This window comes from Schistocerca americana, chromosome 7 (genome assembly GCF_021461395.2).
Source record: "Schistocerca americana isolate TAMUIC-IGC-003095 chromosome 7, iqSchAmer2.1, whole genome shotgun sequence".
Classification (NCBI taxonomy): domain Eukaryota; kingdom Metazoa; phylum Arthropoda; class Insecta; order Orthoptera; family Acrididae; genus Schistocerca; species Schistocerca americana.
In genome coordinates this window covers 611,930,786-612,219,143 of record NC_060125.1, presented here as the reverse complement: position 1 = coordinate 612,219,143, position 288,358 = coordinate 611,930,786, and the positions used below count along the sequence as shown (strand labels likewise).

General features: G+C 42.1%; 1 protein-coding gene across 1 annotated transcript; it reads left to right on the top strand.

Annotated features, from left to right (window-relative positions):
• Positions 1-63,951: 63,951 nt before the first annotated feature.
• On the top strand, positions 63,952-229,985 carry LOC124623146 (limbic system-associated membrane protein-like). The gene is made up of 4 exons (XM_047148937.1): positions 63,952-64,054; positions 96,441-96,797; positions 223,538-223,828; positions 229,834-229,985. Exons 1-4 carry the CDS (start codon positions 63,952-63,954, stop codon positions 229,983-229,985), a joined length of 903 nt encoding a protein of 300 aa, XP_047004893.1.
• Positions 229,986-288,358: the final 58,373 nt, after the last annotated feature.

Genomic DNA, 288,358 nt, shown 5'->3' with positions numbered 1-288,358 from the left:
CGGTAACGTTATCTTCTCTATAGTACAGCGGTGGTATTGATTGTCTTACCGGTGATGTACTTCGCATAAGGACAAGAAACTCTTTGGGTTTTATTCCAGACTTCCAGAAGCTGGCAGGGTACAATGACCTTGAGGTCACTAATCCACGTGTCCATCATAAAGTTCTCTGTTTGCTTCGAATTATATGTTTTCGCAACCATTTACACTTCGCGTGGGCTCCTGAACTAACTGTTCAAAATAATTTTCATAGAAAGCATTCAGTACGATTTAGGGCGAAGTTTTGTGCCTACCGCCGACTTAAAACATGCAATATCTACAAAATAACGAGGGTAGATTAAAGTCCCTGTTAAGCATAATTGTATGAAGGGGATACCTATTCGAAATGAGACTGAAGTTGGTAAAAGGCAACTATTACCGATTTAATACGGTTGTGAAACATAACCTCTGTCGCTGCTAACACAAAGGATCTACCAACTTCAGGTCCGCTACAAGATAACTACTTCCAACAGAAACAAAGACACCACCACCAACCGTATTTAATATATTCTTTTTGAACACCGTTATGTCGTTTGTAAGAATTTCGGCTTCAATTACCTTCGGCTTTAACCGGCCTTCGGTACTTATAACCATTTTTGCTTCTGTGATTTATGTTAGTACTTTGATCTCTGGTTCTTTCCCAACCCAGCTACGACAATTTATAACTACAGCTTCTTGCTATGTCTACCCTCATCCTGTGTCTGCCTTGCACCCTGCCTTGGCACCCAGACTGAACGCCGTTTTATAGATTCCAGAGACCCTCTTATCTAGAAAGCTCCCCGGTCCGTTTCACCGACCTCCTGTTACCTGTGTAGACGCTTCCTGTGTGTAGTACCTCTGAACCTGTTAAGCGGGACCCTACACCACACCACTCTGTGGGGCAAGTTGAGTAATCTGCAGCCTACGTGGTCGTATAACAGTCTGATCCTCTGATTCAACCCTCCACTCGGCACCAGAGGTTCGGAGTCCGTCCTGTTGGTGATACTACAGCTGGTGAGCTCTGCCTTTCATCTCGCAAGCAAGACTGCAGTCTGTACCAATTCAGCTAGCCGCCCAAAATCATAGAGATTGTCTTCTGGTCTAAAACTGCACACATCATTAGTACCGACGATAGGCACCACCTGTAGTTGGCTGCAGACTGTGCTCCTCTTGGCATCCATAAGAATTCGTTCGACATCTTGGATAACTGCCCCTCGCCCCCTACCCTGTCCCCTGCAGAGCGCAGACTGGATTTGACCCCGTTCTTGGTAGCCATGTTACAAAATCATACAGGGTCAATGCAGGAGTGAGACTAATAATGAATTAGAAAACATGAATGTGGATAAGATATTACGAACAACCTAGCGAAAACGTTATCATTGCCGAGATAGAAACGAAGCCAACACCCACCACAGTAGTAGAAGTTTACATGCCAACTACCTCCGCAGATAATAATGAGACTGTAAGATTGTGTAACAAGATAAAAGAGTTATTCAGGTAGCTCAGAAAGAAGAAAATTTAATTTTGATAGGAGCTAGAATTCGGCAGTAGGAAGAGGAAAAAGAAGGAAAAGTAATAGCTGAACATGGATTGGGAGATAGACCAAAATTTGATCGTCGTTAATGCTTGGTTTAAGAATCATGAAAGAATGCATGGAAAAGACCCAAATAAATTCGTAGATTTCAGATTCATTATATAATGGTAAGAGTGAGATTAGGAACCAGATTTTAAACTGTAAGAGCATGTGGACTCTGAGCACGATGTATTGGTTAGATAAAAACTAAAGAAATTGCTAGAAGGTGCGAGATTAAGGAGATGGGATCTGAATCAGACGAAAGAACCAGTGGTTTCTGAGTACTTTAGAGGGAGTGTTAGACAAAGATTGTCGACACAGCGGGAAGGAATGCAAGGGAGACGAATAGATAACTTTGAGAGGTAAAATAGTGAAGGCAGCAGAGGATCAAATAGACAGAAAGACAAGGCCTAATAGATGTCTTTGGATATTACAGCAGATATTCCATTTAATGTAAGCAAGGAGAAACCACTAAAATACAGCAAATGAAGCAGGCGAAAGGGAATACAAAAGTCTAAAAAACGAGATTGACAGAAAGTACAAAATGGCTAAGCAGCAATGGCTAGGCAGTTGTAATCATATAGAAGCATATATTACTAGGGGGAAAGATAGATATTGCATATTGACAGCAAGTACAAAATGGGTAAGCACCAATGGATAGACAATTTATGTAATCATATAGAAGCATATATTACTAGGGGGAAAGGTAGATATTGCATATAGGAAACTAAACAGACATTTGAAGAAAAGAAATGCGGGTGTATGCGTATCATGAGCTGATATGGAAAATCTGTACAAAGCAAAGAAGGGGAAAGTAGAAAGGTGGAACAAGTATGTAAAAGGGCTATACAAGACAGGTGAATTATTATAGAAAGGGAAGAGGACGTAGATAAAGAAGAGATAATAGATATGATACTGCGAGACGAAAGATCTAAATCGTACATGGAGTACATGACGTTCTATCAGAACTACATACGTCTTTGAGAATCCCTGGAGGGAAGACGACGCTCTTTGTGAGGAACACTTGAGAAAACTGGAACCCGGCATTTGAAGCTGACTGGTGAACTATTTCACTGTCACAAACGTACATTTCGCGTAAGGACTGGAAACATAAGACAACAGAAATTAGGGGTCGTACGGGGGTGTACAGAGAGTTATTTTTTCGTCACTCTATTTTCAAGCACAATGGGAAGTGAAATGTGCAATGTACCCTTCGCCACGCTCCATACTTGGTTTGCGGAGTGTGTATCTAGATGCAGATGTACGGCCGGACATGACACTCAGATATGTGGTTCTCAGGATGGCGTCGATGATTGGTCTGTGGGGCGCTCAACGGCGCTGTTGTCAGCGCCCAGTTACTAAACAGTCCAAAGTAGCCACTGTCACGAATGATGATGAAATGATGACGACAACACAAACACCCAGTCCCCAGGATCCTGTGATCCAGAGGCAGCAAACGCTAGCCACTAGACCACGAGCTTCAGACCGATTCTCAGGAGACAATACTGGTTGCTGACGCAACTCTTTACATTCGAAGATTATTCAGAGTGAGCGAAATATGTAATATAGTTAAAAATGTGCAACTGAAACGGAACCATAAATGAGTATTATCTTAAATATTTTGTAACTAATTAACCATTTGCCCTTGATTTGTTTAGGCATTGACAAAGCCCTGAAATAAAAATGGCTGTGTTAGATAATTTTTTACAGCAGTCTGTTTTGTATTTAATATACGCCTGTCTCATTTATTAATTTATTTCGTTGCTCTACTCTATCATGCACATAAAGGAAACATACTGTTCTGTTATTGTTATCTCTCCCACATATCATATATCTGTTGGTGAAACGTATCTGGCTAAGGGTCAAATCAAACATCAGTTGCAAATGACGGTTGAAAGTAATCTGCGAAATGAATAGCTTGGAGTGATGAATACGGCATCAGCAATAATTAGTAACCAAATGATGCCGTGTCAGATTACAATTTCAATATCCATACGTTGATAAATGAGAGTTTTGTCCTTTATCTCTAGCGAATTAATCAGCATACAAATGCAACTGTCAGAATCATAAAAAGTTACATTCTCTATCAGCAATAAGCAGCCTGTAGTGTTGGCTAATTAGTACTTACATACTAACAACAATGAAAGGAAAATAAGACGATAAACAGGGAGAAATCTCCATTTCTGTGCCTATGTAGCCGCCAGTGACACCATTATTGATTTTTAAAACACTGAATAATCTGTACAAATAATGAAATTAAAAATTAATTCAGTATCGTTACAAAGTGCCTAGAGAGACAGTCATTGATGCCGCAGCAAGTATGTTACCAAGCAGTACCCTCTTTTGGCTTTCATCCTCAGCTATTCCTTGAAATACCTTTCAGATTCACACTTCGTAAGACTACTTATAGCCAGCCGCAGTGGCCGTGCGGTTCTGGGCGCTTCAGTCCGGAACCGCGTGACCGCTACGGTCGCAGATTCGAATCCTGCCTCGGGCATGGTTGTGTGTGATGTCCTTAGTTTAGTTAGGTTTAAGTAGTTCTAAGTTCTAGGGGACTGATGACCTAAGATGTTAAGTCCCATAGTACTCAGAGCCATTTGAACCATTTGACTACTTATATCTTACACAACTGTACATTACGTCGTTTTAAACACTTTCAGTACCATTTTTTGTTGCATTCCACGTTCCATAGAAAACTCTCTTCATACGAGGTTTGGAACTTAAATAGTGGCAACTATTTTTATTCACAACCGATAAAAATGAGTTACATGTTTGCACCTGTTACTGTCCTTCAAAGTAGTCACCAACGTTATGCAGAAGCCATTGCCAGTGACGTGGAAGGCGTAGTATACCATTATCAGAGCCTGTTCTATTGATGGTGCGAATGGAGTGGTCTACTGCCTGTCGAATCTCTGGAGCAGTTCTGAAGCGAATGCCACGAAGTGGTTCCTTCTTCTTCGGAATCAAATCAAAACCACAAGGACTTAAGTCGTATTACTGTTCGTTTTTGAAGCATCACCTGCGACCAGCTTTCTGGAAGAATCGGCGACATATTCTGCGCAACCCACCCACCATTTTGCACGACAATGCGCAAACAGCGCAAGTTGTGGCTGCTCTGTTCGGTCGATCGGACTGGGAAGTACTGTACCATCCACCATGCTCCACGGACTTAAGACCTTGTGACTTTGATCTGATTCCGAAGATGAAGGAACCACTTCGTGGCATTCGCTTCAGAACTGTTCCAGAGGTTTGACAGGCAGTAGACCGCTCCATTCGCACTATCAACAGAACAGGCTCTGCTAACGGTATACAACGCCTTTCACATCGCTGGCAACGGGGTTCTACACAAGGCTGGTGACTTCTTTGAAGGACAGTAACAGGTGCAAACAAGTAACTTTTTTGTATTCGTTGTGAATAAATACTTGCCATTATTTAAGTTCCAACCCTCGTATTTACAATTTCGGTAATTTCCTTCTATGTTATTTCTCAATATACGATACCGGTACACCACATTTGTTAATTAAAACTTATTAGATTGTATTGAAAAAGTTGTATTGTTATAACGTCTGACATATCCATGCTCCCTGGGCATGAGTATATTTCCACATCTTATTCCGTACTGTATTCTCATGTTCATGTTGTAATCCCATCTGAACTTTGATTAATCTTAATCCATAAACCAACCTAAGTAATTTGTTGAAACTTCCTGGCAGATTAAAACTGTGTGGCGGACCGAGACTCCAACTCGGGACCTTTGCCTTTTGCGGGCAAGTGCTCTACCAACTGAGTTACCCAAGCACGACTCACGTCCCGTCCTCACAGCTTTACTTCTGCCAGTACCTCGTCTCCTACATAAGTAATTTGTTGTTTGTTTACAGCAGAAGCTTAAAATTTTCCGGAAGAAATATCTTAATTAAAAGAACAGAATAATATGTAAAACAAATTTTGATATGATTATACGGTTTCTTTAACGCGGCGTTGCGTCCTATCCAGGAAACGAGTACGCCGCTATCATAAAAGCAAAAGAATGTCTTCTTCGCACCATTTCTCATAAATGAAGGTTTTATCGTGATAAATCTGGAAGTTACATGATGAAAGTGATCGAAATTTATCTGAATGAAGAATACGCAATGGGACGTGTTGTAAATAAATCACGAAAACTCAGCTACCATCAAAGAACGTATGTACTAACATGCAAGATGTCTGAGCATGTAAAAGAAGTATGTTAGAAGAGTTCATAATGATGACGTACAGCAGGTCGTATAGAGTGAGTACCTGTAGCTGTTCCCAGTACAAGCAGCGTCTGGGAAGAAGGAATGTGGTCAGTAATGAACCCCAAGAGTAGGTCTCGAAAGAGTTGTTTTACGTCGATAGTTGTAGCTGCTACATCTACGTCACCGATGTATGGATGTCCGTATTCATCGAGCCTGGCGTGCCTCTCACGTATTTCTGGTGGATTACCGCCTGTGCTGATCTACCGCCTAATTAAAGACGTACATAGTTAATAATGATTAAATAGGTTTTTCCTGAATTTGCGATACGTGTAATTTTTAAAATTCTATTCCTGTGTTTCTCAATCGTGAGGAAAAGTCTGAGGGTTTTCTACGCAATTGCTCAATGAAATGAAGGATTACTTCGGTTTAGCGCTACGCTCCACGACGAAACGCTTAAATAAAACTAGTTACACTTGGAAAGGCTGTAGGCTCTGTCCTTTCCGATGGAACCAGTTAGATCTTTACTACTCGTGATTTACGAAAACCATGAAAAATGTAGTTCTGCATGGTCGTATGGGGATTTCAACCGCCGACTTGTGATCTCTACATCTCTCCTCGCTTCTTCCACAGTTGTCGGTCAAATCGAAATAATATTAATCTAATCTTGTGTATTTGAGAGGATTATAGCGGTATTGGATTCTGTGTGGCAGGTCTGTGAAACGCTGTTGTGGAGACAAACCCATCTCTGTGATTTTCATCGCTAACAACCGCATTTACAGTCCAAAACCGTCTGTAAATTTCGCACATTGAAAACATCACTGTCGTTATACAACCTTCGTAGAAACAATGAAACTCAGAATTCGGTTTATTATCATCGTAAATACAGGGACATTAATAATCAATGATTTCAACAGTTCTTGAGCAAAACAGATTGGGGAGTATTATTCCCCAGCAAGATACGTTCTAACGAAATTCATGAAGTGATGTGTTTCTGAATATCTCATTTTGCATAAACAAACTTGAATTATTCCTCAAAAAGGGTTATATAACGACAGTAATGTTTTCAATATGCCAAATTTGCAGACGGTTTTGACTGGAAACGCGGTTATTTGTGATGAGAATCACACAAAGACTTACTACTAATTCAATAACAGATGAAATTTATGTTCAGAGCCGGTTATTATTTGTTTCTTTCCTTTTGTGCCCATTTTTCCACGTCGTCTAGAAAAAATTTGTGAACAGGTACTACTTCTAAAAAATGATATAAATCGTGAGATATCTTTAGTTCAAACAGCGTACAAATATCGAAGAGATAAAGCGACTATTTAAGCAGACGGAGCTTTCACCCTAGCTTTTATTTTATAAAACAAAATTTTTTACGAGTAATTCCAGTGTAAAAGGACTGAAGTTTCCTCTAGCAGTTAATGAGACTGCTAATTCCAGAACACAAAATTTGGTCTTGTTACTGAATTGGTAGTGCAGAGAAAGAGAAATGCAGTCTAATTTCAGAGCAGAACTGCTGTAATACAGATGTAGAAAGCCGATTCAGCAGTTTTCAGCGCTCGGAATATTACACGGTGCTCGTATTACGAGGAGATGGGAAGGTAACAGTTAGTATTCCTAGAATTTAGTGGGTACACATTTCCGTAGCACCAATTTCTTTGTATGAAGGAAGACGATTAGTGTAAATTGAGGAAGCAAATTAACTACCTCCGAACAGATGGAAACCTCTTTAATACATCGATACACCTTTCTAACAATATTCTGGTAAAGGTATAATTACTACAATATCGTATCGCTGTTGTTTGCAATTCTCGTTATTCGTAAAACTATATTAGTAGTCTCCAAATAGTCCTATAAGTGATCAGAGCCACAAATTTTAGACTACTTTTCCAATGCGTATGTAGGAAACTAATACGTACAGTCAAACTAAGTAATCTTCACATGTTTCCTCTTGTGGAGTATGAAGCACAGCAGCGATGAGACTAGTTTGTGAGACTGTTAGCTTCTTTGTTTCACATATTTTTCACACCACATCCATCAGTTTTATGCTACTTATCCTCGCCATGGATAAATTTTTTACTATTACTGATTATATTATTGCAACATTCTGCATTAATTAATCTGCTCTGCAATAAACCTTTCAGGAATGGTCTTCTTATTCGTACATATTTATCTATTCCTTCCATCTGTCTGTTCATTCTCCCCTCACCCACATTCATCGTTGCATGTGTAAGCACGATATGCGCAAGTGTACATGTGAAAAAAGCGGCAGCAGCGGAAACGATGTACTCGTAACGTTGTCACGCCAATCCAAAGAAGTTCTTTAGTCGTGTAATCATCATGGAGAAGTGCTGATTGTATTAGCTACAATCCGAGAGAAAACACACAAGCAGACAGTTGAATCTTGCAGGTTTACCACAGCCGAACGCAATGGAAATCCAACCATCATCAGTCAAATTGACAGTGAGTGTCATTTTATTTGGTTTTTGGGGGTGGGGGTGGGGGAGTATTGAGAACTGCCGTCGTGCAGCGTTAAAAGATTACGGTCTTAAGGAGCATATAGTAGAAATACCTTGACAAGATTAGGGATTAAACTGAAGATCAACCTTCGCGGAAAGCTGTCCAAGGGGTGATTTTGCTGCACGAAAATGTCCCAGCTTATTTTGCGCCGGCACTCACGCTTCGTTTCCACATGTACCTGTTAAACAGCCGCTTTAGCTGGTTCCCTACTATTTTTGGAAGTGGAAACAACTACGTGGCTAGTATAATTCGGACAACACGTACGTTTTTCTGATTAATATTTTTTTAACTCGGTTCATTGCGCGCCAAGTATTTTCCATGTTTTCCCCTCGCATTTTGTTTGCTACAGACCTAAGGTTTTTTTTCAGTCAGCTTTAGAGGGTACCGATCTAGGATAACTCCCTGCGTTTTTCTACAACTCGTGCCCCCCAATACATCTAGGTTGTCGAATCATCTCGTGTTTCGGATTTTGCATTGTCGGTTAGTGAGTCGTGCTTCCAACACGTCACCCTATTTTTCAGTGTCTGGTTTCATCTGTACTAATTCATCTTCACGAGTTACAACAACGACGTCATCGACATATCATATTTCGACTGGTGTTAGATGAATCATTGAAATAACTGACAACGTTGCATTAAAATAACAACTGTAGCAATGGCTTTGGTAATAGTGCTGAAAGTTGGATTGAGAGTTGGCTCCCATGTGGCACCCCATATTTCATTACCTGCCCTTTAACATGTAAGTAGCGGATGTACCAGTAACCATATTGCGAATGACCTTTGTTACACTCTCCCTCAGTCCCACTTTGTCCATTATTCTGATCATGTATTAATGAGTGACAGAATCATAGGCGCTATGGAAATCGATGAAAAGGGGCACTCATTTTATATTGGTCGCAATAACTATTGAACCGAAGTCAGTATTTTCATAAACGAATGACATTACAGTCCTCCAGGGATGGAAACCTGAGGTTTTCTGACCACTTTTTTAGCGTACTGTTGTTAATGTCACTGGCGACAGTTTTGCAGTCACAGTAGAGCGAATGGGGCGCAGAATTTCTAATTTGTTCGCTCTTTTTTTGGTACGCAAACAATTATGTTCTATTGGATCTTGTTAGGTACAATCTCACAACGCATTATGTTATTTAAACTTGTAATGAAGGTAGTCCCGATGATATCACAGAGTATGCTATAAAATCCATTGGAATTCCGCCCGCTCATAATGTTTTGTGAGCTGGTGACTTAACAATGAATGCAAATACTTCACCCACACTAAAATCAGCTGCAAATTGTCTGCTGTCCTCTTCTGTGACTTTTCTGTTTATCGATTCGATGACTGCTGCTATCAAATTCATGTTGGAGTGAGTCATTGAGTGGAGTTTCTAGTAATGCTGTGGTACTTCATTCACCATCGCGGTTTGATAAGTGAGCGTATGCCTATCCTCTGTTTTGTGTTCGTCTAGGAATGTGCGTCTACGGTTGTTTTGAGGTATGATGAGGTGATACATGGATGCTGTCCCGGTTCCTGATACGAATCTTGCTTCCTATTCGACCTTTCAAACAATTTAACTGTTTTCTTTTGATGGTGGTGGGTATGGCTTTAATTATCCTTATTTGCTGCATGTTCTAGTGTGTAAGGTTCGGCTTTTCGTACAGTTTTTCTACGGATGGTAAAATAAAATTTCATAGTTTTCCTTACTTCATTGTTTTTACGTCTTCTTTCAGTTCTTAGGCGTGTTATTCAGCGCCTTTTAGCAAGTCAGTGTGTCACTTTGTCCATGTCGCTCTAGCAGGAACACTTAAATCTTCCGCATCTGGATTGGAGATGATTAACAATCATTTCCCTCTATACCTTCTTGGGCGTTTTTGTCAGTATTTCACATCACAGACAACTCACAGTTATCTGAGAATGAACTGGGGGTGACGTCTACAGTGCGCACTCGTTCACGAATGTTCTCTCTTGTGCATGATCGAAGCCAAAGTCAGGAAAGTATATGACACGAGTGTGGGGTGTTTTGATTTTCATGCGTCCTCGGGTGGCAAGTTCTTCATCAGGTCGTGTAATTCTTTACCCTAAATACAACCTGGTCGCTGGTCTTTGATACGAAACACTCAGCAGAAATCGCCTCCTATTAGTAGATTATTGTTAGTTTTCTCATCTTCAAGAAAGGTAGTGTGTTCTGCCTGACGATAGAGGGTTGAAATTTGATCAGCAGCATTTTAAGGAGTTTTCAACACTCGTAAACATGGTGACAGTCATTCTGTGAAAGTCTGTGAATGGCACTTGTCATCATTGGCTCATGCTACCACAACGATTATTCCAGTCGGTCTCAACACTTGACTTCTGTGACTAAAAATTTAATTGTTGACAACGTTACACAACTACTCGTATGTCTCCTACGAATATATCCCTCATAATCTAATAGTTTTAAAACCAGCGGACGGGTATTTAAAAATCTTTTTCCCTGTATTCCAGAATTTCAGTGTCATAAACATGGCTTATTGTTGTCAGCAACTGCTCAGCAATGTTATTTGGTGGAGGAGTCACATACATCCAACTGTTGCGAGTGGTTTGTTTCCAAAAGTACTATTTCATTTTAACAGGTGATAATGTTTACAGTTTCTGAAGCTCGATAAATGATATATATACAAATCCGGTAAAAAGTGAATGGTTTTCAGCTGTCACCTGTACCTGTCTCTTTCGCCAAATGAAAAATATACTGGAAGAATTGCAAGTAGGAGCGTGTAAAGTTGTTCTAACACCTTTACAGGTGCCACTTGGTACAGGGGCAGACAGATTTGTCGTTGCGGTGGGAGGGGACGTAATAATGGAAATGTTTTCTTGTTTGTTTCTCAGTGATGACAACAAATGGGTGTGTGTGCCTCATACCAATTATCTGCTATTCTATCAGTCTGAAATGAAAGTGCGTTGGATTCATGAATACACATTATAGAGACGGTCATATGCTGCACATATTTGTTAAAAGAAATAATTAGTCATCAGCTCTTAAAAATGTGTGTGTGTGTGTGTGTGTGTGTGTGTGTGTGTGTGTGTGTGTGTGTATGTATGTTTATCCTCCACTTCTCCTCTTTAGCCCTCGGATCGATTTCAACCACGCTGGTACCTATATATTTTCAATCTGTAAAGAAATATTGTGGGGTAAGCAATGGCAACGTCTTGTCATGGAGGGGGATGGTAATGTGTAGGGAGAACGGTGAAGAGGACATGGACACATAAAGGGGGAGTGTGAAGTGGACAGATAAAGGGGTGAAGAAATGGTGAGTGAAAGTCGAGATGGACGACAGAGAGTGATGGAAGGAAGAGACAGAATATCATAAGATTGGAACAAATACATATCTAGCCAATGTCAGGTACCTGATCTAGTATGAAATAAAATTAAAGCTCTTGTATTTCAGTCAAGTGAGTTGAAGAAGAACGACTTTCAAAACATGTAGAAAACAGTTGTTATCGTGTCTCATGTTACATAATACATTTAAGTATAAATCCATTTGCTTTTATTAACCATCTGTTCACAAAGACAATGCACCAACATTTTGTTGGGCAATTACAGTGTTACAATTTATGGGTCATTGAGAGTGTCAACAATCTGAAACAGAGAACATTCTACACATAGTGGCCCAAATGGTATCGACTTTAACGACAAGCGCTAGAAATTTAGAGGTAAACCTCTCGCTTCTTCACTATAGCTAGTCTATTGGAGGTTCATAACACTCAACTTACGTGGTTTGCCAGTTAATAAAGAGACCTGGAAATTTGCGGCCCGAGATGCCGCATCATATTGTTAGTCTTGGCCTTTGAGCAAAAAAGTTTGACGACCACTGCATTAAAACGTTTAACAAATCGTTGGTCGCACACTATGATGTTGACTCCTTCAGAAATCGTACTGAAGTTGACTCCTTCAGAAATGGGGCTGATCTCTTGCATGCTTGACTCTATATTGACTTCAGAGTGATGGCCCAGATGGTGAGCATATGGGGTTGGTTCCCAAGTGTGTGTGTGGCTCAAAGACTTCTTAAGTAACGGAACCCAGTACATTGCCCTCGGTGGTGAGTGTTGATCGCAGGTGAGGGTATCATCAGGAGTGCTCCAGGGAAGTGTGGTAGGTCCACTGTTGTTTTCTATCTACATAAATGATCTTTTGGATAGGGTGGATGGCAATGTGCGGCTGTTTGCTGATGATGCTGTGGTGCACGGGAAGGTGTCGTCGTTGAGTGACTGTAGGAGGATACAAGATGACTTGGACAGCATTTGTGATTGGTGTAAAGAATGGCAACTAACTCTAAATGTAGATAAATGTAAATTAATGCAGATGAATAGGAAAAAGAATCCTGTAATGTTTGAGTACTCCATTAGTAGTGTAGCGCTTGACACAGTCACGTCGATTAAATACTTGGGCGTAATATTGCAGAGCGATATGAAGTGGGACACGCATTTAATGTCAGTTGTGGGGTAGGCGGATAGTCGTCTTCGGTTAATTGGTAGAATTTTTGGAAGATGTGGTTCATCTGTAAAGGAGACCGCTTATAAATCACTAATACGACCTATTCTTGAGTACTGCTCGAGCGACTGGGATCCCTATCAGGTCGGATTGAGGGACGACATAGAAGCAATTCAGAGGTGGGCTGCTAGATTTGTTACTGGTAGGTTTGATCATCACGCGAGTGTTACGGAAATGCTTCAGGAAGTCGGGTGGGAGTCTCTAGAGCAGGGGTCTCCAAACTACGGCCCGCGGGCCGAAACCGGCCCGTGAGTGCCGGCAAACCGGCCCGCGTTATCTGGCCGGACATCCCCGGTACCCGGTCAGCCAAATATTTGAGGTGGTACCTATACTGCCAACAACTGACTTTCGAGGCCTATCGCGACCAATACACCGCGACATTGGCTCTGCTACTCGCTACAAGACTACATAACTAAACTTATTGTTGCACTTCTTGGAATAACAATGCTCTGGCATACTCCACCTATGTTACATCTTGCACTAATAGTGTTGCTAACAATGATTTTGAGATTTCGTTAACTTTGCAGGACGCTTTCGTGAACAATGTGCAGTGAAATACTTTTTTGTCGGTGAAATTCGCCAGAATAAAATAAGCCAGAATTTCAGTCAGGTACGTCCATCAATCAAAATTAAGTAATTAAATAAAAATCGTAGTTCGCTTCAGTGCTAGTTATTCCCACAACTTTAGATTTTTGCGATTTCATCTTTCCTTTAGCCTTACGTTACGGTCATCATGGAGTGCTAGGATACTTTAATCCCACTAGGTAGATCTTGGCCCATATGACTTCGTGGAGGAGTCAATGTGGCCCACGGACTATAAAGTTTGGAGACCACTGCTCTAGATGAAAGGAAGCGTTCTTTCGTGAATCGCTACTGAGGAAATTTAGAGAACCAGCATTTGAGGCTGTCTGCAGTAGAATTTTACTGCCGCCAACTTACATTTCGCGGAAAGACCACAAAGATAAGATAAGAGACATTAGGGCTCGTACAGAGGCATATAGACAGTCATTTTTCCCTCGTTCTGTTTGGGAGTGGAACAGCGAGAGAAGATGCCAGTTGTGGTACGAGGTACACTCCGCCACGCACCGTATGGTGGATTGCTGAGTATGTATGTAGATGTAGATGTGCTGGGGGAGATGCGTGGTCTTCAGGAGCGCTGATTTCACCGACCACTCACTAACGTCTGTGGCATCGATATGCGTGGCAGTCTTGATTGCCACCGCACTATCTGGATGATGCCACAGTAGATGTGCCACATAGTTATGATCAAGTAGTCTATTTCATATCGCACTCGGCAGCTTTAACTCTACAGTTTGCTAGAGGCGGAGACAATCATTGCCTGTGATTACAGAAAGCAACTTTAGACCGACGAGAGAGGTTTAGGTAGTTGTGAGGCCAGAGTTTTCGGTGGTCATAACAATCTGCCACTCAGGTCTTCGATGCCGCATTCAGCCTCGGGCACCTGGCGAAGGCGAGCACGGCCCAGTGGTGGTTGCAGGCGGTGCTGTCTGCCGCTGGGCAACCCCGGCGCCCCGGCAGGTCCCCGAGGGTTGCGTGGGCGACCTCTGCGGCCGGAGCGATAGCGGCCCCCGCCGGCCATCCGTCTGTGTGCCCGCGGCCGCACGTCCTCAGGGGGTCGTAGGCCGGCGGGGGTGGGGGCGATCGCCTCCCTCACACATCCATCTGACGTCGGCAGCGGCGGAAATCCTCACAAGGCGCGGACACCGTGGGACGGAGCGGCCTCCGCGCGCCGGGGAAATCCCCGGGCGAGGCCGCAGCCGTCAATACTGGCCGCGGCGGGACAGCGGCAGCCGGCCGACCGGCCGGTCAGCGGCGCATCCATAATTCACCGGCCGGCCTCGCGCGCGCGGCGTCGATATGTTGAGCGGCCGTCACCGTCGTCGCTAAACACCCTCGCCACCTGCACAGCTGTCCCCGGCGCCTTACGCTGCTTTTATCTTTGTTGCGATTCTCCAGTAACAACACAGCCTGAAAACACTTAACAACAGATTACTCAGAACAGTAATAGACTGGTAACAGTGCGCTCTCTTCGAGTCAACGATTTGTTAACGCTGACAGCTCGTGAGTACATCGACTGTACACTGTCACTAGGACCGATATTACACTATCAAATTTCTGAGACGAAGAAATTTAAAGAAATAGTTATCATATTTCTTTGACAAAGATCTTTGACGAGGACTAAAAGTGGTATTACACTTATAACACTACCGTCTGCTACTACTGTACCATAACCTTAAAGTTGGAGGCAGGTCGTGAAATAAGACTATCTTCTTAAAGCAATTATGGTACAAAGCAACAGAGCAGTGTTACCCTCTGAGAGGAATTTTGTTATGTTGACCGTGTTGTACCTAACGGAGGTGGCTTATCGGAATTTTTATTTATTTATTTATTGCCAAATTATACACCTGTTACCTCATGTTTAAAACAGGTCGTACATCTTACAATTTTCGTTTTCCATCTTTTTACAGTTTTCTTTCCTTTTGTTTTATCTACAACATTTACAAAGAATGATACTTTTCAAAATAACAATAATTTAAGGTTGAAATATAAATAAAATTTTGTTGTTTTTTAAGAAGAATATAAAAAGAAGATCGGAAATCAAAGTCAGAATTACGTAAATATTTTATCGGTACAAACAATATTTTACCTATCTACACTTTCCAAAGAACAAGGAAAACGGTCGTCAGCCTAATTAGGCAAGAGAATGATTGACATTCTCGTTCAAGGAGTCAAAGACAACCTATACTTTTCCACACGCGAGAGCAATGAACTCTACACTGTTCAAAGAACAAGAAAAACGATCGCCATCCTAATTAGGCAAGAGAATGATTGACATTCTTGTTCAAGAAATCAAGTATGAGTGACCTTAACGGACAAACGCAACCCATACTTTGCTACACGCGAGTGCAATGAACTCTGACACCTGCATATGTTCATGGTAAGATTTGAACTGACAGAGCTGAACAAACTATTTGCATAAATATAACAGATAACAATACACACTATTACTTTCACGGCTTATAAAACTGAATGGTCTTTACAACATTACTGTTAATATTCACTGTAGTATCATAAATTGGACATAGGTTCAGTATTACTTTTCACACATTTTCCTAGCTGACATAAAATTGTAAATGTAGTTCACTGCAAAATTATGAACTGATCACAGGTTAAGTCTCTCTCAACTAAATACTTTTCTGTTAAGAATGAAGTTTAAATGGAATTCATTAACAGGTTACATCTCACTGTCTTTTGAATAAAGAAATTATTCTTTTCATAAATAGTGGTCTTTCTATTAATTGTTATTTATCATGAGCATAAAGGATAACCTGTGGATCCTATTACACTATCAATATGCACTTTCAATACACAAAAGATACACGTGTTTAGCCAGCATGAGTATATAACTTTCCACAATTGCAGTTTTCCACTTTTACTACAGTGAGACACAAAATTAAAATATTTGTAAGATACTGACTCACCTTTTGCGATTGACAACAGACAGCAATGTGATCATTTACTAAGCAAAACTTTATAAGCCTCAGTCTGAAGAACTTTTACTTTTGAAGTTGGCAGTAACATATTAATAAGCAGTTCTAATAGAAAAATTATTCTCTGCAAGCATCATTTACTTTAACTCACTCTCTCACCACATTAACTTTAACTTTCTTTTCACTATGTTCCAGAGGCATTAATTAGCAAAACACTGGGCTTTAATGTTCTTTCAGTAAGGACACTAGGTAATCACTTTAGCTAAAACGGAGAGGAACCTGAGAGGTGTTATGAAATTGAAAAAAAAAATCAAAGTAGGTACATAAATTCAGTTATAAATTACCTTATATTTGAGCACACTAACACATCCAATAAGCTGATCCTTCACTGTGCATTATTATAGTGTTCTGTTGCAGTGATTGCCGAATGTGGTGGCGATTGCATCTTGGTAGGTCGAATTGTTGGACTCTTGGTGGCCATGATAGATACCAGTTTCAGAATAATTCCAGCTCTTTGTCCATCCATCCGAGGCATTGGAAAACGTGAGTAAGAGCCTCTCTTGGAACCAGCACAATATACAACTTTTACATGGGCAGTTCACAGTTTGGTAACTCGTCGCCGACTGATTCCTGTTCCACCTTTTCTACCTAGGCCAACCATAACTTGTGCGCGCAACTAAGTTCCGTTCCCGAGGGGAATCACACTACCTCTTACACGCAAAATAACTAAGAATCCTAAGTGAAGGTCAGCAGTTTACATAACAGCAAACAATCATTTCAAACAAAACATATCATTTGCACATATAGGTAGTTCTAAATAAAATTATTTAAATAAATTTATTTAATTTTAAAGATAATCAAAGAGATTATATGAGGAAGACAAAAAGTCATTTGCTCATATAGTGCATATTACAGAGATTACACTTCATTACAGTATCGAATTAATCGTACGATAATTACAGAAGTTCAACGATGGGATATTGAACAAAATAGAAAGTTAAATGAATCAACAAAAGGTATGTAGTGTCTAAGGTATGGTGTTACAGACTGTCTTGAAATATTTCGTCACAGTTCATTCAGAGTGACTGGCATGCAGTAACAGAAAAACCGCATGATATTAACTGAGAAAAATTGCTATTTTCAATACTTTTAGTTTCGTATTTGCCATTATCTAAACGGGGCAGTGATTTGTCCAATACGAACACATAATGTAACTAAACTAATGTCGCTGGTTGGTTGGCTTGGGGAAGGAGACCAGACAGCGAGGTCATCGGTCTCAGCCGTGCGGTTAAAGGCGATGCAGTCTGGAACCGCAAGACCGCTACGGTCGCAGGTTCGAATCCTGCCTCGGGCATGGCTGTTTGTGATGTCCCTAGGTTAGTTAGGTTTAACTAGTTCTAAGTTCTAGGGGACTAATGACCTCAGCAGTTGAGTCCCATGGTGCTCAGAGCCATTTGAGCCATTTCATCGGTCTCATCGGATTAGGGAAGGACGGGGAAGGAAATCGGCAGTGCCCTTTGAAAGGAACCATCCCGGCATTTGCCTGGAGCTATTTAAGGAAATCACGGAAAACCTAAATCAGGATGGCCGGACGCGGGATTGAACCGTCGTCCTCCCGAATGGGAGTCCAGTGTCTAACCACTGCGAAACCTCGCTCGGTACTAATGTCGCTCATCCGGCTAATGTTGACATTTAATAATAAAATATGTCTGCATCTTAATCTATACAGTTCGAGGTAACGAAAAGAGTATCAAGGAAATTCTGTTAACATGAGGAATGAAGTATAACCTTGTGTGTTTAAATTCAAAAGGACCTGATGATCAGTTTATAAGCTTATTTCCCAAGTACATTTTGACGCTTTAAATGGATTGCAGTTAGTTTCTCGTATGTCTTTAGTAGTTACAGACTGATTTTAATACATTTATGGGCATTAGCTGCTATTTAATCGTATAAAAGACTTTCCACCTTGTCATTGTACCACGCCTTGCGTGTACCTACGAAGTTTCTCCTTCCCGGCTGCAGCATTTAGAATCATCTACGATGACCCTTGCAACTTTCTTTTCGTGCGTATCTTAACCTACAGCTAGCACATGTTCCATTACACTTAGCAAAAAATTTAATGCCTACTCATTTTTACCATTGCTCCATGATCAATGAAGACTACTGTGTTAATTTTTAGTCGTTGACAAACAAGGTCCATTCTCCAGTTCCGTTTTCGCTGAACAAACAAATATATGTAATGACTTGACTTCCATCTTTCGTTGTTTTGATTTCTTATAAATATCTATTCTATTTCACTTTGTAGAAATAAAGCGGATTTCTATCTCACTACCTAAAAAGGGAAGAACATTCCTTCATCGAAGATTATAAAATGTTTTTCCATGTTTATAGCGCCAGAACAGGCTCCGAAATACGACCTCCTTAGCTTTATTAATGTGCTTCTCCACACAGTATACACACTACACAATCGTTTGGCTGTGTGTTTATACATACCAGTCTCTTCAAATAAACAGAAGACGTTCGCTTTATTTCATCAAGCCGAGGCGCTACATTTCATGGAAAAATTTTGGCGAAAGTGAACATTTGACAAATGTTTTCAATTACACTACATCAAACATATTTGACAAACCAACTTTTTCAAACCAATCTGCCAGTCTAATACCAGCCTAACACGGTGCTGCTGCGGCTATCGCCGACTTTCGATAACACGGCTGTGCAGACACTGTGCGCGAAGCTTGGATGCACCCAACAGACGTAACTATTAATCATCACGTGGTAACATATTGGCTGTTGACGGGCAGATTAGACGTAGTGAGACTCTTGTTAGGGGACGAAACGCAAACCTTGAAAGAGCTCAAAAAGTGATGAATGTACGCTTGCTAAATTGAGCGGGGCAACTGGAAAAGCCGTATACAAGGCGTGTCTGAAACGTTTGGTGAATGGCCTCAAAAAATAATGAAAACAAGAGACTAAGACAAAATACCTTTAGCTACAACTCGCTTCTGACATCGGTGGTAAATCTGTTGGGAACCGACAGTGAAAGCGTGTTGTCAACAGGTTCATCACGAACGTAGTTTTGGAGTCAGTGCGATGTTTACAAATGCGGAGTTGGCAGAGCCCATTTGATGAATGGATTAGCACGGAGCAATAGCCGTGGCGCAGTACCTTTGTATCGAGACAGATTTCCAGAACGAAGGTGTCCCGACAGGAAGACGTTCGAATCAATTGATCGTTGTCTTAGGGAGCATAGAAAATTCCAGCCTATGACTCGCGACTGGGGAAGACCTAGAACGACAAGGACACCTGGAATGGACGAGGCAATTCTTCGTGCAGTTGACGATAACCCTAATGTCAGCGTCAGAGAAGTTGCTGCTGTTGACCACGTCACTGTATGGAGAGTGCTACGGGAGAACCAGTTGTTTCCGTACCATGTACAGCGTGTGCAGGCACTATCAGCAGCTGATTGGCCTCCACGGGTACACTTCTGCGAATGGTTCATCCAACAGTGTGTCAATCCTCATTTCAGTGCAAATGTTCTCTTTACGGATGAGGCTTCATTCCAACGTCATCACATTGTAAACTTTCACAATCAACATGTGTGGGTTGACGAGAATCCGCACGCAATGGTGCAGTCACGTCATCAACACAGATTTTCTGTGGACGTTTGTGCAGGCATTGTTGGTGATGCCTTGATTGGGCCTCATGTTCTTCCACCTACGCTCAATGGAGCACGTTACCATGATTTCATACGGGATACTCTACCTGTGCTGCTAGAACATGTGCCTTTACAAGTACGACACAACATGTGGTTCATGCACGATGGAGCTCCTGCACATTTCAGTCGAAGTGTTTGTACGCTTCTCAACAACAGATTCGGTGACCGATGGATTGGTAGAGGCGGACCAATTCCATGGCCTCCACGCTCTCCTGACCTCAAACCTTTTGACTTTCATTTATGGGGGCATTTGGAAGCTCTTGTGTACGCAACCCCAATACCAAATGTAGAGACTCTTCGTGCTCGTATTGTGGACGGCTGTGATACAATACGCCATTCTCCAAGGCTGCATCAGCGCATCACGGATTCCATGCGACGGAGGGTGGATGCATGTATCCTCGCTGACGGAGGACATTTTGAAGATTTCCTGTAACAAAGTGTTCTAAGTGACGCTGGTACGTTCTCTTGCTGTGTGTTTCCATTCCATGATTAATGTGATTTGAAGAGAAGTAATACGAGTAAAATGAGCTCTAACATGGAAAGTAAGCGTTTCCGGCCACATGCCACATTACATATTTTCTTTCTTTGTGTGTGAGGAATGTATCCTGAAAGTTTGGCCGTACCTTTTTGTAACACCCTGTAGATGCGGAGCCGGCCGCGGTGGCCGTGCGGTTCTAGGCGCTGCAGTCCGGAACCGCGAGACTGCTACGTTCGCAGGTTCGAATCCTGCTTCGGGCATGGATGTGTGTGATGTCCTAAGGTTAGTTAGGTTTAAGTAGTTCTAAGTTCTAGGGGACTGATGACCTAAGATGTTAAGTCCCATAGTGCTCAGAGCCATTTGAACCATTTTTTGTAGATGCGGATATCCAACAACGCATGACCACGGGGTTTCGAGCGATTCCACAAGAAGCGTTTGCTGACAATGTCCAACAGCTTTACCAGCATTGTCAGACGTGTGTTGTAGCTAATGGTGATTTCATTGAAGGCCAATAAAGATATTTTGTTTCTAACTCCAGTTTCCTTTACTTTCTGATACCTTTCACCTTCGACATTCTTCCTCCACAACAGGGAGCAGTTGATTGTGACCCATGCCTAACCCCGTCAGGGCATGGTTTATTTCTTAACCCACTGTCTTACTTTGACATTATACTCTGAAATCCACAAAACGGTGTGTGGCTAGGGGTATTTCTGGTACCACTGACTAATCGCTTTACCTTTTCCACTCGCGAATAGCTACTGGGAAGAATGGCTGTCGGATAGTCTCTGTATTGGCTGTAATTCTCGACGTTTTACATGTGAGAGGAAGTGTTGGCCGACTCTTCCAGGAAAGGCGCTCTCTCTAAATTACAATAGTAAACGTCTCCGTGATGTACAACGTCTCCCATTACCGTCAGCCACTGGAGCTTGCAGAGTAACACTGTAACGCCCTATGGCGGGCCAAACGATCTCCTGACGAAAAGAGCCATTTTTCTTTGGATTTCTTCTAGCTCTTCTATCAGTCCTACATGATAAGGATATCAGATTGATTAATACTCCTCAAGAATAGATAGAACAAACGCCTGGGCCTTACGCCACACACTTCGTTGATGTAATCCTCGGTCAGGAGGTTGTAGCGTCTACGGAGAGTGAGTAGCCCCAGAATATGCACTTGTGTACTGTCAAAGGGCAGACGACCAGCAATGTCAGACGATGGAACGACTTTGAAGAGATAATATCTAGAGTTCTGTAAAATCTAAACTCTCACGGCCGGAAATGTCACAATTAATAAAATGTTACCTGCTATTAGGCCTTGGTCGACTGGATTTCACCCTAAAACCCAACGTTTCGTCCCCACCTGCGGAGAACATTTTCAAGGGCTATCGAAGCTCATGTGAGTGTCCGACTCACGACCTCTATTGAGAGAGCCAGGATGTGAATCGGACACTCGAAGAAGCTGCGATCGCCCTTGAAAATGTCCTCCGCAGGTGGGGACGAAACGTTGGGTTTTAGGGTGAAATCCAGTCGACCAAGGCATAATAGCCCGGAACACTTTATTAACTGCATCTAAAGTGCTACATAGAGAGTAGTTGCAATGACGGGACTACAGGCGGTAGTGAGCACACGTGAGCAACGACTCCACAGATAATACCGGCCTGGGAGACAACAGTCGTGGTCGTCGCAGATCAAATGACAGCGACACTGGCGAAGACATAGGCATAGAATAAAGGCTACATATTTAGTCACCAGACTCTCATGAAAACAAGTTTACACTAGACAATAATGTTATAATACAGAAACAGAGAGCAACCAGTGCTGCCCTGTAGAGTAGTCAAAAAATAGAGCCTAGGCTAGCTGTAGGATCACGCCGCCTACGTCCTAGGAGCTGAGTATTGCCGCGGTACCCGCCGTCAGATGGTGAGGGGACTAGATCCACTGGCTGTTGTCTAGAAGCGAGAGGCTAAATGTCTTTCTGAGGTGCTTCCTCCTCCACAGCATCGCTGCTGACATTCTGTAAATCCGACGTCTTTCTTATTTTCCTATTTTCCTATCCTCTTCATACATGAATTGGTAATATAAAGCATTTCCTAATTAGTGTTCAAGTTTTCGTATGTGTTTAAAGCCACAAGCTTCATCACGGTTTGTAAGAATGTCAAGATTCAAGGTAAGCTGGATTTTATCTACATGTGGAATTTAATATTCGAAACGACGACCGTTGCTTCACCTTAGTTGACAGGTCACATGTAAGTGTAAGCAATAGAATATAATGCGCAATTCAAGCACGATAGGCCCATACTATCTAAGAGTGTGCTCTTTATACACTGAAGAGCCAAAGAAACTGGTACACCTGCCTATTATCGTGAAGAGCCCCCGCGAGAACGCAGAAGTGCTCCAACACAATGAGGTATGTACTCGACTAATGTCGAGAGTAGTGCTGGAGGCAGATGGCAATTTGAATCCAGCAGGGCTCTCCCTAAATCCGCAAGGGAATGAAGATCTCTTTTGAAGAGGACATTGCAAGGTATCCCCAATATGCCAATAATGTTCATGTCTGGGAAGTTTGGTGGCCAGTGGAAGTGTTTAAGCTCAGAAGAGTGTTCCTGGAGCCACTCTGTAGCAGTTCTGGACGTGCGGAGTATCGCATTGCCCTGCTGGAATTGCCCAAGTCCGCCGGAATGCACAATCGTCATGAATGGATGCTCACGTACGCGTCACCTGTTACAGTCGTATCCAGAAGTGTCGGGGATATCAGTCCAAAGTCGTATCTAGACGTGTCAGGTATCCCACATCAGTCCAACTGCACACGCCCCACCCCATTACAAAAAATGGCTCTGAGCACTATGGGACTCAACTGCTGTGGTCATAAGTCCCCTAGAACTTAGAACTACTTAAACCTAACTAACCTAAGGACATCACACACATCCATGCCCGAGGCAGAATTCGAACCTGCGACCGGAGCGGTCGTGCGGTTCGAGACTGTAGCGCCTTTAACCGCTCGGCCACTTCGGCCGGTCACCCCATTACAGAGCATCCACCAACACGAACAGTCCCTTGCTGACATGCAGGGTCCATGGATTCATGAGGTTGTCTCCATGCCCGTACACGCACATCCACTGATACAGTCTGAAACGAGACTCATCAGTAGCCCAATTTCTGTGTTGAGGGGCCGACGCGAGACGTAAAGCTTTGTGTCGTGCAGTCATCAAGGGTACACGAGCGGGCCTTCGGCTCCGAAAGCCCGTATTGATAACGTTTCACTGAATGGTTCGCTAGCTGACACTTGTTGATGGCACAGCATCGAAATCTGCAGAAATCTGCCGAAGGGCTGCACTCCTGTCACGATGAACGATTCTCTTCAATCGTTGTTGGTCCCATTCCTGCCGGATCCTTTTCCGGCCGCATCGATGTTAAAGATTTGATGTGAACCGGATTCCTGATATTCACGGTTCACTCGTAAATTGGTCGTACAGGAAAATCTCCATTTCATCGCTGCCTCGGAAATGTTGTGCCGCATCGCTCGTGCGCCGACTATAACACTACGTTCAAACTCACTTAAATCTTGAGAGGCTGCCACTGTAGCAGCAGTAAACGATCTAACAACTGCGCCAGACACTTGTTGTCTTACGTAGGCGTTGCCGGCCGCAGCGTCATATTCCCCCTGTTTACATATCTCTGTATTTGAATACGTATGCCTATACCAGTTTCTTTGGCGCTTCAGTGTATATACAGGGCTATTACAAATGATTGAAGCGATTTCATAAATTCACTGTAGCTCCATTAATTGACATATGGTCACGACACACTACAGATACGTAGAAAAACTCATAAAGTTTTGTTCGGCTGAAGCCGCACTTTAGGTTTCTGCCGCCAGAGCGTTCGAGAGCGCAGGGAGACAAAATGGCGACAGGAGCCGAGAAAGCGTATGTCATGCTTGAAATGCACTCACATCAGTCAGTCATAACAATGCAACGACACTTCAGGACGAAGTTCATCAAAGATCCACCAACTGCTAACTCCATTCGGCGATGGTATGCGCAGTTTAAAGCTTCTGGATGCCTCTGTAAGGGGAAATCAACGGGTCGGCATGCAGTGAGCGAAGAAACGGTTGAACGCGTGCGGGCAAGTTTCACGCGTAGCCCGCGGAAGTCGACGAATAAAGCAAGCAGGGAGCTAAACGTACCACAGCCGACGGTTTGGAAAATCTTACGAAAAAGGCTAAAGGAGAAGCCTTACCGTTTACAATTGCTACAAGCCCTGACACCCGATGACAAAGTCAAACGCTTAGAATTATCGGCGCGGTTGCAACAGCTCGTGGAAGAGGATGCGTTCCGTGCGAAACTTGTTTTCAGTGATGAAGCAACATTTTTTCTTAATGGTGAAGTGAACAGACACAATGTGCGAATCTGGGCGGTAGAGAATCCTCACGCATTCGTGCAGCAAATTCGCAATTCACCAAAAATTAACGTGTTTTGTGCAATCTCACGGTTTAAAGTTTACGGCCCCTTTTTCTTCTGCGAAAAAAAAACGTTACAGGACACGTGTATCTGGACATGCTGGAAAATTGGCTCATGCCACAACTGGAGACCGACAGCGCCGACTTCATCTTTCAACAGGATGGTGCTCCACCGCACTTCCATCATGATGATCGGCATTTCTTAAACAGGAGATTGGAAATCCGATGGATCGGTCGTGGTGGAGATCATGATCAGCAATTCATGTCATGGCCTCCACGCTCTCCCGACTTAACCCCATGCGATTTCTTTCTGTGGGGTTATGTGAAAGATTCAGTGTTTAAACCTCCTCTACCAAAAAACGTGCCAGAACTGCGAGCTCGCATCAACGATGCTGTCGAACTCATTGATGGTGACATGCTGCGCCGAGTGTGGGAGGAACTTGATTATCGTCTTGATGTCTGCCTAATCACTAAAGGGACACATATCGAACATTTGTGAATGCCTAAAAAAGCTTTTTGAGTTTTTGTATGTGTGTGCAAAGCATTGTGAAAATATCTCAAATAATAAAGTTATTGTAGAGCTGTGAAATCGCTTCAATCATTTGTAATAACCCTGTATATATCGGTAGCAAGGAAGTACGACTGTAACTGTAATCGTGCTTCCACAGTAAATATTCATGTTATTGTGTAGGGTAGTGGATCTGAAAAATCAGTATCTTGTTAAAATATCGCTCGGACTATCTTGTCTCTTAGCCTTTTAGTGCGCAGTGTGAAGCGGAACTGAACTGAACTGAGCTGAACTCCGTCCGAACAGGCCATGGAGTTTCAACGGTACCGATCGGCCGCCGTGTCGTCCTCTGCCCACAGGCGTCACTGGATGCGGAACGGAGGGGCATGTGGTCAGCACAGCGGTCTCCTGAACGTACGTGAATTTACGAGACCAGACAAGCTGTTTCTCAGTCAAGCACCTTCTCAGTCTGTCTCACAAGTGCTAAGTGGAACCCGCTTGCCTAGAGCGCTCGGCACACCGTACGGTCACCCATCCAAGTGCTAGCACAGCCCGACAGCCCTTAAATTTGGTGATCTGACGGGAATCGGTGTTACCACTGAAGCAAGGCCGCTAGCGTGAAGCCGAACACCACTCATAAATATTCCCAATTTTCTCACTGATGTATCAAGTATGTGTGGTCTCCAATGGCTCGTTGCAGATAATGATCGTTTTCATGCGACTGCGTACGTACTTGACATGTACCAAAACGCCGCGCATAAAAATGGGATGTTTCGTTGCTCAGATTTCGTGTTCTACTTGTGATAAAAAGGTAGGATAATGTGTTTTGTACAGCACATGGGCCAGGGACGATTTTTGTACCTATCAGAAGGATCGTCTTAGTGTCAAAGTATTAATATTGCACACTTCCTCATGCTTCGGCAAATGGAGCAAATGTTGTTGTTGTTGTGGCCTTCAGTCCTGAGACTGGTTTGATGCAGCTCTCCATGCTACTCTATCCTGTGCAAGCTTCTTCATCTCCCAGTACCTACCGCAATCTACATCCTTCTGAATCTGCTTAGTGTATTCATCTCTTGGTCTCCCTCTACGATTTTTACCCTCCACGCTGCCCTCCAATACTAAATTGGTGATCCCTTGATGCCTCAGAACATGTCCTACCAACCGATCCCGTCTTCTGGTCAAGTTGTGCCACAAACTTCTCTTCTCCCCTATCCTATTCAATACTTCCTCATTAGTTATGTGATCTACCCATCTAATCTTCAACATTCTTCTGTAGCACCACATTTCGAATGCTTCTATTCTCTTCTTGTCCAAACTATTTATCGTACATGTTTCACTTCCATACATGGCTACACTCCATACAAATGCTTTCAGAAATGACTTCCTGACACTTAAATCTATACTCGATGTTAACAAATTTTTCTTCTTCAGAAAAGCTATGGAGCAAATAGGTTGGTTTATTTTGAATTTGAATCGGTCTGTATTGAACCTTAAGGGGCACGTGGAGCACCATTACAGCATTGGCGGTTCCTTACAGAACACCTAAAAAAAGAGTTTCTTATCACTTTTTCGAATCAAAGCCTAGCAGCGGATTCCACGACAGCTATGCACAAAATGGTTGAAATTTTTGCGACTATCCTTAAGATCCCGTTCTCGTAAAAACTTAAATATTTTATTCATATCATGATCTATTTCCGAGATATGGTGGTTCAAAGCTGCCCTGTTTGTACACGTAAAAAATATACACGTAAAATCCGGCGAGAGACGTGAATGTAGTATATAAAATGACGGTTACGTTCTTGGAACCCCATATTGTAGAAATAAAGTATATGCAAAATAATTTTGGACGTAAAATACGATCTGAGATGTAAAATTGGTTTTTTACATATAAATTTACATGGATATTGTGCAAATCACATTTAAGTGTCTGGAAGAGGGCTCATCGAACAACTTTCACAATTGTCTACTATTCCAGTCTCGTATAGCGCGCTTAAATAACGAACGCCTATATTTTTCCTTACGAGTTCTGATTTCCCTTATTTTATCACGGTGATCGTGTCTCCCTGTGTAGGTTGGTGTCATTCGGAGGAGTAAGTTGGTGATTCAAATTTAGTGAGAAAATTGCTCCGGCTCGAAAAGCGCCTTTGTTTCAATGACGTCCATCCCAAATCCTGTATCGTTTCAGTGACACACCCTCTCCCCTATTTCGCGATAATACAAAACGTGCTGACCTTCTATGAACTTTTTCGATGTACTCCGTCAATCCTATCTGGTAAGGAAGCCACAGTACGCAGCAGTATTGTAAAAGAGGACGGACAATCGTAGTGTAGGCCGTCTCCTTAGTGCATCTGTTCTAAGTGTCCTGCCCATAAAGTGTAGTCTTTGGTTAGCCTTCCTCTCAGCATTTTCTGTGTGTTCCTTCCAAATTAAGGTGTTCCTAATTGTAATTCCTAGGTATTTAGTTGAATTTACGGTATTTAGATTTAACTGATGTATCGTGAAACCGAAGTAATTTAGGGTCAATTGCCAATTTTCGCACCATACAGTTATCTTTTCTAAAACGTTTTATAATTTCTTTTGTTCTTCTGATACCTTTACTAGACGATAAACGACAGCGTCATCTGAAAACAACCTAAGACGGCTGCTCAGATTGTCCCCCAAATCGTTTATATAGATAAGGAAGAGCAAAGGGCCTATAACACTACCTTGCGGAACGCCGGATATCACTTCTGTTTTAATCGGTGACTTGCCGTCAATTACTACCAACTGTGACCTTTCTGACGATATTCCAGAATCATGCAATTTCACTACAAGCCGCTTTTGTAGTACAGTGACAAAAGCCTTCCGGAAACCCATAAATAAGGAATCAATTTGGAATCACTTGTCAACAGCACTCAACACTTACTGCGAGAAAAGAGCTAGTTTGTTTCACAAGAACGATGTTTTCTAAATCCATGTTGATTATGTGTCAACAGACCGTTTTCTTCGATGTAGTGCATAATGTTCGAACACAATATATGTTCCAAATTGCTGCTGCATATCGAAGTTCATGATATGGGCCTGTCATTTCGTGGATTATTCGTACTAACTTTTTTGAGTATTTGTGTGAGCTGTGCATCTTTCAAATATTGGTTTTTCATTATTTCAGCGTTTTTACTGACCAAGACATTGTGTATTGAATTGTGTATTGAGCTGGGGACCTAAAAACGATGGAGAGGCTTCGTCCCGCCGTAGCCCTCAGTGGTTCACAACCGCACAACAGGCCACAGCAGTCCACCCACACCACCGGCGCCCCACACCGAACCCAGGAGTACTGTGGGGTTCGAGCCCCAATGGACCAACCCCGGTAATGTCTCATACCGGACGAGTGTAACCCCAAATGTTTGCGTGGTAAAGTAATTATGGTGTACGCGTACGTGTAGACAGTGTTTTCGGAGCAATCGCAGACATAGCGTAACTTAAGTGGAATAAGGGGAACCAACCCGCATTCGCCAAGATAGATGGAAAACCGCCTGAAAAACAGTCCGCAGGCTGGCTGGCACATCGAACATCGAAAATGATCCGCTGAGCGGATACATGCCAGAGACTGGCACGCTTTCCCGCTCCGGAAGAAATGCGTTAGAACTTCTGGCTAGCCGGGCGGGCTGACCAATACATTACTTGTCATACGAGTAACATGCGCTGACGCACCAGGGGGAAGAAGGGAACCAGCCGAAAATTCTCTTACTGGAGCACAAAAAAATATGGTTAACTTCTTGCATGTATATAAGACTGACTGAAAAGTGGGATACCAGCTACCTCATACTATCGTCTTTAGCAACTTCCTAAAAATTTTGGAATGCAAACATAATCGCTTCTTTTTATGCTGAGAGAGATGAAGACAGTGGCAGTGGAAAAGAGACTGAGAAGTAATACATACTGGAAGATACTAACTGGGGTGGTGTTAGAAAGAGCAAATGGCAATTTGAGAGCAAGAGAGAGACACATTGGCAGTGGAACATATCTTACATTGATGGAAAACGATGAGAGTCGGTGATAACGAGGGAGAGAGTGTATGACTATGACGTCGAAGTAGGGAGCGACAGTACAAGTGAGAAGAGACAGCGGCAGTAGGTAGGAAGGAATGAGATAGTAACAGTAAGAGAGAGCAAGAGGGACATAATAATAGTGAGAGGAGATGCAGTAATATCACAGAACGAAGGAGGCTGTTGCTGTTACTCAGGCTGGGTTGAATGGGTAAGTGAGATAGGGCAATTGGAGGTGGGTGGGTATGAACGACTTACAGCAACTGACTAATGGGTGTGAATGAGTTACACATAGGGAGCTTGTGGGACTTTGAAGAGAATTTCACATTTAGTAAAGTGTGAATACATTCGACTACCAAAATTTAAGGAAAAATTTTGAAAGATGCTGAGGAAGGTATAATGAGGCAGCTGGTACCCACTTCTTAGTCTGAGTATTTAAGGGGTGGGGGGGGGGGGGGGGTAGGACGTCAAATGGAACGACTTGGAACAGGAGAGGCACCACAAGACTTTTTAATTTCCACTGTCTGTACTAATACAAATAAATTCATAAAACTCTGTTAGCTTCACCAGAAAGGATTCAGGATTCATACTCATAGCGGTGGAAGTTCAGAAACATAATAAAGTAAATTTCTTTTACATATGAAATTTCATCATTTTTCACCTACTATTGGCTGCATTTGTTACTGTAAGTAAACTTTTCTTCATAAGTAAGAGAGTTCAATAAAATGGTTCAAATGGCTCTGAGCACTATGGGACTTAAATTCTCAGGTCATCAGTCCCCTAGAACTTAGATCTACTTAAACCTAACTAACCTAAGGACATCACACACATCCATGCTCGAGGCAGGATTCAAACCTGTGACCGTAGCAGTCGCACGGTTCCGAACTGTAGCGCCTAGAACCGTTCGGCCACCCCGGCCGGCTAAGAGAGTTCTCCGATGAATTTTGCACTCCATACAAACCATACTTACAGGTGTATGAAACTCTAGAATATATTTAATTTATGAAAAAGTGAATGAGTTGTTGCCTTTTAAACTTCACGTTTAGAAAAAAACTCAAATTTCATAAGTAATCCTCTCAATTTTTACCACAGTGTTTAAAAGCTTTGAAAAATTCTGGAGTTTAGGATTAAGGAGTTGTGTTTAACAAGCGTACGAAGTTTGACAGGGAAATTATATCTATTTTTAAAGTTTCTACTTGTATTTGGCATTCTTTTAGAACTGTTCAGCGCCAAACGCAGATTCTTTTTCATTTTCTAAATCAGTTTTCTTCCTTTTCACATTCCTAGGACGCACTTATCTTGATTTTATCACCCCCAAAAACGTTTTATCTACTTTCACTAAACGCTCTCTGTCTATCACATACAAAGCTTTGGTGCAGTTCACTCCGGCCTTAGTTCCCATTTTCTCTAAAATATATTTCCTGCTTTGCACACCATCATTAAAACGTGAAAATCCATTACAAACACCAATGTAAAGTGCATTTCTTACCAAAAAAAATTGTTCTTGGTAGTCTCTCCCATACACATTGGTTAGAACTTTCATTTGGGTTTTGGGTACCGCCATAAGACATTTCTTCTATAAGTTTTCATTTGAAAGGTCCCTGAATAGGGGTATTATGGCTTTCATTACAGCAGTTTTTAGAAAATTCCTGTGACGATATTCTTCACTTACGTATGACAGAAGAATGCTGTACAGAGGGGTCTGGCGCTGCATCTTGGTACACCGAAGACCAGATAACGTGCCTTATAATATCTCAAATATATGTGTTTTATACATCAAACTATTCAGGAAGATGCGTGCTGCAAAACAGGCATATTTTTGAAACATCGATTTTTCTTTTAATTTTTCAGGTGCTACGGCTCTTAAGTAACATATTCGCATATTTTATCTTCCGACAGGAGCATTTTTACGCTGGTATAACAATGCCTTATTCGGTTTGTTACGCAAATTACCATTGTTTCGGTGATAATATTCAGGCAATAGTGGAAACCGGTAATATGCAGTCACCAAAACGAACAGCAGAAAACAAAAGGTAATGCAACAACTCTTGAATGCGAAAGTACTGTTGGCGTCGCCGCGGGAACAATTCAGCCAACGTTTCATCAATAAACTTACACTAGCTGCTTTGTATCACCCTCAACGTACGAACACTGTCGGATAAACAAACACGGGACAGGGAAAAATGAGCTTTAATGCGAAATGTATTGTGGACATCACTACTGTGAACAGCAAGTGCCAGGAGGGAATGGTGCATGTTTGTGTTGAAATTAGACACACAGGGCATGTGGACGACATTTGCGCAGTTATACAGATATTTTGAGCGCAATGCGAATATACTGATAAATCTAAAGAAATAAAATTACTCTGTATCGAATGATCAGAGAACATGGGTTTCATACAGCAAAGCACTCAGAAAATATCTCTGAACAGACACTGAAATATTGTCAGTGGGATTTGCGTTCACACTTCACATAAATCATTATTACGAGTGAGTACTTCCCTTGTACAAAGAGTTCCCTTACTGCAGATAGTAATGTCTTTTAGTCTTATTTCTATGATGTTAGTCCGATACGTGTTCTACCAAAAATTTTGCAGATTTCGCTACCTCGTTCTATAGTGTTGGTGATTCAGTGAAAACAAGGAAAAACAAAGTACGAAATAGGTGCTCCACCAAACATTTAGAGAAAGACAGTTCGTGGTGTGGAAGAGTCATAATGCGCTTTCTGACATCAGAGCTAAATGTAATTGCTTGACTACCATAGCATTAAGTAATACTTATTTTGTATAGATTCAAAGTAGAATGGGATTGACTAATTCGCTGTTTAAATATCACTCACTCTCTCCTCGTTGTTATTTCAGTGTATATAAAGCACTGCTCTGTTTTACTAATTTTCTCTCATAAACGTTCTTCCTTTATATTTCATAGTATTCGCACAGTGTTACAGAAGTAGATGCATAGACACTGGGCCAGTGGTTCCCAACCTTTCTTAGACCATTACCTGTGAGTGGCATCAGGTATTAGCTGGTTATCTGGCACCCTTTCCCCCTTAAAAATGAACCTTAATAATCAACTGAACTTTAGAAGGGAAAAAAATTTCTTTGAACACTTTTTCTCTCAAAATGAAGAAAGGCAAATGATATTCAGGGTTGCTAAATGTTCCAATAAACCACTAACCAGTCAGTCAGTGTGGCATTTGGTACTCCTTCTTTCTAACAAGCTTTTTTACTGAATGAGTGTGCAATTCTCAGTGCATCGCATTATGATCTCTTGTAGGGATTTTCATGAGATATTTAAACATTTTTCATGCATAATGTACAAATTTTACTCTCATAGACTATGATATAAAGTGTGTAGACGGACTATGTGAGGAAGATGTTCTTACATTTCTTTCGCGAGCCGTGACAATAGTAATGATCTGCTGAAAATGAGTTAGTTTCGTGACCGAAGAACAACTGACCACTTCTGGTTTTAAACTTCAGAAAATTTAATTTAATTTTACCGCACAGGGGTAACCAGCCCCCCCCCCCTCCCTCCCCCCCGTTGGGGACTGCTAGACTAGGAGGAATCACAGTTTCTCCTGAGGTTTTGTTTTATGTGTTACTTCTGGACGGCAGTGTCGACAAACGTGTTAAGACGCCTCCATCTTTTTAATCGGCATTCCTTACACGAAGTCTCATATCTCAGAGTATTCAGTGCAGCGTCCTTCTTCATATTTCCACGATGTCAATCAAACATCATGTGCTTCGATCGGTTCAGAATACAACACGCAGTAATTTACGATGCATTACACTTGTGTAGGAACAAGTACAGTTGTAAACGGCGTCGCTAATATGGTGATTTCTACAAAGCAGATCAGTAGGTAACAAGATTACATAGAAGACACCGATAAGTTTTTGACGATTTGGTTATGACAGGTGACACCACACAGCGCTTAATTACTACTATTAATTACTTGTAAATTACTGTTAAAACATAAACGTGTGTCATTCTTAATCTAACTCCGTATCTTCTAGCTTCCACTGATCCATCAGCTGACAGACATTGCTAGTACGTCAGACTGAAAGCAGTGTGTGAGAAGAAGCCAAGACTACTCCCATAAGCAGTGATAATCTGGCACTGAAACCTTCAAGCTGCGCAAAATGTACAATTCTCATGCCTCAAAAGAACAATTTAGAAACGCTTTCTGGATCGTGAAGTTGAAAACAAATAGCCTGTCTCACATACACACTTACTTTCATAAATGCAGCTCAGCGAAAAACACATAGGCCCTTCACAGCTTCTTTTGAGTATCGCACAGTGCTCACTTATTCGTAAAGAATAGTGAACAAAGTTGAAAATCTTTAGCTTTCTGATAATGGTGCCCACCAGTTCAATTAGGACGGCTCCTTAATTTTGTAATTTTTGCCTGAGAGTATAAGGAATCTGTAGACCATCTGAGTCAGAAAGTAATTCATGAATTTCACTTTCATGTGGCTTAACGCAATACGAGTATATGTGAAATTTGTGCACCAACAACAATCGGTGAAACAGCTCCCGTTCACGTACCTCGATTGTACCAGGTCTTCAGTCCTGAGACTGGTTTGATGATGCTCTCCATGCTACTCTATCCGATGCAAGCTTCTTCATCTCCCAGTACCTACTGCAGCCTACATCCTTCTCAATCTGCTTAGTGTATTCATTTCTTGGTCTCCCTCTTCGAACTTTACCCTCCACGCTGCCTCGAATACTAAATTGGTGATCCCTCGATGTCTCATAACATGTCCTACCAACCGATCTCTTCTTCTAGTCAAGCTGTGCCACAAGCTCCTCTTCTCCCCAATTCTATTCAATACCTCCTCATTAGTTATGTGATCTACCCATCCAATCTTCAGCATTCTTCTGTAGCACCACATTTCGAAAGCGCTCTATTCTCTTCTTGTCTAAACTATTTTTCGTCCACGTATCACTTCCATATATGGCTACACTCCATACCAATACTTTCAGAAACAACTTCCTGACATTTAAATCTATACTCGATGTTAACAAATTTCTCTTCTTCAGAAACGCTTTCCTTGCCATTGCCCGTCTACATTTTATATCCTCTCTACTTCGACCATCATTAGTTATTTTGGTCCCCAAATAGCAAAACTCCTTTACTACTTTAAGTGTCTCATTTCCTAACCTAATTCCCTCAGCATCACCCGACCTAATTCGACTACAATCCATTACCCTTGTTTTGCTTTTGTTGACGTTCATCTAATACCCTCCTTTAAAGACGCTGTCCATTCCGTTCAACTGCTCTTCCAAGTCCTTTGCTGTCTCTGACAGAATTACAATGTCATCGGCAAACCTCAAAGTTCTTAATTCTTCTCCATGGATTTTAATACCTACTCCGAACTTTTCTTTTGTTTCCCTTATTGCTTGCTCAATATACAGACTGAATAACATCGGGGATAGGCTACAACCCTGTCTCACTCCCTTCCCAACCGCTGCTTCCCTTTCATACCCCTCGACTCTTATAACTGCCATCTGCTTTCTGTACAAATTGTAAATAGCTTTTCGCTCCCTGTATTTTATCCCTGCCACCTTCAGAATTTGAAACAGAGTAATCCAATCAACATTCTCAAAAGCTTTCTCTAAGTCAACAAATGCTAGAAATGAAGGTTTGCCTTTCCTTAGTGTCTCTTCTAAGATAAGTCGTAGGGTCATTTCTACGGAATCCAAACTGATCTTCCCCGAGGACGGCTTCTATCAGTTTTTCCATTCGTCTGTAAAGAATTCGCGTAAGTATTTTGCATACGTGACTTATTAAACTGATAGTTCGGTAATTTTCACATCTGTCAACACCTGCTTTCTTTGGGATTTGAATTATTATATTCTAATTGAAGTCTGAGGGTATTTTGCCTGTCTCATGCATCTTGCTCACCAGATGGTAGAGTTTTGTCAGGACTGGCTCTTCCATGGCTGTCAGTAGTTCTAATGGCATGTTCTCTACTCCAGGGGCCTTGTTTCGACTCAGGTCTTTCAGTGCTCTGTCAAACTCTTCATGCAGTATCATATCTCCCATTTCATCTTCGTCTACATCCTCTTCCATTTCCATAATATTCTCCTCGACTACATCGCCCTTGTACAGACCCTCTATATACTCCTTCCACCTTTCTGCTTTCCCTTCTTTGCTTAGAACTGTGTTTCCATCAAAGCTCCTGATATTCATAGAAGTGGTTCTCTTTTCTCCAAAGGTCTCTCTAATTTTCCTGTACGCAGTATCTATCTTACCCCTCGTGAGATAAACCTCTACATCCTTACATTTGTCCTCTAGCCATCGCTGCTTAGCCATTTTGCACTTCCTGTCGATCTCATTTTTGAGACGTTTGTATTCCTTTTTGCCTTCTTCATTTACTGCGTTTTTATATTTTCTCCTTTCACAATTAAATTCAATATATGTTCTGTTACCCAAGGGTTTCTACTAGCCCTCGTCTTTTTACCTATTTGATCCTCTGCTGCCTTCACTATTTCATCCCTCAAAGCTAACCATTCTTCTTCTACTGTATTTTATTCCCCCATTCCTGTCAATTGCTCCCTTATTCTCTCCCTGGACCTCTGTACAACCTCTGGTTCTTTCAGTTTATCCAGGTCCCAACTCCTTAAATTCCCACCTTCTTGCAGTTTCTTCAGTTTTAATCTACAGTCCATAACCAATAGATTGTGGTCAGAGTCCACATCTGCCCCTGGAAATGTCTTACAAGTTAAAACCTGGTTCCTAAATCCCTGTCTTACGATTATATAATCTATCTGATACCTTTTAGTATCTCCAGGGTTCTTCCATGTATACAACCTTCTTTCATGATTCCTGAATGATTAAGTTATGCTCTGTGGAAAATTCTACCAGGCGGCTTCCTCTTTCATTTCTTAGCCCCAATCCATATTCACCTACTATGTTTCCTTCTCTTCCTTTTCCTTCTGTCGAATTCCAGTCACCCATAACTATTAAGTTCTCGTCTCCCTTCACTTCCTGAATAAATTATTTTATCTCATCATACATTTCATCAATTTCTACATCATCTGCAGAGCTAGTTGGCATATAAACTTGTACGACTGTAGTAGGCGTGGGCTTCGTGTCTATCTCGGCCACAATAATGCGTTCGCTATGCTGTTTATAGTAGCTTACCCACACACAGGAACCTAACAAAATGAAAACTGAAGACGATTACTATCTTGTGAGATCAGAATTCTGTCATTAATTTCCTATACATAGTCAGTGGTGGTGGATTGTTAAGCTATGACATAAGGTTCAAAAAGGCGGTGCACATGTAATGTTGCGCACTCGAATGGGCTAGTACAAGGTACGATAAGAGACATTTTGCAGTAACTCGGCAAAAAGTTGAATGATAATCAATTACACCGTAACTGAACACAATGATTTCATTACTCCGCAATAGTCATCAAACCTACACGCACAGGAATCAGATACACGTCAAGCAACCGGAACATCAACTCTCATCTCACCTATTCTGAAAAAGTAGAAACTATTTTATAGTTCAGGAGAGGGTATTATTTAAAGTAAACCTACGTGGATTATTCTTTCGGCAATGATCTGAAATTTTTGAATTTAATCACACACTGATACTGATCTAGAACAGAAGGAAGCGAAAAATAACGCAATACGCTATAATCAGCTTCCATTCAACTAAGTACGAGCAACCTTGAAAATCTTCCGTTTTCCTTAACGCAAACGTACCTCCCGAATCCTACTCGGGGACTGATCGCAAGCAAGCAGTGCCAATCTGACCTCGTCACGATAACGAAATTTCACTATGGAACTAAATCGAAATGATCTCACAGAGTTTTTCATTCAGTGTAAAATCTGCAAGATCTTCTCCACCTGACAGAGGTGGTGGTCTCACCAAAACACAGCTCCAGCTGCACTCGGGCTGCACACGGACTCTTATGAAAAGTAAGTCTTTAAAGGTGAATTCTCTTTCAGACAGCAAGAGCAAGTTGGCCTGCAACTCGAGAACGATTCTCCTTAGTCGAACGCAAATTAATTCCTCAAAGAAGTGAAACTGCTTCAGAGTCCGAGCAGAGAGGTTGTTTCAGTGCTTGTAGAAATTAATCGAAACTGGCTGTAGAAGGCACGTGTAAAGAATTGAAAGGCAAATATTTCCACCTGCTGTGAACAAAATATAATGGGTAGAAATGAAAGACCTGAAGGAACAGGCAACTTTCAATATCGCGGTGAATTTTGTAGAGGCCAGAACTTCAAACGCACTACGGTTACACGCGAAAAGCGAAGCAGAAAGTAATGCCGTGTCAAGGCGTCATACTACTAAGAACAAACGGATCTTGACGTAGAACTTTCTACCGGTTGCTCACAGAATGGACTACAGCACGCCAAGCTCACTGCCACGCAACTGCAGGACATATGTGAACTTCAGTCCGCTGCTTCGTTCCGCACTAGCGACCCAGCTTGTAACCTCCTCCTCAGTTATTGACCTTAATGAGAGTGAAAAATTAAACCGCGTGTACCTAATGGAAATTTAGGAAAAGCAATCGTCACCGAAGTTAATCTGTCGGTAAAGAGGGAGGGAGGGTTACACGAAATGAAAGGAAAAATGCAAATGAAAATGGTGGAAATTAATTTTGAAATAAAGTAATGTTAATAAATAAAGTAAATGTGGGGTCGTTACGTTAACAATTAACTGGCGTTAATTAGATATTTGAGAACTGGGGAATATTACGGTCGCCAGTCCTATAATAACTAAAAAGGAAAGGTTAATGCACATATAATTAGCACTAAAAGCGTGGCAACTGAAGGTTGTGTGAAAACTGAATGTTTGCCAGAAGCTATAAATTTCGCTACACCCTGACTTAATTTAGCAAAAGAATTAATAAAACTGGAAAATTGAAAGTTAATTTAGTGACTGAAATTAATAGTGAACTTTGTTTATGAAGCCCTACGAAATTAAATAATTTGTGCTTGTGTAATCTAAATATTGTAGCCAGCTATGAATACTTTAACTGAACTTTGAAATTAAAGCAGTGAAATGGAATGATATTACTTTAATGCTGGCGTTTGAATTTCAATGACACTCGGGTTCATTTCGAAAAGGAAGGGACACTGCTTGGTAATGCAATTGGCACAATGAGCAACAAAGATTCATGCTAAGTTGCTGTGTTTTAGTGATGCAAATGGAACAGTTTGAAAAGCTGAGGTCTGCCGTACAGTTCTAAAACTTTACGTGCTTCCAGTCTTCCTTGTTGGTTGATTGAAGGTTTGAAGTCGTCTATCGAGGAGGTGGCGTCAATCACATATTGTCGGCCGTAGCTGTTGCAGAAGCTGGATGTTGGAGCGCCTTCTTCTCGACATGGTCACCAGGCGAAACGGGGTCTTGATGTGTGCCAGCTAATGTATCCCGTCCGCGGCACCGCGCCAGAAACTATCATCGCAAGTCGAGCTCAATTACATGCTGCCAAACCCCGAAAGCGCTGCAACTCGCGGGAGCGTCGCTCAACACACCTGCTCCACCGCCCTACTCCAGCCAGACTCTGCTCTGTCCGCGCTCCATGCGGCAGAGTTAACACTACCCAAGATTCTAAACACATTGGTTCTCCACACGACCTATCAATGTAACCGTTCGATAACATAGTTTTCCCTAGGCAAGACCCAGCGTAGAAATACAGATAATATTTACAAAAGAAACCAATTATACATCGACATATATACATATATATAATGTATGGAAATAGGAGGATATGCATTTCCGGGGTTACAAGCTCCCAAGCACAGTGAATGAACGTGATGATTACACTTGCTATGGTTCCAGGGCGGCAGTTATTGTGGGCAGGGTAGATAAAGTCAACGACATATTTTTTATCCTTTAGAAATTAATGAGGATGCTGCAATAGAACTCCTGGAAGAAAGGAAACTGGGCAGTGATGGTTTAGCCACGGCTTAGGACCGATTACGGGAATGGACAACTCCTGTGAAGTTTGGAAATTACCCCAGAATTTTCCTCAAGCGATTTAGGGAAACATGGGAGAAGCTAAACCTGGATGGTGGGACTGGATCTGATTCCTCCACCTCACGAATGCGGAACAGGTGCGTTAGCAGAGCTCCACTTCGCTCTCTGGCGGGTCGTGAGATGTGCCAAGGTAACTGAGTATGTTCATTACTGGCGAAAGGTAAAGTTCCAGGTTCGATTGGTTATACGGCAATCAGATTTAAACTGTGATGTAGGTTTCAAAATAGGTGACTGTACGTTGTCATGTATAGTTCCGTCAATATCACATCTCGTGTCAAGTCTAATGTTACGCTAATGTCATACCATCAACTAAACATTCCGCGCACTACTAAGTACTAGCACTAGCTTCAGCAGTCTTTAACGCACTACCACATCCGCTACACTGAAATATTTCGTTGCTCCGGCGTACACTGAGGAACCAAAAAGGCAGGTACACCTACCGAATAACGTGTAGGGCCCCTACGAGTACGCAGAGTGCCACAACACGGCGTGGTATGGACTCGACTAACGTCTGAAGTAGTGCTGGAGGGAACTGACAACATGAATCCTGTAGGGCTCTCCATAAATCCGTAAGAGTACGAAGGGGTGGAGATCACTCCTGAACAGCACGTTGATAGGCACCCCAGATAAGCTCAATTACGTTCATATCTGTGGAGTCTGTTGGACAGCGGAAGTGTTTAAAGTCAGAAGAGTGTTCCTGGAGCCACTCTGTAGCAATTCTTGACGTATGTGGTTTCGCATTGTCCTACTGGTATTGCCCAAGTCCGCCTGAATGCAGAATCGACCTGAATGGAGGCAGGTGGTCACACAGGATTCTTAGATACGTGTCACCCGTCAGAGCCGTATCTACACGTATCAGGGGTCCCATATCACTCGAACTGCACATTATTACAGAGCCTCCACCAGCTTGAACAGTCTCCTGCCGACATGCAGGGCTCACGTATTCATGAGGCTGTCTCCATAGCCCTCCACGTCGATCCGCTCAATACAATTTGAAACGAGACTCGTCCGACCAGGCAACATGTTCCCAGTCATCAACATACCAATGTCAGTGTTGACGGACCCAGGCGAAGCGTAAAGCTTTGTGTCGGGCAGTCATTAAGGGTACGCCAGTGGGTCTTCAGCTCCGAAAGTCCATATCGCTCATGTTTCGTTGAATGGTTCGCACTCTGAAACTTCTTCATAGCCCAGCATTGAAATATGCAACAATTTGCGGAAGGGTTACAGTCCTCTCACTTTGAACGATTCTCTTCAGTCGTCGTTGGTCCAGTTCTTGCAGGATCCTTTTCTGGCCGCAGCGATGTCGGAGATTTGATGTTTTGTTGGGTTCCCGATATTCACAGTACACTCATGAAATGGTCGTACGGGAAAATCCACAGTACATCGCTACCCAGAAAATGCTGTGTCTTATCGCTAGTGCACGAAGTACAACACCACGTTCAAATTTACTTAAATCTTGATAGACTGCCATTGTAGCAGCAGTAACCGATCTAACAACTCCGCCAGACAATTCTTGCCTTATACAGGTGCTGCCGATAGCAGCGCCGCATACTCCCTGTTTACATATCTCTGTATTTCAATAGACATGGCTATACCTGATTCTTTGTCGCTTCAGTGTATACACAGTTGGTAAATCACAACTTTACAATTTTTCCGCTGGTGAGAGATCACTAGCGAATGTAAAAGGAACTGGGGACAGCATACAAAATATCCAGTGAATATATTGCGTCTGCATACCGCATTATATTTCCCAGCGCAGCTCTCGAAAAATAGCTGGTCCATCAATCGTACCGGTACCTGATCGTTGTTCGACATTACAGGGCATCGTAAGTTATTACAGTAAGAAATGAGATATACTGACTCGTAGAAAGCACGGTAATTAGAGTCCTAAATGTAGCTTCGCTGCACATGAAATATGAAGATGTGCCGTAGGTAGAAGATTCGAAAGCTCGTACGAGGTAACCCGATATTCAAAAACTCTTTTTAGCTATACGTGTAAAATACCTAATGTATAAAACAAAAAATTACAATATTGTCTCGGGAAGTTATGAAACTAGAAAGAGTAAATACGTGCTGATGAAATTCGTCATATACGTGTCGAAATGTTTAATCCTGCGCGATTGTTGGTTAATAACACAGATTAAAAAGCAACGTACTCAGAATAACAGAAAAAAATTGCTGCGGTGGTGTCCGTCTTATGTTTTTATTTCGTCTTCAGGTTACAGCATGATTAGATGCGCAGGCACAATTTCCTCTATCGTGCCGATCTCTTCATCTCAGAATAGCACTTACAATCAACGTACTACTACGTTGCTATATATTCTGAAATTCTGTCTTCCCCTACAGTCTTCGGCTTCGACAACTCGCTCTGGAACTCTGGAAGAAATTTCCTCGTGTCTTAACGTCTCAACACCGTGCCTCTTCTTCGAGTCTGTTTAGACACATACCTTTCTTCAACGATTCGACAGAGAAATCCTCATTTGTTACCATACTTGTCCTCTAAATTCGAAGAAACATTTTGTAATTCCACAACTCTATTGCTTTCATTTCATTTTCCACGTTTAAATTGGTTCACCTCTTACTTTAGCAACAGACAGCACAAGGTCACTATTCACAATGTTGAGAATGGCTGTGATGTGGGGGGTCCTAGAGGGGTATGGTCAAGTGGGGGGGGGGGGGGGGTTTCCCAGGGATCAGTGTTGGGTCCATTCCTGTTCCTTATTTATATAAATGATATGCCCTATAGTATTACGGGTAACTCTAAAATATTTCTGTTTGTTGATGGCACTAGCTTGGTAGTAAAGGATGTGTGCAACTTGGCTCGGTTCCAAATAGTGTAGTTCACGGACTTAGTTCATAACTTGTAGAAAGTAAACTTGCGTTAAATCACAGTAGAACTCAGTTTTTACAGTTTCTAACACACAATTCAACAAAACCCGACTTTTAATTTCACAGGATGGGTATATGACTAGCGAAACTGGACAGTTGAAATTTCTAGGTGTTCAGATAGATAGTTGGTTGGTTGGTTTGGGGAAGGAGACCAGACAGCGTGGTCATCGGTCTCATGGGATTAGGGAAGGATGGGGAAGGAAGTCGGCCGTGCCCTTTCAGAGGAACCATCCCGGCATTTGCCTGGAGCGATTTAGGGAAATCACGGAAAACCTAAATCAGGATGGCCGGACGCGGGATTGAACCGTCGTCCTTCCGAATGCGAGTCCAGTGTGCTAACCACTGCGCCACCTCGCCCGGTAACCGAGATAGATAGTAAATTTTCGTGGAAAGCTCACATTCGGTACCTTGTTCAAAGACTTAATGCTGCCATCTTTACCATTCGAATGGTATCTGAAGTGAGTAATCATCCGACACGAAAATTAATCTACTTTGCTTATTTTCATTCTCTTATGTCGTATCGTATTATATTTTGGGTAACATTCTAAAAGGCTATTTTTGGCTCAGAAACGGGCGGTTCGGCCAATAAGTGGTTTTAGTTCACGAACCTCTTGTCGACCTCTGTTCACGAGACTGGATATTTTGACATTGGCCTCTCACTATATGTATTCCCTGCTGTCATTTCTTGTTAACAATATTAGCCTAATCCCAAGAATAAGCAGCTTTCACTCAGTTAGTACTCGACAGAAATAAAACCCGCATTTGGATCGGACCTCGTTAACTCTGGTGCAGAAAGGTGTGCAGTATACTGCTGTATCCATTTTCAACAAGCTACCACTGGAATTCAAAAATCTTAGCAGTAATCCAATCGCTTTCAAATCAAAACGGAAGGATTTCCCCACGAGTCACTCCTTCTGTTCGGCCGAGGAGTTCCTGTTGTATTGTTGATTGTGTTTACTTAAACTTATGGACTGACTTTTTCTGGTTCATAAGCATTTTATTTTTATCTGTTATTACTTTTATGTTGTAATTTCATGTACTGACACGTTCCATTACTTTGGAGATTTGCTCTTCAATTTGGTCCTACAGAACCTGACGCGTAAATAAATAAAAAAAATGTTTTCTGCCTGTAACGTTGACATGTATACGTGAATTGTTGCTGCTGTCATTAGTTTGATTTGGATTCTGATGAGAACAACCCTGTCGGTAAATAATTTACAGCAACTCAGCCTCTGTGTGATCTTCCATTCACAAGGAATCCTGTTCCAAATATGCCATTTTCTCCTGTTGTTGACATTAGCATATATTCGTCTGACCAAAAGTCCTTGTCTTCTTTCCATTTTTTTCCTGGCGTGTACTATATCCAGTCTAAATCTTTACGTTTCCTATTTCAGATTTTATAGCTTCCCTACCACGTCCAAATCTATGATATTCCACCCTCTAAATCTTAGAATTATTCACTATCGTGGACTGTTCAATCTTCTTTCTCATGTTTACCTCCCAAATGGCAGTCCAAAAATGCGGCTAATCCGACATCTTCTATCAGTGAAGAAATAATAACAGTTTTTCTTTCACAGGCCACAGCACTATGGACACACAGTGTGTGTTTTTAATGTTGTGATTTCCGTTTCCTTCTTCATGCTCATACCGTTGACCATTGATAAATCCTGAGGTTGCTCTGAAACTCTATCCACAACTGCACACTCTTAGTCAAAGCCATTGGCAGGAGGTGGGTCACTGTTTACACAGGAAATATTCGGTTGCACAGTGCATACGATTTTTTATATTTTCAAAATTATTGCTGGGGATTTTTTCAAAACTACAGACAGAAGATTTTAACTACAAGTCATGGACGCTATCCGCAGACCACTATAAAGTGAATTGATCGAATTGCTAGAGGTGTAGGATGCGAATCGGATGAGGAGAATGGAGTGTCATGGCACAATTTGTGCATTTGGGGCATAGGCTCACAGGACACATTAAGAAATAGTTAATTTGCAAACCGGAGAGATATGTGAGAGGTGGAAATTGACGAGGAGGAACAAGGCATGAATATAGTGAATAGGATGAAATTGATGATTGCAGTAGGTGTGCAGGAATTTAGAAACTTACACAATCAGATTAGCGTGAAGACCTGTGTAAAACAAAATAAGTCTTAATACTGAAGACTGCAACAACGAAACATGCTCGCATGTCGTACGTCGATACCCTTATACGAAAGAGTACTATGTGAACGGATGATGCAAGCTCGCATGTCACGGGACGGTAACAGCAGAGACGGCTATTTTGCAGCCGTTGTCCTATTCTGAGAGGCCCCTGATGAATAAATTCATGACACCGGCGCGGTTAATACGCCCTCTCATCCGAGTTACATGTTCTTAATGTGATATTTCTCCGCCCCAGGCTCGGCATTATTTACTGTATCAGCGGGCTAGTTGAGTATTCATGAGAAAATTATAATATTTCTGCGATAATTGAGGATAACCCACAGAGACATTTTTACATTGGTGTTTCACGCTAGCCTCGTCCGCTTTGCCTGTGCAGGAAGAGGAAGGACAGCCAGACTTGGAGGGCAGGTATGTATAGCCCCACTAGCGACGGAATAATGTCTCAGAAGAACGCAGACAAGTAGGATACCAGCCAAGAAGTTGTTGCAGAAACAATCTCGGTCTCATACTGAAGTGATGTAGCGAATCGATTCGGAAGTGTAATCGGGAGTGCTTCAAAAGACGCGAATCCACTCCGTTTTGATATGTGCGACTCATTTCCAAATATCCTGGTGCTTCGTGGACTTATACCAATCTGCCAAAACGTCACGAGCACATCTTTAATATGCTGCTGGTGGACTCTCGCTATGAATAAAGCAGTGATTCTGAGTGACATGGATTAGGCAAGTCCTCGATAGGTTTCCGGAGCTATGAGGAACCTGGGTCATTCAAGAATTAAAGAGACAAATTGGACTGGAGAAAAAGGGGTTTATTTTTACAAAAATATTATTTCTATACTTTCCAACATAAGCCCCTTGAAGATTTATGCACTTTTCCCACGTTCTACAAGCATTTCTATTCCGGCTGCAAGGGACTCTTTATCTTGATATTTGAACCAATTTCCCACAAACTTTTTCACGTCCTTGGTGTCCTGGAACCTCTTCCCTCTTAATGCCTCCTTCAGTGCACCAAACAAATTGAAATCTCTAGGTGCTAAATCAGGACTGTAAGGAGGCTGAGGCAGTACGTCCCAGCCATTTTTGTCGATGGTTTCACGGGTTAGTTGACCAATATGAGGACGTTCGTTGTCTTGCTGGAGAATCACACCTCGCCTCTGAGATCCACGACGTCTCTCATGGCTGATTTCACCTTATTTAAAAGCAAATCCGAGTAGTATTGGCTGTTCATTGTACGCTGATATTCGAGATATCATTAAGAACTGCACTTTCAGCATCCCAAGACATCGCCAACATGACTTTTCCTTCTGAAGCTCGGGTTTTGAATTGTTCTTGACAGGTGAGTTGGTGTGCTTCCACTCCATGCTTTGTCTTTTTGTTTCTATCTCATAATAGTGAACCCAAGTTTCATCACGAAAGTTTTGTTGAGGAAGTGCTCACCTTCTTTGTCATAACGTTCCTTTAGCTCTGTGCACACTCTCAACCTTGTTTCCTTGTGTATCCGCGTGAACTCCTTTGGAACCCATCTGGTACATGTTTGGCGGTACTTCAGCATATTACACTGTTATGAATTGCACCAGTATTAACTTGAACCTTATGAACTCTCATTTCCACAGTCACAGGCGCTCGGCACGAATAATGTCATCAATTCGACTTTAAAGTGAGGGAGCTGAAACTTCAGCTGGTCGGCCAGAACGGTGTTCGTCAGTCACTGAGTCGCAACGATTTTTGATCTCCTCTACTTACTTGTAAAATTTGCACGTTTCATACTGCCTTCAGCATAAACTTTAGACATTTTACAGTTTGTATTGACTGGTTTCTTGCCTTCAGCAAGTACAAAACGAGTAACAGAAGGTTGTTCAACTAATGTGGACGTTTCAAGTGGACTCGCCATCTTGAAATGTATTTTTGAGATTATAAACAAAACAATGTTAGTAGATCAACTGAGCAGGGCTCATCCCAGTGATGCCAACTTAAAGCCATAAAAGTAGTAAATTTGCCCTACTAACAAATTTTTCCCCAGGCGACTTTGTCTCTTTAGTAATTGAATGACCCTCGTAGATCTCGACACACAGATCACGTAATTCCTGTATATTACGAGCCTATAGCTTGGAGCGCGGAGGTGACACCCCATAGTATCCTAGATGTATCCGATCGGGTTATGATTAGGTGAATTTAGTGCAGAAAATATCCATGTTACTTCACTACCATGCTTCTCAAACAACCATAACGCGATTCTTGTCTTGTGACACGGGAAATTATCCTGTTAGAAGATGCCATAATTGTCGGGGTAGTCATCAAACGTGAAGGGGTGCAGGTGATGTGTTGTAATGCTCACATAGACTATACGTCATGGACACTTCAGTTACCACGGGTCCCTCAGAAGCCCAGGAGAATGTTCCCCCTGGCTTAATATTTCACCCAACAGCCTGCCTAAATCGCTTGATGCATGGAAGCGATCGGTAGTTCGCCTAGATGACGGCGTGTCGGGGGACGGTCATTGATCTTGTGTGACAAGAAGCATGATTTATCCCGCCGTGCTACGCATTTCGTTTGATGTACGGGCCAATTTCGATTATCCCTACTGCTGTCGTAATTGACGCTGTCGGTGGGTCAACCTGGAAGTAAGTATGGGTAACGCGCTTCAGAGGGTACGAAGTGCCTATTACCTTGACAGAATTTTATTTTGAAACTTTTAAAATTTATTGGGACGTTGCAGCTAGGAGAAGTAATTCACTGCCCAAAAGCAGCGGTGCAGGATGAAACAGCACTGAGTGAAAAGCTATTTCCCACGCAAGGATAGGTAATGGATGAAAAAGCAAGGCGCGATACTGGAGCGGGAGCGGGGAGATGTGCTGTAGCAGTGAGACAGAATCTTGTTGGGCGATCTTTATGTAGGGAAGTCACGTACATTTAGGCAGGACACTGGCATTTTCTTTAGTGAATACTAACTGTAGAGATCCTGTTTTGGCATAGTTAACGCTGGTAGAAGCCAATAGGATGTTAAAGCTTTGATATTACTCTACTGGCCATTAAAATTGCTACACCAAGAAGAAATGCAGATGATAAACGGATATTCATCGGACAAATACAATATACTAGAAGTGACATGAGATTACATTTTCACGCAAATTGGGTGCATAGATCCTGAGAAATCAGTACCCGGAACAACCTCCTCTGGCCGTAATAACGGTCTTGATATGCCTGGGTCAAACACAGATTGAGTGGCGTGTACAGGTACAGCTGCGCATGCAGCTTCAACACGATACCACAGTTCATCTAGAGTAGTGACTGGCGTATTGTGACGAGCCAGTTGCTCGGCCACCATTGACCAGACGTTTTCAATTGGTGAGAGATCTGGAGAATGTGCTGGCCAGGACAGCAGTCGAACATTTTCTGTATCCAGAAAGGCCCGTACAGGACCTGCAACATGCGGTTGTGCACTATCCTGCTGAAATGTAGGGTTTCGCAGGGATAGAATGAAGGGTAGAGTCACGGGTCGTAACACATCTGAAATGTAACGTCCACTGTTCAAAGTGCCGTCAATGCGAACAAGAGGTGACCGAGACGTGTAACCAATGGCACCCCATATCATCACGCCGGGTGATATGCCAGTATGGCGATGACGAATACACACTTCCAATGTGCGTTCACCATGACGTCGCCAAACACGGATGCGACCATCATGATACTGTAAACAGAACCTGTATTCATCCGAAAAAATGACGTTATGCCATTCGTGCACCCAGATTCGTCGTTGAGTACACCATCGCAGGCGCACCTGTCTGTGATGCAGCGTCAAGAAAAACCGCAGCCATGGTCTCCGAGCTGATAGTCCATGCTGCTGCAAACTTCGCCGAACTGTTCGTGCAGATGGTTGTTGTCTTGCAAATGCCCCCATCTGTTGACTCAGGGATCGAGATGTGGCTGCACGATCCGTTACAGCCATGCGGGTAAGATTCTTGTCATCCCGACTGATAGTGATACGAGACCGTTGGGATCCAGCACGGCGTTCCGTATTACCCTCCTGAACCCACCGATTCCTTATTCTGCTAACAGTCATTGCATCTCGACCAACGCGAGCAGCAATGTCGCGATACGATAAACCGCAATCACGATGGGCTATAATCCGACGTTTATCAAAGTCGGAAACGTGATGGTACGCATTTCTCCTCCTTACACGAAGCATCACAACAACGTTTCACCAGGCAACGCCGGTCAACTGCTGTTTCTGTATGAGAAATCGGGTATAAACTTTCCTCATGTCAGCAAGTTGTAGGTGTCGCCACCGGCGCCAACCTTGTGTGAATGCTCTGAAAAGCTAATCATTTGCATATCACAGCATCTTCTTTCTGTCGGTTAAATTTCGCGTCTGTAGCACGTCGACTTCGTGGTGTAGCAATTTTAATGGCCTGTAATGTACAATGACACCATGCAGTAAACGAGTAAACTAACAAACAAATGATATTCATTCAGCTACCCACCGTACACCAGTAGCTACGAAGTTGTGCGAAGTATGTACGAGATTCGTGCTGTGCGCCACCTCGCCAGACTGTGATAAGACATAATCCGAGTCTGTTATCTTCACGAATCACCTTAAGTATGCTCTCGAATTTTAGTAACTTTTTGTGATGAAGTGTTTTAGCTATTTCTTTGTAAGCTATTTTAGAGTATTTGTTAATAAATGCACCGTAATGGCATCCCGGGACTTACTTCGAATACATGAGCTGCCCGAGTTTCTTAGTCATCCCCAAACGAATCCTATGTGCTTCCAAAAATGCCTTAAGGGATTAGATCAACGATAAGTCTATGGAGAGCAGGCATGAAGAAGTCCTATGGACTGATTCATTAAGGTAATCCGGGAAAGGACTAACTTAATTTACGTAGTCTGGAGTGAGAGGTACGATCAGTTGTCCTGTACGTGACCTATACTGCTGTCTAAGGATTTTGGCTAAACATTTACGAATATTGGCTACTGCGAGGGAATACTGCATGCCTAAACGGTGAACAGCAAAACACCTGTATCTGCCCGATAACTTTATTCTGTCGTCATATCTGCCACATACCGGCGCCCATCCAGCATTGCTGAGAGGACAGGCATCTGACCTCTGCATCCTGTGTGGGGCTTAGACGTCCAACATCTTGCTGACTGCTCGTGGTTTCACCATACTCCAACCGCTTCTCGTAGATTCACGAGACACCACCACCTGAACAGATGACAAGCTCTGCCGTTTCCGAAATGCTCATAACACCCTGCTCTTTGTCAAAGTTGTTGCTGACAGTGAACTTCCCCACTTGATCCTGTATCGACGTTAGAATGACGCCCCGTTCGTCTATGTTCCTCTGATACATTTCCGTCACCGTGTCTTGTGCCCACAACGCCACTACACGGTATTCGGTCTCGCTGTGTGCAGTGGTCATACCTTTCTAGCTCAGCAGTGTATACTGGCACAGTAAAAACTCGAAAAAGGGGCAACGCTGTGTCCTTCCGTACTCTGAAGTTCGTGTAAATATCCAGAATGTAAATACAGTCACCACACATGAAATACTGTCGATAAGTGCTTTTGGTGTCAGGTTTATAAATACTACTATCGTTAAGGTTTGAAAGTGTTCGATTGTAAGTAAACGACGAGGCATCTCAGAAGAAACGATCTACAGATGTTGATATTAAATACCTGCTACACAAATCTCCGAAGCTATAGTGCTTCCGATAGTGTAGGGGTTCCAATACAGATACAAAAGCAAAATTTAGATTTTCCTTTCAATTGCTGGGGAACAGTAACGATAAGCAAAATCCCCTTGCATTAAAAACCTGCTGCACAAATCTCCGACGCGAGAGTTCATCAAACCACGTAGAGGTTTCCGTAATGAAACAACAGTAAAACTTATATTTTTCTTCGATTATTGGCAAACAGTACTGATGAGCAAATTTCCCCCCTGACATTACAAGTCTGCTGCATTAGTTTCCGCCATGAGAATGCATGTAATCATATAGGGAATTCCATATAGAAACCACAGTTCCTCATCACATTCAAACGGTGCTGCACAAATCTCTGACATGATGATGGATCCAATTATATATGTGCTTTATTTAGAAACATAAAAAAAACTTGGATTTCTCTTTCGCATGCAGGAGAACAATATGAATGAGCAAGTGATACTAAAACCCTGCTGCCCAAATTTGTGTCATAAGAGAACATGGAATCAGAGACGAGATTCCACATAGCAAACAATAGCAAAACACAGCAGCTTTACCTTCGCTCGCAGGCCAGCAATACAGATGAACAGTTTCCCATCTGCGGAGGGAAAATTAAGAGAATTGCCCAGAAAGTAGTGCACCGCATTTTTGTTTCATGAACAGTTCTTTAATGAACACAAGAGAATTACACATACGAAAGAATGGTGTTTTATCTGCACACCCTATTTTTCCACGTAATCCCCATTCCGTTCTGTGGCCTTCCTCCAGCGCGAAACAAGGCCGTGCATGCCCTGTCGGTACCAATCCTTGTCCTAGCGGCGGAGCCAGTGCTTCACTGTGTGAATCACCTCGTCATCGTCATCAAAATGTCTTCCACAAATTGCATACTTTAATGGCCCAAACAAGTGGAAGTCCGAGGGGGCTACGTGAGGTGTGACAGCCGTGGATGGTCTCCCCGGCCGCTGCAAATCGTGCAGCTCCACCGAACCGCCCTCTGATGGCCTCACCTCCGTGCCTAGCCATTAACTGCACTTCTGTCGACATGGGGGGCGGCGGGTGGAGTAATTGATAATTGTTCCTATTATTTATTTAATGCTGTTGTTTCCCATTCTCAACACTGGCTCTCTAACTACAATATTGGCAACCAGAAAGTGATTAGCAAAACGTGAAGCCTGTAATTAGAATTCCTAGTGCCCACTTCATCTGAGAAATACATTTATAGCTACAGCTTATAGCTCTGAGGAATTAGGAGATTGTCTGGGATTCATAATCAAAAACCATTCTCTCTAAAATGTTCACTATATTCTGAAAGTCACAGACCAAAAAGAATCCACACAATCCAACTACCAGAGCAGTTCAGAGTCTAATGCGCTGATGCAACTACAACTGCTCAAATTAAATATTTAAGTGAATGCTCGCCAAAATTTGATGATAATATTCATCAAACGCCATGCTAATAATGGTAGAATGTCTGTCCTGCGGCGGCACGTGGATATACAACATACGCAAACTAAAGATAGATCATTAACGTCATCCCAAAATGAACACTTCACTCGAAAACGATTTCATGGTTACGCATATCCTGAGTAACTTATTACTGCATCCGAGGCTGTTTATAGCAACGATACCGACGCGACGCGATTCCCGGCACAGGTGGTGCGCTAATCAGCTTCTGGAGAGAACTGGGGCCTTCATCTTTCTCGCGCAGCGTTCTTACATATAAAGCCGCGGTGTGGACGGCTAAGGGAACGCCTGATCAAATCTGCTCTCCCGACTAGCCGCAGGGCTAGTAATGCACCACTTTAAGTTATCGAATAAATCATTGCTTCCTCTGCTGATGGCCAATGAAGCTTTCAATTTAATTGTGCAATCAGCACACAAGTAAGTAATCATAATAAAAGTCTGACGTGGCTAAGTCAAATATTTTGGGCTAGAGAATTAATTCAATTACACTACACGCAGTAGACAAGCTCTGAACTTGCTCTTTGGAGATAAGTTACACCTATAGTTTTATAGTTATTCTGTTAAAACTTCTCACATTGTTATGATTACAGCGGATCTCTCTTCTACGTAAATTTGAACATCCTACCTTTATTTATTCACCTACTTAATCTATCTTGCTTCCTTAATTTGTAAGACAAAAACCAGAAAATCATGAATTTCAACAAAAATTTTAATTTGTGAGACCCAGAATACTGTTTCTACTAAATTATTATGCAAAACGAATCTAAATATAAATTTTTAAGTTTCTAGCTCTTTTCTGTTGCGCCAATGATTTTTACAGAAAAACATCCAAATTTCGAAAATGGTTAAAGTTATTGAACTGATATCCAACACATATTGATTTTGTATTACTCCTGACATGCTAGAAACGTTTCAGGTTATTTACTTCATTTTAAAGTATTGCGCAGTATTTATGACGTCAGAGCTAGTTACAGCGGACTAGGCTGGCACACAATGGAAAGACTGATGTGAATTTTATAAGGCGTGAGTATGCTGCTTCCCTACAGACAGCCGATACTCCATAGAACTTGCACAAGCGTTTGTGAATATTCCCCACAGTTTCTTTCTCTGCAGTGAGAAATTAAATAGCGATACATTGCTTGTGAGATAAATCACCTACAGACGGCATTTTGAAACTGTCCTGCAGCTACGCCATCTATCGAAAGTGATGGAAACATGGCGTGCTAACTCAGGAGACTTCAAATAATACATACGTAACGTTTCGCATTCATAGCATTGTTTTCGTCTGAGAAAAGAAAATGCGGTGCGCTCCTTTCTGGGGAAAGCTCGTAGCTATTCACAACTTAGAAGGAAGTGTGAGGTGTGGTGCTGGAAGACAGCTCCCTGCCGTAAGGAAGTAGGGTACACTAGTGGCCATTAAAATTGCTACACCACGAAGATGACGTGCTACAGACGCTAAATTTAACTGACAGGGACAACAACCATCTGCACGAACAGTTCGACGGCGTTTGCAGCATCACGGACTATCAGCTCGGAGACCATGGCTACGGTTACCCTTGACGCTGCATCACAGACAGGAGCGCCTGCGATGGTGTACTCAACGACGAACCTGGGTGCACGAATGGCAAAACGTAATTTTTTCGGATAAATCCAGGTTATGTTTATAGCATCATGATGGTTGCATCCGTGTTTGGCGACATCGCGGTGAACGCACATTGGAAACGTGTATTCGTCATCACCATACTGGCGTATCACTCGACGTGATGGTATGGGGTACCATTGGTTACACGTCTCGGTCACCTCTTGTTCGCATTTCAGATGTGTTAAGACCCGTGACTCTACCCTTCATTCGATCTCTGCGAAACCCTACATTTCAGCAGGATAATGCACAACCGCATGTTGCAGGTCCTGTACGGGCCTTTCTGGACACAGAAAATGTTCAACTGCTGCCCTGGTCAGTACATTCTCCAGATCTCTCACCAACTGAAAACGTCTGGTCAGTTGTGGCCGAGGAACTGGCTTGTCACAATACGCCAGTCACTACTCTTTATGAACTGTGGTATCGTGTTGAAGTTGCATGGGCAGCTGTACCTGTACACGCCATTCAAGCTCTGTTTGACTCAATGCCCAGGCGTATCAAGGCCTTTATTATGGCCAGAAGTGGTTGTTCTCGGTAATGATTTCTCAGGATCTATGCACACAAATTGCGTGAAAGTGTAATCACATGTCAGTTCTAGTATAATATGTTTGTCCAATGAATACGCGTTTATCATCTGCATCATCTTCTTGGCGTAGCAATTTTAATGGCCAGTAGCGTATTTTTTTAAGAAACAATGTAGCTTTACAATGACTCGCAGAGAGCACATGATGCTGACCAGCTCCCGATATCCTGCGCTGTAATAACAGCTGTCAACTTTCGAGACTCTGGTGCCGCTAACTATCATCAAGTGTTACCTTAGCTATTTACTGACGTTACTAACGTGGAAAGGTACAGTTATATTTTATAGTGTAACAAGTGCAGCAGAAGGAAATCGAAGCGTTTGAGATGTGCTGTGACAGAGGGATGCTCAGAAATAACTGTACAGAGCAAGACGGGGTGATATTCTGTAGTATCCACTAGTAAAGAAGTATATGGAGAGCTCTAACGAGGAGAAGCTACAGGATGATAGCACATACAGAAAGGCATATCGAAATAGCCTCCATGGTACCACAGGGAGTCGTAGAGGCAAAAAAATATACGGCAGGACATATAAAGCCAGAAAAATAATGCAACACATTCAAGGACCAAGTCATCTTATGGGCAAGTGCCGGCCGAGCGGTTCTAAACGCTTCAGTCTGGAACTGCGCGACCGCTACGGTTGCAGGTTCGAATCCTGTCTCGAGCATGGATGTATGTGTGATGTATTTTTTTGGAAGACACGTCGAACGTGTCATAACCTAATTCCGAATATCGTATGTGAAGTTTACGTGTTGAATAAAATTTGTGCACCCTGTAGTTTGTAACTAATATATGTTTTTTTTCATATAGTTCAATGATTGCCACCGTGCATGTAAGCTGTTCTTTTTATGGCAGTAAGCGCTTCGGGCTTTCAGTTACCTACCGTTAGCGTAATAAATATTTCAGTCTTCAGCAAGTACAACGATAAAACATCGTCTGCAGTTTGGACCTGCTGCTGTCCGGTGAATAATAACAATTTTGTTTAACTCTTATTCTTCCCGAGCATATTTACGATATATTATTCGTTGGATGTACATTTTAGCTATAGGTTCGGGAAGTGTTATTTCTAGTTTAAGCGTGTGAATAATTAAAAACCCGAAAATGCTTAGCTTGAATGTACCGAGAGCTATGTATGGTTATTTAGTTCAGTAGTGACTAGTATTTTAAACAGTATTGAACATTACAAAACTGTAGCACATTTTATATAAAAGAACTAATATTAGCTATTTAGCGAACATTTGTAGACACATTTACAAGAAAAGAAAGAAGAACAACTTGCTTACATGATGGAGAACTACTGTATGCATTGAATGGGCTCACATTTTATATACCAGAAATGTATGGTCATTTATTCATTGTTAGTATCACGGTTTCTCACGACTGCACTCATTGTGAAGTTGCAAAAGTAAATTAAGAAAATTCCTTAGGAAAATTCCTTTGAGTAACCCTGTTTGGCCATGTAGGATAACAGTCAGAGGTTAACATTTGTGAGAATAAACGTCAATTTCCTCGAATAAGTTTATTCTCTTCCCTTTGATGCTAGATAGACTATTGGTAGGTTTTGAACTATGTCTACCACTTGATATTCATCCATAATAATATGAAAGGCAAATACGGACTTTCTTACGGTTTTTAAACAAAGAGAAACGCTGTGTTTTCGGACGCGCATATTGAAATATCTTCCTGTGTTTTCAATTTATGTCTCTGAGGATGTGTTACAGTTTGTGTATGCCTCCTCGACTGTATGGTTCGTTGGTATTCAACAGTGAAAATGATATTCTTATGCATGTCATTCATTTCTTTTGCAAGGTAATCAATTTCTTCTGTTGTTCCATCAATAAGGTTAGTACACTATCGACATATCCTTCAAAATATAATTTGTAACTATCTTTCCTTTTTTGTAAATCATACTGTTTAATTTTGTAAAATTAAATATAGGTCGGTTGGTTGATCTAGGGTAGGGGACCAAACAGCGAGGTCATCGGTCCCATCCGACTAGGGAAGAATGGGGAAGGAAATCGGCCTTGACCTTTCAAAGGAACCATCATGGTATTGGTCTTAAGCGATTTAGGTAAATCACGAGAAACCTAAATCAGGATGGCCGGAGGCGAGGTTGAACTGTTGTCGTCCCACAATGCGAGTCCATCTTGCTAACAACTGCGCCACCTCTCTCGGTAAAGATTAAATATAGTTTAATTAACCAGTCAGTAGTGCATTTATTGATCAGCCATACATAGCACTCAATACATTCAGTGTTTTAGTGCTATAGAAGCCTAAAATAGAAATGGTGCCTTCGGATCTAGTTAGTAAAATGTCCATAGCCATAATTTTAGGATTTATACTAAGATGCAGTCTTTAACATCACGGATACTGCGCTGTTTTTGTGCGATATACAAATGCCTCTATTTTTTCAAAAAGGACTTCACAGTTTTGAAAATTCATATAAATTAATTCATAGTACCAACAGAGGTGATTGTAGTGACAATTTGTAGGGAAATACATCAAGTTTTGTCTCGCGCTGTTCGCTAGTGCCGAATCGCGCCGTGTGGAGTGCTAGCGTGAGTTGCGTTAAAGATGGCTGTCTTAACTGGAGGGTGCTAGCTGTGTGTTTTGGTTTGAAGAATTTAGCGGATTTTCCGTACCAAGTACGCTAAAAATCCTCCAAGTAGGCCCACGATTTATGAGTGGCATGAATGTTTTCTAGAAACAGGGTGCTCGGTAAGACAATCATCACCTCGTCCAAGCACATCTGACGACGTCGTTAAGCGAATGACACAACGTTTTGTCAACAGCCCTACGAAATCGACCCCGCATGAATCTCGCGAACTGCAAATCCCACGTACGACTCCATGGCGTGTTGAGAAACCATTTGAGTTTGAAACTGTACCGATTGAGGATCGTACAAGCAATAAAAGACACTGATACAATTGCAAACAAGTACTTCTGTGCGCATATGTTAAATGGATTACATGAGGATGAACATTTCTTGGACAAAATCGTCTTATCTGACGAGTCGACTTTTCACTTAAATGGCGAGTTTGACACCCATAATGTAGGATTTGTGGCAGCGAAAATCCACATCAAACATTGCAACATGTTTGTGATAGCCCTAAACTGAACGTTGTTTTGTGAATTCAGCAAGAACGAAGTGTACGGCCCTCTTTTTTTTCCGTAAGACAACCATCAACCCACCAACGGGATAGTGTACCTGCATATAACACAGATCGATGAGGATGAGCAAGAACGAAATTTTTAGTTCATGCAAGATGGTGCACCACCCCATTATCTGGCTGACGTCCGGGATTTTCTCAGAGGCCCCTTTCCAGGTCAATAGACTGGCTGTGGTGCGCCAATTGCATGGCCCCCACGTTCCCAGACCTGACACCACTCAATTTTTCTATGCGGATTCATCAAGGATATCGTGTTTGTAGCTCCTGTGCCAGCTTCTCTACCTGAAATTAGAGCAAAAATTTACGCCGCCACTGAGTAAGTTACACTTGCAATGCTACAGCGAGTTTGGTACGAAATTGATTTCCGATGGTACGTGTGCAGGATAACCAATGGAAACCACGTACAACACCTTTAGTTTAAAGTAAAAGAAGTTGATGTGTTTCCTATAAAATAACACGAAATCCAGCTTGTAATGGTACTTGAATTACGTAACCATTACGGCACCTGACTTCAACCTCTCGATACCAGCAATATTCTACTGTGTTTCTGTAAAGTAGCTAACATATTTCTGAAACAACATTCAGATTTGATTTCATTAATGTAGAGGTACTTTGATACATCTATATGTTTATATTGCAGTGATATTATTCTCATGTGAATTCTTTCCTTTGTCACTATGATCTTTGACGTACTTGTAACTCTGATTTTTGGGCGCGTGAGTGGTTATTAGAGAGAGTCAAGTCTTGGACGTCATGTTGAAAAGACGCAAATTGTAGTCAGTTTATAAAATATGAACTTTAACAGTGAGGAACATGTTTTCAAGTATGTTTTATATTGTGTAGTGATGTTTTGTGACTTACGTAATATTGCAACAAAAGTAATAAAAGAAGAAGTGTAACTTAAATTCGGAGTGCTGATTACTTTTTTACATCACCATTATGCTAACTTTCAAAGGTTTAATCTTCAAACATGGTTTCTGAAACACATCTATAAAACTTTTGAGTATCGCATAATAACACCTAGGCCTCTTTGCATCCTACCTTGAAATCATCACCACCTAGATTTTCGAAAATTGAGCCATGATTTCACAACGAGATGAGCGTGGGAAACACGAAAAGATGAGTGCCTAATTCATCCTATATTTCATGAAATGACTTTATTAACTGTGCTCTAATGACACCTGCCACATAATATACCTTTGTTGTTGCCCGAAAATGCAGTATTTAGCAGCGTGAGCAACACCACAATCACAATTAATTTTTGACCTTTGTTGTTGTATGGTTGTTAGAAGCTCTATATCTCGTTTCAATAAATTTACATGAAATTTTAAAGTTGCAAAGTCGTTTTTGAAACACTTTTTAAATGCGAAAATCGGAACAACACCAAGCAGAGTAAAAAGTAAGTAATACATCGTAAATGTACTGTTCGAGAGTTATTTCGCACAGCCTAGCTGCGTCATCCAGTGTTGCTGGCCGAATACTGAAACTGATATTACGCCAAGTGAACATGCCTGAAACCTCTAAACGCGTAATGGCAGAAATAATAATCATTATATAGTGGCTGGTTGATGTATAATCGTTGGTTTTGTAGTAACAGCACAAGTGTAGATGTGGCCTGCACTGGCCCAAGACATACTTGCCTGTAGTAATGGCAGTTATCAGTCCTCACAAACGGGCAGAGGGGTGAAACGCGGATCCCCAATTACAGAGCGCGACTCGCAGTCCCAAAAACGGCGCCCTGCCCTGGTCTCGGCGCTCGCTGCTAATTGTATTTCATAATGTAATCGTAAATGTTCATTAAGGCGCCCCAAAGGAGCTGCCGAGTGGCGAAACCGCCCCTGCTGGCCCCCTCCTTAATTGCGGCGTTTACGTTAATTGTTCCGGCCCGCGCTACGGTAATTAAAATATGGCATAATTAAAACTGAAGCTCCCGAGTGGACCTCTGTGGATCCCAGCTTAAATTGTGCGTTAAAGTATTGTATTTAAAGAGCTCCAATTTAAGAAAGAGGAAAATTCCTGTTGGCGAATTTTTCCCCTGTGAGCAGCGGCTCGGTTTCTCTGCGGCCCAGTCTTCCAGAACCTTTCCAAACAAGTGGAACATGCAATACTGAAAGACCTTCCAAGCACCACGAAACAGTGCATCTGTATTTATTTTCCAAGAGCGGCGAGAACGTAAGAGTACCACTACCACGCCACACAGTGTTTGCATGAGGTGATCCTTGAAGTCTGGCAACTAGGATACAGGATACAGGATTGAGGTTGTCAGAACGTGTAGTGGGTCTGGTCTCGAGGCACCGGTGGTGAGGGCACTGGCCGCGAAATGCGAGGTTCCTGATTCGAGTCCCGAATCAGGACTCGATGTATCTCCCAGGAATTTCAATTTGTAGCGTAACGTATGGCATGCTGACATTCACTCTGTAATTGGTCGACGTTAAATGGTACCATAGGTACTGATAACCAAGGTGAGAGAGGGAACTTTTATAAACAGAGATACGTCAAATTTGATGCCATACATCATTGGTCGAGATTTCTGGACTCCAGTTGGCACCAATATTGTGTTTAGTAAGCAGTGCAGAATGCATACAACAACCGCATCTCAATCAGTTCCTGTTTATTTTTCTTAAAGCTAGCAATTTCAGCACTTCACTGGAGCCATGCTAAGTGAACAGATGCACCACAAAGTTTGGTACAGTACAATAGCAGCCAGAAAATAAATTAGGATTCCATGGATGTTTTTATAAAGTGAGTGAGATCTAGGTATACCTATTAAACCAAAGTTTATGGTACATCCGTTCATAGTGTGCATAGGGGCCTGAGGACTGCACCAGTAAAATGCCAAAATTGGTAGCATCAAAATAAGGACTGATGGAAATATGGTTGTTGTTTTATTTTTTGTCCACATACTACCAGATCAACCGCTGTTCTGAGTCCATGATGGATCCTAGAAGATTAATTGTTATGTTTGGCTTCGCCGATGTGGTGTGTGCGTTACTAGTGTAGATGACGTTAACGTTTTTAATACTGGACTGTGTATACAAGAGAACTTCTGTGTAGTTTTTACGGTGAGAGAGACGTACCGACGGGTTCAAACCTGCCTTATGCAACACACAATTAATTGATGTCCACAAAAACGTCCAGGTTCATTCTTCAGATCGCTTTTATTTTGTTTTACATCACCGGTTTCGGCCAGCTGCCCATCTTCAGAACATTTGCTAAAGTTAGAAAGTGACTTGTCGATATAGAAGTGCATGTTCTCTCAAACAAATATGCATCGACAGGTTATTTTGCAGTTGTAAGAGCTGATGTGAAGATCGGCAGCTGGCCCGAAACCAGATATTTAAAAATAAATAAAAGGGATGTAAGCACCGAAATTGTACATTTTTGTACAAATAAGAATCGCGGACACTCCATGAGGACGAACACGTCTAGTTGCGACAGTTCGTTTTTATTTCACACATACACTACATAGCACATTATGTGTTATGTGTTGGAGACTTTTTTACGATTCTGCCTCAGAAACTTTTGTTACACGGCAACATTCGTCGAGGTACGTAAGAATTCGGCCCAAAGCCATTTGTATACAAAAACTAGTGATGGACGGACGTTAATCAACGTCAGTATATGTAAAGAATAAATGAGGTATGCGTCTATTAATCATGATGTGCTGGTGAACACCATATTGCCAAACAAAACAGTAGCACTGTTGTATTTCCTAGCCGGCCGCTGGAACCGAGTGTTTCTAGGCGCTTCAGTCCGGCTGCTACGGTCGCAGGCTCGAATCCTGCCTCGGACATGGATGTATGTGATGTCCTTATGTTAGATTTAGTTAGGTTTCTATAGTTCTAAGTCTAGGGGACTGATGACCTCAGAGGTTAAGTCCCATAGTGCTTAGAGCCATTTGAAACATTTTTTGTATTTACCTCACAGAACATGGTTAGGTACTTAGTGCTGTTAATGTCATACACACAACATACTTGACGCAGATTTACCTCCGCAAGAAACGAATTAGTTTCAGCTTTTTTCTGATTTTTCTCATTTTCATTTCTTTTAATCCCCTCCAGTTTTCCTTTGCAACCTCGGTTACGAGGAATATCTGCAGTACCCAAAATATGATTGTTTCAAGGGTTTTTCTTTCAGAACCTGACTTATACCAAACTAATGTACCAGTCTAGGGAATGAAGTCTTGTCCAAAAATAAAGATTTCTGTTTTACAGCAAAAATATTTCCAGTAGTGATTTTCGTCTTGCCACTTTTAATGACTGATTATGCTAAATTACTTACTGTTCTTGTTATTATTACAATTGTTGTTTGCTAATTAATGTTGTCAGAACACTAAATGCTGAGAGACAAACAAATTTACGGCTTACGCCTCTCACAGCGCACTGTAGTGTAGAATGTAGGTGGTTAACGAAGGTCAGAGCTTAATACACACTGGGTCTGACATGTGTTGTTAACCCTATTGCTTTTTGAGCGATAGAACGTAGTAAGTTGTACAGGAAGACGAGTGGTCATCAGAAACAATTGTCCAGAGTGGTGCAGAAAAGCGTGATTGGGCAACACATTTTCTCAATGTACGTAAACGATCTTTTTTATCTTTTTTGTCCGTTTCACATTCGTTGGCTTCGCCAACTCACAACCAAAGGGTCACATTTTAAACTAACCTAGACCTCGTCTGAAGAACTGAAAATCAGCTGCAAACTGATAAAGAGAAAATAAATTGTCATAAAAAAATCACTGGTTTCATTTTCTTTCTACCTTTCGAAAGACATTAAAACTAATTCCTATAGTAGTATCTCTCGACGTAGACTGCTGCACATTTAGCTACTCTGCTAACCACGAAGCATGATCTTCGTATACCTGTGTGCTACCGGCGAAGTTCCGCTTATCCCAGCAAGAGCTCGGAGACCCGCAGAAATGTGTCATAGCAGATGTGTCGCTCCGCATAAGCGTTGCAATTCTGTGTTAATGTTACGCTGCTTAACTCAGTCACGTCGATTCATTATGTAGGAGGAACGTCGCGAAGAGACATGAAATGGAACGAGGTGAGTTGTGCGGGAGGCGAGGTAGCAGAACGTAGTTAATTGGGGGGATTTCTCGGAAACTGTAGCGCAACTTGGAAAGGAGACAGTGCGTGGATTGTGACTCGTTCTGGAACATTGATCGAGCGTTTGCGCTCCTCATCAGGAGAAGACCTTGAAACAAATCATAGACTCTTGCTTGATCTGTAAGCCGTCCGTTCAGACACTATCGGGGAGATACGGAAATCATTCGCGTACAAAAACGGCTATCCTTGCATCGAAGAGAACAATATTTTCGGAAAATACAGTTGTGGCGCCTCAGCGAATAAGCGGTTCCGACCGACAGCAGAACTATTCTTCTGATTCCGACGTTTATCTCGCATAAGGACCGTAGGGACCAGCCACATGGGTTTAGGATGCGTGCAGAACCTTACAGGAAATCACTTTTACCTCGACCCAGAAATAGGGGAACATAACAAATATTCATTTTCTCCACGCACCAGTTAACTGTACGAGAAATACTCAATAGAAACTTAATACAATTTTGTAATAGAGATGGTTCATTTGTGGAGCATACTGTATCAAGCCAAGTATAAATATAACCGAAATAAGGTGCATGTTTCTTAAATAATTACTGTTTCTAGATTAAACTAACGGAAGCTCTTCTTTACAACAGTCTCGTCATTACATGAAGGGCTGTATCTCAATTGACTTTTAAACACTATTTTTAGCAATATCATGACACGTATCTAACAATCAGTCTTCTGAATTCATATCACATGAAAATCTGCCACCTAACTTTCTACCATTGTTGAGCAGCCCTTCAGACATCACCTTCATTATCTTGGCAATAGACACCTACTTTTTTTTCTTTTTCTTCTTTTTTAAGCGTGATAAGAAGTGGTAATCAATGAGAAATGTTATCAAGTTCCTCCCTGCCGCTTCATTCGACGAGAGCTTGTGTTCACTTACCTGTGCAAGGAAGGGCGTTTTCACATGGCATAAAACTCCAATTACTGAGCCTGCTAAGACTTTTAGTTTGAATAGCTAGAAATAGTTGTCGCGCAATTGATGTTAGCATTGACTACTGTATACAGAGGCAAGAAAAGAAAATCACCCATTTTGCGCATTCTAAGGCAAAGTTCACGTAATATATAGCACGCTTGAACTTCTCTTTCTATAGTTATGTTATGTGCCTGCATTTCATGCACTGTCGTTTTCAAACTGATGTAATATGAGCCACGTCAGAATGACAAATCAGCTTTAAATTTCGTCATTTTGATTACTGTACGGATCCAGGAAATTAGAAACACTGGGTACTCAGTAGGATTTGCTCACCTCCATCAGCAATTTGGTAACGAGAGTTATCAGAACTTCCGGTAGATCACTCATTCTTTACGTATTCCATTAATAGAATTTTTTAAAACTTAAAGCAACTCATTAGATAAAACTCGAATCTTAGTCTGTTTTGCTAATATTAACAAAAAGATTGTGTACTGACTCTTCAGCGGTGCTGGCGGTAATCCACTTCTCAATTTTTCATCAACATTAGTATTGGCATTTTTAAACAGTTGAATCAGTTTTGTAACCATTCAGTAGTTCATAAAGTTTTCTCTACAAACTTGTCTAATGAGCAGACAATTTTGAACGCTCCCTTGTGTATTGAATGCAGTAGATGAATCACTGTATGCCACACTTGGCAGAATTTAAAATTGTCTGAGGTATTTAAAATACGCACAAACAGCAGCGAACACACCCAGATGATTCCATTATGACGTCTGTCAGAAGCCAATATGTGCAGGGACTCCGTATGTACACGCCGATCATCAAGAGAGCCATTGATTTTCAATGAATTACAACTTGTAAAATTAGGGCCGCAGAAAGTTAATCTCCAAGGTAAATAAAAATAAAGTTGAAGAGCAAAGTTAAGGAGCTTCTGTGAGGGAATTATCTTATAGCAGAAGACTTGGCAGATCAACTGATGATGCATCTTGATTTAACAATGTCTTTTGCGCTCTAGGAATAACATGATTGCTGCTACAGTTGAATGGTGATCATAAGTACTAAATGTAATAGAAACGAAGTTGTACGAACTGATATCAACGTACGAGCCAGGAGAGTACAAGCGAAACTTTGAACATAGGTGAAACGTAAAATGTGCTACATAATCGTAGCTACAAAAATTAAACGAAAAATGGCTAGTATAGTGGGGCAAGCTCTAATCACATCTTCAGTGTTATCAACAACTTCAATATCAAAAGTGGTAGTCCATCATCAACTTATGGTAGTCTTTTAATTAGTACTTTTTAAGACAAGAAAACTAACATATTTTGTATGTTTCCACTTATTAATGTCATCTGGTATAATATTTGATGGAATTTCTCAAGTTAGAAAGGAAATCTTGCTTTCCACGTGTGAATAATACGTGGTGATTTTTCGCAATGATCATGCCTTTTCTAGGAATTAAATATTTAACAGTTCCTTGAAAATACGTTTATGCGCTAAGTAAATTCACTATAAACAATTTTTCACAAATTTTAGAACTCTGGTGGTACTCACACCCCGAAAAGTAATATTACTCATATTAAAGCTATCAGCGTGTCTGAAAGGATTTCAAAATATGGACCAAAGTCTCTCCGTTCTTTCGTCCAATAACGTAAAATATATATCAGTTTACAACGAAAATTTTAACTTAATCGCAAATCGTTTCTTATGGACCAGCTATTTATTTCTCACCTACTTTTTAACATTCGTCGGTAGCACCACGTTGCAAATGCTTCCGTTTCCCCTTCTAGCACATTTACTTGCACTGCATTTCACATCCATACAAAGCTTTGCTGCAGACGTGCAGTTTTGGAAACACATTTCTCACTCGCTCTGGTAGCAGCAGAGTTTTATTATCGGAAAAAAACTTTCCCTGCCTGTGTTGTCCTACCTCTGGTACCTTCCTCGTGCGCGGCGCTATCACCGCAGGTTCGAATCCTCCCTCTGGCAAGGGTGTTTGTGTTGTTCTTAGCATAAGTTAGTGTAAGTAGTGTGTAAGTGTAGGGACCGATGAAGAAATGGTTCAAATGGCTCTAAACACTACGGGACTTAACATCTGAGGCCATCAGTCCCCTAGACTTAGAACTACTTAAACCTAGCTAACCTAAGGACATCACACACATCCATGCCCGAGGCAGGATTCGAACCTGCGACCGTAGCAGCGGCGAGGTTCCGGACTGAAGTGTCTGGAACCGCTCGGCCACAGCGGCTGGCGGGACCGATGACCACAGCAGTTTGGTCCCGTACGAATACATACACATTTGAACATTTCACCTTTCTCGAATGGCTGGTTCAAATGGCTCTGAGCACTATGGAGCTTAACATCTGAGGTCATCAGTCCCTTTACCTCCCCAGCTTGGGCAATGCTGTGCAATTTTACTTCCTCTCTAGGATTATTCTTTAACCCCTTCCACTTACTGTGTCGTCCGCAGTTTTTGTATTAGGGAAACTACTAATCCCCCTAGTTGTACTTTTCATTATTTTTGTCTTTACGTTGTTTCTCCTTGACGTTTTGGCACCCGATACACGATGCAGATTTACACAGAGATGCATGAAATAAATAGCAGTATCTGGTGTAAACTGATCTCCCAAATACTTTTTTTTTCTTTTCTTTTTGGTTCCTTGCCTTTCTTCCATTCCCAAGCCTCACTAACTCACTCTAGTACACTTTATCCATCTTTTTATCTGCTTTTTTATCTCACACCTTTCATCTATATCTTTGTCTCTCTCTGTGTTATCCTCTTCCTGACACACCTCCCCCTACACACATACATAACAACACGATATATGGCTGTCATATGAGTGAATGTGAAACGGCAGTAGAAGTAGTGTTTATGCTGATGCTAATTCCAGTAATACATCACTTATTGTTGCCTTTATGCGGCAGATAATTTTAATGCTGAAACCAGCGAGAGGCACAATGGAAACTCCATGTTGATTTACGCTTTCCGCTAATTTCATGCATCACACCAGGAGAATAACGCAGTAGCTCTTCCAACAACAGAAGCGTCCAGCTAGAGGTAACCCGATATTAAATATAACAATGTTTTACAGGCTGCTTCCATGACTGTATGTTTAAAGTGTAAAGAAAAAAAATAAGATAACCAGACTTCAGGTCTTCAACTGCGACATGTTGAAGAAACTTTTCTCCAGAATAGGGTAACATTTACGGAGGTATTTACTCAATATCATCACGTACAGGAAAACAACGATGATGTGATCTGCAGAAATTTATACATTTTTACTTACATAAATACAATGTTTGGCGCATTAGTAAAGTGAAATGCTTTTATAGTGAATTTTATATATGTGAAGTCCTGTGCATCTGCTTCCCCTATTTTCCTCTACAGCTCTGAAACTGGACTTTACACAGTCAGTGTTTACACGGATTACCTAAGGCGTCACAGGTATTTAGTATGTTGTGGCTTACAGAGATGTTGCAGGCTTTTGTGTCTTCTGGTGTCTCGTGTGTGGAGATTACTACTAAGTAGTACATTAGGGAACATCTTTCTTTTTCCGGGTGTTTCCGAAGTTATGGTCAATATCCAGGGGTACGATGGGGATGATCATTCGAAACAAAAAAGTGAAGTAAACATCGGCTCTAAGACGCGAGTCTTAAGAGCTATAAACAGTTCTTAATCTTTGCTACTGTAAAACAAATCTCTTTTACTTCAAGCTCTATGCTTTCCATATTTTGGGAAATGGTAGTATGGACCAAAATTAGAAAAAAATCCAGTAAACATGCGCTGTAAAATGCATACCTTAAAATTTATGAGCACTTGTTCATTAGAAGGGTTGAGTTTGAATGTAGCGAAGATGTACAAGTGCTAATAGCTCTTAAGATATTCATTTTAGAGCACATGTTCACAGGACATTTTTTCTTGTTTTGGTCCATACTACCACTTCCCAAAATATGGAAAGAAAAGACCGTGCAGTAGAAGAGATTTGTTTCACAGTATCTAAGATCAATAATTGCTCGTAACTATTAACATATGCGTTTTAGAGAATATGTTGACTACACATTTTCGTTTAGAACGATCATTCCTGTCACATACCTGAATACTGACCAACACTTCTGAAACATCCTGTATAATACGTAGTGGTTTCTTGTCCAAATGTTCACAGCCAAACGAAGGGTGGAATACGGAGAAATGGGTTATCAAATTGATGGAGGTACAGTTTCACGAAAAAGGTACAGATGCTTGAAAATAATAAGGATACTGATGTAAAACTTAATTATGATTTGAGGGACAACTCAAATTATTTATAGGGGGCGGCTTTCCGAAATAAAAGAGAAAAATTCATTCTACTTTTTTGTAAAATGTTTTGTCCAAACGAAGAAATAAATTTCGATTGGAAACATTTGACGAGCCTTTTAATGATGCCTGACATCACCTACTGTAAATGAAAGGCCGAGCGAGACTTTAATGGTTGGTGTAGCAATAGGACCACTATCGGTAAAACATTTAATAGCTTAACCTTCCCAAGCTACAGGCTATCAAGCATTAGAACGGATACAACAGCAGAATGAGCGCTACACACACCAAATTCGATCTTAAGCATTGAACTTCAAATTCTGAATCGATACCTCACTTGCTGTATATGACACTGAATATCGTTCAAAGGCTCACAAATGTTATCTCATGTATTTTGTTTCTTTGTTTTAGGGAAATCAGTTCACAAACAATATGAATGATTTTTGAAATTTTTTAAATGAAACGTATTTGTATGTGAATAAAGCTTACGGAACATTATATCAGAGAAGGGTCATTGCCTGAAAACAATAATTAAAATATTTCACGCTGGGTGTAAGAGCGATTAGAAATATTCTCGCACGCTTGATAATAAGTAATCGGTCAATAACTTAGATACGTAAGATACGTTGCGTATCGTGATTGTGGAATACTCTTTCGCGCTAGTATGTCTGCATATACACTACTGGCCATCAAAATTGCTACACCACGAACATGACGTGCTACAGATGCGAAGTTTAACCGACAGGAGGAAGATGCTGTGATATGCAAATGATTAGCTTATCAGAGCATTTACACAAGGTTGGTGCCGGTGGCGACACCTACAGCGTGCTGACATGAGGAACGTTTCCGACCGATTTCACATACACAAACAACAGTTGACCCGCGCTGCCTGGTGAAACGTTGTTGTGATGCGTCATGTAAGGAGGAGAAATGCGTACCATCAAGTTTCCGATTTTGATAAAGGTCGGATTGTAGCCTATCGCGACTGCTGTTTATCGTATCGCGACATTGCTGCTCGTGTTAGTCAAGATCCAATGACTGTCAGTAGAATATGGAATCGGTGGGTTCAGGAAGGTAATATGGAACGCCGTGCTGGATTTCAACGGCCTCGTATCACTAGCAGTCGAGATGACAGGCATCCGCATGGCTGTAACGGATCGTGCAGCCACGTCTCAATCCCTGAGTCAACAGATGAAGACGTTTTGCAAGGCAACAACCATCTGCACGAACAGTTCGACGATGTTTGCAGCGGCATGGACTGGTCGGAGACCATGGCTGCGGTTACCCTTGACGGTGCATCACAGATAGGAGCGCCTGCGATGGTGTAGTCAACGACGAACCTGGGTGCACGAATGTCAAAACGTCATTTTTTCGGATGAATCCAGGTTGTGTTTACAGCATCGTGATGGTCGCATCCGTGTTTGGCAACATCCCGGTGAATGTACATTGGAAGCGTGTATTCGCCATCGCCATACTGGCGTATCACCCGGCGTGATGGTATGGGGTGCCATTGGTCACACACCTCGGTCACCTCTAGTTCGCATTGACGGAACTTTGAACAGTGGACGTTACATTTCAGATGTGTTACGACCCGTGACTCTACGCTCCTGCGAAACCCTACATTTCAGCAGGATAACGCACGACCGCATGTTGCAGGTTCTGCACGGGCGTTTATGGGTACAGAAAACAATTTAATGGCTAGTAATTTATATGAGTAGATAAGTTAGTGTAACGTTGTAGATCACGAAACTTAGCGCCCACGCTATGGGATGGATTCCAACGCACTCCCCCTTTCCAGTATGACATGAGGTGGAGGGAATCTTACACTACTGATGTTGATCCGTCCGTCGGCATTGGTCGTTAAGCTCTGCGGTGTTCTTCGTGATTCGTAGGCCAGATGCCGCTACCTGGTTTCACTCCTCCGCTTCCCTTCGTCCATAACACGACGGACACAACACCATGCTCTGGAAGCACCCATCACAGCTACCCCGATCACACATATACACAACTGATACATCATAATTTGGTTGGAAGAAAGCAACGACTAATAACCTCCATAGGGACTTGCCCAAGGTTACCATTCTTGATTCCCGCATCATTTGCCAACTCTCGTTTGATGGGTCTCAGGCTGCGTTACGTTGATAGTAGGTAACGAAATGATGCTTGCAATAGCTTTGTGAGAAGACTAGAGACACCAGCCACTACAGTATACGTACGTGGAGAAGGGGCAAGTTAATCTCAAGAAGCTTATGACCATTTGAGAATATTCAGCAGCGAGACTGAGGTACTGACGGTGGTTATTAGTTCGAATGTCAGTGGCTGCTTTTCCAGTGTTGATAATGGTGATAGAAGCATCCCTCAGAAGAATTTAGGTGATGAATTATTGCTTCATGTTTTTACGCTGAGAATTTGTGTATTCTGAGTTGACTGTAAAAATCTAACGTGAGCTGATTAACTCTCCGAGTACAGAATATTATCGGCTTTCGCTGCTGTTTATTTTTCCGTTACTTGTTACTCTAGAAAAATATTTCCTTTAATGTTCCACCTTCAGTTGATACGTCTTCTGAATTAAAATTTACTCACTACTTTGTATTCACCTCTACAATTTTTGCAGAAATGATATTAAAATAAACACATAAGCAAAATATCGCAGGTCAACATCTGCCTTCCTTTTTTGCACAGGTGAACAGACATTCGCTTTCTGCATTTGTTGGGAGCATACCAGGATACATCAAAAGCTAATAACATTTATTTAATCAGAGTACTTGTTTCAAAACTACTGAATAGTCGAAAAACTTATCTGTACTGACGACGGGTTGTTTAGTAAGTGGTACTGCACTCTTCGCTGATGCCGCATATCCTAAAATATCCAGAAATTTCAGACGGTATCATCCTTCTCTCATGCAAGGAATATAAAATGTTATTTCAGACAGATTTTTCGAATACAAAACGATTAAGCTATGTTCTTGAATATACTGCTACGAGCAGCCCTTATTATAATTATGATCATAATTGTATTCATTTTGGAAAGCCTCGACAGGTTAAGATAAAGAAGAATGTTTCATACGAAATTCAAATGGTTTTAGTATGAAAAGTAATTGTTAGACCAGTTGTTTAACTTACTTCAAACGGTGACTAATGAAAGACTTCTGATCTTTCTTAGTGGTTATGCATCTACAATAAAGTAAACTCATCCCCCATTGAGAGCCATCCCACCTCTTCTTTTAAAACTGAGGGTTCTTTATTGTTGAGCTCTCTTGTAGTTGCTTTCTGCGAAAATTTCAGTTCAGGTGAAAGCTTGTTTTTTAATTTACCGCCATGTTTCAGCGAACTATCTGCATAAAAGCACTCACCGCTCGTCACTCACTAGACGCCAATATTTTTATCCATGAGAAGAATACAACATCTAGTATCCTGCACATCTCGTTTCATTATTGAACTTGACGAGAACTGTCCGCATAAAAACAGCCACTTTATTGAAGGACTAGTTGTCAGCATTTTTCTCCTAGAAAAGAATACAGCATGTAGTAACCTGCTCTCTGTCTACCCTTATTGGACTTATTTTTTCGACATTATTGGCGGTGAGCTTATTTACAAGCTCTCTTATATCTCTGATAGTTAAAGTGAATGCTTCTGAAGTTGAATAAGATGGCGGATAAAGTGGCGTTCCACATTTTTTCGGAGAGTAAACGCTTCAGCACATCGCTACATCACCTATTGTCTAATGTCACTTCCTTCAGCCTCCATCGCAAAGAGTTTTTTGGCATGTCGAATTGTTTTGCAGGAAGTAGCACATTTCCTTTAACACTCTGTATCACTGCAGTTGTATCATGAACATTACACTGCATAACAATGTCCTCATTCTTTCATTTCAGTGATAATTTCAGAATAAAAGGAAAGCAAATAGGCTGAAGGAAAGGTATACACGAGTGCTGATCTCCAGCGTATAAGCTGCCGAAGTCCCCTGAATTGCCGAAGCCCAAAATAAGTGATGAGAATTACAAAATTCTCTCAGTTTCTGTAATACGTCTCGTAACTACTGACATCCCAAAAATACTCTGAAGAAAGTGAATCCGGAAGTACCCAAGAACTGACTTTTAAGTCTCGGTTAATCAAGAAGTAGCAGAGCTCCGACTGTGAAGGTTGTATTGAAACAACCTTTACTTGCTAACATATTTCTTAGGTCACTTGCACTTTGAAACATAATGTCTTCACTGGTTCACAAACTATACACACTGTAGTTCCATGTGGTGTAGCCAGCCGGAGTGGCCGAGCGATTCTAGGCGCTTCAGTTTAAAACCGCGCTACCGCTACGGTCGCAGGTTCGAATCCTGCCCCGGGCATGGATGTGTGTGATGTCCTTAGGTTAGTTAGGTTTAAGTAGTTCTAAGTTCTAGGAGACTGATGACCTCAGAAGTTAAGTCACATAGTGCTCAGAGCGATTAGAACCATATCGTGTAACACCGCTTCTTTCCACCTTATGGCCTGCTCTCATATTTTAAAAGTATCCAGGCCACCTAACACTCGATTTCTTCCTAACCAACTCTTGAGTGCATCCTAACGGAAAGTAAGTCATCCTTTGCTTGTACACCGAGGTTATAAATGTCATTGGATACCACCTAATTTCGTGTCGGATCTCCCTTTGCCCGGAGTAGTGCAGGAATTCGACTTGACATGAACTGAAAAAGTCACTGGAACTCCCCTGCAGAAATATTGAGCCATGTTGCCTATATAGATTAGATTAGATTGATACTTGTTCCATACATCATGAATACGACACTTCGTAATGATGTGGAGCGTGTCAGGTTAATAAAAGGTGTCTGTACAAGATATTACATTACACAAAATATTGCATGGCACTAATGTTTAAGTTTTTTTCTTTTTTTTCCCTTAATTTATATCTAAAAATTCAGCCAATGAGTAGAAGGAGTTGTCATCTAGAAATTCTTTTAATTTATTTTTGAATGTTAGTTGGCTATCTGTCAGGCTTTTGATGCTGTTTGGTAGGTGACCAAAGACTTTTGTGGCAGCATAATTTACCCCTTTCTGTGCCAAAGTCAGATTTAACCCTACATAGTGAAGATCATCCTTTCTGCTGGTGTTATAGCTATGCACACTGCTATTACTTTTGAACTGGGTTGGATTATTAACAACAAATTTCATAAGTGAATATATATACTGCGAGGTTACTGTGAGGATCCCTAGATCCTTAAATAGATGTCTGCAGGATGACCGTGGGTGGGCTCCAGAAATTATTCTGATTACACGTTTTTGAGCAATGAATACTTTTCAATGCTGAATTACCCCAGAATATGATGCCATACGAAAGCAGTGAATGAAAGTAGGCATAGTAAGCTAATTTACTGAGATTCTTATCACCAAAATTTGCAATAACCCTAATAGCATACGTAGCTGAACTCAGACATCTCAGCAGACCATCAATGTGTTGCTTCCAGTTCAACCACTCATCAATGGACACACCTAAAAATTTTGAGACTTCTACCATAGCTACAGACTACTGCTCAAAGTCTATATTTATTACTGGAGTTGTGCCATTTACTGTACAGAATTGTATATACTGTGTTTTATCAAAATTTAAAGAGAGTCAGTTTGCTGAGAACCACTTAATAATTTTGTGAAAAACATCATTTACAATTACATCGCTTAGTTCTTGGGTTTTGGATGTTATTACTATACTTGTATCATCAGCAAAAAGAACTAACTTTGCATCTTTGTCAATGTGGATTGGTAAGTCATTAATGTATATCAAGAACAGTAAAGGACCTAAGACCGAACCCTGTGGGACCCCGTACTTGATAGCCTCCCAGTTTGAGGAATCAGCTGTTGTTTTAACATTACATGAACCACTTATTTCAACTTTCCGCATGCTTCCAGTGAAGTATGAATTAAACCATTTTCTGTTGAAAAGCCTTTCTGAAAACGTCCACAATCGTGAAAGTGCTGCCGATGGAAGATTTTGGTGGCGAACTGGCCTCTCGACTACGTTCATGTCGGGCAGTATGGGTAGCCAAATCATTCATTCGAACTCTCCTCAATATTCTTAAAACCAATCGCGAACAAATTGGGTCCCGTTGACAGGGCGCGTTGTCATCCGTAAAAATTCTATCGTTTTTCGGAGACACGAAGTCCATGAATGGCAGCAAAGATGTTCTCCAGGTAGCCGAACATAACCACTTCCAATGACTGCTCAGTCCAGCTTGACCAGAGGACTCTGTCCATACCATATAAACACAGCTTCACCGTTATGGAGCGCCTTCTGGACAAACTGTATCCACTGCTTCGTGGACCTACGCCACACTCGAAACCAACCATCATCTCTTATTAAATTAAATCTGGACTCATCCGAGAAGGTCACTGTTTTGCAGCCGTCTAGGGTCTAACCGATGCTGTCACGAGTCCAAATGAGCCGCTTCAGGCGTTGTCGAAACTATTTCCTAAATGAAATGTCTCATGCGTCTAGTCCTGTCGTGGGGCCATAATTATATCGTAAACATTTTCACATGAATCACATTAGTACAAATAGCAGCTTCCCGAATGCATTCCCTGTTACAACTTGTGTACCCGGTACCACCGCCATCTATATGTGCCCATATCGGTATACCATGACTTTTGTCACTTCATTGTGTGGTACGTGTCTTAGAACAGCACATCGGAGCGATAGATCTTGTGTCAGATTTAGAGAAATGTCATAAATGTGTGCCGCGCGGGATTAGCCGTGCGGTCCAAGACGTTGCAGTCATGGACTGTGGAGCTGATCCCGGCGGAGGTTCGAGTCCTCACTCGGGCATGGGTGTGTGTGTGTTTGTCCTTAGGGTAATTTAGGTTAAGTAGTGTGTAAGCTTAGGGACTGATGACCTTAGCAGTTAAGTCCTGCTGTGTACATAGTTCCGCGTAGTCAGCGCGTACACAACTTTCCCACTAGAGCGCGCCCCGCTAAGCACAACAGCGCAGGCGCAGCGCTCGTCCGTCTCCGCACTACGAGATGGCGCTGTCTTAATGACGGACTAAATTCTGCTTCCGCCGACCCGCGTATTAATATGTAATTCAGCCTATGAGATTGCTGCTAACGTAGAACCTTTTCTCCTCGCGGATCACACTCGCGCAGTGATACCTTAACGCGCGAGGTATTATAACGAGTGTAGAGACCTCCGATTAGTCTGCATTAGTCTGCATCAGTCTGCATCAGTCTGCACCAGTCTATGGTCAAGTTTCAGTCTGCGCCTAATAAGATTACCATATTCCTGTACATAGCCATGAAGATAAATGAATAGACACTTTGTCAAGTATCAGAGATATCTGAGAATAAGATTAACGTACCAAGACCAAGGGAACTTCAAATTGTCAATTGTAAATAGCATCCAGCACCAAGTTAAGTTGTTTTTATGCTTGTTATTATTTTAATGAATGGGTGTGAAAATTAATCAAGTTCTGTTTAAAGTTGGTCACTGTCAATCTGCTACTCTACGCGTGCAAGTGGCATTTCTATCGTCTGACCTAAGGGCAGAAGATAAACACGCCACGATAAGACCACGAGACATATTGTAGACACTCGCCCACTTCGTTAGAACGACGAGTCAAATAATCTGATGGTGTGTGTACAGAAGGTCTTACAGTATGCATCCCACAAGTCCCATAAGATTTCACACACATCTGAACATTCTGTCAAAGATGTGGAGCAAGAAATTGGTGTCAATTCCTAAGGGACCAAACTGCTGATGTCATCGGTCGCTAGATTTACACACTACTTAAACTAACTTATGCTAAGAACGCCACACACACCCATGCCCGGGGGAGGTCTCGAACCTCAGGCGGAAGAGGCCGCGCAGTCCGTGACATGGCACCTCAAACGGAGCGACCACTCCGCGGAGCATAAATATGGAGCGAAAGACCTTACTTATCTGAAATAGGTAAGTACTCCTTCCCGGTGACTGATGACTTATTGAACAGGAGAAGAGATCAGTGGAAATGCTTTTGGTTCTGTCGTAGTGAAGGTCACACAGTCCTACTGCAGTTGTACATCAGAAGGAAAACAATTCACTCCTGAGCGAGATCTAGGAACGGTAAACAATAAAAAGGTAATTTGATTCATTTGCGATTAGTATATAGAATGGACGAGTGATAATGGGTGCCTCACAATTAAGAGTAGGATCTTTAATGTACGCCACCGATCGTCGCTAGAGCAGGTGTGTTTCAATCATGAACGCGGTTTCCACATATTTTCTGCTTACGTATACATGCACACCTATACCCACCAGGTTAAGTTATGATGTGTGTGACGAAATGTACTTTGCGTACCGGCGCCATATCCATTCGTTCCAGCCGCGAAGGGTTCGCGACAAGAGCAGTAGAGGGTAAGCCTTCGTGTGTCCCCGAATCTCTCTGATTTCGTGTTCACGGCCTTTTCTCGAGATGTGCGCAGGAGGAAGCAGTGTACTATTAGCTCGTCCACGAACGTTCGCTGTCGGAATTTGAACAACAAACCCCACAGTGAAGCGGAATACCTCTCTTGCAGCATCTGCTTCTGGAGTCTGCTGAGCATTTCGGTTACGCTTTCGCGGTTACTAAATGACACAGTAACGAAACGCACTAATCTTTTTTGCATCTTCTCTATTTCCTCTATAAATCCTATCTGGTATCTATCGTACAGCGACCAATATTCGAGTATTGGTCGAACTAGGGTTTTTGTCAGCTACATCCTTTGGGGGTGGAGTACAGTTCCTGAGAGTTTTCCCAATGTATCTCAGTCTTACACATGTCTTATTTGCGATTATTATTACGTTCTTATGCCACTTTAAATCTCCCCGTACGCAAATTCCTGGAAACAGTGTGTTAAAAAATGGTCGTTTGAACTTTACTCTCGAATATTTCTGAAATGGGGATGGTGAGAACGGTGCGGTTCCATGTGCACCTTAACTTTAAGTGGCCATTTGACAGAGTGCGCCATCGGTACCAAGTAAGATGTCTATTCCCCTACACTGAATCACTTTACCTTCCCGGACACGTGAAAGTAACCTTCGGTCGTGAACATCAGCTTTTGTATAAAGTTCGTGTCACCGCAACTGGAAATGATTTTGGACCTGACCCGTCGTCTGGATGAAGCTCATGCAGCAGCTGCACCTTACATGGGTGAAGCTACAGCGCTTTGCGTACCACTGTGGCCACTGTATGTTCTGGCATCTGCAACTTCCGAGATACTTGAAGGATTGATCTGGTTGGACTTTGCGGAAAGACCCGTTAATCCTCCTCCACATTTGTATCATTCGTACTCGGACGTCGACAACTTTTCCTCGTCATGACACTTCCGGGTTACTTGAACCTCGTCTACAACAATCTGTTGGTCGAACGCGAGGGCGGTGTGCTTCTTTAACGTGTACAGGAGTTCCACTGGACCTGGTTGTCAGATCTGGTCTGTATCAAACACTGTCACCCACTGGGTAAGTGGAGGGAGGTGGAGGGGTCATTTCAGGTGTGTGCGCAAACATGACGCCACAAACCGAACGTTTGTTCCTACCCACGTTTCTGAAATACAAGTGATAGGAGTGGTAAATATTTTGGTTCAAAGTGGCTCAAATGGCTCTGAGCACTATGGGACTTAACATTTGAGGATATCAGTCCCCTAGACTTAGAATTACTTAAACTTAACTAACACAAGGACAGCATACACATGCTTGCGCGAGGCAGGATTCGAACCTGCGACCGTAGCAGTCGCGCGATCCTGGACCGAAGCGCCTAGAACCGCTCGGCCACAGCGGCCGGCTATCATTTTGGGACACGGTATGTTTTACAGTATGACTGCTTCCGGTGATTATTCTGCAATCACGTAAACTTACGAAACGTTTCTTTCTGCCTACTGGTGCTCAGTGCGTTACATTTGTTTACGTTGAGGGTGAATTTCCAATCGCTGCACCAACCGCCGATCCTCTGCAGGAGTTCCTGCATTTTGGTACAGTTTCCTAGCGTTGGAGCTTGTCTTTGTACCACTTGATCCGTGAAATGCAACATTTGTTGACGTTTTCGGAGATCTGTTCTTATCCTCACTTCAGTCAATAAGACACCCTTGACAAAGTCTGAAAGTTCGTCAGTATGGTTTTTTTACACTATACTCACATAGACACATCACCTCGGAAGTTCTGTGAGGCTTGTCAGGCACGATACTTTGCGAAACTTTGACCGCCCAAAACTGTAGCTACATTCAGAAATACCTGCAGCTGATCGATGATTGGTGCACGAATTGGAGATAAATGAAATGTATCATGAGTATGTAGGTATAGAGGGCAATTATCAACAGTTACAGTGTTGCTGTTGTTGCTACTGCTGTTGCCCTTGTTGTTACCTTCAGTCCGAAAGCTGGTCAGCAGCAGCTCGCCGTGCTAGGATATCCCTAGCAAGCCTCTTCTTTCCCTCTTAACTACGGCAACCTACTCCCGTTTGGACCTGCTTTCTCTCTTCAAACCTTTGCCAGCTTGTCCAGCTTTTAAGACCCACACTACATCAATTACCAAGCCGACGATACTTTCCTATTGTGTCTTTCGTCGTGATACCTTAGATTCTATTTCCTGAAGCGTTTGTAACAAACTTATTTCGAATTACACAATGGACTGCTATATAACAAACTGACGGAAAAAACTACAACACTAAGACGACCATTAAAATTGCTACACCAGGAAGAAATGCAGATGTTAAACAGGTATTCATTGGACAAATATATTATACTAGAACTGACATGTGATTACATCTTCAGGCAATTTGGGTGCATAGATCCTGGGAAATCAGTACCGAGAACAACCACCTCTGGCCGTAATAACGCCCGTGATACGCCTGGGCATTGAGTCAAACAGAGCTAAGATGGCGTGTACAGGTACAGCTGCCCATGCAGCTTCAACACGATACCATAGTTCATCAGCATTAGTAACTGGCGTATTGTGACGAGCCAGTTGCTCGGCCACCATTGACCAGCGTTGTCAATTGGAGAGAGATCTGGCGAATGTGCTGTACTCATTAGACTGTTCATTCCGTTCAGCAGATCATTTAATTCTTCTTCACTTTCACTCAGGATAGCAATGTCATCAGCGAATCGTATCATTGATATCCTTTCACCTTGTATTTTAATTCCACTCCAGAACCTTTCTTTTATTTCCATCATTGCTTCGTCGATGTACAGATTGAAGAGTAGGGGCGAAAGGCTACTGCCGTGTCTTACACCCTTCTTAATACGAGCACTTCGTTCTTGATGGTCCACTCTTATTATTTCCTCTTGGTTGTTGTACATATTGTATATGACCCGTCTCTCCCTATAGCTTACCCCTATTTTTTTTCAGAATCTCGAACAGCTTGCACCGTTTTATGATGTCGAACGCTTTTTCCAGGTCAACAAATCCTACGAAAGTGTCTTGATTTTCCTTTAGCATTGCTTCCATTATTAGCCGTAACGTCAGAATTGCCTCTCTCGTCCCTTTACTTTTCCTAAAGCCAAACTGATCGTCACCTAGCGCATTCTCAATTTTCTTTTCCATTCTTCTGTATATTATTCTTGTAAGCAGCTTCGATGCATGACCTGTTAAACTGATTGTGCGATAATTCTCGCTCTTGTCAGCTCTTGCCGTCTTCGGAATTGTGTGGATGACCGTTTTCCGAAAGCATCGTTACATAATCATTATTCTTGAAAATTCAAGATAAACAGATAGTATTTTCAGAATCCTGCAGCCTTAAACTTGGTTCTAGTTGCAGAACATTCTACGAAGACAGCAAGAACTTCATTTCTGACAACTTTTTCACAATATTTGTATTTGAATTCATGCGTGTCCTTCTCTTGTCCCAAAAGATAATGAAAGTTATGAATAAAACAATAGGATCAAAAAGACATACGCATATACTTCAAGAACTGTAAAACGACACAACTGGCCATTAAAATTGCCACACCACGAAGATGATTTACTACAGACGCGAAATTTAACCGACAGGAAGAAGAGGCTGCGATATGCAAATGATTAGCTTTTCAGAGAATTCACACAAGGTTGGCGCCGGTGGCGACACCTTCAACGTGCTGACATGAGGAAAGTTTCTAACCGATTTCTCATACAGAAACAGCAGTTGACCGGCGTTACCTGGTGAAACGTTGTTGTGATGCTTCGTGTAAGGAGGAGAAATGCGTACCATCATGTTTCCGACTTTGATAAAGGTCGGATTGTAGCCTATCGCAATTACGGTTTATCGTATCGCGACATTGCTGCTCGCGTCGGTCGAGATCGAATGACTGTTAGCAGAATATGGAATCGGTGGGTTCAGGAGGGTAATACGGAACGTCGTGCTCGATCCCAACGGCCTCGTGTCACTAGCTGTCGAGATGACAGGCATCTTATCCGCATGGCTGTAACGGATCGTGCAGCCACGTCTCGATCCCTGAGACAACAGTTGGGGACGTTTGCAAGACAACAACAATCTGCACGAACAGTTCGACGACGTTTGCAGCAGTATGGACCATCAGCTCGGAGACCATGGCAGCGGTTACCCTTGACGCTGCATCACAGACAGGAGCGCCTGCGATGGTGTATTCAACGACGAACCTGGATGCACGAATGGCAAAACGTCATTTTTTCGGGTGAATCCAGGTTCTGTTTACAGCATCGTGGTGGTCGCATTCGTTTTTGGCGACATCGCGGTGAACGCACACTGGAAGCGTGTATTCGTCATCGCCATACTGGCGTATCACCCAGAGTGATGGTATTGGGTGCCATTGGTTACACGTCTCGGTCACCTCTTGTTCGCATTGACGGCACTTTGAACAGTGGACGCTACATTTCAGATGTGTTACGACCCGTGGGTCTACTCTCCATTCGATCCCTGCGAAACCCTACATTTCAACAGGATAATGGACGACCGCATGTTGCAGGTCCTGTACGGCCCTTTCTGGGTACAGAAAATGTTCGACTACTGCCCTGTCCAGCACATTCACCAGATCTCTCACCAACTGAAAACGTCTGGTCAATGGTGGCCGAGCAACTGGCTCATCACAATACGCCAGTCACTACTCTTGATGACCTGTGGTATCGTGTTGAAGTTGCATGGGCAGCTGCACCTGTACACGCCATCTAAGCTCTGTTTGACTCAATGACCAGGCGTATCAAGCCTGTTATTACGGCAAGAGGTGGTTGTTCTGGGTACTGATTTCTCAGGATCTATGCACCCTAATTGCGTGAAAATGTAATCATACATCAGTTCTAATATTATATATTTGTCCAATGAATACCCGTTTATCATCTGCATTTTTTCTTGGTGTAGCAATTTTAATGGCCAGTAGTGTATTTGAGAAATTAGACATATGTGTTGACTCTTACTAAGTAAACTGCTAGAGCATATGACATGTTCTGTTGGTAATATGGTGGCGTGTAAGACTGTTTTAAACACGTCTCGCTTAGACGGATCCGTTCACTTGACTGAAGAGCAGCTTCAGAGAAAATTTTGAATCTAACGAACAATTGTTTTTATTTTTATAATCGACGCCAGAACGCAAATACAAAAAATGTTTCAGTACGTCATGTCGTATTGTATTGAACTTAAAGAAAAAAAAGGTATCCAGTTCCTTTGCCAGTCCGAGATATCCTGTTCTTATGATCAATGGTCCTCGGATAATCGAATGAAACACAACGTAACTGATAGCTTAGTTTTTTTTTTTTTTCCAAGCCCAATAAGTCGATGCATCTTGAAACCTAACATTCTTTTTACATAAAGCCAATGATTTTATGAACTTTTGTAGAAACGATAGGGTTGACAAAGGAGAATTTTAAGGCAAGCCCATGTTACTGTGTACTTCACACTCACCAACACCGTCACAGAAGGGTCTACTCCTTCTGTCGCGTCATTTTAATTCCGTTAAAAGCAGGCGGATCCGCTCTGCCTCTGTTATGGTTTCCCTAAGCCAACGGCTCACAACGTCATATTTTGATGTAGCATCTTGCCCAGGTAATCGAAGCCTACACACATTGTGTGAAGCGTGTGACTCAAACCGTGTGAAGTAGCACTTTTAACGAAATTAAAGAGGCCAAGTTCTGAAAACGTCTCCCGCTGTCGAGCCGCAGTCACAGCAAGGCGCACTCTTCATTACTCTCGTCAGCAGAACAGCATCCACGCAATAAAGGCTTAGCTGTTAGAGACCTTTCATTCGTCACACACATCTGCAGCGCTGCTAAATCACCGAATAGTTGTTAAATTGATTGGCTTCATTCTTTTATTTATTTATTCACTTATTTATCCGTTGGTCTCAGTCAATCAACCTACGCCGCCGCCATCTTTACCCATTACTGGTGCCGTATAAATTGCATACAGTGAGTTTTGAGTAACAATACTTACTAACGTGTAACTATGCAGAGATCTGTTACAAGAAGGTTTTACGTGAGAAGTGGAATGCGCTCACGTGGGATTCGAAACTAATTTGTATTTTTCATTGTGTGAAGTCATTTATTAGTTTATAAAACATGCTTTGGCAGAGAGAAATCAAAAATTAAAGTTTTGTAAGTGAAGTAACTATTTACGTGCAGTGAAAGAGTTACTGATTTGGAGAAAGCAACTTATTGTTTCCTAGGTACCATTTGTAATTTCTCTTGCTGTTTACTGCACTTCTTACTTGGCAGAATCAGCTGATTGCGGTGGGCTACCTCGAAATTTTCACCGGGGCGCTAGGGAAGAGTGTTGTTTCCAGAAGGTAGTATACCTAGGAACGTATGATGTTTGTAGCTCGGTAGTTTGTCTAATGAGTGCCTTCTGCACATGCCATGCGGGCATCCATGTGCCAGGTAAATTTCTATGTCACCAGACAGAATGCTCTGGGCAAAATGTCTTCACGCTCTGAAACACTTCGGGAAGACACTCGAACGTAAATGAATATGGTTGATGCATCTACCAAGCATCAGGAAATAAGCCCAGAATAGACTAGAACTGCTACCCAACCGGACATCTCACCTCCATACTCCACACCTTAAGAGATATAACCTAACCTGTTGTCTGTAATGCTAATTCGGCAGGAGTACCGCTGCACCCGAGTTCGACCACTCCCTACAAATCCTCGAATTCAGTGCATTCCTCCTGGCCTTTTGCATCCTTGAACCCTCTTCTCTGGGATCATGTACATACTCATTACTATCCCCTCTCCGTCCTTATTCTGAACACCTTAGTATATCCTACACATCCGCCGTCCTGCCACCGTCCACCCTGTCGTCTCATGCCTGATTATTAACCCCGGTCTGGGACCGCGCGACCGCTACGGTCGCAGGTTCGAATCCTGCCTCGGGCATGGATGTGTGTGATGTCCTTAGGTTAGTTAGTTTTAAGTAATTCTAAGTTCTAGGGGACTGATGACCTTAGAAGTTATGTCCCATAGTGCTCAGAGCCATTTGAACCATTTTTTTATTAACCCGGGTACTCTGCCGCGGTTGTAGCAACACATTTCGCCAGCCTTAGACCTATACAGTCTCCATATCGTACACAAACGTAACCTTAGCTGCCTCCCGCTATCGGACCGTGAAATACATCCAGATATCTACACATCCATCTAGTTTCGACAGAAAACTTCTCTTCCTGTCCATCCCAGGCCTCTCCGTACTTCCCTCCCTCCATTTACATAGATTTTATCCACTCTTCCATCCATCATCACTTCCAGAGTACTCACCTTCAGCCGCTCGGGCTGCCCTGCGGTCTAGGGCCCCTCACCACGATTCTCGCTGCTCCCCCCGTCGGAAGTTCGAGTCCTGTGCGTGTTGTCGTTAGCGTACTTTAGTTTAAGGGAGATTAAGTAGTGTGTAGGCCTGGGGACTGATGACCTCACCAGTTTGGTCCCATAGGATCTTACCAAAACTATCCTAAATTTACTCATCTTCCAACAGTCGTCTTAATCGATTGCTTCATACCTGGCATGTTAATAAGGCAGAGTGCTCGTTTACTCGTACATAAAGACCATCGTCCAAAATGGTTCAAACGGCTCTGAGCACTATGGGACTTAACATCTTAGGTCATCAGTCCCCTAGAACTTAGAACTACTTAAACCTAACTAACCTAAGGACATCACACACATCCATGCCCGAGGCAGGATTCGAACCTGCGACCGTAGCAGCCCCGCGGTTCCGGACTGCAGCGCTAGAACCGCACGGCCACCGCGGCCGGCAGGCCATCGTCAGTTGAATTTTTAGAAAAGCAACCTTATTTTACTTAAGGGGGGGGGGGGGGGGGTAGGACATCAAACGGGCCGACTTGGAGCAGGAGAGGCATCACAGGACATTTTATTTTCTACTATTAAAAACTGTGGTAAAAATTGAGATAATTAACTACAAAATGTGACTTTTTCTAAACATAAAGTTTAAAACGTAACAGCTCATTCATTTTTTCATAAATTAAATAGATTCTAGAGTTTCAGACACCTGTAAGTATGGTTTGTATGCTGTGCAAAATTCATCGAACAGTCTCTCTTACTTATGAAGAAAAATATACCTATAGCAACAAATGCAGCCAACAGCAAGTGAAAAAATGATGAAATATCATATCTAAAAACAATTTATTTTGTTATGTTTTTGCGCTTCCACTGCTATGAGTGTGAATCCTGGATCCTTCCAGGTCATTCTGACAAAGTTTCATGAATTTGTTTGTAAAAGTATAGACAGTAGAAAATAAAATGTCCTGTGGTGCCTCTCCTGCTCCAAGTCGGCCCGTTTGACGTCCTACCCCCCTTGAAATGTTCAGTGTACCTATGACTATATCAATAATTGTACAAAAACAAATGTATTTTATTTTCAGGAACTATTTCTATTTTCTATATGGCATCAGCTGATTATACCCATACCAGCTCAGTCTCTACCATTGTAGGCTTGACGATGAAGTAACAATAAGGGAAAAGAAAGTCTCAGAATAATCTCCACCGCCCTCGCCTCCGATAATCGTGAACTCTTGAAGTCCTCCCCTCCATCCAGCTGCGATGTACTTGGATCATCCCCCCCCCCCCCCCCCCACATCAACCCTTTCGTTGCCCATCTGGTTTTCCTCTTGCCTCGTAACAGCCACATCCCACCTATTATTTGCTTCCTTGACAGATACCTCACATAATTTTCCACATAATGATCTTTCCAGTTCTCCCCATACCCTAATCCCTACCCACAGTTACTAGGGGTCCTAAAAGACAAGAGAATGAATGTCACATTACGATCATCTTGTCGTAAACACTCGTTAACTTGTAGATTTCTTCACGATATTATTTTAAATTTTATAACACGATAGATGATGAGCAGCCTTTTGGCTGATACCTGCTTGCACCCAAGAGGGGAAATGTAAATCACTGTTAAATAGGAAACTTGAAAAATACCGTGCATTAATCTCTCGGTTCACTTGAGGATAGCCTGAAGATACGTGGCTGAAATATTACTGTAACCATTTTAATTTTCCCATCTGCACGTCTGAAATTTAATGAACTATTCATCAAGACGCGAAAATGTGGAAATGCGTTACACAGCCGGTCACTAACCTCTAAAATTCTCCAGGGCAGAACCATATCCGCTCAATAACACAGCTCCGATGAAAAAATCGTAAGAGCTCGGCTCCTATGCGTCACTGGAAGGGCCGGACACTTTTGTTTCTGTATTCATTAATTCTTGCATGACCGACTGCAATGCAATCTAATTTCATCAAGTATTGAATTACTGGCATGTTTTGGATATGTACGTTCTCAGATTTCAGAACGTTTCCCTGTAAAAAGTTAGTAAGAGTAAACGTCCGGCTTATGTGAAAAGGGTTTCAGGTGACGAACGGATAACAGAGTGCGGATACAAATGCGAAAGGGGCGGAAAAATGGACCTGCCTGCGTTTGCAGTTTACCGGTTTGCGAGTCGGCAACATAAGAGAGAAACAGAACACAAACGGTACGTTTGCGGACATGGATTTCTATTCAAACTATTATGTGCTCACAGCTGTCTACAAGTACTAGGAGTTTGTAAAGGGATTTCCGAACACCATGTATAACACTATCAACCAGGCACTATTACACAAATGCACTGAAGAGCCAGAGAAACTGGTACACCTGCCTAATGTCCTGGAGGGCCCCCGCGAGCACGCAGAAGTGCTGAAACACGACGTCTCAAGGACTCGAATAATGTCTGAAGTAGTGACGCATTGTCCTGCGGGAATTGTCCGAGTCAGTCGCGATGCACAATGGACATGAAAGGATTCAGGTGATCAGACAGGGTGCTTACATGCGTGTCATCTGTCAGAGTTGTATCTAAATGTATCAGGGGTCCCATATCACTCGAACAGCACACGTCCCACACCATTACAGCGCTTCCACTAGCTTGAACAGCCCCTGCTGACATGCTGGTTCCACGCATTCATGTTGTTGTCTCCATACTCGTACACGTCCATCCGCTCGATACAATTTGATGAGAGACTCGTGCAACTAGGTGACACGTTTCCAATCATCAACAGCCCAACGTCGGTGTTGACGGGCCCAGCCGACGCGTAAAGCTTTGTGTTGTGCAGTCTTAAAGGGTACACGAGCGTGCCTCCGGCTCCAGAAGTTTGCATCGATGATGTTTCGTTGATGGTTCGCACGCTGACACTTGTTGATGGACCAGCATTGAAATCTCCAGCAATTTGTGGAAGGGTTGCTCTTTTCTCACGTTGAACGTTTCTCTTCAGTCGTCGTCGGTCCCGTTCTGGCCGCATGATTTGATATTTTATTCAAGGCAATGGTCGTAAAGGAAAATCCCCACTTCATGTCTATCACATACATGCTGCGTCGCATCGCTCGTGCGGCAGCTGTAACGTCACATTCAAACTCACTTACATCTTGATAATCTGCCATTGTAGCAGTGGTAAACGATCTAAAAACTGCGGCAGACATTTGTCTTACATAGGCGTTGTCGACCGCAGCGCCGTATTCAGCCTGTTTACAAATGTCTACATCTACATCTACATCTATACTCCGCGAGCCACCTTACGGTGTGTGGCGGAGGGTACGTATTGTACCACTATCTGATCCCCCCTTCCCTGTTCCATTCACGAATTGAGCGTGGGAAGAACGACTGCTTGTAAGTCTCCGTATTTGCTCTAATTTCTCGGATCTTTTCGTTGTGATCATTACGCGAGATATATGTGGGCGGTAGTAATATGTTGCCCATCTCTTCCCGGAATGTGCTCTCTCGTAATTTCGATAATAAACCTCTCCGTATTGCGTAACGCCTTTCTTGAAGTGTCCGCCACTGGAGCTTGTTCAGCATCTCCGTAACGCTCTCGCGCTGATTAAATGTCCCCATGACGAATCGCGCTGCTTTTCGCTGGATCATGTCTATCTCTTCTATTAATCCAACCTGGTAAGGGTCCCATACTGATGAGCAATACTCAAGAATCGGACGAACAAGCGTTTTGTAAGCTACTTCTTTCGTCGATGAGTCACATTTTCTTAGAATTCTTCCTATGAATCTCAACCTGGCGCCTGCTTTTCCCACTATTTGTTTTATGTGATCATTCCACTTCAGATCGCTCCGGATAGTAACCCTTAAGTATTTTACGGTCGTTACCGCTTCCAATGATTTACCACCTATGGCATAATCGTACTGGAATGGATTTCTGCCCCTATGTATGCGCATTATATTACATTTATCTACGTTTAGGGAAAGCTGCCAGCTGTCGCACCATGGATTAATCCTCTGCAGGTCCTCCTGGAGTACGTACGAGTCTTCTGATGTTGCTACTTTCTTGTAGACAACCGTGTCATCTGCAAATAGCCTCACGGAGCTACCGATGTTGTCAACTAAGTCATTTATGTATATTGTAAACAGTAAAGGTCCTATTACGCTTCCCTGCGGTACTCCCGAAATTACCTCTACATCTGCAGATTTTGAACCGTTAAGAATGACATGTTGTGTTCTTTCTTCTAGGAAATCCTGAATCCAATCACATCTGAATAATGCCTATACCAGGTCTTTTTTTTTTTTTCAAGCTACAGTATAATATTGATATTTTTGCTCGAAATGAATTTAGTTAGCGGCAGAGAACACGGGGTGGGAAGAGACAGTCTGCCGTTCTGATTTGTAAGGCCGCTCGCGTACGGTGTTGCATAGAGATGCTTTTCCTGCAGCTAGCGGACCGGAACGCACATGGCCCCCACGATATCGGCTGGCAGCAGTTCACTTGCGACCCCTGGCTATGCCGACTCACCTGCAGCACTCTACTCGATGGAGCAGCTGACCTATCCCCTCTTAGTGGATTGCGGCTCCACTTGACCCCACTGTCGAACAGGGAAATACTTTTAGTCGTGATCAGCGCATCCCCGTTTCCCTGGCTAACACACAATGCTCTTCATAGTCCATTTGCGGACAGACCAGTATTCGATGAGAGACAGCTGGCCCGAGGAGAGCAATGCCTAAAGGCGAAATACCAAACATATCTCGTTGCGGGGAATTCCGCTGGTGATGTAGCAATTTTTCTTGGAATCGTGTGCCGTGCAATTTGCATGAGTTTCAGGAACTATTCTGTTTTTGAAAGAACAGCTGTCGGCTCGTTTAAATCATAATTCTTTAACGGGTTTCGGTCGTAGCTCATGAATGGAAAGCGACGTGTTTTCTGAACGGCATGGATTTTCGTTACGTCACTGATTCGGTGAGATTCGTACACGTCATACACCAGTGAACAATATATGAGACACAAGTAAACTTAATACGTACATGACACAAAATATTAGCCAACGCCAGGAGACATCACAGCAGATAACACTGGCTGTGGCTGTGGCCCGGAAAATGGCGTTTTTACTACGTTTCTTCAGCGATTCCACATCCCGCTGCTGCCAGTGACTACTTATGAAATCCCGTTGCGTTGCCGAACTGCAGGGACGACAATGTGTGCCATTAGAGATGTAATAGATTGCCTGTGTGTTCAATAAACCTGGAGCCCAAATGTGTCACCGTATTAATATGGATGTTGTCGTCATCTTGGAAGACGAGAATGTTTCGCATCATATTAAGTAAGAAGATGTAGAAAAAAAGGCAACTTCAGATCTACCACAACGTTTGAATAAACGTCCTGGTCCATCCTCACAGCATGAGTGATCTTAACACAATACGTGAAAAAGAATCTAAACCGCTCAGAAACTACTCCCCTGGTTGAACTCCTATTTGATTTGTTGGAGCACTGAACCCCCGGCATCATTTTAACAGAGGCAAAGTAGCGACTCATCTGACCATACTCTACGTGCCGAATCCGCTGATGTTAAGTTTCTGTGTTGTTTGGTCCCTAAAAAACCAAAGCAAGCAATTAGGTCCCGAAGAGCATGCGATAGTCGCCCAACCACCGTGTCATCCTTGGCCATTTATTATAAGATGTGTTATGGAAGAGCAAGAGGCCAGTCAAGTGCACTCGCGGTGTTTCGATCTTGGAGCTGCTACCTCTCAATCAGGTAGCTCCCCAGTTGACATCATGAGCTTGAGTACACTCTGTCGAGTCCTTCCACCAACGAAAATCCTTGGCAGTACCGGCCCTCGAACCTAAGTACCCTGTAGGAGTATATGCCCTAATCTATTTAAATATTTTTCATTCACTACCTGTAAAGGTAGTGACCGACTGGAGAGTTAGAGGCTTTTTCTGGTAGTGGGGCATATCATGTATCAGTTGGAAGTATTATGGAGACGATTTCCATTTCCACCATTTGCCCTACAACCTGGGGAAAGTTCCTCAAAAACATGGTCACAACCGCGCACAACGGATAATTTTTTTAACTCTGATTCGAGCACAGAGTCCGCGACAAAAGTTGTGAGATTCTAATCAATATATGTGTTAGGAACTGTGTTTCATTTTTTTGCATGTTACATTCACAACCGTTAGTTGCAGAGTGGGTTCCTCCAGAACTTTGTTGTGTTCAGCCCATTTGAGGTTGCCTCTCACCCATTCCCAGCCTCCTGCGTAGCAGGCTGGGGATGGGACAGAGGGAAACTCAAATGGGAATGTTTGGAAAGGGCTATCCAGTTCGACATTGGCATGGAAACCTAAGAGAAATCTTGCGAAAACCCTGGTCGGGCTGGGGGATTGGAGAGACTGTAATTTATTTCTAGATCCACACTGACCATTATCCCACACAAAAATTTTAACATTTCAGTACTTGTTTGAGTGTCTATATATGTGTAAATACTGAATGGTTGTGTGCGTGACTACTGAGGTCCGCGTTTGCCATTCTCCCAGACAAAAATCTAAAAATTTCTGGACTTATTTGAATATTTATGTATGGAGTACGTTGAAGGGTTGGGCATGTGGCCCATTAAAGCCATTCAAGACGTCCCAATGTATGGTTTTACGCCTTCTTACATGACTATGTATGGTACACCATTCCTTTCAATGACACACAGAGCTGTTTAACCAACTTTCTCTTTCCAAGTCGAGTCACCTCATTGTGCTGTTTCCATGCAACAGACTGGCACATGCAGCCACTTCACTGTCATGAGTAACGTCAGTGATGGGGGCTGATGTGACTCCCTGGGAGCAGGTGTAAGCCATCAACAGTGTTCGTGGGTGATGAGTGGGCTCTCTTAACGAGGTGACCAATATTTGACCAGTCAACTTTTGAAAAAGGTGGTTTGTAGAAGAAACAAGGTATTACAGTTTGACTACAACCTGAAACATTTATTACCACACTTGTACCGCGTGCTAGCCATGGCCCAGCTGTACACATAGACGGTGTCTGTGTATGGTTCAAGAGGAATAACATATGAGGCTTTAGACACATGTTCACGAGGCACATGTTCACAGGGCACATGGAGCGTAGATCACGAATTCGGCACACGAGACTTACCCTAGTACGAGTGCCGTAACAGTCAGCTTGCCTGGCTCATTCCATCCACCGCCACGCCATGCTGTGGGGGGGGGGGAGGGGGTGGAGAGGGGGAAACAGGGAACTCGCTGCATTTAAATGGCAAGCACAGGCATGGCATACGACTCTGTTTTGTAGTTCACATTTCTCAACGATATAGATCCCGAACAAAACAAATTTTCAGTACATTTATTTAATGTTTTCGCAATAAAGACAAAATACAATTTATATGTGGCACACACTGATTGCATATGGACATGCGCAGAGAATTTCACAGATAGTCGCACTCAGGTTCCCGCGTAATCGAGCCCTATTTAGTTTCAGAATCGACAAAACATATTTCAACGCATGGAGGGAGTTTCACAATTCATGATACACATTTCTAAAGGATGTAGAGGGGACGTAGCAGATCAACTTTCAAATAAGAACCCATGACTGGATACGTCACCCAACGATGCAACAGATCGTAAATGTACACTGATCAGATAGAAAATTATGATCGCCGACCTTCTGTCAATATAAACCAGTCCACGTGATAGCAGTGTCACCTGGCGAGGAATGACTGCTAGTCAGGCACACGTACGGTGCATGTAGTATCAGTGAGCATGCTCTCTGTGTGGGGAATAGGGATCGCTGGAGGTGGCGACAGTCACTCATTGTCGGCCGTCGCTGTTGCAGAAGCTGGATGTTGGCGCTCCTTCTTCTCGACACAGTCACCAGGCGAAACGGGCTCTTTATGTGCGGCAGCTAATTCTTCCCGTCCGCGACACCGTGTCAGAAACTATCATAGCAAGTCGAGCTCAAATACATGCCGCCAAACCCCGAAAGCGCGGCAACTCGCGGGAACGTCACACAACACACCTGCTCCACCGCCCTACTCCAGCCAGACTCCGCTCTGCCCGCGCTCCACGCGGCGGAGTTAACACTACCAGAGATCCTAAACAGTTTGGTTCTCCACACGACCTATCGGTGTATTCGTTCGATAGCATAGTTTTCCCTAGGCCAGACCCAGTGTAAAATACAAATAATATTTACAAAACAAACCAATTATACATGGACATAATTGCACAAATATATGTAGTAAACAATTACAATATATAAAGACACAGAAATGTCATATTTTCAGGTAACAAAATAAGGAAAAAATTTATAGTACAATAGATGGAAATAGGAGGATATGCATTTCCCGCGTTACAAGTTGACAACAGTTCCATCAAACCGACAATGGCCCATGTTCATAGTTAAATACGAGACAAGTTTTATCGAAGCGGAAGATAGGCTGACCTACTACCCTCTCAAATAAGAGTCTACCACAGACAAAATTAAACAGATATATTATTTCGTAAGAGAACTATAAATACGCTTACGTAAATGTGCGCACATTTAGTAAAAGAAAGCAATAATATGAGTAGCGAAACTACGCTTAATGTAAAACTTTGGTGATTAAGGAACCGGCAGACAGCAATCTTCAATGAAGAAAAACCACCCACAAGCAATCGTGGATCATAGATGAATGAGGAGATTAATCTTGAAACTGAGCACGATGAGGAGAGATTCTTTCGGTGTCTGTACTACTGTGTTATGGGTGTGAGCTGTAGGTCTGTTCGGTCTGGAGGCTGCCAATACTAACTGCAAAATACGACCGTTGCCTGTAGAAAATCAAGTGAGACCGGCCAACCGTCCACGCAGCTGTGCTACCTTTAGCAGCTAACCTAAATGTGTTCAACTTCATTGCACAAATGGTTCAAATAACTCTAAGCACTATGGGACTTAACATCTGAGGTCATCAGTTCCCTAGATTTCGAACCACTAAACCTAACTAACCTAAGGACATCACACACATCCATGCCCGAGGCAGGATTCGAACCTGCGACCGTAGCAGCAGCGCGGTTCCCGACTGAAGCGCCTAGAACCGCTCGGCCACAACCGCCGGCTGCTTCATGGCACGTTAGGTACACGAGGCACTGCCATAATGGTACTCAACCATTCTGAGACCGTTACAGCTCAGTGCAATCAGATATTATCTATTACTACCCTTTCAATCGTTGTCATCATTAGCACCTAACTCAACTTTAGAACGAAAAAGAATTTACTTTGAGCCCCTCCTTTTTAAAATCACAAAAGCTAAATTATATTTACATCATGTAGATATTTAATTAAATAGTGGACTACTGCGTCAGTGAGACAACTAGTATGGCATATTTAGAACAACATTTTTATAGAATGATTAATGACTGTCAAGAGATTGCTTATGTTACCAAACATTCTATGATAAAGAAAGATAACTAAGGACATCGTAGATGGACAATTTTAAAAAAATATGCTACTGGTGCCATACTCCTTTCAAAAGCGACACTTACTTCACACACATCTTGCGTCCATATATAGCACCAACCAAATAAAAATGTGTGCTGTATTCTACTCTCCTATTTAGAAATCACTGCACAGCTGGGCTACTTACCTTTGAACTGGCCGAAATCTGAAGACTGCAGGCTGCAAACGCTTTGTCTCTGATCATTCTCAATACTATTACTACGAATATTAATAGTAATAGCAATAATAATGACATGGAAAAAGAAAACCTTCCTAATGTTTCGCAGAATTATATCTATTTGATCACGAATTGGGTTTTGGCTTCTCAAGCAATCTTGTAGAGCCGAAAGCAGGTTCGTGACAAAAGAAATATAATTTTACAGATCCTTAGGTTTTCTTTCCTTTTTAATATCACCATTTTCAGCCAAGCATCACGGAAAATTCAGTTAACATTATAATAATAAAAATTTAATGGAATATCCCGTCTGTTCTTGGAGGAACGAAGATGTATCAAGAAGTTGAAAACACAGTATCAACGTTCCACAATAATGTTTATTTATTAGTTCGTTGTGACCCAGCTTTTGACTTCCTAGACCATCGTTAGATAGTATTAAACAGATAGTCCACACAACCTCAGCGAGACTTCATAGCTGTACAAAAACTGTTCTACGAAGATATGTCACATTTTATAACTATATCGATACAAAACATACAGGCTGAATAAAAGAGGCGTGGGGTGAGAATGAAATCTATGGAATGTGGCTGAATGACATTCATTCATATGATGTGAAATGTGATGTTCTCCATAGAGGAACTAAAGGCAGAAAACTAACATTAATCCAAAATTCTGGCACTTAATAAACACCAGTCAAAGAATGCTGACCTGGACCTTAAAGACGAAATACAGTTCCATTATTTACCCATACTAAAGTAGCAGGAGAGAGTCACAATTTCTCACGCTTTTAGGTAATGATCTCGTTATAACTATTCCACATCCACATTCCTTACATTTCTTTCTATTCCTCTGCCACCTTTTACAGCTTTTTCAGTAAATTTACCAGTTTGTCAGTATAAAACAGGAGCGAGTGCCATCACTCACTTGTACAAGATATTAGGCTTATACATTCATACTGTTTCAATATTTGAATAACTTGTAATATGAAATTTATTTCTCCGAATACTCTTATAAAATGAGAGATATCAATGTACAGCAATCTCTGTACTGATATGAGACTCATCGTCGTGTTGTGAATTGCTTGTTTAGTATTGTCTGACGATGCCCTAAGAAGCCGAAAGTCAGTTCATAGCGAGCTGTTAAGTAAATACTTTCGTGGAAGGTTAATACTGAGTATTCAAGTTTTTAATAATGACAACAATATTCATAAAAGTAATAATATGGGTAAAAATAATAGTAAAGGCCCTATAGCAGTGTATCAGCTATTACATAGCTACTATTGTCCTGTCAGTTTGGTTATTGTATGAAGCAAACAATGAAGCTATTTCTGGTCTCTCGCCCGAAATACTTACAACACAGACAAATCGTTTTAATGAAATACTAAAGGCTATGTGGTTAATACATCTCAGTTTTATTGTCATAGATATATGGTACAATGCATGTGTGTATTAGTTGGATTTTGTGACAAAGACATTGATCATACATTCGCTTCACATGCTGCAAGTCCCACAACAAAGTGTCATGTGTTAATGATAGTATTTAGAATAAAATATATAATTCGTGGTAACTTATGTAATCTGCGTTACAGATGTTCGAAAGAGCGGTAATACTAATGATGCTTGGAAAATAGTTCCGTTTCGTGACTGAAGTACAATCGAATATTTTAATTTTTACCCCTCACAAAGCTAGATTTTACCTCTCAATGCGAAAATTACCACTAAAATAGGAAGAACTGCACTAGCCTGACCTAAGTTTTGAAAAGGCTTATCTTGCGTAGCAACATATCAACATTAGCTACGTGGTATCCCATATCTGTCCTCGCATTAGACATAGGAAGCAAGCACTGAAATTTCTGTGATGTGTTTGGTCTCGTGTGAAATTTCGCTGCTCATCATTTGTTGGTTAAATCTCGCCACTGCTAGGGTCCTTTGTTGGTTAAATCTCACTACTGCTAGAGTGTAGAGGGGGTGTTGACTTTGCTTGCAAACTCTAAGCACTTTGACCGGTAACAGGACTGGAGGCATATTCTGTGACCTGTCAAAGGCGTTTGACTGTGTGAATCACAGCATTTTTTTAAGTAAATTAAAATATTATGGCGTCAGTGGTAGTGCTGCAAAGTGGTTTCAGTCATATCTTGCTAATAGAAAACAAAACAAAACTTCAGCAATAGGCAATCAGACATTATCTGACTGGGAAGAAATTACATGTGGTGTTCCCCAAGGTTTCATACTAGGTCCACTATTGTTTCTTGTGTGTATTAATGACCAGTCATTTGTTACATTACCAGATGCCAAGTCCATCTTATTTGCAGATGATACAAACATTGCAATAAATAGTAAATCTAATATAAATTTAGAAAGGGCAGCTAATCAAATTTTTATTGACATTAATAAGTGTTCATAGCCAATTCACTGTCATTAAACTTTGAAAAGACCTACTACATGCAGTTCAGAACTTCCAAGAGATTTCCTTCTGTTGTGTGTATAAAATATGATGACATGGAAATAGGAGAAGTTGAGAGTGTAAAATTCTTGGGATTACAACTTGATAATAAATTCAGTTGGGAGAGACATACTAACGAACTGCTAAAGCGCCTAAACAAGTCTGTGTTTGCAATGTGACTAATGTCAGATATAGGAGATATAATTATTAAAAAACTGGCATACTTTGATTATTTTCACTCCATTATGTCATATGGTATTATATTTTGTGGTACCTCCACAAACAGAGAAAAAATTTTTAGAGTACAGAAGCGTATAATAAGAGTAATTAGTAGTGTAAATCCAAGATCATCATGTCGAAACCTATTCAAAGAATTGGGCGTATTAACCACAGCTTCTCAGTATATTTATTCCTTAGTGAAGTTTGTTGTAAATAATACATCTCTTTTCCAACTACCACAGTACACAGTATCAATAATAGGAATAAGAACAATATACATAAAGATTTAAAATCACTTACTCTTGCCCAGAATGGAGTCCAGTATTCAGCAACGAATATTTTCAATAAGTTACCAGCAACCATTAAGAGTTTAGTTTCCGACAAGGCACAATTTAAACATAATTTAAAAGAATTTTTGGTGGCCGACTCCTTCTGTTCCATCCAAGAGTTTTTCAACAAGTGCAGTAGATTATTTTAATGAAAATTTAATATACTTTAATTTCTGACAATAGTTGGTTGTAACAGCCAAGTAACTACCTACTGTGTGAATGATGGATGTATGGAAAGCAGATGTAAGTCTTAAGTCTGTAAATAGTGGAAGTTTGCTTTTAAATCTTGTACATAATCTGACTGTTCTTAACTGAGGATCACTGAAATGAATAATTTACTTTAATTTTTGACAATACTTGGTGGTAATAGCCAAGAAACAAGCAAATGTCTGAATGATGGATGTAATGAAAACAGATGTAAGTATTAAACCTGTAAATATTAGAAGTTTAAATTTAATTCATGTACATAATTTCACTGTTTATTGACTGAGGATCATTAAAATTAATGAAACTCAAGTTTTTTTAATTACATTTTTGTAATGTGTTTATCTGACATGTTCCACACCCACGAGGATTCCCTCTTTTATGGGTCTGTGGAACGAATAATTAATCTCATCTAATTTAGATCTAATCTGGCTCTCTCTCGTGTGTGCCGCAGGTGCGGTCGTGGAGCAGCACGCGCCCTACTGGGAGCAGCCCTTCTCGCAGCCCTACTTCGACAACAACACGCGGCGCGAGACGACGACCACTGTGGGCCAGAGCGCCTACCTGCACTGCCGCGTTCGCAACCTGGGCGACCGCGCCGTCTCGTGGATCCGCAAGCGCGACCTGCACATCCTCACCGTCGGCATCCTCACCTACACCAACGACCAGCGCTTCCAGTCGCTGCACGCCGACGGCTCCGACGAGTGGACGCTCAAAGTCGGCTCCCCGCAGCTGCGTGACTCGGGCACCTACGAGTGCCAGGTCAGCACCGAGCCCAAGATCAGCCAGGCCTTCAAGCTCAACGTCGTCGGTGAGTGTCTGCACCGCCTCTGGCTCTGCTGCCGTTCCTCAAGCTCTCTGTTATCTTATACACGTCCAGAGCAGGCTACCTGTCTCACTGGAATGTACCGGGTGATCAAAAAGTCAGTATAAATTTGAAAACTGAATAAATCACGGAATAATGTAGATAGAGAGGTACAAATTGACACTCATGCTTGGAATGACATGGGGTTTTATTAGAACCAAAAAAATAGAAACGTTCAAAAAATATCCGACAGATGGCGCTTCATTTGATCAGAATAGCAATAATTAGCATAACAAAGTAAGACAAAGCAAAGATGATGTTCTTTACAGGAAATGCTCAATATGCCCACCATCATTCCTCAACAATAGCTGTAGTCGAGGAATAATGTTGTGAACAGCACTGTAAAGCATGTCCGGAGTTATGGTGAGGCGTTGGCATCGGATGTTGTCTTTCAGCATCCTTAGAGATGTCGGTCGATCACGATACACTGGCGACTTCAGGTAACCCAAAAGCCAATAATCGCACGGACTGAGGTCTGGGGACCTGGGAGGCCAAGCATGACGAAAGTGGCGGCTGAGCACACGATCATCACCAAACGATGCGCGCAAGAGATCTTTCACGCGTCTAGCAATATCGGGTGGAGCGCCATCCTGCATAAACATCGTACGTTTCAGCAGGTGTTTATCAGCCAGGCTGGGGATGGTGCGATTCTGTAACATATCGGCGTACCTCTCACTCGTGACGGTAGCAGTTTTTCTGTCCAGCGTCATCTGTCGGACATTTTGTGAACTTTTCTTTGGTCTAATAAAACCCCATGTCACTCCAAGCACGTGTGTCAATTTTTACCTCTCTAACTACGTTATTCCGTGATTTATTAAGTTTTCAAATTTATACTGACTTTTTGATCACCCTGTACGTCTACCAGCGGAGAATTGCTCTTGTTGGAGCACAAAATGGGCGTATATGTTCCACTTCAGAAGATTCTGACAGAAATGGACGGAACCAGCTATCTCAACCCTCATTCCGCCTTCCCTACCAATAATTTCGGCATTCGAACATATTCGCTGTCCTTCAACAAATAACATCCCACTTCCTTTAATCCGACTGTAATAATACGATACCAGCAGCCGTTATTTTGATATTTCTTTTATTAGGCGACCAATTTCGACGTTCCAGTACGTCATCTTCAGGCTTACAGCACGCGTGCATGCGTAACACAAGGTACCAGCACTCGTATCTGGTTCTGCTATTGAACCCCACGAGTATTATTGCCATATCTTAAACACTCACGATTTGTACTTGGTGTCTTGATACAGCAAGCCTGAAGATGACGTCACTATAATGTCTAAACTGGTTCCCTAATAAAACAACATCAATATAATTGCTGTTGGTATAGTACACTACTGGCCGTTAAAATTGTTACACCAAGAAGAAATGCAGATCATAAACGGGTATTCATTGGACAAATACATTATACTAGAACTGACACGTGGTTACATTTTCACTCAATTTGGATGCATAGACCCTGAGAAATCAGTACCCAGAACAACCAACTCTGGCCGTAATAACGGCCTTGATACGCCTGAGCATTGAGTCAAACAGAGCTTGGATGGCGTGTATAGGTACAGCCGCCCATGCAGCGTCAACGCGATACCACAGTTCATCAAGAGTAGTGACTGGCCTATTGTGGCGAAGCAGTTCCTCGGCCACCATTGACCAGACGTTTTCAATTGGTGGGAGATCTGGAGAATGTGCTGGCCAGGGCATCAGTCGAACATTTTCTGTATCCAGAGAGGCCCGTACAGGACCTGCAACATGCGGTCGTGCATTATCCTGCTGAAATGTAGGGTTTCGCACGGATCGAATGAAAGGTACAGCCACGGGTCCTAACACATTTGAAAGGTAATGTCCACTGTTCAAAGTGCCGTCAATGCGAACAAGACGTGACCGAGACGTGTAACCAATGGCACCCAATACCATCACGCCGGGTGATACGCCAGTATGGCGATGCCGAATACACGCTTCCAACGTGCGTTCACCGCGATGTCGCCAAGCACGGATGCGACCATCATGATGCTTTAAACAGAAAAAATGACTTTATTCCATTCGTGCACCCAGGTTCGTCGTTGAGTACACCATCGCAGGCGCTCCTGTCTGTGATGCAGCGTCTAGGGTAACCGCAGCAATGGTCTCCGACCTGATAGTCCGTGCTGCTGCAAACGTCGTCAAACTGTTCGTGCAGATGGTTGTTGTCTTGCAAACGTCCCCAAATGTTGACTCAGGGATCGAGACGTACGATAAACCGCAATCGCGATAGGCTACAATCCGACCTTTATCAAAGTCGGAAACGGGATGGTAGAAATTTCTCCTCCTTACACGAGGCATCACAACAACGTTTCACCAGGCAACGCCGGTCAACTGCTGTTTGTGCATGAGAAATCGGTTGGAAACTTTCCTCATGTCAGCACGTTTTAGGTGTTGCCATCGGCGCCAACCTGGTATGAATGCTCTGAAAAGCTAATCATATGGATATCACAGCATTTGCTTCCTGTCGGTTAAATTTCGCGTCTGTAGCACGTCATCTTCGTGGTGTAGCAATTTTAAGGGCCAGTAGTGTATTATTACATTTCGTCGACCAGACACTGTCCCACTCTCCTGAACCCAGGGTGGAGTTACTTTCAATTTTCTTTTACCCAGTCTCTCTTTGTAGTTAATCCACCACAGTCAGGAATCTCCCCCTCAGTGGCACTGTACATATATGTCTCTCACCCATGATCTCCTTTTCCTCCAACTGATTTACTGTCCGTTCCACTGCCACTGTCTCTTCACTCACTTACACCGTCTGTCTCTGGCTCGCACTGCCACTGTTGTCCCCATACCTCGGCAGCTCAATAATTCTAGAGGCCCAATTTAATTTTAACCTATACAGCCTTCTTTAAAATTTCGGTCCAAAATTCGTCTCCCCATATCTGCGAGTCACGTTTCGCAAATCTATGAGGGACCTGATCTTCCCCCAAGCCTGTGTAATGTCTCAAATAATGTGTATTTTTATTTCCACTGTGCTCTGACAGCAGTGTTTTTCCTCTGTTACCCTCCTTTTTCCCCGTTACATATAGCAGAGTTACGCTGGTTGTATAAAACAGTTTCCATAGATCGGTAAAGTTAGGACTGTTTATTTATATACTTTGATACCTGTAATCTACATATAAGTGTGCCTTATATAAAGTTAACACAAAATCGTTCGCTTTAGGTTTTATTTGGATACTTAGCTCATTATTCGCACGGAGCTGAAAGCACCCCCTTTATGATTGGTGTTTCAAAACAGTAAACATGTTATTTGAAATGTTTTACTGAATTAGCAGTGTTTCCAGTATAATATAATTTCTAACAGTAATTTTAAGCTCTTTCCAGGCATGTGAAGACCCTTTTACGGATTTTCTGTCACCGCAGGAACATTTCGGGCATATTTGTGTAGGCGTGACGCGACAATTACAGAGACTACGCGTCATAAAATTTTATTGGTGAGAGCATGGCGACCAAGAACAGTTTCTTGACCTCAGACCTCTGGCGTTGACCCTACAATCTTTGACATGTGTTCGCTACATCTGTCAAAACTATGTTTACACCTCATACTGAATGTTAGATACATATTTTACTTCTTTAAGTGTGGTAAATTCTAACCTCTGGATCTCGATAATGGAAAATGATATCGAAAAATGTTTCCATGTTCCTTGAGCGTATCATCTTGAGAACATACGGCCAAAGATTCGACAGTTTACCATGAATAGAAATTATAGAACTGGTCATCCCCACGATTGGAGTTTATGTACCCAAAACCGATGGTTTTTCGGGATTTTATCAAGAAGCAAACCTGAGAAAATGGCGATTTTATATGCTGCCTCATTTCCACTGTACACCAAAAGAAGCAAACGATTTGCTCAATTAGTAAGGGCTCGAGAAATTTGTAATATTTAAATTTGATCCTGTATTGCAGTATAGCTACAGCATGACACTCATCTGATTGGTAAATGAAGGTCGCTAGGCGAAAATATACAAAAAAAAAATGGAGACTTAACATCTGAGGTCATCAGTCCCCTAGAAATTAGAACTACTTAAACCTAACTAACCTAAGGACATCACACACATCCATGCCCAAGGCAGGAGTCGAACCTGCGACCTTAGCGGTCAGGCGGTTCCAGACTGAAGCGCCTTGAACAGCACGGCCACACCGGCCGGCCGAAAACATACAAAAGACTTGACCTCTCATCTCTGTGTTCAGTGTACCAGGAGAAATGACCCAACACCCTCTCCGCAAAATCACATTTTCAAATGCTACTTTTTGGTACACATTGAATGTTATCACCTCTATGTGTTATAAAATGTGTACAAATGGGAAAGAGACTACAGTTATATCTCAAGAAATTTTAGTAAGAGTATTATGATTACAGTTCTTATGGAACAGTGCAACTCTACATAACTGCTTTTGACATTGACATACAGATCCTAGTGTGTAGGATAGGAGTGAATGGCTTGAATGTAGAAACTCCTGGGTTTCTAATGGATCCAGTTTTCCATGGTGTCCTGCAATCCCTTATCACAAGTGAACCTCTTACTTTCAGATACTATATGCGATTGCAGTCTTTCTCGGCGTATTCCAGTGATGAATTCATCTCGAGTTATCAGCCGAGAGTTGGCGTCGTCGCAAAGTTTCGATGAGTTTCGTACCCATCATCTTCTGGCGATGTGTAACCAGAAAATGATCGGTACTAAAGTCATCGAAAAGTTGCAACAAGACGACGACACCACTCGGCTGATAAACCGAGTAGAATTCACCTTTCAGGGTCCATAGATATCCGAGTCGTATGCTGAAATATCGATGTTGTAATGAGGATGTTCCAGAACGTTCCATCAACATCTTTCAAGGTGCTCGAGGGCCTTCCCGTCCACGTGGCCTAGCGTTGTCCTGTAGAACCACTATTCCGCACGAGAGCGTGAACATGCGCTTGTTCTTGCTGGCTTGTTTGAGCCTCACCAACGCGTTGCAAAACTGCTTTGCTTCACTGTTGCACCCCGTGGTAGCCAGACGGCGAGCAGAGGTCATATGTCCATTTTCTTCGAAAAATAAACTGAGCATCCCTTATTCGACTTTGGAAGAAAGTGTGGACCTCTTCTGGACAAGGGGAGCTGCTCTACGTGCACTTCCTGCTCATCCATTGAGAAGAAGGATCGAAGTGGTGACACCGCGCGCACGATACAATCTCAGAATGAAGTCATTTCCTTGCTCTGCGTATCTGAACAGACGGGTCATGAAAATAACCATTTTCGCCGACTTGTGGTTTTTCTGAAACATGCTTGGACATCCACTTTGTCTAACGTAGCTTCACTCGGTATGATACACAGTTCACTTGTTTATCGGCATTTCAGCAGAAATGTCACGTGTATTTATCCAACGAGTCATCCACATGAACTCCTCCATAGCCGAAATCAAGGCACTATTGCTGATAACGCCCTCCTGCATGGGTCATGGCATGTCCTTCATCTTTACACATCCAGCCTCGTAACACTGACATCACTGGAATGTTGTCCACAGTGCTGGACACTGCTCTCTGCACACCTCGTTTGCGATAAATCTGTGAACCATGCTACTCTTCTGTATTAAGCATGGGAAAAAATTGGTTAACCACTCTTTGTGCTGATTTAAAGAAAGCCATCATACAACGAGCTACAGAAACAGCTTATCAGAAATGAGAAAACAGCTTCGAAGCCACAAACTCCACTTCTGCAACTGTGAATACCAGAACGCCACTGGGATTACATGCAACGCCGCTACAGCGAAGGCAGCCTTCTGAATTGGACATACCTTACACAAATACATTTGCATGAATGTACACTCCTGGAAATTGAAATAAGAACACCGTGAATTCATTGTCCCAGGAAGGGGAAACTTTATTGTCACATTCCTGGGGTCAGATACATCACATGATCACACTGACAGAACCACAGGCACATAGGCACAGGCAACAGAGCATGCACAATGTCGGCACTAGTACAGTGTATATCCACCTTTCGCAGCAATGCAGGCTGCTATTCTCCCACGGAGACGATCGTAGAGATGCTGGATGTAGTCCTGTGGAACGGCTTGCCATGCCATTTCCACCTGGCGTCTCAGTTGGACCAGCGTTCGTGCTGGACGTGCAGACCGCGTGAGACGACGCTTCATCCAGTCCCAAACATGCTCAATCGGGGACAGATCCGGAGATCTTGCTGGCCAGGGTAGTTGACTTACACCTTCTAGAGCACGTTGGGTGGCACGGGATACATGCGAACGTGCATTGTCCTGTTGGAACAGCAAGTTCCCTTGCCGGTCTAGGAATGGTAGAACGATGGGTTCGATGACGGTTTGGATGTACCGTGCACTATTCAGTGTCCCCTCGACGATCACCAGTGGTGTACGGCCAGTGTAGGAGATCGCTCCCCACACCATGATGCCGGGTGTTGGCCCTGTGTGCCTCGGTCGTATGCAGACCTGATTGTGGCGCTCACCTGCACGGCGCCAAACACGCATACGACCATCATTGGCACCAAGGCAGAAGCGACTCTCATCGCTGAAGACGACACGTCTCCATTCGTCCCTCCATTCACGCCTGTCGCGACACCAGTGGAGGCGGGCTGCACGATGTTGGGGCGTGAGCGGAAGACGGCCTAACGGTGTGCGGGACCGTAGCCCAGCTTCATGGAGACGGTTGCGAATGGTCCTCGCCGATACCCCAGGAGCAACAGTGTCCCTAATTTGCTGGGAAGCGGCGGTGCGGTCCCCTACGGCACTGCGTAGGATCCTACGGTCTTGGCGTGCATCCGTGCGTCGCTGCGGTCCGGTCCCAGGTCGACGGGCACGTGCACCTTCCGCCGACAACTGGCGACAACATCGATGTACTGTGGAGACCTCACGCCCCACGTGTTGAGCAATTCGGCGGTACGTCCACCCGGCCTCCCGCATGCCCACTATACGCCCTCGCTCAAAGTCCGTCAACTGCACATACGGTTCACGTCCACGCTGTCGCGGCATGCTACCAGTGTTAAAGACTGCGATGGAGCTCCGTATGCCACGGCAAACTGGCTGACACTGACGGCGGCGGTGCACAAATGCTGCGCAGCTAGCGCCATTCGACGGCCAACACCGCGGTTCCTGGTGTGTCCGCTGTGCCGTGCGTGTGATCATTGCTTGTACAGCCCTCTCGCAGTGTCCGGAGCAAGTGTGGTGGGTCTGACACACCGGTGTCAATGTGTTCTTTTTTCCATTTCCAGGAGTGTATTTATGTTCCACACCTCCTCCTAACTCACTGGATCTATTTCACCAAGTCTTGCTATACGAATCATTTACAACCTAGAAAGGAACACTGCGGGAGTGACAACCAACTAACTCCCATATGGGTGAGTGTGAGGTGAGAAAAACAGTTACTTGATTACACAGACCACCGCCTATGAAGTCGTGGTCCTGCATGATGGCTGTGCTTCACACATTGCGTCTCAAACCCTGCAGGTGCGATGTGTATAGATCACTTGCTGCAGAATATGCCTTCGACAAGTCACTCGATATGTCGAATCAATGTATTTAGCGCGACTGGGGTCACTAGTGAGCGCCCTGACAATATTTCACTTTTAGGATTGAGAAGGGTTAAGGGGGAGGGCAAAGACAGCATGTCCCTGTAATGCCTGGAGCAGTTTCTACAAAATTTGGAACAAGTATCACTTTCTGTTTCGAAGGACTTACTGTACCGGTAAAACATCCCAATGGTGAGGTTGGGGTTTAAACAGCCTGACATGAAAGCATAACTCGAAAACTCCTGAAGCAGACTGAATCAAGTTTTTATCTACATGACACATTGCTTGTATTATATCTATAAAAATACTGACTCTGGAATGCACACGTGTAAAAATATTAGATAACGACCAATAATACTATGGAAAACGTAGCTTTGGAATCGTTAGCTTATTGGTGACAACCCTAACGACTTTTCCCGGCTAAATGTGTATGTGGGAGGGAGGGGTGGTGTTCAAAGACTATAACATATTAGACCACCTTCGTAATGCCTGAAGCAGTTTCTACATAACTACACACATGTATCAGTCTGGAAGAAGAAATATTTCGCTGAAATACAGTCCCCTCCATCTAGAACACTTACAGCTGAGGGTGGACCTAAAAATGGGTAATATAAAACCGTAACTCAGGGACCCCTACAGTTAATTCAGGCAAATTTAGTGTAAACATTACTCACGTTTTTGCGTAAATGCTTTGTGGGTGAGATCCTCCTCCTACTGCTAGCGATGCACAAGGGGATGAGGAGAGAGTGACGTGTAAGAATTCTCTAAAACGACATCTAGGTGCTTCTCTCTTGGAATACTTCGAAAGTATCAAGTGCAGTTTGTCTCTTACACTCCATCATTTCTCGGGAGTGCATCCAGGGCATCGATAATTCTTGTACCAATATTTCAGCTGACATTCAGTCAGCTGATGTCGAGGTGTGTCGCCTGCAAGATTTTTAACGCACTTTAAAGTGGGGAGTAACCACACATACGACCAAGGTAACACTGTTAGTGACAAGAGTGCCTGTCACAGATAAATCTTTATGCCTGTCAAAGTAAAAGAAAGCAAGCGTAGACTCAGCGAAAAACAGTGCTCACGAAGTATTTGGTTGCCACATGTTGGAATGATAGGCCGTGAAGACCTAGAACACTACTTACTATCAAAGTGCAGACTTAAGAAGAGGGATTTACACGCTAAGCTGAATTGATAACCACCGCCTAGGTTGAGCAGGTTGCCTACTACTTGTATTTCGACAACTTACACTACCGCTGATTCGCAGTGGAATAAGACTGTGGCCAGTATCCCAACTTTCCATAAACCATGGAATGGATTCAGTGTTAAGGGAACCTGTGGAAATAAAAATTAACAGATAACCTGCTCAACCGGGACGAGGATTTCCAGCTCAAAAAATCGTGGAAACCCCTTATTTCGCGTCTGCACTCTCAAAGAAAAAATTATTCTTGGTCTTCACGGCAAGGAATTGCAATGTATTCCATCCGTAATTATAGACCAAATATTTCGTAAGCACTATAGATACGCCGGCTCTGCACTTGCTGTTGTTTACCCTTACAGGCCTGCAGTTTTATATGTGACAGATGCTATTGTGTCACTAACAGCCTTATCTTTGACGCATGCGCGTTTTTGCTTCAGTGTAAAGTACTTCAAAACACGTGGCAAGTGACACACCTTGAGAATGGCTGAAGGGTTGTCATCCGAAATATCGATACAAGAGGTAATAATATCCTGGTTGCACTCCCGAAGAACGGCAAAATATTCGATCTGCCGGCAAGACTTCAAGATACATAATTTTTTGTCTTATTTGTGTCAACAACGTCGCGAGAATGAGCCTGCAACGAGCCAATGAATTTGTTAGCATAATTCGGGCCTGTTTCTCCGCACAAAATAATTATCGTTGTCGCGGTGGTGGGTTCTTAAACTACTTCTGGAGGAGGCAGAGTTGATATTCCAACACATATTAAATATTAGACCACTTTATTATAGATTGAAAGAAACGAAATACTTAGCTTTGAACAGAAATATCAGATATATCTGTTACTGTCGCTGAAAACTAATAGTTCATTTGTCTGTCAAACTATAAACTTTGCTACATGGTTCTAATACAAATCTCGCACTGCTGACTTTAGAGAGACGATGCTGTCGTAATTTTTGGACGATTATTGGAGCTTTGACGTAAGTGAGTGAGCTGCAGCGGTGCTGTATGGAAACTCTTGAGGCCGTGTTGTCATGGTTCCCACATGAGGTACCTCGTTCTTCGGACAACACCACAGGGACACAGTTTAAAACCCAAAGACAATTTCTACATCATCTCTGCAGTTTAATTGTGTAAAACAGCGGAGCAAAGACGTAAATATGTTTGGAAAATACGTGATACACTCATTCGAAGGTAAAGCAGCTGCAAAAATGCTTGTTTCGTTAATTATTCACCAAATGAATCTACTCATTAAAAGTTTTAGGTTTAGGTTAAAAATTTAATACTATAAGCCAAGTACTAAGGTTCGAAACTGTGTATACATCGATCAGCCAGAACATTATAACCACCGGCCTACTATCGATATAAACGCACTCAGGCAATAGCAGTGTCACCTGGCGAGGAATGATTGCTGGTCATATACAATCACGGTACGTGTAGTATCAGTGAGTGTGCTGCCAGTGTGTATCATGGGGCAGGTACACGATCTATTTAAGTTTGACCGAGGGCGGATATTGAAGGCTTGGAGGCTGGCCACGAGCATTTCGGATACTGCATGACTTGTCAAGAGTTCAAGGAGTACTATGGTGGGTGTTTTCAACACTTAGTGAAACCAAGATGGAACCACGTCCAGAGGTCTTGGGGCTAGGGCCCCCCCCCCCCCTCCCCCTTCCCACTCTCTACAGACGCCGGGCATCGTAGCTGGGCAGACTGGGAAAACAGGGAAGTCGACAAAATGTGGTGGAACTAACATCAGACTTTAATGCTAAGCAGAGCACAAGTGTGTCTGAACACATAGTGCACCGAACACTTCCAACGGTGGACTTGTGCAGCCAACGACCCACGCATGTGCCAATGTTAACACCACGACATTGGCAACTACGTACGAAACGGGCACGTGGCCATTGGTAGTGGACGTTAGCACAATGGCAGAGCGCTCAATGTTCTGACTAGTCCCACCATGCCGATGGGAGGGTGCGAATCCATCGTCTTGACACGTGTACTGCGGGACGGAGACAAGCTGACGTGGCTTAAATGTGCTCTGGGTAACATTCACGTGGGCATCCATGAGTCCAGCAGAGCTCGTGCAAGGCACCATGACGGCCAAGGAGTACTGTACTCTGGTGGCTCACCATGTACAGCACTTCATGACGATCACGGCAGTGGCTTTTTTCAAGTAGATAACGCGCCATGTCACTATACCAGGAGTGTGATGGAATGGTACGAAGAAGACAGCAGTGGGGCCCAATCGATGTACCGGTCCGCCTCCCCCCCCCCCTCCTGCCACTCACCAGATCTGAACCGATGGAACACATCTGGAGTTATCACCCTGCTCCCCAGAATTTACGGGAATGCGGTGACTTCAGTGTGAAGATGTGGCGCCAACTTTCTCCAGCTACCCACCAAAGACTCACTGCTTCAATGCTTCGCTGCTGTTATCCGTGCCAAACGTTGACGTACCGGCTATTAGGTGGATAGTCATAATGTTTCTGGCTGATCAGAGGATGTCGCAAGCTAGCCTGGCTCGCAGAGCTGAAATTACCCATAGTGCATCCATCCAGTCTACACGAATAACTGTGCTTAGCGACATCAATAAATTTTGCACAGTAAAGAAAGGAAAAAATGTTTATCGTTCATGCAGAACAATTTCAGCTTCAGGCATGAAGTTTTTATGTATTATTTCTTCGCTTTCAACTATATTTGCAACATATTTTGCAGACAGAATTTGCATATATATGAGAGGATTGTAAATGGGAAATTATATCGCTGTTGCGATACGTAGTTCTGGTAATGTGATTTCATAAACACTAAAATGCGCGAAAAACTAGCTTCTCTTAAAACGGAGAGCAAATGACACACCGTTTTTCAGTACTATATGGGTGAATAATGCGGCATTAAGGGAGGCAACATTTGTAAAGCAATCGAACGTCTGAAGCTCTTTTACATTTGGAAGTTCGATTATTGAAGGAATCGGTGGTTGATAAAATTATATGTCTGCTATAGATAATAAATTCAAATTTATTAGAGGAAGATTATCAATTAGATAATTTCAAGGCAAAGATGTGAATCAAGTGTTATGGAAAACGTTGAGTTGGAATATTACAGAATGGCAGAAATCAAATTTAAAATAGTATATCAGTCACGAATGTGAGTGCGTGATTAAACTTATATAGCTTAGACCTTTTGTAACGAATAAACAGTGAATATAAGCACTGCTTCAGAATCATGTGTGTTACTAAATCGCTAAAAATGACTCCCAATTCTAGAGGCAGGTTGCCTAAATGTCGGCTTTCAGGGGCAACAAAATTTAATTTTATATATCTCATGTAATTATTGATCGAATCTTAAAAATTAAAATCTTGTCGTAATCTGCTCAGTGAGAGGTATAATCTTATATAAACGTTTGGAACAACAAGTAAATTACCTCAATTAGAAACTGTGTACTTGATGTGAGACTATATTCATCCAGCATTTGAGAATTAGATCACACAGCGACTCTCAACAAACTTTTTACATGATTTCCAACATTTTCAAACTATTTTTGTCTCGATTCCTTCCCCTCTGCCACACTGACAATAATGAAGTGGAAAAAGTTTATTCTTAGTCCAGTTTCGCTGTTCATGAAGTAATTTTTCAGCATCGAGCTTGGTACCTGCAAAAGTATCCCATCGTGCGTTGCAAAGAGCAGGAGGTATGACATCATAAACATTGAGAGCCGTGCCAAACCAATTTTAAAATATGAGTTCGATTCATTAACGCATTGGATGTGAGAGGGTCTCTAGTTAAATATAAGCCGAGCCACGTTACTACATATTAAATAAACGATTAATAAACCTGTATTAAAGTGAAACAGGAACATAGGATTCTTACTATACACTGGATCACTCCAGTTAGTCTTCCCTTAGACTACATGCGAGATTTTCAGCCACATCTAAATAAAGCCCGATAAGCTTCTGTTATATTGCCGACCGCTAACAACAATCGAAATATACCGAGTTGGGACCGTAGCTAGAAAGGAATCTGCCACACCCCATAAATGCTCGATTAAGTTACCATAAATGCACGTTTGAGCAAAGATCGGGTGTTCTGGAGTACCAGGCCATAGTCGGAATTGACTGGCGTGACGGTGGAGCCATTTACGTGTAATCAAACAGCGGTAAAATGGTTCAAATGGCTCTGAGCACTATGGGACTTAACGTCTGAGGTCATCAGTCCCCTAGAACTTAGAACTACTTAAACCTAACTAACCTAAGGACATCACACACATCCATGCCCGAGGCAGGATTCAAACCTGCGACTGTAGCGGTCGCGTGGTTCCAGTCTGTAGCGCCTAGAGCCGCTCAGTCACACCGGCCGGCCAAACAGCGGTAACCTGTGCTGTTGTCATGTGACAATATGGCATCTTCATCAGTGTGCTCTTATACTTGAAACAGATACAGATCTTCAGCTGAAATATCCATAGAATCCTCACGTGCCATTGGTCTCTTCAGCCTAATTACTGGGCCTCATGGCAACGATGTGAACATAGCTTAGGTCATCACGTAGTCACATACCACCTGGGTACAACCTTGCTGACAAGTAGGTTCCATAGCTTCGTTGAGATACACCACTCTCTCACATGCGCCCACACAACTGAAAGGGAGAGTTATCGGACTGTGCTAAGCGCCGCCAATGTTCCAGTCAGCAATGATAATGTTCACGTTCCCATGGCGGTTGTTGAGCTCTAGCTCGAAATTTCAACAAAGGCACATGGGTCAGTCAATCGCCGGTGGAACCTGTTCTGTCTCAGTTCTCCTGCGGTCTAACAATCAAACAGACGGCGCTATTAGTCATGCTAGACTGTAGATCAGTTCCATAGAATGATTCTGCTATCGAAATAATATGGAGTGAATCATAAATGTATATATTTCTGGCTACCAGTTTTTAAGCAGAAATCCGTCATTGGAATAGAAGGAATTGTCCAAGAGAAATCTTATGAAGCTAGATTTAATACTTGCTTTTTTTCTATCTGCGAGGCATTTTATGGTATCAGACTAATTATGTTAACTTTCTGACGTTGATTACCGAACTCTTTTCTGAGCCACTGACAGCTTTAATAATGGATAACAAAGGTCACCTTTCCCTGTAGTGATGTAGATATGGACATCACTATTGTTCTCATATTGTGTTTGAGTACATATGACTAATTTCGCTTGCAAATGTATGCATTGTAACAATCCTATTAAAGGGGCTAACTTCTTGAAGGAGAACCTACATACTGTCAGTAGATAAACACCACACACTATACTTATTATTCGCTTTTGTACAATCAACACTTTTTTCCTAAACATTGAGGTACCAAAGCAAATTATTCCATGAGACATCACTGATTGGAAATGTACAAAATATGCAAGGAGATTGATTCGTTTGTTTCCAAGATTCGCAGGTATACTAAGACCAATAGTGGCTCAATGTAATTCAAATGGTTCAAATGGCTCTGAGCACTATGGGACTCAACTGCTGAGGTCATTAGTCCCCTAGAACTTAGAACTAGTTAAACCTAACTAACCTAAGGACATCACAAACATCCATGCCCGAGGCAGGATTCGAACCTGCGACCGTAGCGGTCTTGCGGTTCCAGACTGCAGCGCCTTTAACCGCACGGCCACTTCGGCCGGCTCAATGTAATTGTTTGAGAAGTTCAGCAGTATACTTCTTTCATTACGAGTTGTCATCAATATGCATCCCACAAAATTTCAGCACTGTACTCTATTTACTGACTCCTTGTCATGCGCTACAACAGTTTTTGATATAACCCAATTTTTTTCTACAGAAATGAATACAATGTGTTCCTTTAAAGTTTAAGGAGAGACTATTTTCTGAGAATTGCTTTAAATCCTTGGGAAATTTTATTTACAACCTCTTCTGGTGTCTTCTCTCTAATTGCATTTACTATTACACTAACATCGCCTGCAAAAATTACCAATCCCACTTGCTGAATGGTAATTAGAAAGTCATTCACATATGCAAGGAATATGAGTGGACCCAAAATTGACCGTTGTGGGATTCTCGTTGTCATTCCTCCTCATTCACTAAAATTTTCTACTCTTCTGAAATGGTTTGATTTATTCAGCACAACCTTTTGCATTCTATTTGTTAATTGTGATTAAAACTAGCTGTGCATAAAGCCATCAGTTCTATAAAACTTGAGATTTTCTAAAAGGTTTAAGTGGTCTAAACAATCAAACGCCTTAAACAGATCAAAGAAAACACCAACTGGCCATATTTTATTATTTAAGGCTTTTACTATTTGATGAGTAAATTTATATGTAGTATTTTCAGTTTAGCAACCCTTCTGAATCCAAACTGTGATATTCTAAGTAAATTATTTCTCCTTAAGTATGAGACATTGCTTGAGTAAATTACTTTTTGTAGTATTTAGGAAAAAGATTTCAATAAGGAAACTGCACAGTAAGTATTTAAATCCCTCTTGTCATCAATCTCATGATGGTGATAAACCACTGCATATTTTAACTAGTTCGGAAAAACTCCTTGTGTCAGTGACACATTGCATAGGTCACTAAGGACAATACATATTAAGTAGGAACCATTTTTCAGAATTCTGTCTGAAATTCCATTAGCACTTTTCTAGAGCGACTTAACGTTTAATCTGTGAACATACGTGTGACTGTGATCAACAAACAGCTCTGCCAAAGGGCCTCCCGTGTGGTATATGAAAACAACACTATAGATAGGATAGATATGTTGGGAATCGTTGTTTACCCAGTTAATCGAATGATTTTTGCTGAAATGAGAATGTATTTCGTGGATCTAGACATGAGTGACAGTGAATTTCTGAGTGAGACTTGTTGGTATGCTCATCCAGGTATAACAAATCATTTAATTTCGAGTTATTTTTCGCGTTTTCTGCGAGCTGGATTCTAGAGATGGTGAGGGGCGTCATTCAGCTATCTCTGTAGTCTACCTACTTTTCCTCTACACGAGGCATATTCGGAGTCTCACTTCTGCGGTGGATTTTGCTTAGGCCTTACCTCTGCAGTAGAGCTTGTTGCATCCGTTGAATAATACATACTTTGAAAATTGTTTCAAGCAAGATGTTCGATCCAATTTCAGATCTGGCACTAATTTTCATGACTTGCCGAATATACATAACTGTTCGTGGCCGGCAGGTGCTGTATGTTAAACTCTTTATAGTGTCCATAGATATTTAGACAAACAGAAAACTTTGACCTACCGTTAACTTTTTTACACTCCAATTAACATACATAATACACAGCACAACCCGAATACGGTGGACCTGTGATCCTGCCCTGCGCTGAGACGCAGCAAGCTCAGAGGAGGCTCAGACAAGAGCCTCAGAGACGGCTGGTTTTAGTGTGAGTGTTTTAATGGGGAGCTTAACGTGGTCGGCAAATTTCGCCTTTGCTTAACACGGCTTTCCAGTCTCCTTGTTAGCATTCACGCTTCCTTTGCTGGTTTCGGACTGTCTGGAACTTACGTGTAATAAACAATGCATGAGATATAGGGCAAATAAAATTCATTTAAATATCGAGACTTACTGCTGAACGATTACAAAGAGAAAGAAAAATCTGACGTAGCTTTGGAAACACAACACAATCATAAAAAACCACACTTATGAAGCAAATGTAACATAGCAGTTCAGCCAGCTACATCTAGACGCTCTGTGATAATTACTTCGCACTGCTGACAACACACCAGATACAGTTTATTTGGAGTTATCGGTGGTATCAGGACCACAAGTTTGCCACATCACCACTCACCTGGTGTGTGTGTGTGTGTCATAGGCGTCTTTGTTACTATGAGCGGCACATTCGAAATTATCACTTCTAAAGTTCCGCCGGCCTTTCGCCTGGGTGGGTGGTATTCACTTGAAATTCTTCTTCAGTATTATCGGTAAAAGTCAATGCCAGAGGCAGAGTGCCTCTATCGACCCAAGACATTGTAATTCTGATCTCCAGTCTGAAGAATGGTTTGACGTAGCCCCCATATTAATCTACGCATTGCTGCTGCAAGCTGTATCCATTTTAATCTACTTACATTTCTGAAGCCTGGTCCTATTTTTTTTTTTATCTCTCACACTTTCCTTTATTACCGAGTGTGTTGGAGCAGTGGTTAGCACACTGGAATCACACTGAGGAGGACGACGGTTCAATCTCGCGTCCGGCCATCCTGTTTAGATTTTCCGCGATTTCCGTAGATCACTTCAGGCAAATTCCAGGATGTTTCCTTTCAAAGGGCACCGGCTCTTTCTTTCCCCATCCTTTCCTAATCCGAGCTTGTGCTCCGTCTCTAATGACCTCGTTGTCGACGGAACGTTAAACACTAATCTCCTCCACCTCCTCCACTTTGCTTTGTTACGAAAATGACGTTCAGTTGACGCGTTCTTTTGGCAAAGTTAAGAAATTTCCTGTCTTCCCAATTAGACAGAGTACCTTCTCATTTCTTATTCCATCTATCAATCTGAACTTCAGCACTCTTCTGTAGGCCCCTCATTTAAGAAGCCTTTACTCTTTTATAAGACATGACATCGTCGGGTGATGGAAATACATGGACTTGATTCACTTGTTAAATTTTTACATTCTTTATCGCAATAAAACATAAAATACATTTTGTCGATAACCTGTTTCGGTTGATTGACAACCATCTTCACATGAGGCTTGCCAAAGACTCGATTTCAATGTCCACTGTTCGCAAAAACACCACCGTCATTAAATGTATGTCAGGAAATGCTCACTAATGATCGAGTCTTCAAATACATTGTTGGTCATTGCACGAACGTTATTAAGTGCAACTCAGAATCATGCTTACTAAGGGCTCTGTACCTAATTAAAATGCCAGCTGTCCCCTCGATACTAAAACAGACAGTAATAAAAAGATGGTCAAAGCAAAGATGCCACCCTTTAAATCCTCTATTTTCTTTTAGTCTGGAATGTTTATCGTCTTAGGAAGTATGAAAACAAATATGTTTTTGTGTCTGCTCCCTGTCGCCAATCTTACAAGATCCAGAGGGTTCACCACTCTCCTAGAGCATCTAATCGGGTGTCCTACGAAAATTATAACGCTCCTTCTTTCCTTCTCACTCTTACTAATCATCTTTATTACTCCCACTACTATGATGGTTACGAAATGTTCCAAATTTCAAAATTTTGTTTCACTTTGCACAGTCATCTACTCTTCAGTCAACTCATCACGTAATCTGTTCCTTCCGCCTGGCGAAGGCATGTAGCCAAATTTCCCAGGATACTGTTTGCTTTAAATGGCCTGTTACCCCATTTTAAGATTGCAAATCTTGTTGTTCGAGTCGCTGCAAAGTTATACCGTTTCTGAGGTGCTCTGTAAGTACTCCTCAAATCTGCTCCTCGATAAGGTGGGAAGTAATCCATTAGAATTTCAAGTGATACCTTGACAGTCTCAGATCTTGTTGTACACAGAGCATGCTGAACATTAAATGTCTGGAATCTCCAAGTTTATTGATTAAGGTTTGCAACTGTTATCAATAATGACATGTTTTGGGAAAGTGATTCTTGGTGGAGCACTGTGACAAGAGGAATCGTGCATTCGCTGTACATAAGAATTCATTGAAACTTGTAGTAAACGATAACGGAACAGCACAAGTTATTTTATTAGCCAAAGCGTTTTATGAGAGAAAAGCTAATTTTCAAATAACTCAAAGATTTCTTCCCTCCAAGAAACATTGACTTTACATCCCGTTTAATTCATACTAGCCTTTTCCCCACCTCTTTGCCCACATATGCATTGAACAACCCTGCTCCTCCGTCTCTCTGTGTCCGCCTCCTCTCCTCCCTGTTTGTCATCTCATTAATCCTTCCTAGCTGTTTAATTCCTCCTCACCACTATGAATGTCTCCACGTTTTCCATTCCTCTCTGTTTGTTCATCTCCTTGGCCCCCTCTGTCTGAACATATCTCCCTACCCCTCCGGCTATCCATACCCTTCTTCCCTCTCCCCTGCCATCTCCATGTCCCACTCATCCTTTTCTAGCAGTCCACTACCTCTCTACAACTTACACAACCCTCATGCATCACCCTCTCCTCTCCTCTCTCATTCCTTTTTCTCCTCCGCCTCTCTCTGTCCATTTTGCTCTCTATCCACCTCAACCTATTATCAACCATGATTATCATCACTAAAGCCTTGCCATACAGTTCAGTAAAGCTGGCCAATACTCCTCCCACAGCACAGTTGTTATGCAGGACAGGCTAATCGCCAGGGGGTTGAAAATCATTTATTTGTCTCTTATGTACAGACCGCCATGCGAAACAGGTCGGCAAAGCTGCCCCATATTACTCCACCATAACACGCTTAGTAGTGGAAGGCGATCCCAGATATACACACATGCATACGATCTGCCTTATACATACAACACTTTCATTAGAAAATGTGACATGCAGCACAGCCAATATTAGTTCAGTTTCCTGCTTGCCACTACTCCTAAAATCAAGGAGAGTGATTCTATTCCTAATAGCGCGAGATGAACCCTGCTCAGTCCCGCGTACATGCGCGAAATGAACTGTCAATTTGTACACTGATTAATACACATCATTCGTGAGGACATAGGTAAACAGAAGGGCTATATCACTAAATGACAATCCGTAGCGAGATTTTGTTTGATTTGATTGCAGTAATGAGTAATTCACTTTAACTTAACTGCAAACGAAATATTTCACATTGAAATATGTGGACTTACTGAGCAAGTATTGCGAGACGGATAACTTCCGATCTTTCGAAAGGCACTATACAGCATATTCAGCGCATTCTAGGAACGTTGTGAGAAACTTTGAGGGGTTGTTGAGGGTGTCTTGAGGAAAAATCGAGGATAGTAACCCATGTGCAGAAACGTCATCGAACGACGCTACACAGCATAGAAGTTACAGCGACTGGCGCCGGTCACTAGGCCACACATTTACCAGAAAACATCCACATCGTATTCCACAAGCCGCCTACTGGTGTGTAGCGGAGAGTACTTCTGGTGCCACTAACTGATCCCACTAACCTGTTCCATTCACAAATGGCGCGTGTGGAGAATGCCGCAGTATTGGCTACAGTTTCTCGAATTTTATAGTCTTGGTCACTCTGCGAGATGTATGAGGCAAAGAATGAAATGTTGCCCTAATCTTAAAATTTCTCTAATAAACCTGTCCATAATACATAATGGCCTGCTGTAACAACCACCAAAGGCATTTGTTGTGGACTTCTGGAAAGCTCTCGCGTTGACTAAATGTTGCTACTTAGTTTTAAATAACCGCATGATTTATGAGCAGTTTTAAAGAGTATTCGACGTTTTCTACAAGGTCATTAATATACGTTGTAGGCAGTAATGTCCGTATCACACTACCCTGGGTACTACGGAAATTACATCTGTCGATTTTGTGCCGTTAAGAGAAGCGTGTTGAGTTCTTTCTTTGAGCATGCCTTCAATTGTCTCTCGAATCTGATCCGATACCTGTATCGCCACAATTTTTTTTTTTCTGACGGCAGTGCGGGACGGTATCAAATGTCTTCCTGAGGTTAAGGAACACAGCGTCAAACTGAACGCAGTTCTCTACACCGTTATGTACCTCACGGAGTAACAGCGAGAACTATGTGTGCCGAATCCATGTTGATTTTTATATAGGAGATTTATGTACTCCAAAGCGTCATAGTTCTTCAACCCTTAAACATGCTTCAGATTTCTACGACAGACTCGCGTCAACGATATTGATCTAGAAACGTGTCCAAACCGTCTTACGGCCCTTTTTGTAAACGGGAATTACCTGATCCGTTCTCCAGTCGCTAGGTACCCTTCACTGCTCCAGCGATCAACAATAAACTGCTGCTAGAAGAGGAGCAAGTTCTTTTGCATAATCTGTGTGTAATCGTGTAGGTTTGCCTTTTCTTAATCTTTCTTCTAAGATAAGTCGTAAGGTAAGTATTGCCTCACGTGTTCCAACATTTCTACGGAATCCAAACTGATCTTCCCCGAGGTCGGCTTCTACCAGTTTTTCCATTCGTCTGTAAAGAATTCGCATTTGTATTTTGCAGCTGTAACTTATTAAACTGATAGTTCGGCAATTTTTACATCTGTCAACACCTGCTTTCCTTGGAATTGGAATTATTATATTGCTCTTGAAGTCTGAGGGTATTTCGCCTGTCTCATACATCTTGCTCACCAGATGGTAGAGTTTTGTTATGACTGGCTCTCCCAAGGCCGTCAGTAGTTCTAATGGAATGTTGTCTACTCCCGGCGCCTTGTTTCGACTCAGGTCTTTCAGTGCTCTGTCAAACTCTTCACGCAGTATCTTATCTCCCATTGTCTTCATCTACATCCTCTTCCATTTCCATAATATTGTCCTCAAGTACATTGCCCTTGTATAAACCCTCTATATACTCCTTCCACCTTTCCGCCTTCTCTTCTTTGCTTAGAACTGGGTTTCCATCTGAGCTCTTGATATTCATACAAGTGGTTCTCTTCTGTCCAAAGGTCTCTCTAATTTTCCTGTAGGCAGTATCAATCATACCCCTAGTGACATAAGCCTCTACATCCTTACATTTGTCCTCTAGCCATCCCTGCTTAGCCATTTTGCTAATACTTGTAGACTTTTTGTAGACTTAGAGAAAGCTTTTGAGAATGTTAACTGGAATACTCTCTTTCAAATTCTGAAGGTGGCAGGGGTAAAATACAGGGAGCGTAAGGCTATTTACTATTTGTACAGAAACCAGATGACAGTTATAAGAGTCGAGGTACATGAAAGTTAAGCAGTGGTTGGGAAGGGAGTGAGACAGGGTTGTAGCCTCTCTCCGATGTTATTCAATCTGTATATTGAGCAAGCAGTAAAGGAAACATAAGAAAAATTCGGAGTAGGTATTAAAATTCATGGAGAAGAAATAAAAACTTTGAGGTTCGCCGATGACATTGGAATTTTGTCAGAGACAGCAAAGGACTTGGAAGAGCAGTTGAACGGAATGGACAGTGTCTTGAAAGGAGGATATAAGATGAACATCAACAAAAGCAAAACGATGATAATGGAATGTAGTACAATTAAATCGGGTGATGCTGAGGGAATTAGATTAGCAAATGAAACACTTAAAGTAGTAAAGGAGTTTTGCTATTTAGGGAGTAAAATAACTGATGATGGTCGAAGGGGAGAGGATATAAAATGTAGACTGGCAATGGCAAGGAAATCGTTTCTGAAGAAGAGAAATTTGTTAACATCGAGTATAGATTTAAGTGTTAGGAAGTCATTTCTGAAAGTATTTGTATGGAGTGTAGCCATGTATGGAAGTGAAACATGGACGATAAATAGTTTGGACAAGAATAGAATAGAAGCTTTTGAAATGTGGTGCTACAGAAGAATGCTGAAGATTAGATGGGTAGATCACATAACTAATGAGGAGGTATTGAATAGAACTGAGGAGAAGAGGAGTTTGTGGCACAACTTGACTAAAAGACGGGACCGGTTGGTAGGACATGTTTTGAGGCATCAAGGGATCACACATTTAGGATTGGAGGGCAGCGTGGAGGGTAAAAATCGTAGAGGGAGACCAAGAGATGAATACATTAAGCAGATTCAGAAGGATGTAGGTTGCAGCAAGTATTGGGAGATGAAGAATCTTGCACAGGATAGAGTAGCATGGAGAGCTGCATCAAACCAGTCTCAGGACTGAAGACCACAACAACAATCGTGTAGGTATCTCATGTGGTCCTGATGCCTTTCCACTACTAAGCGATTGTAGATGCTGTTCTGTTTTGCGATCGGTTAGCTGAGTATCTGCCATCTCGACGTTCGTACGATGAATTAAAGGAGGGAATGTGTTTGTGACGACTTCAATAAATCTCATTTGTTTTTGTCGGAAAACTCGAGATATGTGATGTCGATGCATGGTAGCTTGTCAATATCTTACCTACTGCATGTGAATGTTATACGGAGGTCAGCTCGTCCATATTTTCTTATGTGGGTCACCTCACCTTGAGTTTATTCGTGCATGTGTCTCAGACTTCCTATGTATGATGAGGGTAAGATTACCATTGTTCCAATGTCGTCAATGTTTTCGTCATTTATGTTTGCGTCTCGAAGGTGGACGTATTTTTCCGTGCGAAGTTTCTTCTGATACAGTCTTACGTAAAGCATCCGTTGCCCTTCTGTTTTGCATACAGATCTACCAGAATTAGTTTGAATAAACAGCGAGTGCTGAGAATGTGATCGTATATTTCATTGTCTCTCATCATTAAGCGGCAAGCATAGAACACCTTGGAATTGACTTTTTCGTCTGTTTCTACACCTATTTCAGGTTGGGTTTGTTTCACATTACATTGATATCCGTCCTCTTCGTACAGAAATGTTAATGAGTAATGGAAGGCATCATATGAACTGTGTGTTCCTGCAATTCGTTGTTTTCTTCTACTCTTTGATGTGGAATTATGTCACGACTTGTGTATTCATTGTCGACAGTTACGATGGTGACTTAGTTTATCTGAGGTGCGTTAAATCGACGTTCGTGTTCTCAAAGTGGTCTTTGGTTGGCTCAAAATTATTCGGTCTAGTACTGTTGCTTTGAATGTGTGAATCAGTTGATAGTATTAGTGTAAGACCCTCTGTACAGTTTGAACTACTTCTCGCCTCAATTCACAGAAATCTGTGCATCGTTGATCAATTTCTGTTTCTTTATATCCGATGAAATATATTTGCATAAAATTATGGTTTTGGTTGGATAGTGGTAGATTTATGCTTGGATAGAGGAAACGCAATCGATTGCATCTCTGTTAGCAGTGCTAGAGGTGACACAGAAAGTAGTCATTCAGAAGCAGGCGTTGTACGCTTGTATATGGCTCTGAGCACTATGAGACTTAGCATCTTAGGTCATCAGGCCCCTAGAACTTAGAACTACTTAAACCTAAGTAACCTGAAGACATCACACACACCCATGCCCGAGGCAGGATTCGAACCTACGACCGTAGCGGTCGTGCGGTTCCAGACTGAAGCACCTAGAACCGCTCGGCCACTCCGGCCGGCTTGTATTTTGAAGAAAGTGTACTTATTATCGTTCTTTGGAAACTTAAACGTGCTTGGCGCTCTTCGTCTGTTTCGTGTCTTCGTTGTTATTTTTGTTTTCGCCGTTTTGCTTCAGCACTGGCAAGATCTACTCCTCTTTTACGTCTGAACATTGTCTAAAATATAAATAAAATCAACTTTTTAAGAAATACACTAAGGAAACTTTACACACTTTTCACACTTAATTTTCTGTTTATGTTCAGTTACCAAATCATTTTGAGTCCTCATACTGCACTTAAAGTAGTAAAGGAGTTTTGCTATTTGGGGAGCAAAATAACTGACGATTGTCGAAGTAGAGAGGATATAAAATGTAGACTGGCAATGGCAAGGAAAGCGTTTCTGAAGAAGAAAAATTTTTTAACATCGAGTATAGATTTAAATGTCAGGAAGTCGTTTCTGAAAGTATTTGTATAGAGTGTAGCCATGTATGGAAGTGAAACGTGTACGATAAATACTTTAGACAAGAAGAGAATAGAAGCTTTCGAAATGTGGTGCTACAGAAGAATGCTGAAGATTAGATGGGTAGATCACATAACTAATGAGGAGGTATTAAATAGAATTGGGGAGAACAGGAGCTTGTGGCACAACTTGACTAGAAGAAGGGGTCGGTTGGTAGGACATGTTCTGAGACATCGAGGGATCACCAATTTAGTATTGGAGGGCAGCGTGGATGGTAAAAATCTGAGCACTATGAGACTTAGCATCTTAGGTCATCAGGCCCCTAGAACTTAGAACTACTTAAACCTAAGTAACTTAAAGACATCACACTAAGCAGATTCAGAAGGATGTAGGCTGCAGTAGGTATTGGGAGATAAAGAAGCTTGCACAGGATAGAGTAGCATGGAGAGCTGCATCAAACCAGTCTCAGGACTGAAGACCACAACAACAACTAACTGCTCAGTTTGTTTTTTTTCATTCATCGCACTACTTCTTCGGTTTCTCCCTTCATCACTGATAAAAAACTGACCTTAGAACTCACGACGGTACAGCCCTATGAATGGGTAGCCCCACAGTAGCGAGTTTCAAAATACACCAAAAACGCCTCGAATGAGCCACAATGTGCCATAACATCACATAACATTGGAGAGTGTTCTGGAATATTCTACAATGATCTGGGATGTTTCGTGATGTTCCAGAACAATCTGGAGACTTCCCGAATGTTCTACATCATTACCGGACAATCCTCCAGGATCGTTGTGGAACATTGTGGAATGTTGTGGAATGCTCTCTAACAGTTCAGAATGTTCTGGAACATTCTCGTATACTCTTGAAACTTCTGGAAATTTCTAGAGGGCGACACATCCTATTCCTTATATCTTCAAATGTGTGCTCTTCAGGTAAAACCGGGAACATTTTTAATATAGGAGGGATAGAGGGCTACCACATCATATAACTCCCCTGATCGTACCGGGACTCGTTTCTGAGTTTTAGTGGCAGACACATTGTAAACTTACTTTAATAATATATATTGATTATCAACAACAGAGGTCAGTGTAAAAACAGTAAATTTTGACATAGCTTGTAGTTTTTTTATTGTTATAATACCAGTAAAAAGTTGAAAGTGACCTGTTCTAAATGTTTTTACCAACATGTTGATATAAGTGTGCCTAGACACTCCTATCATGACTCTCGGAGACATGCGCGATAATCGTAAGTGACATTTAGTGATGACAAACGCTTCACCATACAGTTCGAAATCCAAGCGATACCGAACACGTGGAGCGCAAATGTAGATCAATGAGCAATTAGAGGTGGCGTACGGCCATCTACAGCGTCGCGATGCAATCAATAGTACTTAGGCTGACGAATAGCGCCCCAGGGAGCGCTTCGTCGTTGCAATAAGACAGAAGCAAATCTGACAAATTATAGGTGGCTCGTCACATAGCGGAGAGTGTTTCACATCACTCAATAAGCTCCAAGTATTCAAATTGTGCGCATTGTGAGACGCTGTCAATCAGTGTCTACCGCGATATAACATTCGTTTTCACTCCTGCGTATACATATTCCTGCTGAAACGATCTTGTATACTAGTAGCTATTCCAGACTGTATTCATACACGGCCCTTGTCATACGTAATCCATGAACTGTATAGTGGGCACAATGCATGGAATGAGAGTGTACCAAAGAATTGGCTTGGTTCAATGGCTCTGAGCACTATGGGACTTAACACCTGAGGTCATCAGTCCCCTAGAACTTTGAACTACTTAAACCTAACTAACCTAAGGACGTCACACACATCCATGCCCGAGGCAGGATTCGAACCAGCGACCGTAGCAGTCGCGCGGTTCCAGACTGTAGCGCCTAGAAACGCTCGGCCACTCCGGCCAGCACCAAAGAATTATGAAATATCTAAGGAGGAGCAGGAATAGGATCAAATTATTATTTAAATAAAAATCAGCCGAGCGGGATTAGCCGATGGGTCTGAGGCGCTGCAGTCATGGACTGTGCGGCTGATCCCGGCGGATGTTCGAGTCCTCCCTCGCGCATGGGTGTGTGTGTGTTTGAACTTAGGATAATTTAGGTTAAGTAGTGTGTAAGCTTAGGGACTGATAACCTTAGCAGTTAAATCCCATAAGATTTCACACACATTTGAACAATTTTTGAATAAAAATCAATTACTAATATACTCTTATTTAAATCGGACTAGAAAGTGTATAGCATTTTTTACTAGCCCCACACAGGCTCCTGACCCTATCCAGATAGCCCTGAACGCCTGTGATTGTCACTTTTTAATAGCTATGATAGTACTCCCTAGATATTAAACGAAAAAGGTTGGATGCGTACAGTAGATAATAGTAAGGGGTTGAAATACACTACTGGCCATTAAAATTGCTACACCACGTAGATGACGGGCTACAGACGCGAAATTTAACATACAGGAAGAAGATAGTGTGATATGCAAATGATTAGCTTTTCAGAGCATTCACACAAGGTTGGCACCGGTGGCGACACCTACAACGTGCTGACATGAGGAAAGTTTCCAAACGATTTCTCATACACAAACAGCGGTTGACCGGCGTTCCCTGGTGAAACGTTGTTGCGATGCCTCGTGTAAGGAGAAGAAATGCGTACCATCACGTTTCCGACTTTCATAAAGGTCGGATTGTAGCCCATCGCGATTCCGGTTTATCGTATCGCGACATTACTGCTCGCGTTGGTCGAGATCCAATGACTGTTGGCACAATATGGAATCGGTGGGTTCAGGAGGGTAATACGTAACGGCGTGCTGGATCCCAACGGCCTTGTATCACTAGCAGTCAAGATGACAGGCATCTTATCCGCACGGCTGTAACGGATCGTGCAGCCACGTCTCGATCCCTGAGTCAACAGTTGGGGACGTTTGCAAACAGCACGAAGTATCAGCTTGGAGACCATGGCTGGGGTTTCCCTTGACGTTGCATCACAGACAGGAGCGCCTGCGATGGTGTACCCAACGACGAACCTGGGTGCACGAATGGCAAATCGTCTTTTTTTCGGATAAATACAGGTTCTGTTTACAGCTTCATGATGGTTGCATCCGTGTTTTGCGACATAGCGGTGAACGCACATAGGAAGCGTGTATTCGTCATCGCCAACTGGCGCATCACCCGGCATGATGGTATGGGGTGCCATCGGTTACACGTCTCGGTCACCTCTTGTTCACATTGACGGCACATTGAATTGTGGACGTTACATTTCAGATGTGTTACGGCCCGTGGCTCTACCCTTCATTCGATCCCTGCGAAATCCTACATTTCAGCTGCATTACGTCTACTTCTTGTCACGATGTATGGGGTTATAAGCCTTTGTGGGAATAGGGGAAATCGTTTTACAAATTTTAGTTCGATTTGAAAATGTAGTAAATTGAAAACTGATTTCTGCTTTTTAGTCTGGCGTGTGTGAAATTTTTCAGTCGAATGCAAACATTATGATGAGATATAAAAAAGACTTGGTGTAAATTTCAGGTGTATTTAATTTTCACTTCACCTGAGTCAACAAATACACTGCTTCCTGCTACATATGTCTGTCGAAAATATCATTAAGGTTAAAATTACGGCGATTGGAGACGACACGGATGCTTGTCAACAATCACTCTTCGCTCGAACATTTCGCGACTGGAACGGAAAATGGGGATAATGACAATAGTACCCAAAGTATCCTCTGCCAAACACCAGACGACAAATCGAGTTAATATTGTATTATCATCCAGTTCCTAGCTTTTCCCATCTCTCTAGCTCATCGGGAAATGACAATGGTAAACAAGTGAGCGCCACAGACCAGACAAGAAAGCGAGTTAACTGTTTCATGTTGCATGGATCATCGTGGATCGGCTCGACGCGGGACTTATCACTGAAGGCAGTTCCACTCCAGCCAATGAGATTACAGCCAGAAGACGTGTCTGGAGACGCCAAGTATAGTAGTAGGGTGACCGTCCGTACAATACGAGCGTTTATACTGCTTGTTTTCGTGCTTTCCAAACCCCACCTTAGTCAGCTCCGTTTCTGAATCTCTCCCCAGTTGAAAGCGTTTACAGAATTACGTGTAGGCTCTCGAACCATCTCTAGATTTTGACGATCTGACGCGCCAATTGGACAGAATTTGGCAGAATGACCATCAGGAGAACATCGGACAACTCTGTCAACCAATGCCGAGATAGATGAACCAACGCGTTATTGACTTGATTCCTTTCTCCTGAGTGAATTATCCTGTTTCTCATAAGTTCGAAATAAGCCATAGAGTATAAGTGAAGACATGAAAATATCTACAAATGAATCATGGCGTGAAGTCATAACGGGGTTATCAGGATGAGGCATGTTGCAGCACAACCGATTCATTCATAAGCCAAAATATTATAACCACGTTCTTGGCAGCGTGCTGGTCCACTTTCGGAGTGTTATAAAACAGCAGTTCTTCGTGGAATGGATTCGAAAAGTCCTTGGTAGTTTTCCCGAGGTATGTGGCATCAGATGTGTGCGCATAGAACACGCAGTTCTCGTAGATTTCGGGACGGTAGTTCTGGTCACAGGGCCGACGCATGATAGTAACATACATGTGTTCAATCGGATTCAGGTTAGACGAATTTGGTGGTGAGGACGTCAACGTGAGTTCACTATCAGGCTCCTCCCGCCGCTGTAACACGATTCTGGCTTTGGCACGCCACGAAATATTCCGCTGGAAAATGCCGTTGTCATTGGGGAAGATATTAAGCGTGAAGATATCGAAGGGGTCCGCAGTAAGGATTACGTAGACGATGTGGTGGTGCGCTCACTTTTTTACCAGAGATGCCATAGATGTCCACGTGAATGTACCCTACACGATTATACTTCTCCGTGGTGCAGTGAATATTCCGTGGAGACATCGAAGTGGATATCGGCGTGTCCGGACTCTATCAACGACAAGGTGTAACAAAAACTGTTGAATCCTGCATAGACGTCAAATATGACGGGTCTAGGAAGCCTGGCTTCTAGGATCACTAGACAACATTCAAACAAATCGTATTAATGAGTTTTATTACGAAATGAACAATGACAATGCTTAACTTTGACAATAACACAGAAGCGTCACAAGCAAAGGGCGACAAGCAAAAAGAAATCTCTTCAATGTATACAGTTCCTCGACAGCCGGAGTGGCTGAGCGGTTCTAGGCGCTTCAGTCCGGAACCGCGCTGCTGCTACGGTCGCAGGTTCGAATCCTGCCTCGAGCATGGATGTGTGTGATGTCCTTAGGTTAGTTAGGTTTAAGTAGTTCTAAGTTCTGGGGGACTGATGACCACAGATGTTAAGTCCCATAGTGCTCAGAGCCATTTGAACCATTTTTAAAGTCACGAACATCAGAACTAATTTTGCTATCATCTTAAGGATTAAATTGAAACATGACAACCCACAATTAGGCCAATTGAGAAAAATAAGAATTACTCGTACAACTTTTTCTAGTTCATAGCATGGTTCGTACAGCAACCAGTATGTACGATGTGAAGAAACATGCAGTCTTTGTTGCACTGTTAAAATAAAATTATAAAAAAGTTATAACACTGCCGCCAAGACTGCTTCCTTCTTCATACTACTCGGGCATTGACCAAACGGGCAGAAATTTTAATACCCGTTTTGAGGAACGTACTGATCCTTTCGACTTTATGGATTCAACAAATCGACTATGTTGACAAAATAGACGAAAAAAATACAGCAACACAGAACGATCTGAAAGTATTGTAGACTTTACGGAAGAGCAAGGAAATGGACATCATGAGGGAATGGAAATACTCTTCCATAGCCAACAGTGGAAAAATTAGATGTTTAACAATACTACAGAATTCAAGAACATTTATTTTTTTCACGAACTTTAATTTAGTCTTGTTAAAACATTAAATACATAACGATTAATAATATACACCTGGCTGACACAGAAACGCGAAGCAACCGAAACGGAAGGAGGAAACAAAACCATAATTCACTGGCTGAGAGGGTATGTGACGTCATTGCCATGATTATAAAATTCAGCAAAATTGACAAGTATCTTGGCAGTATGATCCCTCTTAGCTGAATGATGTTGCACCCATTGTGTGCTAGATGCATGCACTAAGCCGACAGGAACGGGTTTACCTCAAGGCCGTGCTATCTTCTCCTGAGGCAAAGTGACCTACAGGCGGCCGCTGTAACTGAGCGGTTCTAGGTGCTTCAGACTGGAACCGCACGACCACTACGGTCGCAGGTTCGAATCCTGCCTCGTGCGTGGATGTGTTTGATGTCCTTAGGTTAGTTAGGTTTAACTAATTCTAAGTCTAGGGGACTGATGACCTCAGATGTTAAGTCCCATAGTGCTTAGAGCAATTTGAACCATTTTGAAAGTGACCCAGAACTATTGTGGCTGACTCTTGCCATTCTGGGTATTGGAACTGAGAAAGAGATGACGTGTGAGGTGATCCACACGTGTTATCGAGAAGCGTCTCAACATCACGCGTATCATAGATACACGAATCATGTGCAGACGAGCATCGTTCTGCTGAAAAATGGCACCACACGTCAGCTCCTGATGTCCGTGACGTACCATAGTCCCATCAGGATTCCTCTCCTGATACTCTACCACCTCGAGTCATACACGATGTCTCCCCATGCCACGACTCCAGGACTAACACCGTTATGCCTCTCCAGAACATTGGGAGGATCAGACCTCCCTCCCTCCCCCCCCCCCCCAGGACGTCACCATACTCACTGGCGATGGTATTCTGGGGCAGTGTAGAATCTTGATTCATCCCCGAGCGCAACGGACGCCATCCGTCTGCTGGCCATGCTTCACGGTCACCATTCCAAACGCAACCGTTCGTGATGTGGTGTTCACGGCAGACTTCGCAATGCACGGGTTCCGTAGGTCGGCTACTACTACCGTGCGACCAGTGATGCGTTGTGAGGTAGAATGACGCACGGAAGTTCATCAGTTGTTCTCGGATTGCTGGCGTAGATGTAACGAAGTAACAACAAGCTTGGTGATCAAATTGACAGTTCTCCCTTCTAGTCGTCCGAATGTACCTGGAGAACGAATGTACCTGTCCTCACTTTCAATACACTCCATCATTGGCCCACTGTCACATCCGTATTCCCCACGTATTTGGAAATTGTATGAAGTTACGTTTGCACAATATAATGTTTTTCTGGTGCATCAGGCAGTGTACATGAACTTCTGTTCCAATTTCTATCTCTTTGTAATACCATAAAAAAAATTTCCACTTTTGTTAATAACATCGAACTATCTTAGACTGTTTTATTGTAAACATTACGTCGATCAGCATCAGGGATACATTAGCAAGGTACGTAGAAGACATGGCAAACGACAGATAATCCCTGTATCGGCACATCGATAGTTAAATCGGAACAGGCTTTGGTTTGACCATCATCTTGTTCCTTCTGCACAGTAGAGACGATTGTGATGACGTGTTTTAAGTGGTCTTTGCAAGTTTACAAGCAGAAGCCATAGCACTGGGTGTAACTGCACACACCGTAAAATGACAGCCTTTTCATATGGTCAGAGTCAGTCATTAATTAAGAGATCTTTTGCAGGTGAATGGCGGACCAACAAAGAATGACGATATTCTTATGTTTTTACGCAACATGTGCCTAGACTGATAAGAACAAATTCAATATCTACATTTCATTTCGTTAAACGTCTTATTCTTACCTAAGATGACGTTTGTACCTCGAGACATGTTTCTTTACTGAACAATTGAGTAAGTCAACAAAAATGTGTGGCCAACAGCGATCTATGTCAATATTTTTCAAATTTATGAAACAGTCACGTTCGACTAGAAGTGAACATTGGCTTAAATGGGTATATTCTTTCAGGGAGCTTTCCTGCGTTCTTTTAAGCGACGTGATGAAAGGAACGTTATCTTTCTGTTTGGCATCTGCATCAGATATCTGTCCTCATTACAGAACGTTGCTAACCATCTATACATTACTAGAATAACCAAATCAGTTGAAAATCTCTACATAATTCATTAAATGCCAACTGATGAGTACATTACTTTAATCACCTTCTGTCCGTGTTTGCTTACATATAGGTTTGCTTTTGGGGTGGGCCCGCCTTCAGCAAAAACACAATTTTTCTTCTCTTCTTATTCCGCAGACATGTGTCGCTGAAGTTTCAGCATGACCAGTGGTTTTTTTTTTGGTTATCTTCTAGAAATCAAGCAAAATGCGTTTTTTACTACTTGTACAAATACAAATTTGAGATTTTAACACATTTGTTACATATTTGAAAAATATACAAAATTGTGTCTATATCGTGTTACCACTTCTATGTATATCCCGGACTTTATGTAATTTAACGCATTTGTTTTATTTCAAAGTTCTATAAGGTCGCAACTGTGAAACAAAACAAGAGGATTAAATTACATAAAATGCAGGAAATCCATAGAATATGGTAACAATGTATACATACAAAATTTTGTCTGTTTTTTTAATATGAAAATACTTAACAACTTAAATACGTTTACAAGTAGTAAAAAGCATTTCTCCTGTCTCGTAGAAGCCCACTGACGATGCTAAAATTTCAGCAAAACATGTCTACGGACTAAAAAGATAAGAAAAATTGTGTTTTGCTTCAGGCGTACCCTCCCCAAAACCAAATCAACGTTACTTTAATTGAAACACTCAGTTAAATAATTACGTAAATTGTGTCTCCAGTATTTTAATCTGAATTTCAAATGATCTTGTTGAAAACAAGCTTTTGCTTTAGTTGCCACATTAAAATTATACAATTTCGTTGGGATGAATACACTGGCAAAGTTATTGCAATTCTATGCCACAAGTAAGGTTTGTCTTATCAATTGCCTTATTCTGAAATGAGAAACAAAATGAAAGATAGCTGACACCCCGTTATGAAACTAAAAGCAACAATGAATAATCTTACCCTGTGATGGTTAAAATACATTATGTAGCTTCCAGTTAGGAGATCGCAGCATGTTTAAATCGTGCAATACGAGCACTCCCCATGTAACACACAAATCGAAGCGTCAGCACCGTGTTCGCCACAGTCCTGGAATCAGCTTCAGTATAACCAGCTTCCCTTCGTAATCCTCCATCTGAACTCGCTTCATATTGTAGCTGAGGACTGTTTGTCGCGTTCTCAGCACTTCTAGCCACCACTTGAAGCTGACCGACTACGATAAAGCTAATCGTTGCTCTCGCTGGGCACAATATCTCGACACACCTAATACTTTCGTACTTGACCTCCCTCGTTAAAGATGTTTTCGACAAGAAGGAATGGTATTTTTACCTTAGGAAAGATTATCGTGCGTAGTGTACCCCACAACGTAGTTACGAAACAATTTCTTAATAATTCTCACAATATGGTTCAAATTGCTCTGAGTACTATGGGACTTAATATCTGAGGTCATCAGTCCCCTATAACTTAGAACTACTTAAACCTACCTAACCTAAGGACATCACACACATCCATGCGCGAGGCAGGATTCGAACCTGTGACCGTGGCGATCGCGCGGTTCCAGACTGAAGCGCCAAGAACCGCTCGGCCACACCGGCCAGCCCTCACAATATGTCTTTTACGCTATAGACACTATTCATTCATATATAAGTAACACAAAAATTGATATACAATATGTACTGTATAGAATCACATAAAAATTTGAGGCAGAATTTCGTTAAGGAAAGAGACAATGTGACGTATTTGTATGTAGTTTTGTTGCGTTACACATTCAGTGGATAAAATTTCATATCGCTTCCTAATCTTCTATATACGATAAATAGTTTGGACAAGAAGAGAATAGAAGCTTTCAAAATGTGGTGCTACAGAAGAATGCTGAAGATTAGATGGGTAGATCACATGACTGTTGTTGTTGTGGTCTTCAATCCTGAGACTGGTTTGATGCAGCTCTCCATGTTACACTATCCTGTGCAAGCTCCTTCATCTCCCAGTACCTACTGCAACCTACATCCTTATGAATCTGCTTAGTGTATTCATCTCTTGGTCTCCCTCTACGATTTTTACCCTCCACGCTGCCCTCCAATACTAAATTGGTGATCCCTTGATGCCTCAGAACATGTCCTACCAAACGATCCCTTCTTCTGGTCAAGTTGTGCCACAAACGTCTCTTCTCCCCAATCCTATTCAATACCTCCTCATTAGTTATGTGATCTACCCATCTAATCTTCAGCATTCTTCTGTAGCACCACATTTCGAAAGCTTCTATTCTCTTCCTGTCCGAACTATTTATCGTCCATGTTTCACTTCCATACGAGGCCACACTCCATACAAATACTTTCAGAAACGACTTCCTGACACTTAAATCTATACTCGATGTTAACAAATTTCTCTTCTTCAGAAATGCTTTCCTTGCCATTGCCAGTCTACATTTTATATCCTCTCTACTTCGACCATCAGCAGTTATTTTGCTCCCCAAATAGCCAAACTCCTTTACTACTTTAAGTGTCTCATTTCCTAATCTAATTCCCTCAGCATCACCCGACTTAATTCGACTACATTCCATTATCCTAGTTTAGCTTTTGTTGATGTTCATCTTATATCCTCCTTTCAAGACGCTATCCATTCCATTCAACTGCTCTTCCAAGTCCTTTGCTGTCTCTGACAGAATTACAATGTGATCGGCGAACCTGAAAGTTTTTATTTCTTCTCCATGGAATTCAATACCTACTCCGAATTTTTCTTGTGTTTCCTTTACTGGTTGCTCAATATACAGATTGAATAAGATCGGGGAGAGGCTACAACCCTGTCTTACTCCCTTCTCAACAACTGCTTCCCTTTCATGTCCCTCGACTCTTATAACTGCCATCTGGTTTCTGTACAAATTATAAATAGCCTTTCGCCCCTGTATGTTACCCCTGCCACATTTAGAGTTTGAAAGAGAGTATTCCAGTCACCATTGTCAAAAGCTTTCTCTAAGTCTACAAATGCTAGAAACGTAGGTTTGCCTTTCCTTCATCTTTCTTCTAAGATAAGTCATAAGGTCAGTATTGCCTCACGTGTTCCAGTATTTCTACGTAATCCAAACTGAACTTCCCCGAGGTCGGCTTCTACTAGTTTTTCCATTCGTCTGTAAAGAATTCGTGTTAGTACTTTGCAGCTGTGGCTTATTAAACTGATTGTTCGGTAATTTTCACATCTGTCAACACCTGCTTTCTTTGGGATTGGAATTATTATATTCTTCTTGAAGTCTGAGGGTATTTCACCTGTTTCATACATCTTCCTCACCAGATGGTAGAGTTTTGTCAGGACTGGCTCTCCCAAGGCCGTCAGTATTTCCAATGGAATGTTGTCTACTCCGGGGGCCTTATTTCGACTCAGGTCATTCAGTGATCTGTCAAACTCTTCACGCAGTATCGTATCTCCCATTTCATCATCATCTACATACTCTTCCATTTCCATAATGTTGTCCTCAAGTACATCGCCCTTGTATAGACCTTCTGTATACTCCTTCCACCTTTCTGCTTTCCCTTCTTTGCTCAGAACTGGGTTTCCATCTGAGCTCTTGATGTTCATACAAGTGGTTCTCTTATCTCCAAAGGTCGCATTAATTTTCCTGTAGGCAGTATCTATCTTACCCCTAGTGAGATAGGCCTCTACATCCTTACATTTGTCCTCTAGCCATCCTTGCACTTCCTGTCAATATCATTTTTGAGACGTTTGTAATCCTTTTTGCCTGCTTCAATTACTGCATTTTTATATTTACTCCTTTCATCAATTAAATTCAATATTTCTTCTGTTACCCAAGGATTTCTTCTAGCCCTCGTCTTTTTACCTACTTGATCCTCTGCTGCCTTCACTACTTCATCCCTCAAAGCTACCCATTCTTCTTCTACTGCATTTCTTTCCCCCATTCCTGTCAATTGTTCCCTTATGCTCTCCCTGAAACTCTGTAGAACCTCTGGTTCTTTCAGTTTCTCCAGGTCCCATCTCCTTAAATTCCCACTTAACTAATGATGAAGTATTGAATAGAGTTGGGGAAAAGAGGAGTTTGTGGCACAACTTGACAAAAAGAAGGGACTGGTTGCTAGGACATGTTCTGAGGCATCATGGAATCACAAATTTAGCATTGGAGGGCAGCGTGGAGGGAAAAAATCGTAGAGGGAGACCAAGAGATGAATACACTAAGCAGATTCAGAAGGATGTTGGTTACAGTAAGTACTCGGAGAAGAAGAAGCTTGCAGAGGACAGGGTAGCATGGAGAGCTGCATCAAACGAGTCTCAGGACTGAAGAGCACAACAACAACAATCTTCTATACATTGGGAGAATTAATGGCCCTACATTGCTCCATACATACCGTAGACCTGTCACATCTATACCTGTAAGTAGACACAAGTAACTAACCCGTTACAACGCTACATGATGTCTCGCAACAAAGTTTACAGAATGGCGTCTCGAACTGCCATTTCATGGGAAGGACACCGGTAAAACTACACCAAAGACGGTACCTTCTGTGGCACTTGTACTAGCACCGTTAACTAGAAGCTTTGTTTGGTGACAAGAGACGTCACAATGCCTTGAGTGATATATCAACGTTGTGCACTACCTCGGAAGCCACCGTCTGCTGGAATTGTGGTGTCACTGGTAGAGAAAGTATTCGCAAATAAAAAATTCCTGGTAGATTAAAACTGCATGCCAGGCCGAGACTCGAACTCGGGACCTTTGCTTTCGCGGGCAAGTACTCTACCATCTGAGCTACCCAAGCACGAGTCACGCCCTGTCCTCACAGCTTTACTTCTGCCAGTACTCGTCTCCTATCTTCCAAACTTTACAGAAGCTCTCCTGCGAACCTTGCAGAACTAGCACTCCTGAAAGAAAGCGTATTGCGGAGACATGGCTTAGCCACAGCCTGGGGGCTGTTTCCAGAATGAGATTTTCACTCTGCAGCGGAGTGTGCGCTGATATGGAACTTCCTGGCAAATTAAAACTCTGTGGTGAACCGAGACTCGAACTCGGGACCTTTGTCTTTCACAGGCAAGTGCTCTACCATCTGAGCTACCCAAATACGACTCACGCCCAGTTCTTACAGCTTTACTTCTGACCGTACCTCGTCTCCTACCTTCCACACTTTACAAAGCTCTCCTGCAAACCTTGCAGAACTAGCACTTCTAAAGTTTGGAAGGTAGGAGACGAGGTATTGGCAGAAATAAAGCTGTAAGGACTGGGCGTGAGTCGTACTTGGGTAGCTCAGATGGTAGAGCACTTGCCCACGAAAGGCAAATGTCCAGAGTTCGAGTGATGGTCCGGCACGCAGTTTTAATCTGCCAGGAAGTTTCATACCAGCTCACACTCCGCTGCAGAGTGAAAATCTCATTGTATTTGCAAATATCCTGGTGATACATGTTTGTGTAACCCTTGGCATAGTCGTTTCGGCAGTCATCGGGTGTGACTTGAGGTCACATATGCTGGTGCTGCAGGGAACATCGACAGCACAGCAGTACGTAACCAGAGAGACAGAGCTCTCATGCGTAAGTTATCATCAAACAGTATAGTGGGAGGCTGCTCCTACAGGTCTGTTCTCGTCCTCACACTACACTTATTTGTATAGTCTGCAAGTACGATGTGGAGGTAATAATGGGCCCAACAGTTTCAACAATGTCACTGCTAGAACATGTGTGGGACGAGCTGAGACGACAGCTGCGACCCATCACCAACGCTCAGTATGTTGAGGGCCACTCGCAACAGTTATTTGCAATCTTTCCGAAGGAAACGATATAATAACTGTCCTACACCCAGGATAACTATTTCAGTGGATGTATCAAGACCCAAGAGGTTTCAGCATCGTACTGAAAACGGTCCAGTACTGTGCTCGTACAAGCACATTTGTTGTTCATCCAATGCTCGTATGATTTACTAGTTATCGAAAGAGTACCAGAGAAACACCCAGAGCGTGAACTGTCATTTAATTTCCTGTGTACAGGACGTTCCAAAATTACACCGACAAACTTCGTGGAGGTGAAGAAAATGCGTTGAGGAACAAAATGAGGACTGGAACCCGTGTCTGGAAATGTCGTTTAGCGACGATACAGAAAGTCGAAATTACAGGAGCCGGCGCCTGTATGTGTATGTATATACCGAGTGATTCCGTGGTGACCTTACAAACTTTCAGGGATGATGAAGAAGGATAAATGTATCAATCTGAGGAAGGGAAACCTAGTCCAGAAACGAACGAGTCGAAAGTTACAAGCGAAAATCGCTCTGATACCTTTGCCAGTGGAACACGTGAACCAGTAGCGTTGTCGTTAAAATTGTAGGGTAGTTAACTTTCAGAGGTGGTAATAGGGACCCAAAAACAAATCTAGTGACATGGGCTTTAAACTGCATACCTTAAGAACCATGAACAAGTGCTAATAGCTCTTATGGTACGCATTTTAGCGGTCGTGTCCACTGGATTTTTTTTTTTTCCTCCATACTACCACCTCTGAACATCGGATACCCACCAATCTTAACGAGAACACTACTGGTTCACCAGTTCCACTGTCAAAGGTATCAGAGCGATTTCCGCTTATAAGTTTCGACTCGCTCGTTTCCGCACCAAAGCCTCTCACCTCAAATTGATACATTTATTGTTCTCCATAATCGCTGAAAGTTTGTAACATCATCACGGAATCACCCTGTTTGAAACGTCCCCTTAAAACAATAATACACGATTGTGCTTAAACTGACACACAATACTTTTAGCGCAACGCAATCTGACTTTCAAAAATCCCTACAAAAGAATGGCCCTGACTAACATTAACCTATACCTTTCACAAAGCACTTACCTCACAAAAATCTTCATTACTCGAACTACTGCAGTACAGCGAGCGCCACTAATGCCAGCTGAATAAAAGATTCAAACTACGGAAGGCACTAACTACTGATAGGGATAGTTAGCAAATGAAAGATTTTAATAGAGAACAAACAATGTATTTACCTTAATAGTCATAATATATATAGCAGTTCATGACATCCAGTCTTACAAATTTCAAAACTCCGCCATTTCTCTCCCCACATCCACCACTGCTGGCGGCTCACCTCCAACTACGCAACGCTACGCGCTGTTCACATCCAGCTGCCCAACACTACAATGGCAAACAACAGTGCAAACTAGCCACAGACTGCACGCAGCACAGCCAGTGATTTTCATACAGAGCGCTACGTAACGTTGCCAATAAGAAAACCTAAACAGCCTACTTACATAGCCCCCATGCTCCCCACAAAAAAATTTACAAATTGTTTTGGGCACTGGCCAATAAAGATTTGAAAAAATGTTTCATAATTACAGTAATAAAGATATCAAATGCACGCACTTATTAATACAATGTTGGTCAAAAGCTAAAATTTTCTCACAGTCCATAAAGACAGTCCTGATCATTCATCACAGTAAAACTGCCGTTTCTTTTCTGAAAGTCTGAGCAGTAAAAGACAATTCACACGGAAGTAGTGGATTTCCATGCAGTCTTGAAGAAGTAGTGTTGTCCTTCCAACGGAAAGACAGTGCTGACTCTTGACATGCTGACAGGTAATGGGCCACAACAGAGCAAACCCACAGCAGAGTCATTCGACGTTTTGAAGAAGATTGGTAGGTGGGTCATCACAGAGCAGACCCACTGTAGTCCTGGTAGAGTTTACGGTATTGGTGGGCCACCAGAGGTGCAGACCCACTGTAGTCCTGGTAGAAATAATGGTATTGGTGAGTCATCAAAGGTGTAGACCCACTGTAGTCCTTGTAGAGACGGCCAGCAGCCATCTGTTACGACTGTGCAGGTGCACAATCACCATTGAAGAGTCTTGCGGATAATATAGCAATTCCATAACCACCACTTGTGCACTCACAATGTTTTTGGAATTGCCCTTAGAACCAGCAATGCTGTTATCCAGTCCCTTGCTGAATTATTAACACACATGCAAACACTATCAGTCCCTACTTCTCACATGTTGTCCATATACTATGACCAACAGAAACGTGTGCAGTGAAATGTAACTTACAAGTTAATAATATGATGAACTGGTGACAATTACAATTTTATAAAATGAGAATGCAATTAGAAAGATACAGAAAACATCATTAAAAACATAATAATACAGGTAACATTGTAGTACAGGCTTTACAATAGAATATAAATAAACATATACATCAGTGTTACAGGAATTATGAGATAAGTAGATACATAAAAAATCAGAATAACTTTTGAAACATCAACTTCACATATGAGCAACAAAACAGAACAGATTTATAATGTCTAAACATCTTTACAATGTAAATAACATATTATTAATGCAAATTATATTTGAGGATAACAGTATTCCTCATCATAGTTCATGTAGCTGAGTATTAGAAAAATTCTACAACATAAGTCTTATCAGATAAACATATAAATACAGGAAAAACATAAATACACAAGGGTACACAAACATATAGCGGAATAATACAAGGAAAGGACAGAGTTTATTTTATTGCAGTATTTTGCAAACAAAACTTTCTTTACTTCTCGGAGATCTCCCTTCGTTCTTCATTATTTCCAAAAGTCCTATCTATACATGCTTTCTGCAATTTTCTCGTATAGCCTCTCAGTGCATTTCTTCCAATCCATCTTAAATAGTCTACCCCCTCTTAAGCTAACTTAAATCTACTGAGCTCAGATCCTAAACTAAGGGACGAGGCAATGCAGCAGCACAAAACATTTAACACAAACATCAATGACAAAAAATTCAAATTAGCAAAGCAATTGCAATATTACAACTAATATAAGGCCCTGTGCAGCAAACAAGAAAAATAAATCAGTAGTAAACTGGCTTAGCAGAGTAACACGGTCAAATTCAGTAACACTATGCCTGGCAAACAGCAGCAGCAAATGAAATAACTTATATCTAAACATGACATAGCTCAAGCAGAAAAAATATTACATTAAAGACAACAATGCAGACAAGGGAAATGTATATTCATATCTTAATGTCTATGTAATTAAAGTGGTGCACCAGAAATTATTCTACAAAAGAAATTACCAAGTACTTGAAAAGAAAATTCTGTATGCAATTCCTGTGAAATGTTTCCGTGCTCCTTCGTTTTTTTTTTTTTTAAGTACATCATACAGTTCAGAAATCCCTACAAAAGAATGGCCCTGACTAACATTAACCTATACCTTTCACAAATCACTTACCTCACAAAAATCTTCATTACTCGAACTACTGCAATACAGCGAGCGCCAGTACTGCCAGCTAAATAAAAGATTCAAACTACGGAAGGCACTAACTACTGATAGGGATAGTTAGCAAATGAAAGATTTTAATAGAGAACAAACAATGTATTTACCTTAATAGTCATAATATATATAGCAGTTCATGACATCCAGTCTTACAAATTTCAAAAACTCCGCCATTTCTCTCCCCACATCCACCACTGCTGGCGGCTCACCTCCAACTGCGCAACGCTACGCGCTGTTCACATCCAGCTGCCCAACACTACAATGGCAGACAACAATGCAAACCAGCCACAGACTGCACACAGCACATCCAGTGATTTTCATACAGAGCGCTACGTAACGTTGCCAATAAGAAAACCTAAACAGCCTACTTACATGTTTACATAGGACTACTTAAGCATGTAGACGACAGCGCCTATAACTTTGACACTCTGTAGCATCTTTAGATGATGTTTCCGGACACGGATTCCTACACTTACTTTGTTCCTCACGACACCTGCTACATCCCCTCGAAGTTTGTCCGTGTGATTTTGGAATGCCCTGTAAACATAACAAAACTGAACTTGTCTCTCTTCTCCTTCTATAATGAGCCACTACGGTCGTGTGGTGATGTGAGCTCTATTTCCTGTGCGACAATCCTAACTTAGGTTTTCAGTGGTTACCTTAAGTAAATGAAGCCGAATGTCGGCATAATTTCCTCAGAAAGGTTCAAAGGGCTCTGAGCACTATGGGACTTAACATCTATGGTCATCATTCCCCTAGAACTTAGAACTACTTAAACCTAACTAACCTAAGGACATCACACAACACCCAGTCATCACGAAGCAGAGAAAATCCCTGACCCCGCCGGGAATCGAACCCGGGAACCCGGGCGTGGGAAGCGAGAAGGCTACCGCACGACCACGAGCTGCGGACTCCTCAGAAAGGACACGGTTGGTTTCCTTTAATGAACTTAGACTACCCAAACTTCTGATTCGCCTCTATTGCCTTTCTCGTTAGCGACATCTCTCCATTTTAGTACATGAAACACTTTCGGTACTTTCAGTCCCTCTTTTCCGGAAAAACGATTTCTAACAAACATGCCTTAAACATAGGAATCCTTAGTAATCACTAAAATTGATAAACATGTGCCAGTTCGGAAGTTGCACTCGTATTAGAAAATCCATTTATGTTCTGACAGATTTTATTTCGGTGTCAACGACGTGGATGACTGTAATAGTCATTGCGTTAACGTAATGCAATACGCGTATGAAAGTTGATGTGTTGAACCTTCTTGACTTTCTCCAGGTTTTGGAAGAGATTTGCAAGCCTTTCACAGTGATACGTAAGTCATGATAAGTGCAGCGGTAAAAGTGGAGCAAATGACCGTCACTACATATCTCTCTTATTATTCCCGCAAAATAATTTCGTATTTTAGAGAGGTACAGTATGGTATATTCGCAAGTATTGGACGGTTTTCTTGGCTGTGTGAACCTTTCTGCACTGCAGGCATTGATATTATTTCCTTGTGGCTATTTTATTTCTACCTCTGTGCTCTTCGGAAAAATATCTTCTAATATGATTTAAACTTCTATCTGCCAGAATATAATTAACACAGATGGTGCCAATTTCATTAAGCTGCACTAGTATATGGTGTCTCGCATCTTCAAATACGATGGAGATAATATAGATGAATAGCTGTTTCGCTGTTGACCCAGAATACTTGTGCATTATTCATGCAGATTGATTTTTTATTTTTTTCCATAGCGGGTATTCAACAGAAATTCTTCTGTTAGTAACTGCCCGTATCTCACCCAAAAAATTGTCTAAATTATAGACTGAAAGAAACGGGGACGCCGGAACATGACGTTAAAGTACAAGGATTCAGGTTTGCTCAGTTAGCTGGCATCATAGGGATGCTGAAAAGCAGGCACGAAAATGATTGGGAGAAGATTAAAGACTCATAAATCAGGAAAGGTAGTAAAAGAGGCCAGAAAGAGACTGAACTATGCTGCATGTTCGTGAAGAGACAAAAAGGCTGCTTGTTACGGGACACGTTTCGTAGCAGAGACACCAAGACTCTCTGTTGGGAGCAAGAAGAAATAGAGGGACGTGTAACTCTGTGAGTAATCCCGAGAAATTGCCTCTCGTTTGTCTTTCAGAGGTAATGGAGCCATACCGACCTCTGTTTTACTTCAAAAGGAAAAAGAGCATTTCTGACGTTGGGATAAAACTCAATTATGTCGGCTATACGATCTCTCATGAGCAAGGATCTTTACTTGTGAAAAGCGACCAACATGCATATGTTACGAATACGCGCAGAATAGCGTAACTTTGATTAGTGGACTAAGTAAGTCAGAGCACAGTTTAATTTCATGACACACAGTCAGTTTCCATATGCTTGTCCTCCGCTTATACAGTCGTGAAAAAACAACCTCAGTAACGTTCAGCAAGTTGAATCAAACGTTATATTTAGAAGCGAAGTACACAGACCAAAATATGTGCAGAATATTAAACTGTCAACGCCAAAATTAATGTTTCTGCTACAGAAAAAATTACTATTTACTCAGCGCCAACATTTACACATTCTATTGACAGTTCTCTTTACCACAGTGTTAGAAAAGTTCTCAGACTAATCAGATGTCTAGACAAGGGCAAAAAACTAATGAAGCAGTTACTCAAGGGGACGGTAATGACTAAAAATTGTGGCACTCATACATCTGTAAATCGAAGCAATTAGAGTAACTAAGTGGAGATTGACTATCAACGAAATGAAATTTTTAATTGTCACCCTAAGATAAAACGTCTCAAAATCAATGTTAAAGCATTTGAGTTTAAGTATATGGTAATCTTCTACAACACAGCGAAGAAAATTGAAAGATGAAAAGTAAATTAAAATTCAAAACGCAAATGAACATTTTTATGACCTGTCAAATGTCTTTAGAGATGCTATAACGTTAGGAAAACAGAAATATGACCAGATATTACCGGTTATAGCTCCCGTATACGGAGCTTGTCCCTTTTCCCTACAGATATGACAGATGAGGAAAAAGCCATGTCGGGGAAGAAAATTTAGTTCCCTTGGTCCCTGTGGTAATATCGGACACCAGCGTTGTCAAAGAAATACAGCGAAGCGCCTCGAACACGTAAAACTTGATCATTAGCTTCGTTGGCAACTGCAGAAGGCAGCTGTGTTGAAAAGATGTTGAACTGTTCACAGGTTTCTTGCAGAACATATGTAACACGGTGATAAATTATTATTTAAACCGTTATCATTATATCATCACCATGTAAAAATAAATGAGCCAAATAATAATAGTAAAAGTAACTATGATAACAATAATAATAATACAAAATACTTTTATAATGTTGGCTTGTTAGTATCGTGCGTTAGTTACTTGACCATAATGTCCCAAAAATCACTTCGCTCTATTCTTATTTGACCATCTTCAAGTCTGTGCAGAATGTTGTGACTTCCACTCCTCAATGATGGTGTTGCTTTTCCATAGTTGGCTAGTCGTCTCAGTGGCATTAATTCTCTTGCATTCATTACACAGGCTGTTTCACGGTTCCTATTACTGAGTCTACGGGTTGTAGAGCTGCCTTAGTAGACAAAGGTTTGAGAAGGTGTACAAGTCTAGAAACGTGCCGTTTTGAAGTAAAGCAAGCGTGAACGAATAACGTTCACGGTACGCACGCACTGAAGACAATCTCAGACCTGGTTGCCCTACAGCAGCGCATAGGACGGGCAATGTTTCGATAACCATTGTCGTGTTCTCTTCTGCCAGGTGGAGGAGGTCCTGTTTAAAGCCGAGAGTTCGCCATATCGGAGGACTACCACAAAGTCAAGGCTCCTAACTACGAAAGTATAGCTTTCTCTCAGCCGTTGGTCTGTGATAGAAGTTAAGAATTCTTATAAAGAACCGTTCATTGGTCAGCAGTGCAAAAGTTATTTATTATTCTAAAAAACTAGTTTTGGATACAGTAGCTAGCTATTTCGAGATATGAAATTTTATGGAAAACTCCACATGAGGGAGAGTAATGTGACACAGACTGTAACTACGACAAAGCATATACAAAGCGAGTGCGTAACTAATACGACAAAATTGCTGTGTCTAATTACCAAGCTCGCCAGTGGAGCCGGCCTGTGTGACCGAGCGGTTCTAGGTGCTTCAATCTGGAACCATGCGGCCGCTATGGTCGCAGGTTCGAATCCTGCCTTAGGTATGGATGTGTGTGATGTCCTCAGGTTAGGCTTAAGTAGTTCTAAGTTCTAATGGACTGATGACCTCAGATGTTAAGTCCCATAGTGCTCAGAGACATTATTTTTCCGAAGTGGAGCTCTTTAGCGTACTCATGGCCCGCGGAGAAGGGAAGCAACCTCATAAAATCATACACTTGAATAAAGAAAAAAGTTTCTCGCAGCGGAAACGTCTTCGTGAAGGAAAACTGATTGGGGTGGAGCAATAAAGCAAGAAAATACAGGTGCAACACCACACGTGGACACGTTAATGAAGCGGTTCGTCTATACTGGGTGGTCCAGTGATCGTGACCGGGCTAAATATCTCACGAAATAAGTGTCAAACGAAAAAACTACAAAGACCGAAACTCGTCTAGCTTGAAGGGGGAAACCAGATGGGGCTATGGTTGGCCCACTAGGTGGCGCTGCCATAGGTCAAACGGATATCAACTACGTTTTTTTAAAATAGGAACCCCCATTTTTATTACATACTCGTATAGTGCGTAGAGAAATATGAATGTTTTAGTTGGACCACATTTTTCGCTTTGTGATAGATTGCGCTGTAATAGTGACAAACATACAGCTCACAATTTCAGACGAACGGTTGGTAACAGGTAGGTTTCTAAACTCAGATACAGAACGTAGGTACGTTTGAACATTTTATTTCGGTTGTTCCAATGTGATACATGTAAATTTGTGAACTTATCATATCTGAGAATGCGTGCTGTTACAGCGTGATTACCTGCAAATACCACATTAATGCAATAAATGCTCAAGACGATGTCCGTCAATCTCAATGCATTTGGCAATACGTGTAACAACATTCCTCTCAACAGCGAGTAGTTCGCCTTCCGTAATGTTTGCACATGCATTGACAATGCCCTGACGCATGTTGTCAGGCGTTGTCGGTGGATCACGATAGCAAACATCCTTCAGCCTTCCCCACAGAAAGAAATCCGGCCAAGTCATATCCGGTGAACGTGCGGGCCATGGTGCGGTGCTTCGACAACCAATCCACCTGTCATGAAATATGTTATTCAATACCGCTTCAAACGCACGCGAGCTATGCGCCGGACATCCATCATGTTGGAAGTACATCGCCATTCTGTCATGTAGTGAAACATCTTGTACTAACATCGGTAGAATATTACGTAGGAAATGAGCATACATTGCACCATTTAGATTGCCATCGCTAAAATGGTGGCTAATTATCCTTCCTCCCATAATGCCGCACCATACATTAACCCGCCAAGGTCGCTGATGTTCCACTTGACGCAGCTATCGTGGATTTTCCGTTGCCCAATAGTGCATATTATGCTGGTTTACGTTACCGCTGTTGGTGAATGACGCTTCGTCGGTAAATAAAACGCGTGCAAAAAATCTGCCATCGTCCCGTAATTTCTCTTGTGCCCAGTGGCAGAACTGTGCACGACGTTCAAAGTCGTCGTCATGCAATTCCTGGTGCATAGAAATATGGTAGGGGTGCAATCGATGTTGATGTAGCATTCTCAATACCGACGTTTTTGAGATTCCCGATTCTCGCGCAGTTTGTCTGATGCTGATGTGCGGATTAGCCGCGACAGCAGCTAAAACACCTAATTGGGCATCATCATTTGTTGCAGGTCGTGGTTGACGTTTCACACGTGCCTGAACACTTCCTGTTTTGTTAAATAACGTAACTATCCGGCGAACGGTCCGGACACTTGGATGATGTCGTACAGGATACCGAGCAGCATACACAGCACACGCATTTTGATCACAATAGCCATACAGAAACACGATATCGACCTTTTCCGCAATTTGTAAACGGTCCATTTTAACACGGGTAATGTATCACGAAGCAAATACTGTTCGCACTGGCGGAATGTTACGTGATACCACGTACTTATACGTTTGTGACTATTACAGCGCAATCAATCACAAAGCGAAAAAAATGGTCCAACTAAAACAATCATATTTCTTTATGCACTACACGAAAATGTAATAAAAAATGGGGGTTCCCATTTTTAAAAAAACGCCGTTGATATCCGTTTGACATAAAACAGCGCCATCTAGCTGGCCAACCATAGCGCCATCTGGTTTCCCCCTTCAAGCTAGACGAGTTTCGCTCTTTGTAGTTTTTTCGTTTGATGATTATTTCGTGAGATACCTGACCCGGTCACTATCAATGGACCACCCTGTATACTGGACTGTTTGTGAACGGAAGCAAACGATATCGCGAATGTCGTAAACTGAAAGGTCATTCGGTACGAAAGCATACGTGGGAACTGTACCTGCCTGTAGTCGTGCCACCTCTACGAAATACTGCAAACAGTCAGTGTGAGGTACGCTTTTGTCTCGCTGCTGTCGGGTACTAGAAACCAGTCAGATACAGAACAGAATACTACGTACGTTATTGTACTTATTTTGGGGGAGGGACGTCAAATAGGTTGTGATGACAGGATGATCATTATCTTACGTTGAATAGTTACTGATGGTGAGTTGAGTTGGCAGAGGCAAAGAATATGATGTCGTGCAGAGAATTTTAGATCTCCTTATGGAGCGCATGTTATCAATATAGGTATCATGACTCAGAAGCAGTTAATCCAACTGGGTTTGGTTGGGTTGATTTGAGGGAAGAGATCAAAAGGCGAGGTCATCGGTCTCGTCGGATTAGGGAAAGAAGTCGGCCGTGCCCTGTCAAAGGAACCATTCAAGCATTTGCCTGAAGGGATTTAGGTAAATCACGGAAAACCTAAATCAGGATGGCTGGACGTGGCATTCAACCGTCGTCCTCCCAAAAATCGAGTCCAGTGTGCTAATCACTGCTTCTAATTGCTCAGTAACCTGACTGGTGGTGCCTCAATACGATGCCATTTTCTACTTTGGTTTCACCATTTTGTGTATTCAGAGAGCTTAACTCGTTACTAAAAGCTAACCAACAATTTGCAAATTGTTCTAAAAAATTATTTTTGGGTACATATTCTAAGTATTACGATTCCTTGACAGATTCATTTATTCTCTACAGTTTATTAACGTCCAATTGTGTATAACGTGCTTCTTTCCTTTGAAATTGTTATCGGAGTTGAAATCTCTTGATGTCGTGGATGAAATTTTGGGCGACGTGTGTAGCAAAATTGTAAAAAATATTTCGCAACAGAGTCCTTGGTTAATACGTTCTCTATAAACTTGCCGTGTCAGTTTCATATAAAATTTAAATTTGGATGACAGCCTCCATCATCACCGTCAGGGGCTTTGTCTTCTGACGTTTAGTACAGCCAACTACATGAAATGGTTTGAAATTGTAGAAGGATGGAGTAGAGGTGATTCTAAAGGACTGAAATGGTTTCAAAAACAAAAGAAACTAGAAATCAAGAGTGTTGAATGAAACCATAACGTCAATAAATTGTGAGCTAAAGATGAGTATATGTGAAACTGTGATTATGTAGGTTCCTTCCTCTTCCTCTTTGTCTTCTTCTTCTCCACTTTAAGAAGTAGGTCCCTAACACCTTTTAATCTCAGTCTAGCCACTTATTCGGTGGTCTTCATGGACTTCATTTCCTAGTGGGCTTATTTTGTAAGGCTTTCTTCTCGCATCCTAGTGATATGTTTTAGCTGTTTTACTCTCTTTTGTTGCAGTGATTCTTTAACTGAATAAATTCCCGACTCAGTTATGATAACTTCGTTTTTTATCTTATCCCTCTTGTTTTCATGCTTCTCACAAATTTCATATCAGTGGTCTGTATGTGCATTTCATGTTAATTTCGTAATGTACAGGACTTTGAGCCTTACATCGAAACAAGTGCACGAATTACATTACAAAATTGTATACTTATTTCTCTTCTAATTTTGTTGCCTTATGCTCTTTTTATTGTATCACAAGTCAAATGATATTTATTCAATGTATTCTTTGAGAAATTTTCAAACTGATAGCTTATATTAAAATTAGAAACATAAAATCGATCATTAAGCAGTGTTTCGAAGCTTGTCAAGTCTTTGCCTTTAAAAACCATATTATTCCTCTTTCTGTGAGAGAAGCTGTAGGGCTACGAAGATTAAATGGCTGCAGGAAAAAATCGAGGAAATCGAAAAGGAAATGGTCGTTCGAAGGTCTGATTAAGCGTATAGAAAATTCAAATAACTTACGACTCTTGGTGAAATTAGAATCAATGGCGTCAACATTAAGTGTAATGATGGAATAGCAGAATTCCACTGTTAAACGCAAAGAGAAAAACCATTACATGCATATAATACGTTGATGGCCTCTACAAATGGGAGGACTTCTTGGTGACGTGATGAAAAAAGAGATGGGAGTCGGTGTGGAAGACAAAGGGGACCCAATTATTAGAGTTAGAGGTGAACAGAGACTTGGAAGGGTTGAGATCAATTACCGTGGAAGGAATAAATAACATTCCAACTGAATTTTTAAAATCATCAGGGGGGTGGATCCAAACGAATATTCAAGTTAGTTTGTAGAATCTGTAATTCTGGAGACTTATCAGTATACTTTCGGAAAAATGGAAAACTTAGATGAGGATTTTTTTAGATGACCATCAATTTGGCTTTAAGGAAGGTAAAGGCACCATAGAGGTTTTTCTGACGATGCACGTGATAATAGTAGCAGACAAAAGTAGTACACGAATTTTCTGTTTCGGAAGCAAAGTAACATATAAGAAGTAAGACCATATAAACTACATACAATCAAGTAAAGAAAAAAATTAACTGAAAAAGAGAAGCATGTTAGCATTCAATATATCTTTAGGTGTTAGAAATCATCTTTTAAAGTATTTGTCTCAAGTGTAATGTCATGCAGGAATTAAACGTACATGATAGAAACAACAGACAAGATTGGAATTTAAAGTTTGAAATTTAATACTGCGGAGTAATGGCGAAACTTACATTGATATATGGGGTGAATAATGAATTACAAAACTCAGAGGTTGAGAAAAGAGGTTTATGGAAAATTTTGGTTAATGGAATGAGTTACTCCATAGGACGGGGTTGAAGTATTATTATATTGTAAATGTGATTATGATGGACACAGTAGAAGTTGAAATTATCAAGGGTGGCCATGGCTCGAATAACGTAAGCAGTAGCATATGGATTATAAAAGTGAGTATATTAAAGAAGATTTACCCTCCTAAAAATTGCTATATAGTGGAAACTGACCAATACTGATTGAAATGAACAGTGATTGATGCAAATATGCAGTCTTGGTAGACATAATGACATCTCTAAGAAAAATTTATAGGTCTTTGGAACCAAACAACAAACAACTAATGATCATATTAGCTGCTGACAGAGTTAATTACTAATATATCGTTAAGTGACATGAAATGTTTTGATCAAATACTTAGACAAAAACATTTCCTGGCTGTAAGTTAGGCGACGGTACTTAAAAGGTTACTGCTGCTGAGTAGCTCTCCCTAACAGCTTCGCTATACGAGCGAGCCAGATGTCTCTTTACCTGTGGTTACTCGTACTTTAGGTACTGCGGCTATGCACTACTCTGAAAAGAATAGGTCGATGTAGTCATAGGGTCGAACCACGCACGTCTGCTTTCATGAGCCGCACCTGATTCGCTGCGAACGATAACCTGTAGCTGTCATCGTGCAGTCAAACAGTCTATGCACTGTCTAGAATTGAAGTTTAATAAAATACATAGAACTACAAAGAAAATCAATAATTTAATTAAAAATATTCTGTCCTAACGTTCGCTGGGGACGACAGGGAATTATGCTCAATAACGTTTATTCAAGAAAGGACATCTCAAATAAACTGAAAGTGGTATTACGATACTGAATTAAAATGCTGAGAGTAAATCCCTTTATCAAATGTAACAAAGATATGTCAAGAGCGACACGAAAACAGTAGCAATATCCTCAAACTAAACAGTCATCAAAGACTAAGTAAATTTCCTGATCACAGAACACGAAATTTTCACCACCTCAAAACAGTTCAGAGATCAACATGCTGATTTAAAAATTAACAAATAGATACAAAGAATAGTGACTCAAACTCTGTTTATTCTCAGTTCCTTAATGTAAGAGGTAAAAATTAGAGTACTGCTTTCGAACACATTCACACCTCTCGAAAAATAAAATTCCATCGAAAGTTAGAGTGAATCCATCGAATACCACTTATTGCCATAGAGACAGAAATTGTCCAGAATCGATTCCTTGGGCTCTTTACTCGGAAAGTCGCAGTGTCCAGTTGCCCCCTGTAGTGTTCCGCTACTATCTGCTTTTCCATTGGCTGAAGGCCATTTCCATCATAAATACATCGTCCTTAAGCTCTACATTCATGATCTCATTCTGGTCGCTCACTTCCCGGTCTAAACTAATATAACAATATTTAAGAAAAGAAATGTCATAAAAGTTCTATTACACACAAATTATTTAGAATACTTATAAATAAAGGCTTGTTCATTAATAAATAAGCCAGCATTCTTGCGCATTAGCACCTACGTTAAATGAAAACAGATTGTTGCTGTTTCAAATGGTTCCAAGCACTATGGGACTTAACAGCTGTGGTCATCAGTCCCCTAGAACTTAGAACTACTTAAACCTAACTAACCTAAGGAGATCACACACATCCATGCCCGAGGCAGGATTCGAACCTGCGACCATAGCACCATCGCAATTGCGGACTGAAGCGCGTGGAACCGCTCGGCCACATCTGTCAGCGATTGTTGCTGAAAACAGCTTAAAAATTATTTATATTTGCTTGATGGAAGTGTGGTTGGCACCATTTTGCAATTGTGGTGTCCGCTAACGTATGCAATTTACCATTTTAAAATTAGCAAAGTTTTCTAGTAGCACTTGGAGTCAACATTTAAATAAAGTTACAGGCAAAATAGTAAATTGTTCATTTAAATAAAACTCAAGTATAGCTATATATGAGGTACTGATGACGCGTTCATTTGCTGTGTAAATGTTGAGAATATGATGTTCTGACAAACATTTGCATGATGAAAAAGATACAAAAGACATTGTAAATCAGTAAATAAAATTACAAAGAAGGCCGTTTTCAGGGCCGACACAATTTGTAAAATTGTCGTCGGTAGACGTCGAGGGACGTCTTGAACGAGGGTCATCTTTAACTTCCGCCCGGCCATTTTTAAACAGTGTGAACCGTTCGTGACACCGAGTACGGCTTGAGCACTCATCACTGTAGGCTTCCTGCATCAATTGATGTGTCTCTGTAAAGGTTTTCTTGAGTTTCACACAAAGTTTAATGCAGACGCACTGCTCTTCTAACTCTGCCATCTCGAAATTAGCAAACTGTGCGACACAACGTTCTACTCAGTACAGCACTGATCAATAACTAAAACGTATAAACAATTAAACTTCCGACACACTAAACACGGGCGTGTGCAGGCATGCCAACCGCATTTCGCTCCAACACACCATTGGCGCGAAATTACGAATGTTCCGGAACTTTTTAAACAGACCTTTTATAGTAAATGCAAGTCAATATACAGGGTGTAACAAAAAGGTACGGCCAAACTTTCAGGAAACATTCCTCACACACAAATAAAGAAAAGATGTTATGTGGACATGTGTCCAGAAACGCTTAATTTCCATGTTAGAGCTCATTTTAGTTTCGTCAGTATGTACTGCACTTCGTCGATTCACCGCCAGTTGGCCCAATTGAAGGAAGGTAATGTTGACTTCGGAGCTTGTGTTGACATGCGACTCATTGCTCTACAGTATTAGCATCAAGCACATCAGTACGTAGCATCAACAGGTTAGTGTTCATCACGAACGTAGTTTTGCAGTCAGTGCAATGTTTACAAATGCGGAGTCGGCAGAGCCCATTTGATGTATGGATTAGCACGGGGTAATAGCCGTGGCGCGGTACGTTTGTATCGAGACAGATTTCCAGAACGAAGGTGTCCCGACAGGAAGACGTTCGAAGCAATTGATCGGCGTCTTAGGGAGCACGGAACATTCCAGCCTGTGACTCGCGACTGGGGAAGACCTAGAACGACGAGGACACCTGCAATGGACGAGGCAATTCTTCGTACAGTTGACGATAACCCTAATGTCAGCGACAGCGAGGTTGCTGCTGTACAAGGTAACGTTGACCACGTCACTGTATGGAGAGTGCTACGGGAGAACCAGTTGTTTCCGTACCATGTACAGCTTGTGCAGGCACCTATTAGCAGCTGATTAGCCTCCACGGGTACACTTCGGCGAATGGTTCATCCAACAATGTGTCAATCCTCATTTCAGTGCAAATGTTCTCTTTACGGATGAGGCTTCATTCCAACGTGATCAAACAATGGTTCAAACGGCTCTGAGCATTATGGGACTTAACATCTGAGGTCATCAGTCTCCTAGAAGTTAGAACTACCTAAACCTAACAAACCTAAGGACATCACACACATCCATGCCCGAGGCAGGATTCGAACCTGAGACCGTAGCGGTGGCGCGGTTCTAGACTGAAGCGCCTAGAATCGCTTGGCCACACCGGCCGGCCCAACGTGATCAAATTGTAAATTTTCACTATCAACATGTGTGGGCTGACGAGAATCCGCACGCAATTGTGCAATCACGTCATCGACACAGATTTTCTGTGACCGTTTGGAGAGGCATTGTTGGTGATGTCTTGCTTGGGCCCCATTTCCTTCCACCTACGCTCAATGTTGTACGTTATCATGATTTCATACGGGATACTCTACCTGTACTGCTAGAACATGTGCCTATACAAGTACGACACAACATGTGGTTCATGCACGATGGAGCTCCTGCACATTTCAGTCGAAGTGTTCGTACGCTTCTCAGCAACAGATTCGGTGACCGATGGATTGGTAGAGGCGGACGAATTCCATGGCCTCTACGCTGTCCTGACCTCAACCCTCTTGACTTTCATTTATGGGGGCATTTGAAAGCTCTTGTCTACGCAACCCCGGTACCAAATGTAGAGACTCTTCGTGCTCGTATTGTGGACGGCTGTGATACAATACGCCATTATCCAGGGTTGCATCAGCGCATGAGAGACTCCATACGACGGAGGGTGGATGCATGTATCCTCGCTAACGGAGGACATTTTGAACATTTCCCGTACAAAGTGTTTGAAGTCACGCTGGTACGTTCTGTTGCTGTGTGTTTCCATTCCATGATTAATGTGATTTGAAGAGAAGTAATAAAATGAGCTCTAACGTGGAAAGTAAGCGTTTCCGGACACATGTCCACATAACATATTTTCTTTCTTTGTGTGTGAAGAATGTTCCCTGAGAGTTTGGCCGTACCCTTTTGTAACATCATGTATATCCGCTTAACAGATTATTCTAAACCACTATAACATTACAGTTACTTGCAACTGACAACACGTACATGTTTGATCTTGTCGTAAGCGGTTTAGTGTATTAAGTTGTTCGTGTACTGTACGTACGTGATCTTAGAGTATAGTATGGTTTTCAACGATATTTTTCACGCGTGTGTAACCGTACCGTCGCCTATCCTGTGGTCGTAACAATATGTAACAACTGTCGTCCAGAGCTGGCAGGTGGATGAGTATTCGTGCAGCGGAGTATCATGTTGTGGGGGTGCAGGCAGCAGTGGTCTGGTCGAAATTCTGCCTCGAGTTTGCGGCGTGTGTTGGAGAAGCCAAGTGCGGCACGCGCGGCCCCACTGCAGTCGGGAGCCACCGCCGATATTCCGGGCACGTACCGCGGGCTCAGTGCTGTAATGCTCGCATCTTCAGCCGCGGTAGCTTGCTCTGTCTCCTCCAGTTGCCTACGGACCGCTAAACATTTCCTTCACATCGCGCCATAATTGAGGAAACGGTCGATGGGACAATCACTTTGAATTCGGGACTCGATATGGAATAAAAGTTGCCATTTCAGACGAAGTTGTTAAGGCTGCCATAGCCACTTGTTGACAAAACTACATGATTACTTCCGTCTCTGGATCGTTGGCGGATGTTTGTTTCAAGCTTATCCTGACGTTTCGCCAGCACGAGTGGTTGATATAATCAAAGCTTCACCCTCCGTTGCTGGTGGTGGACTCGAGTCGAGCTCACGGCCGCAGATTATAATTCCCTTTCTAATTTCTATTTCGTTACCTTTCGTTACCTGTCGCAGTCCATTCGTAACTACTCCTTCCCTTTCACGTCATTAGACTCTTACAACTGTTGTGTTTTTTCTATACAGTTTGTAGATAACAACGCAACCTACCTTCTGAAATTTAAACAGAATATTGCAGTCAATACTGTAATAAAATTTCTCTAAATCTGTAAATGCTATAAATATATTTTTGCCTTTTCTTCAGTCTACCTTCTAAGACACCACGTAGGCGAGTATTGCCTTGCGCGTTCCTGTGATTATCTGGAACACAAACGGATTTTCGTCAAGGTTGCTTCCAATATTTCCAAATTCATTTAGGTATTTTACAACCACTACTTGTTTAACTGATGGATCGGTAATATTCTTCATTGTTAATAGCTGACTTATTTTTAATTTGAAACATTTAATTCATTTTTGAAATCTTAAGTTGTTAATCCTTACTTGTAATCTTGCACACCAGATAGAATAGGTTCGGCGTGACCAGTTGGCAAAAAATCTGAGTGTTTGAGAGGGAATGTCTTCTACTCCATGGGCTTGTTCTGACTTACATCATTCACATCGCTCCCAATTTTCTCTCCCAATATCATATCCCCCATGTATTCTTCGTTTAATTCTTGTTATTTTCCTATGATATTGTCAAGCAAGTAGATTATATAATTGTAAGACAGATTTAGGAACCAGATTTTAAATTGTAAGACATTTCCAGGGGCAGATGTGGACTCTGACCACAATCTATTGGTTAAGAACTGTAGATTAAAACTGAACAAACTTCAAGAAAGTGGGAATTTGAGAAGATGGGACCTGGATAAACTGAAAGAACCAGAGCTTCAGGGAGAGCATTAGGGAACGATTGACAAGAATGAAGGGAGAAGTACATTAGAAGACGAATTGGTAGCTTTGAGAGTTGAAATAGTGAAAGCAGCAGAGGATCAAATAGATAAGAAGACGAGGGCTAATAGAAATCCTAGGGTAACAGAGGAGATATAGAATTTAATTGATGAAAGGAGAACATACAAAAATGCAGTAAATGAAACAGGCAAGAAGGAATACAAACGTCTCAAAAATGGCTAAGCAAGTTTGGCTAGAGAACAAATGTAAGGATGTAGAAGCACATATCACTAGGGGTAAGATAAATACTGCCTACAGGAAGATTAAAGAGACCTTTGGAGAAAAAAGAACCACTTGCATGAATATCAAGAGCTCAGATGGAAACCCAGTTCCAAGCAAAGAAGGGAATGCGGACAGGTGGCAAGGGCAATGTTCTTAAGAACATTATTATGAAAATGGAAGAGGAGGCAGAAGGAGATGAAATGGGAGATACGATACTGCGTGAAGAGTTTGACAGAGCACTGAAACACCTAAGTCGAAACAAGGCCCCGGGAGTAGACAACATTCCATTGGAAATACTGACGGCATTGGGAGAGCCAGCCCTGGCAAAACTCTACCATCTGGTGAGCAAGATGTATGAGGCAGGCGAAATACCTCAGACTTCAAGAAGAGTATAATAATTCCAATCCCAAAGAAAGCAGGTGTTTACAGATGTGAAAATTACCGAACTATCAGTTTAATACGCCACAGCAGCAAAATACTAACGCGACGAATGGAAAAACTGGTAGAAGCCGACCTCGGGGAAGATAAGTTAGGATTCCGTCGAAATGTTGGAACACTAGAGGTAATACTGAACACATGAGGCAATACTGACCCTACGACTTCTCTTAGAGAATGGATGAAGCAAAGGCAAGTCTACGTTTCTAGTATTTATAGACATAGAGAAAGCTTTTGACAATGTTGATTGGGATACTCTCTTTCAAACTCTGAATGTGACGGTAAAATACAGGGAGCGAAAGGCTATTTCCAATTCGTACCGAAACCAGATGGCAGCTATAGGAGTCGAGGGTCATGAAAGGGAAGCAGTGGTTCGGAAGAGAGTGAGACAGGGTTGTAGTCTCTCCCCGATGTTATTCAGTCTGTATATTGAGCAAGCAGTAAAGGAAACAAAAGAAAATTTTGGAGTAGTTATTAAAATCCATGGAGAAGAAATAAAAACTTTGAGGTTCGCCGATGACATTGTAATTCTGTCAGAGACAGCAAAGGACCTGGAAGAGCAGCTGAACGGAATTAACAGTGTCCTGAAAGGAGGATATAAAATGAACACCAACAAAAGCAAAACGAGGATAATAGAATGTAGTCTAATTAAATCGGGTGATGCTGTGGAAATTAGATTAGGAAATGAGACGCTTAAAATAGTATATGAGTTTTGCTATTTGGGGAGCAAAATAACTGATGATGGTCGAAGTAGAGAGGATATGAAATGTAGAATGGCAATGGCAAGGAAAGCGTTTCTGAAGAAGAGAAATTTGTTAACATCGAGTATAGATTTAAATGTCAGGAAGTAGTTTCTGAAAGTATTTGTATGGAGTGTAGCCATGTATGGAAGTGAAACGAGGTCGATACATTATTTGGACAAGAAGGGAATAGAAGCTTTCGAGATCTGGTGCTACAGAAGAATGCTGAAGATTGGTTGGATAGATCACGTAACTAATGAGGAGGTATTGAATAGAATTGAGGAGGAGAGGGGTTTGTGGCACAACTTGACTAGAAGAAGGGATCTGTTTGTAGGACAAATTCTGAGACATCAAGGGATCAGCAATTTAGTATTGGAGGCAGCGTGAAGAGTAAAAATCGTAGTGGGAGACCAAGAGATGAATATACTAAACAGATTCAGAAGTATGTAGGTTGCAGTAGGTACTGGGAGATGAAGAAGCTTGCACAGGATGCAATAGCATGGAGAACTGCATCAAACCAGTCTCTGTACTGAGGACCACAACAACAACAACATTGTCATGCAATCCGAAAACAAAGGAAGTAGGTTACAGTACGCTTGTTCGCCCACTGCTTGAATACTGCAGGTTGCAGTAGGTACTGGGAGATGAAGAAGCTTGCACAGGATGCAATAGCATGGAGAACTGCATCAAACCAGTCTCTGTACTGAGGACCACAACAACAACAACATTGTCATGCAATCCGAAAACAAAGGAAGTAGGTTACAGTACGCTTGTTCGCCCACTGCTTGAATACTGCTCAGCAGTGTGGGATACGTACCTGATAGGGTTGATAGTAGAGTTAGAGAAGATCCAACGCAGAGCAGCGCGCTTCGTCACAGGATCATTTAGTAATCGCGAAAGCGTTACGGAGATGATAGATAAACTCCAGTGGAAGACTCTGTGGGAGAGACGCTCAGTAGCTCGGTACGGGCTTTTGTTAAAGTTTCGAGAACATACCTTCACCGAAGACTCAAGCAGTATATTGCTCCCTCCTACGTATATCTCGCGAAGAGACCATGAGGATAAAATCAGAGAGATTAGAGCCCACACAGAAGCATACCGACAATCCTTCATTCCACGAACGATACAAGACTGGAATAGAGGGGAGAACCGATAGAGGTACTCAGGGTACCCTCCGCCACACACCGTCAGGTGGCTTGCGGAGTATGGATGTAGATGTAGATGTAGATGTCATGCAGTTCATTTCCTTGCAAAGCTGTCCGAGATGTTCCTTCCAGGTTTCAGCTTTCCCTTCCTTGCTTAGGACTGGCTAATAATCTGAGTTTTTGACATGGATGCAAATATTTATTTTATTTTCTCCAATTTCTCCTAACTTTTTCATTACGTGGCATCCTATAGGTGCGCCTTTCATCAGCCTCATTTTTAGCATGTCTCTATTTTATATTTTCTGCATTACGCGCTGTATTTGCGGATCTTCTCCTTTCGTAAGTTAATTTCAATTTTTCTCATGCTATCCAACAGTTTCAACGAAGCCTTGTCTTTCTGTCTATTTGATCCTCTGCTGCTTTCTCTGTTTTATCTCTGTAAGCCAACCATTATATTACTTTTCCATGTTTCAGGCAATCATTGGCTGATGCTCTTTTTCAAACTGTCCACAACATCTGGTCCCTTCAATTTATACAGGTCCCATCCAGACTGAGAAAAGAAAGACCGGTTGATAATTATCCTGGAAAGATATACGAGTTGTCCTGTCTTTCGTGCTCCTATCTCGTACCTATCAGAAGAAGCGTTTCCCTCGGTCCCTGGCTGTAAACGCATGTTTCCATCACGTTCTTGTTTATACTCTTGTATTTCGTCCAAGTGACAACCTAAAGAGAATTCTATTGCTAACTCGGTTTGTGTGGTAGTTTCATTCACACCGCTGCCGGCTTCACCGCTCGCTCATGATCAGCGATGGAGTTCTTGGCGCTACTGTGATACGGTGTTGTCACGTCTACGACCGGCGAGCTGTGCTGAAAGCAATATGGTGATTGACCGAATTCTTCCACTTTTTTTCCGATTTCTGCCTACGAAAGATGTGATCAAGATGCGACGATGATGAAACACTGAAAAATCTGCAGGCGATGTGTAATTTACTGATCCCTCCAGTCACTGCTTTTGCTGATCCTAAGCTGCGTTTTATACCAGACGCTGGTTAAGTCACAAGAAAACCGTTGGAGGCCCTTTTACGTGTAGGCATATGCATCAGGCGAACTAGAATCTCAAGCTTCATGGTGAAACTCTACGTGTAGAGGATGTAGTAAAGTAACCTTGGGTAATCCTGGATGCGAAACTGTCATGGACCCCTCAAACAAAGAATGTATGTTCCAAGGGCAAACGTACTCTTACGACAACTAGAAGAGAAAATTGTGGTCAAAATTCCAAGAGTGTCTACTTTTTTTTTTTATTCGTGTGGCTATGGTCCCCGTCGGACTGACCGTTCTCCGGGTGCTGGTCCTTCAATGTGACGCCACTTCGGCGACCAGCAGTCGATGAGGACAGCACGACATCCAGTCCCTGGGTGAAGAAAATTCCCTGACCCCGCCGGGAATCGTACCTGAGCCCAGAGGACTGACAATCCGTTACGCTGACCATTCAGCTACCGGGGGCGCAGAGAGTGTCTACTGTAATAAAATATACGATAATTTACGGGGCTATAGTATGATGGAACAAAGTAGAACAGAAGATGGCTCCTAAGGAGCTTAGAAAGGTGCAGCGTCTAGTCTGCTTAGCCATAACTGGCGGAACTAGAATCGCCCCACTTTTGGGATGGACACCGTTCTGGGCATGCCATCTTTACACCTGCGGGTAAAAATGGAGACAGTGGCAGTTGCATACAGACTAAAAACAGGGAATAACTGGATACTCTAGGATATGCTGAATCCCACACCAATACAGGAAACGCAAATATTGCAAGGGGATATGGGGTGGAACGAGCATGTGGTATTGTAGTAGGTTAGGCGAATGGTCCACTTTATTGGTAGTGTTGCACGTAAGTGTGGTCCATCTGTAAAGGAGACCGCATACGCGATACTAGTACGACCCCTTCATGATACTACTCGAGCGTTTGGGATTCGCACCAGGTTCGACTAAAGGAAGACATAGAAGTAATTCGGAGGTAGATTTCTAGATTTGCTAACGGTAGGTTTGAACAACACACGAGGATTACCGGTATTTTTCCGAAACTCTAACAGGAATCCATAAAGAGAAGGAAATTTAGAGAACTGTCATTTGTCTGCAGAATGATTGTACTGCCGCCAACGTACGTTTCACGTAAGGCTCACGAAGACAGGAAAGAAAAATTATTGCTCGTAGAGAGGGGTGTAGAAGTCGTTTTTCCCTCGCTCTATTTGGGGGTGCAACACGAAATAAAGTTACTAATAGTGGTATAGGGTACACTCCGCCAAGCATCGCACAGGGGCTTGTGGAGTACGTATGTAGATGTGAATGTATATGTAGATGCAGATGTAGATGCAGGTATCGCCGGCGATTGTTGGTCGACCGTGCAGTAGTGACTGCACAGTCTACCAGAAAGTCCCTGACCATTCCTACAAGTAAATACGCATCCACATATACATCTTCATCTACAGCTGCTTCAATAAAGCTTTTCATGCAACAATTGGAGTTAGAGAGCAGTGGGAGGACGAACCACTACGCCGTGCAGGAGGCGTAGTTGGTTCAATGAATGGTCGAAAACAGGCAAAGGCGCTCGACCGGGGTATACGGGGCACAGTCTAGCCTAGACAGCGAAATCTCTCTAGGGAAGCTGGTCAAGGCAATCCTGTCAGAAATATCAGCTGCATCAGCGTGTGCGCGGAAGAGAAGTGCGTAGGGGTGGCATCTACATTTATTGAGACAGCCATGCAGCTGTCAAGTTTTTTTTTGTGGTTTTAGGGCGCACAACTAAAATGGTCATTAGCGCCCAGACTAAGTTAGGAATGCACTGCGAGCAGCTGTGAAGTCTATCAACCCTCGCAACGAGATCAAAGGTCTCTGCAGAAAGCCATAAACCTCTTGTCAGACCAGAGGAAAGCGAGAAGTTAAACTTGCTGTGGGTCCCTGAACACACATGGATAAGTGGCAGTGAACAAGCTAGGTTGACCAAGACGGTGTGACGACTCAGTCTTTGATTTTTTTGTTTTGTTTTGTTTTGTTTTCTGTGTCTATTCTTGCAAGTGATGCTCTGCGGGATTTCGGCTGCTCACTTATGTAAGAAAATGAAAGATCTGCAACCGTTCTTCTGACGTATTTTATTATATTGTAACCAGTTTCGGTGACACAGTACACCATCTTCAGGCCTGAACTAACGCTGACGGATAAAACTGCAATACCATACACGATCCCATCAGTAGCGAACATCTATAATCTGGCGCTCAGCATCGGTTATGGCCTGAAAATTATGTACTGAGTCACCGAAACTGGGTGGAATATAATACAATATATCAAATCGAGGGCTGCAGGTGTTTGATTGTATTGCTCTCTATTTATTGGACCAGAACCCGTCCTGACCATCATTATAGCGATGGTTAAAACAAAACAACTGAACTGGGCCAGAAGATAGCATGTAGAATACTGGACTGTGATCCATAAATAAAATCATTGCAAGCTAATGATGCTAAACTCACGTTTTAAGAGAAGTTCTGTAATCCTCCGTGTGAAGAGGTCGTACTAAAGACAGGCCATGGTAACCTTAAGGAACACTTACAGACGCTATATATAGAGAAAGTAACCCCTAGATATAAGCTGTGTGGTAATGGTGAATACGAAGCGCTGAAGATCAAAACACATATTTATTCGGGTCACCAAGTCCTCAAGGAACTGTGTCTATTTCTTTAAAGTGAGTACCGCCATTAGACTGTTTTTTATTTGCAGTGTTACATTTACACGATGATGTTCCATCTAAGGCACTGTATAACATTAAAACACTTTATAATGGCACTTTAAAGCCGAAATCATGATCGTGTAAATGTAAGACTGCAAATAAAAAACAGTCTAATGGCGGTTCTGACTTTAAAGAAATATATTACGTCTGTGGCCCCACATTATGAAAAAGTATTGAACTGTGTCTAATAAAGAACTTGTAAAATGCCTCCAACTACCCTTAAGGGTAATATTTGGCTTTACTACATTCACAAAGAAAGAAATCGCCCACTAAAACATGTTTAGGTGCGGGCGATATTGGGATACAAGTGCTGTTGCTTTATCTGAACTGTTCAAATGAAATCGTCAAATCAGACCTGGTGTGTATATAGAAAAGAATTCAGGAATAAGATAGGAGTCATTAGTCATTGTGCTTTTAGACAGTTGTGCGATATTAATGTGAAGTGAGCGCTCGTATGAACAAACAAGCTCTCTGCTAATGCTCATCGGCTGCAGTGCTCACGCATTTGTGTCGTAAGACCACTGGAAGTTAGCCTTAGCTACGCATTAAGTTTTTGTTGTTATTTTATTACACCTGAAATTTTGATACATGTTAAAACGTTAAAACATCGAAAATGTTAACGTGCTTTGCGTAAGGTTTAACCCTTTAATGGTTAACATTTATTTTGCATATTATATTTAAAAAATAAAATGTCAAAGATTGTCTGTCTTTGTCATTAATAATACACGTTCACTACCAAAAAATTGTAAGCACACCAGTTTTGAAAACTTGTGAAGTGTGACACATGTGACCCACGAACCTAACTAGATCCGTGCTTTCATGTGAAATTAAAATTTTCAGACTTACTTTTTCAATTTTAGCAAGATTTCATCACGATGACAATGAGAGCAAACGCATAACGAATCAGTACCAGACACGTTTATTCTCCTGCCGTTGAAAAATACGAAATATTACAAGCAAATTTTCAACACAGCATTTGAAGATGACTTTGACATACCAAACACCACTGTTTTCTACATTCTATGGCAGTTCGTGCTGCATATCCGCCTTCTACACACAACTTATATACAAACCAGCAAAATTACTGAGATATCTGGTAATTTGCAAAAAAAATTTATAAGAAAAACAAACCTGAGTAATTCTGCTGATCTGTAGATAGTTTGTATGTGTAGGGTTGTATATGCACCACAAACATTCATATAATATAGAAAACATTGGTGCGTGGTGTTTGAAAGTCATCTTCAAATGTTATGTTGAAAACATGTCTGTGATCTTCCGTATTTGCGACGTCAGGGGAATAAATGTGTTTTGCTACCGGTTCGTAATGCTCTTTTCTCTGTACCAACCAGCAGAATTACTGAGGTACGCAGTAATATTTCAAAAAAAGTATACGAAAACACAATTACTTAGATATTCTTGTAATGGAGATGACGGTGATATGATCTGATCTTCGTGAAACAGACAAACTGTAAACACACACCATTTGATCGCTCACATCCTTCTGTATCTCTGCACCGTGTCTGTAGTATATTTATCCAAGTTCAAAAAGCATCTCGATACATTATAGCACTAGACAGATGTGAGATACAGACGTCTCAACGCTCTAAACTTCTAGTATCATACGTTATCGAAAAGTCTTTTTCACAGTGCTTTGTTCTCATTAAACCCGCTAACAAATTTAAAACTTCTTAAATATACAAATGAAAAATTGCAGAAATACAATTTTCCAGGATGGGTCGCTGTGTGGGGCGGGACGCTGTTTTTACATATCCGTCAGGCGCACAGGACTGTTGTTATTGTTGTTGCTGCTGCTGCATCTGGAGGACGCTAAACATCGCAGTCATCGGCGTCCCGTACGCTGACTGTGTGAGGCGAATGTGGCTATAGCACGCAAAATGAGGATAGCCTAAAATAGAATATAAGAGCACATTCGCTCCCTTCTACTCTTTTTTGCATAAACACACACGACTCCCCTGAACTGTGCACTAGAGCAAGCGAGTCAAGGCAGACCATTACAGACAGTAATATCTACTCTGGTTCAAATGGCTCTGAGCACTATGGCACTTGACTTCTAAGGTTATCAGCCCCTAGAACTTAGAACTACTAAAACCTAACTAACCTAAGGCAATCACACACATCCATGCCCGAGACAGGATTCGAACCTGCGACCGTAGCGGTCGCGCGGCTCCAGACTGTAGCGCCTAGAACCGCTCGGCCACCCCGGGCGGCTATCTACTCTAGACATCCACTAAAGGGCAAGTCCAGAAACTAAGATGGGCGGATCATAAGTATAGTAACTAGGCGAGCCAGTCGCTGTCCAACATACTTAAAGCTTCGATCAAAGACAAGCATGTTTGCGTGGCCATCCTCCGAAGCAAGCATAGAAATACTTATTTTGTAAATAAAACCGCCTTTTCCTGCTGACACTTAATTTATTTATCCCAGACGTGTTTCGCCTTTTTCTTGTTCTAAGGAATCTTCAGTGGGATCCATAACGATACACTTTTGTTATTTTTAGATTATTAAACAGTTCACGTCGCCATTTTTTATGTAAAAGTATGTAATTACGATTTGTTGATCTGCGTTTCCTCTCATCTGGTCGGTAGGTCGCACTACTACTTTATTACTGACATATAAGCACAACTTTGCGTTCTGACCTTCTTCACACTGTTCACCATCTTAAAAAAAGAAAGAAAGAAGGAAAAACATTATGAACAGCATGAAGAAGGTCAGAACGAAGTTGTGCTTATATGTCAGTAATAAAGTACTAGTGCAACCTACCGACCAGATGAGAGGAAACGCAGATCAACAAACCGTAAGTGACTACTTTTTTACATAAAAAATCGTGACGTGAACTGTTTAATAAACTAAACATAACAAAACTCTATCGTTATAGGTCCCGATGCCTTAGATCAAGTAAAAGGCGAAACGTATCTAGGATAAATAAATTAAATGGGAGCAGGAAAAGGCTGTTATATTTACAAAACAAGTATTTCGACTTAAGAATTAGGGAGAAGGAAAGACGAAACACAAAATCGTAAATCACCTGCACATCCAGCTCCTAATCACCTACAATTGAGGACGGGTCTGTTGGTAAAACAGGTTAAACCGTCACGTCATTATATAAAATACAGTCGGTTAAAATGTGGCGAACCGTAATCAGAATACCACACAAAGAAGCGGTGCTTCACGTCTGACAAGGAAGCCATGGGTCGGGGGGCCGTGGCCTATTCGAAGCCGCGTTAAACAGACTTCATCAGTTGTATCTGGCTGGAAGGTGTAGAGGCACTGGATCTCATCCGTACGGTTCTGGTTCCATCTCCTTGACTACCTTCATTTCTGCAAGGTCGTCGGTTTTAATCTGTTACTCGTAACCATTAAAGCGTGATTACAGTTCACGTCTACCGCAGCAAATGTTTAAAATCAGAGATCGAAATATCTGTATTACGATTTTATAACAAATGTGAAACCTTACGGTGTCACCAGGTGTTTTAAGAATTCGGCACATTTTACCAGTAAATTAAATGGCGTAGTGGTACAGCCGGAGTTCTAATGTGGTGTCGCTATTCACTATGATTCCGTCCAATCATGTGCTGCAAGAGCTGAGTAGCAATTTTCCTCTCAATGTTGCAGAGATGTTTAAATATTGCCTCACAACCATGTGTTTCAAATGGAACAATGAGTTCTATGAACAAACGGATGGTGTCACTATGGGGAGCAGTTTAAGTCCGGGTACAGCGAACTTCTTTATGGAGAAATTCTAGGAGCAGGCATTGGAAACTGCGAACAAGGAACCGAATACTTGGTCCCGTTACGTGGATGATGCGTTTCTTTTCTGGTGGCATAGTAGGGAGAATCTGGATCGTTCTCACAAACATCTGAACGGGATCAATCTGAAGATTCAGTTTACCAAGGAAGAGGAGGCTGACGGAAGATCAAATTTTCTTTGTTTGCTAGTATTCAAGAGAGGAGGTGCAAGCTTGGATCACACGGTTTACCGAAAACCCATGCAAACTGACCGTTACTTACTCCGGGATTCGAGCCACTACCCACAGCAAAAACGAAGCGTAATAAAAACGTTGATCAATAAAGCAAGGGAACATTGTAAACCAGAGCTGCTTGACGCAGAATTAAAACATCTCAACCGTGCATTGCTCAAGAATAGTTGTCCGTTCGCTGAAGTGAAAAGAGTGTTAAGACCATCGCGTAGAAATCATAATGATGATCAAGCGCCGATGAAATCGAAAGTTTTCCTGCTTTCAGTAAGGACGTGACTGATTGCATTGGAATAATCCTGAAACAGCGGAACATCGCGGTAATACACACACACACACACGGAAGATACAAGATCACTTAAAATCGGCGAAGGTTGCTCGTCAACCGCTGTAAAAAGCTGGAGTTTGTAGGATTCCGTGTTGTTGTGTAGATGTGCACGTGAGTACTACAAAATGAACTGTCAGAAACCGACTTGAAGAGCACAAGGGCAATTACAGAATTATCTTAGGAAATAGATTAAGGAAAGGCAAACGTACGTTTCTAGCATTTGTAGACTTAGAGAAAGCTTTCGACAATGTTGACTGGAATACTCTCTTTCAAATTCTAAGGGTGGCAGGGGTAAAATACAGGGAGCGAAAGGCTATTTACAATTTGTACAGAAAGCAGATGGCAGTTATAAGAGTGGAGAACATGCTTTAGGCAGGAGAGCACCGAATTGACTTTGACAGGACTCAAGTACTGGCAACCACAAGCGGATACCACGAAAGGCTATACAGAGAGGCCATAGAATTGTGAAACTCCTCAGGAATTTTAATAGGCAGGAGGAGGGAGTGAAAGTGAATGAAATTTGGATTCCAGTGCTGAAGAACGTAAGTACCAGTCTTCCACCATGGGATGACAGCAGCAGTGGACGACGGCCGTCGACAACGGCCAATTGCGCTCGCTTGTCCAAAACATGTGACGTCACGCCACTGCACGGTTGCTCACCGAAGCGGAATTTTGCTGCTGTCAGTTGCGAACTAAGGTGTGAATCGAACATTCAACAAGGCTACGATCACGCTTGGAAATGTCCTCCGCAGACGGGGACGAAACGTCGGGTTTTAAAGTGAAATCCCTTCGACCACGGCATAATAGCTCGGAATATTTAATTAATTGTAATTGCTAGTAGGTGCCTTCAGCTACAGGGAGATAGATACGGATATACACACATCAAAACTAGTTTTGCATCACCTCGGTTTCGAGAGTTCCGGAACCTGGACAGAAAATTGCAATACAGATGAACAACATTTCCGCCCTTTCTATTGCTCATAAAAACCACACATTGCATGTCGTACGACAATACAGCGAGACCTTCAGAGGTGCTGCTGTACACACCGGTACCTCTGGTACCCAGTAGCACGTCCTTTAGCATTGATTGCATGACTGTATTCGTAGTGGCATACTAACCACAAGTTTATCAAGTCACTGTTGATCCTGAGTGTCCCACTCTTGAACGGCGATTCGGCGTAGATCCCTCAGAGTCGTTGGTGGGTCACGTCGTCTATAAACAGCCCCTTTAAATCTATCCCAGTAATTTTTAATAGGGTTCATGTCGGGAGAACATGCGGGCCACTCTAAACGAGTGATCCCCCCGGGGTGTATTCAGACTTTGGCGTGGCATGGCGAAGCGCGGCGCGCAAATCCCGGCACATTACCATAAGCCCCCGCGAGCCGCCCTGGCGCACTAATCCCCCGTCCACTTGCCGGCCCAGACAGCGGGCGAGACGCAAGAAAATGCCTAGCCGCCTGCAGCCAGCGGCCACGCCACGCTGTCTGGGACCACCCCCGCCCCTCCCCCCCTCCCCCCCTAGCCCCTCTCACCAGCGAGCTGAGACACACCACGTCTCATTCCGGTGGCGCCACTCGACTTCGCTGGCCCTCCGGCTGCGAGTGCAAATAACGTTTAATCCTTCTAATGGACACAAGTCCCATTAGCAAGGTGTGCGGATTTGGATAAGTTAACAGACACGTTTTGCAAGGCCGCAGTTTACATTATGAGCAAGCCCTCACAACACGTCTTTCTATCTTGAAGCGTCTGTTATCCTGGAATCTACCCATGTACAGGGTGTCCATATTTTAAGTTACCGTTTCGTAACGCTGTAGAAAGAGAAGCACTACTCAGAATGACATCAAATTTGAACGGCATATTATTGACGCAGGGGGAAACAATATGAAAAAAATGTAACATAAAATTTCATCAATTAGATGCACTGTAATCACCTTAACGTAAATGGTGTCGGCTACAAATGACAGATGAAAGGCTACACGATGGCTATGGTTTGAGTTGCATATTCCACCATCTGCACTATTCAATGTGTATGACTGCACAAGTTCAGTAGTCAACATTTGTGCCAATGTTAAGCAGATAAGCAAAGCCACGGCTGCTTGGTCGTAATACATCTGACGGGAGAAATCAGTTTTCAGTTGTCCTGAGCCAAAATCCGCATAAAAAGGCCAAATTACGTTGGTTTTAAATTCTCCTAGAGAAAAAAAAAGGTGGGAATTTAAGGAGATGGGACCTGGATAAATTGAAAGAACCAGAGGTTGTACAGAGAATCAGGGAGAGCATAAGGGAACAATTGACAGCAGTGGGGGAAAGAAGTACAGTAGAAGAAGAATGGGTAGCTCTGAGGGATGAAGTAGTGAAGGCAGCAGAGGATCAACTAGGTAAAAAGACGAGGGCTAGTAGAAATGCTTGGGTAACAGAAGAAATATTGAATTTAACTGATGAAAGGTGAAAATATAAAAACGCAGTAAATGAAGAAGGCAAAAAGGAATACGAACGTCTCAACAATGAGATCGACAGGAAGTGCAAAATGGCTAAGCAGGGATGGCTAGAGGACAAATGTAAGGATGTAGAGGCTTATCTCACAGGAGGTAAGATAGATACTGCCTACAGGAAAATTAAAGAGACCTTTGGAGAAAAGAGAGCCAATTGTATGAGTATCAAGAGCTCATATGGAAACGCAGTTCTAAGCAAAGAAGGGAAAGCAGAAAGGTGGAAGGAGTATTTAGAGGGTCTATACAAGGGCGATGTACTTGAGGACAATATTATAGAAACTGAAGAGGATGTAGATGAAGATGAAATGGGAGATACGATACTGTGTGAAGAGTTTAACAAAGCGCTGAAAGACCTGAGTCGAAACAAGGCCCCGGGAGTGGACAACATTCCATTGGAACTACTGACGGCCTTGGGAGAGCCAGTCCAGACAAAACTCTACCATCTGGTAATCAAGATGTATGAGATAGGCGAAATACCCTCAGACTTCAAGAAGAATATAATAATTCCAATCCCAAAGGAAGGAGGTGTTTACAGATGTGAAAATTACCGAACAATCAGTTTAGTAAGTCACAGCTGCAAAATACTAACGCGAATTCTTTACAGGCGAGTGGAAAAACTAGTAGAAGCCGACCTCGGGGAAGATCAGTTTGGATTCCGCAGAAATGTTGGAACACGTGAGGCAAAACTGACCCTACGACGTATCTTTGAAAATAGATTAAGGAAAGGCAAATCTACGTTTTTAGCATTTGTAGACTTAGAGAAAGCTTTCGACAATGTTGACTGGAATAGTCTCTTTCAAATTCTAAAGGTGGCAGGGGTAAAATACAGGGAGCGACAGGCTATTTACAATTTGTACAGAAAGCAGATGGCAGTTATAAGACTCGAGAGGCATGAAATGGAAGCAGCGGTTGGGAAGGGAGTGAGACAGGGTTGTAGCCTCTATCCGATGTTATTCAATCTGTATATTGAGCAAGCAGTAAAGGAAACAAAAGAAAACTTCGGAGTAGGTATTAAAATCCATGGAGAAGAAATAAAAACTTTGAGGTTCGCCGATGACATTGTAATTCTGTCAGAGACAGCATAGGACTTTAGAGAGCAGTTGAACGGAATGGACAGTGCCTTGAAAGAAGGATATAAGATGAACATCAACAAAAGCAAAACTAGGATAATGGAATGTAGCCGAATTAAGTCGGGTGATGCTGAGGGAATTAGATTAGGAAATGAAACATTTAAAGTAGTAAAGGAGTTTGGCTATTTGGGGAGCAAAATAACTGATGATGGTCGAAGTAGAGAGGATATAAAATGTAGACTGGCAATGGCAAGGAAAGCGTTTCTGAAGAAGAGAAATTTGTTAATATCGAGTATAGATTTAAGTGTCAGGAAGTCGCTTCTGAAAGTATTTGTATGGAGCGTAGCCATGTATGGAAGTGAAACGTGGACGATAAATAGTTTGGACAAGAAGAGAATAGAAGCTTTTGAAATGTGGTGCTACAAAAGTATGCTGAAGATGAGACGGGTAGATCACGTAACAAATGAGGAGGTATTGAGTGGAATTGGGGAGAAGAGGAAATTGTGGCACAACTTGACAAGAAGAAGGGACCGGCTGGTTGGAAATGTTCTGAGGCATCAAGGGATCACAAATTTAGCATTGGAGGGCAGCATGGAGGGTAAAAATCGTAGAGTGAGAACAAGAGATAAATACACTAAGCAGATTCAGAAGGATGTAGGTTGCAGTAAGTACTGGGAGGTGAAGAAGCTTGCACAGGATAGAGTAGCATGGAGAGCTGCATCAAACCATTCTCAGGACTGAAGACAACAACAACAACAGGGCCAAAAACCGATGGGGAGCAAAATGTCTTGGGTTCTAATTGTCATTAGACTGGATCAAAATGGCTCTGAGCACTATGGGACTCAACTGCTGAGGTCATTAGTCCCCTAGAACTTAGAACTAGTTAAACCTAACTAATCTAAGGACATCACACACATCCATGCCCGAGGCAGGATTCGAACCTGCGACCGTAGCGGTCTCGCGGTTCCAGACTGCAGCGCCAGAACCGCGCGGCCACTTCGGCCGGCCAGACTGGATCAAGACGTGATGCAAATGCTGTCCACCGTATTCGGCCACAAGTTGAAATCGAGAAACAGCATGTTCCACAACAGAGGCCACCTGCAGGATACATTGCGCAATGCGTCCCTTCAAGTACGTTTGTAATTGGAGCACGGAACGCAATACCTTTCAGATAACCCCTGAGCCAGAAGTGACTCGGATGAAGGTCAGGTGGTCTGGACGGTGAAGTTGTAGGAAAGTGGCGGATGATAATTCTCACATTTCGGGAAATGGCTCTGCAGCAGCCGCTTCATTGGCTGTGCAAAGTGCAGAGGAGCTCCATCTTGCTTACAAATGATCCTACCCACACATCCACTCTGTTGAAAGGCTGGAATGACGATAGAGTTCAAAAGACTCTCATTGCGTTTAACAATAGCGGTACGGGTAATATGAGCCGCAAAACTCACCTCTTCGAAAAAATACTTATCTCCGATAAACCATGCCATCACTCGCACCACACACTCACCTCTTCAGAATGAATTGGTACCTACATCTACATCTACATTTATACTCCCCAAGCCACCCAACGGTGTGCGGCGGAGGTCACTTCATGTACCACTGTCATTACCTCCCTTTCCTGTTCCAGTCGCGTATGGTTCGCGGGAAGAACGATTACCGGAGAGCCTCCGTGCGCGCTCTAATCTCTCTAATTTTACATTAGTGATCTCCTCGGGAGGTATAAGTAGGGGGAAGCTATATATTCGATACCTCATCCAGAAACGCACCCTCTCGAAACCTGGACAGCAAGCTACACCGTGATGCAGAGCGCCTCTCTTGCAGAGTCTGCCACTTGAGTTTGCTGAACATCTCCGTAACGCTTTCACGCTTACCAAATAGCCCTGTGACGAAACGCACCGATCTTCTTTGGATCTTCTCTATCTGCTCTGTGAACCCGACCTGGTACGGATCCCACACTGATGAGCAATACTCAAGTATAGGTCGAACGAGTGTTTTGTAAGCCACCTCTTTTGTTGATGGACTACATTTTCTAAGGACACTGCCAATGAATCTCAACCTGGCACCCGCCTTACCAACAATCAATTTATATGATCATTCCACTTCAAATCGTTCTGTACGCATACTCCCAGATATTTTACAGAAGTAACTGCTACCAGTGTTTGTTCCGTTTGATGTGTCTGCGGATTTTCCATTTGCCGTATTCAGCAAGTCTACGTATTGACGTTCCCTTGGAGACGAAAATGGGTTACGTCTTTCTAAAGAACATCGAATAGTCATTCATTGCCCACTTCCATGCGAGCAAGCAGTTCCAGACCGAACTTTTGTCTTGCTGGCAGATCAGCAGGTAGCTGTTCCTGAACATGGGTGATTTTGTGCCGACCAGAATGCTGGATGCTTCGCAGCATTTTACGTACTGTGCTTGCAGGCGTGTCCAGTGTTCGGGCAACTCTCCGTACACTGCACGTTTCCACACCACAGATCGGTCTTCCCGAAATAGTGTGGAGACATCTTCGACAGACGCCCGGTGAACTGCTTTCTTCCCTCTGCCACAATGCTCTTCAAAAGAATCTGCCTTTCGGAATTCTGTATTCTTTTTCTCCGCGCCCCTTGCACATATCGGAACAATACCTTTTTTCTCACCCTTGAGTGCCCGCAGTCGCCGTTCTTGTAAAAAGAGACTTACGAGCAGCGCGCGATCCTTCATGGGGACAGTCACGTGTGCTGTCTCGGGCGGAAACTGAGGAACATCCGGGTGCTGCGCGTCTCTTTTTGTGCTCATTCTGAAGCTTACAGCGCCACCGTGTAATGTTACTTGAATTACGTAACCATTACGGCATCTCACCTCAACCCCTCGATACCAGAAACATTCTACTCTGTTTCTGTAAAATAGTTAACATATTTCTGTGACAACATTCATATTTGATTTCATTAATATAGAGGTACTTCGATACATCGATATGTATATATTGCAATGATATTATTCTTGTGTGTATTCTTTCTCTTGTCACTATGATGTTTGACGTACTTGTAACTTGGGCGCGTAAGCGGTTATTAGAGAGTCAAGCTTTGGTCGTCATGTTAAAAAGACGTTACTTGTAGTCAGTTCATGAAACGTGAACTTTAACAGTGAGGAAGATGTTTTCAAGTATGTTTTATATTGTGGAGTGATGTTTTGGAATGAGTTACGTGATATTGCAACAAAAGTAATAAAAAAAAGTGTAACTTAAATTCGGAGTGCTGATTACTTTTTTACATCACCATCTAACTTGCAAAAGTTTAATCTTCAAGAATGGTTTATGAAACACATTTATAAAACTTTTGAATTTCGCAGAATAACACCTAGACCTCTTTTCATACGAACTTGGAATCATCACTACCTAGATTTTCGACGATTTAACCTTGAGTTCACAACGAGACCAGCGGGGGAAAGACGAAAAGATGAGTGCCTAGTTTATCCATTATTTCAAGAAATGACTTTATTAACTGTGCTCTAATGACACCTGCCACATAATATAACTTTGTTGTTGCCCGAAAATGCAATATTTAGCAGCGTGAGCAACACTACAATCATAATTAATTTTTGACCTTTGTTGTGGTAGGGTTGTTACAACCTGTTGGTAAAATTTTCATTAATTATTTTATTCCCATGACATTTCCCCCTTCGTCCGTAATATGCTGTTCAAATTTGACGTCATCCTGAGCTGTGATTCTATTTCTACAACGTTTCGAAACTGGAACTTTAATTATGGTCACTGTGCACGTTTTTTGGCATGAAATGTGAGCATCTGCACAATCAGATTAAAAGTACCAGGAGAGCCATTTCAGAAAAACGTCTCGTCGAGTCGGTGAAGGCCCAAAGAATGTCTACCGGTCTGACTTGTGTCGTGATGCATATGTGGTATGGAATGGCATGTGGTGAGCCGGCCGTTTTCCATACTTGCCAGACCATGGAGCTGCTAATACTCGGTCAAGTAGCTCCTCATTTGGCATCACGAGGTTGAGTGCACCCCTCAGTAGTCGTTCCGCCTGGGAAAAAGCCTTGAAAGTACCGGGAATCGATGCAGTGTCCTCTGCATGACAACCATCTACGCTGACTGTGCAGCTAAAGAAGCAGGCAGGACATCTGTCAGTGTTAATATGCGTTGTGTCCACCCTTCGTATTACGGCGGATTGAACTGTACCAGACACAACCAGACGACAGACGAGCGCTGCAACATTTGCAACAGTGTGGCGCCTTGGTTTCAATGTCATCGATCACCCTCTATAAAATCCCGTCTTTGCCCCAGCCGATTTTCATCTGTTTCCAAAACTTGAAGAAAACGATTGGGAACTTCACGTTGATAACTATGAAGCGATGAAAGAAGAGACGAGGTTGTAAAATACAAGGCCCACTCTCATCGAAAACCCTCCGTACACCCTCTTCTTAGTATCATCCGACATTCACTTGTTTCTGATACTTAAAGAATACATTCGGGGTGTTCATTTTGATAGCGATGAAGCGGTGCAAGAGGAAGTGTGGTTCCATGTTCCTCCATCAACGAAGTCAAACATGCCGCAGTGACAGTGTCAACAAACTGGTCTCTCGTTGGGAGAAACGTGTTTGTCGCCAGGGTGACGATGTTGAGAAATAAATATGAAGATTAAAGATATAGAATTTCTTTATTTAAAAAGCTTTAAGATTTTTCAAATAAAAAATTACTTTTCAGCATTGCCTCGTATAAGTGCAAAACAGCACTCGGTGCTTAGCGTCATTTGAAAACAGGCGATTTCGTGAGTCGTCGGAACACACTACACGCCTCCAGCCGGCTACTGTCTAATTACTGTGTTTTTTGGCACACTGAAGGTGCTTCATGTACCACAGTAAGCTACAGTCTCTTGGAGGTAGCCGCCGTCCGTTGCATGCAGCACCATTCGCAGTATTTATTCTGATTACCGACTTACCAGCATTCTTGCTGCATGGTTCATGGCGTCACAATATGAATAGTATAGGAACAGATAACAAACTATGTAACTACAAAGAACCTACTAGACGTATTCCAACCAGGTTTCCGTAAACGTCACAGAACAACTTCTGACTTAGTAATGGTAACAGATGACCTGAAGCTTGCCACTGATGCACTAGATTCGGTTATCATCTGCTACTTAGACTTCACAAAGTCTTTGACACTGTCGACTTCGACATTTTACTTGCCGATTTCAGCAGTCAAAACTTTTCACCAAGTGCAGTGCAATGGTTTCGCTCCAAAGTCACAATGGAGGCAGGTAATACCAGGTGTCCCACAGGGTTCGGTATTATGTCCTATACTCTTTACACTCTATGTAAATTATATATTGTCTGTTTTGTTCCACTTCAAATACCACGTGTACTGCAACGACCTGTGGTTGTATCTAAGTGCAAACCGAATAGTCCTGAAGACAGCTATCAAGAACTGAATACTGACCTCAGTGTAGTACCAAAACCGGCTGAGAATATTGCATTTCAACCCATCAAAAACTCAATCAGTGGTTGATCATTCTAGGATCAGTAGCTCGAAATATAGGGATTCTTATCTTCTTTAATCGTAAATGGACCAATATCAATTTCTCTCCCTCGGCAAAGAGTCTAGCAGTAATAATAAATAAAAATCTATGTTGCACTGAGAGACTAACTTCAATGTGCATCTAGCCATCCGCATCTCCCCATGAACTGCAAAACTGTAAAAAGCTCTTCCCTTTTGACCTGAAAAATACACTTGCACAAACACTTAAGCTTCCAATTTTTGATAACACCAATGACACTTGTCAATGACTTTTTCAGGAAAGGAAACAGCTCCTACAACTGGTTATGAACATCTGTCTTACATACACTGTACCTGTGCCATTCGACTCTTTCATCATATTTCACCACCATATGCAAAGTTCTCCTGACTGCATGAGCACAGGCGCAGAGATTTCCTCACACTCTGTCCTCTCTATTGTCATATCAACGTACGCTGTCCATTATAATTCTCCTTGACCTTAACGGTCTTGTCTGAACAATATCGCTGAAACACGGGTTCCTGTCAGAGCGAAATCCTTAATTTCCCACTCTATAACTAAGCCACATCCTTACTGTCCCACTCCATGACTCAGCCACTTTCTCGAAGTTCAGTACAGAAAAAGGAACCCGACTTTGGAATGACCTACCTCATTGTATTACAGTACTGAATAACGTTTCCAATTCAAAAAAAACAATTAATACCGTATCTCCTGAAGCACGAAAAATAACTCTCATTGTCCCTGTGGTCACTCGTTATCCCTTTACATCCTTCTTTCTCACCAGATCTTTCTCATTTCTCAGAGTTCTTATTGGTGCAGTCTACTTAAATTACCTGTCAATTTGCTATATCGGAAAATATCTACAATGTGCATCTGTTAAATTCTTTTTATATCTGTCACCATCATTGCTATTTTTACTGTCGCTATTATTATTATTATTATTATTATTATTATTATTATTATTCGAAGCATCAGTAATAGAAGGGCTGCCAGTATTAACTTTACTCTTAGTCAGTATTATTTACCCAAATTGTTTAAACAGACAATCAAATAATGTTGTTATTGTTTGCTACATTACAATTACAATGTGCAATTAACTATGTCGTAAGAAGGTACCATACAGGGTGTTACAAAAAGGTACGGCCAAACTTTCAGGAAACATTCCTCACACACAAATAAAGAAAAGATGTTATGTGGACATGTGTCCGGAAACGCTTAATTTCCATGTTAGAGCTCATTTTAGTTTCGTCAGTATGTACTGTACTTCCTCGATTCACCGCCAGTTGGCCCAATTGAAGGAAGGTAATGTTGACTTCGGTGCTTGTGTTGACATGCGACTCATTGCTCTGCAGTACTAGCATCAACAAGCAGGCATTGTTGGCGATGTCTTGATTGGGCCCCATGTTCTTCCACCTACGCTCAATGGAGCACGTTATCATGATTTCATACGGGATACTCTACCTGTGCTGCTAGAACATGTGCCTTTACAAGTACGACACAACATATGGTTCGTGCACGATGGAGCTCCAGCACATTTCAGTCGAAGTGTTCGTACGCTTCTCAACAACAGATTCGGTGACCGATGGATTGGTAGAGGCGGACCAATTCCATGGCCTCCACGCTCTCCTGACCTCAACCCTCTTGACTTTCATTTATGGGGGCATTTGAAAGCTCTTGTCTCCGCAACCCCGATACCAAATGTAGGGACTCTTCGTGCTAGTATTGTGGACGACTGTGATTCAATACGCCATTCTCCAAGGCTGCATCAGCGCATCAGGGATTCCAAGCGACGGAGGGTGGATGCATGTTTCCTCGTTAACGGAGTACATTTTGAAAATTTCCTGTAACAAAGTGTTTGAAGTCACGCTGGTACGTTCTGTTGCTGTGTATTTCCATTCCATGACTAATGTGATTTGAAGAGAAGTAATAAAATGAGCTCTAACATGGAAAGTAAGCGTTTCCGGACACATGTCCACATAACATATTTTCTTTCTTTATGTGTGACGAATGTTTCCTGAAAGTTTGGCCGTACCTTTTTGTAACACCCTGTATGTGTGAAACCCTGGTCCAATGTAACAGAGCGTCTTAAGTCGTTAATATGATCAGGCTCAACACATAAATATAGCCTCTTGACTGGACGTCAGTTCTCTATCAGTAGCAGTTCCTGTCGGATTTTAAACCAACGACCACTGACAGTCCATTTCGGTTATGATCTTCTTAGAACAACAGGCATTATCGCCATACAATATGAATGCAATTAGTGCACTATCCATTATTGATAAATTGGACGGTCCATGTTGGTAGACTAATAAGTAGGGCGATTTCAGTCATTGTATTGTAGTGGGCTATTCCTAACACATAGTCCCTACCCATAAGTGTCACGTCAGAATGTAGACGCATACTACATCGCTGACTACATGCGGTCGACCAAGCCATGTGTATCACTTCACTACTATGTGTTAATGCAGTGGTGGACGGTGATATTACTACCTGTGCTCCTTTAGGAGGTGACTAATATTTTTCTGGTGAGTTTAATCATATGTTTTTGCGATGAAATGATTAATGCATTAAGTTTGGGATGTGCAGCCACATTGATTCTATTTCTTCTAAGAGCCGTGCGTGGCTCATGTTCCCTCCATCATGTATTTTACACCCTTTTTTAACGTATTTCCACCTCACTGCGTTAATTTAAATTACTACTGTGACCGAGATGCTGCTTTGCCTGACCGTGAGCGGCGCTAGCAGCGCGTATCGATATATCCCCGCTCGTAGTACCTTTGATCGACTGCTATTACTTCCCAGTTGTTGTCTGTCGTAAGTGAGTTCGGGTTGCGAGTTCGGGCTGGCAGTCAGTTGGAATGCGTCTGCATTGCAGTCCAGACCTGCCAGTCGGGGAGTTGCAATGCGGTACTATTGCAGTCGAGATGGAGCAGCAGTGAGATCTGCGTCGACATGCCTCGCCTGACCATTGCCGCCACGCATTACTTGAGCCGGGCCATGGTCTTGGTGGATAGTCTGTCGGTGGTACTACCGAAAGACGCTTTTAGGCTCGCCGATCGCTCATGAGTCGGCTGTGTGTGTGCATCGACTCCCAATTTGTCTTCCCGCAGGCATAGTTACTGTTGCGTATGGTTCAGGTCTTCGTGTAAGTGTTTCTCATGTTGTGTGTGTAGTCGGTGTTATTTGCACTGACAACTATTTTAGATGTTGTCGGCATTCTGAAGGGAGTTGTTCGGTTGATGGGGAGGAGGGAAGTTATCTCAGCGCAGTGCATTCGGCTGGGTCCGCTGGTGGTCCCTGCGCAGTGTCGGAGCGTGTGTGGAGCTGTCCGATCGCTACGAGCTTCGTGGTTCACCGACCCAGGACGCCAAAGTTGAGTAGTGGTTTCAACTACACAAGCCACGTCCATTCTTGTTGTGTGGTTCGTTTCGGTGGTTCGCTGCTGGCGAGGTTTTCCTGTGAACAACACCGATTGTTTCTATTGCTATAATTTAGCCGCCTTGCAGTGCAGTTAACTATGTTGGTTGACTACAATTCAAGTGCACCAGCGGAATTTTCTGGCTTGTGGCCGTTAGTGTTCCGTTTACGTGCCATGGCCACTAACGTATTTTCAGGCAGGGTCCTTTCCTTACCTGCTGTCGCTGTCCAACATGGTGTGTAGTTTTGACACCTTAATCATATTTCATTCTGGATAATGACGTTTGTAACTTTCGGTGTTTGAGTTCTCATGTAACGATTGGTGGCAAGCAAGTCGTTTTGTCGGTCTGTCCGTGGCTGTCCCCTGGTTGGGTTCCGACGTATCAAGTGTAATCGGGCTCACCACCTGTCTCACCTAAGTGAACGAGGGCAGGCCGACCTCCCTGGAGGCTTCTGTGCCGTTTCCTTTACTGTCCTTCTCACAGGTGTTTAATTGTCTGTTTATAATGTACCATAACCAATGATTTGAAGAATTCTTGCTTTTACTGGATTTTATGTAGTTTTGAATTTTTGAAAATCAATAGTGGGTCTTCAGCCACTTAAATCCTTATTGTAAAAAAAAAAGAAAAAAAAATTCAGCCTTCTGCCTTTGAGAGGTCATGGTAATTTATTTTGAAATCTTGAAAATATTACCTTGGGCCTTCAGCCGTTTGTATTGCATATTGTTTATGTTTGTCTATCCACCGTTGCCTTGAGGCTTTCAGCCTCGCTGTGTATTTTCTTTTAATTATGAATTTGGCCAGCTATGGACCGCATACAACTTAAGACTTATGGTGTTTCTTTTTCTTCCGTTCTTCCCAGTACTTCTTCATTTTCTCGCCAACTGCTCGTCTCTGCTCATCTGTCCACACTCTCTTGGGTCGAGGTTTTGGCGCATCTTCTTCATAGTTTGCGTTTTCTATAAGTAGCCTAAAGTTATTCCTGTCACGTATTATTTCTTCTGTAGCACCTATTTTGTTGGCGTCTTTCTTTACTGCTTCTATCCATCCTACGGTGTTTTTCAGCTTACTAACGTAATTAAAAATTTTCTTTGTAATTCGTGTTTCTTCCATTCTTTTTAAATGTCCATAAAATTTTAGCCATCTCTTCCTCATTGTATTTGTGATCTTTTCTGTATTTTTGTATAGGTCTTCATGTATATGTATATGTTAATTATTTTATTTGCAATTTTAACTGCATGTTTCTACCACTTGAGATTTGTATTGTTACTTTAAGATTTGTTGTTTGGAGGCCTTCAGCCGTGAAATAATGGCCTTTTTGAAATTCGTAGTTATAAAGGTTCGGCTATGTGCCGTTTTGGATTAAAGGTGTTATTGAATTACAATAAATTACAATTTTGAGTGAACCTGACCGACACCTTATTTGACCCTTTCCCTAATTCTGATCACCTTTTTTGCCCAGCGGGTTTAGCGGGCGTTTCATTCTGATAATGTTTTGGTCGCTTACCTTTCGGCCATCTTCAGACTGAACTGACAGACCGATGGCGCTGCACCGTCCATGTCCTTTCCAACACATAGATCATTCCACTTCACATGCAACTACAGAAACACAAGCACCAAAGATGTTGATCAGTTGCAGAGTAGCAGGCTGCACCTGAACAGAACTGATGGCTATGTAGTCGCCATGTGCTGGACTATCCATGCGATATTAGGAGCTGCACTGAAGTGATGTCTTCAGAAGTTTATTAAAGGAAGCGTAGGATTCCAAAATTTCCATAACGTTTCAGAATTGGTAAAGAAACTTATTGAACAAACTGACAGTGCCATTATGGGTAGTCCCTTGACAGCTTTGGTGGTCAGGTTGTTTATGGATGACTTCGAGGATATGACACTGGAATCTGCTAGTTTGAAACTGACAGTATTTTGGAGACAATTTGAGTAAACCTCTGTAGTGTGGCACCATGGTGAAGAAAAAAAATTAACTTCTCTAAATTCCAAACCCCTCTAAAATGAAATTTTCGCTGGAAATTGAGAGGGACGAGTGCCTTCCATTTTTGGATGTTTCGCTTTCTCAAACATACTATGCCATCTTGGGACATGCAGTTTATTGCAATTCAACTTGTACCTGCTTATGTTTATATGAAATTAGTAGCCACCTTAGTTCTCAGAAGGCAAATTTTCTTAGAACTTTGCTTGATGAGAGTAGTCTGTGAGATGCATTTCTACACTTGAAGAAAGTGCTTAAAGTTTATGGTTACTCTCAGAAACATATGTCAGGAGCTAAGTACATAAAGTAAGGTGGACATAAGGAACAAGGAAAAAGCCATGGAAAATTGGAAATTTGTGGTAAGTTCGTAAGGGACCAAACTGGTGAGGTCATCAGTCCCTAGGTTTTCACACTACTTAATGTAAGTCAAACTAACTTACGCTACGGACAACACGTGGACCTATGCCCGAGAAAGACTCAAACTTCAGGAGAAATGAGCCGCACATACCATGACAAAGTGCCTCAGACCACGCGATTACCTTGCGTGGTGAAGTCATAAAAAGATTTAATTACCTTCATGGCTTTCCTGACAAATTTCAGATGTCTGTCGTAAAATCCTGCGTGCGTACTCACCAAGCATGAAGGAAAAGTGATGTTTTGTACTTCACTGAAGGTAGAGCAACCTTTGGGTTGCTCCAAAAATGACTTGGTGCTTAACAAGGCTGCGGTTTACAAGAAGCTATGCTAGTATTGCCGTTTGTACTTCAGAGAGACAACTTCTACAGTCCATGAAACATGCATGGAAGATAGTAGATACAGCCGACCCTACCAGTGAAATAAATAGTCAAATTTGATTAGTCACTCTGTGCAGTAGGGAAACGATGACATTCTACTCTCGACTACATCTTTATCTGGAAACAGCAGCTGAAACTCGACAGGAGAAGAATTTAGTTAATAGTGACAGAGATTTCAGCTTAGAGAAATCTGGAATTCGCTGCTTTCGTTAATAAACTTGCAAAGCTGCGAATACAGTGCTGCTTATAGCACAAATCTATTTCCCAGTCTTTATGTTCTAACAACCCTACCACAACAAAGGTCAGCATTACATAACGATTGTGGTGTTGCTCACGCTGCTAAATACTGCATTTTCGGTCAACAACAGTCATACTATGTGGCAGGTGTCATTAGAGCACAGTTAATAGTCATTTCATGTAATAATAAAAAAAAAACTAGGCAATCATCATTTTGTGTTTCCCACGCTGGTCTCGTCGTAAAATCGTGGCTCAATCGTTGAAAATCTAGGTGGTTATGATTCCAAGCTCGGATGCAAAGAGGCCTAGGTTTTATCCTGCTACATTCAAAAGTTTTGTAGATGCGCTTCTCAAACCATTCTTGGAGATTACACTTATGCTGGACAATGGTGATGTAAAAAAATAATCAGCACTCCGAAATTAAGTTACACTTCCTTTTAATTGCTTTTATTGCAATATCACGCGACACACTAAACATTACTTCACAATACAAAACATACATGAAAACATCTTCCTCACAGTCACTGTTAAAGTTCACATTTTATAAGCTGACGACAATATTCGTCTTTCCAACATGACGTCCACGACTTGACTTTTTCATGGTCCGACTCTCTAACAACTCAACAACTAACTAATAATCGCTTACGCGCCAAAAAATCAGAGTTACAAGTACGTCAAAGATAATAGTGACAAAAAAGAATAAACATAAGAATAATATCATTGCAATATAAACATATCGATGTATCAAAAGTGAAATCAAATCGGAATGTTGTCTCAGAAATATGTTAAGTAGTTAACAGAAATACAATACAATATTACTGGTATCGAGAAGTTCAGGTGAGGTGCCGTAATGGTTGCGTAATTCAAGTACCATTACTGTTGTGACTTGGCAAGAAAGCCAAGCCACTATGAGGTGAAGCCGAAAGGCACGCGTTAAAGTTCACGCGGGCTGGCGTGAGGTCTGGAAAATGACAAGGTCTTTATAGTAGCAAAAATAGTACGTAGCTTCTGGAATACTTAACTTTAATCCATAATTGGTGAACATCGGTCTGATGGTACATGCATCGCAAGATAAATAGCAAATGATAATGGCGCCTTGCTAGGTCGTAGCAAATGACGTAGCTGAAGCCTATGCTAACTATCGTCTCGGCAAATGAGAGCGTAATTTGTCAGTGAACCATCGCTAGCAAAGTCGGCTGTACAACTGGGGCGATTGCTAGGACGTCTCTCTAGACCTGCCGTGTGGCGGCGCTCGGTCTGCAATCACTGATAGTGGCGACACGCGGGTCCGACGTATACTAGCGGACCGCGGCCGATTTAAAGGCTACCACCTAGCAAGTGTGGTGTCTGGCGGTGACACCACAATTACAATGTGTTACCAAAGATTCAATTTATGCCTACTTCTCTGCGTTTGGCGTTTGTTTATCTGTGGCAGCACATGCAGCAGTGCGGTCCGTGTGCTGAAATGGACAAAGTAAGTGTCATAGCGTCAGTGTGTCCGCTCCCTCTGAAGATGGCCAAAAAGTAAATGGGGGAAATATCAGGAGAAAAATTAGAATTTATGAGGCTACACCCCCGAAATACACTACTGGCCATTAAAATTGCTACACCACTAACATGACGTGCTACAGACGAGAAATTTAACTGACAAGAAGAGGGTGCTGTGATATGCAAATGATTAGCTTTTCAGAGCATTCACACAAGTTGGCGCCGGTGGCGACACCTACAACGTGCTGACATGAGGAAAGTTTCCAACCGATTTCTCATACACAAACAGCAGCTGACCGGCGTTGCCTGGTGAAAAGTTGTTGTGATTCCTCGTGTAAGGAGGTGAAATGGGTACCATCACGTTTCCGACTTTGATAAAGGTCGGATTGTAGCCTATCGCGATTGCGGTTTATCGTGTCGCGACATTGCTGCTCGCGTTGGCCGAGATCCAATGACTGTTACCACAATATGGAATCGGTGGGTTCTGGAGGGTAATACGGAACGCCGTGCTGGATCCCAACGTCCTCGTATGACTAGCAGTCGAGATAAAAGGCATCTTATCCGCATGGCTATAACGGATCGTGGAGCCATGTCTCGATCCCTGAGTCAACAGATGGGGACGTTTGCAAGACAACAACCATCTGCACGAACGGTTCGACGACGTTTGCAGCAGCATGGACTATCAGCTTGGAGACCATGGCTGCGGTTACCCTTGACGCTGCATCACAGACAAGAGCGCCGGCGATGGTGTACTCAACGACGAACCTGGGTGCACGAATGGCAAAACGTCATTTTTTTCGTATGAATTCCGGTTCTGTTTACAGCATCATGATGGTTGCATCCGTGTTTGGCGACATCGCGGTGTACACACATTGGAAGCATGTATTCGTCATCGCCATACTGGCGTATCACCCGGCGTGATGGTATGGGGTGCCATTGGTTACACGTCTCGGTCACCTCTTGTTCGCATTGACGGCACTTTGAACAGTGGACATTACATTTCAAATGTGTTAGGACCCGTGGCTGTACCTTTCATTCGATCCGTGCGAAACCCTACATTTCCGCAGGATAATGTACGACCTCATGTTGCAGGTCCTGTACGGGCCTTTCTGCATACAGAAAATGTTCGACTGATGCCCTGGCCAGCACATTCTCCAGACCTCCCACCAATTGAAAACGTCTGGTCAATGGTGGCCGAGCAACTGGCTCGTCACAATACGCAAGTCACTACTCTTGATGAACTGTGGTATCGTGTTCAAGCTGCATGGGCAGCTGGACCCGTACACGCCATCCAAACTCTGTTTGACTTAATCCTCAGGCGTATCAAGGCCGTTATTACGGTCAGAGGTGGTTGTTCTGCGTACTGATTTCTCAGGATCTATGCATCGAAATTGCGTGAAAATGTAATCACATGACAGGTCTAGTATAATGTATTTGTGCAATGAATGCCGGTTTATCATCTGCATTTCTTCTTAGTGTACAAATTCTAATGGCCAGTAGTGTATAACAGATGCAGTAGTGGTCTGGTAGTGCCTCTAGAGCTGAGCCCTGTGCGTCGCGAATGCTGTGGAGGGGTCGTTCCCCTAGCATGCAGGCAGCCAGCGAGGCACTGCAGCGTGGCTGGTCGGTCCCGGCAGTAGAGGTGCTGCGGCGCTCTGCGGCCGCCAACCGTGTATTTCTGGCCTGTTATATGGCGGAACGAGATTAAGATGTTGGAACGAATAAGCGGCCCCGCGAGCCGCCCTATTTACGGGCGCCGGAAAATTCATGGCGCGGAAAATGAAACTGCTCCCGCGGTCCGCCACGGCCCGGAGACGTACATCGGCCGCCTACCAGCGGCACCGCGGCTTCTGGCCCCGCCCACCTGCCGCCTGGGGGATGTCTCCACTGGCCGGCACCGCCTACAGTCGCCACAGTTGTACGGCCCACAGCAGTAGCGGACCGGAAAGTTTAATTAGACTTTGGTCTGAAAAAAGCTCACTTTTATTACTATGTTTATACTAGCTACCCTGGCCGGGTTCTCTCGGTTAGCACTATTTGTTAACACCTGGACTACTGGCCTGTCTTAGCTGTAACCAATCACACACGCAAACATTCCACACGAATCCCTCTTCTATTACTGAAACTCATATTATAACACCTACAGTAGTCAGCTAAGCTCAGGCTTCACATACAAGTAGAAACAGCGACAGGTGGCCTTAAACTACAAACACAGACTGTCCCTCCTAAGAGTCGTCGAGTGCATTTACTCTGGTGTGTCAGCAGATACCTGTAGCTTCGTTTTTGCAATGTGTAACTGGAATCAGCCCAAATAAATACTGTCTTTCATGCAAAGCGCAGTATCGATGAAAACTATCAGAGTCCTTCCAATTACAAAAAAAAAAAAAAAAATAAGAAAAAAACTACGTTTTATGTGCCTATTCGACAGAGCAGTCAAAAATTAACTTATTGCGATATTTGTTTTATCTATCAGAATTGACACATACGGTAAAACGCAAAGAATTATTAGCATTATATATGTGGTGCCTGTTCTTTCACATAGAACAGGCACCAATTTTAATGTAGCAGCTATAATATAATATGTTACCTTCAACCACTCTGGCTCTCCGGACCACTTCCATTCCAACCCAGACGCTCAAGTAGTCGTAAACTACATACGTAGCCTCCACCATTCATTACCTTCATTGCTCCCAGCTTTTCCTTATTCCCGTAAGATATCTGACGTAGTTTTCAACCTAACTGAAGTTTCCAGAATGTGTTTTTCACTCTCCAGCGGAGTGTGCGCTGATATGAAACTTCCTGGCAGATTAAAACTGTGTGCCGGACCGCGACTCGAACTCGGGACCTTTTCCTTTCGCGGGCAAGTGCTCTACCAACTGAGCTACCCAAGCACAACTCACGCCCCGTCCCCACAGCTTTACTTCTGCCAGTACCTCGCCTCCTACCTTCCACACTTTACAGAAGATCTCCTGAGATCCTTGCAGAACTAGCACTCCTGAAAGAAAGGATATTGAGGAGACATGCCTTCACCACAGCCTGGGGAATGTTTCCAGAGTGAAATTTTCACTCTGCAGCGGAGTGTGCGCTGATATGAAACTTCCTGGCAAATTAAAACTGTGTGCCGGACCGAGACTCGAACTCGGGACCTTTGCTGAAGTCATCATTACCATCAAGGTGCATATGCATTACGTTCTTTTGCCCCCCACCTAGTCCGTGTGAATCTTAAATCCGATGAGCATTTGGAAAGCATTTGAGTTTATTACAGGTGACAAAAACATATATAAAAAATAAAGGTGAAGTTTGCCAAAGGGCCAACAGTAAAGAATTGATGTGTTTGTAAGGAGAAATGCAGATTCGTGGAGGTATGTTCCGTCTATGCATCTAATTGACGGTAGTTAGCTTATTGCCATACATAGTTGTACATAAGAATTCGAGCAGAAGTGTCGTCCTGAGATTGGAATAAACTAGGAGTATGGTACTGCGACGATTTTATAAAAATTCCTGCACATTTTGGGACTGAAATAGACTAGTAAGTCGTTTTCTAAATGAACGTATAAGTAAGTGCATAGCGGTAGGGTGTAGTTCGTGAACAGGGAAACCCAGTATCCACCACTTTGCTTCCGAGGTACTAATATAGCGACCTGACCGATATTTAATCTTCGTTTATTCATTATGGACCAAGTGACAATGGCTGGTATGTATTTCTTGATGCAATAATTTACCAACAGCCGTATGTATTCCAGGAATTTATTTTATGAACTTTTTATGTGCTACCAGTTTCAGCATTACATTGATGCCATCTTCAGGCCCCTGTACATGGTATAATCCTACATAATTGTATAGGACTTTTATGTAGGGAGATAGACATTTTTGATATACAGAGATCGAGAATCTTCTTTGTAACTATGGCTATATGAGGCAGCTACTGTCGTTGCATTAATCCACTCATCACAGTGCGGGATGGTCTTACGCAGGAGTCCTAATGAAGTGCCTACGGCACCAGGTGTTTGATGCTTTTTATAGTACGACTGCATTGGTTTAGTTCGTGAATGCAATTGGGTTTTAAGACAAACTTTTTTATGCTTTTTATCGTTACCATTGCGGCAGTTATTTGTCGTACCACACATAATACGGCCTAGGCTACACATATTCTGACATGGTTATGGGACATTTTCTTGTATCATAATTTATTTTGTTATTTATTTACATTAATTAATTATTTTAAAAGAATTCTTCCACTGGACATATGTTCGTATGCAGTACATTTGATGGTTGTGTTGCATGCTCTATTACAACTGTGTGGTACGGATTTACGAATAATAGCGTATACATTGCATGGGGGCTTAATTATATAATATGAATGCAAATACTTTTTATTTTTTTAGTAGCTGACTGTCCGGTTACGCAGTCTCGTAACCGGTTGGCCCTGACTGGTACTTGTACGCAATCTGACTGCATAGAACAACAACAAGGAATGAAAGGAAATTTCCGTTAACACAATTAATTAATTAAGTCCCCAGCAACTATAAAACCTACGAAACAACAAAACACAAGTGTAGCTGTTCTGTGTGTGGAAGTGTGATTCAACGTACACATCTGGCACGGTTCTTCCTCAATAAGACCAGATATTTTAAACACCATTTATACTGAAGTAATTAAAAAAAACCAGAAATACTATAATTGCACATAGAAACCACAAATACAGTCTAATACAAGAACACGAGCCAGATGCTTTGTTGACCGAACCTGTGACCAAGAGGCACTATTGTTTAAGACATTGAAATAATGAAAAAAGGGGGAATTTTTTACCTTCATATATATTGACGAAAAGCACACTCTGATCATTACAGCATCCCCCAATCCAACAACATCTGGTGTCAAGCCCATCAAAACAATACTACAAGTTCTAAACAAGAACTATTCATGGGAACTTCTCAACAATGACTCACCACTGCTACATCTCAATAAGCACTCTCCACCACGAATTCTCGATAAGAACTCTCCACTACCACATCTCAACAAGAACTGCCAGTGGAGGCGGCGGAATAATACTCTTTGGCGCAATCTCTGGCGCTGTGGCTCAGTGTAGCCACCTTTCAACATATGATCATCTCCTATGCTTTATCGAGTAAAACAGTGGAAACTATTACCAACAGCGTGACATAGCCGGAAGCATATATGCCCTAATGTTACATATAGTTTTAATGATATACAATATGTCTTTTTGAGCCACTTACATAGTTAACATGATACCTGTCAATTGTTAACGTTTGTTCTATTTTTTTTATAATAGTCTCTTTGTTCTACTCATTGTACAGGGGCCTGAAGATGGCATCAATGTAATGCCAAAACTGGTAGCACATAAGTTCACAAAATAAATTTCTACAATACATACTGCTGTTGGTAAATTATTGCATAAAGAAATGGCTAATATTTGGGCGCCTCATCACGATCATCACTCAGCAAGTCAAATGTCGCCTGGTCGCTCCCCTTACTCGTGTATTTGCAGATTTATTTGATCGACTCTACGCCAGCACAGTACCCGATATTCATGTAACCTTAATATATATATATATATATATATATATATATATATATATATATATATATATATATGTTCAAATGTGTGTGAAATCTTTTGGCACTTAACAGCTAAGGTCATCAGTCCATATGCTTACACACTACTTAACCTAAATTATCCTAAGGACAAACACACAGACCCATGCCCGAGGGAGGACTCGAACCTCCGCTGGGACCAGCCGCACAGTCCATGACTGCAGCGCCTGAGACCGTTCGGCTGATCCCGCGCGGCTGACCTTCAAAAGCACATGAAAGTTCTAGTGGGTATGGTACTACCCACCAACACACTCACCTGCATATTAACTTTAACTGTAAGACCGCCATCTTGATACGAAGGGTACCCCTTCTCACCAGTAACAATTTCGTTAACGAAGTTTATCGGAAACATCTTCGTGCAGTGGCCTATTTTCTTACAAGATGAAGTAGTATTTAATGAGCCACAGAGACCAGATATAATGTTGGCTTTGACAGGGCGGTGCAGAATGCGGTCTGTGTCTGGATCTGTGCCTGGACTGGGTATTCCGCCGCTAATAACTCGATCACTATCGTTGGGCGTAGATTTCTCTTCGAGCCACGAAAGGTTGTGTGAATGAGGCGAACGACGCTTTTGCCACTCTATCGAGGGTGTTTTCGTAAGCGCGCACAATAATGTAACAGGACACAGAGAGTGCTCCATTCAACAATTTGAGGTAGGGAACCTGGGATCGGAGAAGCCAGCTGAAGGAGATGTGGAAGTAAATTTGCCTACCACATTATCTAGCATCACTAAATGGTTCAAATAGCTCTGAGCACTATGCGACTTAACTTCTGAGGTCATCAGTCGCCTAGAACTTAGAACTAATTAAACCTAACTAACCTAAGGACATCGCACACATCCATGTCCGAGGCTGGATTCGAACCTACGACCGTAGCGGTCGCTCGGATCCAGACTGCAGCGCCTAGAACCGCACGGCCACTCCTGCCGGCATCTAGCGTTACTGTCTCCCACCTTAATTACAACTAACATGTGTACAAGTTTACACATAGTGTATGTATGTTGGCGGCAGTGGGATCGTTCTGCAGTAAGCTTCAATGCCTATTCCCTAAATTTTCTCTATAATAGTTGTAACGTCCCCTTAGAAAAATTATATATGACTGTGCGTAAACTGACACACAATATTTTTTTAGCGCAACGCAGTCTGACTTTCAATAATCCACACAAAAGAATGGCCCTGACTAACATTAACCTATACCTTTCACAAATCACTTACCTCACAAAAATCTTCGTTACTCGAACTACTGCAATACAGCGAGCGCCACTACTGCCAGCTAAATAAAAGATTCAAACTACGGAAGGCAGTAACTACTAATAGGCATAGTTAGCAAATGAAAGATTTTAATAGAGAACAAACAATGTATTTACCTTAATAGTCATAATACATATAGCAGTTAATGACATCCATTCTTACAAATGTACTATTTCTGATTATCCATTCTCAAAAATCCGCCATCTCACTTCCCCATATCCACCACTGCTGGCGGCTCACCTCCAACTGCGCAACGCTACGTGCTGTTAACAGCCAACTGTCCAACACTACAATGGCGAATATTACAACAATGCTAACCAGCCACAGACTGCACACATCACAGCCAGTGATTTTCACACAGAGCGCTACGCGATGTTACCAACAAGAAAACCTAAACAGCCTACTTACACAGTGTTCCTCGAAACGATAGTTGCATTCCCTTTAGGGATTGCCATTTGAGTTCCCGTAGCGTCACCGTAACACTTGCTAGTTGTTCGAAGCAACTGATAACAAATCTAGCAGCCCGCCTCTGAATTGCTTTAATCTTACCTGCTGATCCTAACCGCTCGAGCAGCAGCCAAGAATAGGTCGCACTAGCGTCCTATATCTGTTCTCGTTTGCAGATGAACCACACTTTCCTATAATTCTTCTAATAAACCTTCTCTGCCACAGTCCTCACGTGCTCGCCATATATTTAAACGATGTGACAGCGTCAAGAAGATCACTACTAATCCTGTATCCGAAAATTACGGGATTATTTTCCTACTCACCCGCATTAACTTACATTTTGCTACATTTGGAGACTGCTTCCATTCTTCACACCAAGTAATAATTTTCGCTCAATCATCTTGTCCCATCGTACAGTCACTGATCTTCCATACCTTCCAGTGAAGTACAGCATCATCAGTAAACAACCGGAGATTCCTGCACACCCTGTCCGGCAGATAATTTATGTATATGGGAAGTAACAGTGGTCCTACCACGCTTCCCTGGAGCGCTACTGATGAAGACTCGCTACTGAGAACAACATACTTGGTTCTGTCACTAAAGAAGTCTTCGAGCCACTCACATATCTGGGAACCTATTCCATATACCCGTACCATCATCAGCAGTCTGCAATGGGGAACCGTGTCAAATGCTTTTCTGAAATCTATAAACACAGACTCTGCCTGTTTCCCGTCATTTATGGTTCGCAGTACATCATGAGAGAAAAGAGCAAGCTCAGTTTCACACTAGCGATGCTTTCTAAATCTGTGCTGATTCAGACAAATTTTCTTTTCTGCCTCTAGGAAATGCTATTCGAACCCAGAGTATGTTCTAGAATTCTTCAGCAAACCGTTGTTAAAGATACTGGTCTCGTAACTGGTGTCTTTATTTTTCGCGGGAAAATGCTATATTGACTGAGCTATCCAGCCACAGGGAGCTGTACTTACTATGCTATTCGGGCACAACCAGCTGTACCAACTGAGGTACTCAGGGAATGATGGACGGCTGACGTCATCCTGTAGAGCATTTCGCACTTGAAAGGCCAAAGTCCAGGGTTAGAATCCTGGTCTAGTACACAGCTGTAACCTTACAGGACGCTTCAGTTCTTCCACTGTTCCCACTTCAGATGCAGCTGCTCAATATGTTCCAACGTCTGCCGCCGTATCCCAATGTTTTTTGTGGCTACGCTCGCAATGATCCTACCCTCATGAACCATGGACCTTGCCGTTGGTGGCGAGGCTTGCGTGCCACAGCGATACAGATTGCCGTACCGTAGGTGCAACCACAATGGAGGGGTATCTGATGAGAGGCCAGACAAACATGTGGTTCCTGAAGAGGGGCAGCAGCCTTTTCAGTAGTTGCAGGGGCAACAGTCTGGATGATTGACTGATATGGCCTTGCATTACTAACCAAAACGGCCTTGCTGTGCTGGTACTGCGAACGGCTAAAAGCAAGGGGAAACTACAGCCGTAATTTTTCTCGAGGGCATGCAGCTTTACTGTATGGTTAATTGATGATGGCGTTCTCTTGGGTAAAATATTCCGGATCTCCAGGCGGGGACTACTCAAGAGGACGTCGTTATCAGAGAAAGAAAACTGGCGTTCTACGGATCGGGCAGGTAGGTTAGAAAATTGAAAAAGGGAAATGGATAAGCTGAAGTCAGATATAGTGGGAATTACTGAAGTTCGGTGGCAGGAGGAACAAGACTTTTGGTCAGGTGAATACAGGGTTATAAATACAAAATTAAATAGGGTTAATGCAGGAATAGGTTTAATAATGAATAAAAAAATAGGAGTGCGGGTAAGCTACTACCAACAGCATAGTGAACGCAGTATTGTGGCCAAGATAGACACGAAGCTGATGCCTACTACAGTAGTACAAGTTTATATGCCAACTAGCTCTGCAGATGATGAAGACATTGATGAAATGTATGATGAGATAAAAGCAATTATCCAGGTAGTGAAGGGAGACGAAAATTTAATAGTCATGGGTGACTGGAATTCTAGAGTAGGAAAAGGGAGAGAAGGATACATAGTGGGTGAATATGGATTGGGGGAAGTAATGAAAGAGGAAGCCGTCTGGTAGAATTTTGCACAGAGCATAACTTAATCATAGCTAACACTTGGTCCAAGAATCATAAAAGAAGGTTGTATACATCGAAGAATCCTGGAGATACTAGAAGGTATCAGATAGATAATATAATGGTAAGACAGAGATTTAGGAACCAGGTTTTAAATTGTAAGACATTTCCAGGGGCAGAAGTGGACTGTGACCACAATCTACTGATTACGAACTGTAGATTAAAACTGAAGAAACTGCAATAAGGTGGGACTTTAAGGAGATGGGACCTGGATAAACTGAAAGAACCAGAGGTTGTACAGAGTTTCAGGGAGAGCATTTGGGAACAATTGACAGGAATGGGGGAAAGAAATACAGTAGAAGAAGAATGGGTACTTTGAGGAATGGAATATTGAAGGCAGCAGAGGATCAAGTAGGTAAAAAGACGAGGGCTAGTAGAAAATTTTGGGTAACAGAAGAGATACTGAATTTAATTGATGAAAGGAGAAAATATAAAAATGCAGTAAGTGAAGCAGGCAAAAAGAAATACAAACGTCTCAAAAATGAGGTCGAAAGGAAGTGCAAAATCGCTAAGCAGGCATGGCTAGAGGACAAATGTAAGGATGTAGAGGGTTATCTCACTAGGGGTAAGATAGATACTGCCTACAGGAAAAAAAGAGACCTTTCGAGATAAGAGAACCACTTGCATGAATATCGAGAGCTCAGATGGAAACCCAGTTCTTAGCAAAGAAGAGAAAGCAGAAAGGTGGAAGGAGTACATACAGGGGCGATGTTCTTGAGGAAAATATTATGGAAATGGAAGAGGAGGTAGATGAAGATGAAATGGGGGATATGATACTGCGTGAAGAGTTTGACCGAGCACTGAGAGATCTGAGTCGAAACAAGGCCCCGGGAGTAGACAACATTCCATTGGAACTACTGACGGCCTTGGGAGAGCCACTCCTTACAAAACTCTACCATCTGGTAAGCAAGATGTATGAGACAGGCGAAATACTCTCAGACTTCAAGAAGAATATAATAATTCCAATCCCAAAGGAAGTAGGTGTTGACAGATGTGAAAATTACCGAACTATCAGTTTAATAAGTCACAGCTTCAAAATACTAACGCGAATTCTTTCCAGACGAATGGAAAAACTGGTACAAGCCCAACTCGGCGAAGATCAGTTTGGATTAAGGAGAAATATTGGAACACGTGAGGCAATACTGACCCTACGACGTATCTTAGAAAATAGATTAAGGAAAGGCAAACATACATTTCCAGCATTTCTAGACTTAGAGAAGGCTTTCGACAATGTTGACTGGAATACTCTCTTTCAAATTCTAAAGGTGGCAGGGGTAAAATACAGGGAGCGAAAGGCTATTTACAATTTGTACAGAAACCAGATGGCAGTTATAAGAGTCGAGGGGCATGAAAGGGAAGCAGCGGTTGGGAAGGGAGTGAGGCAGGGCTGTAGCCTGTCCCCGATGTTATTCAATCTGTATATTGAGCAAGCAGTAAAGGAAACAAAAGAAAAATTCGGAGTAGCTATTAAAGTCCATGGAGAAGAAATAAAGACGTTGAGGTTCGCCGATGACATTGAAATTCTGTCAGAGACAGCAAAGGACTTGGAAGAGCAGATGAACGGAATGGACAGTGTCTTGAAAGGAGGATATAAGATGAACATCAACATAAGGAAAACGAGGATAATGGAATGTAGTCGAATGAAGTCGGGTGATGCTGAGGGAACTAGATTAGGAAGTGGAGTTTTGCCATTTGGGGATCAAAATAACTGATGATGGTCGAAGTAGAGGAGATATAAAATGTAGACTGGCAATGGCAAGGAAAGCGTTTCTGAAGGAGAGAAATTTGTTAACATCGAGTATAGATTTAAGAAGAGAATAGAAGCTTTCGAAATGTGGTGCTACAGAAGAATGCTGAAGAATAGAGGGGTAGATCACATAACTAATGAGTTGGTATTCAATAGAACTGGGAAGAAGAGGAGTTTGTGGCACAACTTGACAAGAAGAAGGGACCGGTTGGTAGGACATGTTCTTAGGCATCAAGGGATCACAAATTTAGCATTAGAGGGAAGCGTGGAGGGTAAAAATCGTAGAGGGAGGCCAAGAGATGAATACACCAAGCAGATTCAGAAGGATGTAGGTTGCAGTAAGTACTGGGAGATGAAGAAGCTTGCACAGGATAGAGTAGCATGGAGAGCTGCATCAAACCAGTCTAAGACCTCAACTCATGTAAAAAGGAAGACGCAACTCTCAACAATTTCCGAAAAAACCGAGTTTTAAAATTTTTAGCCTCGCTGATATTTTTTGTGTGGTTGCCAGTATTCAAGGAGTTGCAACCGTGTGGGTAACCGCTTAGTTTCCTAAGTGCGAAACATTTAGATCCGATATACATTTATTACGAGTGTTTAAATTATCAGTTTTTAATCATTCATTCGTTATTTTCATAATCTTCATCGTGAAAAATGAAGGAAAATTTTCTTAATGTGGTTGGAAATAAAGAAAAGGGAACACGAGACTTTCAATCAAATCAGCAGAGTTATAGTGCTTATATTATTGTATCTGCATTGCTGACAAGAATAATAAGTGAATCATGGAGCACTGCACAAAAAAGAATGCTACTGACCATAGGAACTTGAGGATCAAATAATTATTGTAATATACAGCACATGTAATGAACGCCAATTTTTTTTTCAGGTGCGTCTTACTCTTAGTCTGTCATTTGTAAAACATACTTGGTTTACAGGCACAAAGGATTCTCGGTCATCACACAATTTTGTGCTCAGCACTCATATCGAAGCATATTGCCGAATATTGATGCAGACAACTGATGGTCAACGACTGACTGAAATTTTCTGCAGTCATCTCTACAAGCTAATTCTATTGTGTTTGATGATGTACGCGCAACACTTAGTCTTTATTAAGGTTCTTCACGTGCATGTGAAAAGAAAAGTTGCAGGGCTGAACTAACGGAGCACATTTTGAAGGAATTACTTTACTACTGCACGTTGACAGAATTACGTGGGAGTGAAAACGAAAAGCACTGCCTGTCATACTCAATCTAGAGACCTCCTTTTTGTGAAACTAAGCGCTCACCCCTTCGACTGCGGACTGCTTGGTCACTAGTCTATAAACACACCTAAACTTTTCAAACTCCATTTTCTCTAGAAAGTTTGATAGTTGGGAGCTCTCTTTTCTACATGTCGAAGTCCCATGTTCAAATGTGTATGAATTCCTAAGGGACCGAACTGCTGAGGTCATTGGTCCCTAGACTTACACACTACCTACACTACCTTATGCATACACAACGCATACACCGATGCCCGAGGAAGGACTCGAATCTCCGGCTGGAGTCGAAGTCCAATTGTGCCCCTCACTCACTGTCAGTATGAATTAAATCATGAGGGGAGATTCGTTCTCTCCCTTTGTGAGTTAACCAGTGTACACATAACACTGTATTAGAACATTACGACTGTTGTGTCTAGACAAGACAGCCTAGACACAATGAGAGGAAGCCGAAAGGCACGCGCTAAGCTAAAGCAGGATGGCGTGAGGTCTGAAACAGGATACGTAATGAATGCTATAAAGAACAGTACGTAGCTTCTGGAATACTTAACTTTAATCCATCCTTTTGGTACATCTGGAGATTGTGGCGATACAAGTGAGACTCTTTAGATACATGAAATGTTACTAATGGCGCCTTGCTAGGTCGTAGCCATTGACTTAGCTGAAGGCTATTCTAACTATCTGCTTTGCAAATGAGCGAGGCTTCGTCAGTTTGCATCGCTAGCTACGTCGTCCGTACAACTGGGGCGAGTGCTAGTCCGTATCTCGAGACCTGCCTTGTGGTGGCGCTCGGTCTGCGATCACACAGTGGTGACACGCGGGTCCGACATGTACTAATGGACCGCGGCCGATTTAAAACTACCACCTAGCAAGTGTGGTGTCTGGCGGTGACACCACAACGACAATGTTTCTCCTACCAATTCGCCACTCCTCACACCAAGATGCATTTCAGCACAAGTCTCTTAGAATACAGACACTCAACCAACACCCTCCCCATCAGTAAACAGTGTCAGATTACGGCCCATCCTACCCTACTGATCGTCTATGCACGTAGAAAACAGGAGAGATCCCGTCATATGTCTCCCTGCGTGATCTACGTCTACGCATTGGTATCTGCTACAAATAGTTTTCATTCACTCTGAAAAGCCAAAGAAACTTGTACACCCACCTAATATGGTGTAGGGCTCCCACGAGCAGGAGGAAATGCTGCAACTCGACGTGGGTTGGAGTCGACTAATGTCTGCTGTAGTGCTGGAGGGAAGTGACACCATGAATCCTCCTGTGTGTCCACAAATCCCTAAGAGTACAAGGGGGTGGGGATCTCTTCTGAATAGCACTTTGCAAGGCATCCCAGATTTGCTGAATAATGTTCATGTCTTGGGAGTTTGGTGACCAGCGGAAGTGTCTGAACTCAGAAGAGTGTTCCTCGAGCCACTCTGTAGCAATTCTGGAAGTGTGGAGCGTCGCACTGTCCTGGAACTTCCCTAGTCAGTCGGAATGCACAATAGACATCAATGGATGCAGGTGATCAGACAGGGCGCTTACGTATATGTCACCAGTCAAAGTCGTATCTAGACGTATCAGAGTCCCATGTCACTCCAATTGCACACGCCCTACACGATTACAGAGCGTCCATCAGCTTGAACAGTCCCCTGCTGACATGGAGGATTCATGAATTCATGAGTGGAATGTCAGATCCCTTAATCGGGCAGGTAGGTTAGAATATTTAAAAAGGGAAATGGATCGGTTAAAGTTAGATATAGTGGGAATTAGTGAAGTTCGGTGGCAGGAGGAACAAGGCTTCTGGTCAGGTGACTACAGGGTTATAAATACAAACTCAAATAGGGGTAATGCAGGAGTCAGTTTAATAATGAATAGGAAAATAGGAGTGCGGGTAAGCTACTACAAACAGCATAGTGAACACATTATTGTGGCCAAGATAGATACAAAGCCCACGCCTATAAGAAGAGAATAGAAGCTTTCGAAATGTAGTGCTACAGAATAATGCTGAAGATTAGATGGGTAGATCATATAACTAATGAATTGGTATTCAATAGGATTGGGGAGAAGAGAAGTTTGTGGTGCAACTTGACGAGAAGAAGGGATCGATTGGTAAGACATGTTCTGAGGCATCAAGGGATCACCAATTCAGTATTGGAGGGCAGCGTGGAGGGTAAAAATCGTAGAGGGAGACCAAGAGACGAATACACTAAACATATTCGGAAGGATGTAGGTTGCAGTAGGTACTGGGAGATGAAGAAGCTTGCACAGGATAGAGTAGCATGGAGAGCTGCATCAAACCAGTCTCAGGACTGAAGACCACAACAACAACAACAACATCTCCATACCCGTACACGAACATCCCAAAATGTTCAAATGTGTGTGAAGTCTTATGGGACGTAAATGCTAAGGTCATCAGTCCCTAAGCTTACACACTAGTTAACCTAAATTATCCTGAGGACAAACACACACACCCATGCCAGAGGGAGGACTCGAACATCCGCCGGGATCAGCCGCACAGTACATGACTGCACAGCCTTAGACCGCTCGTCTAATCCCACGCGGCACACGTCCATCCGCTCGATACAATTTGAAACGAGACACGTCCGACCAGGCAACATGTTTCCAGTCATCAACAGTACAATGTCGGTATTGACGGGCCGAGGCGAGGCGTAAAGCTTTGCAGTCATCAAGGGTGCACGAGAGGACCTTCGGCTCCGAAAGCCAATATCGATGATGTTTCGTGGAATGGTTCTCATCCTGACAGTTCTTGATGGCCTAGCACTGAAATCTGATGTAATTTGAAAAAGGGTTGCACTTCGGTCACATTGAACGATTCCTTTCAGTGGTCGTTGCTCCCGTTGTTGCAGGATCTTTTTCCGGCTTCAGGGATGTCGGAGATTTGATGTTTTCCCGGATTCCTGATATTCACGGAACCCTCGTGATATGGTCGTACCGGAAAATCCCCAGTTCATTGCTACTTCGAAGGTGCTGCGTCCCATCGATCGTACGCCAATTATAACACCACGTTCAAACCCACTTAAATTTTGATAACGTGCCATTGTAGCAGCAGTAACCGATCTAACAACTGCGCCAGTCACTTGTTGTCTTATATGGGCGTTGCCGAACGCAGCGCCTTATTCTGCCTGTTTACATACAGGGTGTTTCAAAAATGACCGGTATATTTGAAACGGCAATAAAAACTAAACGAGCAGCGATAGAAATACACGGTTTGTTGCAATATGCTTGTGACAACAGTACATTTTCAGGCAGACAAACTTTCGAAATTACAGTAGTTACAATTTTCAACAACAGATGGCGCTGCGGTCTGGGAAACTCTATAGTACGATATTTTCCACATATCCACCATGCGTAGCAATAATATGGCGTAGTCTCTGAATGAAATTACCCGAAACCTTTGACAACGTGTATGGCGGAATGGCTTCACATGCAAATGAGATGTACTGCTTCAGCTGTTGAATTGTTTCTGGATTCTGGCGGTACACCTGGTCTTTCAAGTATCCCCACAGAAAGAAGTCACAGGGGTTCATGTCTGGCGAATAGGGAGGCCAATCCACGCCGCCTCCCGTATGTTTCGGATAGCCCAAAGCAATCACACGATCATCGAAATGTTCATTCAGGAAATTAAAGACGTCGGCCGTGCGATGTGGCCGGGCACCATCTTGGATAAACCACGAGGTGTTCGCAGTGTCGTCTAAGGCAGTTTGTACCGCCACAAATTCACGAAGAATGTCCAGATAGCGTGATGCAGTAATCGTTTCGGATCTGAAAAATGGGCCAATGATTCCTTTGGAAGAAATGGCGGCCCAGACCAGTACTTTTTGAGGATGCAGGGACGATGGGACTGCAACATGGGGCTTTTCGGTTCCCCATATGCGCCAGTTCTGTTTATTGACGAAGCCGTCCAGGTAAAAATAAGCTTCGTCAGTGAACCAAATGCTGCCCACATGCATATCGCCGTCATCAATCCTGTGCACTATATCGTTAGCGAATGTCTCGTGCAGCAATGGTAGCGGCGCTGAGGGGTTGCCGCGTTTGAATTTTGTATGGATAGAGGTGTAAACAATGGCGCATGAGACGATACGTGGACGTTGGCATCATTTGGACCGCAGCTGCAACACGGCGAACGGAAACCCGAGGCCGCTGTTGGATCACCTGCTGCACTAGCTGCGCATTGCCCTCTGTGGTTGCCGTACGCGGTCGCCCTACCTTTCCAGCACGTTCATCCGTCACGTTCCCAGGCCGTTGAAATTTTTCAAACAGATCCTTTATTGTATCGCTTTTCGGTCCTTTGGTTACATTAAACCTCCGTTGAAAACTTCGTCTTGTTCCAACAACACTGTGTTCCAGGCGGTGGAATTCCAACACCAGAAAAATCCTCTGTACTAAGGAATAAACCGTGTTGTCTACAGCACACTTGCACGTTGTGAACAGCACACGCTTACAGCAGAAAGACGATGTACAGAATGGCGCACCCACAGACTGCGTTGTCTTCTATATCTTTCACATCACTTGCAGCGCCATCTGTTGTTGAAAATTGTAACTACTGTAATTTCGAAAGTTTGTCCGCCTGAAAATGTACAGTTGTCCCAAGCATATTGCAACAAACGGTGTATTTCTATCGCTGCTCGTTTAGTTTTTATTGCCGTTTCAAATATACCGGTCATTTTTGAAACACCCTGTATCTCTGTATTTCAATACGCTTGCCTGTACCAGTTTCTTTGGCGCTTCAGTGAATTTCAGCATAACGGTACGTTAACCGGTTTTGTGGGTAACCTTTTGTGTATCTCCCGTGTATGGCGTATTATGCGCAGAGCATATTACAGCAGCAGCAGCAGCCGCCGTGAGAGAACCAGACACGGGTCTGCTGTGCCCCGACCGGAAATTATGGTTACAAACGATTTACTGCACGAGGCGCGCGCTGTAGCTTGTCGCGAAAGGAGAACGAACGCGCATCCTCGTAACCCCTACTCGATGTATGCAGGCCGGCTCGTTCAGATCTCAGAGTGAAACTACCACCTCTGAAATACCGCGCGGGAGGTACCTCCTGCCCGTAGGGTTCTACGACGCCATTCGAATCGGTCATAAAATTTTATCCGTCGCGGCCGTGTAGCGTTCACCGCGGTGGGATCGCTGCCGCTATCCCGGGAAAGCGAGTAAGATACGAACAGAGAATAACCCGCTGTCAACGGATTTGTGATGAACAGCGTATATCCCCCACTTCAGTCATATGGCAGTACAACGAGTAGGTATCACGTTCAATAGAAACTACCATTTTTCGTGTTAACGAAACAAAAATATTCCCTCTGGGCGGGCTGATATCGGGCGACTACCGATGGTTAAACGGTTCCGTGGATATGGTTATCTCAGATATGTGCGAGTTGCAATCCGGACAAGTTGTTGTGGCGCCAGAGCGAGACTGAAAAACTGTAAGATACTGGACTCGCATTCGGGTAGACATTTGTTGAAATGAGCAGAAACGCACCATCGACTTAAGGAACTTAATGATGATCCTGCAGTGGCATAGCTGATACTATGTCGAAGGAAACGTGATCCGTTTTGTAATCATAACATATATACTAAACCAACATTACGCACTCGTTACTTACGTTCCAACCTGAGCTACCCCATTTCACAGTATTCTTAGTCGGTGGCATCTACTTAAATTTCCAGTCCCAATAACTCTTTATGCTCAGAAAAGATGTCCGCCCCGATTGCTGAGTGGTCAGTGTGACGAATTGCCGTCCTCCGAGCACGAGTTCGATTCCCGGCTGGGTCGGGTATTCTCTCCACTCAGGTACTGGGTGCTGTGTTGTCTTAATCATCATTTCATTCCGATCCGACGCGCAGCTCGTCCAATGTGGCGTCGAATGTAGTAAGACCTGTACCAAGGCGGCCGGACCTTCCCCGTAAGGGGCCTCCCGGCTAATGATGCCAAACGCTGATTTCCATTTTTTCTGAAAACATCTGTCGTGTGTACCTATAAATTATTTTTTTACCTACCATTATCATTATAGTTATTACTGTGATTAATATTGGATTAATCATTATTATTAGAACTACGGCTATTAGTGACAGGAACTGCAGTGGTAGAAGAACTGCTAATATTAACTTTATTAGTTCACAGTCAGTATTATTTACTTACACTGCGACTTCAGACGTGCAAACCATTTGCTATTTTTCGTAACTAAAATTGTTATTTTTTAAGTAACTAAGGCGTAAAAAAAAGACTGTATGTGGGAAGCCCTGGTCCGATGAAAGAGAGAGCGAAAAGACTCTAATAAGGTCATATTAAAGAAATAGATAAAGACAATAAACCTACACCTTCCGGATCACTTCTTTTAATACACTACTACAGGTTTCAGTCAGCGCTGCGGATCATCTTCAGGTCTAGTCGGAAGAAGCGACGACAGCAAAAATTTAAAAACGGTGGTATTACAATCACCATTATCAGAGACTGCACAATTAACAACAAAATATTATGAGAACCCACACCACCTTGCGCCGTAATGCGCAGTTTCTCAATTAGCGTGAAATACAAGGGTTGTGGTTGAGGTAAAGTTTCGTATTTTCACATGAGGTGTGCATATGTCGAGGGCAAGTCCATTAAAACAACTCCAAAGAGGTTTATCCATCATAAAATGAAATAAAATAAAAAATAAAATCAAGAATTGGGATACATGATAATGAATTGCGTTTCACTATGCATGGTGCGTTACACAGTAAAATATAAAACGCAAATGAAAACCAACATCTCAGTTCAGTGTGTGTTTTACATTTTCGTTCTTGTCGCTATATTTTAAAGGACAATGCCAAATTAACAAACATATCTAATGAGCATAGTTTAAGTCTTCTACATTCAACTTTACGAACAGACCCTCATTTTAATGAATAAAAGCATACTGAGGCCTTCTACTGTAAGTCAAATAACGGGTGAAGAACAGTCACAAAACCATCTATAGCTTTTGGCAAATACTACACATCGCAAAGCAGTTTACTGGTAATAGTGTGGGAAAATAACAGAGTGACCGTTGGTGCGTGCAGCTTATCGTAACAGGTTCTGTTACAATCGATGTGGTAGTGTGTTTGTGAATGTCACAGGCTGAAGTCGTATCGACTACCTTCTGCAGCGGACAAACGAGATGATAAACGTATTCGTTTATGTGGAACGAGGGAAGACATAGTGCACAGAGTATTTAATGGAGCACATAATCGTAAATATTGAAGTAAGCGTTACGAAAAAATGCGTCCTGTTCGCTAAGATTCTTGTTAGGTTCCTCTCTTGTGGCGTCATAAATTTCAACTTCTTCATGCACGTTAAGATACCGCCCTTTCTTTGCTTTGTGGAAAATATCTACGTAGTAGTCAGTACTTGTGATCTCATATTTAAGAGTCGATAAATGCTTACTTTGTTATGTTTTCTGTTTAAGTGTAAGTTTACTAAAGTCAGATATAAATGCTTGACCCATCTGCGCAGTCATCAAACGTTATGCGATAACCACCGGAGTGCAAAATTTATTCTTTCCTTGTGAAATGTCACGACGAACCCTGCATCCCAACTTTTTTCAGTAGTGAAGGGACCTTTTACGTTAGACGTATGTACAGACCTTCCGATTTTATTATAAATTGAGTCACGGTATGTGTAATTACACTTGTCCCTCAGCTCAAGTTCGCGTTGACTAAGCTTCAGTTTATTGCACATGCGCGTAACCGTAGAGTTGTCGCACCCATTTGTTTCCGCAGTCTGTTTCAAGATCTCGATCTGCTTACCATTCTCATATTGTGCCGAAGGCAGGCGTAACATCCTACACAACACTGAGAGGAAATAGGCTTTCTTATACTTAGCGGTACAATAAAACCTCTTCACGATTGGTTTTGTGTAGGATTAAACATTTTGGATGCATCATAGTGTCGGAGCACATCGGTTTTCCAAAGACGGTCGAATTTGTGTTTCCCATCAGCTTTTGGAACCGTTAAGTCAATGTAACTGAGAATATTATCGTTCTCTATTACTGAAGTTAACAGTGTTTTTGGCCTGCCGATGTGCCCGAGTGGTTCTAAGCGCTTCAGTCGGGAATCACGCGACGGCTACGGTCGCGGATTCGAATCCTGCCTCGGGCATGAATGTGTGAGATGTCCTTCGCTTAGTTAGGTTTATGTAGTTCTAAATTATGAGGGACTGATGACCTCAGCTGTTAAGTACCATAGTGTCCAGAGCCATTTGAGGCAACCAACAGTGTTTTTGGATGTATGGTACGCATTTTTGCAGCCACCTGATTGACCCCTCATTCCCAGGAAATAAAATTGTTCAATCATCGACATGCTGCTTATCCTCAAGAATTCGATTTTTGACTAATGCATATTTTCGGAAGATAGTTGTTTCCAAGTCGTTTTTAAATATGCATAGAACAATGTCAGCCGGGATATTACTCACAAACAGGCCCCCAGCCTGCTGATATATTTTGTTGCTAAACATGAATATATATTTTATTTCATAAGGCGTCGTAAATTCGCCGGACAGAAAGTTAGTCACCCCAGTGCGCAAGGACATACGAGGTGCGGCTAGAAAAAAACGGGACTGATGCTGGAAAAAACATTTATTTACAATTATTTACAATTTCATGTTATCTCCTTCAATGTACTCTCCTCCTCGGTCTCTACACCGCTCCATACGAATTTTCCACTGTTCATAGCAATGCTGCAGATCATTTTCGGTAAGTCCATACATTACTTCCGTCGCTTTTTCTTCTACTGCTTCAACAGTCTCAAATCTAGTTCCTTTCAAAGCTGACTTGACTTTAGGGAAAAGAAAAAAGTCACAGGGGGCCAAATCAGGTGAGTAGGGTGGATGATCTAAGATGGGAATGTTGTGTTTTGCAAAAACGTCTTCACTGACAACGCACTGTGAGCTGGGGCATTGTCTTGGTGAAGGATCCATGACTTTTTTCTCCACAAATCGTTCCGTTTTCTCCGTACTCGCTCACGTAGGGTAGCCAGGACGCTAATGTAGTAACGCTGATTCACTGTTTGTCCCTCTGGTACCCAATCAATGTGCACAATCCCTTTGATGTCAAAAAAACAGTCATCATTGCCTTGAATTTCGATTTTGACATTCGTGCTTTTTTTTGACGTGGAGAACCAGGAGTTTTCCAATGCATCGATTGGCGTTTAGTTTCGGGATCGTAAGTAAAAAACCACGATTCATCGCAAGTAATAACATTTTGTAAGAAGGTGGGATCACTTTCAATGTTTCCCAGGATGTCAAAACAAATCATTCTTCGGCGTTCCTTCTGTTCAATTGTGAGACACTTTGGAACCATTTTTGAACACACTTTGTTCATGTTGAAACTTTCATGAAGAATCTGCCTAACACTTTCCTTGTCAACTCCTGTTAACTCAGACACTGCTCTGATTGTTAAACGGCGATCTTGTCGAACAAGTTTACCGATTTTTTCAATGTTTTCATCAGTTTTTGCTGACAATGGTTTGCCAGTGCGAGTGTCATCACTGGTGTCTTCGCGGCCATCTTTAAATCGTTTAAACCACTCAAACACTTGTGTTCGCGATAAACAATCATCGCCGTACACTTGTTGTAACATTACAAACGTTTCACATGCAGATTTTCCTAGTTTGAAACAAAATTTGATGTTAACACGTTGTTCTTTCTGTACACTCAACATTTTCCGACGCACAGACAAAACGTCAACTACTTAAAACAGACGCCACGGGCAGACTGAGTGCAGGAGGCAGATGAAACTCGAGCAGTAGGCGGAGCGAGAGTCACGTGACAGGCCACGCGACTTTCAGCCTTATTGCATTCGTTTTATTGTTTCACCAGTACTAGTCCGGTTTTTTTCTAGCCACACCTCGTATGAATGGTTAAACCTTTACAGTCATCACAGTGCTCGAGTAATGTGCTCAACCGCACGCGAGCCCCGTATACGTGAGCATAAGGCACTAGCGATCTGTGAGCCATTGATGTTTCCAGTGGACATTGTACGTAAACTTCGGTAAACATACAGATATGACAGAGTATCAAAACAGGGCAACCTTGTTTGGCCATACCCACGACTTTACCGTTCTTGACGTTGCTGGATTTATTGGTGTTTCGCTGCCGACTGTTCACCGTGTCTATAGGAGGTGGTGCAACACACGTGGGTGCGAAACACGTCACAATTGTGGCAGGAAAAATTTCCTGACCGTGAGCGAGCGGCGACGCGTTTCACGTCTTGTATAAGTATTGCGACGGCAACTGCGTGCGGTGAACGTTTGGAGTCGGGCACCTCGCAAGAAGTCATAGCTCACACAGTTAAAGATGACAAAAGCAAAGTCCATCGAGCTGGAACAGTATGTGGTTTTCCGAACACACAACCACTATGTTACACCTCGAATGGCCTGTGAAACCACCTTACCTGGACTCCGCAGAAAATCTGACGGACATGTTGGGTCAGAACTGCGCTATCATATCTTCAGCGAATAGCATAACCTGGATGTCACGTACCAGCACAGCGTTGTGGACACACATCCTAAGCGAATACAGGCGGTTATCAAGTCCAGGGACGGAATTACACGCTATTAAACTATCCCCGTTATCATTTCTCTAGCGGTGACTATCTTTTTTTTCTGTCCGGTGACCTTACTTACCCAAATATGTTACATTATCGTGTTTTTTAATTCTTGTTTCCATTATTTATTTTATTTTATGATGTAGAAACCACTTTAACGCTATTCTAATGTACTAGCGTATGATGTATTGACTTGTCACGTGACTATACAAAAGTTTTGACCTCTCGCAACCTTTGCATCTTACGTTAATAGATAAACTGCATAATTCTAACAATATTTTTTTGTTGACTGTGCAACCTATGATTACAGTGTTTGTAATATCACATTTTTGTAACTTTTGTTGTTGTTATCTGTTTTTTCTGTCGCAACTAGACGTGAAGGCGATCTGCAACGCAGATTGAAACCGGTTATCGAAAGCAAAAGAAGAGCTCCACACGGTGCTCGTGTATTTGTGAGCCTCTAATTAAATACAGAATTGCGGGAAATTAGTGCTGAATGTTCAACAATGGGCAATAACGTATGACGACGAAACTCGTTTCAATTCAATTCCAGGCCTTGAGAGGATAAGGTAGGTAGTTAGTTGTCGTGGTTAATTTGCAACCAAAAAACACCAGGTAACCATCCTATTTCATATAAACATCGAAGCAGTTGTGAGCCAATAGTCACGAAAGCAAACGAAAGAAAATGTGAAAGATAAAATGGAAAGCTAAACTAACAGGAAGAACGAGAAACAAGAAGAAAAGCTTAAAAATGAACGACTTAAGAACAATAGCAATTAGGAAAAAGAAAGGAGGAAGTGAAGAGTTTTGTAATGAAATCTTTTCGACATAGCGAATACTACAGGCACATCATGATGAAGGAAACATCAACCGTGTTCAGAAACCTTCCGACATCCAAACGTTTAGTTTTAGTAAAATTGATGGGCAAAATGGGTTAACTGCACCGCGTTCCTCCCTTAGAATTGTCCAGTCTTCAGACCGGTGTTGTATGTCTCGGTGAAACGTACCGACGCAGGTTTTTCAAGATGCTTTCTGCAGCACGAAATGGTGCAAATGTGTTCGCGACAAGATCATTCCTTATCCGTTTTATGAAACGAGAGAGATATAAAAAGAGAGCTGCTGTTTAACTTCACTAACATCATAAACCTAATAACATTTGAAAGCCCTTCTGCGGTCTATTTGTGCTATGCAACGGTCATTCATGTTCACAAGCAAACTTTCACTAAATACGTCCTGAAATCCTATAAATTCACGAGCATTAACAGCTGGTGCAACAAAATTTGATCTCAGTTACAACGGAAATGTAGCCTACCTGGACATTTAGATTCATAACATTTTGCGCTTAGTTATAAGTTATAAATGAAAATTGCATATGACATGTAATCTCAATAGCGTGTGTTGTACGAAGTCTAGATGTGTTTTGCATCGCGTAGCTGTTATTTTAGCAGTTCGTGTTACTACATTGCATTATAAATATGAGAGAATAATTGAGTTCTGTTTCCATTTGAGATCACTGCTCTTGTGCCAGTTTGTTATTTTGTTCAAACAATCGAGTTATACGAAGTATCGCATAGTCTGACGTTTGTAACTCGTGTGCCACATGTAAAAGGGGTCCCCTAACTCCATCCAATCGTGAATCGCGATTGGAATCGTGAACCTATTATAACATATTAGAAGCGTTCGCATGAACCGTGACACTCCCTTCACCTTCAACACGAAGAATTTTTTTATCTTTTTTGTTTTTAATATTGCCCTTATTCAGTATTAACAGCAGCATCAAGGTCTCCTCCTGCTTCGCTGTGTCAACGGAATTTATAGAGGAGTGACAAGTAGATTAATTCACCTTGCTCATAGAATTTACACTAAGGTGAGTCTACGAAATTAGTGATTTAATTGCCATTATTGCCCTACCGTTATGTAAATTACGACATTCTGTGGAAGCAATGTGAAAGAATAATTAAAAATGCATTTGCTTTCCTAAATCAAGATACGTTTTGAACTTTAGTTAATTGTCATTGACGTTATATCTTTCAAATTTCTAATTATTTTGATTTTCCGTGATTTTCCTAAAACTTTTTTTCCTCGTGGTTCTCGATCTCCAATTATTGGATGTGTTTACACCCTCACAATGTAATGTACTACGTAATATATGACCTTTGTAATAACGTTACACAGAAGCTTGCTGTTCACTGCGTAACTAAGTTTTAACGTCGAAGTTTTCTGTGTGCCTGAGTAAGAAGGTTCTGGTCTGCAGCTTTTGTTAGTTCAACTTCTATGTACCTCACCTACATTAGCTGTAAACAGATCTGCCGACTTATTTATCTGAGCACATATCACGAACCACTCTCATAGGTTTTCTACCTTCAGTTTATCTGTCTACCTTCCCAACTTCAAGATGCCTTGTGAGACTAGCTCTCTGGGAAGAAACGATATAACAGAGAAATGACCTAGCTGTAGTCTAGAGGGCTATCGACACAGCCTAGGAGATTATTTTCACAAAGAATTTTCCCTCTGCAATGGAATGTGCGCTGATTTGAAACTTCCTGAAAGATTAAAGCTTTGTGCCGTACCGCAAAATCGAATCTGGGACCTTTGCTTTCTAAGACAAGCGTTCTACAGATCGAGCTACCGAATCACGATTCACAACCGCTCCTCACAGCGTTCCTACGGCCAATATATCTCTCCTACCTCGCAAACTCCCTTGAAGCTATGCAGGAGAACTTCTGTGAAGTTTGGATGGTACGAGAGATATACCGGTGGAAGTATAGCTGTAAAGTAATAAGGCGATAAGGTAATTTAGGAGTAACTTCAGTAATTATCAGTGATAACATGTTGTTAATGTATATTACAGAAATTGTCTGCTGTAGTTTCTTCTACTCGTTGGCAGATAACTTCACCTTTTCCACATCCGTTATGGCTCTACTCCATGATGGTATTTGCCGAACATGGTGTGTAAATGAATAAATTTACGTACGCCTTACGTTGAACTAAAATAGAAATATTGCTGTAGGGGACTGCCGCTTAACCTTCGTTTCTGGGGTTTGTCTCACGTTTCTGCTCACGAAAGTGATGGTTCTTTTGAGGATGGATTCATAAATAATATATCAAAAATTATTTCTCCAGTAGGAGGGGTCATCCCAGTATGAACGTTAAAATCCAGCATATAGAATACTTTTAGCATATCGTCCATGAAGCGAGGAATCATTCACACTCTACAGACAACACTTGTCCATTTAATTCTTACATTTAGCTAACATCAGAGGCGTGTGTTGCACGTAAGTGCCGTTTTGAGACACGACAGTTGCGGCACTGCGATCGTAGATCCGAAAATGGATGCTAGGCTCCTCCATCTCTTGGCTCCCCATTGACGCCATAATGTAAAATTTCGTCTGTGTATGCGTTTCTGAACTCTATCGTGTTGCAGATAACTCTTGTCACTCCCCATACTGTGAAGCATAACTGCTATGTTAAATTTCACAATTCAAAATTACGCACAATTGCCGAGCGCTGTACAACGAATAGATACTGTATGTTTAGTGCTCCTGTACACTTTAACGGTGGTGAAATTTTGCCTTATACCTAGTACAACACATATCTTAAACTTAGGGCTGTTCGGGCAATCAGGGGAAACGCTCCTGTTATTCACAGCGAATGTTTGTGCCCACCAACCTTCTTCCGATTTGTGGTTTGTATCTATAATGTATTTAAGTATACAGCTCCATACACACATTAAATACTTGAAATTACAATGAAATGAACATCCTTAGCTGCTTACAGGCGTTGACGTACGTCAACGGGGACAGATGTAAATGTGTGCCCCGACCGGGACTCGAAGCCGGGATCTCCTGCTTACATGGCAGAGGCTCTATCAATCTGAGCCGCCGAGGACACAGAGGGTAGCGCCACTGCAGGGATTTATCTCTGGCACGCCTTCCGCGAAACCCACATTCTCAACGTATTGTCCCGCACTACATTCGTAGTGCCCCCGCTCATTATACACATTACTCGCGGAACCTTTACAGCGCGGACATATCCAAAAGAATAGATACCATCTTAGAATATATGTAATAAATACTTGTTCTCAATAGCTCCGGCGCTTGTACTACCATCTCTGCCTACATTTCATTACATTTTATTGCTACTTTTAACATTCAGTACAGGATGATTCATATCGCTCTCAGGAAGCGAGAAGCATACACGTCACATCAGGCTACAGATGGTCTCGGAGCGTGAGAACAGTGGGATTGTTAGAAGCGTATCGTGCTGGAACCTTTACAGACAGCACGAATTCCCCTGGAAATCTGTTTTAATATGAAAATACATCTCAAACTGTGCTTCTGACGTTACTTGCACCACAGCTCATTAATAATAATTTTAATAAATCACTATCCAAACGTAAAAACTACACTCCTGGAAATGGAAAAAAGAACACATTGACACCGGTGTGTCAGACCCACCATACTTGCTCCGGACACTGCGAGAGGGCTGTACAAGCAATGATCACACCCACGGCACAGCGGACACACCAGGAACCGCGGTGTTGGCCGTCGAATGGCGCTAGCTGCGCAGCATTTGTGCACCGCCGCCGTCAGTGTCAGCCAGTTTGCCGTGGCATACGGAGCTCCATCGCAGTCTTTAACACTGGTAGCATGCCGCGACATCGTGGACGTGAACCGTATGTGCAGTTGACGGACTTTGAGCGAGGGCGTATAGTGGGCATGCGGGAGGCCGGGTGGACGTACCGCCGAATTGCTCAACACGTGGGGCGTGAGGTCTCCACAGAACATCGATGTTGTCGCCAGTGGTCGGCGGAAGGTGCACGTGCCCGTCGACCTGGGACCGGACCGCAGCGACGCACGGATGCACGCCAAGACCGTAGGATCCTACGCAGTGCCGTAGGGGACCGCACCGCCACTTCCCAGCAAATTAGGGACACTGTTGCTCCTGGGGTATCGGCGAGGACCATTCGCAACCGTCTCCATGAAGCTGGGCTACGGTCCCGCACACCGTTAGGCCGTCTTCCGCTCACACCCCAACATTGTGCAGCCCGCCTCCAGTGGTGTCGCGACAGGCGTGAATGGAGGGACGAATGGAGACGTGTCGTCTTCAGCGATGAGAGTCGATTCTGCCTTGGTGCCAATGATGGTCGTATGCGTGTTTGGCGCCGTGCAGGTGAGCGCCACAATCAGGACTGCATACGACCGAGGCACACAGGGCCAACACCCGGCATCATGGTGTGGGGAGCGATCTCCTACACTGGCCGTACACCACTGGTGATCGTCGAGGGGACACTGAATAGTGCACGGTACATCCAAACCGTCATCGAACCCATCGTTCTACCATTCCTAGACCGGCAAGGGAACTTGCTGTTCCAAGAGGACAATGCACGTCCGCATGTATCCCGTGCCACCCAACGTGCTCTAGAAGTTGTGAGTCAACCACCCTGGCCAGCAAGATCTCCGGATCTTTCCCCCATTGAGCATGTTTGGGACTGGATGAAGCGTCGTCTCACGCGGTCTGCACGTCCAGCACGAACGCTGGTCCAACTGAGGCGCCAGGTGGAAATGGCATGGCAAGCCGTTCCACAGGACTACATCCAGCATCTCTACGATCGTCTCCATGGGAGAATAGCAGCCTGCATTGCTGCGAAAGGCGTATATACACTGTACTAGTGCCGACATTGTGCATGCTCCGTTGCCTGTGTCTATGTGCCTGTGGTTCTGTCAGTGTGATCATGTGATGTATCTGACCCCAGGAATGTGTCAATAAAGTTTCCCCTTCCTGGGACAATGAATTCACGGTGTTCTTATTTCAATTTCCAGGAGTGTATATACAAATTTCAGTTAACTTGAAAGCCGTTGGGGAAAACTACGGACCAACCACAGTCGCGGTGTAGGTTGGCATATGCCAAATCGTTAAGATAGCTCGCTACTAGTCTACCGTCGGTTTCCGACATATAAATGATTGGTTCAAATGGCTCTGAGCACTATAGGACTTAACTTCTAAGGTCATCAGTCCCCTAGAACTTAGAACTACTTAAACCTAACTAACCTAAGGTCATCACACACATCCATGCCCGAGGCAGGATTCGAACGTGGGACCGTAGCGGTCGCGCGGTTCCACACTGTAGCGCCTAGAACCGCTCGGCCACTTCGGCCGGCCCTACGACGTGGGAACAAGTACTCTAAAGTGTAGAGCGGATTTTGAGTAAATGCTAATGAAATCACTAAGGTTGCTTCGCAAAATATTTGTTTGTGATCTCTTATGAACTGTGAGATCATTTGAAGCTTTGCATTATGATTTCTATTACGCTATAGAAATAATGTGCATCCGAAAACTAAACCGTGAACAGCGATAGTAGACTGGCTCTCAGAACCCTTTCTCTTGATTTTTTGGTTCTGTGAAAAGAAATAAAATCAAGTGGCATCTCAACATTCCGTTGTTTTAGTTTTATTAGCAGCAGATTCTTCCCCATTTGCCACACGGTTGTGCAGTGTTTACTGCATACACGCTAGAGACGATGGCTACGACGCATCTTTATAAGAAGAAAAATAAGCAAGATCCTTCCAGTCGTTCTTGGGAAACTGAGCCCAGACATCACTTGCTGAAATCCACCGAGGTAATTCATCGTGGCACACCCTGAAGGCGAGAAATTATCTGTTCAGTAACCCCACGAGCATAAAAATTTTACTTACCCTGATATTGACAGTCTACGAACTTTGAAGGCACCAGTCTGAATGCCGCGACGCGGGGGCAACAGCCTGTGTCTCATCGTACAACAATTTATCTCCTTCAGTAATAAAATGTTCCGGGACGGCACATTTTTGTGGTTGACATACATGCGTGTGACGATGACGTTCCACCCAACGATCCTGGACCCCACGAATCGTTTGTCCAATACAGACATTCCCGCAATGGCAGGGAATCTTGTAGAACCCGGGCTTTCTCAAACCAAGATAATCCTTCACTGAGCCCAGCAGTGTAGGGGCACACACAGCCACGCCCGAGGGAGGACTCGAACCTCCGGCGGAAGGGACCACGCAGTCCGTGACATGGCGCCTCAAACCACGTGGCCACCCCACGTGGCGAGCCCAACAGAGCTCTGGTCTTAGCTGGCGGACAGAATACGCTTTTAACACCATATTCCTTTAAAATTCTTCCAATTTTTGAAGATATACTTCCAGCAAGAAGTTAAATGCCACCGATTTACTTGTATCTTTTATCGTTACTGGTGAGACGTTGACGCTACGTCTGTGGTATGGCCACATGGGAGGGATGATGTGGATTGTTTTCTAGATCATTTCAATTGTCTGCATCCCAATATTAAGTTCACGATGGAAGTTTAAAAGGATGGAAAACTTCCGTTTCTAGATGTCTTGGTCTACAGGAGAGATGATGGGACATTAGGACATAGACTTTATCGTATCCCACGCATACCAACAGATATCCTCTTGGAGCAAGTTGACCTCCATGGTACCAACGCAACGGGGTCCTACATATATTGGTAAAAAGAGCTTATGCCATCTCAGATGCAGATAGTTTCACACAGAGAACTGGGCCATCTAATAGCTGTGTTCAAGCAGAGTGGTTATACTGACATTCACATCCGTCGTGTTTTACAGTTTGGACTTTTCCGGGAACCAACAGAAGATACAAGCAAATAGGTGGCATTCCTGCCTTTCGCAGCAAGTATATCTTCAAAAATTGGAGGAATTGTAAAGAAATTTTATATTGAAAGTGCATTCCGTCCACCAGCTTGGACCAGAACTCTGCTGGGCTCAGTGAAGGATGATTTGGATTTGAGAAATTCCGGTGTCTACAAGATTCCCTGCCATTACGGGAATGTCTATATTGGACAAGCGATTCGTACGGTCCAGGATCGTTCCGTGGAGCGTCATGGCCATAATCGTTTATTTCAGCCACAAAAATCTGCAGTTCCGGAATGTTGTATTACTGAAGGACATAAAATGTTGTCCGATGAGACACCAGTGGTTGACCCTGCGTCGCGGTATTGCGACTCTGTAGTGAAAGAAGCCACTGAAATCCAGCTATCTGACGATGTTATAAACAGAGATAAAGGGTATCCTTTAACTAAGAGTTGCAACCCCTGTTCTGTTTGACAATAAGAAACAACGGTCCTTGTGTCGCTCTTCAAAAAATGGCAATAGTATTTGACATCGATGTATCATTTCCGCGAGCCTTTACCACCGGTGTGCTGTTGTGCCTGTCACCACAGGGCAGTTCCGTTCGCGCACGCGCGGTGGATCCACGGCCGGTGTGTAAGGAGCCACCGCGGCGTGTTTGATTTCAGTTCCGGCGGGATAGTGCGACGGCCTACTCACCTGATGATCACGTGATCATTAGGAGATTGTAATACTCTTTGAACAATTTCTTTCCTCCATGGCACTTTTACAATCAAACAGCTACATCAAAGGGCTCTGTACTGAGGGAAAAAATAATATACTCATTTCCCTTTAAGGAATTGTAATCATCTATGCATTAATAAAAATGGGAGTTTACATGAGACGTATCCAAGGAGCTTGCACATTAGTGTTACAGATATAAATTAGACAACAATTAGGAATTACGCGAAGAATTCGCAAATGGTAACGAATAAAGTACTGTAATTAGGTGTACCAGCTGAAGAATTTGGCAAATCGGTACTAGACATCGTTTAGCCAATAAGCTGTCGACTTGACCTGTGCCACCGGCATTGATGGCAGTCACTCTGATTTTTCTTTTTCAGTGGCGATATTTTAATTTAACAGTAAGTCTTTCAACCGCTACATCTCATGTTACGTCTGTAACTTGCTGTTCTGACCTCTAGAAATGATTTCATATTTTTACATCCCTGTCATAATGTATACGGAGGCCTACTTATTTTCATCTTCTTCTTCACGGATGGATCACTTAGGACCACGCGTAATCAACATCTGCTGGCCTTCCTTTTCACTCAGTATTCCTTCATACGTAACGAATGGTCTAGTTTTTACATTCTAAGGCAGCGTGATTTATTTCACTATAATTTTCTACCCCTTTGATATATTCACGAGCCTTGACTATTTGTGAATTTACATGCACTTTAAATTGCTGGTGGTCATCAGTAACTTGTTCGATTTGTGTAGTTAATTCACTTTTTACTTGAACAATAGCTTGCGTACATTCCTGTTTAACCTGATTTATTTCAATTTTTACGTTACTACTAAGCACTGCCATGTCGTGCTTCCAACAATCTCTTAGATCTGAAATTTTTGAATCCAGCTTAGATTCTATTTCCTCACCCATATTACACATTTTTTACTCTAACCAACTCATTTTTGAATCTGTCTCAGAATCTGTTTTTGTCATATCAGAACCTAATTTGGTCATATTAACTTCCATCTCCTCACTTAATGAGGTACCCATTTTCGTCGTTTTAGCTTCCATCTCATCACTTAATGAGGTACCCATTTTCGTCGTATAAGAATCCATTTTCGTCATATTAGCATCTAAACCATTCAGTTTTGCCTATAGACTCATTAACATACCTGCCACACTATCTTTCGCCCCATCATTTACTGATACAATGTTTCCATTAATATTAGCTACTGGCACAGGTAGATCTGACACACTGGGATCTGATACATTCTGTTCCACCTCCGATCCATAATTACCACTTAATGACTCTGTCAAAGTACTACTGAAATTGGGTTGGGACACATCCAAGCTAAAGTTCATGGGGTCAAACATCTGTTCCCCTTCAGCTTTCCCCCTATCTACCCTCAGTTCGTCCTCTACATTTGTTTGCTTACACTCAGCCATTTTATTCAGTTTTTTCACACACACACACACACACACACACACACACACACACACACACAAAGTTTTAAAAAACACACTACTTAGCGCTTCTGATGTCTCCAACACGGCTAGCTGAGGCTGTGGGCCTGATCACCACGCACTGGGCCGCCGTACCAGTTCACGGGCCACCACTCCGTTCAGCGCTGCCAACTACACTCCTGGAAATTGAAATAAGAACACCGTGAATTCATTGTCCCAGGAAGGGGAAACTTTATTGACACATTCCTGGGGTCAGATACATCACATGATCACACTGACAGAACCACAGGCACATAGACACAGGCAACACAGCATGCACAATGTCGGCACTAGTACAGTGTATATCCACCTTTCGCAGCAATGCAGGCTGCTATTCTCCCATGGAGACGATAGTAGAGATGCTGGATGTAGTCATGTGGAACGGCTTGCCATGCCATTTCCACCTGGCGCCTCAGTTGGACCAGCGTTCGTGCTGGACGTGCAGACCGCGTGAGACGACGCTTCATCCAGTCCCAAACATGCTCAATGGGGGACAGATCCGGAGATCTTGCTGGCCAGGGTAGTTGACTTACACCTTCTAGAGCACGTTGGGTGGCACGGGATACATGCGGACGTGCATTGTCCTGTTGGAACAGCAAGTTCCCTTGCCGATCTAGGAATGGTAGAACGATGGGTTCGATGACAGTTTGGATGTACCGTGCACTATTCAGTGTCCCCTCGACAATCACCAGTGGTGTACGGCCAGTGTAGGAGATCGCTCCCCACACCATGATGCCGGGTGTTGGCCCTGTGTGCCTCGGTCGTATGCAGTCCTGATTGTGGCGCTCACCTGCACGGCGCCAAACACGCATACGACCATCATTGGCACCAAGGCAGAAGCGACTCTCATCGCTGAAGACGACACGTCTCCATTCGTCCCTCCATTCACGCCTGTCGCGACACCAGTGGAGGCGGGCTGCACGATGTTGGGGCGTGAGCGGAAGACGGCCTAACGGTGTGCGGGACCGTAGCCCAGCTTCATGGAGACGGTTGCGAATGGTCCTCGCCGATACCCCAGGAGCAACAGTGTCCCTAATTTGCTGGGAAGTGGCGGTGCGGTCCCCTACGGCACTGCGTAGGATCCTACGGTCTTGGCGTGCATCCGTGCGTCGCTGCGGTCCGGTCCCAGGTCGACGGGCACGTGCACCTTCCGCCGACCACTGGCGACAACATCGATGTACTGTGGAGACCTCACGCCCCACGTGTTGAGCAATTCGGCGGTACGTCCACCCGGCCTCCCGCATGCCCACTATACGCCCTCGCTCAAAGTCCGTCAACTGCACATACGGTTCACGTCCACGCTGTCGCGGCATGCTACCAGTGTTAAAGACTGCGATGGAGCTCCGTATGCCACGGCAAACTGGCTGACACTGACGGCGGCGGTGCACAAATGCTGCGCAGCTAGCGCCATTCGACGGCCAACACCGCGGTTCCTGGTGTGTCCGCTGTGCCGTGCGTGTGATCATTGCTTGTACAGCCCTCTCGCAGTGTCCGGAGCAAGTATGGTGGGTCTGACACACCGGTGTCAATGTATTCTTTTTTCCATTTCCAGGAGTGTACTTCCGCTGCCGCCGTCGCGTCGTCTTGTAGCTCGTAGTCTGCCAGATGTCGCCGTCATCAGCCGCTTCAGTCGGCGAGATATAACCGCAAAATTCATCTGCTAAGCACATCAGACACACTCACAGTTCATGGGCTGTCACTGTCTTTCTGTCCACGTGGCGACAGTTCACTCTTAATGTTTGTCCTTTCCCCAGTTCCTATTTATTCGCGAGCACTTTTTTTTTATCGTCCGGTTACACACACACACACACTACTGCTTTTAATGAAATGTTTCATTATCTTTCCCGGCCGATGCACCAATTGCGATGGATTTTTACGTGCGTGCGTGCGATGCACCAATTGCGACGAATTACACGTTGCTGCTTCAATGCAATTTCTTTTATAATTTTTGTTCACCTACCTCTTTACAGCGGTAGATCTTCTCACGTAAACTCCTGACTGCAGCTACTTACGAGATCACAGAAAAGTAGTGTTGAGGAAACTGTAACCTCATAGCTACACGCCGGAGGCCGCTATAAGTAAAATTTGCTGAAAATTGTCTATGTACTTTAAAGAAATGATTCGGAAAGGGGATGTCACTCGTACTTTAAATATGAAGTTCAAATTTAAACCTACAATAGATCTTTATTGCCGTTAAGCAAGATCATCAGCCCACATTTACGAAAATTACTAAAGTTTCTGCTCACAGTTACCACCATACTTAAAACAGCCAGAACTTTTACCTTCACAAAATTTCGAAACCAATTACTTGTAACACAGTCAATGATCGGCCAATTACTTCTGCACACGATATTCAGTGGTTGTCTTTAGTTAAAGTTTATGCCCGCCATAAAATATTCAGTATGAATATACTCAGTACCGCCACGCTATGTAATTCAAAGTTCACTCGCGATTTTCGTCGGAACGAATTATCACAACACTCTAAAGTTTTCATAAACAGTATCTGGTCACTACCAGATACCATTAACCCTGGACCATAACGCGGAAGGCATCCCAAGACTTCATCTTACACTTAATGTGAAAAGTCACATCCAGCATAACCGCCTCCAATCAAATCAAGCTCGCGACTCTCCTCTCACTCTCCCACACTCAAAACTCTATCTCCTCGCTAGGCGGCCAACCGTCTCGCTTCTCATTGGCTGTCAGCACTTACGACCAGTGAGAACTCACTTCTAGGTCGCGGCTCGCGCCAAAAATCTAGCAAGCACCAACCACTTCTCTAGGCTCATTGACGTCATCAAATTAAGTAACACAAAACTCTCTAATTAAATAAACAAAACCAAATGAACTATAAGCTTTACTCTACATCTGGAAATTTATTATGTAGTCGCGAATGTTCTGGCTGTCTAATACATAAGCATACATACTTTGACATCCGACATTCGCTAGTAGGGGAACCACTAGTGGATTCGTTCCCACGTTACAGAGTTGGAACACTTGCCAGTTCCTGTAGAGAATTACACGAATGATTTTTAATAATGACAAACGTCCCACATACTATCACGCACGCATTCCCATTTAACGCACCCTACACACAATACACATATTTACTTACAATTCATGAAATTATTACTATAGAAAAGTTACAGAGCTTTTCTGAAATTAAAAACTTTCCAAATTTATATATGAACACCGAATGTGTTATCAGATCATCGTACATAGTCACTGAAGGTGAACTATTACATCACTGTATTTATCTAAATTCTTGACTGTCGGATAATTACGTTTTTTTATGGAATTTTACTAACTTCCAAAATACAACTATTTTTTGATCTCAGGCTTTAACATATTGTTTCTTTTCACAACAGATGGATGTACATCAAATATGACGTTCCTCAGGTTATTCCTTTATTGGTTAGTAATATCTTTAGTTTCGTATAATGTAAGTGACCTACCCGCGCTACTACACTGCTTTCACATGCGCAGCTGCAACAGATGGTCGTGACGTCAGTCTGCATGACACAACTCGTCCGTTACTGACCGTTTAATACTCTACCGGCTTACATTGCAATCCACATACATTCTGAAGTACAGCTTTTAATAGACAATTGGGCGATCGCGCACTAGTTCCGACGCCACGCAGTGCTGAACACAATCTCTATAATTTGATTTAATCCATTATAAATTGCTTATAGAAGCCTGTAGCTGTGAAAACAATCAATTTTGTTCACAAATAACTATTGTGTTACAAGTGCCATTTTCTTTTATTTATTCTTTGTATGACGCCTTTCGGCAACTGATCCCCAGTTTTTAGATACATCAATAGGGAGAATGTTCTAGGACTTCCAAATAGTATGATATATATTTGTACAAATAGCATTAATTTTAATAATCTCGATCATTATTTGCTTGTGTATGTTTAGAATGACATTTCTTTCTATGTGTTACTAACATGTAATCCAGAACACCCGGGGGTAAAGTCTACAAATATCTCAGCATATAAACGGTCACAAACAAAATATTGGTGGAAAGTTATACTACATACTTAAATAAAAATAGTAACACATAAAAATAAGCACATATAAGCAAATTACGATATAGATTTTCATAATTAAGATTAATACTCCCTTTCGAAGGCCATAGCATTATCTCTGTTAAATTGATATAAGAGCTTCTTGATAAATGCTTTTTACGTACAATGGTAAGACAGAGATTTTGGAACCAGGTTTTAAATTTCCAGGGGCAGATGTGGATTCTGACCACAATCTATTGGTTATGAACTGCAGATTGAAACTGAAGAAACTGCAAAAAGGCGGGAATTTAAGGAGATGGGACCTGGATAAACTGAAAGAACCAGAGGTTGTACAGAGTTTCAGGGAGAGCATAAGGGAACAATTGACAGGAATGGGGGAAAGAAATACAGTAGAAGAAGAATGGGTAGCTCTGAGGGATGAAGTAGTGAAGGCAGCAGAGGATCAAGTAGGTAAAAAGACGAGGGCTAATAGAAATCCTTGGGTAACAGAAGAAATATTGAATTTAACTGATGAAAGGAGAAAATATAAAAATGCAGTAAATGAAGCAGGCAAAAAGGAATACAAACGTCTCAAAAATGAGATCGACAGGAAGTGCAAAATGGCTAAGCAGGGATGGCTAGAGGACAAATGTAAGAATGTAGAGGCTTGTCTCACTAGGGGTAAGATAGATACTACCTACAGGAAAATTAAAGAGTCCTTTGGAGAGAAGAGAACCACTTGTATGAATATCAAGAGCTCAGATGGCAACCCAGTTCTAAGCAAAGAAGGGAAGGCAGAAAGGTGGAAGGAGTATATAGAGGGTTTATACAAGGGCGATGTACTTGAGGACAATATTATGGAAATGGAAGAGGATGTAGATGAAGATGAAATGGGAGATAAGATACTGCGTGAAGAGTTTGACAGAGCACTGAAAGACCTGAGTCGAAACAAGGCCCCAGGAGTAGACAACATTCCATTAGAACTACTGATGGCCTTGGGAGAGCCAGTCATGCCAAAACTCTACCATCTGGTGAGTAAGATGTATGAGACAGGCGAAATACCCACGGACATCAAGAAGAATATAATAATTCCAATCCCAAAGAAAGCAGGTGTTGATAGATGTGAAAATTACCGAACTATCGGTTTAATAAGTCACAGCTGCAAAATACTAACGCGAATTCTTTACAGACGAATGGAAAAACTGGTAGAAGCGGACCACGGGGAGGATCAGTTTGGATTCCGTAGAAATGTTGGAACACGTGAGGTAATACTAACCTTACGACTTATCTTAGAAGAAAGATTAAGAAAAGGCAAACCTACGTTTCTAGCATTTGTAGACTTAGAGAAAGCTTTTGACAACGTTAACTGGAATACTCTCTTTCAAATTCTGAAGATGGCAGGGGTAAAATACAGGGAGCGAAAGGCTATTTACAATTTGTACAGAAACCAGATGGCGGTTATAAGAGTCGAGGGGCATCAAAGGGAAGCAGTGGTTGGGAAAGGAGTGGGACAGGGTTGTAGCCTCTCCCCAATGTTATTCAATCTGTATATTGAGCAAGCAGTAAAGGAAACAAACGAAAAATTCGGAGTAGGTATTAAAATTCATGGAGAAGAAGTAAAAACTTTGAGGTTCGCCGATGACATTGTAATTCTGTCAGAGACAGCAAAGGACTTAGAAGAGCAGTTGAACGGAATGGACAGTGTCTTGAAAGGAGGATATAAGATAAACATCAACAAAAGCAAAACGAGGATAATGGAATGTAGTCAAATTAAATCGGGTGATGCTGAGGGGATTAGATTAGGAAATGAGACACTTAAAGTAGTAAAGGAGTTTTGCTATTTAGGGAGTAAAGTAACTGATGATGGTCGAAGTAGAGAGGATATAAAATGTAGACTGGCAACGGCAAGGAAATCGTTTCTGAAGAAGAGAAATTTGTTAACATCAAGTATAGATTTAAGTGTCACCAAGTCGTTTCTGGAAGTATTTGTGTGGAGTGTAGCCATGTATGGAAGTGAAACATGGACGATAACCAGTTTGGACAAGTAGAGAATAGAAGCTTTCGAAATGTGGTGCTACAGAAAAATGCTGAAGATAAGGTGGGTAGATCACGTAACTAATGAGGAGGTATTGAATAGGATTAGGGAGAAGAGAAGTTTGTGGCACAACTTGACTAGATGAAGGGATCGGTTGGTAGGACATGTTTTGAGGCATCAAGGGATCACAAATTTAGCATTGGAGGGCAGCGTGGAGGGTAAAAATCGTAGAGGGAGACCAAGAGATCAATACACTAAGCAGATTCAGAAGGATGTAGGTTGCAGTAGGTACTGGGAGATGAAGAAGCTTGCACAGGATAGAGTAGCATGGAGAGCTGCATCAAACCAGTCTCAGGACTGAAGACCACAACAACAACAACGTACACTTACTATTCTCGATGTATACTGTACTGTTCGTGATGTTTCATGTCTGTGATGGTCAACAAAAAAGGGCCATTAGAAAACTGAAAGTAGAAGTTCTTTCAAATTTCGCTTCTAATTACTTACAACGATCGCTAGTCAACTAAACATTGTGCGTTGTTAGATATTACAATAAAGAAAACATAACAACGTAGAACTTTACACAGCGAAATCATCACGAATAAGCGGCATAGTGCAGAGCAAAATGTAGTTGAAAATGGAAATGTCTTCCAGAAACGCCTCATACAAATACAAATAAAAGATTTTAGTGAGTGGTAGCAAGAAAATGGTTCAAATGGCTCTGAGCACTATGGGACTCAACTGCTGTGGTCATCAGTCCCCTAGAACTTGGAACTACTTAAACCTAACTAACCTAAAGACATCACACACATCCATGCCTGAGGCAGGATTCGAACCTGCGACCGTAGCAGTCGCACGGTTCCGGACTGCGCGCCTAGAACCGCGAGACCACCGCGGCCGGCGGGTGGTAGCAGACAAGTTATTTATAAACAAACCCACAATTGATCTATGATTGTGCAGGATGAATTCGAATATGGCAAATCATGGATAGTCCAGCTAATCTTTTAAAAGGAATTTAACCCTCGCAATACCAATAGGGGGGAAGGTACTTCATGTCCACTTTTTATTTTAATTTGTATTTTAAAATGCTGAAAAATTACTTTTAATGCCTTATTATACCATATTGTATAATTATGTTAAATTTTTCAGTAAATGTGAACCCAAAACTATATCTCTCAGCAGTGAATATGACTTTTCTAAGCATATGTTGTACACATATTGTGCGATTCAGGACCATTCTTACACATCTGTTCATATTTAAAAAGCATGTTGTGGACAAAATCAAACAACAGATAACGAGATATTTTATGTTTTACAATATATTTGTAATGGTGATAAAGTAATTTTACCTTAAAACTGTTCCAATGGTCCCTCTTTGCTCACAAAAACAGTAATACGGGATCGGGGGCCTTCTTTATTCTAAACACTTTTGATATTTATTTATGTATTCCCCCAAACTAGTTTCAGCGAGAAATTTCGTCATCGTCAGTGAGTTATTTTGATTCTTATTTGCTATACGTCACGACATGATTTTGCAGTTGTTGCCGCTGTTTTCGGCATATTTGTGCGTTCTTCTGTTGCCGTTTTTCGTGGCCTACATCATGTCATGTGCAAGTTAGTTGGACTGCTTGCAGCCACTTTTAGACACAGAGAAACATAATTTTCGTACCTCGTTCGAGATATATAACATTACGTGTTGTTGTTGTTGTGGTCTTCAGTCCTGAGACTGGTTTGATGCAGCTCTCCATGCTACTCTATCCTGTGCAAGCTTCTTCATCTCCCAGTACCTACTGAAGCCTGCATCCTTCCGAATCTGCTTAGTGTATTCATCTCTTCGTCTCCCTCTACAATTTTTACCCTCCACGCTGCCCTCCAGTACTAAATTGGTGATCCCTTGATGCCTCAAAACATGTTCTACAAACCGATCCCTTTTTCTAGGCAAGTTGTGCCACAAACTCCTCTTCTCCAGAATTCTGTTCAATACCTCCTCATTAGTTATGTGATCGACCCATCTAATCTTCAGCATTCTTCTGTAGCACCACATTTCGAAAGCTTCTATTCTATTCTTGTCTAAACTATTTATCGTCAATGTTTCACTTCCATACATGGCTACACTCCATACAAATACGTTCAGAAACGACTTCCTGACACTGAAATCTATACTCGATGTTAACAAATTTCTCTTCTTCAGAAACGCTTTCCTTGCCATTGGCAATCTACATTTTATATCTTCTCCACTTCAACCATCATCAGTTATTTTGCTCCCCAAATAGCAAAACTCCTTTGCTACTTTAAGAGTCTCAGTTGCTGATCTAATTCCCTTAGCATCACCCGACTTAATTCGACTACTTTCCGTTATCCTCGTTTTGCTTCTGTTGATGTTTATCTTATATCCTCCTTTCAAGACACTGTCCATTCCGTTCGACTGCTCTTCCAAGTCCTTTGCTGTCTCTGACAGAATTACAGTGTCATCGGCGAACCTCAAAGTTTTTATTTCTTCTCCATGGATTTTAATACCTACTCCAAACTTTTATTTTGTCTCCCTCACTGCTTGCTCAATATAAAGATTGAGTAACATTGGGGAGAGGCTACAACCCTGTCTCACTCCCTTCCCAACCTCTGCTTCCCTTTCATGTCCCTCGACTCTTATAACTGCAACTGCTTTCTGTACAAATTGTAAATAGCCTTCCGATCCTTGCATTTTACCCCTGCCACCTTCAGAATTTGAAAGAGAGTATTCCAGTCAACATTGTCAAAAGCTTTCTCTGAGTCTACAGATGCTAGAAACGTAGGTTTGTCTTTTCTTAATCTAGCTTCTTAGATATGTTGTAAGGTCAGTATTGCCTCACGTGTACTAACATTTCTACGGAATCCAAACTGATTTTCGCCGAGGTCGGCTTCTACTAGTTTCTCCATTCGTCTGTAAAGAATTCGTGTTAGTATTTTGCAACTGTGACTTAATAAACTGATAGTTTGGTAATTTTCACATCTGTCAACACTTCTTCTTTCTTTGGGATTGGAATTATTATATTCTTCTTGAATTCTAAGGGAATTTCGCCTGTCTGATACATCTTGCTCACCAGATGGTAGAGTTTTGTCAGGACTGGCTCTCCCAAGGCTGTCAATAGTTCTAATGCAATGTGTAATGTGCTAAAAGATATTTTTGCTTATAGATCAGTAACCATCAGGAAAGTGTGTGGTTAACAAAAGTTAACAACAGTTTACTTATTTTTTGTAGTTTTCTTCTGATTGGCATAAAGGAATCCCCGCCCTGGTAGTATAAGTTATGGAACGTGCGTCGGTATTACTAGGGTTAAGTGCCTCCGTCCAGTAGACAAGTGAAGATTGTCAGAGACTCAGTGCTGTGGCAGGTAGGGGGCGCGCTGCGGCGGCGCCGGCCTGTGCCCCTGCTAGTACAGCTGTATGTGCTCGGCGTGTTGCAGTGTCCAAGGCGAAGATCCTGGGCAACTCGGAGCTGTACATCCGCAGCGGCTCGGACATCAACCTGACGTGCGTGGTGCTGGAGACGCCGGAGCCGCCGTCGTTCATCTACTGGTACCAGGGCGGGCAGGTCATCAACTACTCGCAGCGCGGCGGCATCAGCGTCGTCACCGAGAAGCAGACGCGCACCTCGCGCCTCGTCATCGCGCGCGCCGGCCCGCACGACTCGGGCAACTACACCTGCAGCCCCTCCTCCTCGGACTCCGCCTCCGTCTTTGTGCACGTGCTCAACGGTAAGTGCGCGCGTAGGCTAGACTCCTCCGCTGCGGAGACACACCCCTGTAGCACCGAGTCCTGGGCAGTGCTGCACAGCGGTCCCCTGCGTCAGTAGCTGTCTCCACAAACTCACTAACCCTCTTCACCAATCACTGCCATCCCTATTATTCATTTTTTACTTACTCGTGCCAAGGACTTTCTCGACCATACGCCTGCTCTACAAGCCTCTTCCATTCCCTTCTGTTAAGTGCATTGTTTGTCCATTCAGTGTTCATGGTCATCTTAGGACCTATTGTCCTTCTGAATGCTATCTTTGGTAGTCTGCTATATGACCTGTCCAGTTCAACCTTCCCCTTTTTAGCAGATCTACGTTTGTACAGCTCCCTTAATCCTTCATTTTTTCTTATCCTCCATTCCTTTGTTATCTTCATGATATACAGCACCAAAAATTTCCCTCAGTACATTTTTTCAAATATTAACAGCTGTTCTTCATCTTTCTTTCTAAATATTTATGCTTCACATTCGTATAATGTTACCGGTATGATGGTCGACTGATACAAGCAGTGTTTGGACTTAGTACTAAGTGATTTTTCTCTAAGATTTTGACTAAACTAAAGAGTGTTTTCTTCACTGTCGCTAGACGGGCATCTACTTCTCTATCCATTCCATTATTGTTACTAAACAGAGTCCCTAAGTACTTTAAGCGGTTAACTGTTTTGAAAGTGAAGCCAACTACAAAGGTGCATCTCTTTGGTTTTTCTTATTTATGACCAGATATACTGTCTTTTCTTCATTAACTTATAATCCTACTTTCTCAGCAATTTTGTAATAATTTTGCATCATTTTGATTAACTCTTTTGTGAAACTACTTATTAACGCTACATCATCTGCCTAAGCAAGTCTAGTAATGTTAGAAGTGTCTGTCGCTGTATGCTATCATAGGCCTTTTTCCAATCTAAAAATAATATTTTTACATCTACATTGAATTCCCATGCCTTTTCAGTTATCTGACTTAGAGATAAAAGATGAACTAATGTGGGTCTAATTCTGCGGAAACGGCATTGGTAGTCACCAATAAATTCCTCAGTAATTGAGATCAATCTCTTTAAAAAATACAACCGATTTTTAGAGACCTGAGTGACCCTGTTTTGCTTAGTAAATGTCTTCATTGGGCACTCAGAATACAAATGAAATCACTGTACTCGAGAAAGATTGCCCAAGAATGTTTTTGTAGGACTGAATAGATTAAAGGTGGTGTACTACACGCATCGATATGTTTCAATCGTGGAGTGATAGGAAGGCTGGAAGTCCTGAGAAATTTAGGCATAAAATGTGGCTCGAATATGGAAAATCAATTGCTTGCATGTGACGGACAATGGGTACTTGAAGCTGAAAGATTCGATCAAGTTAGCAAAGGAACAAGCTAAAAGGAATGCTGCATTACCTGATACCAACAAAAAATCGGTAAAGCATATACACTGTAAACAGTGCGTGAAAGAAATGGGTATTGATTTTTATATAATATTGAGCCAGAAAAGTACCATGTGTCCTTAAGTGTATTATCAGATCTTGATTTCGTGTGAAGAAGAGCACCTGGCAGTGCTGCAACATTGCAGCATTGGTTGCTTCAGATCTTTTACACTCTATTTGGTTTGCTTAGTATCTGGTATTCACATGCATTTGTTTGTGATGCAGCTTCATGACCGCAACAGTAATGACAGTTACAATCTATCTGCATATCATAGCATTGTTAATTCTTTATTCAGATGACCCCTGACTTGCGACGATATGGCTGCTGTACATATACTTTTATTTCTCTCTCTGTGAACTTTCTGTCTCTGTGAACTTTCTATCTCTGTGAATATATCATAGTGGAGAGCAGCAAATGGCTTTGTAGTACAAGAAAAGTAAATAAAGTAACCAAGTAACTAAGCAGTTCACGTGCTATTCAGGAGTTTGTAGAATAACTTTTGCTATATAAATTGGTTTGTCTTTATGTTTAACAGGTGGTGATCTGTATCATGGAACTGGTACTTAATAACGTTCTTTATTTTATCAGCAGCTTTTTCTATTGATGACATTCGTTAAGAAAAGTTAAGAGCTCTTGGTTATAACCTAAATGAATTTTACATCATTTACATTCCTCATTATTACCAACTGTCTCTTCCATATTTTAATTTTTGACATCACAGGATTTTCTGTTAGAGGTATGATTATAAAAAATCACTGACATTTAATTTTTTGTTGATTTCATTGTATTACCTATGTTAAGTTTAATGCATTGAATAGATTTTTGTAGACTAAAGGAAGATCTGTGTTATTGGAGGTAGACCGTATTTATTCAACTAGTTGTTTATCGTGGTCATAATATTCTCTACAGGTCGGTAATTGGCATCAGCAGAAAGTAGCAATAGCATCATATCACAGCAAAGTCAAATTATGTTTGTATGATAACACTCGAGTTGAAGTGCTATCGAGGTGACATCAAGTGTCATTTTTGGAGATGGGCAGTGTTCTTTTTGGACACTTCAGCTACAGACTTTTGTGTGTAGCCTGGAAGCAATACAGCACGACAGCAGAAGCAGTAGGCAATAGTGATTGTATTGGCGGCGCCCCAGTTGTCGATGCCATGGACACTACATAACTATCTGGATGTGTCAGCAACTGGCGTTTGTCTGTGTAGGTGAACAAGCAGCTGCTATGCAGAACGGCAACAACTGTAAAAGTGAGACAGAAGAAACTGCAGAGCGCCCTTGTTGTCACTGTAATATATGGGCTGCAATGCTTTGTATATCTTTGTAGCTGTCATGTAAATGCACAGGAATACTCATCAGCTATGCAACATGGGTACAGAAATTGTGAGCACCGTTTGTAGATGTCTCAGCTGCTGCCATTTGTGTGTACCCGGGATGTCTCGGTGACTAGCGTTTATCTATATGTAAGTAAGCACCCAGTTGCCATGCAGCACGGAAGCAGGTATAGCACAGAGGCAGAGGAAGCTATGGAGTGCCTCTGTGGACACTGTAACAGACGGTCAACTCATTTTTGGATGTCTCCGCAGCTGCCATTTGATCTGCACTGCAGTACCCATCAGTTATGCAGCACAGAAACAGTAACAGTAGCGGTACAGCAGCTGCAGTAGCTGCTGTCAGTGTCCCAGTGATGACTGCTGCAGACAGGCTGCACTCTATTTAAATATCTCATAAACAGATCTTCGTGTGTATAGGGGAGCACAAAAATATTCAGCGAGGCAGCAGTAGTATAGTGCAGGTAATTGCTGAAGTAGTTGCTGCAGTACTCGTTGTCGTCTCTGTTACAGATTGACACGTCTGTCTCCTGCATAACTCACTTGCTGACGTGTGGAGTACAACATGAAGCTGTCAAGCGCTAAGGGAGAAGCAGTGTCACTGAGGCAGTATCTGGAATCATTATTATAAACCTTGTTGTTGTTACTCTTACAGAGGGGCACAATTGTCTTGGCATGTCTCAGTATCTGACGATATGGGATTGTAGGTCTGTCTTTCTGCAAGAACTTTTGTTTTAATTTGTTCCCCAAATTAGTTTCGTTGACGTTATCCCCAAGACGGATGAGTTGATTATGGAAATGTTGTCTCTGAAACTAGTCGAGGAAGAAACTAAAACAAAAGTGTTTTGTTTCAAGGTAGACCCACTATTCCAGAATGCTTTAATGCAAATCATGGAGCAGCGGTTACAATAATTGTAACTGACATTTGTGCATGTCGTGTAGCATCCACCTGTCATGCAGTAATGGAGCAGCAGTCTCTCTGAGGCACCAGCTGAAACAGTTCCTTCAAGCCTGCTTGTCATTGCTGTTACATATGGGCACCACTGATTTTGGATATCTCATTAACAGGCCTTTATGTGTGTGTGTGTGTGTGTGTGTGTGTGTGTGTGTGTGTGTGTGTGTGTGTGTGTGTGTGTGTGTGTGTGGGTGGGTGGGTGGGTGGGTGGGTGGGTGGGTGGGTGGGTGGGTGTGTGCGTGTGTGTATGTGTGTGTAAGGGAACACTCAGCTGTCATATATTAAGGGACGAGCAGTATCATTGAGGTAACAGCTTCATCTATTTCTGTAAGCCCTCTTCTTGCTGTTACAGTTGAGCCCCACTGTCTTTGAATGTCTCAGTAATAAACATTTTTGTGTGCAGGGTAGCACCCAAATGTCTGCAGTAAGGGAGGAGTATTGTCACTGAGGCAGTAGCTGCAATCATTGCTATAAGCGTTGTTGTTGTTACTTTTACAGAGGGGCACAATTCTCTTTGCATATCTCAGTATCTGACATTATAGGATTGGTGGTCTGTCTTGCTGCAAGAACTTTTTTTTTTAATTTGTTGCGCAATCTAGTTTCATTGGAGATATCCGCATCACTGATGGGTTGATGATGGAAATGTTGTCTCTGAAACCAGTTGAGGAAGAAGCTACACGAAAAGCGTTTTCCATCAAGGCAGACCCATTATCCCAGAATGCTTTTACACAAAACATGGACCAGCAGTTATCATAATTGTATCTGGCATTTGTGCATGCAGTGTAGCATCCACTTGTCACGCAGTAATGGAGCAGCAGTATCGTTGAGGTACGAGCTGAAACAGTTCCTTCAAGCCTGCTTGTCATTGCTGTTACACATGGGCACCATTGATTTGGATATCTCACTAACAGGCCTTTGTGTGTGTGTGTGTGTGTGTGTGTGTGTGTGTGTGTGTGTGTGTGTGTGTGTGTGTGTAGCGGAACACTCAGCTGTCATGGAGTAAGAGAGGAGCAGTGTCATTGAGGTAACAGCTTCACCAGTTTCTGTAAGCCCTGTTGTTACTGTTACAGTTGAGCCCCACTGGTGTTGAATGTCTTATTAATTAACATTTTTGTGTGCAGGGTAGCACTCAAATGTCTGCAGTAAGGTAGGAGCATTATGTTCCAGGCACCAGCTGCAACAGTTCATATGAGCTTCCTTGTCATTGCTGTTGCAGATGGGTACCACTGTCTTTGGGCGTCTCAGTAGGAGACATTATTGCCTGCTGGGGAACACCTGTCAACCACACAGCATGGCAACGCAGCAGTGACAGTGGAACAGCTGCAGCTTCTGCTGTGAGGCACCCAGTCGCCACTGTTACAGATGGCCACCATTACATTTGGATGTCCTAGTACCTGACATTCTTGTGCACAAGCGAACACCTGGTGGCTGTGCAGTAAAGCAACAGCAACAGCAGTGACAGAGCAGCTGCAGCAGCTGCTGCGATCCCCCTTGACATCGCTTTAACATATGTCTTTGAATGTCGACTACGCAGCATGGCAATGCATCAGTGGCAGTGGTGTAGCTTCAGCGGCTGCTGTGAGCCACCTAGTGACCACTGCTAGAGATGGCCACCATTACCTTCATATGTCCTAGTACCTGACAGTCTTTTGCACAAGCGAACACCCGGTGGCCATGCAGTACAGCAACTGCAGCAGCAGTGGCAGAGCAGCTGCAGCAGCTGCTGCGAGCCCCCTTGACGCCGCTTTTACATGTCTTCGAATGTTGACCACGCAGCATGGCAACGCAGCAGTGGCGGTGGAGTAGCTGCACTGGCTGCTGTGAGCCGCCTAGAGACCACTGTTACAGATGGCCACCATTACCTTTGGATGTCCTAGTACCCGACATTCTTGTGCACAAGCGAACACCCGGTGGCCATGCAGTACACTACAGCAGCTGCTGCGAGCCCCCTTGACGCCGCTTTTACATGTCTTCGAATGTTGACTACGCAGCATGGCAACGCAGCAGTGGCGGTGGAGTAGCTGCACTGGCTGCTGTGAGCCGCCTAGAGACCACTGTTACAGATGGCCACCATTACCTTTGGATGTCCTAGTACCCGACATTCTTGTGCACAAGTGAACACCTGGTGGCCGTGCAGTACAGCAACAGCAGCAGCAGTGGCAGAGCAGCTGCAGCAGCTGCTGCGAGCACCCTGGACGTCGCTTTTACATATGTGCGCCACTGACTTTGGATGTGTCACTAACTGACTTATGTGTATGCAGGGGAACACCCAGCGGCCATGCAGCACGGCAACAGCAGTAGCGGCGGGGCGGCGGCTGCGGCGGCTGCTGCGAGCGCGCTGCACTCGCTGCTCCTGGCGGCCCTCGTGCTGGCGGTGGTGGGGCGCGCGCCACTCGGCCCTGGCGGCAGGTGATGCGCTCCGCCCGCAGCCAGACAGTGCCTTAAGCAGCTGGCGGACGCAGAAGCTGCGGCTGCCTCGACACAGTGGGAGCGACAGCACGCGGGGTGCAGTGGGCTGCTCTAACTGTTCAGAATCCAGGAGTGGACGTTAGTTATAATTACAGTGGTTTCGCCGTCTTATACCTAACTTGTAAAATAACAAGATGCAATAAATGACTTGCGGAGAACGGACCGACGTAGTGAGATGTGTAAAGTGGTCAGTGCTTAGTGACGAGTCATGCCACTAACGTGGACTAATTTTGTTTCAGCATTTTATAGTCAGTGACAGTTTCCATTTCCATTTCACATTCTATAATAAACAGCACCAACAGAACTGCATTGGCTATTGGCACGGCTGTACTACAATACGTACGGACACTTCAAAGTCTTCTTCAGTTCTTGGAGGTCTACTGTTAGATCATCTCGTCCATATGAAGCTTGCGTTAGGTAATGAATGAAAAGTTGGAAAGTGAACTCCTTCAATTCGTTCTATTCTATGTCGGTGCAAGTTCCGTCAGTAAGGACTGCTTAAGACTGCACCAAGGAACGACAGCGAAATATTTCATCTATCATAAAACACTGCGTATTTCTCCATCTATAAATTAATTAATAGCAACAGTACATCTTCTGTGAATACAAGGGGCATAGATTGGCGCTGTACCCACAACAGTGTTTCCTAACAGTGCTTCAACGTCATCTATGACGCAGCATCAGCTGGTATGATTATACACAGCGAAAAAGATCTCAAACTGTAGTGGCATAAGACTTTGGCGTGAAAACACACCATCAAGTTTGAGATCATAAAATATCAGAACGAAGAAACTCTATTTCTTCTATAAACTGTAAATAATCTGGCCTCAGTCGGTTATACAGGGAAAAAGTGGATCTTTGAGACCAGTTGGCAGGGGTGCGAACAACGAGTGCACTCGCGATGCGATTCTTCAAGAAGCGAGACTTGCCACACATACCAGACGCACATTCAAAATCTCTGTTGAAAAGTGGATATTCGTTTGATTTAGATGAAGATCACGGTATTACTGTCGAAACGACCATATGCTATTTTCACATTTCGTGGAAATGTTCGCTCTGTACCTACATATATCTGTCAGGTTTTACTTGAATCAGAGAACCAGAACTACACTAATACTTGAACAAACTAACAAGAACATTTGGCAGTTATTGTCATTCTCACTGATTAAGGGAGTAGGAGAACGGTCCCTCTCATGTTATATCTGTATCCCTCGATGATTTCGATGCATGGATATTGCGACATATTTAGAAACTTTTCTCTTGACTCTTTGGAGTGAGATACAGTTGCAGAGTGGCAATAGAGTTGTTAAATGCGTGCAACTGTAAAGAGAACTGAAACGTAAAGTAAGATAAAGACCTCATTAATCATGCAAAACTATAACGTGTTAGGTCTAGAAACATTGCCAGAGGGCGTCCAGCGTGAGGCACAAATCGGTCGTATTAGCGGCCTGTAGACACGTATCTGTGCTTATCGTCTCGCCTGGATCCCTCAGTAACGGATGTACGTAGAAAGTCAGGTGGCTGTATTTTTCATTGTGACGACAGATACAATCGTAGATCAGTTTATTTTTCTGAAATGAAAATGTGGACAATAAAAGAAGTGTGCAACGACGTGTTTAACACCTGCTCACGAGGCAGTTCGCGCTTCATAAGTTTACTGGATTACTCGTAGGTGCGAAATGTGTTCTGTACTTTGTCGAATGAATGTTTCATTTTCAAGTCATTGGGTTTGTGCTTGCTGAATAGTTCACTCTTTCCTTTTTGTAGAAACTTGTAATTCTTTGCTTTCCTACTATGTGGCTTGACAACAATAAATACACACACACATGTTTACACCCCAAACACATACAGGACAATTTTTCGTTTATTTCTCAGAAAAGATGTTAAGTTAATAATCAACCTACATTTCAGAATCAAAGCTGACAGGTGGGTAGCATTGAAAGTGGTCCTCATTTCATTGGCTGCTTCTGTTGTGGATGATAATAACAATGGGGAACTTTTTCTCTCCTGAGAGAGGTATTTAACAATGAAGATGTTTTCTTCTTCCAAAGATCTGATTCCGTATTTACAGTGTTTGGAGTTATTTTTACGTTTCGCGTAATATAAATTAGTACGGTAAAGCTGCCAACGTTCTTACATTCTGTAGAAACACTCTACGCTCTATGGTGCAAGCGTGCAGCTAATAACATGGAAACGTCAGTTCCAGAAAAGGAAATGCACCTCTTCTCTCTATCAGAGCTTAGCTCTAGCAGTGCTTACACCCTGTTAGGTGTTCAAATCTTTTAGCAATTATTCTCTGTCCGTTACCCTGCATATCATATCCCCGATGGTGAATTCAATGGTCTGTCAGCCTTGAGTCAGATGAAAGTATGTTGATATTCGTTGTGGTTCTTTTATTCGCTTATGTAGCTCCTTCTGTACATTTCATGCATAAGAAATATTTGGTTTCACCATTATATAGTTTCTTCATCTTGTACCGTAGTTACCGTGAATATAAAATAAACAATTTTCGTATAAAAACATACAAATTAATGTATTTTTCTCTTGTACCAGATACCCATCCCTTAACAACAAAGGATAGCGCCGTCCACTGCAACAGAGAGACGTCCATTAAACAGAGCTGGAACGGTTTGTGCCACATGATTCATTTGTCGAACGTTATGAAATGCGCAAGAGAACAACTCAGTGGAGTATAAACTAGGGCCAGAGTAACTGCTTGTGCATGAGAACACTTCCCTCTATAGAAGCTCATCCATCACAGAGGCTCATACTGCAATGAGACAAATCATGAAAGAAGAGTATTTGTAGAAAGTTCGAATGTCACTCTAGGTCTCAGCGCATTTGATGTCAGACATGAGATAAACCATCACATTTATTAATACTACATGCGGGATATATTACAATCTGCTTCAAACTAAGTGTTTCTGATATGTTTAGCAGTTTCATGGCTCAGTGCCGAGTAACTCTTACAGAGATGAAAACTGAAATTATTAAAGCATGGAGCATCCCTACCATATTTATCAAGCTCTGTGGAGACGCTTAGCACATGAAGGCTATTTAATTCTTTAAATTAGTATGGAATTGAATCTATCATCATGAACGTCATTATAAAATGTGACCCGTTATTGTTAAGAATAGACACTTTTTGTTGTGCCTTGAACTCCAAATTGCGAAATTTCTCATCATACCTGAAATACATGGTGGTTTGAGGCTGGTATGCAAGTAAAGTAGACACTTCCTGCCGCATCGGACAGATGCTTTGCAGGTAACAAATCATGGTGACAGGCATCTCATTCAAAGATCTGTTCACTCCCCAAGGCATTTGTGGTGCGACGTGCGCTGTGGTCGTGTATTATCGTCCTAGAATATGCCATTTGCTACCTGGTATGAAGAATATGACTGCATGATTTATTATTTCTGACACATATCGGCGATAGTGAAAGCTCCCTTCAACATACACGCCTGTCGAAAAATGTAAACACATAAACATACACATATACACACGCACACACACACACACACACACACACACACACACACACACACACACACAGGTAGAGAGAAATAGCAGCCACTCCTACTATTGGCAAAACAAACAAAAGACGAATGAATCTCACAGTAGCAAGTAAAAGTACACGATTGGATGGATGGCAGTAGTTTTTCACAGTACAAGAATGTCAATACATTTACTGTTACTGGAAGTGCTGTGTGATAGAATCTACCACATACATGTTGAAGAACAAGCAGAACAAAGTAGGTACAAGAAAACTGTGAAGGACGATGACAATTAAGGGTACTTTCAGAAGTAAGTTAAAGCATGACAACTATTCATGATCCCAGCAAACAATATTGCAACAAAACACCATACCGTTACACTGAGTACTGAAGATGTTTTAAAATAAAACGAAACACATTTCTTCTTAATAAGACTGTCAACAGTATTTAAGCGCTATGACTTGCAATAACTAAAGCAAAGGCTGAGAAACACTTCTACACTCAGTTTAAAGTGTAGGTACAATGCTAACAGAGCACAGTGTCGCGACCTAATTTGGTATTGCTGGTGAATTACACTCACACGCAATGTGTGGAAATGTGTACTGCCTTTGCTTTAGGAGTCGAATTCCTTACATCCTTGCCTACTAACCTAACGTACTAGGCAAAACACTGTCTGTGAAACGATAAAATTGGCAATAAAAGCTTTTAATCATGATATGAAGATTGGCTCTTTGTGAGACTACATATAAATTTTAAGTATATAATCTATTTAATTACAATGCAAATTACGTTAATAGGTTTTCATACCAGATATTTGGAGCGTTTGGTCCGGGATTCTTTAAGGCCAATATGTATAATCAGGTGAGAAAGAAGACGTAACCGTCTGAAACAGCCAACTGTGAACTACACATAATTTTGTCATGTTAACCAAGGTACTTCCAGATGAAACGACATATCTACATTTGGAAGATACGACAACTTTATGAGCATTTAGTATAGGTGTATAAAATTATTTAAGACAGAGGTAGACTCTTATGCAGGTCAGAAGCGGTGGCTGTACAGTGCATTGTTTCTTTACACAGTTCCTTAGCTCCCTTTTCCTGCCTCAGCGGCTGATGGGTGCGGCAGAAGAATGGCGAGACCTGGTGGTAAGTGTGGTTTTCAGTGGTCCTTCAACTACAACTTGGAATGGATCACTGGACTGCACGCCCGTACCGATCAACTTACAACAGAATACTGCTTAACAGCGTCTTACGCGAAATCTGACGAGGTGCACGGGCAGCCATGGGGAACGATGAATACAACTCATTACTAGCAGCAGTCCAAGGGAAGACACCAAACCGATACAACGTAAGTTCCCAGACTCTTCGGTTGTGGAGGTTGACATTATATATGTACTTCGTTAGTCAAATTCGTATGAGATGGAAAATAAGAAGGATCTGCTCTTTTACGTTAAGTGTTCTGTTAACCGTGTCTTCCACGCTGTGGATGATCAGGTTTTTATTACAGCTTCAGTCCAGTATTAATCTCTAGCAGCATCCGATCCTTCACGAATAGCAAACCTTTTACTAAAAATTTTGTAATCACATTTTTGTGATAATGACGCCAGTATGTCTCACAGCAACAACTAAGAGAGACTTCACGGGGTGGTCACGCGGTCTAGGCGCCATGTCACGGATTGCGGGGCCCCTCCCGCCGAAGTTTGAGTCCTCCCTCGGACTTGCGTCTGTGTTGTTCTTATCACAGTTTAAGTTAGTTTAAGTGGAGTGTAAGTCTAGGGACCGATGATCTCAGCAGTTTGGTCCCTTAGGAATTCACGAATATTTGAACATTTTTAACTGTGAGAGCTTCATATGGAGTGGACTTCACTGAAATGAGACACACTCTGAGTAGCGTCTGGAGCTACAGCAAAACGACACTTATACGGGGTGTTACAAAAAGGTACGGCCAAACTTTCAAGAAACATTCCTCACACACAAAGAAAGAAAATATGTTATGTGGACATGTTTTCGGAAACGCTTACTTTACATGTTAGAGCTCATTTAATTACTTCTCTTCAAATCACATTAATCATGGAATGGAAACACACAGCAACAGAACGTACCAGCGTGACTTCAAACACTTTGTTACAGGAAATGTTCAAAATGTCCTCCGTTGGCGAGGATACATGCATCCACCCTCCGTCGCATGGAATCCCTGATGCGCTGATGCAGCCCTGGAGAATGGCGTATTGTATCACAGCCGTCCACAATACGAGCACGAAGAGTCTCTACATTTGGTACCGGAGTTGCGTAGACAAGAGCTTTCAAATGCCCCCATAAATGAAAGTCAAGAGGGTTGACGTCAGGAGAGCGTGGATGCCATGGAATTGGTCCGCCTCTACCAATCCATCGGTCACCGAATCTGTTGTCGAGAAGCGAACGAACACTTCGACTGAAATGTGCAGGAGCTCCATCGTGCATGAACCACACGTTATGTCGTACTTGTAAAGGCACATGTTCTAGCAGCACAGGTAGAGTATCCCGTACGAAATCATGATAACGTGCTCCATTGAGTGTAGGTGGAAGAACATGGGGCCCACTCAAGATATCACCAACAATGCCTTTCCAAACGTTCGCAGGAAATCTGTGTTGATGACGTGATTGCACAATTGCGTGCGGATTCTCGTCAGCCCACACATGTTGATTTTGAATCTTTACAATTTGATCACGTTGGAATGAAGCCTCATTCATAAAGAGAACATATGCACTGAAATGAGGATTGACACATTTGTGGAGGCCAATCAGCTGCTGATAGTGCCTGCACACGCTGTACATGGTACGGAAACAACTGGTTCTCCCGTAGCACTTTCCATACAGTGACGTGGTCAACGTTACCTTGTACAGCAGCAACTTCTCTGACGCTGAAATTAGGGTTATCGTCAACAGCACGAAGAATTGGCTCGTTCATTGCAGGTGTCCTCGTCGTTCTAAGTCTTCCCCAGCCGCTAGTCATAGGCTGGAATGTTCCGTGCTCCCTAAGACGCAGATCATTTGCTTCGGACGTCTTCCTGTCGGGACACCTTCGTTCTGGAAATCTGTCTCGATACAAATGTACCACGCCACGGCTATTGCCCCGTGCTAATCCATACATCAAATGGGCATCTGCCAACTCCGCATTTGTAAACATTGCACTGACTGCAAAATCACGTTCGTGATGAACACTAACCTGTTGATGCTACGTACTGATGTGCTTGATGCTAGTACTGTAGAGCAATGAGTCGCATGTCAACACAAGCACCAAAGTTAACATTACCTTCCTGCAATTGGGCCAACTGGCGGTGAATCGAGGAAGTACAGTACATACTGACGAAACTAAAATGAGCTCTAACATGGAAATTAAGCGTTTCCGGACACATGTCCACTTAATATTTTTCTTTATTTGTGTGTCAGGAATGTTTCCTGAAAGTTTGGCCGTACCTTTTTGTAACACCCTGTATAGTCCGTATACGTACATGTTAAAGCACTGTGTGGTCTTAGTCCAATACATGCGTCTGCTCCCTGCCATTAGTTCTTGCAGTATATTGATGGAATTTTCGTACTTTGTGACAGCTTTAGTGATGTGTTCTTTCTATCGGAGTTTATAATCACTGCTGTCTTCGCTGGTAGTTTGTATGTCCTAATATTCACCGACTCACTGATAATTAATATTCGAGGTGATTAGTGGATTTGTTTCTTCCCTTTACATACTTCTCTTCACATACATTTGTCTAGTCGTTGAATAAATAGCAGGTCTTCAGTGCACCGGAACCTGTTATACTTTGTGACAAAATATTATGTAGTTCCAGTGGAAATACACAACAGAGGACACAGGAGTCAACTTACGGTAGTCCATTGATTGTCGTCATCAAAATCTTACAAACAATTCTTCTTTTTGGTATTAGAGATCTACGTCAAGGTGAGTGATACATTTCTCACGACGATACCACGAAGACTTTGTTTCTGGAGTTTGAAAGCCAGTCTGGCTAATGAGACCTTCTCACGTGCATGACATCGTCGTCGTTGTTGTTGATGTAGTGGTGGGGGTGGGGGTGAGGGGTGGGGAGTTTGGGAGCGATCGGTGGGGACGGGGTTCAGTCGAACGACTTGTTTGAGGCAGCTCCACAAGCCAGTCGATCCTGTAGAGATCTCGTCATCTCTTCATACCCATTGCAGCCTACATCCTACTGAATCTGTTTACTGCAGTCAACCCACTGCTCGAGTATTTCTTCACATATTTTCCCCTGTCAACTTCCCTCATACACTTCCCACCGTTAAGAAGTCGACTAAAGCTTTATCACGCTGGAAGTGTCCTACCAAACGATACCCTCTTTTAGTCAAGTTGCGACATCAATTTATTTTCTTCCTGATTGTATTCCGTACCTTATCAATAATTACCCAGTCTACCCACCTAGACTTGAGCATTCATTTGCAGAACAATACGTAAAACAGTCTGTATTGTTTATTGTCAGTGGTTCACCTCCGCGTAGGGCAGCAAGCATAGTTTTACCAAAATATCGTTTTAAATGATGACATACTTCTCTTTCTATGACAGCTGCTATTGCAAATCTGCGTTTTTCATTTTCTCTAATTCTGCCACCACCAGTTATTTTGTTCCCCACACAGCAATATTTATCTACTCGTGTACCACATTCAATATCTCGTTATCTCATGTTATTCCCTCGGCATCACCTGAATTAATTACAAAATGTTGTATTATCCTTGTGTCGAATTTCCTGTTATTCATCGTATAAGCCGGCCGAAGTGGTCGTGCGGTTAAAGACGCTGCAGTCTGGAACAGCAGGACCGCTACGGTCGCAGGTTCGAATCCTGCCTCGGGCATGGATTTTTGTGATGTCCTTAGGTTAGTTAGGTTTAACTAGTTCTAAGTTCTAGGGGACGAATGACCTCAGCAGTTGAGTCCCATAGTGCTCAGAGCCATTTGAACCATTTCATCGTATAAGCTGTTTTGAAGACACCGTCAATTTCATATAACTGGCTTTCCTAGTACTGTGGTGCCTTTCAGACAATTACAACGTCATGACAAACTTTAAAGTTTTGATTTCATCTCCATAACCTTAAATTTCATTTCAGACTATCCCCTTGGTTTATTTCACCCCCTACTCAATGCACTGATGAAATAACACCGAGGATAGGCTACAATCCAGTCTCAAACCCTTATCAGACTCTATTTCCGTTTCATATCATTCAGCTCCTACAACTGAAGTATGGTTTCTATTCAGTCATTAGGAAGCTTTTCGCTCTCTGGTATTACTTCCTGACAACTACAGAACTCTCAGGAGCGTACTCAAGTCTTAATTGACAAAATCTTTCTCTAAAACTACAAAAGTTTTAAATATGAGTTTAGCTTCCGTTGAATGGTCTTCAAAGATAAATTATAGTGTCAATACTTCCCTACCTTTTTCTACATTTCGCAGGACTGGTGAATGATCTATCCCCTAGTCACATTCTCTTAGTCGTCCCATTATTCAGTAGATAATCTATGTTAATATTTTCTACCGGTATTTAACTACCTCACTGTTCAGTACTAGATACGCTTACGAATACTGGCCTCATCAGTACTGGCATTATTGCATCTTACTTTAAGTCCAACGCTCTTTAGCCTGCCTCGTATATTTTGCATTCCAGATGAAATAGTTTTGACATACTCAGATATTGAAAGAAGCTATTTTTCTGAGGGTATATTGTCAGGTGTCTTGTTTTTACTCTGATCTTTAAGTTCTCTGTCAAATTATTCTCACGATATAAAACCCTCCTCATTACATTTTTATACTCCATCTTTGTATAACAATGTTTTCGAGTTTCTTTACTCCACACAGCCCATAGATGTATTCCATACCCCATACTGGCATCTTTTCTGTGAGTACTGTTAGTTCTGTCTTCCTGTCCCAGCTCTTCATATTCATACAGTTGTCTTTCTTTTCTCCCTAGTTTTCCTTAACTTTTCTTTGCGTTGAATCTACCTCGGCCAAAGTCACGCTTGCTTCAGCGGCATTGCATTCCCATACGTACTGATTATAGTGACGTCCTGATTCTTTCTGCTGTAAAATAACTGTTTATATAATGTTGGTTCCCTTCGGATGACTTATGAAGGATATGAATGATTGAATATGGTTCCAAACACCTCAGAATCTTGTCCATTAATTGCTTTGAACAAAAGCTCTACATTTTGGCATAATCCTTAGCCAAATCTTGGTGTTTACTGCACCTTTAATAAAATAAATTAGCAGGAGTGTATCCTTGCGCATTTCTCATTTTCTCCGTACATTAGCTCAGTTTTCTTCTGCAATGTATTTTAGTTTATACAGTTTTCTTGAGATCGTGCCTTCTGTAAAATTTTGGGACAGACTCCATGATTTTAATTGTTACCTCACATATAGGGTACACAATTCCATTTCTGGGAACAAAAACCTAATTTCTTATAATAGTGATGGTTGTGGCTTCTTAAATACAAGCTATAATCTTCTATTCCGTTCTTGTTTCTGCACATTCTGAAAATCTGTGGTCTTTCAAAGCTGATTTGGTCGTGTACTTAGGTCATTCTTCTTTCCTGGTGTTCCACTTACAGTGTGACTAGTTGACACTGTATGTCGCTTCTGCCTTACGTCTGAGAACAATGAGCAGATCTTATCACACACACGGTTTTCTCTAACTTTTCATGTGAAGTTAAGTGTTGAGTATCTATCACTAGTTGATCTAGTTCAGTTTCCTAGAAGGCAAACCACCATTTAGCGTGATTAAGTTACTTTCGTCTTCAATCTGTACAACTATTTTATCGACACATTTTTATCTGTTTGAACCCATTAATGTCACCTATTATTATCTTCGGATGTACTTCTCAATCAATCATTTTCTCTTTTTCAGTTTTCTTATTGCTTCTAGAAATCTGTATATTGACATTATATTTAATTCATTACCATTCATATGTCGGATAGCTATTGCAACTCTGAATGGTATGTTTTTCCTATCACATTTTAGGATTTGTATGAAATTCAGTGTTTTATGAGACGAGCACCCCGCTCCCCTCCCTGGTACTCTCTTCTTCCCCATAACCTCCCCCAACCCCTACCCCGCTCCCCTCAGCCACTCATCAGTGCTGGGCAGCGCGGTTCGGACTTCGATCGCATAGACGTCAAGAAAAGGGTTGGAATGTCGGTGTGATGACCCTCCCACAGTGACACATGTTCACAGTGGCAGAGCACAGAACTGTGATGAAATTTGGTGCCAATGCGACTTCATTAGCCCAACCTTCACACCACACGTGAAATTGTGAGCTTTGCCTTTCGTGTGGACACCTTGCTGTTTGAAGCGTCGCAGAGCTCGTGGCTGACTTCGGATGGTTCCACGGTCTTGCACCATTACAGAGGAAGGCTGTAGGCAACTTTCAGTCACATTCCAAACCAGTGCTTCCCAATTTCGGGGTTTGGAAAATGTGAGTCTTTAATGGTGTTGTACACTGTATATAATGTAGGGGCCTGTACCATTATTCTCAATAGCTTTCTGCAGCACCACGCATTTTTTGCCGTGATTTTCGTACGTAGCTGGAACCTTTGATGATGTCCGCCTGTCATTTTCAAGATTTTCTGATTGATGCTACAGTCGTCGTCTGATTCCTTTGAGAGGGTCTGAAATGGTGATTTTGATGCAACAATATCGACTGGATCCATGTCCACTTTGGGTCTTCTTTCTGTTACTTTGAAGTTGGTGTCATGTCGCTCAGCTGTCATGACAGTGTCGGCGCCTGTAGAAATACGCGTTGTCCACTTGAACCTTCTTCCCGCACCCAAGACTATTCCTGGGGCACCGAGATAAATAATATTTATGCTGCACACCTATTCCCTCTGTGGCTCCAAGCGAACTTGCTGTCTAACGATGCTCGGGGACGACTCACACATGAATATTTCTGAAATTTATCCGGATAATTACAACTTTTCATAGCGGCATTTACTGACAGCGACTTCTACGAGAATTTTTTTATAAAATGTCCATTATTAGGCCGCTGCCTGGTAATCTTGCCGGTTGACTATCACCCTTCAGGTTACGGAACGCTATGGCCTGTCCAAAGTATAGCGACTTTCTGTATCATTCGAGGATTATTCTTTCTGCAACGATCAGCATTTTAGGGACTTCTGGTTCAGAAGATTATATAATGGTAAGACAGAGATTTAGGAACCAGGTTTTAAATTGTAAGACATATCCAGTGGCAGATGTGGACTCTGACCACAACCTATTGGTTATGACCTGTAGATTAAAACTGAAGAAACTGCAAATAGGTGGGAATTTAAGGAGATGGGACCTGGATAAACTGAAAGAACCAGAGGTTGTACAGAGTTTCAGGGAGAACATAAGGGAACAATAGACAGGAATTGGGGAAAGAAATACAGTAGAAGAAGAATGGGTAGCTTTGAGAGATGAAGTAGTGAAGGCAGCAGAGGATCAAGTAGGTAAAAAGACGAGGGCTAGTAGGAATCCTTGGGCAACAGAATAAATATTGAATTTAATTGATGAAAGGAGAAAATATAAAAATGCAGTAAATGAAGCAGGCCAAAAGGATTACAAACGTCTCAAAAATGAGATCGACAGGAAGTGCATAATGGCTAAGCAGAGATGGCTAGAGGACAAATGCAAGGATGTAGAGGCTTATCTCACTAGGGGTAAGATAGATACTGCCTACAGGAAAATTAAAGAGACCTTTGGAGATAAGAGAACCACACGTATGAACAACAAGAGCTCAAATGGATACCCAGTTCTAAGCAAAGAAGGGAAAGCACAAAGGTGGAAGGAGTATATAGAGGGTCTACACAAGGGTGATGTACTTGAGGACAATCTTATGGAAATGGAAGAGGATGTAGATGAAGATGAAATGGGATATACAATACTGCGTGAAGAGTTTGACAGAGCACTGAAAGACCTGAGTCGGAACAAGGGTCCCGGAGTAGACAACTTTCCATTGGAACTACTGACGGCCTTGAGAGAGCCAGTCCTGACAGATCTCTACCATTTGGTGAGCAAGATGTATGAAACAGGCGAAATACCCTCAGACTTCAAGAAGAATATAATAATTCCAATCCCAAAGAAAGAAGGTGCTGACAGATGTGAAACTTACCGAACAATCAGTTTAATAAGCCACAGCTGCAAAATACTAACACGAATTCTTTCCAGATGAATGGAAAAACTAGTAGAAGCCGACTTCGGGGAAGATCAGTTTGGATTCCGTAGAAATACTAGAACACGTGAGGCAATACTGACCTTACGACTTACCTTAGAAGAAAGATTAAGGAAAGGCAAACCTACGTTTCTAGCATTTGTAGACTTAGAGAAAGCTTTTGACAATGTTGACTGGAATACTCTCCTTCAAATTCTGAAGGTGGCAATTTGTACAGAAACCAGATGGCAGTTATAAGACTCGAGGGACATGAAAGGGAAGCAGTAGTTGGGAAGGGAGTAAGACAGGGCTGTAGCCTCTCCCCAATGTTATTCAATCTGTATATCGAGCAAGCAGTAAAGGAAACAAAAGAAAAATTCGGAGTAGGTATTAAAATCCATGGAGAAGAAATAAAAACTTTGAGGTTCACCGATGACATTGTAATTCTGTCAGAGACAGCAAAGGACTTGGAAGAGCAGTTGAATGGAATGGACAGTGTCTTGAAAGTGTAACCTTCCCCTCACTTATCGACCTTAATGACAGTGAAAAATTAAATCGCGTGTACCTAATGGAAATTTGGGAAAAGCAATCGTCACCGAAGTTAATTTGTCGGTAAAGAGGTAGGAAGCGTTACATCTAAATGAAAGGAAAAATGAAAATGAAACTGGTGGAAATTAATTTTGAAAAGGGGTAAAGTTAATAAAGAAAGTAAATGTGCGGCCGTTACGTTAACAATTAACTAGCGGTAATTAGATATTTGAGATTTGGGGGAAATTATGGTCGCCAGTCCTAAGGACAATTACTATAGTAACTGAAAAAGAAAGGTTATTACACATATAATTAGCACTAGAAGCGTGGCAACTGAAGGTTGACACGTGTAGTGTGAAAACTGAAAGTTTGTCAGAAGTAATAAATTTCGCTACACTCTGACTTAATTTAGCAAAAGAGTTAATAAAACCGGAAAATCGAAAGTTAATTTAGTGACTGAAGTTAATAGTGAGCATTCTTTCTGAAGCACATCGAAATGCAGTAAAATACGGTTAGTCTTGAACTACCTCAACAAGCATTTCAAAAGCTACTTGAATCTACTCAATTTAGAAATAAGAGGTTTAACTTTGAACTTGAATTAAATGATTCTGAACAATTAAGAATAGTAAAATTTAGTACGTACCAAGCTGAGCTGTAGTCACAGGTAAGCTAAAATACGGTAACAAAACTCGCACTTTTAATTTGTGCTTGTGTAATCTAAATATTGTAGCCAGCTATAAATACTTTAACTGAACTTTGAAATTAAAGCAGTGAAATAGAATAATACTGCTTTAATGCTGGCGTTTGAATTTCAATGAAACTCGGGTTCATTCCCAAAAGGAAGGGACCCTGCTTAGTAATGCAATTGGGACAATGAGCAACAAAGGTTCATGCTACGTTGCTGTAATTTTGTGATTTGAACAGTTTTAAAAGCTGAGGTCTGCCATACAGTTCTAAAACTTTACGTGCTTCCAGTCTTCCTTGTTGGTTGATTGAAGGTGGCGACAGTCACTCATTGTCGGCCGTCGCTGTTGCAGAAGCTGGATGTTGGCGCGCCTTCTTCTCGACACGGTCACCAGGCGAAACGGGCTCTTGTTGTGCGCCAGCTAATGCTTCCCGTCCGCGACACCGTGTCAGAAACTATCGTAGCAAGTCGAGCGCAATTACATGCTGCCCAACCCCGATAGCGCGGCAACTAGCGGGAGCGTCACACAACACACCTGCTCCACTGCATCACCCCAGCCAGACTCCCCCTCTGCCCTCGCTCCACGCGACAGAGTTAACACTACCAAAGATCCTAAACACTTTTGTTCTCCACACGACCAATCGATGTATTCGTTCGATAGCATAGTTTTCCCTTGGCCAGACCCAGCGTATAAATACAAATAATATTCACAAAACAAATCAACATAAATGCATAAATATGTATATACAAACAGTAAAACAATTACAATATATAATGAAACAGAAATGTCATATCTTCAGGTAACAAAATAAGGAAAAAAAATTATAGTGCAGCAGATGGAAATGGATATGCATTTCCGGCGTTACAAAAGGAGGATATAAGATGAACATCAACAAAAGCAAAACGAGGATTATGGAATGTAGTCGAATTAAGTCGGGTGATGCTGAGGGAATTAGATTACTAAATAAGACAATTAATGTAGTAAAGGAGTTTTGCTATTTGGGGAGCAAAATAACTGATGATGGTCGAAGTAGAGAGGATATAAAATGTAGACTGGCTATGGCAAGGAAAGCGTTTCTGAAGAATAGATATTTGTTAACATCGAGTATAGATTTAAGTGTCAGGAAGTCATTTCTGAAAGTATTTGTATGGAGCGTAGCCATGTATCGAAGTGAAACATGGACGATAAATAGTTTGGACAAGAAGAGAATAGAAGCTTTCGAAATGTGGTGCTACAGAAGAATGCTGAAGATTAGATGGGTAGATCACGTAACTAATGAGGAAGTATTGAATAGGATTGGGGAGAAGAGGAGTTTGTGGCACAACTTGACCAGAAGAAGGGATCGGTTGGTAGGACATGTTCTGAGGCATCAAGAGATCACCAATTTAGTATTGGAGGGCTGCGTGGAGGGTAAAAATCGTAGAGGGAGACCAAGAGATGAATACACTAAGCAGATTCAGAAGGACGTAGGTTACAGTAGGTACTGGGAGATGAAGAAGCTTGCACAGGATAGAGTAGCATGGAGAGCTGCATCAAACCAGTCTCAGGACTGAAGACCACAACAACAACAACTGGTTGCTTGTCCCAATTTTGTCATTCGTTTGTTCTATTACGGATTTTTTCATGATTCGTTGCGGCGTAGCGCCATGACGGCACTCTTCTTTGTGATATACAACACACGGTCTGCTTTTTCCATCACGACGACAGGCTGAAATGTCTCTAAGTACCTCTCCCGCATATCCGTTCCTATGGGCACCCCCTGTATTAGCAAATGAAAATGGATTTCCACTAAATGAACCATTCTGCATGTGCTCATTCATGCTCTCTACATGTGTTAAGTTTCCAGTGTATGTCGCATGGCACAATCGCTAGTGTGCCTGATACTGCTCCATGCATAATCATGTCACTGAAAGGGTTTGAATTACTAGGTATTTGTAGATTATCAGAAATCGATACTTCTTACAACATATGTCAACTGATATTGCCTCCAGTAGTTGTTTAAGAGCTCCGTGACTCGCATTACTTCAAGGAATATTCCTCCACGATCGAACAAAATGTCTTTTACGAATCCTTAACAAGGCCAATTTAATAGCTTTCACGTAAGTTTTACATTGATCCCGGACGTGGCACATCACATTCTTTGAAAAGTATCTATCTCTCTCACACATGTAGCGTGGTCGCTTTCGGGTATCATTTCTGTAGCAGATCGTGTCAGCCAAATACGTACCACTGGTTTTGACAGGCAGTGACGTCCTATACGTTAGTGGTTCTGTGACTGTTGCTTCAGGTTTCCATTTACTATTTCTTACACTGGAAGTAAAAAGGAATAATGTAATAGTTTCGTTGGCCAAACGGAGAAAAGAAGAGAACTGAAGAAGAATTGCTGTAAATATTGGGTCTAAGTTATTTGTCCGATGAATTTTATGATTTCAGTTCTTAAGAGTAGGTTAGAGGTAGTGAATCATTAGTGCGTGATGAAACAATAGAAATATCAGTGAAGTTCCTCAGTACAGTGTTCTTAAAGAAGAAAGATACGAAGAAAATGGCGAAATGTAGAGGGTACATATCAAGTTTAGGGAAGTGATTCTCCTCAATGTAGAAACTATGGCTACTATCGGAAAAATTTTATCCCAGAGGTGATTGTGTTTCAGGAAGACACAAATGGTATGTTTAATCCAAAACAGTGTGACTCTCGCGATCTGTAGCTGATATATGCTAAATATTTCTAAAAGTACCTTTCCTATGTACAAAGCCAAGGTCATAATTCATGATGAACATTCTGGATGTAGGAGACAGAAAAATAAATTCATCATGAAATTAGAGACTAAGTCGATTCATAACAAGGGAAACGCTGGGTCTGAATTCTCTGAGGAGACATTTTCTTATGCAACGTCAGGGTTAAAATGTTTCAGAAAACTGTCAGTAGAATACATTTCAGGTATATATGTCGTAAGACTGTACCTGACATACGAAATGAAACGAGAACACTGTTAAAAATTGCTTTACATTTCTCCTGAATGTGCGAAACAAGCAACCATTAATATACACTGAGTTTCGACGAAGTAGGAAGAAAAATTCGAATAATTTGCGCTGACTGAAGTGCATCAATAAAACAAGCAGAAGGGAGAGATGCCACGAAGAAGAATATAAGGTGAGTTTATACACTTCATTCAGTTTGTCCCCGTTACCTGTTTATTTGCTCGGAGTATTTTGACAAACGTCGAAGGAAACGATTATTTTACATTTCATTAAATCGAAGCACTGTATTCATCAGATTTTAAATGTCCTTCATTTTTTAAGCTGTGTCCTAGTTCCGCTACCTATTAACAGCGAAAAATATGTCGCTTGCACTTGGCGCCATTCCAAATATTTCTGCCTGAGATGCCAGAATAATAGAATTTGCCATCAGGTATGTATGGCTGCATGCTAGTCAGTATGTCAGTTTGCAAGTAAATCTCCTAATAATATAAAATGCCTATGAAACTATATTCATCTTATTTCACTTGTTTCTTAGTCGAACCGATCAGTAATTTCCTGCCTTTGTTGGGCGACCTCGGATATTAGGAGGAGTAGTTACTGGTAAATTTCACGAATCACTTAGGCAATAACTCAACTTTCTCCAGTCATTCTTGTAGATAAATGTTGTCTTACGTTACTGATGTCTACTGCAATTTTCTTCCTATCATTCCACATTACCTCTGGCTGTTGCTGAACACTGCTCTCAGTACTTTTTATCTGTGTTCACTTAGTCCTTGTAGTCTGTCCTCAGAACAATTCGGAAAGTATTCTCGTTATGTTTACACCATAAACTACAAGGTGGAACTAATTTGGCCTCGAAAGCAACACCACGCTGCGTGACTCTCATCTCCTATTCTATATTCGTGTTCGGTAGTTCCGAAAACACTTTCATTTTCTTCATAATCAAAACACCGTAATTCGACACTAAAAACTTGACAACGTGTGCTTCTTTTCGGGGAAAATGTCAAAATAAATATCAAATTACATCACAGCTGCCGGCCGGAGAGGCCGAGCGGTTCTAGGCGCTTCATTGTGGAACCGCGCGACCGCTACTGTCGCTGGTTCGAATCCTGCCTCGGGCATGGATGTGTGTGATGCCCTTAGGTTCGTTAGGTTTAAGTAGTTATAAGTTCTAGGGGACTGATGACCTCAGCAGTTAAGTCCCATAGTGCTCAGAGCCGTTTGAATTCTGTACATCACAGCATACCACATTAAGAAACAAACACATACGACACTTACTCATATATTTTGAAAATTCCTCGGTAGTTTTTTTCTGTGCTTCTCCTGCGTTAAATATTCAAAACACAAACAAGTGAAGTGTAAAAGTAATTTAATCAATTTCAATTGTAGTGCAACCGGTGTGACGTTCGAGAAGTGTAATTATAACAAAATCACGTATTATATTGTTTCTAGTAGAAATATGTAGTTCAGGGTTATGAAATAGAGGCAATTATTCCATACCTCCTCATTAGTTATGTGATCGACCCATCTAATCTTCAGCATTCTTCTGTAGCACCACATTTCGAAAGCTTCTATTCTCTTCTTGTCCAAACTGTTTATCGTCCATGTTTCACTTCCATACATGGCTACACTCCATACAAATACTTTCAGAAACGACTTCCTGACACTTAAATCTATACTCGATGTAATAGAGAAATAACTGGACGATCTGAAAGCAAATATATCACCTGTCCGGATGGAGTCCTAGTTCGATTTTACAAAGACCATTCTACGGCATTGAGCCCTTGCGTAGCTTGCATTTATCGTGAATCTCTAGCCCAGAGCAAAGTCCCAAGCGACTGGAAAAAAGTGCAAGTGACTCCAGCATATAAGAAAGATAAAAGAACGGACCCGCAAAATTACAGACCAATATCCTGAACTTCTATTAGTTGCAGAATCCTTGAACATAATCTCAGTTCGAATATAATAAAGTTTCTTGAGACTGAAAAGCTTATCTTCACGAATCAGCGTGGTTTTAGAAAACCTCGCTAGTTCGAAAATCAGCTAGCACTTTTCTCATATGATACACTGAGAACTATGGATGAAGGGCAACAGGCAGATTCCTCATTTCTAGACTTTCAAAAAGCATTTGGCACGGTGCCACATTACAGGCTGTTAAAGAACGTCCGACCATGTGGACTAGGTTCCCAGTCACGTGAGTGGCCCGCTGCCTTTCTAAGTAATGGATAATAATAATTGGCTTCGACGGCGAGTGTTCATCACAGATAAAGGTAGCGTCAGGAGTGTCTCAGGAAGTGTGATAGGACCGCTGTTGTCCTCTGAATACATAGATGATCTGGCTCACAGCGTGGGCAGCAATTTGCTGTTGTTTGCTGATGACACTGTGGTGTACGGTGAGGCGTCGAAGTTCAGTGATTGTAGAAAGATACAAGAAGACTTAGAAAAAATTTCCAGTTGGTGTGATGGATAGCAGCTAGCCATAATTGTGGAAAAATGTAAGTTATTGCAGATGAATGGGAAGATCAGACCTGTAATGTTCGGATACCGTATTAGTAGTGTTCTGCTTGACACTCTCAAGTCGTTTAGATATCTGGGCATAACGTTGTAAAGCGATATGAAGTGGAACGAGCGTGTGAGAACTGTGATAGGGAAGGTTTATTTTCGACTTCGGTGTATTGGGAGAATTTCAGGAAGGAGTGGTTCATCAGTAAAGGAATCGCATGTAGAACGCAGGTGCGACCTATTCTTGAGTACTGCTCGAGTGTTTGGGATCCGTAACAGGTAGTATTAAGGGGCTCCGGAACGCCCTATACTTACAATGTTAAAATAACGCTTATAAATTACATCTTTCCTCACAAAGTATTTGAGGTAGGAAGTTGAACTTTTTACAGATTATTTATTGGAATATGGGCTACAACTTAACACAGGGATTTTACAAAATTTTAGTTCAGTTATTAAAGATGATTTTTTTTTCAATTGTAATGAAAATTCACAACATTTTTTGCAATTTTTTACTTATATATTCAAAAATATACAGTTTTTTTGGAAAAAGGCTGTGTTAAATTATGCAGAAGGTACTGTGTAACATTTACTGAAAGTTTGAAACAAATATGTTTGGAAGATCCTTAGAAAACATGTAATTAGTATGAGAAAATAAAAGTTTTGGGAATCGAGCGACAAAGATTGGATTAACTTTTTAGTGCATTCCAGGTCCATAGGATGGATTATCTTCATCCTCTGCAAACTCCTCCTCCAGCTTCCTCTTGTTCCTCCTCCTGTTTACTCTTGCTTGTATTTCTAGACTCTTTACAGCCCTGTCTGCAGCCCGAAGGCGTTCCTTGTCTAAAGCAAGCATCGCTCGTTCTTGTGTTCGTAGATTTTGCTACCATTTTCTTCAGTTGCAGTTACTGCAACACTGTTCCAAAAGGTGGTCATGTATGAACACTTATCACATTTCAGTTGTATTTCAGTAGCAAGTCCTACGTACTTTATTATGGAGAGTTCCAGACCAACTTCACTATAATGAATACATCTTACACAGTTTGAAAAAATTCCTTTGAGAACCGACATATCAAATATTTCATTCACATCCGATTCGCCCATAAAACATTCATAGTCTTCACTCATTGAACCAAGCTTCTTCTGTGTAGTATTTTCTTTCCCACTTTGACTGCTATGGGCAGGTGTACTTGAGAGGTTAGGTTCAATCACTTGGTTATCGTCTTTATTGTTTACAGTAATAACACGTACCTTTGTCTTTCCAACATTTCTCCTTTTCTTAAAAGCCTTCAGAGGATTTCTAATAACTTTACTTTTACTCATTATTATACTTCAACAAAACAGAGACTCAAGAAACAGAATTAATTACGAATATTTTCGAGATAACGGCAGAGTAAATAAACATGAAACAATCGACAATCACACCAGCGATATATATTGAACCATCACAGGTTAGCCACAACACATACTTTATCTCACATCACTAAAATGTACCTGATGAACACGGACGTTAATAATAACACCATTTGACAGCAGTGAAACAGCGCCACAGTGGGTAACGCCCATGTAGAACACATTTCAAAAAAATTTAAAAATAGTTGTAGTCTTCGGAATTGAATAAATTATATATCTATTAAAAGGTAATAGTCTGCAGATTCAGAAAACGCAAAAAAGTAAAAATTGAACTTTTCATGATTTTGAGCCTTTCCGGAGCCCCTTAAAGGAAGACGTCGAAGAAATTCGTGTGCGGGCTACTAGAATTGTTACGGGTAGGTTCGGACAACACGTAAGTGTTACGGAGTTGCTTCGGGAACTGAATCGGAATCCCTGGAGGGAGGCCGACGTTCGTTTCGGTAAACACTCTTAAGAATATTTAGAGAACCGGTGTTTGAAGCTCTGTTCCGAACGATTGTACTGCCGCCAACATGCGCTGCGTGTATGGACTACGAAGATAAGAGAAACTGAGGCTCACCCGGAGGCCTACAGACTATCGTTTTTCCCTTCGCTCTATTTGGGAGTGGAACAGGAAAGGAAATGACAAGTAATGGTACAAGGTACCTTGAGGTGGCTGCCGGAGTATCCATGCTAATGTAGATGTCGATTTTCTCGCAGGTGCCTGTGTACAGATACAGACGCACGGAATTGTTACGGGCACAGCTCAGCATAGCGTCGTCCATTGCATTCCGTGAACGCAAACACGAGGTGCGCGTCGGCAAACTCTTCGTCGGTAAACTTAACCGCAATACTGCTATGTATCACTGTGCGCAATAACAATGCCGTAAGACAAAACCATATGTAGAACCGAGCGGTACTGAAAGCACACTTGAGGAAACGGGGTGAGTAGGGAATCACTGTTGTCCACAGCAGGTTCCGCGAGCGATTGGAAACAAAACACACAACGCATACCGCCGACATCTATTGATCTTGAGTGCCTTGTGTACGCAGTTAGATCGCGTCACTGCCTCAAAGTAGAACCACACAGGCAGGACGTCAAATGACCGATTCTCCACCTTGTAAATTGTTCACCTATTCTGCAATTTTACCACTATTTCTACCAGTTATGTGAAAAGTACAAATTCAAACGTCCCTATGAAACAAGAACTCTACGTAGCGACAGCTAGCAGAGCTACACACGGACACATTCATGTTCCGACACGTGCCAGCGTGTTTGTTTTGGGCGAGTCTGTGCATTGAACAATGCTCCAACCTGGGAAACTCATCTGCCTCTCTCTCACTGTAAAGGCTCTGAGGTTGCTCTCTTTCTGGTGGCCTATTAGATCTCTTTGAATGAGAGGAGGGATAGGGAAAGAAGTTTCTCCACTAGCGAATACACAGTACTAAGCTCATTTCGTAACAACAGGGCATACTGTTGAGGACCTATGTCCTCCAACCCAGTTAATACATGCTAGTATCTTATTTCTAATGGAAGCGATGTGTGCGTGTCACCAGAATTCAAGGAGAAACCAAAGGATCGGCTCGTTCCAAGTAACTGTCTTCCCAAGGTACTCTCTACGAACTCGCGACAGCAGTGAGAGAAAAATCATACGGGTACGCTTTACCGACACCAGCTGAATGTTACTTGGACGAAACATTCTGCCACGTGGGACCTTGTGTACTAACCGCTAGGACTTTGAAATATTGAAGCAAAGGATTCTCTCTTCTTATTAGGTTTTCTCACTCAATCGCTGCCATATGCATCAATTTTTTAGTGGCACACGTAACTGACGCTTATGCACACTCGGGTCAACTGCTGAGACAATGGTAGTATGTATATTTCACAACAGTGTCTCTAATGGCTAACTGTTATGTAACACTCCCACATTAGGTGCAAAACAACTGTGTATTACTTTTTAGTTTCACTGGAAGTGCCAACATCCCATAAGTTCCGACAAGTCATCGTAGCCCCTCCCATAACATTTCTTCCACCCAAGATAGCTTCCCATCTGCTCCATCCGCCATTTCTTGTCATGTCTTTTGGAACAATGCCAAGGAATCCTACAGGGGTCTACTTGAATTATTCTCCAATATTTTCGAAATTGCATAGAAATCAGACTATACGCTGATATTTTACAGGGATGGTATCAATTAAATATAAAATTTCTATAGCATTTTCCCAGCCGATTCCATCGTAAATTATTCTTTGATTCACGTTATCATGCAGTATTATATTCGAAAATTAGCCGCGAGAAGAAAATAGAATGTCACTGCCACGTCTCAAGCTTTGCTATCGAGAACAAGGGGAGGCACGGGTGATTTCAAATATGGTGAATTGGATGAGTGTTGCAAAAGCATTGGCTTCAAATCTAACAATTTTTTCAATGCAATCTTTGTAAGTAAGGTGGCGTTCTGTACAACTACTCTCATTATGTGTTTGACACGAAGACTCGTAGCAAATGTTTCGTTGTTTTCGACCAGAAAGCGTGTGTATTAGTGACCACACATTATTCAGTGCAGCTGACTTACACTAATTTCTTTTTTTTTTTTTTCTTTTTACGTTGAATCAGAAAACTTGCGTGTTAATCACCAGTTACGCCTAATCCACGCTTCCCGTAACACATGTTTTCATTCTGTTGGACCGGAGCACTTCTATATTATTCTCCTGTCGTTATTTACAGTTTGCATGTGTAATATGTAAGAGAATTTCCTCTAGTATCAATAGAAACATAGGTCTCCGCTCTATACGGTTTTGTAAGTGCACGACCTTTATCTCATGTGTAACTGTTTCAGTTTCACTGCCCATTAAAAAAGCAAGAAGTATCAATAAAACATCTACAGTGCTTACATGGTAATCGGTTCGTTGTTGTAGATGGTACTCCTGTTGGAGATGCATATAGTCGTCGGTGTGTGGTGTCAGAGTCTGAGAACGGACAGGGACTCTTCTCACTGTCTGTGGTGTCCCTGTGGTTTACGCAACACATAAGCCATTAATCATAACAAGACAGACGCTTGAACTGTTCCTGCGGATCCTTAGTACACTGGTGTGCTACACTTAAGGATGAAAGTAACTTTCGCACTATGCGTCACTGTCAGGTAACTTAGCATACGTGGAAAGAACTGTTATGGAACAGAAGATAACTGAAGGAAATACGCAGTGGCACGAATGTAAAGGGCGTTTTTATTCAAAGACAATAATTAGAGTGTAGTCATCGCGATATATGATGGTGCCCTGTCATTACAAATAGCGGAGTATGGCTCTTCCGTGAATGCGTGTTTACCAAATTAGTTGTAAAAAGACAGTTGTTCACAAAGTATTTTGAGCAACATAAAGTGAAACAGAATTCAGCTTCATTACTAAACCAAATATATTACTGTGTTATAACTGAGCAACAATATACAAACACAACTTAATACTGAGACAAATCAGAAATCATTAAAGGGAAAACTTCCAAATGTTAAAACCATAATGAAAATCTGTGAACAAAGTACCTGAAATTTTAATGTGATGGAAACAGAAAGAATTTGTTTCCAACACAGTTTGTTATACGAAACTTGTGTCACATGTAATCATGTTTTGGGAAATAGAATCAAATGTCACGAAATTTATAAAAAAGTTATGAAATATTTGTAATAAGTGAGAGAAAAGTGAAATGAAGAACAAATTAAGATTACCTATCTTAGAAAGCTAATTATATATTCAGTTAGATATATAACTACTCTATAATAATATAAACGTTTATGTAAAATTTGTACCTGTAAGACTATCGCTGCCGTCTAAAATTTTGTTTCATATGCATTTGGTAGGATGTTAATTGTATTAGGATATTTCGACCTACGGCAGAGGTGAAGTTAAATTGACGATTTTGAGTATCTGATTTTTCATTGAAGATTTAGGAAAATACTGATGCATGTTAAAGTAATTATAAAACTATATAGGCGAGCCATCGCAGCTAGACATCAGTAAGCACTTATAGATGACGATCAGCTGTCTCGTTGAAATATTGTAAAGCTTCCACAACATTACCCGACTCGACACCCAGGAACCAATGAAGCGATTGTAGAATCATTTATAAAATAAACTTATTTCTGGTTAAACGTAAAATATATACCCAGATATCAAAAAATCAAAAGAAAGGATTCTTTTTGCCAGTCATAGTGCACATGTTGCAGAATCTGTAGATCAACCGAGGCGCACGCCTTCTGAATATGTCAGCAAAGGTTGGCTTCATCGTTGATTTTTACATCACACGCAATTAATTTCAAACGTCCCCACAGATAAAAGTCAAGAGGTGTAAGATCAGGGGACCGTAGTGCCTGTTCGATAGGACCCCTCCAATGTCTTCCAAACTGCTTATCCAGAAAGTGTGTAACTTCAGTAGCGTAATGGGAGGTGCACCGTATTGTTGGATGAAGGTTGGGAAATCACCCTACCAATTCAACAGCGCTGGAAACTCATAAAGCGAACGTTATGATGCCTCTCCTTCTTCAAGGTTCCATCAATAAACTCTTGACCCGCGGTTCCTTTGCTCCAAATCCCACACAAAACCATTACATTTGCACCACCAGCACCTTTACAGGGAACCATCCATAAGGGGTTAGGATCGGACAGGTAACGATGGTTCTGTCTGTTTACTTCTCCTTGCGCATAAAAACAATCTTCGTCACTGAACAGCAACTGTCGTAAGGAGTTTGGACACCTGTTATACTATCCAGAGCTTATTCCACAAAAGTGCACCTGGCTATCAAGGTCATCCTCCACGAGATTACGTTGCAACTGTAACTTGTACAGATGCTATTGATGTGTGTGCAATAAATGCAGGACTGGATGCTGACTGACACTGGATACTGCTGGTAACCAGCACGCACTGTGATGTGGACTTCTCACAAAAGATGCCACAACTGCTGCTACAGTTTCTTCGTTGGAGGCTGTTTTTGGAGGTCTACTCGCTTGACCATCACAGAACCTTGAAGTCAGCTCCAGTCATTCTAGTACTTCGTCCTCAACTCATTAAAACAATTTCAATGCATTCCTGTTGTATAAGTGTCATTGTGGATCACCTGCCACAATAAACAGAACTGATCACTTCCTTGCAATTTCAAACTTTAACAGAACATAGATCCCACATAAATAAAGATATCTCATAACAGATTTCACATGTGTATTCTTGAGAAGGAGGCAGTTTAAAATGATGTGCCACATGAACCCTCTTCTCATTCGAAACACATAACCTAAATCCGAGATGGAGGAATTCAATATGGCCGCCGCTGTCGCCGTAGCTCCTGTAAATTGCTTCACCACATACAGACATCCCATACCAGAAGCCAGTAATATTTCTCACTCTGTCCTACTTTTACATGGGTGTATCAAGGCTTTTGAATCTCCCTGCACAACTGTAATAATTCACACGTAAAACCTATGTGCGTCATTGTTTTCAACTTGTATATTTTGGAAAAGAACATATCAGTACTAAATAAACAACATTTGTATATTAATGACAAAGTATGCTCAAATATACAGACACTCCTGGAAATGTCTCAACAATTACAGTATGGCCATTCATATAGTAAGTCTACAGACTTAGAATTTTAATAAGTCTTCTGAATTAACTATAAACATTTTATTACTTTTCACTGACATAATACATGTTTCTATAAATGTGAATGAGGCATCTTGTAAAAGTTTGTATTCAATAATCAGTAGCTGATATCATTGTTGTTGTTGTTGTGGTCTTCAGTCCTGAGACTGGTTTGATGCAGCTCTCCATGCTACTCTATCCTGTGCAAGCTTTTTCATCTCCCAGTACCTACTGCAACCTACATCCTTCTGAATCTGCTTAGTGTATTCATCTCTTGGTCTCCCTCTACGATATCATACACATATATAAAAATGGAAATGTTTACCTAACTTGTAGAAATATCGCGTCTATCAGTTGAAACAAATGCCTCTAAGAAAAGTATGGTGGTAACAAAAGCAGGTAAAGGTAACTCCACACTCAATCCTAGAGGTTTATGTAATGCTCTCTGGCTGGAGTGTCCACCTCTGCCATATGGTGTTATCAGGATGCGATATGGACGAGCCTGGCGACTGTCGGTTTCTCAAACCTGGGAACGAGTACTTCTTAACGAAGGAGAGCCTCTCTTGTTATCAAGAAGTGGAGAGTACTCTGTTTCAGTCCTCTCAACATGGAAAAACCCTTGGCAACACTGGGAACTAAACTCAGGCCTTCCCCATGGCAGCCAGCCATGCTCCCCACTCACCTACAGAGATGGACAAACGATTGTGGTATAACTAAATAATTAGTAATTTTCACAGAGCATTGGTGTTTGTACAATCACCACTCAATTTTGATACTTTCTTTTATTTACTCTTCTGTTTAAAAGGATTATAAATCTTTAATCTATAACAAGTTGTTATTCATAAATGAATCAGTTTTATCTATTTATAAAAAGTGAAGCTTTATTTTGCTATTCTGGTCGTATGTGCAGCCATAAACTAAATATCTTTAAGACAAGAGGCATATACTTCATAGTCAGAGGCAAGAAAGTTCATGAAATTTTTGTCGATAAATAACAAAGGGCAAAGAGTGAAAATTAGTGATAACGGTTGATTTTGAACTCTGTGTCAGAGAAATTATGCATTCTTTTCCATGATATGGTTTGAAACTATTTTCCCAATTTCTTATATCATCTGTGAAAATAACAATTTTAACTTTCAGACAGCCTATTGCTGTACCGAAAATATGTAAGATAACTGATCCAGTAGTTCTCATATACATTTTGCTTGATGAAAACTAGTTCCTCTTTATATAAATGATATTTCAAAACATTTCAACAGTATCTAAAGACAGCTGTCAAAGGCTCCTCAAAGTATTCACCAGTTTCAACAGAATACCAAACCATATGCATTGGCTAAGTTGGTGTATAGCAGTCTCTCAAGTAAGTTAAAAATGTGCTCACATTTTATGAAGTGTAATGTAAATACAAATTTCTTACACCAGATCGTTATTTGGATGAATATAAAACAAAATAATAACCAACTTGAAGGTTTGGACTCATTTAATATGTTTCAGTAGACATTAAAAAATTTAATAATTATAATTTGTCACTCAACAACATTGTTTTACTAAAACATAGAGCATTTGAGTGATTTTTGAGGGACCTTTACAATTTTCATATCATTCATTCCACAGAAAGTGATACTCTGCATGTGTGCATTTCACTATAACACTTCTACAGAAAGCATTTGAAGGTACGCTTACAGATTTTAGGCTATAAAATTGTAGTATAATTTATCAGAATACTTTTCCTTAATGATGTCCTCAAGTAAATCTCATTCCTCTTCATGTACACATACTGTGAGCTTACAAACCTTTCAGTGTTCAGTGTTGTAGGTTCCTTCTGGATGAAAATTAATAATAACATAACAGAAGAGTCCAGATGAGGATATTAACCTATATTCTGTAGTTAAAAATGCAATAAAAATTGTTGTCACTATTAGCTGAACAGTTTTCAGAATATTTGTCGGCGACAATAAGAAGGTTCTAAAATAATAAACAGCAAACTGAGATTGTCTTTGTGTAAAAGGTAGAATTAGTTCTAAATACAAGTAAAATATACTATATGAAATAAAGTTTTGTACAGTGAATTACAAGCCTTTGCATAAAAAATACTATCAAAATATAATCTAAAGTCAAAATTTTTTTGTCTTAAGAGACACCATGAAAACTATCCAGTCATTAAAAATACTTAACAAGAATGTGGCTTATCTAAAATAAGTGGAACATAAATTAATTCAGACATAGCTGAAATAAAGAGCTAAGAATAACTACTTGCTATTTCACAAGTGTATATAAGGAGACAGCATTTCAAAGCTATTAAGGAACTCTTCCAGTACTCTCAGAATAAGAAAGAATTTTAAACCCTGTCTACAGCAATAAATTCTGACTGTTAATCAAGAATTAGATAATTATAATTTGATTGAGATTATGTTCACCCATATTCTCTATGTACATAGTGTAGTTCATACCAGAAAGTAGGATCACAACAAACTCTTCCCTTCCTCCATCTTCATTCACATCATATTCTCCTTTGCTTTCTAACTTTTTCTCTCAGTATATTTCGTAAGTAATGTATCCTGTACATTGTAATTTTCACACATTTCATGTTGTAAATATCATAGCTATCTTTGTAGAGTGGAACGCTATTACTATAACTTTTTCTAATTCTTTTGTTTCTCCCTTGTATTTGGTAATTCTGTCATCAATGAATTGCATTTCTCATGGAGAGATGGGACACCAAGCCACTAGATGCTCACACACTTAGTGCACTAACAAAATAAAACACTCAGCATGCCCATGCTGTCATATATCCAATACATCCCGCCTGCAGAATTAATCCCATTGTACCTCATGTCTCGTTAAACCTAGCTGGTAATGAAACTGTAATTTATCAGAATATATTGAAATATTCCTATCTGTTATTCACCAATATTAGCAGTAAGACTAAATCATATGAAATAGTGGATTGACCACTAGGATTACAATCAAAGTAACTCATTTAACACATAAATATTGTACAATTGTGGCCAAAAAGAGGTAACTATATTGTTGAATTTCTGATTTTACCAAGGATAAACTGACTTCAGTTACTTCTAATGTTTGCAGCTACTTATGGCAAAAGGAAAGTTGTGGATTCTGAATCGCCACGAGAAATCAACCGTTATACCAAGTGAAATTGTTTTCTATGTCAAAGGCTTTGTCTTAATAAATATTAATATTTTAATACTGATACTGCTTGAAGAACTATCCAATCTCATTTTCAAAAACTAAAATTGAAATTAGTCAGTGCTCAGCGAATCATATAGAGTTTAAGGAGACTGTAAAAGGACGTACATACATAAAGGAGAACTTTAACAAAGTTTGTATTTCCAAGAAATACCGGAAGTTATACTAGTTTTACACAGAAAACAAGAGGAAACACCCTAGACTTATATGGGAATTATATACTTCAACATATTATTTCTCTTACCACTGAGTAAATGCTAACATAGTAACATCACCAATTTTCTGTATCAAATGAATTTAATCGATGAATCATAAAATATTCCTAATTCCTATGAAACCATAAGAAATAAGCTTAACAATGGAGACTGTAGGAAACAAATCCCATTTATGAGCTTGCGGAATATCTGTAATGATTCAGTAAGAAAGTTAAGTTAAGTTTTTGAGTAGGGTCTGCCTTTAGCAAAACACGATTTTGTTTTTTGTACCAGACATGTTTCACAGCAGTTGCAGCATCCTCAGCGTTTTTTTATTGTTATGGCTGTTAAACTTAAGGAATATTCTTTACTATTTAAATACATACAAATATTAGTTTCTAAATCGTAATTACAGGTTTCTGAGGAACACGTAAAATTGTGTATTCATGCCTTCTTACTACATGGTGTGGTTTTCCTGCTGTATTACGTCATCACAGAGTCTATTTTTCTTCACAGCTTGTCACCTGCCACTATATATAACTTAACGTAGGCAAAACATTTACGCAAAAATCAGGATTTTCAAACTGTTGTGCCTATGCCTTAGATTAATAATTTATGTGAAATGTTGTGTGTGTGTATGTGTGTGTGTGTGTGTGTGTGTGTGTGTGTGTGTGTGTAAAGAAAGTGGGAGAGGAGGAGAGAGGGTGTGTGTGTGTGTGTGTGTGTGTGTGTGTGTTTGTGACAGAGAGAGAGAGAGAGTGAGGGAGGGAGTCAGGGAGAGTGTAGGTTTGAGGATTTATCATTATTATTATTATAAGTATATATATTTAATTATTTATTTTTTGTTATATGTGTCTGTGTGTGCATGTGGGAGGAGGAGTTCTATGGGTTGGTATTATCTACTACTACTACACACACACACACACACAAACACACACACACACACACACACACACACACACACACACACACACACACACATTGAAAAATTCAAAACAACTCCCAAAGACATCTTGAACTGTTCCACTGTCTGCCATCTTGTTTTCACTCCTTCTACTGATCCACTGTCCGACATCTTGTTATCACAGCTGACAGACAGTGACAGTGACAGTGACAACTCAAAACACTGAACATGGCAATGGAGAAGATGACAAAAAACAAACCGTAAGTGAAACATAATGTAAATAGATACACACACACACACACAACCTTAAACATAAATTCTTAATCTCAGGTATACCAACTACAGGTTGGAAATCCTGATTTTTGCGTAAATGCTTTGCCTGCATTAAGTTTCATATAGTTGCAGGTGACAAACTGTAAAGTAAAACAGACACTATAAAAACGTGATACAGCAGGAGAAGATATGAATACACATTTTTATATGCTACTCATAAACCTTTAATTACGATTTAGAAACTAATATTTTGTATGTAGTTAAACAGTAAGGAAGATTCCTTCTGTTTAACAGCCATAACATTAAAAAAACACTGATGATGCTGCAACTGCAGTGAAACATGTCCCGGACCAAAAACAAGATCGTGTTTTGCTAAAGGCGGACTCCACTCAAAAACATATGTTATTGTTAAAGCAAACAGAGACAAAAGAGCTTCAAGATCAAGATGATTAGGTAAAGGTTTATTTCACATTATAGCTTTGTTTCTAAATATGACATTCAGTTGCTCAGAATATTGTATTAAATATGTAGTGACTGTTTTCTCTCATACTACTGATCTAGTGAGTGAGTGTCGAACAGTTTAAGCTGATTACTTCACTTAGACCATACTGTGTTAAGTGTAAGTATTGTGACACACTCTTTCCTAGTGTTGGTTCACTAACCTGATACATAAATAAGGGTGTGAAAGTTTTCTTCAATTACTTTGTTTGATGTAGTTCAGTTTTTTCCATTATTTTTTCTCAGTGAGGAAGGCTAATAGCTATTTGGATTTTAAAAAGTAGCAAAATCAGTCTCAACATATTAGTAAACACTATGACATAGGTTTCCTATGTGTTGATGAGCTTAATATCTTCAAACAGGAAAAATTTGTAAGGAAGTTATAATTTAATGTAAGAATCAAAGGCTAGCTCAGCACAGGGACAGATGAATATTATTCTATTTTCCTTGTGTTAGACTTCATGTCAGAATGTTGTCCTGAGCTGCGAGTAACTTCAAGACACTTAAATATTACACATTTATTATACCTCATTGCACGTAAAAGCTCCATTCCTGCCACAATTAAAGATAAAATAAAATGCAGCACAAATTTGTACAAGATTACGTTACAAAATGTGGCAAAATTGTTATACTGTTGCCCTGTTTTATGGTAAGTAAAATTATACATTCAATACATAAAATATTGAGATCTCTGGACGTGGGTTAATCAGCAGGAGGTGTCACGAGGAAACACAAAACTGGAATTCTATGGACAGGAACGTGATACCTGTCAATCGAGAATATGGACTGGAAAATTTAGAGACGGGAAAGGATTATATGATGTGAGATTTAGTGGCACGATGTTTGGTTGCTTGATTTGGGGCGAGGGGAACAAACAGCGAGGTCATCTGTCACTTCGGATTAGGGAAGACTGGGTAGAAAGTAGGCCATCCTGTTGAAAGGAAGCATCCCAATATTTGTGCAATGCGATTTAGGGAAATCATCGAAAACCTAAATCAGAATGGCCAGACGAGGGCTTGAACCATTCACTTCCCGTATGAAAGTCCAATCTGGTAACCATTACGCTATCTTGCTCGGTAGTGGGAGGAAGAACAGAACTTCTGGTGAGGTGAGTATAAGTTTATAAACACAAAATCAAATATGCGTAATGCAGGAGTATATCTAATGATGAATATGGAAACACGAATGTGGGTAAGCTACTATTAACAGTATAGTGAATGCAGTATCCAAGCCAATATAGACACAAAGCCTATAACCACCAGAGCGGTTCAAGTTCATATGGCAACTAGTTCCGCAGATGATGATGAGATGGAAAGAAACCATAATGAGGTGAAAGAAATTATTCAGATAACTAAGAGACCCGAAAATGTACTTTTGCTGGGGGCTGACTTTCGATAGTAGGAATAGGGAGAGAAGGAATAGTAGTAGGAGAATACTGAGTGGGGGAAGAAATGAAAGAGGAAACCACCTGATCATAGTCAAGAACTGGTTTCAAGAACCATGAAGAAAGTTTTATACACGAAAGTGATCTGGAGAGGCTGGTAGGTTTCCGATTGATTATATAGTGGTGAGACTGAGATTTCGGAATCATATTTTAAACTGTAATATATTTGCAGTGGTGGATATGGATTCATAACATAAGTTATTTGTCGTGAACTCTAAAAAGTAATTATGCTATAATGTGATGCACTGCTAAAAAAGATTAGATACGACAACACATACCCTAAAGTAAAAGTCAAATGTAGAGGCTGAATTAAATTTTCAAAATTAAAATGTATGTCAGTGCACATGATACTACCCTGTTATCACATATAATACATTAATACAATGTAGAGCTGAAGAAATAGCAAGAAATTAGGAAATTAAGGAGATAGGACCTGGGTAAGTAGAATGAATCAGAGGTTGTTGAGAGTTTCAAAGGAAACAGCAGTCATAGATTGACTAAAACTGAGGAAGGCTAATGGACAGCTTTGAGAGATAAAATAGTGAATACAGTGGGTAATAAAGTAGGTAAAATTTCCAGGCCTAGCAAATGTCCTCGGATATTAAAGAAGATACTGAATTTATTCTATGAAAGCAAACAAATATAAAAACCCAGCAAATGATGCAAGCAAAGGGGATACAAATGTCTAAAAACTGAATGACAGGAAGCGGAAAACGGCCAGCCATGAATGCCTAGAGGACACATACAGTGCTATGAAAGCATGATAGGACAGACACTGCCTGCAGGAAAACTAAAGAGGCCTCCGGAGAAAAGAGAAGCAATTATACGAGTGCCTAGAGCTCAGCTGGAAAAACGGTATTAACCAAAGAAAGGAAAGGTAAAAGGAGGAAGATATGTGTAGAGGGGGTGTAGAAGGGAATGAAGTTGAAAAAATTCTATAGAAAGGAAAAAGAAAGTAACCAATCACTGAGAGACGTAAGTCGAAGAAAGGTCTCTCCACTAGAGAACACTCCTGATATCCTCGGGAGAAGAAGCCATGACAAAACTATTCCCCCTGGTATGCAAAATGTTTAAGAGAGGAGAAATACCCTCACACTGCGAGGACAATGTAATAATTCCAGTTCCAAAAAAAACCGGGTGACAGGTTCAAATGGCTCTGAGCACTATGGGACTTAACATCTATGGTCATCAGTCCCTTAGAACTTAGAACTACTTAAACCTAACTAACCTAAGGACAGCACACAACACCCAGCCATCACGAGGCAGAGAAAATCGCTGACCCCGCCGGGAATCGAACCCAGGAACCCGGGCGTGGGAAGCGAGAACGCTACCGCACGACCACTAGATGCGGGCGCGGGTGACAGGTGTGAATATTACCGAACCACCAGTTTAATAAGCCATGGCAAAAAATATTGACGCAAATATTACACAGAAGAAAGGAAAAACCTTGGCAAAGATGAGTTTGAATTCTTGAGAAAAATAGTAAACACAGTGACCGCACGACTTCCCTTGGATGATATGCAAAACCTACGTTTATAGCATTTCTAGCCATAGAGAGAGTTTTTCACTTTGTTGATCGCATTATATTCTTTGGAATTCTGGAGGTAGCAAGAGTGAAATAGAAGCACTGAGAAGTTATATACAACGTGTTCAGGAATCAGAATTTATTTTTAACAGTCGGGGAGCACGTAAGGGAAGCGGTGGTTGATTTACGATATTGCGAGAAGACTCTGACCGATCACTGAGAGACCTAAGTCGAAATAAGCCCCCCTGGAACAAACGACATTCCCTCGGCCCTACTGATATCCTTGGAAGAAGCAGCCATAACAAAACTATTCCGTCTGGTATGCAAAATGTATGAGACAGGCCAAATACCCTCATTTTAAAAAGAAGATTGATAAATTTTACTATCTGTTTACCGGGTTTTAGCAGTGTTCTGAATGTTTTTTATTGTATTGCACGTAATATATGTGACCAAGAAGAAGCATGACGTGCACTGACGTACATTTTAATTTAGTAAATTAAATTCAGCAGCCACATTTCACTTTATATTTAGGGCGTATGTTGTCGTATCTAATCTGTTTTAACATCGCATCACAGTATAGCATAATTACTTTTTACAGTTTTTACAGAAGAGTGATATATTTTACTTGCTATGTAACGAGTTTTATTAGTGTTGCGAATAATTTTTATTGTATTACACGTATAATATATGATAACGAGGGAGCACTGACATACATATTAATTTTGTAAATTAAATTCAGCCTCTACGCATCACTTTATCTTTAGCGCGTGTGTTGTCGTATGTAATCTGTTTCAGCAGCGCATCACATTATAGTATAATTACTTTTTATAGTTTTATCGAAAACATTCTAAGCACTTTGGAAGTTATTACTACATACATATGGTTTCACATTTCTACATTCCGCTTATTAGGGCTTGGCAAGAAGATATAACCTGTATTTACGAGACTGCGTCTTATGTCGTATTGTCCAAATTTGTCTTGCTGGACAGTTGTCTGTATGACTGGCTTGCCTATTGCACCTTCTACATTTTTTCATCAGTTGCAATGTGTACGCAAACAAATTAAGATGTTCTGTATGAGTACCCAAGCCAATGTGAGATCTTTATAACGTATGTATTTCTACGTTTCTCTGTCATAAATAAATTTTTCTCTCCTGCCTCCATGCACAATACAACTACGTCCTCACGTAGACGCTATTGTTGTCAATAGATGTATAAATGATGTTACGATGTGCAGCTTACAACCGATATCGCTAGAATGTACTATCTCGGATAAGTGCACAGACAGGCTGAGCTGTGAATGTATTTCCTCCCCAACGGGCTTAGTTCACATGTAAACAGTGTGTTATAATACGCATAACGATTTATATGAAGGATGCTAATACTGCAAACGTAATTTACGAGTACATCATTTCGCTATGTAAAGAGCTCCTCACTCGTCTGATGCTATTGTGTTTCTACAGTGAAAAGGCTGACTTCTGACGATGACGTGTATATGTGTCGAACGATTTTAAAATATGACATGCGCTGAAGAAAAACGTAAGTGTTTATTATTTTCACCATTTCTGTAATGTACTACTATCTACAAGTCATGTTTGTGCTGTTCTACATATCTCTCTGTGCTTTATTATTAAGTTTTGCAGCAGTACTTGAAAATGGGCCAAAGGCCGAAGCTGCAATAGTGAAATAAATAACTTCTATAGCCAACGGTGAATATGATGCCCTTTAAAAATTCTACATGACTGTGAATCCCGACAGTGAGAATTTTTCTGAAATAATTTGTATAGAATGTAGCAATGTTTGCAAGTGAAACATTGTCGATAAACAGTTTAGATAAGAAGGTTTTAGATGTTGATGACAAAACGCTTTTGAAATGTGGTGCTACTGAACAGTGCTAAAGATAAGGTGGGTAGTTAACTTAACCAGTCAGGAAGTATTCAACAGAATTAGGGAGAAGAGAAATTTGTGACACAACTTGACGAAGAGTTGGGCTCGGTTGACAGGATACATCTAGATGTTATCAGTTTAGAGCTGCAGAGAATTGTGGGGCGTAAAAATTGTAGAGGGATACCAACAAACGAACACAGTAAGCAGGTTCAAACGAATGTAGGTTGCGGCAATTATTTGGAGATAAACATTTTTGAAGAGGATAGAGTGACATGGAAAGCCGCTTCAGACCAGTCTCCGGAATGAAGACCACGTAACAACAACTTGGGAAGTTCAGTAGCGGCGATGGAACAGTGGCGTTATTCAGTTTGTGAAACCAACTTATCTTAAAAACGTTCACTAACAATGAAAATATGAGTTAGTTTGTAATATTTGGAATCAGAATCAAAAGAAAGTTACGGATGTGGTACCTACAGGAATTTAATATGAGTACATTTAATTCAAATTACGCATTTCACTTTTTACAAGCAAAAATTTTAATAGTAGGGCCGTTATGAACGTCTTTTTTCCTCAGTAATGTAGGCAAGAAGAGAGACTACGACTTTTATAGGAGCATTATCCAAATGAACTCCGACTGCTGTGGCGGAATTAAGAAGCAATGCCGTACATTTGCCGGCTTTTTGTGTACGTGTTAACGTGCTCCAGTCCACCTTTCTGAAAGGGCTGTAGACGGGTTTACTCGAAGTACCTACTCGGACCCTGAAAGGTGTACATAGTTAGCGCAGCATTAGGTGGCCGATGTGCAGTGATCATTCGTCAGAAGCCCTGGGCGCGTTCATTCGTTTGTCCGGAAGGGGAGGAAGGCACGGGTTTGCCAACTTCTGGACCGTCAGCAGTGAAAGAATCAAGGCACGCGTCCCGCAGTCTTTCTCAAACGATTCTACAGAAACTATTGCTAAAAAAATCATTTTTGCCTTACTTGTAGCTTCATGTGTCAGGTTAATGATCATAATGTTCATAGTTATTGTGATATTTACGTTAAAGTAACACACTGTGCGAAAATCGTAACAGTTTGCAATGAAAAATGGTGGGCTCTATGACTCTGCGTTTATTTTACCACGGCTCATTAGGCTTCATTTCAGAGTGGCACTTCCACTCCAGCACTCAGCATTTCCCCTGCGGCACCTACCCGTGCCCCCCATCACTACAACTCTCCTCATGTGTGGCCTGCAAAATGAGCGTCTACCGGCCATGGTATTTTGCGCGGACTACGCTTGAATGCCGGCGGACACCCGGGCCTCTGTCCCATTCATCCGGTAAATCTTGAATGTTCAGGTTGTTTAGGTGAAATACTTGTGGGAATTTGCTCTTAAGTTCTCGTGTCGACCTTCCAAAATTCTATCAAAGGTTTTTGCTTTTTTTCAATACTGGAATTATGGTGTTGTATCTTCCGACGCGCCGTCCTGTTCAGATTGTGCACAGTTCTGTTTATCTAAAAAGTTATAGATTATCGTATTAGTACAGGTGTGTTTTCGGCTTTTATTTATGTTGCTCCCATTCTTCAATGTTACCATTAGAGTACGCTGTCCCTGTTTTCACATGGAGTTCATTCTCGCTAGCTAAGAAAGTGAAACTTAATCATACTGACAAAGAAGACGAAACCAGCAAGATTGTGAGAATGACAATGTAACTGCTTTTTCTAAATAAGAAATTTGATGCTCTTCTACATTACGTCGAAATAGCAGTTAACAACGACATGATACACGACACTGACCCTACAGAAGAGATAGATGATAGGATATGAGAATACGAAAAGTACGAAGAAAATTGGGAAACTCTTTAGTTCTTGAATTATAAGTATGAGAACAGAAATAAATATCTATCTTCCTGATGTGCTTCATGTTGGTGTCTTAGGAACTGTTTCATCATTTTCGCTCCTATTCTTTAACCAGAGCTGTCAGTTCGCACACTGCAGTGCTTCAGAAGAAAATGTAGTATTCGGATTGGTTTGCCTTAGCCATCCTCGGCCTTTTAAATTGACATATCGATCCAAGCGTATTGGGACATACAGTTCAGTGTGGGCTCGAAACAGCGATGCAGCCTTTCTGTTTCCACGTTAAGAACTCTATACCAGAGATGGAAGCATTGACTGATGGGGGAAAAGCTCAACGAGAAAGCATATATGAAACCCAAGATTTGTAGGACAGTAATGTGGGATTTATCCACTAACTCGCACAGATGCGAAGTAACAATATAAGTCTATAGATTTTACTCTATCGTGCTTGAGTTCGTTAGCTGTATTTATTGCAAGCAGCAATCAGAGCAGAAACAAGATGAGTTACCCCAATGGCCTTGAAAAATACTATGATCCTCGCGCACAAACTTAGCAGGTTACATCGACACTTATACAGAAGCACCGTCAAGTCAGTTTGGAATAAAACCATAACATGTGATGAATATCGACTAATAACAAGTGTAACCAGAGCCATCTGCTGTGAACTCTCAAAATAACTTAGTCATTCATCACTGTTCGACCTGTAAGTGCAAATACAAAAAGCCAGTTGGTTCTAAAACTTCAGTGTAAAGCTGAGCCTTGAAATCGCAAAGTTTTTCTTTTTCGTTCAAATAAATGCCAAACTAAAGTAAATATGAATATAAAAAGTATTTACAAGTGCCTGAAACTTAAATGTGTGTTAACTGATTAATATGAACAGCGCTCTGACAAACTACATTTTCGCAATTACGAATATCGTAGGTGGTAGGTACCTATCATAAACTCAAAGGATTAGTATATTTGGTGATTAACAAATGTAGTTTTTCACCAGTTTTCTATTTCATGTTTCGTTTCCGATAACCGTCCGCTTCCCCGACGCCAGTTTGAGTTACCAACTGCGCACCAAGGACTTTCATTCAACGGTGTCTGCCTTGTATATTGCCAAATTACTTCTGAGTGCAGCAATTCCATAGAAACCACTAGCAGCAAAGAAAGGCCACCTACAGAAAAATACATACAATAACAGAAATCCACATAGGCGACAACAGGCCGATCCACATATGTTCAGAATCGACCCATTTTGATACCGTCCATGCAGAGACACGTAATTCACAAACAGGCGTCCACAGATATTTTTCTAAATGGGGACAAAATATGAAACTTACCAGTTTTCATACAACTTATTCCGTGAGTTAGAAAAGGTGTCGTGTCTTAAGAACTAAATTTGACGATAAATACGCAATACTTCCTGTATTTCAAAAGTTTGTTGTCTGCTTACAGCTTTTAAGGTAGGTTACTACGGTACCTAAACAGCAAGCATATTTCAGTAGTATACGTAAAGTACATCTTTTGTATTATTAATATGAATATGGATGCCACCTTTTTGGTTCAATGACTTGAAATTACATCTTCATATGATTAAATCAATAGTATCAAAATAGTTTTGAAACAAGTAAGAAAATTTTTGAAAACATAATATGAATATGGATGTCAGATTTTTTGATTCAACGATCTTCACATGATTAAATCAACAGCATGAAAATGGTTTTGAAATAAAGTATGAAAATATTCCGAAGGTAATTTAGTCATACTCCCATGCTGTTACAGTGAAACTGAAAATTAAAAATCCGAAATAGGGAAAAATGTCAGAATAAATGAAAAAAATCTTGCTAGACAGATGGGCATGGAGTGTTTTGGAGCGGTCAGGAAATACCAAATACCGTTGTTTTTCACCCCTCGGGTGGTTCTCCCAAGCAGGAGATGCGTGATCTACTTGAACATGTTCCTGCAGTGCTAAATAGCGAGTCCACTTCGTCCCGAGATACGGTGTGAGTCGCGACGCAGAAAAATAGCTCTCGTAGTTTTATTTGTCGGAGCTAGGTTTTTAAAAAATGCACTAACTATAGAAAATGTACGCTAACGGTTAAAATGACGGAAGTTAGTAACTAAAAGAGCAGTGGATCGTAATGTATTGATCGATGTTTCACTTTGCATAAGGTGGTTACTATGTTATACTGAGATGTCCAAGTTGGTGCGCCGAGAAATTTGGAATACTTTGACTGCGCGGAGGCTGAGAACGATAATTAGACTTGTGACTTAGGCTAACAGATGAATTTAAAACCAATCACCTCTACTGCAGAATCAAGTGTTTTAAGATTCCCTTTTAAGTCAATAAATTCGACAGATTTGTTATTGAATCAGATTATTTAGTCCGTTACTGATAATATATTTCTTTAAGAGTTTAAGTTAAAAGCAATGTTATAATGTATCTTGTGAACATAATATATATTTTCAAAAATTTTCATGACTGTCTACATTACTAGATCCCTGTTCGTTATTTTCCAACTTTTCTATACTAGACTCGAGGTTCAAATTTTCCTTCAAAAATCTTTTTTGGTGGGAAGTTTTTTTTTTAATTTTACTGTGAGAAATATAAGTACTTATTGAAACTTCCTGTCAGATTAAAACTGTGTGCCGGGCCGAGACTCGAACTCGGGATCTCTGACTTTCGCGGGCAAGTGCCCTACCAACTGAGCTACCCAAACACGACTCATGCCGCGTCCTCACAGCTTTAATTTCGCCAGTGCCTCGTCTACAACCTTCCAAACTTCACAGAAGCTCTCCTGCGAACCTTGCAGAACTAGCACCCCTGGAAGAAAGGATATTGCGGAGACATGGCTTAACCACAGCCAGGGAGATGTTTGTAGAATGAAATTTTCACCCTACAGCGGAGTGTGCGCTGGTATGAAACTTCCTGGCAGATTAAAACTGTGTGCCGGGCCGAGACTCGAACTCGTGACCTTTGCCTTTCGTGGGCAAGTGCTCTATCAACTCAGCTACCCAAGCACGACTCACGACCCGTCCTCGTAGATTTAATTTCACCAGTAGAGTGAAAATTTCCTTCTAGAAACATCCCCCAGCCTGTAGCTAAGCCATGTCTCCGCAATATCCTTTCTTCCAGGAGTGCTAGTTCTGCAAGGTTCGCAGGAGAGCTTCTGTGAAGTTTGGAAGGTAGGGGACGAGGTACTGGCGGAATTAGAGCTGTGAGGACGGGGCGTCAGTCGTGCTTGGGTAGCTCAGTTGGTAGAGCACATGCCCGAGAAAGGCAAAGGTCCCGAGTTCGAGTCTCGGCCCGGCACACAGTTATAATCTACCAGGGAGTTTCATATCAGCGCACACTCCGCTGTAGAGTGAAAATTTCGTTATTGCGGAATAGTTTAAGTTTACGAAAAATTGTTTTTGACAGGTAAGAATGAGCCCAAGTTGGTAATACAACAACGTATGCAAATGGTATTACATAATTCCGGAACTTCATTTATCGGCAAAAATGCGACAAAAATACCCATAGAAGCGAAGAAACGGGGAATAAACTTCAAAGGATGCTTATCCAACTTAAATGCCATCTATAAATGATAGTGTGTAAAACTTCACATCTGTTTACATTAATGACTTTAGTGCATTACTTTCTTGATAGCTATTACTTAGCGCTGACTGGCATAGCTGAAATTGAGCAAAATGTATTTCGAAAGTTACATGTTTTTATGTTAATTAGGTAAAGTGTTGCCCAGGACCAAAATACTATTAGGTGGATGTAGGAACTCCCACAAAGCCATACTCACATTGGCCGACAGAATAATTTTAGCAGGTTAGGACTGAACCTCGGCAGCCCTCGTCTCTCCAGTTTGACCCGTTGTTGTGCTGCATGCCAACTGGAACGCAGAAAACGTAGGGTATTCAGCAAGTCATCACTGGTTTTATTTTTCCACGAACAAATGATCTAGTACACTGGCACCCTTGTGTATCAAAGAGGGGAGGCAAGCTTATGGGAATCTGAGACGGACGACTTGTCGGTAAACTGCATTCATGTTCATATGTTGGAAATTAGTGACGGAGTCCGTGCGCCAGGGTATTAAACCGACTGCATTCTGCGGCTCGGTAGGGGTAAACGAAGGAGCGATGGAAAATATTTCAAGACGACATTTCGCCGCAGTACTGTAGAGGCTCGTACTCATATAGACTGCAGGTCTGCACCAAAAGTGTGGCTTCACCAACGAATCCGCATAATTTCCTGTGAATGGAGTGACAACTAAAAAAACACAAGATACAGAGGGTCGACAAAAATGTGGAAGCACCAAAAGCGCAACATGTTACCATGCCTCAGATGGTGTAGGAAATCCATTGGCATTCAAAACAGCTCCCAGTAGCCTCAGAATGGATTAATACAGAACCTGTAGTATTTTGAAGCAATATCATACCATACTTTCAGCAAAATAGTTACAAGATCAGGTAACGATGATGGAGGTGGATAGCGACCGTGCAGCTTTCTCTCTGAAGACTGAATAATGTTGAAATCTGGTGTCAGTAGTGCCCAGGGGAGATGCGAGACACCATCCCCGTGGTCATAGAACCAGTCCTGGGCAATGCGAGCTGTGAGAACCGGAGCCCTGCCGTCTTGGAACACAGCATCACTGTTGGGGAACAACATCGTAGCATGAGACGGAGAAGACCACCAAAATGTTCATATTATCCTTGGCAGTAATGGGTGCTTGCTGAGTAACCATGGGGTACATGGAATGCCTCAGTATGGCTGCCGAAATCATCGCCGAACCTCTGCCATTTTAACTCTTGGGACGCCAAATCGGCAGAAATTGGAAGCAATGTGAATCAAGACTCATCCGACGATATGATCTCCTTCCATTTGTCCATAGCCCTCGTTTTATGGCTTCGGCACCACATTTTCCCGTGAAGGGAATTTGTACGTGTGATGAGTGTGTTTGCGATTCGAGCTCGCCCTGCAGTTCTCTGCTCACGGAACTCGCTTAGTGCTGTTTTAGCACTGACAGGTTACGCGAGCGCGACTTTCAGTTTTGCAGTGACTTTTGCTGCTGTTGGCTGCATCCACCGGGTGATCGAAAAGTCAGTTTAAATTTGAAAACTTAATAAACCACGGAATAATGTAGATAGAGAGGTAAAAATTGACACACATGCTTGGAATGACATTGGTTTTTATTAGAACCAAAAAAAAAGAAAAAAAGAAACACCTCATATTGGTAGATGTGTGAAACATCTCTTGCGTGCGTCGTTATGTGATGATCGTGTGCTCAGCCGCCACTTTCGTGATGCTTGGCCTCCCAGGTCCCCAGACCTCAGTCCGTGCGATTATTGGCTTTGGGGTTACTTGAAGTCGCCAGTGTATCGTGATCGACCGACATCTCTAGGGATGCTGAAAGACAACATCCGACGCCAGTGCCTCACCATAACTCCGGACATGCTTGACAGTGCTGATCAAAACACTATTCCTCGACTACAGCTATTGTTGAGGAATGATGGTGGACATATTGAGCATTTCCTGTAAAGAACATCATCTTTGCTTTGTCTTACTTTGTTATGCTAATTATTGCTATTCTGATGAGATGAAGCGCCATCTGTCGGACATTTTTTGAACGTTTGTATTTTTTTTTTTTTTTTGTTCTAATAAAACCCCATGTCATTCCAAGCATTTGTGTCAATTTTTACCTCTCTATCCACATTATTCCGTGATTTATTCAGTTTTCAAATTTTTACTGACTTTTTGATCACCCGGTACTTCTACATCAGTACTCCGCAAGCCACCAGATGGTGTATAGAGGTGGGTACTTTCGTACCACATACTGATCCCTTCACTGTTCCATTCGCGAATGGTGTGTGGGATGACTGTCTGTAAGCCTCTGTATTAGATCTAATTTCTCCAATTTCCTCGTCGTGGTCATTTCACGAGCTGTACGTGGGCGGAAGTAGTACATTGTCCGACTCTTTCGAAACCACTCTGTGATACACATCACCTCTCTTATAGCGCCTGCCATTGTTGTTTGTTGAGCGTCTCCGTTATGTTCTCGCGCCGACTAATCGACGCGCCGCTTTTCGTTAGACGTTCTCTATCTCTTCTATCAGTTCTACCTCGTACGGGTCCCAGGTTAAACAACAATACTCAAGAATCGGACGAAGAGGCACCTTATAAACTACTTCTTTGGTAGATGAATTACACTCCCTTAAGATTCTTCCTATGAACCTGAATCTCTCATCTGCTTTTTGTTTTATGTGGTCATTCGACTTAAGGACGCTGCGGAGAGGTACGCCTAAATATTTTACGGTGGCTCTGTTTCCGGCAGTGTGTCATCGATACTGTCTGGCATAGTTGTATATTTTCAATCACAATGGACTTCAATGACCGTATGTCACGACCACTCAGCAGACTTTCGACCGCGTTCTGAATTAGCGGATAAAGTTTTTCTGCCTTCACTGTACGCTGTATATATCTTTGCTGCGACGCCTCTTTAAACAACAAACACTTCGGCTACCTTGGTTACGAAGGCGCGCACCATACGGGCAGCAACAAACTGCACACGTTCGAAGTGACTTTGCTTCGTCGTAATGTACTCACAACAACACAGGACACTCTTCTGACCATGACTGACGTTTGCAACGTACTGAGCACAATGCACAGCTGCCGTTCGTTGTCAAATACAACGGCGCAACCTCATACTTGGCTTACATCTGCAGTTACGTTCAGACATGCATCAGCGTGATAAATGGATCAACTTCACCGCTTTCGCGATCCATTTACCACGCCTACTTTTGTATCCCGCCTGGAAGGCGGCGCCTGGATATGCTCCTGTAAACAGAAGGGTAGGCCAAATGTAGAAAGTGAGTAGAAGCAGGAAAGGGTGAAATGCTTCGATACTGTTGGTAGATTTTACAAGTTTACTATTGTCAGAATTAGGATTACATTAGACTTTCTTAACTTTGGCTGAGATGAGCACGTAGGTGCGAAGCGGTACAGATATCAACGCTAACAGCTACTGGTAGTGGACAAACTACCATTGAAGTAACTGAGGTAACAAAGTCTGTAATGGCTAGCCCCCTGTGAAGTAGAAGCTAAATTGCTTGGTCGTCGGCTAGGAATCAAGTGGGGGGAATCTCAAGCGGCGCTCGTAGAGCTGTACAGCGCCAGCTAGGGGCCGCTGTCGGCGGTGTAGGTGTCGTAGTGTCAACATAAGAACTTGTACCTACGCCGTGGCATCGTAGCTGTCGATACCACACCTACTACGTGACATTTAAACTTCATTGTTCACATCATTATTGAACCATCTCTGCAACGTAACGTATATGGTATATCACACAGTAGATCAATGCACAACACTTTATGCAACTGCTCTTACACAGGACGCCACAGCACTTTTATATCGAACAAGTGCAGAAAAGACCAGCACGTTTTGTACAATCGAGAAATGGGGGAGAGAGTGTCAGCGACATGATGCAGGATTTGAGGTGGACATCATTAAGGCAAAGGCGTTTCTCGTTAGGGCGGAATCATCTACGAAATTTGAATCACAAACGCTCTCCTCCGAATGCGAAAATATTTTCTTGAAACTGACTTGCATAGGAAAAAACGATCAACATAATAAGATAAGGGAAATCGGAGCTCGCACAGAAAGACATAGGTGTTCGTTTTTCCCGCACGCTGTTCGAGATTGGAATGATAGAGAATTATTGTGAAGGGTCTAACAACCCTACCACAACAAAGGTCAAAATTTAATAATGATTGTGGTGTTGCTCACGCTGCTAAATACTGCATTTTCGGGCAACAACGAAGTTATTATGTGGCAGGTGTCATTAGAGTACAGTTAATAAAGTCATTTCATGTTATAATGAATAAACTAGGCACTCATCTTTTCGTGTTACCCACGCTGGTCTCGTTGTAAAATCATGGCTCAATCGTCAAAAATCTAGGTGGTGATGATTCCAAGCTCGGATGCAAATAGGCCTAGGTTTTATTCTGCTATATTCAAAAGTTTTATAGACGCGCTTCACAAACCGTTCTTGAAGATTAAACCTTTCAAAGTTAGCACAATGGTGATGTAAAAAATAATCAGCACTCCGAATTTAAGTTACACTTCCTTTTTACTGCTTTTGTTGCAATATCGTGTAACACACAAAACATCACTTCACAATACAAAACATACTTGAAAACATCTTCCTCACTGTTAAAGTTTACATTTTATAAGCTGACGACAATATGCGTCTTTCCAACATGACGTCCAAGACTTGACTTTCTAAAGGTCAGACTCTCTAACAAACTGCTAATAATCGCTTACGGGCCCAAAACTCAGAGTTACAAGTACATCAAAAATCATAGATACAAAAGAAAAAAATACACATAGCAATAATATCATTGCAATATAAACATATCGATGTATCAAAGTACCTCATTATTAATGAAATCAAATCTGAATGTTGTCTCAGAAAGATGTTAACTACTTTACAGAAACACAGTAGTATTTCTGGTATCGGAAGGTTCAGGTGAGGTGCCGTAATGGTTACGTAATTCAAGTACCATTACAAGTGATATGATAAACCCTCCGCCAGACACTTAAGTATGATTTGCAGAGTATCCATGAGATTGTAGTTGCAGATGTGGATATTATTGATTGGGTTATAAAGTATTACAATGCTTGAAAATGACCCTATGCCAAAATTGCAATCGCAATTAATAATGCTTTAACAGCCAAAAGCTGAATGATTTCATTTATGAACTTCACGAAGGCAGTAGACACAGTTATCATCAAACTTCTTTTAATAATTTTCCCATAAATTCAGGCATGCGAACATATTTGCTCACTTTTAAATATGCTACCAACCTCTCACTACCACAAGCTCCCCTAACTGTAACTCGCTCGCTCCTATTGGTCCATCGCTTACGTAGCTCACTCTCGTCCACTCCCATTTGGCCACTGTCACTCGCCCATTCAGCCCAACGGATCGTCGCTGCTTCTTTGTGGCTCTTTAACTGTTAATGTCTCCAGTCTGATAGCCACAGCCTCCTCCGTTCTACTATACCCGTCTCCTCTAACAGTGACTGTCTCTCTCTTGCTTCCCTTACTACTACAATCTCATTCATTCCTTCCCACTGCTACTGTGTCTTTGCATTGCCACTATCTATCTCTTCCTCTTTGTCATTGCCATCGACTCTGACTGTCATTATCAGTGGCCCCCTTCCATTTCCTCTTTCTCCTTCTCTTTATTCATCTCTCACTGACACTCTCTTCTTCACTCTTTTCCCAGCACATTTCTGTCGCTGTTAACTATGCTCAAAAGCCATTTTGCCCCTCTTTGTCTCTAACCTGCCGTGGTCTCCTTCGCACTCTCTAAAACTCAAATAATGTCTACTATCTCCCTGTAATTATCACTTTTCTGTCTCTTTACCACTACCACTGTCTCCTTTTTTCTCACGAAGAGAAAGCGCGAGTATATTCAATAGTTCTTGAGAAAATGTTTAAAGTTGTCGAGGAAGGTAAAATGAGGCAGCTGGTAGCTCTTGTTTGTGCCCCGATAGGAGACATTTTTCATCTGGTTCCCTTCTTTCTCTCCTGCGATAACACATGCCAGTCATACAAACATTACACAATCGGATAACTAAATTTTGAGAGCTTACTTACGTGAAATTGAATCAACCCGAAACTATATGATTTTACATATCAGATTGGATTTTACGTGGTCAAAAATGTTGCTTTTGCTCTAATACTACAACAACATAGGTTTTCAGAAACCTTCTGATTTTAACGGGGACACTTTACAACGTATTTCTCCTTGTTAATTCACTTCTTAAACCACGCTTTCTTCTCGCGCCGTTTTATACGCGCGTATTTTAAAGGCACAAGTAGGATAAATTTGAACCTCTGTGTCTCGTAAACGGATAAAGATACCAAGGAAATTTTCAAGGTTTTTCGAGATCTAGAGCGTAGGAACATGTCGTAATAATTACAGTCATTTGCTGTGCACAGTTGTCTTAGAATAGGCAGCTTGGCTTTGATTCTCGATAGCGGATAAAGGTTTTTGAAAACGGGAAGATGTTACTTCTAGACAAGTGCCTACAGAATACACGGTTAAAACTTGACCAACCTGCTGTTGTTATCTGTCATTTAGATTAAGCCTCACACCGGACGCGACGACCGTATTTTACGTCTGCAAATAGGTTAACTTTGAACATCTGTATCTCGAATACAGATAAAGATATCAAGAATATTTTCAAGTTTGTTCGATACCGGGATCCTAGAAATATATGACACAAATATTGCGCATTTTCTCTGAATCAACGTCTTGGAATCTGCGCCAAGGTTTTCGTATCCAAAAACCATGTTTTCCAAGTTTTCTCAGGAACAGCCCATTAACTAAGTGATGCCTCCATAATCCCGTTAAGGCGTAGCGTAGGCGACATCTAATGCAAAAAGAACTAACCATCTGTATCGTTTCCCTAATCTGGAGGAAGTGTGTAATATTCAAATCTGGGTCTGTACTGTAGGACAGTTACTGTACGACAATTCTTCTATTGGCTGTACAAATGATGGTCCGTAGCACAAGAGCTAGCCAATACTGTTGACTCTGCCTTTCTGTCACTAATAACGACCGAGATATGAACCCCGGAAGAATCTCGTTTGTACGGCGTTTTGCAATATTTTATGTGGCATATGCTGCCACAAGGGTGCCGATTTTCCGCGGCGTTTTCGTAATTTTGTCCAAGCCCTGCATGTAGTCCTTTCTAAAGTTCCAGTACTTCTCATCGCGACTGATAGTGTTAAATATATAGTTTACTAGAATTACAGATAATCGTTCTTAGGCAATCGAGAGAATACTGTGATGAGTAACAGGGGTGTATCCAGATTCCTGCGTTTACGGATATGTGTAGCGGGCTGCCTACAGCGCGATAATAAAGGCGCTGCTGTGTGACTGTCTGTCCTCCATCGGGCGGAAGCCGGGTGTGCGAAGTAAAGGCGATTGCCTCTGTCGCCCGTGACAGACAGTTGTGCACAGCATCACAGAACAAAGTTCCGGCTCAGCGTTCGAGACTGCGGTAGAACGTCCCAAAATCAGCTCTATTTGGTCGATATGTGCATGTGCATGCGTGTGTGTGTGTGTGTGTGTGTGTGTGTGTGTGTGTGTGTGTGTGTGTGTCTGTGTCTGTGTGTGTGTGTGTGCTGGTTTCTTTGACAACTGGATAAGCGGCATTTGAAAATAAAACAGGCGGAGGATAAAAAAACGGAAAAGTTAGAGGTAGTGATTGTGGAGCAGCGACAATGAAGGGCATAGAAGGGAGGTGAGAATAAAAAAAGGGCCGGCGCAGCAACAGAGAGCGCCACTCGTTTATCAGCGTAATTGTTGGCCGTTAGATAAAACAGGAGCCCGCAACGAGGGGGCAGCAGCAGATGGCGGGGGAGCGGGAGGGGCATGTAGGAGGGTCCGGACAGGGCTTTGATTCAACGGGCGACCAAAAAGGCAAAGAATACCGCGCAGATTGCGGTGCGGCGCGAAATAGTACCCCAGCCGCAGGCGTGGCCGCGCGCACCCTAAAAAAGTAAAAAAAAGGGGGGGGGGATGAGATGCAATCTTCATTATTTTGCTGGCAGGTGATTTACACATGTGTGACGTCGTAATTCTTCAAACCTATTGCGAAATGTATTGTTTGCTATCTGACCCGCAACGAAAACGAAATCGTTAACGGCCGCTAAACGCTGATATTCAGTTTGTTGTCAGTTCCACGCTGGTGTCAGACACTAGTTGGGTGAGGCGCTATCCATCAGATTTGAGGGAAAACCAATCACAGCATTTGCGAAAGTAAAGGTGCACCGACAGAATGAGACAGTCAGAACTACTGATGGAGCCGGCCAGTGTGGCCACGCGGTTAAAGGCGCTTCAGTCTGGAACCGCGCGCCCTCTACGGTCGCAGGTTCGCATCCTGCCTCGGGCATGGATGTGTGTGATGTCCTTAGGTTAGTTAGGTTTAAGTAGTTCCATGTTCTAGGGGACTGATGACCTCAGATGTTAAGTCCCATAGTGCTCAGAGCCATTTGAATCATTTTGAACTACTGATGGAGAACAACTTCGCTGGGAGACATACTGCGAAGATGGAACGGTCATCTAAAGGTACGAAAAGGGATGCAAGGAAGAAGATTGCTTTCAGTGATGGATGAAATGAAAATTGGAAGAAGTTAGTAGCAGATTAAAAAAGAGGTTGTGGTGGCGACAGGGAACAGCATTGCTCTAAAACTGTCCTGAGGCAGATGCTCGTATACTGAATGGGCAGTAGATGTATAAGTCTATCGAAGGCCAGCAATCTTGATAAAAGAAGAAGAGTGCATTCTTAATATAACTCGTGTTATTCAGGGATTTCGAAGGGGCCTTATCGTTTCACCTTATATTCTTTATGGTGATTTACTAGTTCGTCAGTAAGTGCCACTCATAGTTTGACTTGATTCCTTTCTGCTTTCAGTTAGGCGTTGCCTAAATCCCATTGAAACAATTGTTATATTGCAAAAATGTATTATGGGCAAATGTAAAATATTGTGAAGTCCTCTCCAGCCAACACTAACACAAGCTAAGCCGGACCAGTGCCCACGTCGCAATCAAAACGGCAAACAGGCCAATGGCCGACACTGTGGGAAGCTGAACAAACCAAGGAGATAAATGCCTCATCTCGTGTGAGCGAGAGGCTGGAATCATAAATTCAGCGACATGACCTGAGTTGGGAGAAGAGACACGTCATTCTAAGAGAACAGATTGATTTCGAAAGAGAGAGTAAAAGTTTGATAAAAAGGCCTATCAGCTTGCTGACATTATGGGAAGAAAAGAAGCTGAAGCCTTGAATATCCATCTTTCCGATTTGCGGCTCCCTATACTGGCCGTGTTTGCAGTTAAAATTTTTTCGGATTTGAGGTGTGTCAGCTACGCAAACCACCGTTTTCCTCAGTACCCAAACATGTTTCGGCACCACTGTGCCATCATCAGTGGGTTTTAGTTTTTATTTATTCTGCAATGTGGACACTTTTGTTACATGATTATAAACATATGTGCATTTTTAGTTCAAACAACAGATCGTTTCTTTTTGTAAATACCTTTGCATTTGGTGAGCATGAATTTTTTGCACCACTTTTGTGTTAATTATTACAGGTAGCTTGTCATCCGCAATCAAACGATGTTGGTGAGAAAGTTCTTTTTCGCTGATGGGTAACCTATCTTCTAGAATGTAATTTAGTTTTTCGCGATGTTTTCGCGCCTATTTTCGTATTTACTTACGTTTCCGTGTGGCAAGCACTTCCATTCTCCGTATCATTCTGAGATGATGTGATGCATACGTAGCTATAACAAATATTTTCCACAAATAACGTAGTAAAACGCTTTTCACTACACCAGAACACAGTGTGATTGTGGTTTGTTATGTGTCTCTGCGCAGTCAGTGTTCATTTGTTCACCAGAGAATTCGGCGCCAAATGTGAATTGGAAAAAAAAAAAACTTTCTCATCAACACCGTTTGGTTGCAGATGACAAGCTACCTGTAATAATTAACACGAAAGTGGTGCAGAATATTCATGCTCACCAAATGTAAAGATATTTGCAAAAAGAAACGATTTGTTGTTTGAACTAGAAACCGACATAATTTTGTAATCAGGTAACAAAAATGTCCACATTGCAGAATAAACAAAAACGAAAACCCACTGATGATGACACAGTGGTGCCGAAACATGTTTGGGTACTGAGAAAAACGGTGTTTTGCGTAACTGGTGGACCTCAAATCGCAAAAATTCAAGCCTTGAAAGCCATACTCGACAAAGAAGTCTGGTGGAGACCGCTGGTGAGCCTGGAACAGTGGACCACACTCGGCTAACGCCGGCCTGGCGTTACCTCGTTGCCTCAGACGGGCAGATATAAGTACTCAGGCCTCTGTGCCCTGACAGCTTCACGTAAACCAGCCAAGAGGCTGAGCCTCTGATGTGCTACTACCATTGCCAAGATGACCTCTGCCTTCGAGACTGCTACCTGCCTGGTCTGCTTTACTCGGCTGCTGTAAACTTCCAACCTCGCAGCCACTGATGAGAAGACGTCTCTAGCCAGAACATCCAAAGATATTCTGGTTACATATGAAGTATGCTAGCAGCAAGACACAATCAATGCCTTCTCCGCGCGACAGCAATGGAGATGCTGTCGAATACAGTGCTGCCAAAGCAGGGTTACTAAACGCAGCCTTTCGAAATTTCTTCACAAAAGAAGACGAAGTAAATATTCCAGAATACGAATCAAGAACAGCTGTCAACATGAGTAACGTAGAAGTAGATATCCTCGGAGTAGTTAAGTAACTTAAATCACTTAACAAAAGCAAGGCATCTGGTGCGGACTGTATACCAACATATGCTGATGGAATAGCTTCATACGTAACAATCATATAGAACCGTTCCTTCGAAGAAAGATCCGTGCTGAAAGACTGGAAAGTTGCACAGGTCACACCAATATTCAAGAAAGGTAGTAGGCGTAATTCACTAAATTGCAAACCCATATCACTAACGTCGTTATTCAACAAGATCTTGGAACATAAATTGTGTTCAAACATTACGAATTACCTCTAAGAGAACGGTCCATTGACACGGTCAACACGGATTTAGAAAACATAGTTCTTGTAAACACATCTAGCTCTTTGGTCGCACGAAGTGTTGAGTGCTATCGACAAGGGATTTCAGATTGATTCCGTACTTCTGGACTTCCGGAAGGGTTTTGACACTGCACCACACAATGGGTTTGTAGTGAAATTGCGTTCCTATGGAATATCGTATCATTTATATGACTAGATTCGTGATTTCCAGTCAGAGAGGTCACAGTTCGTGGTAACAGACGGAAAGTCATAAAGTGAAACAGAAATATTTTCTTGCGTTCCCTAGGGTATTGTTACAGGCCCTTTGCTGTTCCTTGTCTATATAAACGATTTGACAGAGAATCTGAGCAACCGTCTTATGTTGTTTGCAGATAACGTTGTTGTTTATCGACTAATTAAAGTCATCAGAAGATCGAAAAAATTGCAAAACGATTTAGAAAAGGTACATGTATGGTGCGAAAATTGGCAATTGACCGTAAATAACGAAAAGTGTGAGGTCATCCCCATGAGTGTTAAAACGAATCCGTTTAATTTCGGTTACACGATAAATCAGTCAAATCTAAAGACGGTATTATCCAACTAAATACCTAGGAATTACAATTACGAACAACTTAAATTGGAAGGAACACATAGAAAATGTTGTGGGGAAGGCTAACCAAAGACTGCGTTTTGTTGGCAGGACACTGTAGCAGCTCTACTAAATAGATTGCCTACACTGCGCTTGTCCTTCACCTTTTGGAATACTGCTGCGCGGTGTGGGATCCTTACAAGATAGGATTGACAGAGTACATCGAAAAAGTTCAAGGAAGGGTAGCACGTTTTGTATTATCGCCAAATAGCGGAGAGAGTATCACTGAAATGATACAGGATTTGGGGTGGACATCGTTAAAAGAAAGGCGTTTCTCGTTGCGACGGAATCTTCTGCCAGGCACTTAAATGTGATTTGCAGAGTATCCATGTATATGTAGATATAGATGTAGACGATCGTGTTTGGCACACTGTCCACCTGTCACAGTATTCGGCTGGCACAGTAACAGCTGCTGCCCCCGTCTAATACACGCAAGTAGTCATCCACCTCTCTGGCCATCTTTGTTAGGAGGTCTATGCTGTGGTTCATCTCTCACCTGTACACCTTGCACAGTCGCTGAGAGATTACCAGGGCACACCCCTTTGATGTTTATGAGTGTACTCTGGTAATATGCAGTGCCAATCCTGGGGTGCAACGCCTGCCACACGGTCTACGCCGGACGCCAATGAGGTTTGTACTCTGCAAGACACTGTGACTACGTCAGCCGAATCCAGAAGGACGACGTCTTCCGAAGACCGCAGACACAGTGACAGCACGTTCCGAGGCAGTGTACTGTAAGACCGCTGGCCTCGCTGACGACACAGAGAGGAATACCCCATTGTAAACTCTAATGTATCAATTTTTTTCTTCCACTAACGTTGCATCATTAGCGTCCAGCACACCAACCAGCCTCCCGTGCCGCACTCCACGCTCCATCACCCCGAAAACACCATGGTACTCAACCTGCGTCCCTACAGTGAAAAATATCTTTGGTTATTCCAGCTTGTATATTTCCCATTTCTTGAACTTCTTACCTCGCTGCAACTCCTTCAGCCTAAATCTGCATTTCATATCTAAGAAATTATGGCCGTATTAAACATCTACTCCAGAAATAATTATAGAATTTATAATATGATTTCTAAATTTCATTCTTACCATTATATAATCTGTCTAACACATTCCAGTGTCTCCAGGTCTCTTCCAAGCACACAAGAATCTTTCACGACTGTTAAAGAAACTGAGAATGATTAAATTTAACTATTTGCTAGGTTCTAACATGTGGCTTTGCCTTTCGTTCCTGCCCCGTAGTCCATTTTCTTCTACTCTTTCTCCTTGTATTCGCTTTCCCACTAGCGAACTCCAGTGAACCACCAAATCGAAATTCACCTCTCCCTTTAGCTAAACAATTTCTTTCCCACTGACAATACTTTAATTACTTTTATCTCATAATTTTTAGCAATCTGTATATACCTTGGCTAGATAACCTGGTAACTAGGCAGTTCATACTATTTTACCACGAATCGTATTTTCCTTTTCATTATTAGACTTGTTTCTGTATTACTCTTATTTCATTTCGTGCTGATAACTCAGCATTCACCTCCACAGATATTTTGTTCTGGCAGCCATCACACTTCACTGATATCACTATATCCGACTTGAACCCATCCATTTCCGTTTTCATTTTCTCTGTCTTACCTACAATATTAAGAGATATATAATTCTACGTTTAAGACTGTAAAATTTCAGAATAGTTTTTTATGCTTACTCTTTCTAAGTAGACCTTGCGCAAAGAGCCGTGTGGGGGATCAAAAGTAAACATTTCTCTGTGTAGTTCACTGCAACATGATCTTTCTCTAATCATGCGTCGGAAAATACCATTCGTATACTCTGACAGTTACGCTGTGAAGGGTCATTTCTCACGAAAAGTCGTGCTTGGTTTGTCCAACTACAGCAGGAAAACTTGTTACAAAGAGAAGTTGTCACTTACTCAACACTCATCACAGCTGAGTGGACGAGTCTGCCTTCGGCGGTGCTATGGCACGGACGTCTGTTTACGTCCCTGCCGGAAAAGTACGCGCTCGCGCGGTTGTTTACCTCTTCGGCGTACTGGTGCGTTTAGACGACTCGATATAGAATGGCACATGCATACCGAAAGTCGACTCTCAAGATTAGTTTTTCGAATGAATATGCGAGACCGAAAGCCTACGAAATAGAAAGGTTCCTACGAGACGAAGTTAAACTTGACTACAACGAACTTATCGGAATCCACCTCTCCATAGTGAGCAGTGTCGTTTACGTCAAGCTGATTAACGATGCAGCATGTGACAGAATCATCCGAGATACTAAACATGGACTCAAATTTCGTCACTCTGATGGACATGTTGGAGAAGTAACTATTGATCATGCAGGACTGGGCTTACGAAACATACGTATTTTCGAACTTCCCTTCGAGGTTCCGTCTGACTTGGTCGTGGACGCCTTACGCCCATATGGAAGAGTGCTTAGCCAAGTTGAGGAAAAATGGTCCAACTTCACGACTTACCCCGTTCTCAATGGGGTGCGTCAAATCAGAATAGAACTGACACAACATGTACCCTCGTACTTGTTCATCGGCGGATGCAGAGCTATAGTCATCTACGATGGACAACCCAAAACATGCTCAGGCTGCGGGAAAGAGGGCCATGTCCGTTCCGAATGTATGCAGCGGAGGATAGTGCAAGTTCCAAACGGCGAACCCGTACCTCCGTCCACGTTGACACCGCTACCACTAACGTATGCGGACGCATTTCGAACAGATCCCATCCCGAAGAATGACAAGTTACAGAATCCTGACAGTTTACGGCAACCGACTGCAGCAGAGACCGCCTCCAGTGACGAAACGACGCACACCTCTGCCGCTCCGGCGCCGACGATGCACTTAACCGAGCGGAAAGGATCGGTAGGGGGTGTGGAAATTGATCCTGCTGTTGTGCCGACTGCTGCTTTCGTCCCTGAGCACCGGGAGTCACTTCCGCACTCGGATACGGAGGCGCACACGCGCAAACAACGATCGCCGAAGCGCCCACACAGCAGTACGACGCGAATCATGCTAGACAGGGGTTGAATACAGACACACCGGACGGAAAGACGACGGAAGTCCACCCACCGCAGCAACGCCACCGCCTTCGGTCAGCGCGGCCGGAGAGACACGACGGGAGCTGGACCTCCAGCACAGGAACTGGGCCGACGAATCCGATACTGACCCACACACCGACGACGCACCCGCAATGGCGAGTGCTGCGTCCACCGGATGTTAACCGCGCAGAAGATGCAGACTGACGCACAGACAGCATGTCACCGGACAGCAGCACACAAATTAACATAAGCGTTCATGTGCGCTTTACGCAATGAGGAACAGCGGCAGGCATATCGAACAGCCTCTATTAATATTAATACGATCAGAACGCCTGTCAAATTGCAATTATTACGAGACATGTTGCATGCGTCAGACGTCGACATCGTTCTGCTGCAGGAAGTATGTGTTGAGAGCTTCCCCGACCTCTATGAGTACGATACGTACATTACACCAACTACCGACGGCGGCAGCGGAACAGCGATACTTCTCCGTAGCGGCATAGTAGCCGAGGACGTGGTGTACCAGCCGTCAGCGCGAGGACTGGCGCTCACAGTGCTGGGAGTACGGGTCGTTAACATTTACGCACCGTCGGGGTCCGACAGACGGCGCGACCGATCCCGATTCTACACAGAGGAGATAGCAACACTATTCTTAGGTCGGTATGAACATGTCTTATTTGGAGGCGACTTCAACTGCGTGCTCGCACCAAAAGATCAATACCCACGATATACTTCATGCCCGGAGCTGCGGCAACTCATAGAGGACATGAATCTCATTGATACATGGGAGAAGATACATGGCGACAGACGTGGATACACCTACGTCACGAGTCACTCTGCAAGTCGTCTAGATCGCATTTACGTAACACGTCGTCTCGAACCTGCGATCCTCGATGCAGAATTGTGGCCTGTCGCCTTTTCAGATCACATAGCATATATATGCACGGTCTCTCTCAGTCGTCAACAGGTGTGGAGGAGTCGCAGTGTTTGGAAACTGAATACAGCACACCTCAGGGAACCTGAGTCCAGACGATTAGTCGAAGACACTTGGCACGTGTGTGAACGACGCCTCCCGACATATCCGACAACGTTGCAGTGGTGGCTGGACTGCGTTAAGCCTGCATTGCGCCGCCGGCCGTGGTGGCCAAGCGGTTAAAGGCGCTACAGTCTGGAACCGCGCGACCGCTACGGTCGCAGGTTCGAATCCTGCCTCGGGCATGGATGTGTGTGATGTCCTTAGGTTAGTTAGGTTTACGTAGTTCTAAGTTCTAGGGGACTGATGACCTTAGAAGTTAAGTCCCATAGTGCTCAGAGCCATTTGAAACATTTTGCATTGCGCCGAGTGTTAATTGCATACGGAAGAGAGCAGATGATGTGGAGACGATACACGACGGAATTTTATTTCACGATGCTCCGCGAACTTTCTGTACAAGCACCTTCACAGGAGCGTCGTGCCGGTATAAAACGAGCGCAGGCCCAAATAATTTCCATAACGCGCCGCCGTCTGGAGGGTGTCGCAATCCGTGCAAGGGCCTTTGAAGGAGTCCGTGGAGAATCACCGTCGATGTATCACGTTATCAGAGAAAAGCAACGTAGCCGCAGAACCTTCATACAGACGGTCGTACAGCCAGATGGTCGCCGCATGACAACGCAAAAAGATATTGCCAACGCGTTTGTGAAACACTACCGTCATCTCTATGAAGAAGCGGAACATGATCAGGCAGCCTTTCATGAGATCCGACGAACGCTCTCCGCGTCTCGACGAGTCGGCCAACCTGGAGTTAACAGGTGAAATCACAGTTGACGACGTAATGGAAGCGATTGATAAGGGAGCGTCGCACAAATCGCCGGGCCCCGACGGGTATCCGTTAGA

What these genes read in the sequence shown, in the direction of transcription:
- LOC124623146 (XM_047148937.1), top strand. Translation starts at nt 63,952, where the DNA reads ATGTGCAGGGACTCCGTATGTACACGCCGATCATCAAGAGAGCCATTG. An exon ending in GCAGAAAGTTAATCTCCAAG is followed by an intron (nt 64,055 to 96,440) that starts GTAAATAAAAAT and finishes TGTGTGCCGCAG; the next exon opens with GTGCGGTCGTGGAGCAGCAC. An exon ending in CTTCAAGCTCAACGTCGTCG is followed by an intron (nt 96,798 to 223,537) that starts GTGAGTGTCTGC and finishes GGCGTGTTGCAG; the next exon opens with TGTCCAAGGCGAAGATCCTG.